The 274,157-nt window shown below is 42.9% G+C and overlaps 2 protein-coding genes and 1 non-coding gene across 12 annotated transcripts; 1 reads left to right on the top strand and 2 right to left on the bottom strand.

The window, feature by feature from the left end:
• Positions 1–34,061: 34,061 nt before the first annotated feature.
• Positions 34,062–50,705, top strand: CLEC2L (C-type lectin domain family 2 member L). The gene is made up of 5 exons (XM_037837426.1): positions 34,062–34,514; positions 43,605–43,679; positions 46,687–46,853; positions 47,785–47,885; positions 49,968–50,705. Exons 1-5 carry the CDS (start codon positions 34,325–34,327, stop codon positions 50,077–50,079), a joined length of 645 nt encoding a protein of 214 aa, XP_037693354.1. The 5' UTR covers positions 34,062–34,324; the 3' UTR covers positions 50,080–50,705.
• A 7,919-nt stretch (positions 50,706–58,624) lies between these two features.
• Positions 58,625–58,732, bottom strand: LOC119535645. The gene has a single exon (XR_005217257.1). It is a non-coding gene; the product is annotated as a U6 spliceosomal RNA (small nuclear RNA).
• A 3,332-nt stretch (positions 58,733–62,064) lies between these two features.
• HIPK2 (homeodomain interacting protein kinase 2) lies at positions 62,065–265,301 on the bottom strand. 10 transcript variants are annotated; one of them, XM_037836039.1, is made up of 17 exons: positions 264,747–265,300; positions 237,530–237,610; positions 195,604–196,687; positions 123,025–123,148; positions 122,599–122,718; positions 120,632–120,718; positions 119,239–119,423; positions 114,459–114,621; positions 108,300–108,507; positions 107,216–107,337; positions 101,407–101,549; positions 97,857–98,036; positions 94,652–94,933; positions 83,667–83,911; positions 75,399–75,556; positions 73,676–74,122; positions 72,826–73,361 (listed from the first exon to the last, which is right to left on the bottom strand). In XM_037836039.1, exons 3-17 carry the CDS (start codon positions 196,683–196,685, stop codon positions 73,224–73,226), a joined length of 3,684 nt encoding a protein of 1,227 aa, XP_037691967.1. In that variant the 5' UTR covers positions 196,686–196,687; positions 237,530–237,610; positions 264,747–265,300; the 3' UTR covers positions 72,826–73,223. The 10 variants fall into 10 exon arrangements, with proteins under 10 accessions (XP_037691971.1, XP_037691967.1, XP_037691966.1 ...); XM_037836043.1 differs by lacking the exons at positions 72,826–73,361; positions 237,530–237,610 and adding an exon at positions 62,065–63,713; XM_037836038.1 differs by lacking the exon at positions 237,530–237,610 and having other exon boundaries at positions 101,407–101,546; positions 264,747–265,301.
• Positions 265,302–274,157: the final 8,856 nt, after the last annotated feature.

Genomic DNA, 274,157 nt, shown 5'->3' with positions numbered 1-274,157 from the left:
CCTATAGACTTCCTTCCTTATTTCCACATTACTGTTGTCCCTTAGATGTACAGGGCCCCTGAAGGTCTTGTAATGGGTAGTAATATGTTTCTCAACATTCAAATACAGGTAACATCACCTTCCTTATTTTCCTAAGTCATGTTATACCCAGTCTGAGCCCCTCACTTATTTATTTATGAGGACTCCACTATAAGTCTATTTCAGCATCCCCTCTCTCAAGTACATTAAACAAGGAGCTCAGAGCTTATTAGTGTCCTGAAAGAGGACACTTGTTCTTGAGACTTGGGGTCACCATTTTTCTGCTGCTTCAGCCTGTCACCAGACGTAGCAGGCAGGTGTTGGTCTCTCACTCTTGAAGGGTTAGACACCTCTCATCTTTCACATATGGGCTCAGACACCCCTTCCCTCATGGGCTGCCCTTCCAGAGCCACACCTCTTGGAAGCAGCCTCTACACACAACCACTCATCCCCTCCCTGCTCTGAGGTCTCGCCACCTCCTGGGTCACTTTGGCTGCAGCTCTCTGGCGCTTGGAACCCCTGTCCCCACCTAGTCTCCTCCATCCTTAGGTTATTCTTTGGTTTCAGTCCTTGGAGTCTTTTCGCATCTCTAACCTCCTGCATTATTATTATTTTATGTGTCTAGGCTTTTAAAAATAAAAGTCTCTTAGCTTACCCTGGGACTTTCCCAGGGGACATTTTTGGGACACAAAGTCCAACTGCCCTTTTATAAGGAGGAAGTGGAAAATAGCCTTTCTTCTTTTGGTGATGCATTTATAGGAAAGTAAAATGGCTCATTTTAAATCCAACTTCCTACACATCCGCTCTGTGTTTCTTCACTGCTGCCAGAAGCAGAGATGATGAGTTGCTCAACTCCAGGGAAGTCATTCACATCACAGTCTGCAGGCCACAGCCCTGGGCCAGAGCCCCTCTGTTAGAACCTGTCCCTGGGCTCTGGGTGACTGGACTATAGAGGAAGATTTTGGGGGTCTCTTCAGAAGACTCTGTCCACTCTAGGTCCAAATGTGCAGTGCTCAGTGAAGACAAAGAAGCTTGAGTTAATTTCAAACTCTCCAGATTCTGGTTCCACCTGGATCTAAGATTGGTCATCAGGGTGAAGTCAGGCTACTCCAGCTGGACTAGATGCCAGGCCTGGGCTGCTTGGGGGAAAAGGTCAGAAGAAAGGCCTCCACACAGAATATTAAAAGTTGGTGAATCTGGGTATCTGGGTGGGGGGTATGTTGGAGTTCCCTGTATGGGTTTTGTATTCTTTTTGCAGCTGTCCTATGTGAAATTATTTAATGATAAAAAGTGAGAACAGTGTCAACAGAAGGACTCAGCAACCCCATAGCCAACTGTCTCTTGGGCTCTGGATTTGGCACTAACGGGACTGTACTGACCTGGCTGCCTCTGCCTGTCCAAAGCATGGGCTCTCTTTCCCTCCCAGGCCTAGTCCATCTCCATCCTGTTCTGCTTCTGTGAGAGCTCCTTCCCACCGGCCTCCCCACCTGTGCTACTGTGAGGTCCTCTCCATCCCCTATCTGCCTTCTAACCTGTACTACGTGAGGTCCACTCCATTCCTTCCACCCACCTCAGGACAGGTGGGCTCCACTCCTGAGACCTGTCTCAGATATTGGAAGGGCCCCAAACACTGCAAGGGTTTGCCCAGGTGAAAGAAGTCTTACATGAACAGGAGCAGCCCTTGAATCCAGGAATTCTCTACACCCTGCTCCCAAATCAAGGCCACTCCCCTCCCTGCCAGCCTGATGCCAGCACAGCTCATGGCCAAATCTTCCCACAGCCTTAACCCAAACTGCATGTCCCTTTTCTCTAGGGGTTCAGGGCATGACCCTACCTGCCACTCACAGATCCAGGCATACCTCAGTGACTCTAATGACTCCAGGAGAATGGAAATGAAACTGATGTAGACTACCACGAAACCCCAGGTCTTTCTCTACCAGGTAGAAAGATGAGAGCAACATCTACATGTAAGGGCAACTGCACCTTATAAAGAATTTTCCTGCCGGCTTGGATTGGAGGGAGCTTCCAATGGACAGCAGGAAGGAGGCTGCCACCTGGCTGTTGACTCTGAAACACAAGAGTAGGGCCAGACAGTGTTTTCACACAGGGTTCTGGGGGAATCCTTGGATTTCATGGCAATATGATGAGCCAGGCTGAAACAGGGGAAGAAGGGGAGGGAGTGGGTGGCCAAGGAGGCAGGGTCTGTGTCCTCTCACTCCACTTCAACCAGAGCAGCTCTGATTTCAGGTTTTCTGTATCAGGGATCTCTGTAGATATCTTTTTTTTTTTTTTAACTTTCCCTTCTTTTTGAAATCAACTGTATGAAAAAAAAGTTAAAAAGAAAACAAACATACAATAAAAGAACATTTCAAAGAGACCATAACAAGGGAGTAAGAAAAAGACAACTAACCTAAGATAACTGCTTAACTTCCAACATGTTCCTACTTTACCCCAAGAAAGTTACCTAATATAGCAACATTTCTGTGAACTTGTTCCTACTACATCCATCAGAAATTAACAGACCATAGTCATTCCTGGGCATCCCCAGAACGTTAAATAGCTTATCTGTTCTTCTTGGATTATTGTTCCCCCTTCCTTAATTGCTCTCTATTGCTAGTTCCCCTACATTCTACATTATAAACCATTTGTTTTACATTTTTCAAAGTTCACATTAGAGGTAGCATATAATATTTCTCTTTTTGTGCCTGGCTTATTTCGCTCAGCATTATGTCTTCAAGGTTCATCCATGTTGTCATATGTTTCACGAGATCGTTCCTTCTTACTGCCGCGTAGTATTCCATCGTGTGTATATACCACATTTTATTTATCCACTCATCTGTTGAAGGACATTTGGGTTGTTTCCATCTCTTGGCAATTGTGAATAATGCTGCTATGAACATTGGCGTGCAGATATCTGTTCATGTCACTGCTTTCCGATCTTCCGGGTATATACCGAGAAGTGCAATCGCTGGGTCGAATGGTAACTATTTATCGAGTTTTCTAAGGAACTGCCAGACTGACTTCCAGAGTGGCTGAACCATTAAACAGTCCCACCAACAATGAATAAGAGTTCCAATTTCTCCACATCCCCTCCAGCATTTGTAGTTTCCTGTTTGTTTCATGGCAGCCATTCTAATCAGTGTTAGATGGTATCTCATTGTGGTCTTAATTTGCATCTCTCTAATAGCTAGTGAAGCTGAACATTTTTTCATGTGTTTCTTGGCCATTTGTATTTCCTCTTCAGAGAACTGTCTTTTCATATCTTTTGCCCATTTTATAATTGGGCTGGCTGTACTATTGTCATTGAGTTGTAGGATTTCTTTATATATGCAAGATATCAGTCTTTTGTCAGATACATGGTTTCCAAAAATTTTTTCCCATTGAGTTGGCTGCCTCTTTACCTTTTTGAGAAATTCCTTTGAGGTGCAGAAACTTCTAAGCTTGAGGAGTTCCCATTTATCTATTTTCTCTTTTGTTGCTTGTGCTTTGGGTGTAAAGTCTAGGAAGTGGCCGCCTAATACAAGGTCTTGAAGATGTTTTCCTACATTATCTTCTAGGAGTTTTATGGTACTTTCTTTTATATTGAGATCTTTGGTTCATTTTGAGTTAATTTTTGTGTAGGGGGTGAGGTAGGGGTCCTCTTTCATTCTTTTGGATATGGATATCCAACTCTCCCAGCCCCATTTGTTGAAAAGACCATTATGACTCAGTTCAGTGACTTTGAGGGCCTTATCAAAGATCAGTCGGCCATAGATGTGAGGGTCTATCTCCGAATTCTCAATTTGATTCCATTGATCTATATGTCTATCTTTGTGCCAGTACCATGGTGTTTTGGCAACTGTGGCTTTATAATAAGCTTCAAAGTCAGGGAGTGTAAGTCCTCCCACTTCGTTTTTCTTTTTTAGAGTGTCTTTAGCAATTCGAGGCATCTTCCCTTTCCAAATAAATTTGATAACTAGCTTTTCCAAGTCTGCAAAGTAGGTTGTTGGAATTTTGATTGGGATTGCATTGAATCTGTAGATGAGTTTGGGTAGAATTGACATCTTAATGACATTTAGTCTTCCTATCCATGAACATGGAATATTTTTCCATCTTTTAAGGTCCCCTTCTATTTCTTTTAGTAGAGTTATGTAGTTTTCTTTGTATAGGTCTTTTACATCTTTGGTTAAGTTTATTCCTAGGTACTTGATTTTTTTAGTTGCTATTGAAAATGGTATCTTTTTCTTGAGTGCCTCTTCAGTTTGTTCATTTCTAGCATATAGAAACATTACTGACTTATGTGCATTAACCTTGTATCCCGCTACTTTGCTAAATTTGTTTATTAGCTCTAGTAGCTGTATCGTCGATTTCTCAGGGTTTTCTAGATATAAGATCATATCATCCGCAAACAATGACAGTTTTACTTCTTCTTTTCCAATTTGGATGCCTTTTATTTCTTTGTCTTGCTGGATTGCCCTGGCTAGCACTTCCAGCACAATGTTGAATAACAGTGGTGACAGCGGGAATCCTTGTCTTGTTCCTGATCTTAGAGGGAAGGCTTTCAGTCTCTCACCATTGAGTACTATGCTGGCTGTGGGTTTTTCATATATGCTCTTTATCATGTTGAGGAAGTTTCCTTCAATTCCTACCTTTTGAAGTGTTTTTATCAAAAACGGATGTTGGATTTTGTCAAATGCTTTTTCAGCATCTATTGAGATGATCAATTGATTTTTCCCTTTTGACTTGTTAATGTGTTGTAATACATTGATTGATTTTCTTATGTTGAACCATCCTTGCATGCCTGGAATAAACCCCACTTGGTCATGGTGTATGATTTTTTTAATGTGTCTTTGGATTCGATTTGCAAGTATTTTGTTGAGGATTTTTGCATCTATATTCATTAGGGAGATTGGCCGGTAGTTTTCCTTTTTTGTAGCATCTTTGCCTGGTTTTGGTATTAGATTGATGTTAGCTTCATAAAATGAGTTAGGTAGTGTTCCATTTTCTTCAATGTTTTGAAAGAGTTTGAATAAGATTGGTGTCAGTTCTTTCTGGAAAGTTTGGTAGAATTCCCCTGTGAAGCCATCTGGCCCTGGGCATTTATTTGTGGGAAGATTTTTGATGACTGATTGGGTCTCTTTGCTTGTGATGGGTTGGTTGAGGTCTTCTATTTCTTCTCTGGTCAGTCTAGGTTGTTCATATGTTTCCAGGAAATTGTCCATTTCCTCTACATTCTCCAGTTTGTTGCCATACAGTTGTTCATAGTATCCTCTTATAATTTTTTTAATTTCTTCAGGATCTGCAGTTATGTCACCTTTTTCATTCATTATTTTGTTTATATGGGTCTTCTCTCTTTTTGATTTTGTCAGTCTAGCTAGGGGCTTGTCAATCTTGTTGATCTTCTCAAAGAACCAACTTTTGGTGATATTTATCCTCTCTATTGTTTTTTTGTTCTCTATGTCATTTATTTCTGCTTTAATCCTTGTTATTTCTTTTCTTCTACTTGGTTTAGCATTGGTTTGCTGTTCATTTTCTAGCTTCTTCAGTTGATCCATTAGTTCTTTGATTTTGGCTCTTTCTTCCTTTTTAATATATGCATTTAGTGCTATAAATTTCCCCCTTAGCACTGCTTTTGCTGCATCCCATAGGTTTTGGTATGTTGTGTTCTCATTTTCATTCGTCTCTATATATTTAGCAATTTCTCTTGCTATTTCTTCTTTAACCCACTGATTGTTTAGGAGTGTGTTGTTTAACCTCCAGGTATTTGTGAATTTTCTAAGTCTCTGATGGTTATTGACTTCTAATTGTATTCCATTGTGGTCAGAGAATGTGTTTTAAATAATTTCAATCTTTTTAAATTTATTGAGGCTTGTTTTATGTCCCAGCATATGATCTATTCTGGAGAAAGTTCCGTGAGCACTAGAAAAGTATGTGTATCCTGGTGATTTGGGATGTAATGTCCTGTATATGTCTGTTAAATCTAATTCATTTATCAGATTGTTTAGGTTTTCAATTTCCTTATTGGTCTTCTGTCTGGTTGATCTATCTATAGGAGAGAGTGATGTGTTGAAGTCTCCCACAATTATTGTGGAAACATCAATTGCTTCCTTTAGTTTTGCCAGTGTTTCTCTCATGTATTTTGTGGCACCTTGATTGAGTGCATAGACATTTACGATTGTTATTTCTTCTTGCTGAATTGCCCCTTTTATTAGTATGTAGTGGCCTTCTTTGTCTCTCAGAACATCCCTGCATTTGAAGTCTATTTTATCTGAGATTAATATTGCTACACCTGCTTTCTTTTGGCTGTAGCTTGCATGAAATATTTTTTTCCATCCTTTCACTTTCAGTTTCTTTGTGTCCCTGTGTCTAAGATGAGTCTCTTGTATGCAACATATTGATGGTTCATTTTTTTTGATCCATTCTGCGAATCTATATCTTTTAATTGGGGAGTTTAATCCATTTACATTCAACGTTATAACCGTGAAGGCATTTCTTGAATCAGCCATCTTATCCTTTGGTTTATGTTTGTCATATTTTTCCCCTCTGTCTATTAATATCCTTTATTGTACCCATACCGAATCTCTTTAGTACTGAACCTTTCTCCAAGTCTCGCTGTCCTTTCTTTGTTTCTCTGTCTGTAGGGCTCTCTTGAGTATCTCCAGTAGGGCAGGTCTCTTGTTAGCAAATTCTCTCAGCATTTCTTTGTCTGTGAAAAATTTAAGCTCTCCCTCAAATTTGAAGGAGAGCTTTGCTGGATAAAGTATTTTTGGCTGGAAATTTTTCTCACTCAGAATTTTAAATATATCGTGCCACTGCTTTCTTGCCTCCATGGTGGCTGCTGAGTAGTCACTACTTAGTCTTATGCTGTTTCCTTTGTATGTGGTGAATTGCTTTTCTCTTGCTGCTTTCAGAACTTGCTCCTTCTCTTCTGTGTTTGACAGTGTGATCAGTATATGTCTCGGAGTGGGTTTATTTGGATTTATTCTATTTGGGGTTCGCTGAGCATTTATGATTTGTGTATTTATGTTGTTTAGAAGATTTGGGAAGTTTTCCCCAACAATTTCTTTGAATACTCTTCCTAGACCTTTACCCTTTTCTTCCCCTTCTGGGACACCAATGAGTCTTATATTTGGACGTTTCATATTATCTATCATATCCCTGAGGTCCATTTCGATTTTTTCAATTTTTTTCCCCATTCTTTCTTTTATGCTTTCATTTTCCATTCTGTCATCTTCCAGGTCACTGATTCGTTGTTCAACTTCCTGTAGTCTTGTACTATGAGTGTCCAGAATCTTTTTAATTTGGTCAACAGTTTCTTTAATTTCCATAAGATCATCCATTTTTTTATTTAGTCTTGCAATGTCTTCTTTATGCTCTTCTAGGGTCTTCTTGATTTCCTTTGTCTCCCGTGCTATGGTCTCATTGTTCATCTTTAGTTCTTTGAGTAGCTGCTCTAGGTGCTGTGTCTCTTCTGGTCTTTTGATTTGGGTGCTTGGGCTTGGGTTATCCATATCATCTGGTTTTTTCATATGCTTTATAATTTTCTGTTGTTTTTGGCCTCGTGGCATTTGCTGAACTTGATAGGGTTCTTTTAGGATTTGTAGACCAATTGAAGTCCTTATCTCTAATTTATCAGATCTACAGCTTCGTGGAGTACACTTTCTCCAAATAACCAGCAGGTGGCGTCCACGAGCCACCTGTTCTCCACAAGCCAGTTCTCCCCTGCTTAGGCTTTTTGGTGAGTGGGGGAGTGAGTCTTGTGGGGTCCAATTGGTGTACCAAGCTTGCATGTGTAGTTGGTGTTGCCTGCCCTGTGTATGGGGCGTGTTTCTGGGCAGTCAGGGAGCGGGGGGTGGCTCTAACAATCAAATCTCCCTGGTGATCCTAGAGTTTTTAAGCTGCTGCAATAGTCTAATCCTTCAGTTCAGTCCTGCCACAGTTTGTCTCTGACACTGACCCACAAGTCCTTGGTATTGGCATATGGCTCCTGGGACTTGCAAGTGGGCCCCTCTTCCAGGCCGTGCACCCCGGGTCCTCTGTTGAGGGATGACTGTGCTATGTCACAGGTGAGTGCCGTCCCCCCAGGGCAGTTCTGGGCTGCTGGGCTGTGTAGGGAGGCTCCCAGTCTGCTGAAATGATGGCTGAATGGGGCTTTGTTAATTCACACTGCTCTACCTTCCCAACTCTGGGACAATCAGCTGAGGTTGCAGGGAAGGCTAATGTCCACGCCCAGTTTTGTGGTGTGTGCCTGTTATTTGAAGCACTTCTGTCACACTGGGTTGTCTGGGGCAGTTCTGGGCTATGGGGCTGGCGATGGGCAGGAGTGTTTCCTGTACACCAGGATGATGGCTGTGAGCGGACACCCCCCTTTTCTTGGGAAGTTGTGGTGTTTACTGAATTTTCTCAGCCACTGGATTATTGCATTTTGTCTCAGAGCTAGTTCTGCTCTTGACTTGACCTGCCCAAATTGCAAGTCTTTGAAGCTTTCTGTATTGGGCTTCTTAGAGTAATTGTTTTAGAAAAAGAAAAAAGGATTAAAAAAAAAAAAAAAAAAAAAAGGCCCTCCTCAGAGATCTAATGGGTTATTGAAATGCTAAGAGACAAAGCAACCAGGGCCATTAAGGAAAGGTCCACAGGGCAGAGAGATCAGCTTTTCTTCGGGATTTGCATATGCGCCTCAGGGCCTGAGCTCGGGCCTGAGCTCTGCCCTTCCCCCCTCTATGTTCACCAGAACTCCAAAAATCCTCCGCTTTTATTTTGGAGTTTTTCGTGTTGTTTTTTTTCTATGCCTGTCTCCTCTCTGCTGGGCTGGCTGCTCTCAGTTTCTCTGGTGTCTGGTCACAGTCTATCTATGGTTGGAGTTTGGATCAGTAGAATGAGTTTCCGATAAGGGCTGCCACTGCAGTTCTCCCTTCTCCTTCCCGGAGCTGACAGCCCCTCCTCCCACGGGACTGAGCCTGGCAGGGAGGGGCGCGGGTCCCCTGGCCACAAAAACTTACAGATTTCGCTGATCTCAGCAGTTCCACGTTTTCATGAGTGTTGCATGAAGTATGCCCAAAGTCAGATTGCTCTGTGGTGTCCAGTCCACGCAGTTCCTGGCCTTCTACCTACTTTCCTGGAGGACTAACTAAAACATACAGCTCACCAGTCTGCCATCTTGCCCCGCCTCCACCTGTAGATTTCATTGAGGAATGGATTCAGGTACAAAAAAGAGAAAAATCTAACAACTACCAGATTAGATCCAAACCCTCTAGGCTTAAAATTCTTCTAGGTCCAAGGGAGAGCTTTTAATATGGTTTTGACCATTTTAGCAATACATTCCTCACAGCATATTTCAATCTTCAGAAAATCATAAAGATTGTTGGGGATCCTACCCCCAAAAATGGAGGCTAGACCCTGTGGTTAGCCTCAAATTATCTGTTGCAAGAAAGATTGAAGTTCTGTACTTCAAACCATGCTGTGCCTGTTTTCTGCCTTTCAAAATTCTCAGAGAAGGGACCCAGACCCTCCTCAAGCAGCCTTCCTGAGGCAGGACAGAAGCAGACTGCACCAAGCTGCTACAGCTCTGGAACAGGGACCTCTGGGTGATGCATCCATTGCTTCTTGGTGAAATAACCACTGCACAGAGCTGTCACTGTCCTCTATCTGGTAACGCTAATAAAGGTGGACAACTGTGGGTGCTCATATGTCTGGCATTGTCCTGAGCACAACACACCTGTGATAACAGCGTTTCATTTAACCCTCCCATCAACCCTGTGAGGCAGGTGCTTGTAGTGCTTAATTAAAATTTTTTTGAACTTATTTTGAAATAATTTCAATAGGAATGCTGCAAAAATAATACAGAAACAATACAGATATACTCCCCCCTCAGACATCCAGACTTATCAACTATTATCATTTTGCCACATTTATTTTATTTTTCTGTTTTCTAAACATTTGAGAGTAAGTTGCATCCATCATGCTCCCCTAACACTTAACACTTCCATGTACATTTCCTGAAAGTAGGCACACTCACTTATATAACCTCAGCTATCATGTTCCAGAAATTGAACATTGATATAAAGCTTACAGTCGACATTTCAATTTTTTCAGTTTTCCCAATAGTGTCCTTTTAGGCATTTTCTCCTCCCTCCAGTCCAGGATCACACATGTTTTCTGTATCAGGGATCTCTGTAGAGTTCATTGAGGAAAAGACTCAGGTACAAAAAAGAGAAAAATTTAACAACCACCATTCTCTCTATAGTCTCTCTTTAAAAAAAAAAAAAATTGTGGTAACATAAATACAACATAAACTTTCCTGTCATCCACTCCCAAGCATAAAATTCAGTGGCATCAGTCACATTTACAATGTGGTGCTGCCGTCACCACCCTTTGATGATGACTTTTATGTTTCAACTTGACTGGGTTATGATGCCCAGATGTTGATGCCTAGATGTTGCTGTGAAAGTATTTTGTAGATGTGGTTGACATCTACAATCAGTTGCCTTTAAGTAAAGCAGTACCATGGGTGGGCCTCATCCAATCAGTTGAAGGCCTTAAGAGAAAAAACAGGTTTCCCAGAGAAGAAATTCTACCCCAACACTGCAAAGTAAATCTCTTTATATATATATATCTCCTATTGGTTCTGTTTCTCTGGAGAACTGTGACTGATACTGTGCTACAATCATTGCCATTTATAGTGGGGGAATTGAGGCATAGAGCTGTTAAATAACTTGTCCAATGTCGCCCCTTTAGTAAGGGTGTAGCTGAACATTGAACCCAGGCAATCTACTCCATACCGACTGTTGAAGTAATAATAATAGCAATAGCAACAACCACTTTTGTAGAGAATTTTCCATATGCAAGGAACTTTTCCAAGTAATTTTCACGTATTAAATCATTTAATCTGCCTAACAGCTCTATGAGTTGGTTTCTGGACTCTATTCTGTTCCATGACCTGCAGCTGTAGTTCCCCACATCTGTACTACTCTGGAAAGGCTACAAAATCCTTTCTCATCTATTATGTCTCTTGATCATTATAACAAGCTTGTAAGGTAGGCAAGGTCTGTATGACCTCCTTTCGCCCCTCAGAAAACTGGCCCCTAGGGAAGAAGCTGCTGAGTCTGCACAGTTAGTCAGTGGTAGCATTGGAAGGGAAGTGGAGGTAGAGCTCCCCAGCCCTGGTTCAAGGCCATTCATACGGATCCATCTTTTATCCTAGAGGGGACTGGAAGATTAAACCCCATTTAATGATGAAGGTAACCTCTAATAAGCTCAAACGGAAGCTGCCAATGGCAGGGTGTCTTCTAGTGTGAAGGGCAGGGGGAGCCCACAGCTCGGGCTTACTTCCTCGGGGACATTGGTGCGGTCCACCTCTGCACCCACGTGCTCGGGGGCTGTGGCTTCCCACTGACATTCTAGCCCACACCAGACAAGACCTTTTCCTTAATACCATGCAACACATCTGAGACAAGCCTGGAGCATTCAACAAGAAAATTTTCTATAGCCTTGGGGATACCACAGGGGAAGTAAACACAAAGGGTAACAGGAAACCAGACAACTAAGTATACATCCTCAACACAGAGGGTGATGGGAATCCCTTTTTCCTAACTCTTGGCCTGTACTACTACTTGGGACCACCCTCAAGGGCTGTAAACTCTTCAAATCCAGACCAAATATGGCCCAGAAAGAGCCTGCAATTCCCTCTCTGGTCCTAAATGGGAGTTGTGAGGACCTTCGTGTCCTGGTAAGGACTAGAGACTTTAAGGAGGTCCAAGAACACACCGCAGCAAGATGCACTGACACCAACACCCTCGCAGGAATGAAGCACATACGGCTTGGCTGGGAGGGCTATTTGCAGTACTTCTCTCAGCTTTGCCATACAGATGCTTTAGAAACAGGAATATGATTTGGGCAGATGCCTCACATTCATGCCTGGTATGGTAATGAGCATAACATGACCCCAGCCAGTCAAATACAAGGAGAGAGATGGTGACGGAGAAATGGTTGCAGCACTCAGTGGGGGGTGATAAGGGGAGGGGCATCCTCAAGATCTTCCTGAGGTGCCCTGAATGTACATGGTGCCCGATGATTATTAGAAGACATTAATAAGCTTATTAGAAGCTTATGAGAAGACATTAAAGCTGAAATACAATAAGCAGAGAAAAAAGGTGCTTCTCTCCCCAAAGTTTAAAGAGTTTGTTAAAGATTTCTGTAAAATGAAATTTTATTTCTGTAAAAAGTTGCTATCTGGCTGTCCTTTTTTATAAGGCAGACTGAGAACTTTCTCTTTCATGGATTATGAATGTTATACAGATTACTTTGGCAAAAACTTGTTACCCAAAATGCCTGTTTAGTTTTTCAGGATGCAAAGTCACCCTTCGCTGAATTCAAAGTAGACAAATACTTTGATAGGGTAGAGTAGTGGAGAAGGTTCAGACAAATGGAAAATGAGAGAGAGAGAAGTGAGGAAAGAGAGAAAGAGGGTGAGCATGTGTGCTAATCGTAAACATTGTGTGTCCTAATTGTAAACATTGTGAATCCTTTAGCCAAATAGAAGTTGCCTGCCACTTAGCTCTGACTGAGGTGAATCGTAAAGAGGAAACATCTGAGGAAAGAGTCTTAGATCCCCTAACAATTATGGAACCGACTCCACAGACTTCACCAAGTTCCCACCCTTCTCCATAAAGCAGCAGACACTTCCGTTACTAAGGACCCATCCGAGATTCCAGCCCACAAGAGGACCATATCACATGCCATTTTGTGACTACCAGATCCTAGACTGCACATTCCAAATTATAAATCTACATACATTTGTCTGTAACCTTGACAGGAATTTTAAAGTGCTGTGAGGCTCTCTTGGGGAACTTTGCCATTAACAAGTTTAAAGGTTTTGTTCTCATTGCCAATAATTCTAAGTTTCATGATGATGAGTTTTCCTCTGCTCTGGGGGAAAATCGAGCTTATTGTTTTACCATAAAGACTTGTGGGGGAATGGGAGTCTTCAGGGCAGTAGTTCTTAATTGTTTTGTATATAGATTCCTCTGAGGCTCCGATGAAAGCTGAGAATCCCTCCCTAGGAAAATGCATGCACTTTTGCACACAGCTTTCAGTCTTTGGGGGTCACAGGTTCCCTGAAGCACACCCATGAGCAGCAATGCAAGGACCTCTGGCTTATAGTCTGAAGGCCTAACCAGCTGGCTTATTGATTCCATCACAATTTTGCCCGTGAAGCTTTCACATGCCACTGAGGGGCCGTTTTCCACCTGTCTTATCAGCCCCCAAACTGAGATTATGTATATGACTTTTATACACAACCATATTCAAATATCATAACTCAGACAGAAGGAAAACCCGTCTGGCCACTGTGTTTAAGGATTAAACACTGTGATTTTCAGCCAGAGCTATGATATTTCTGCAAGGAAAATACATCAACTACAACAGGCATTTAAGATATTGTTAATTTTAATGAGATCCTCACTATAATGAGGAGGAAAATTTACCATTTCAACAACTGCCGAGGCTCATGCTGACCAGGTCTGCCTCCAAATCTGTGTTTCTCTGGCCAGGAAGATACCTCAGGGTCTGTTCTGTCTACCGAAATGCCGCCTCTTCTTTGTGGTCCTGGGGCACATAAATAAGAGACTGTCTGGAAGTTTGTCTGTTTTAGAGATTGGATTGGTTACATGGGGATCAGACACAATCCTTACCCAAACAGAATAAGTGGGGGAAAAGAAAGCTTTCTTGTAGCTTTAACAGCTAAACTTGCCCTATTCCCTCCAACGTCTCCCTCTCTTCTCACCATGGCAATGGGTTTTAGTGCTATCTTGTCTGGGGATCTAACCTAGTCTGGAGATCTAACTATAGTCCTAGTCCTTCACCATCCCATTTAAAACTTCAAAAAGTGCTAAATTACCCAGATTTTATAGACCAGACACCCACCTTAGGGCCCACTTTAATCTTTGTTCATTGGGATTGTAGTGAGTGACCTTTCAGTCCAGAGATGTGTTTGCGTATCTGAGATATTCTGGGAAAGAGAGAAACGCGGGCAGGCCGTTCACAGCTTGGCTTGACAAAGCAGGTCAGAGACTGTGGAAGGGTGGTAAATTATGTTTCTCCCTGAAAAACCACATCTTTAATACCAGGCTTCCCCAACAGTGCCCCCTGACGGTGATCACAAGCATTGGAAAAGTTGCTCCATGGGCTAAAACATCGAGCAATTTCTACATGTGGGTGAATAGAGGCAAGACAGGGCGCATTGAAGCCAAGGAGGTGGCCGCTGGCCCCTTATCTATGCCTGAGTGAGAATTAAGAAAAGTGAGCTCCTGTCTCATGGTCCCACTCATGGAGAGCAGCTTTGGGTAAATTAAAAAAAAAAAACAAAAACTGCCCTTTCCTCCATGCAGATACAGCTCCTTACCAAGGTGCATCACTTCATGATCAGGTAATGGTTGAATTCCATATCCCAGTGGTCCCCCACACCGGGCACCCTTGTGCAGTGAGCAACATGCACAAACATACATGGCAGCTCTGATTGCTGCCTCCTCTCTTCAGTTCGCTTCTGCTTCCATTAACAGGCTTTCCCCATATGATGGGGGATTTGTCCTGTTGCCGAAGAATGGCAGCTAAGGCCCAAAGCTGTGCACAAGAGGTGCCTGGTACCCCACATTCAAAGTCCAAGGAGCCTCCAGTAGTTGGGCCTGCCCTCTCTTCAGGACTTATCGAGGGGTGCCTGTTGAGAACTTTCTTCCCCTTCCCTACTACCCCCACCCCCAATATATGACCCCTGAAAGGAAAGGGAATCATCATCCTTTGAGAGTATAGAATTTGTAGAGAGGGACTATTCCCTTAAAGGGAGTAGATGCTTTCCCTTCATGAAGTCAAGCTGGAGGCTGCAAGAAAATCCCTTGTAAAGATTAGAGGGTATCTGAAAATGAAGGAGACTGGTATCTCATTCCTTGCCTGCATTTTTGCTGAGTTGCAGAATGTACTTCCTCCTTGGGTCTGTGCCTAGAGCAAATTGGAGTGGTAGAGGGTGAGGTAGCTCTTGGGAACCTAAGACCATACAGGGTGTTCTTTTCACCATCACTCCCTCCACTGTGGATAAGAAGAGCTTGACATGAGCATCCCACAATTGAGGGATGTCTGTGAACATAGAGACTGGTGTTGCCTGGGCCAGTAGGGCTTGAAGAGACAGGATGGTATGTGCCTGGGCAGAAGATGGGGCAGCTGCCACCCATCCCTGCTCCTCCTTAGCCCTCAGAGAGTACACCAGCCTTTCTGGTGGCTTCATGGGAAGGACACAAAGGACTAGAGTGGATGACAATCCAGACAGCTACTGGGCTTAACAATAGGATGACGAGAAGGGTGTTTACTGTGAGTGGGAACAAAGGAGCCACAGGGGCCCTTCTAGGGTGGGCGGGGGTGGCAGTCCTCGGCCATTGAGAGGCCTGTGGTGAATCACACATACCATTTGCCCAGATATGTGTAGAGGGTACCACATCCAATGGAAGCAGATTGGACCAAAGCAAGGCCAGAGACAGCTCCCCACGGCCCACATGCCAGCCAGAGGAGTGACTCTCTTCTCCTCCCAGCTGACCCCACTGCAGTGGATAGGCAGTGGGAGGAAGTTCAAAGAAAGCTAGAGAAAGCAAGTGAAGAGCAGACCACATTTCACCCATGCTCCATGCCACTAGAGCAAAAGATTTCCTCAGGGTAATATTGAGTCCCAGATGCTTTGGGTTGTTACAGTGATGGGGGGATGCTATTGGCATTCAGTGGGCAGGGGACATTCCTACAGAATAAGAATCTGTCCCATGTCCTGTGCAACTTTTAAATGACCTGCCAGTCATTCCTGTAGGTGTAAAACATTTATAATTATTTGAACATGGCCCTTAATTGTTTCATACATAGACATAAAGTTTTTTTGCATGGTTTTACTATATATTGGATTTTCAAAGAACACAGTACCTGCAAATTGAGGGAAGATTAGCTTTTGTTTAGAATATTACTAGGAGTTTGTTCACCATTTAGGAAAATCACACCACCAAGAGCAGTGTGGCTTGGTGATTCCACATATAGGGGAAACATTTGACAACTTCATTTTTTTCTCTAGGGTGATTGTGTACAAGAATTTACATATTGATATATTTAATATTTTAATAATGATTAGTTTCTTTTTATTTCTCCTTGATATTATATAAAGGACATTATATTTGTAGAAAGTTCTCAACAGGCACCCCTTGATAAGTCCTGTAGTAGTTTTATATTTGTAGTAGCTGCTAAAATATGTCCACATCTACTTTGTTATTCCTCCTATCAAGAGGTGGAATGTAATTCCCTCCCCTTGGGTGTGGACTGAACTTAGTGATGATTTGCTTCTAATAAACAGGATAGAGTAGAAGTGTTAGGTTGTGACTTCAGATACTAGTTTATAAAAGGAAAGCACTGTGCCTTCCTCTTGTTCTCACTCTCGAGTCACTCACTGTAGGAAAAGCTACCTGCCTTGTCGTGAGGACACTCAAGCGCTCTATGGAGACAAGGCCCATGTGGTGAGGAACAAGGCCTTCTGCCAACTGCCGTCTGGGTGAACCATCTTGGGAGCAGATCCTGCAGCCCCGATCACATGCCTTCAGATGAGACTGCAGACCTCATCCTCATGACACACCCAGGGCCAGAACCACTGAGCTAATAAGCTGCTTTCAAATTCCTGACCAACAGAAACTGTCAGATAATACATTTTTGTTGTTTTAAATCATTAAATTTTAGAGTAATTTGTTTTGCAACTATAGTTACTACAACAATGAATTGCCAAAAATTATTTGCATAAATAGGTTTTATTAACTATGAATTTTATTTTAGGGGAATAAAGGTAGTATTCCAAAACATTTGCTACAAAAAGAGAGGATTGGGAAACAACTCAAATGTCCACTGACAGGTGAACGGATAACAAAATGTGATATATCCATACAATGGAATACTATTCAGCCATATAAAGCAATGATGTTTTGATACATGCTACAATATGGATGGATCTTGAAAACAGTAAGCAAAGTGGAAAAGCCATATACAAAAGACAAATATTGCATGATTCCACTTATATGAAATATTTAGAATAAGCAAATTCATAGGGTCAGAAAGTAGATTAGATGTTACCAGGGGCAAAGGGGTTTTGAAGGGGGAGTGGGGAATTATTGCCAAATGGGTAAAGAGTTTCTGTTTGGGGTAATGAAAAAGTTTTAGTAATAGAAGGTGGTGATAGTAGTACACTGTTGTAAAAGTAATTAATACCACTTAACTGTACCTAAAATTAATTAAAATGGCAATTTTACTATACACACACACGTATTTGCTACCACAGTAAAAAAAAAAAGGGAGAGAGAACACGTGTGCACACACACAGGAATGTTGGATTTGGCAGGTTTGCATTTGCCTATTATGTCTCTTTAGTCAGTTTTAAACTAGAACAGTCCCCTGGCTTTCTTTTTTTAAAAAATCACATTGACTTTTTCAGGAGACCAGGCTGTTGTCTTGTAAAGTGTCCCCAGTTATTCTATATCTACACTGTCCAATATAGTAGCCACTAGCCACATGTGGCTATTTAAGTTTAAAGGTAAATTAATTAAAATTAAATAAAACTAATAATTCAGTTCCTCGGTTGCACTGGCCACATTTCAAGTGCTCCATAGCCATATGTGGCTAGTGGTCACTGTATTGAACAACACAGATATAGAACATTTCCATCATCACAGAAAGTTCTATTGGACAGCATCAGTAATTGTTTCTCATGGTTTCATCTAGCTTGTTTCTTTATCCCCTGTAGATCTCGTAAACAGACAGTTGTTTCTAGAGACTTGACTAAACTCAGGTTAAACAGTTTGGTAAGAATAACTCATGGGTGATAGTTGATGCTTCCTATTTATCACATCAGGAGGCACATAATATCAACCTGTCCCCTCCCTGCCATTAGTGATGCTAGGTTGACCACTTATTTGGTTAAAGTGGAGTTTTAAAATGAGATGATACCGAAGATGACTGGTAAGCTAAAGAATCTGGCCAAGATGTCATTACGGAACCTACTTAACTCAGAGGGATACTGTCAATGAGCATAAAACCACTTCTTGTTTATACTTCAATGAGTTGAAACTCCTCACTGCATTGTTTACATGGATTTATATGCTTATTTCTACGGTAAAACAACAAAGGCCGGCCCTTTATCTTAATCATTATCGTATTTCTGGGATCTAGCACGGTAAGGAAGAAATGGAAAGGCTCATTTGTTGACCAGATGGATGAAATGATGGGTGCGTGGGTGTAGGGCAGAAGGAATGACTTTCCTAAAAAACCTGCAGGTGAATTTAGGGAAGTAGCTTTCCTTGGCTAAAGAAAAAAAATATGGATTCGATCAGTACTTCTTCCTGGCCTCATCTGCCCTCTGACACTACCTTTTAGGCCATGGTTACATTGGTATCAGGAACCCCCTGTCAAATACTACTGCTTCCCCCTACCCTCTCCTGACCCCCTACCTCACCCCACCTTCACCATCTACATGCAGGAAAGTCTCAGTCAGATGATTCTGATTATCTGCTAATCCTGAGCTGACCCCCTGGGTGGCCCTGAACCCCCAACAAGCATATAAAACCCTTGCGAGGGACTTCCCTTCATTCCCAAAGCCCTCTCTGTTGCATCACTCTCCTCAGCTCTCCCCCCTTGCCTGCCTGCTCATACTCCTTCCAATATCTGCCAATTTCTGGCTCCACTTAGTTTATCTGAGCTGTCAATTTTCTGCTAATGTCCTTCTAACTTCTGTCTGCATCCCTGGCCCCTGACCAGCTCTTGAGCTGCCCCTGTCTTCTCCGTGGCTCCAATCCTGGCTTGTCATCATGGCTCGGAGTCCCACCAGAACTCTGGCCTGTGAAGCCTGGAGTGCCCCTGTCCGGGCACTCACCATCGTCCAGACTTTCCGCTGGACTCCATGAGAACACATCTACCTTTGGGAGCTGGGCCACACACCACTAACTCCCATCCCCCTTCACCCCTCCTGGGTGACCAGAGGTGCCTTCCGTGAGGACAGGCACAAGCCTCCTGTTCCGGGCTCCTAGTCACTGGTGGAGCTCCCTCTCCAACCTTTCTCTCCCTGAACACCTTTCCCACCTCCCAACAAACTGTGGGGTCTACTAAATCAGAACTGCTTCCAGATTGGTCTTAAGCCACGGGACTCCCCGTTTTGAAGAACAAGGCAAGGTCAACATGAGGCTTGACTCAGAGGTTTGGGCCAGACCAGCTTCCTCAGCGGAGATGGCCCCGAGCCGCGAGTTACAGGCTAGTGAAGGGACACTGATCGTCCTTCCCCAACGAGGCCTGGAATTGGATCCAGGTGGAACCCCCTCCACCCCCCAGAAAACTTTCCCACACAAACCAGAGCAGCGCCAAAGGTGTGGAGTTAGAAAGCGGCAGTACGTGCATTTTGTCACTAGATGGCGACTCTGTGTAAAGCTAAAGCAAAATGCAGCTAGAAAACTCACTGCCAAGCTTCCTGAGACGGAATGGGAAACGCAGGCCCCGTTTCCCAAGGCAGGGTCCCATGAGGGAATTAAAACAAAACGAAACAAAACAAAAAACAAACAAACAAACAAAAAGAACTCAAGGCTGCTTGCTTGCTTTCCTATCTGCGCGGTGGCTCGGGAGACGTGGCTCTTGAGGGCAAATTCACCCCCTGTCCCCAGGGCCCTTCCCGAGCACCCCGGGTGGCCCATCTCCGGCCGGTCCCACCTCCCCGGGGCTCCGTGAGCTGTGCGCGGACCGGAAGTGGCTCTTCGCCACGGGGATAGGAACCTGTTTTGTCCAAAACAGTGCTGAACCACTATCTTGGACAAGAACGTGAGTGAGAGAGGAAGAGTGAACACTCACGGGGCGGGCGGGAGCCTGCGAGCCGCCGTGCACCACCCCGGGGCTCCCGGAGCCGCGCGCGGGCGGCGAGATCCCACCTGCAGGACAGTTTCCTTGCAAACCCAGAGGGTCCGTAGGGTCACAGCTTGTACAACGAAAACAACAAGCAATAGTAGTAACAATAGTGTCAGCTCTCCGTGTGTTTGGAAGCTTATTGGAAGCTTCACAGTTATGCATGTCACGGTAGCAAAATCAAACGATTTGGGTTTCCTGGAATCCATAAAGGTAAAATAAAGGGCCCTTGGGAGGGGATTTTCTGCGACCAGTTCAGACTTCTCGGTTGATGTGAATTCCCTTCGCCAGCAAATATTCCGGGCACAGGTTCCTTAGCGTCTGCCCAGGACTCCAGGGTCCAGGCTCCGCGGGGCCATCGCTGTCCCCGTGGGTTAACAAACAGGGAAGGGATGGGGCGGGGTTTCAGAGAGGCTTTAACCCCATTGTTCCAAAGCCAAGCAGGGAAAATAAAGAGGTTTAAAGACTGCATTTTTCACCCCATTCAACATTGAAGATAATTTTAGTACTACTACCTATTTGACTGAATCATAGAATGTCTGCAAGAAAAAAAAAAAAAACAACAACCAAAAACCTATACTGTTTTTTAACCCCTGTAGTGTCAAATATGTCTGGGCATATTTGAAAAGAAGCGACGTTAAGGCAGTTTATTAATCTTTTATCCCTTACATTTATCACAATTTATGTTCACATACATTATTTCTTTTTTTAAAAAAATATTCAATTTTATTGAGATATATTCACATCCCATGCAGTCATACAAAGTGTACAATCAATTGTTCACAGTACCACCACATAGTTGTGCATCCATCACCAAAATTAATTTTTGAACATTTTCATTACCACACACACAAAAGTAATAAGAATAAAAATTAAAGTGAAAAAGAACAATTAAAGTAAAAAAAAGGACACTGGTTTTTTGTTTTTGTTTTTTTGTTTTTTTGCCCCCATTTTTGTACTCATCCATCCATACACTGGACAAAGGGGAGTGTGATCCACATGGCTTTCCCAATCACATTGTCACCCCTCATAAGCTAGATTTTTATTCAATCGTCTTCAAGATTCAAGGGTTCTGGGTTGTAGTTTGATAGCTTATGCCACTCTGTGAAGCGTTTACTGAGACCTCTTGTATGCCAGGCACAGTGTTAGAGTCAGGGAATTTGGAGCTAAATCAGATGCTTGCTCTCTCATGCCCTTCAGGTTGAAAGTCATCCCTTGAGAGAGGTGATGGTTCTTGACCATCCTATTTCTAAAATGGCTCCCCTCCCCCTCAAGGCACACACAGTTATCACCCTCTCTCCTTAGCACGCCTCAACACAGCAAGAATGGCTATCTCATATGTGTATTGTCTTGGGGGCTTCTGGTGCCTAGAGGCCACACCTATTCACTGTCATCTGTTTACCTTGCTCCAGGTAGCTGAACTCAGGCTTCCAATCTGGATGAGGGAAAGCCCCTAACAATAACTACAAAAAGTCCAGAGTGATTCCCACAATTTTGGGCAGAGTCCACAGCAGCTGTTTGGAAGCTGCTAGGTCTTCAGGAGAGACACTCTCCAAACCCTGAATCCCCAAATGTTCAAATATGGCAGTGGTTCTAGAGACATCTTTCATTGTCACAACTGGGGAGGGGCAGAGTGCTACTGGCATCTAGTGGGTAGAGACCAAGGATGCTGCTAAACATCCTTCAATGCACAGGACAGCACCGCCCCCATGCCCCCACAAAGAATTATCCAGTCCAAAATATCAATAGTGAGGAAAATGAGAAATCCTGAAATATTGGACTATTCATTAGATTCCTGAGTTGCTCCTTAAAACAGCCAAGCCCAAAGTTGTCCCTGTGTCTATCCTTACACTGCAAGTTAACCAACTTTTCCATGTCTACTACTGTTTCATTTCTAAGAAATAAATTTCTTTATTTCATATCCAATTTTTGAAAAAGTAACTAGTTTCACATCACTTCTGGAGCATCGCTGAGTGTTAATTCGTCGACAACAGCAAGGCTGTAGTGAGACGTGGGTGGCAGCTGGCTGGCTAGGCCCACTCACCAGCTCAGTGCTCCATCTTTTACTCCATTGTCTCTGAAAAGCTATGTATGACTACATATCTTGGGCCTCTGGTCACTCACAAAATGAAAACACTCACAAAGAATACATGAACACCCAGAATCTCCTGTGTCATATGGTATCATATTGTATTGATTTTATTTGAGAAGAGGTTTAGACAGCAAATGTGTACTGTTTGAGTTTAAGAATAAGTGAGAAATTGACCCACAGCTTATTGTCTAAACAGCACGAGGGTTAGCTTGTACAGCGGGGAGGTTGTGAGAGGGAAGCTGTTCTCTTTTCAGAGAGTTTTGGGCACCCCTCCCTAAGAGCTCACTAGTTTGAGGGCCTCTCTGTCGTCTGGATAGTGTCCATCTCACGTGGGATCAGCCAGGGTGTCAAATGCCGATGCTGCCATCAGAACTTCACACATTCATATTCACTGGGATCCGGGAGACTCCAACGCAGGAATTCTGCTCTGCAGATTTCCTGTCCTAATGAGGAAACAGTGATCAGAATATTTCAGACCAGGCTGGTCCAAAGGCAAAAAGTACCCATGGGTATACTTTACAGTTAACTGTGAATAATTAATCTTGTATATTATTTTATGCCTCTTTGGTCTGCGAATATTCACTCATGCCCATACAGTATTCTGCACTTCAAAATCAAGTTGAACTATTTCAGAGAAATTTGACTCAGTAATTCCATTTCCAGAAATTTCTCCCACAGAAACATTTACACAGGGTACAAAAGAATGTGGTGCTAGGATGTTCCTTGAAATGTTTGAACTACTAAGAAATTAAAAACAATTTAAATATCCATCAATAGAACAGTGAAACAACAATGTTTATGATACCTCCATAGCATAGAATTCTATATAACTAGTGAGAAAGAATGCGATAGAGCTATATGAAGTGACACAGAAAGCAAGTTGCAGAATGTATTAAATGATTCCATTTTTGTAAAAAAAAAAAACACAAGTATTTATTTTACATATACTTATTTAGAACCACATGTAATATACCACTCTAAGGGAAAGTTCTTTAAATTTATATATTGTTGCATGAAAACAGCCTACGCATTATTTTTGTAATAAGAAAATCTGTGTTTGTGTTATTTTAGGAAAAAGCAATACAAAATCAGGTCTGTTTGTTTTTTATCCTCAGCCAGTGTGAGTTGAATTTTTTGTCACTTTCAGGGTCGTATTACCCCCCCAGGGAGAGGGCTAATGCATGAGGCAGTTGTTTTTGGCAAGGTTATTACTGCAGGAATAATTCTCATCCTAAAGTCAATTTTCTGGCCAGGACCAGCCTTTTTTGACCGCAGATTTTGGTTCCACCAGGAACGTTAACCAAAGCTCCTCTTTGGCTGGCAGAGCTGGTCCTCAGGGCACTCATCTTTGTGACGAGCAAGGCGTGGTGACCTCGCACAGCTGGGCTTCCGAAGAAAGAGACCACAAGGAGACGCAGCTTCTCTCCACTGGTGGGTTCCTTGTCAGGAGCCTCAAGGGCTGAGGTTGGGTGTGTTGTTCACCTCTGTATTCCCAGCACCTAGCACAGAGATTCATGCGAAGTTGACGCTCTGTACTGTTGAATGGATTTGTTGAATGAAGAAGGAATCCTTGTACCTCCTCAGTTTGATTTTCACATGTCTTGGGGAAAAGGGATATCTCTGAAGGTGGCTCACAGTTCCTGCTTTTTGAGTCCTGTGTTGCCTCCTGGGATCCTTCTAATTTTGTCAAGTTGTGAGCAGATGGGTATGCCACATGAGAGCATCCGATGAAGTCTTAACACAGAGGAGCAGATGCCTTCTCTGGGCTCAGAAGCAACACGGTAGAGTTTATGTGATATGTCCTAGTGATTTGCATAATGTTTCTGCTACATGATAACTAGGCATAAACATGATCATTTCACATAAATAATGGTAAGTGGTCTTAATAGCCAAAGCAAAATCAAGCACTTCTGGGGTTGCTTAGGGGCCAGAATGGCAAAGAACAGCCTGAGTGGACTTGCAGCTGCTCCGAGATCCTTGCAATGATCCTTAGACCCCAAAACCAGGTCCATCCAAATGCAAGTCCTCTCTACGTTTCTGGAAAAGGGCCAAAGTCCCCACCTGCAAGCTCTTGGAGCTGAACCACAAGCTCTCCTTTTCCCTGGAGTTTTCCCAGCCTCTCCCCAGACCCGAGGAAGCATAATGGTAACTCTGCTTTGCCCCAATTCCTAGTCTGGAGCCCCATGGCCTTGCTACCCCAGATACTTGCTCCCCAAAAAAATCTCTTCTAGTTCACAGATTCCATGTACCTAGTAATCTTCCCCATTTTCCGTGAGGTAAAAATTCTAATATAGATGTTCTGAATGGAACTAAAAGATGAGGCCTGGTTAGATGATGTTTAATGAAAATGCATACACCCACACTCAGTTAAAAATTCAGAATGATTGAAAACAAAAAAATGACTCTACTCTCCATCCCACACATCCCCACTTACTCTCTTCAGAAATAAACACCATTAACTGTTTCCTGTGTATTGTTCCCAAAATCTTTGTGACTATACAAGCGCACACATGCTGCACATTTAGTAGATACAAATAGGCATACACATTACACACTCTTTCCATCTTGCTTTTTTTAAAACTTAATTTATCTCGGGGATTGTTCCAAATCAGCATATACAGATTTACCTTATTCTTTTTAACAGCTGCATACTATTCAATTATATAAATATATTTGGTAATTTTTTTATTTGTTGTTTTTTTCTTGCCCAGTAGCTTCTCCCTTTTCTTTTCATAATAGTAGCTTGAAACATCTCTTCCCGACTTTCAGTCCTGTGATTTGGGTGGAGATGACCCTGATTCCTGTTCCAGATATGCACATCTGACCCAGATTTTACCACCATGATTGGTTTAGGGATGACCGTGTTACCCAGGCTGGGTTGATGCCAGTCGGGGGTAGGGCTTTATTTAAACTATCAACAGAAGAGAAGCTCTTTTTTTTTTCTGCTGGATTTGCACCTGGGTAGATGTAGGCCTGGAGTGCTGGCAGCCAACTTTCCATCACATGGAGTCTGAGAAGGAAGTCAACATGGAGAAGAGAAAACCAAAATATACAGAGAGACTGTGCTTGTTTTGATGACATAGTTTAAGAGTCTGGTTCTGGTTGTACCTGGAGCTCTCCGCTACTCTGAATGTTCAGTTGCATAAGTCAATGAGTTTCGTTTTTTGCCCAAGCCAATGTGGGTTGGGGCTTCTCTTGCTTACTATGAAGAGTCCTGATATAGAAAGTGGTATAAAGAATGGGGGATCTCAAATGACCCTAAAACATAGAATTGGCTGAGCCAAGGAAAGGAAAGGTGAAGACCCTTCAATTCTTGGCTGAAAAGTTGGCAATATTTGTTATGCAGTAATGAGACAACCAATTCAATTGTTGTCATTCAGACTGGATGTTTACCCATGTTGGAGAATCAGGAGGCTTAAAGATAAAGTTGATGAGTATATTGGTCTCTTCTTGTCACTTTCAGTAAGATCCTACATGAAAGAAACAAGCCTAGGCCGGAGCTGCCTTTTTCAAAACAGAAGAGGAAGAAGCAACAGCTTCATTAAGAGAAATCCTTTCTGCCTGTGGCCTGCATGCCACTGTGGATCAGCATCTGGTCATGCTACATTAGAAAAGCTGAATTATCTGCAACAAGCTAAAGTTACTGTGAGCAAAGGCAGGGAGACAGAAGACATAGCAAGAAATAAGATTAGAACTTAGGAGAATAATGGTAAAAACTAACATTTGGGTGTCTCTTGTAAATATTTTACATCTACTTCTTATAACAACCCTATGAAGTAGGTACTGTTTTAGAGATGAGGAAAATAAAGGCATAGGGGAAGTTAAATAAATCCTGACTGACTGGATTGTACACTGGGCAGTCTGGTTCAGGTGCCCAGTGTCTAACCTTTGCACTACACGCCTTCTGTACTGGCTGATCCTTTTGACTTCCTCTAAGCATCTCCTCACCAGACAAGGCAATAATTTCCTTAGGTTGTCTTCCAACACAAGGCTATCTATAGTTTCTAGTTAGCCCAAGGCAGAGGCCACAGTAGGGGCAGTTAAGGTTTGATCAGAACATTGAGTGTTTGTTCCAAGAGGCATAAATTTTCCAGGATGTATCTGTGTGGTTTGAAACTGTATGTACCCCAGAAAAACATGCTCTTAAATCTAATCCATTCCAGTGGGTGTGAAGGCTACTTCAGTTAAGCTGTGACCCACTTCATTCAGGATGGGTCTTAATCCTATTACTGGACTCCTTTATAAGAGAATGAAATTCAGACAAAGGGAGAGAAGGCCACAGAAGCAAGAAGCTGAAATTGATGAAACCCGGAAGAGAAGGGAGAGAAGAAGCTGCCATGTGCCTTGCCATGTGGCAAATGAGTGAAGAATCACTGGCAGCTGGTCTTCGAGAAGAAAGCATTGCTTTGATGATGACTTGATTTGGACATTTTATCGGCTTCAAAACTGTAAGCTAATAGATTCCCATTTTAAGCTGAACCATTTCATGGTACTTGCTTGGAGCAGCCTAGGAAACGAAAACAATATCCTAGAATTCAAGACTGCCCCTTGGCAAGATCTCTGGCTTTGTTACTAGTCCACTGCATTGAGAAGCAAATAGCCTGGAAGCCCCTGAAATCCTAAAGGAACTGTGTTGTCAGAGAAATTTCCAGTCTGGCATACAGACGTTGGTGTTTGCTAAACCCACCAGGTAATCCCCAAGAACCGCTACACCCACGAGAAGCAAGCTGCACCTCTGACCCTGGGTGCAGAGAAGTTGAGATTGAAATATAAAAGCTGCCACCTTGTCCCCTTACAGGAGGCCTTACCCTCACTCTTACAGCCTCTAATGCTCTTGGATTCTCTTTCTTTATGACAACAATCTTTGGAGCAGCTTAGGGAAACCATTGGCTATACAAAATTATTCGCTGCTTCAAAGATTTATTCACCATCTGTGCCAGTTTGGATGTATTATGTCCCTCAAAATGCCATTATCTTTGATGCAGTCTTGTGTGGGCAGGAAATGTATTGGTGTCGATCAGATTGGAGATTTTTGATTGGATGTTTCCATGGAGATGTGATCACTCAATTGAGGGCGAGATCTTTCATTGGATAATTTCCATAGAGGTGTGGTCCTGCCCATCCAGCATGGGCCTTGATTAGTTTACTGGAGCACTATATATGCTCAGACAGAAGGAGTGAGCTTGCTACAGCCAAGAGGGACACTTTGAAGAATGCACAGAAGCTGAGAGAGTAGCTGCAGATGAGAGACAGTTTGAAGATGGCCATTGAAAGCAGACTCTTACTCCAGAGAAGCTAAGAGAGGACAAATGCCCAAAGAGCAACTGAGAGTGACATTTTGAAGAGGAGCTGTGGCCTAGAGAGGAACATCCAGGGAGAAAGCCATTTTTGAAACCAGAACTTGGAGCAGACACCAGCCATGTGCCTTCCCAGCTAACAGAGGTTTTCCAGACACCATTGGCCATCCTTTGTTGAAGGTACCTAATTGTTGATGCATTACCTTGGACACTTTATGGCCTTAAGACTGTAACTGTGTAACCAAATAAACCCCCTTTTATAAAAACCAATCCGTCTCTGGTATTTTGCATCCCAGAGGCATTAGCAAACTAGAGCACCACCAATATGAGCTAAATGGTGTCCCTCAAAAAGATATGTTGAAGTCCTAACTTCAGAATGTGATCTTATTCAGAAATACGATCACTGCAGATGTAGTTAGATAAAATGAGGTCATATTGAAGTAGAGTGGGCTCTTCATGCAATATGACTGGTGTCCTTATAGGAAGAAGAGAAGAGACACATAGACAGGGACACACAGGGAAGAAGATCCCGTGAAGACAGAGGCAGAGACTGGAGTTATGCAGCTACAAGCCAAGGAATGCCAAGGATGGCTGGCCACCACCAGAATCTAAGAAGAGTTAAGGAAGGAATCTTCACTAGAGTCATTGGAGAGAGAATGGCCCTACTGACACCTTGATTTCAGACTTCTAGCTTCTAGAACTATGAGAATAAATTTCTGTTGTTATGTCACCAAGTTTGTGATAACTTACTACAGCAGCCCTAGGAAACTAATAAACCACAATCTTCTTTTAATGTGCAGAGGCGCAGGAACTTACCAAGCCCCAGGCTCATTTCTTGGGCCCCAATACCACTGGCAGTGTTTCTCACAACTAGCTCTGAGATCCTAGGATCTCGTGGCCAAAACCTTTAGACAATCCCTGCTATTTATTCCCACTATTTGTGTAAACTACTTGGGATCACAACATATAGGGGGTATTAACATAGTTAAACTGAAGATGGAAAGGATTCTGGGTCATCAGCTGGCCTGGAAGGAGGTGACAGGAACCAGCTGATAATGAACTGCATCACCATAAATGTGTAACAAAGAAAGACAAGACAGAGGATTGGTCCTTACCTGCTTAGGAGACTTGTTAGAGCAAGAGGAATTGTGGACCGGAGAGAAACACAGATAAGCACAGAGCCAAACAGGAGAGGTGTTACCCTAGAGGAGAGGAATTTCTTCAGTAGGAGGACTCACCCCCATTCCACAAAGAGGAGACTGTCTGCCTGAATCCAAGGAAGAAGGACCTTGAAGACCTCGTGGCTCCAAACAGAATTGTGTGTCATAGGGCAATATTCACATGGACTTGGCAATGAGAATATGAACGTGAAAGACTCTGTGAAGGGAACTATGCCAACAGACAACCAAGAAAAAAGACATTCTCTACATTAGTACATGGTTTTCTTCTCCTTGTCTTTGTTTCACCTTATTAACTTATGGACAGTAAAGTGAATTAACTTATATTTGTTATTACAAATGATCTGTTTCTAACCCTCTTTCTCCTAAGAGCTAAACCTCCCCTGGAGTCCCACTGTAAGATGAAGACAACATCTGTTTCTGGTTGCAGATCTTAGGCAACTTAATTGACTTCAGATGTATGCAAGTTACAGGGGGTGGGGTAGGGTAGTCATTGCTCAAAGGAATAAGTTGATAAACCCATAACCTGTCTATAGGTTAAGCCCTCATCTATATAGAAATACCTTTTCTAATATCCTCTCAGTGCCTCCTTATCACCATTACAACCCATACCCTGTACTCATGCAGAATAAGCAGTGAGGACGTTACCTTCTAGATGAGAAAAGCAGGACAACAAATGCAGTCCTTACCTAATTAGGAGGTATTTGTCTTCAGAGGTCTCATCCAGTGACCATTTATCCTGAGGACTTGTGACACTTGTGGGGGCCTCTGACATATAAAATATATTCCTTAAATCAGAGATTGGGAACTGTTAGCCCAGGGGTCAAATCAATCCAGCAGATGCATTTTGCTTGGCTCATACAGTGTTTTATTTAAAAATTTGAATTATTTGCAGCATTATAATTGGGAAATTTTATGTTACTCAGATTCCCAACTCCTTATGAAAAGTGGAACATGCTGGTAACGTTGGAGCAGCATCCTCACTTGACAACAACCAGCAGACCTGAGTGGAAGGGCCAGGGTTTTGGTCCTCCACAACCTCCCTTTCGTGGGATTTACTCCTTTGGGTTACCCGTCAGCCCCTGGGGGGTTGGGTTTGCGGGTCTGTGCTCAGCCTTTGCCAGTGAACACCAACAATGCAGAAAAGCTCAGAGCACACGGGGAGAAGAGGAAGGATTCCGGTCTAACCATCAAACTGGCAGGATAATCAACTGACATAAAATTTTTGTTTGTCTCTCTACATATTTCCTTATTTTAAGCAATTCACCAGGTTTTACATCTCCTTGCCTAAAGAATTTTAGTATGGCAGAGAGCAAACCAGCTGGAAAATGAAATTAGTCTTTACTAAAAACCTAAGACCACTGAAGAAATTATGAAGCTGTCTTGGAGAAGGAGGTGAGAAAAGAGAGGGCCTTGGAGAAGAGATGAGGTGAAGAAGGTGAGCTCCTGTCCCCAGAAGTGCAGAGAGGTCCGGGGCCTCCTCAAGGGCATCAGGGCCCACCCACCATACAGAGGTGAGGTGGCCGGGAGGCAGGACTCGGGACCCAGAGTCCCAGCACCAGCAAAGACCCCATATGCCACATGAAAGCTGGGAAGCAGGACTGGCTGGGCTTCCAGGGACATCGTGACTTGGACAACAGGATGTTAGCCATGACCACAATTCTGATAAAACCTAGGAAGAATGAGGGCCCCTTGAAGCTGACTGTGAGGAAAAGAAATGAAGTACTGACACATGCTACCACATGGATGAGCCTTGACTACATTACACCGAGTGAAAGAAGCCAGACCCAAAAGGCCACATATTGTACAATTCTATTTATGCATAATATCCAGAATAGATAAATCCACAGAGATAGAAAGTAGATTAGTGGTTTCCAAGGACTGGGGGTAGAAGGGAATGGGGAGTGACTGCTTCATGGGTTATCGGGTTTCTTTTTAGGGTGGTGAAGTGTTGCAGAATTAAATAGTGGTGATGGTTTCACAACATTAAAGCCACTGAACTGTACACTTAAAATGGTTAAAATGGTGATTTTATGTTATGTTAATTTTATCTCAGTAAAAAACATTTTTTTAAAAACTGACTGAGATGGAATTTCTCACCACCCTAGTGTGATGATGATCTGAAGTTACAAGTAAGTTGATTTAAAAGAAGAAAAGAAAATGTCATTTCTTTCACCTCTGAAGTCTGTGGGCCAAGATTCATACCTATTACATAATTATATCCTAAAGAAGAAAAGGAGGCCATGCTAATGTTCTGAGATGCAGGAGAGAGCAGGTTTATTCGGGATGGGGCCATCTGTAGATAAGGATGTGCCATTTGTTAGAAAGCTGCACAAACACTGTCCATGGTTGAAGGGAAGAGTGATGCTGGACAGGGTGGGTTTGAAAGATTCACAGACCTCTACTTGGGAAGCGGGGAGATCTTATCCCAATTGATCAAGTGCCCTGTGATGCCTCCTTACAGTATGTGACACTGATGTAGGGGTTCCCTGGGGGAATTTTAGTTGTTCAGTAGAAGAAGCTATGAATTGGAGGGGATTTGATAGCAGAGGGTTTGGTACTTGCCACACTTTTGTCAGGTGTTCCAGTTTGCTGATTCTGCCGTTATGCAAAACACCAGCAATGGATTGGCTTTTATAAAGAGGGTTTATTTGGTCACAAAGTCACAGTTTGAAGGCCATAAAGTGTCGAAGGTAAGGCATCAATGAAGGATGGCCATTGGCGTCTGGAAGACTTCTGTTAGCTTGGAAGGTACATGGCTGGCGTCTGCTTGCTCCCAGGTTGCGTTTCAAAATGGCGTTCTCCAAAATGTTGCTTTTGGGGTGCTTTGTCCTCTCTTAGCTGCAGCTGCTCTTCAAAATGTCACTCTCAGTTGCTCTGAGGTCCTTCTGTCTGTGAACTCCTCTATAGGACTCCAGTGATTAACACCCACCCTGAATGGTGGGGTGACACCTCCATGGAAATTATCCCATCACTCACAGGTGATTGAGTCACATCTTCATGGAAACCCTCAAAGAATTCCAATCTAATCAACACTAATACATTTGTCCCCACAAGATTGCATCAAAGAACATGGCATTTTGGGGGACATAATACATCCAAACTGGCACATCAGGCAAAACCAGCCCCCCCCCCCCCCCACTCTATCCCTAGTTAAGCAGTACACACCCTGCTTGCTCCTGGTGGTACTGCTGGTCAGCCTTAGCCACTCTCAGTCTCCGAGGAGAGTCCTCTTAAAAACTCTATATGCTCTCAGAGCTTGGAGGTGGCAGTGGTGATGGTGGTGATTTGTATGGTCTTTACCTCAGTAATAGTTACCACTATCAAGAACATCTGTTTTGTGACACTCAGCAGCCCCTTTCACAGGTCTCTAATTTAGACAGCCTCAAGGCACATTGACTTAGTTTGGGTCTCCCAGAAGCAAACCCTGACACAAAGATTTGCATGCAAGTAGTTTATTTGGGAAGTGATCCCAGTAAGTACTGGGAGGGGAGTGATAAAATGAGACAGGGAAGCTAACAAAGGGTGTGTGGGAACTCTGGGGCCCTTAGTATCCACCTCTGATGAGGTTCTAAATTCTGTTAAGGACCACTGGAATGCTTAAGTCATTCCCCAGTCACTGCCAGGGCTTAGGTATTATGCCCTTGTTATCCTTTCGTATCCTCCTTGCTGATCTCCCTGCCCCCAAACCACCTTGCACCTGGTACCCAAGTTGATTTTCCTAAAGCACATTGTGATCAGGACATTGCCCTGCTCAAGTGTCTTTGATGCCTTCTCATTGCCTATATGATGTAGTCTGAAGCTTTGAGCCTGGTATTCAAACTGGCAGACCCTGCCCTCAGGTGCATCTCCATCTGGTTAGAGAGACAAGCATCATCACTAGGGGTGGTAAGTGAGGGAAAGGATGCTTGGAGGGCCCAAAGGAGATGTCTTTGGTCTTTGGGTTATGTAATCTTGGGTCACTGGAGGTTTAGGAGGTGGAGACTGCTGGTAGTGCATGTGATCCATTCTCCCCTTTTTCCTAACAGAACTGCATTTTGGGGAGTGGCAATGGCTCCAGCTAAACAGTACAACACTTCCTAGACTTGCATGCAGATAGAAGTGGCCAATGAGATGTAGGTAGAAGTCTTCGGAGTTTCCAGGAAAGCTCTTTAAAAGAGACTGTTTCAATGAGAGGCATGCCCTTTGGCCCCTCCAGATGTGATGGCTGGAACTACAGTGGCCACTTGTGACCATGAGGGAAATTTGAAGATGGAAGCCACATGCTAAGGATGGCAGAGCAGAAAGATAGGATCCAAGGAGCCTGGATCCTTGATGACCTTGGAACTCTCAAACCAGTCTTGGATTAACCATCTCCAGTCTTCTTTTACATGAGAAAAAAAAGTAAACTTCCTTCTACTTTAAGCCACTGTTATTAGGGTTTTCTGTTATAGTCTGCTGAACCTGAACCAGAATGAATGCAGTGTCCTAAAGGACGTGCAATCTACAGCATTAGCAGAAGCTCGGTATGTAAACTGGGATGCAAGAGGACCAAGGAGGAAGTGGGGAAGAGGAGAGAGGATGTTTAAAAGCATGGCAGAAAGAGAGAACATGGTGTATCTGGGCCAGCAGAGAAGGAGTGGAAGGAGATGAAACTCGAGAGAGAGACTTAGACCATCAAGGACATTGTAGCCTTGTCAAAAGTTGGATGTAACCCCCAGGTAAAGGGGGCCACTGAAGGACTGGGAGGTTTGCACTTTAGGAAGATACCTCTGGCACTGGTACAGAGATTTAAAAGGTAGACTCCCTAAGGTTTGGTGGCTGATTGGATTTGGAGGTTGGGAAAGCAGGAGGAGTTTAGGATGGGAAACCACAGGCTAACATAGGATACAGAGGTGGAAACTGGAACTGGAGAGGGCTGGATGCATTGAAAATGAGTTGGTGGCGGGTCAGCCTAGGAATAAACACAGGCCCAGTGAGGGGTCATGGCAGTCAGAAAACCAGCCAACCATGCACCTATGTGATGCCACCTTCAAAAAATCCTTGATCTCTTTAATTCTAGTTCTCAACCTAAACTGGGGGTACTGTCAGCTAATGTACTGAAAGCTCCTGGCACAAAGCAGGTGCTCAATAAAAGTTAATTGAATATAAAATGTTTCTCCAAACTTTTAGACTTTTGCTCTCTGTTCTGTTTCCAGCGTTTCTGTCACCTGACAAGGGTCTGGGGACCAAGTTCCACCCCCCATCCCTCTGCTTTAACTCCAGGACATCCCAGAGGAAAGCCTCTCATTTTCCTTGAAACTCATCGCACTATCCCCATAAACCTTATTTCCACGTTGATAGATGGGCAAGCAGGATAGATGGGAAGCAGAGCTGGGTTAGAACCCAGGTCTCCTGGCTAAAAGACTCGCTTCTAGCTCTGCAGTCTCTCTCCTGCCGCGAGGGCGGGCTTGTCCCTGGGTGGCCGGGCTGGAGATCGGAGTTGTCCTCACTCCTCGGCGCCTCCTCCCTTTCTGCCGTCCCCCAGCACGGCCTCCCGGTGCCCGCGCGCCTCTTCCCGCTCCGCCCCCGCGTGCGAAGGCTGCGCGGAGGCTGCGGCTCGGGCAGGGTAGGGGCGGCGCGCACGCCAGTGGCGAAGACTGTGGGGCTACGGCCGCGGTGACCCGGTGAAGCGACGCCGGCAGGTGAAGCCGGGCTCAGCCCCAGCCTGCTCCAGGAGCGACCCTCGCCCCCCCAAGGCCGGCCTGGGGGGCCAGCAGGAAGTGCAGAGCGCCGAGTGCGCGTCGGGCTGGGCCCCGCACCCCGGCGTAGGAGTGCGGGCGCGGCGCGGCGGAGCCCCGGGCATGGAGCCGGCCCGGGAGCCCCCCGCGCGGGCCAGGCCCCCGCCGCCCCCCGCGGCCCGCCCCGCGCCCGCCCCCGCCGCGCCCAGGCCGCGCTCGCCCGGGGAGGCCGAGGCCCGCGGCCAGGAGGGGCTTTTGCGGCGATCCGGGTCCGGCTACGAGGGCAGCACCAGCTGGAAGGCGGCCTTGGAGGGTAAGCCTGGAGCGGCCCAGGGACCCCTCGTCCTCTGCCTTCCCATCGCCCATACGGACCCGGATCCCCGGGGCCGGCCGGCCTAGGGGGCGGGTCAGAGTCACCTTGGCTGGTCTCCAGGAGGGGAGACCAGGGAGCGCGGCTCAGGAACCCAAGGAATTAATTTCAGGGTGATCAGATGCCACATTGCCCGGGGAGGGGGGCGGCAAGAGAGAGTCTGGGGCTCACATATGATTACAGCCTTGATCCTATCTCTTTGACCTTGGAGCAGGCTGTATGCTCCAAGCCTCAGTTTCCCTATGGATAAAGAGGGATAGTTATTGTCTGACATGGGCCTGACTAGGTTTTGAGAGGCTGGCCTGAATGAGTCTGTGAACATGCTTTGGGTCAAGTAACAAGCTGCAGAGCTCAGAGACGGTGCGTGTGCCCTTTGAGAAGGGAGGAGGGAGGGCGCCAGGTGGTGATGGACCCGTGTGGGGAGGGAGGAGGTGGAGGATCCACACCAGGCTCTTGGTTACAGGGTCATCGGTCTCACCTATCCTGTCCAGTCAGACTGGCCCAGGGAGTGACCCCTGGCTGGCCAAGGGGACAATAACCACATGGAAAATAGATTTCAGTTTCATGAATTCTTCCAGGAAACTTGGTCACCCGGTGGTGTGCTGTGTGGGATGCAGTGGTACGTACTAGAATTGGAAAGAGAGAAGGCAGGCCCTGGGGATCCTTCTCAGCATGCTCCCAGAACCCCAAATCCAAAGGCCAAGGACCTAGGCACCATTAACCATGGGAGCTCAAAGTCGGGATCACTCAACCCTGGGGAGGGTATGCCAGAAAAGGAGGGCTTCCTCTTAGCAGGTGTGGAGAAGAGAGGGAAGGTGTCCCAGGCTGAAGGGGCAACATATTTAGGGGCCAGGTGACTGGAGCAAGCATGTCCCATGTGGAGAACTGAATCCTACAGAGTACCAGGATGGGGGGGTGGGGGGAAGGAGAGATAAGTCTAGGGGGCCCAGATGGTGAAGGGCCACCCAGACCTTGCCAAGGAGTGTGGACTTTGTTCTGAAGGATCTGTTGAGGGGCTGAGACAGTGAGTTTGCCCTTAGAAAACTGGTGTAGTCAGACCAAGGCTGGAGGTCAGGAACAAGGACCTGTGTGTGGAGTGTGTGTGTGTGTGTGTGTGTGTGTGTGTGTGCGCGTGTGTGCATAAGCGGCACCCAGACCAAGGCAGATTGGAGGGAAAGGTGGGGTCAGCGTTTTGTCCAAATGCTGGTGGGCTAGGGGATGTGGACTGTTTGAGGAGGAGCTGGAAGACTGGGTGGTGATTAGGGATGGAAGAGGCAAAGATATGTCAAAGACCAGAAGAGCTGTTGCAAAGGAAATTTGGGTGGAGAAAAGTTGGGTTGGATAAAGGTGGATAAAACCCCTCTCTTTGACAGACATTCCCAGATTTACTGTTGGGGTTGCACTGTGACCCCAGGCTTCACTCCAATCAAAGTTATTTCTTGAAGTTGCTCTCTCCTGGCCCACTTCCTGTTGCCTGTAATTTGTTCATTCCTTCATTTGTAAGCATTTCTGAAGGTCTACAAAGAATGAGAGGTTACTTTAGGGGAGATGTGGCCTCTATTTTAATGCCTCCTGCTGCTGGTTCCGGTACTGACTTTGGCCTCCTTGCGCCTCCTATTCCCACTTCTGGCTGGGCTGACCACCTGCCGGTTAGGCTGAACAAGAGATTGCACAATGGGTGGGAAAATGACCCAGAGGCTTTCTAGGGGACACAGGATCTTGCAGTCCTTGCAGTTAGCTGGCTCCCAAGCTTAGCACCTCCCTGTGGGCCAGCTTTGTCCCACCTGTCCTAGTGTGGTTCCCTGCCTGGCCTCGCTCTGTGACCCATGCCACCTCCGGCTCTCTCACCCTCTTTCCTGTCTCCCAACTTTTATAGCCTGTGGTTGTTGGATGCTCAGAATCTCAGGCCTTTTGCCTTTTTTCCAAAGGAGTTTTAGGGTCCGGAGTCTGAGACCTCCCCTCTGCCAGTCCCTGAGGGTCTCCTGCCTGTTCCCTGCCTGCCCCCCACCCCCATCTCCTGTCAGAAGAAGGGAACTTGTGAATCTTGTGAATCAGGACTGGCCCTAATCAGGTTGCTGCTATGCCATCCCAGCCTTTGGTCTCCCACATTCATTCAGCATACATTTATTGGGTACCTACAATGTCCAGGCACTGGGAACATCCCTCCCCTTGCAGAAATTACAGGACGGGGCTGAGCCAGCATGGTGAGATGCAAAGAGCACAGGGTTTGGAGTCTGGTAAACCTAAGCCAGATCCTTTCACCACCACCACCTAGCAGTTGTTTTTTTTTTTTTTAAAAAAAACGTTGTTTGAGCCTCAGTTTCCTCATTTGCTGAGTCAGATAATGGTATCTACCTCTCAGGGCTACACAGGCCAAGGCTCTGGGCTGTGGGCTGTGTGTAGGTAGCTCCTCTCCCCAGCTCCTTGACATCCTGCAGCCCTGATGGGGAGCCCAGGGAACTAAGGTAACCGATCATGCGATTGAAATCCTTTGCCTCTTGGTCTATTGTGACTCCACTTCTTGCCCCAAACTAGAGTCCATGTAATTAGTCGGTCCACGGACACTGAAAAGTACTGGGTGTGAGATGAAGGATCTGTCCATTCTGGGGACCAAGGGTTTTTGCAGCTCCTGCTTAGCCAAGCACCTGTCATGAGATGCCCTAGCTTGAGCACTCTGAGGAGCTCACACAGAGGGTCTCTGCTCCTTTATTCCCATGGACCAAGCATTTACTGTGCATCTCCCACATGCTGAGGGCTTTCACAGTAGTCCTCTCATTTAATTGTTACATCTTCCCTTATAGAAGGTTCCTGAGAGGTATATCTATTTTACAGATGAGAAAGTGAGATTCAGAGAGGCTAAGCATCTTGCCCAAGGACACACCTTGGTTGCTAACACATGAAATGGGATTTTCCATGAAGAGCCCTCTGGTGTGAAAAACTCGCAGGCCTTCCTGTGCTGACCAAGGACCTTGGGCTTGGTGAGGATACTTGGAGATAATCAACATGTACTTCAGATGTACAGAGCCAAGTTCTTCTCCCCTGATCCCCAGACAACCCCACCACCTCCAGGATAGACACTTTTTTCCTCCTCACAGGTTGTGTGAATTGGAGACCTTCTTAAATCATAAAGCTGGGATGAGAGCCCAGGTCTTTAAGACTTGTCTTAAATGAATGCTTAGCTTTATAAATAGAAAGCCATACAGGAGTTCTTGATCAATTCGTCTTTCTCTGTAGATATTAACCCTTCCTTCTATCTCCAGCTTCAGGTAAGAAACTGGAAAAGGTGATCCAGAGCTCCTGCCTGAGTTCAGGAGATTGAAGGCAATTTACTATGGGAAAATTTCTGGCATAGGGGGTGGGAGTGGGGAGAAGGTAGGTGGGACAGAGTGATTCTGCATATCTCAGGCTATAGATTTTTCAGTGCTCACCAATTCTGAATTTTTAATGTTGAAAGTTTCTTGATTAGGCATAAACCCACAATTTCCTGATCAAAACCACATGCATTTAGCAAAGCCTTTTAAAAATTTCAAAATTACCAAACTCTGCATTTGATAAACTTAGAGCAGTCAAGATTACACTCACCAGGCTGTGCCCCTGATGGCTTAGAGACATCAGCTATGAGCTTTTTTGGGGCTGTGCACGAGAGGCTGATGGAAGATTTGACTTGGCTTGAGAGTCAAATTTTTTTTCAGTTGTTCCTTCTAATATTAGGCTAAATCATACACATTTATAAATATAAATAAACTGTGTCCCTAGACTCCATCTCAAAGGGCCACTGAAAAGAAGGAATGACTTTTGAGTTAGACATTGTTTGGATTCTCATCCCCACAGCTGTGCTCTGTGAGTGGTGACAGTGAATGGGGAGTGGGGACCCCCTCGTGTGTCTTTTCTCTGTCAGCATGCAGCGCATCCAGAAATTATCCCCATGAAAGAATGAAGAGGCTCCTTGATTCTGGCGATGTTGAAAACAAATGTTTAGATTCTTCTTTCTCCAGAAAACAGGTGTAGATCCACATTGTCTTTTCCACAAACTCAGTGTGTTTAAGGCTAACCAGGGACATTGTCATTCAGTGTTGCTAAATTCCCCTCATTTTTTTTGAGTACCAGTGGGTGCTTTGTAACATGCAAGGCATGACTGAGCCATAATATAGGGAATCCAAAGGTGCATAAAGCATAGGCCTTACCCGAAAGGATAATGGGTTAATAAGAATAATTATAATGATGGTAATAGCAAACACTTAAATAGAGCTTACCATGCCAGGTACTGTTCTAAGCACTATACATTGAATTCTCATAAAATTCTAAGCAGCAGGTATTATTTTAAAGATGAGAGAAATGAAGCAAAATAGAGGCTTAGAAACTTTGCTACGGGTATAAACCTAGAAAGTGGCAGAGTTGAGATTGAACCCAGGTGAAGTGATTTCATATTCAAGCTCTTATTATTAGAGCTTATAGAATATGACTGATGCGTGTGTAAAGAAGAAAGAGCAAGAAGAGGAAGAAAGCATATGGCCTTGCTTACCACAGGCTGTCATCGTGCAGCTCAAGAGCAATCAGCTTTATGATGAAGCTGGCATTGAGGACAGGAAAGCAGAGAAAGAGCCCAGTCCTTTAGGGTGGCTTGCGACCCTTCTTTTACCTTGCCTGAACCCACTCTGCTTCTGGACTCCTAGTTACTTGCCATCAAAGACCTTGTTCATAGAAAGGACTCCAAAATGTTGGATTTCCAGGTAAAGATGGCAGACAGAATGCATGCATTTTTCATCTCTCCCTTCTGAACCCCATGAATATAACAGTAAAGGGATTTTTAAAAGGCTGTAAGCACAAAAAGAACAGGAGAGCAGACAATAGCAACACACAATTTTGGGAGCTAGGAAGCAACTGGATGAATGGTAACTGACTTTGCTGACCTGAGAAAGTTCAGAAAGTAGAGAAGCAACCTAAGTCACATGGGAGGACCCCCGAAGGCACAGGGATTGGTGGTATCAGTTATTCCCAGCTGTGAGTGAAGACAGGGCTGAGAACAGGAGGACTGGTTAATTTCTTTCAGGATTTAGGTCTCCAAGATCTCTTTCCCATTCTGTACAGCCAGACAACTGCCTCTGTTCCTGGTGGAAACCTGAGGTTAAGTCTCTCTAGACGGCCTCTAGGCACCAGAACAATTGAGAGCAATTAAGTCAACATTTACATACTTAAAACTGTGACAGCCCCCCAGTCTCCTTCCACAGCCAAAACTACACTCCAGGAGGAAGAGTATAACAGCCTTCTCCAGGGTCTCTGACTTGTCCAAGAAGAAAGACCTAAGGAAATTAACATTTGGGGAGCCCCAGGGATCAGCCCAATGAGATCACTCTATTGTGAACTCCACAGTTAGTAAGTCCCAGTCACAGGCTCAAAGGCTCCCATGAACTCTTTGTTATCATGAAAAAATAGCCATCTGAGGAAATAACCATCGGAGGAAGGCCTCTAACATGGAAGATAGAGACCAAAAGAAATAAACAGAAAAAAAGCAACTGGGAGGAAACAGAGCTATACAGAGAGGAAAAACTTTCTGCCTGCACCCACTCCTTCACATGCCCCCACCCCAAAACCTTATTAGTTCTATCTTCATATGGATAGAAAACATATTGCATCATTGAAACAGAATACGATGCTTTAAAAAGGAGGAATTCAGAGAACAGCAGCAGCAACAACAATTTAAAAAAAACCCTTGGAAATTAAAAAATACAATAGCATAAATGAAAAACTCAGTAGAAGTGTAGGAAGATGAAGTTGAGAAAATCTTCCAGTATATAGGGCAAAAAGACAAAGAAACGGTGAATAGGGGAAAAATTTTTGAGAAAGTTGGAGGACCAATCCAAGAGGACCAACATTTCAGTGTGACCCCCAGAAAAAGAACAGATTAAATGGAGAAGAAATCATCAATGGTATAATTAAAGAAAATTTCCTGGAACTGAACACCATGAGTTTCCAGTCCAAAAAGGCCTATCGATTGCTTAGTATACTGGATGAAAATAGACCCAAACCAAGGCATGACATGGTGAAATTTTAAAACACTGTGTAATAAAGAAAAGATTCTAAAAGCTTCCAGAGAGAGAGAAAAAATTAAGCAGTTCATATTAAAAGGATCATGGATGAGAATGGCTTTAGACTTTTCGGAAACAACTGGGAGCTAGAGGACAATAGAGTCATGTCTTCAAAATTCTGAAGGCAAATTATTTCCAGCCTCTACTAGCTGGGATTCTAAGTTACACAACTCCAGGGGGCAACATTCATATTGTATTCTTTCTGCTCCAGGAGGCACTATTCACCGGAGGACACAATGAGGGCTTGCCTCTTGGAGTTGTGTATGTAGTGCTTCTGCTTTACCCTTTCTCAGGCAGCCAGGGGGAGATGTGCCCCACAAAAATGATGGAGTAAACCAAGAAATAGGAAGACATGAGAAATAGAAGGAACAGGAATGCCAACACAGGAGAGAGGCAGAGAAAATCCTCAGGTGAATGGTGAAGGGAGATCCCAGAGTGACAAGTAAAGGGTTTTTTAAAAGGCCGTAAGCACAAAAAGAACAGGAGTGAAGACAATAGCAACACACAATTTTGGGAGCTAGGAAGCAAATTGGATGAATGGTAACTGGCAAACTGGATGAATGGTAACTGGCAATCAGTTAAGAATGGAGTAGGTCAGAAGGGTTCAAGACAGGAGACTGAATTCCTGACTTAGTCTCATTATCTTAGAGAAGATTGAGGGTTGAGGTATTGATAAGCCCTTAGAAAACTAAACCAAGGAAAAACAAGATCATGATTAATGACAGGGATACAATGAGTTGTGTAGGAAAGAAGCAATCATAAAACACTGCATGGCTTTGTTGGGATTATTATTTACATTTTCATAAGAATATAACACCCAATTATCAATCTAAAACTGTGATATAACTATTGGGACAGCAGGAAGTGTGTAAGTGGTCAGGGCGAGATGGTAATGCAGAGGGAAATAAATCTTCATCATCATGGGGAGTCAATAAATGATAGCTAAAATAGTGAAGTCAAGAAGTATTGACATACACATGGCATATAGGGATTTAGAGGTAAATAAGAAAAGAATCAGTTAGAAGAATTGAAAGTGGTTGCCTCTGGGAAAGGGGCAATGCTTTTTTTTTTTCCCCCCCAAATGAAGGCATAAAATTTGTTTCTTTAAATCAGTGCTTTCCAAACTATCTTTGATGAAGGACCAAGCATCTTTTCCCAATCCTTTGTGGATGGGTACCTTTGTAAAATACAAAAAAGAATTACTAGAATTATGATCATGCACTTGGATGTATGAATTGCTGTAAACATTTCTAAATATGTCCTCTCAATTTTGGTACTTACCCATCATGGACAAGTAACAAGCAGTTTCTGAGCAGAGCTGGCCTATGGATGCACTGGTTTCAACTATGTTCATATATTTCTTTGATTAAAAAAAAAAAAAAGACTTAAAAATAAAAAAGAGAGGACCCAGGAGGTCAGGAAAGACTTGGAGAGGACAGATGGTGTCAGAGGTGGGCAGGATGTCAAGAGGCAGTGGTGAAGGATGTTGGGAGTGAAGACCCAACTGCTGGGTTGTGAAGGCCAAGTGGGCTATTTCAAGGGGTCTGGCTAAAACCCGGGGACCAGGCAGACAGCAGCAGCGGATTCAGGGTTGGAAAGCTCTGACAACCACAGAAGGCATTTATATGTGGTTTGGTGGTCAGTGGGTAGCCACGGAGGGAGGGATTTTCAAGCAGGGAACTCACAGAATCAGAACTGTGCTCTAGAACTGTGGTTCTCAAACAGGAGCATATGTCAGAATCACCCCGAGGCCTTGCTAAAACAGATTGCTGGGCTCCACCCCCAGAGTTTCTGATGGAGTAGGTCTGGGGCGGAGCCTGAGAATATGCATTTCTTACAAGTTTCCAGGTGATGCTGATGCTACAGGTCCTGGGCCCACCCTGACTTAACATCTGGCAGGACTGTGTGGAATGATCCCGAACTGGGAGAGGGGAAGGGAAAGTCAGGAAGCGTTGCCAGGTGGCTAGAAAGGAGGTACCCAGATGGGTTTAGCTGAGAATGAGAAACATTCCTGATGTAGAAAATACCAGAGTTGACAATTGTCTTTTTATTTTTTATTTTTTTTTACATTTTTTATTGTGAAATATAACATATATACAGAACAGTGATAAATTTCAAAGTACAATTTAACAAGTAGAGCGCAAATTTCAAAGAAATGTTCTAGGTTACAGTTACAACTGACTGTCTTTGAGAGAGCCAAGGGCAGGGAGAAAATAAGTTGAAAGTTTATTAAGCACTCACTTCAGAAGGTCTGTTCCATATGGCATTCTCAATTCAGACAGTAACAGAATAAGAATTACTGATAAGAAATGAAATATTTTCCATTAGCATGTCATTAGAAAGTAAATGAGTCCTCTGAAAGTTCTGAAAGTTTCTTAAATAAATGAAATATTGCCCTTATTGTCCCACTCCCACCATTAATTCCACGGTAAATTCCTTTTCATGGTAGTTACAGGTAGCTTCAGCCCAGACTCCAATGTTCCAGTGATTAGAAAATCTGTATTAGGGGGTCTGAAGAAAAGAAAAGCGAGTTCTTTGTTCTGCTGGGACAAGTTGGAGATTTGAGAGGGGGGTGTGTCTTAGTACCCTGAAGGCCTCGGTCTGATTACTCTTGTGTAGTGTCAGCCGGCAGTTACTATTGTTTCTATGAACCTGAGTGGAGAAGCTGTTGAGGCAGAGGGGCCTGGGACCCTGGTCCTGCAGGCACTTGAGCTGCCTGCCCTCCCCCACCACTCACACATGCTTCCTCCCTTGGTCAGGGAGAGGGTGTGGAGGAGAGTGAGGGGTTCAGACAATGGCCCTCTCCCCTGCCTCAACCTGGGCTCCTTTCCTGGGCTTAGAGAAGAAAGAACCCGAAGCATCATCCTGATTAGGACTTGGGGCTGGGTTGGGTTGGCATGGGGGTGGAGGAGTGGCTGGGTATTGAACCCCATTTTCTTCTCCTCAGACACCACCACGCGTCTCCTGCTGGGGGCTATCGCAGTCCTGCTGTTTGCCATCCTGGTGGTGATGAGCATCTTGGGTGAGCATGGACGTCAGAGCCTTTATGCAATTCAGTGTATACACACCTTCTCAAAAGCATGTTTAATCAGGTAAAGAGAGGTTCCAGACATACCAGGAATTCCTAGTATGGGGGGACAAAGTAAATAGAAAATCTAGATATATAAACACATATATACAAGTCCCCTTTCCTGAACTGTGCAGGTAAAGTGTTGAGTGATACTGATGTACTAGTGCAGAAAGGCTGTGAGAACTTGGAGCAAACCTGGGGTAGAATAGGCCGGCAGTGCTTACTGGAGGAGATGATTTGGGCATCCGGGACCTTAAAGTTCCCATTCATTCATTCATTCATTCAATAGACATTTATTGAGTCCCTGAGGCGTGGGGCTCTGCCTTAGGCTCTGGACTAAGTGCTACAGATAAAAAGATGAGTATGACATTGTCTCCCCTGTCAAGGGGTGTTCTGGTTTGCTAATGTTGCCAGAATGCAAAATACCAGAAACGGATTGGCTTTTATAAAGGGGGTTTATTTAGTTACAAAGTTACAGTCTTAAGGCCATAAAGTGTCCAAGGTAAGGCATCAACAAAGGGTACCTTCACTGGAGAAAGGCCATTGGCATCTGGAAAACCTCTGTTAGCTAGGAAGGCACGTGGCTGGTGTCTGCTTGCTCCCAGGTTGCGTTTCAAAATGGCATTCTCCAAAATGTCAGTTTCAGCCTTCAACGGCCGTGTTCAAAATGTCTTCAAAGCTGCAGCAAGCATTTGGGCCTGTGTGGCTCTTTTTAAAGTACTCCAGTAACCAATCGAGATCCATGCTGAATGGGTGGGGCCACACCTCCATGGAAACAGTCCAATCAAAGGAATTACCCACAGTTGGGTGGGTCACATCTCCATGGAAACAACCTAATTCAAGAGTTTCAACCTAATCAACACTAATACATCTGCCCCCACAAGACTGCGTTAAAGAACATGGCTTTTTCTGGGGGACATAATGTATCCAAACTGGCACAATGGGTAAGAGTAGTATTAGAGATATTACTACATTGATGTTTCCTAAGTGGTAACACACTTGTGCTGAACCCTGAACAAAGAATAGGAGTTTCCCAGAGACAAGGAGGTAGAGGGAGCAGTACATTCAAGAGGGAGAGGTATGAAAAATGCAGAGTGGTGTGGAAATGAAAGAGTAAAATTGATTAAAAGAAAAAAAGGAATCTGCAACAGAGGATAGGTGAGGCTGTATGAGCAGGAAATGTGTCTCCTGTTAATGGATTCATGTCAAAAGTACATTCTGGGGTCTAAGGTTTTACAAAAGTGATTTCGGTGCCTCTACATTTAATTGTTGAAAAGCGCCGTAAGACAAGAGGTGGGCAATTCAAAATGGGGAAAAGCCTATGGACACTATTATCAGTCTCTACCATATCCTCTCCTGCAGGGGTGGCATCACAAGCAAGTGATTTGTGAATGTTTAGAAAAGGATATGGTGACTCTTGGGGCCAGCTTGGGTTCACCTTGGACAGTTACTATAAATTAAATCCATTTGCTTTTATCCCATTACTTGGTTGGGAAGTCAGGGTAACGCTGTAGACATAGCATATGTCTTTACTTTTCAGTAAAGCACAACAGAGTCTCTTAGGAGATCCTTGCAGAAAAGTAGTTGAAACGTGGCCACATCATGGTCAGCACTCCCCAAGCAGACTTGCCACTCATTGAACAGATATAATCAGACCGAACTGTTTGGTTAACAGTGTCCACGTGGCTGCCCTTCTCCAGGGTTGTGAGTACCATACGACTTGTTCTTGGCTCTGTCCTGGTCTGCATTTTTACCTATCACTTGTATGAAAACAGAGACAAAAAGGTATGCTTGTAAAATTTGCGTATCGATATGCATATCAATTAATTTACATATTCATTAATAAGAGGAGTGCTGAATAAGACAGATGGAAAAAAATCAAGATGAAAATGTACCTTTAAAAATTCAAAAGATGAGCCAAAATGAATCAGATAAATGTGGAAGAAATAAAGCAAAGGGTCTTGCCTTTGGATTTAAAAGTGAATTATGCAAGTTCTGGGCTGGGGAGACCTGGCTTGGAAACATATCATAGGAAAACAATCTAAGAGAGTGGCTTGATTCCTTTTGGCAAGGAATCTCCTTTGAGAATCTGAGGGAAGCTCAGGACTTCTCTTCCAGAAAAGTGCACATATGCACATACCCACAGGTTGTTTTCATTGAAGCAGCCTGCAGACTGTAAAGCCCTTAACAATGAGAGGGCATTCTTGTGATCACTGTTTCTGGGGATCACATCTGAGGTATCCTAGTCTGTCCTGGTGGCAGTGTTTTGGTGGTAACATGGTCACACTGCAGTAAGCCAGGAACAATGGAGAAAGGTCAGGAAAGCAAACCCTGCAAGGAATCGTGGAAAACACGGTATCTGTTTAAGTCTGGAAGAGGGGAAATAGAAGCCAGAACAGGTTTGCTCTGGGTAACTCCTGAGGGCAGATCCTGACCCAGTCGGTCTAGGTCACAGGAGGGTGGGTTGGGACTGAGAGTGGGCTGCTTGTTAGCTAATGAGGGGCTGGTTAATGAGAGTCCACCGAACCTGCAGATGGTTCTCACCTGGGCTGGAGAGACTGGACCCGTGGTCCAAGGTCCTTTCCAAATCAGAGTTTCTGGGGATCCTTGCTTCAGGTAGTTTGGAGAAAGTTGAGATTTTAATCCAGGGGCTAACCTGCTGTAACTTCTCGTGTTGCAACTGACCTAAGTACCATCTGTTTGGTAATACCCTGCCAGCCTCTCAAAGTCCCCTTCCTCATTCATGTATTCGCCAATGTTTGACAGGCACAGTCAGGTGCAGTATCATTTCTGAGAGTTGCTCCCTCAAGAGACACACCTGAATGGTATCGCTGAGGAGTGCCACAGTCGAGGCAGGTGGGAGGAAATGTGGAAAGCAGAGAAGGATTCTGTGGCACAGGTGGCAGCTCGGCTTGGCATGAGCTGTGGGATGCTGAGCCACTCTCTCTCTTCCTTGCAGCTTCCAAGGGCTGCATTAAATGCGATGCTCCCTGCCCGGAGGAGTGGCTGCTCTATGGAAGGAAATGCTACTTCTTTTCTGAGGAACCACGAGACTGGAACACGGGCAGGCAGTACTGTCACACCCACGAGGCTGCGCTGGCTGTGATTCAGAGCCAGAAGGAACTGGTGAGTGCACGGGGGTGAGGTGGGGGACCCCATCCTGCAACTCTAAGGGAGAGCCATGCCCCGAGGACTTGGTGCTTTACTGTGATTTGTTTCCAGGGCACACCCAGTCACTGCACAGTTATGGAGTGTGCATTCAGACCCCACAGGGACAACCTAAGCAGGTCACACTTTCATGTCAAGTCAATTATTTCAATCCAAGGCTAATTTGCTGAGCTAAGCTCCCAACTGAAAAATGTAAGAATTACAAATTATGAACATACTTGTGAAATGTAAAAAAACACTTTTATTTTCTACTAGTCCAAATCAGGACATGATCTCTTATTCAATTTAGCAAACACAACAGTTTTAACAATAGAAATCTTAACAGAAGCTCAATTAATGAGTCTGTTAGCCATTTTGGACATTGAGGATAAGAGTGGTGTGGCACTTCAAAATAGGAAATAGTCTAGAAATCACTTCTGTTTGTCTTTGATACACAGTGTGATATTCTCAAGCACACATGCCCCAAAGAAAGACCCAGAAGTATGCAGGAAAAGGACAGTCAACCTGAGCATCGAAGTTTGCCCCAGATAGTCCATCAAGTGGGCAATCCCCACACTTCCTGCAGATCAGGAGTGCTGGCCGGCAGTGACCACAGAGCTAGGAGGACAAGCCCTGTTCTAGGATTCCTGGCTGAGTGAGTGTGGACCCCAGAGTTCTGGGCCCGAGAGGCTGCTGGAGAGAACTGATAGGTTCTGAGCCCAAGTTCTGGCAATGTGGCTGCAGAAGATTCTGTAACCTTAGCGCCTCACTTTCAGGATGCAGTGGGATATTGTTTCAGAGTCTGTACCTCTAGGAGCCAGTGTCTTTCAGGCCAAGGTTTGTCTTGGGAGGTGTGAGTGGTTGGGAGACTATATCTGACTCTTGAGTTTTCCCTCTTTCCTTGGTGCAGGAATTTATGTTCAAGTTCACGCGGAAGGAGCCCTGGATTGGCCTGCGCAGAGTGGGAGATGAATTCCACTGGGTCAACGGGGACCCATTTGACCCGGACACGTGAGCTGAGGCTTCATCTTCTGGCCACTGAGCTTAGACTGGGGAAGGCCCAAACATACCCACCCATGAGAGAAATGTTTGGTTTTGTTTTAGCTAGAGACACTGATCTCCAGGGTCAGCAGTGTGTGACACATAATAATGATAATGGGTTTATTTCTCTGTTTTCCATAAAAGTCCAGCTGGGCTTGTTGGCTCTGCTCCACGTAGTCACCAGAGCTTCTTGGTATGGGGGACCCAGGCTCTTTCTATCTTGTTACTTCCCCATCTGTACAGCATTGCTTTCATCTGCATGGTCAAGGTAGTTCAAGACCATGTCCAGCAGGAAGGGGAAAGAGGAACAGGAGAATGTGCCCTGGAAGTCCACACCCCATTGGCCAGAGCTTAGCCCCATGGCCACACCTGGCTGCAAAGAAGGGTGGGAGTTGGAGCCTTTAGTCTGGGTGGCCATGTGCCACCTAAACACAGCTGCTATGAAAGAAAGGGAATCTACACACTGGACACCCACAAGCATTCTCTTAGAGAAAACACTTGTGAGGCCTGTAGTGAGGTGCTGGCAGTGTGTGTGGGCTGGTGGTGTTACATGGTCTAGTGGTATGGAAGTGAGTGTGTGATGGTGGAAATGCTGGTAGTGGTGGGTGTGGTATAGCAGTGGGGGAATGTGATAGTGTATACGTGTGGTGGCCAGGCTAGGCCTAAAGAAATGCCGGGAAATGCATAAGGGAAGCAAGAACCTCAGCTTCTAGTTCACACCCTCTGGCTGGAGGAACAGAACCTGAGGAGTTGGGAGGGGTTACAGCTGCTAACCTTCATGACGAGACGTGAGCATCCCCAAGGCAAGAGCTAGAAGGGCAGCCAAAGTGGAAGAGCACCCGAGACCCCCAAACCCTCCACTGTAGCCAGAAGCTGGGGATCAGGCACCTTCCCATCTGAGGCTAGCCTTGGCCCAGTCAGCCCTGTGGCAGCCTCCAGGGTGAGAGGGCCCCATCACCAACTCGGCTTTCTCCTCCTTTTCCCCAGTCTTCCCAGTGTTCTTCATTTTTACACCTCTCTTTGTCCTCATTGCCTCTTCCCTTTCCATTTTCTCTGTTCCCTTTTCTGTTCCCATCCCAGATCTGTTCTTAGAGCTGCTGAGGAAGTCTCAGACCTTATGCCTCACCTCCTTACCTCCCAGCCCTAGAGAGCTGGAGTGCTGACTGCCAAGAGGCCTTTAGGTCCATTTCTCTGACCCTGAGGAAGTCCTGTCTTTCATACCGTTAGGGAAGCTGAGGGGAGCAGGCATTCTGATGCCTTTTCTTCTGAAACCCCAGCTCCAGACTCAACAGGGAGAGGGGCCTTTGCCTTAACTGAGTGATCAAAGATCAGGGTGAGCAAATGAGGTTAAGGAGAAACCCCTAATACTTGAAAGGTATGATTTTACGGAAAACAGAAAACAAAAAAGCAGTCTAAGGATGATTTCAATGAGATTTTAGGCAACACGGATCCTGTTGTTAAAAAAATTAGGGTTCTTTAGGTCCATCCCTAATTTATAAAGGTCATTTAATTCATCTATATTGAGCTCTTCCTGTGGGCTGGACACCACACAGTAGGGGAACTGAGACCAGAGCATATGTAACCCACTGTACAGGGGCTAACCATCCAAGGGGTTGATGGGCGACAAGACACAGTTTCCCAGGATGCTGTGATGAGTGGTGTCCCAAGTTGTAGGGAGGGCGCTGTGGGGAGGGACAGTGGGCAGAGATTGGTTCTGAAATGAGTACTGTGGGGTGTGGGACATCAAGCTGACCCAGGGAGGATGAGACCTCCACTGGCAGAGTGGTAGGGTGCAGGCTGTGTTCAAGAAATATTTCTAGCACACCTCCCATATAACGGGAGTGAAGGGGCGCAGAGGAGGGATACGGTGGGAGAGAAAGCTAAAAAGGTCTTTTGGGGCCCGAATGTCACTGCAGGTGAGACCGTATCATGGAAAGCAGTCCCGGAGAAGAAGTGAGGGCAGGCCACAGAGCCCTCCGGGCTGGGCTGTCCCAGTGATGGACCACGTGTCCCAGGCCATGAGTGCCTTGCTTTCTTCTTTCCTGGTCACAGATTCCCCATCTCAGGCCCAGGGGAGTGCGTCTTTGTGGAGCCTACCAGGCTGGTGTCGACGGAGTGTCTGATGACCCGGCCCTGGGTGTGCAGCAAGATGGCCTACACGTGAGGTGGGTCAGGCCAGAGGCAGCCCTCCACCCAGGCCAGCAGGAGGTCTCTACTCCAGGCCTGCTCCAGGAGCGAGCCACCTGCCCCGAGGCTCTTCTTCAAGGCGAAGCAGTGGGGAGGGTGGTCTCTGGCCCCTGGGCCCCTCTCCCAGGCCTTGATGCTCTGAGGCCCTGGTTCCTGGTCTCCTCTGCCTCCAGGCGGGTCCTGTGGCTCAGCAGCTATGTCCCATTTGCTAAGTACTGTAGATGGTTGTCCCTGCTGCACAAACACACAAGCTGAGTTCACCCTTAGCTGCCCAACAAGTCCTTTCCTGGCCCTGCACTGAAACATTCCTTCCTTACTGCTGTCCTGGTGCTTTTAGGAAGGATGGTGGATGACTCAGATTATGTTACTGTCTGCACAGACAAGCCCACCCTTCCCCAGTTATTTCTCTCATGACTGCTGGGAGAGGGAGGGAAGACTTGTTCTTCACCTTGGCCAGTTTAGCCCAGGGCCCTGGAGGCAGGGCACCTGTTCCCCTGCTCTATATCTGGCCTTATCCCTCTCCATCTTGCCTGGGGTTTTCAGGCAGGGCCCATGCTGTGTCCGTGGCACTGCTGTATTGGTCACTAATGGAATAAAGAGTTCACCTCCATCCAGAAAAGTCTGCTGGCATTTGTTCCAGGGTCATAGCTAAGGGGGAGGGAGCAGAGAAGGACATGTCTCTGAGTGCCAGTCTGTGAGGGGCACCACAGGATGAACTTATTCAAGTGTGCCATGTGGCAGCGTGTGGGAATGAAGGACAAAAACATTTTATTGCCTAGAGCACCTCTTTTGCTAGGCTGCTGAGTTAACTTAGATGTACCAGAGGCATGCTTCATTCTGGATCTTCCTTATTATTCAACTCAACATGACAGAAGTTTATTAAACACCTGCCTCCTGCCAGATATCACACTAGGTCCTGAGACTCCATGGTCTTATCTTTTAAGGGGTACACAGTGGTGCAGAAGGAACTCTAGGTGCTTGGGAAATGCAGACAAGGGGATGGTTTATTCTGCTTGGGATAAGGGTAGGTAGCCACAGAAAGCCACAGAGAACAGGTGATGTTCATTTTGGGCCAGATAAGAGTTTGCCCAGATCTTAGTTCCCTTTCCAAGTCCCCCTTGGCCTATCTGGAGAAAGGGGGCTGGCAGTTCCCCTGGGCCTGAGGAAGCTCTGAATGCCACCCCACTTGCACTGAGCAAGCTGTAGTGGAGCCTAGGCCTCGCTGGCCTCCAGGTGCTATGATGAGGGAGATGCAGGCAGCCTGTCCATGAGCCATTGTCTGCCTTTGGGTCCTGGCCCATTTTCAGAAAATAGTTCATAGGGAAATGAGGTCCTGCTATGTTCTGCTCAGTTCTTTTACTGTTGTTTTTCAGGCAAAAGTGCCAACTTCGTTTTGTTAACTTTTGTGCATGCTTTCCAGATAGGAAAATATGGGTGTTATGTGGTTTCATATTTTGTCTATTTTGGTAAGCCAGTGGGGGACTTGGGTGTACAATATAGTAGATAAGGGAATTCAGGGTGGTGGTGATCTGCCTTTGGGGGTTGGCAGAAAGCCCACGGCCTCCCTGGCTTCCTGTGACAGATGAAGAAACTACCTGGGTCGGGCTCCCAAGGCAGTGAGAAGGAGCAGAGCCACACTCTCTTCCTGCCCTGTGAGTTGAGATGTGAAGAATCCAGCCACAAGGTGGGTTTGGCAAGGAAAGAATGTGAGCGAACAGAGAACGATTAATTCCCATGCCATTCTGTTCTTCTTTATTATAAACCTATCCAAAGCCTGCTGCCTGAAGCCCTCAAAGCACACTGGCAAATCAGCTCTCCTCACCTTGGGTTTGTCCCCGCACCACAGACAATACCCTGACCCAGGTCACCAAAAGTATAAGTATTTTCCCACCTAAAACATGGACACACTAAACTTCTTCAAGTGTTGGAAATCTTAATTAAGGATGTAAACCGGTGCCCTGCCCGGCCCCTACCCTCCCCCCGAAGGTGGAGCCCGGGTTCGGTATGCTTGGCGGGCGCCATTGTGCTGCCCGCGCGAAGGACGGACACACGGCTGGGGGTCCTGTTTGCCACCTCTCAAGGTCGTGGTTCCTTCGCGAGGAGGACCCAGGCGACCACCCTTCCCCACTCCTCACCTTCTTCAGCAGACTTTTCCTTTCTGAGAAGACTCCCCTGCCCTTAGAGTGTGCTCAGTTCTACCTGCGCGGATGTGACTAACCCCGACGGCAGCGACGGCAGGCGGGGCACACGGCAGACGCCCCGCGCGTCACCCCGCGCACGTCACCCCGCGCACGTTATCTCGCGCACGCGTCGTTTGTGAAGATGGAAGATGCGAGGGAGGCCTTGTGCCTGCCTATCTATTCAGGGGAGGAAACGGGCCCAGAGAGGGTAAGTGGTTTGCTCCACATTACAGGACTAGGGAGTGGAGGAGCCCGGATTTGAACGCAGGCTCATCCTCACCAGGTCCTTGGGAGGCCAAGTGTGGCAAGCACGTCCCCGGCCCCGCCGTCCGGCTCTGAGGTCAGCTCGGAGGAGAGAGGGTGCAGAGTATCCGTGTGCGCGGGTGATGGAGAAGGGGCTTCCTGGGAAAGGATGTCCACAGGCCTTCAAGGCCATTCTTTACTTGGACACTTTTATCTTCTTCATGTGATTTTCTTGCTTAAAATCTAGAGAGTGGGTAGTATGAATTACAGCTTCTCTCTCTCTTTTTCTTTAAGGCCCAGCTCTAGCCTCCCTGAGACGCTTTCCTGGACGACGACAGCCCTCAGTGACCTCTCCCTTTAACAAAAGCCTTTAGCATTTAAGATTAAGCCTTCCACGCTGTGTTGCCTTGTCTTCTTGTGACTCATCTTTTCATGTCACCTGACCACCCCTATCATCCGGTCATAAGCCCCCAGACAGCACGGAGTGTGTGTTGTTGGTCTCTCTTTAGCGCAAGCAGCAGATGCACAAATAATTGTTGTATATGATAAGCAGATTGCTTTCTAATGTCATATCTTAATTATTTGCCATGGTGGGAGATAGCAGTGGCCACCTATTTTGGCTTTACTGGGCATGGCATGATTTTGGAGGCACAGCAAATTAACTCTGTTTAAATTGCTTAAATTTAAATGAGGTCACTCACATTCCCTAAGCATGCACATCCTGGGTTGGTTGAGTGTGGGGTGGCCTAGAAGTACAGGGGAGATGAGGGAAGACTGTCCCCAGCCTCCAAAATGTCCTTTGCATCCTGCACAAAGCCCGATGATGCAGAGACAGCTGTGAGTGGAAACCAGGACCAGGGAGTGTTTTCATCAGAGATTGAGTTCCACTCCTGAAGGTTTCTGTGTTCACTGGGATAATCATGTTAATATCAATGTGCTTTTCTGTAAGAGATGACCTAGTTTTCCAGAAATACCCACTGTCTGCTAGGTGTTTACACCAGGTAGGGGTGGGGATGAGGAAGTAGCTGTCCCATTTATTCTTGGTCTGTAGCCAGCTCTAAGCTGAGCAAAGTATGGGACTGAAATTGGGAGCATCATGAAAAGATGCTCAACATGACTAGCTGTTAGGGAAATGCAAATCAAAACCACAATGAAGTATCAGGTCACACCTCTAGAATGGCTGTATTTAAAAAACAGAAAATTGCAAGTGTTGAATAGGAAGTGGAGCAATAGAAACTCATTCATTGTTGGTGGGAATGTAAAATGGTGCAGCCGCTGGGGAAGACAGTTTGGCGGTTCCTTAGAAAGTTAAGTGTAGAATTACCATATGACCTGGCAATTCTGCTACTAGTTGTAAACCAAAAGAATTGAAAGCAGGGACTCACCGCAGCGTTATTCACAATTGCCAAAAGATGGAAGCAACCCAAGTGTCCATCAACTAATGAATGGATAAATAAAATGTGGTATATACATAAAATGGAGTATTATTCAGCCGTAAAAAGGAATGAAGTTCTTATACATACAACAACGTGGCTGAACCTTGAAGTCATTGTGTTACGGGACATGATCCAGACACAAAAGGACAAATATTGTATGCCCTCAATGATATAAACAATTAGAATAAGCAAACTTATAGTGTCAGAATCTAGAAGCCTACCAGGGATGAGGTGGGGGTAGGGAATGGGGAGTTAATGCTTAGATTGTACAGTTTCTATTTGGGTTGATTGTAAAGTTTTGGTAATGGATGGTGGTGACAGTAGCACAACATTGTGAATGTAATTAGCAGTATTGGATTATACATTTGAATGTCGTTAAAAGGAAATTTTAGGTCATATATATGCTAGTAGAATAAAAAATTTTAAAAAATAGGACTGTACGATGCGGACAGTGAACCCTGTTGTAAATGATGGACTATAATGAATAGTACAATTATAAAAGTGTTCTTTCATGAATTGTAACAAATGTACCACACTAGTGCAAGGTGTTACTAATAGGGTATTATATGGGAACTTTCTATTTTCTGCATGATTTTTCTGTAAACCTACAACTTCTCTAAAAAAAAAAAAAATTCCATGGGAAGAAAAAAGAAAACCTCGTGTCACTCCTGTCAGAGGAGCCCCTCCCCAGCATCTCTGCCATCTGCCAAGACAGCCTGAAGTGTACGTACAGCAGACCTGACTTTGAAGACCTGCCTGAGCTGGCTCTAGTTTTACCAGCAGGCAGTTGTGTAGCTCAGGGCACCATGCTAAACTTCTTTGAACCTCAGGCACCACATCTATAAAATAGAGATAATGCCTGCCCTGGCTACCTCCTAGGGTTATAGGAACTGTAGATGTTAGAATTTCATGGGTTAGAAATTATCTAGTCCATTCTCACTATCCATGAGGCCCAGAGAGGTTAGGCAACATATCCAAAGTCACACAGCTAGTGGCAGAGGTAGGACTAGAACTGAGGTCTTCGTGGCTCTCCTAGTCCCTGTTGATACTCTTATCATTGCATGTATCATGCTTTATTTGTTTACTTGTCTGTCATCCATGCAGAAGTGTAAGCTCCTAGAGGGCAGGGATCCAGGCTCACATTCCTTTGTATCCCTAGCACCAGGTACATACAGAGGGTGCTCAATAAATGCGTGTTCCACTAAACTGATCTTGACTTCTGGTCCAAGTACTCTTTTCTTTCTACCATGCTCTCTCTGCTCCAGTTCAGTTGTGCATCAAGTATGAAAACTTATGAATGTTTTTGAGAAGAGGATAAGCAAGATGCTCAACTGCCTTAAGATACCCTTTTTGGACCTTTAGTTTAGAGTACAGATCCTTTTGAGCAGATATATACACACCTGTTGGGGACGATTAAGGTAGCATGTATGAAATCCACCCTCAGCGATGCCGGAGATATGCAACATGACCGCTAGGGCTGATGCAATAGCGGCTTAAGTTGCCCTCAGCCTTCTACGGAAGTGATAGCCGTTCGCGCTTAAGATTCGCGCCTAGAGTGCTAGCTTTACTACCTGCCTTTTACCCCAGCAACAGTAGCCACCAATCCTGTGCTAGCCTTACATCTGCCATCCGCCCTAGCAACAGCAGCAGCCAATCCTAGACCGCCACCCACCTTTGCAGCCACCAATTCTAGGCCGCCACCCGTTTGTACTAGCCACTCCCTCTACCTTAGAGTATATATACCCTGCCTCTTCAATAAAGTTTTGCAGCTTGATCAGAAACCTGTCTTGCTGTCGTACTTCGTGTCTCTTGTCCCATACCATTCTTCCCTCGCAGGAGCTGGAGCCTCGGTTGATCGTCCCGCGGGCCGGGACACACACCCAAGACAAAATTGGAATAACTAATACTTATGCACCAGGCATGCTGCTAACCAATTCACATATGCTTAGCACAGTGCCTGCCCAATTGTAAGTGCTCAATTAAAAAAAACAACAACATTATTTTGTTTAACTTTATGGTGTAAATCAAGTAGGGTATTAGTTACATTATTCTAATTGTTGTAATAATCCCCAAATTTCAGAGGCTTAACAAAGTAAAGTTCCATTTCTTACACCACAGACCTAATGCAGGTCAGTGACGGGACAGCTCTGCTCCATCTGGGACCTTTGAATATAGAGGTTCACAAAGGATGATTTTTAGGGGATGTGATAGATATGACTGCCACTCACCAGTATTTTTATTTTCCTTTCCTTTTGGGCACATGGAAGGGTTGCATTTCTTGACTTCTTTGAAGTAAAGTGTCCATGTGACTTGCTTTAACTAAGGAAAAGTGACACATGTCCTTTCAGGTGGAAGCTTTTAAGAACCAATCCACACGTAGCCATATTCTTTCTTCCCCTTCATAGTGATTTGTTGGTCTAGAGGTTCATAAGACTGAGGCATCCTGGAATGCTAAGGTAATGCCTGGAGAACGGATTTCCTGGACAGTTAGTTGCCTGGAACTGCATAGACTGTGTAAGTGAGGACTAAAGCGTCTGGGATTTCTGGTTGGTTGGTATAGCATGTCCTAACCTAGATTAGACAGGACCTAAAGCTGAAGGTGTTGCACATCACTTCTGCCCACATTTCATTGGCCAGTACAGTCTTGGTAATGGGACTTGTACGTCTCTGCAATTTAATTAGCTAGACTTCTTTGTGTCCATTTTTAAATGTGAATTTTTTAGTTTGTCTTGCTCTTACAGTGGGAACAGATCTCTTGCCACCTTCCATATGCAAATCAGAAGTGGAACACCTTATTTGAACTTTGAAACCAAATTCTCTCTCCATTCTCCACACCACATCCAGTATACAGTGGATCAGAGAGAGGATAATTGCAATAGTGACTCCCATTTAGAAATCACTGGCTTATAGCAATTCTTAAATCCTGCTGTGAAGTGTTATGAAGGCTCCTGATTCTAGGAGGGGTAAAGTTCCTTATTATCCTTTGATTTTCCTCTCTGGGAGGAACTCCTTTGTCCATTGTTCTCTGTGGACCTGTCCATGCTCTGGGAAGTTCTTTGTTGTTTATTATCCTCCTTGTCTGCATCTGAAATGGTTGTTGGGGAGCCTGGAGCTTTGGCAGTCTACTACCTGCTTGAGATTTGATGGCTCCTAGAATGATAAGAAGCTTGCTTGCTTGCTTTGTTCCTCCCTCCCTCTGTCCCTCCCTCCCATTCTCTGCCCTCCCTCCCTCCCTTCCTTCCTACCTTTTTTTTGAGATTTATTTGGCAATACAATTTCCTTAAAAAAATATATTGAGGCTGCTGATCTGTTTGCATCCCATCAGGGCCATGTTCCAGTAACCACACTCAAAGATTTTAGACCAAATTTTCAAGTCTGACTTATTTCTTATTGACCCCATGTCTTCCTTTCAACTTAATAGCAACTATTTTGAAGGATTCTAAAATGACAAGTAGGAAAGCCATACTCCCCATCTGCAAGCCAAGTTACTTTGTTCAACTGAATTTTACTAATGCTTTGTGGCTCAAACCATTTGCCATGCTTATTTCTTTTTATTTTTTAAAATTCTTAACAGCTTGATTGAAATACAATACATATATCATACAATTCACCAATATAAACTGTACAATTCAGTGGTTTTTAATGTATTTAGTTGTGCACAATTTTAGAACATTTTCATCACCCCAAGTGGAAACCCCATACCTATTAGCAGACGCTCCCCGTTTTTCCTCAAACTTCCAACTTTAAGGAATTATTAATCTACTTTCTGTCTCTGTAAATTTGCCTATTGTGAACATTTCATATAAATGAAATCATACAGTATGTGGTCTTTTGTGTTTTCATTTAGCATATTGTTTTCAAGCTTCATTCATACTGCAGAATGATCAGTACTTCAATTTTTTATTGCTGAATAATATTCCGTTGTATGGATATACCACATTTTGTTTTTCTGTTCATCAGTTTATAGACATTTGGGTTGTTTTTCTGCCTTTTGGCTACTGTCAATAATACTATGAACATTCATATACAAGTTTTTGTGTGGATGTCTGTTTTCATTTCTCTTCGGTATATGTACTTAGGAGTGGAATTGTTGGGTTATGTGGCAACTCTGTGTTTAACATTTTGAGGAACTGCTAAGCTGTTTCTAAAGCAGCAATATCATTTTACATTCCCATTAGCAGAGTACAAGGGTTCCAGTTCCTCCATATGCTCACCAGCATTTGTTACTGTCTTTTTTATTATAGCTCTCCTAGTGGAGGTGAAATGATATCTCATTGTGGTTTTGATGGGCACTTTCCTGATGGCTAATGTTATTATTTTTAATATTTGTTTTTAGACTGTGTTTAACAAAATATGGATTCTGTAATATATAGTTTTGTATTCTTCCTTTTTCCATATAAAGCAGTTTTTAGCATAAGCAGGCATATTTTACAAAAGAATTTTCCTCATTTCTGCTCCCATCCTCCCTACTTCCCATAAAACCACACTTCTTGTGAAAACTTACCTAAATTATATGTATAGAAAATAATATCTAGAGAGATATATATCAAACTATTATTGTTTGTTACCACAGAATGGGAGAGGGTAGGATTTGGAACTTATATTTTCTACCTTGAATGTTTTTGCAATGCTTCAGTTTTTACAATGAGCATATTCTTTTTTTTTAAAAATGGAATACTCCACTGAATTAGCATGTCATCCTTGCGCAAGGGCCATGCTAATCTTCTCTGTATCGTTCCAGTTTTAGTGTATGTGCTACCAAAGCAATCACACCATTCTTATTTCTTCCTGATCAAACTCTCTCATCTCTAAGCTTTCTGCATTTTTATACTCTTTATTTTATTTCTGTTTGTAAACTGGCCCAATCTTTCTTAAGTTTATCTCTTTGTTGTAAAACCTTGACAAAGGGAGCCAATGTTAGTCACCTGTGCTAGCATTCTAATTTTCCTACCACCTCCCTTAGAGCTACAGATGCAATAGGCATATAGTTTGCCTTCCAGTTATTGCATGCTTGTCCATTGTTTTACTATGGCTCCATGGGATTTGTCTGCAACAAATAAAAGACTCTGAAAGAGCCACTGCAATAAAACTTAATAAGACTGTTAAACAGAACATAAAAGACATAAAAGTAGATGTCCAGTGGTCTCTTTACAAGAGTAACTCTAACCTAATGTTGTTTTACATGTGTCGTCAACTGCCAAGTGTCTCAGTAAAAGGGACTATATGCCTTATACAGAATAGTGTATGTAAAGTAAGCATTTAAAAAATGGAATTAGATGGTCTTACCACACTAGAAGACATGGCTCCTAGTTATCTATTTCTTCCTTACAGAGTGAGGAATAAAGTTGTTGCTCAACAGTGGATTTCTTCATCTGCAAGTAGTATAAGACAGTGTAAGGGAAGCCATGGAAGACAAAAAATTTCCTAAGAAGAAGTTTGAGTAGTCAAAGTTGAATTTAAAATGTGGAGAGCCTTTTGACCAGGGTCGGTGAGGGGAGAGTCTAAGGTTCTTTCTTTAAAGTAGAATATGTATTCTTTGCTTTTGTACTTATTTTATATTTGCTTAAAGTTAACTATTCTAGCAAAGAGTTTAAAATGTGTTTATATGTAATAAGGCATGATAGAGTCACACCTAGCTCTTTGGAACAGGCTTATGAAATAACCTCCACCACCCTGAGACATGTCCCAATGGCAAGGGGGGGCTTTGCTAAAAGCCCTGACAGGGAGAGTCTAACTGAGAGCATCATTGAATTGTTTGTTTGGTCTTCCTCTAGGGTTTCCTTGGCTCAGCTGGGAAATAGTACTTAATTTGGGAGTCTGGAATTGTGCTTCCTATTCATCATTGGTTAAAACTAGCGACTTAAAATATTTTACTACTCTAGTATTGAATATGCTTGAGGGAAGATATTGACAGCAGTGAATTTTGTCTTTCCCTTTTACATTTAATAACTTTCCAGAGGCACTGGTGGTAAGACTTGTATGATATACTGCATTCCTTGTCACACTCTCATTCCACTGCTTTCACCATTTCCACAGTCTGTGATCATTGGCAGAGCTTTTCTGATACATTTATCAGAGGAGAGTTCCAAAGTTCTGCCCAAATCTCTTGCATGGACTCTTGTGTAATTTGAATTTTAACCGAGCTGAGTTTGACTCCCCAGTTCAAGTTTTGGCTACATTTAGGGTTTTAGTGATATTACTTAAGTTTTGGGAGACATGGCATTTGCAAAGTGGAATGACAGATTGCTTAGGGAATGAAGGTGGGCCGAGTAGTTTCTGCATTCATTCAAATATTTATTGACTACCTACTCTGTGCCAGGCTTTGTAATGGAAGCCCTAGAAACAGAGATGAAAGACCAAAGTCCTTACCTGCAAGGATTTTATGGTTCAGTGGGGAAGAAAAATCAGGAAAGAAATGCAGACAATATGGTGTAATGAGAACTATACACGAGGGGTTTGGGAACCTAGACATGGGACAGCTACCTCAGTGTGGAGCTTTAAGGCAAGCTTCCTCAAAGAGATGAATTCAGGTTGGCTCTTGAAGGAAACTTAGGAGTGAGTCAGGGGGAAGTGCGGAGATAAGAAGGAGGGGATACATGAAGGAGAAAAGAGCCTGAGGAGAGGGCAAGGCTGGAGTGCAACGTCCCTTTTCTGCTGAGGCTTAAGGTTAGGAGAGGTGGTGACACAGACAGATTTGTGGCAGCAGGTGGGATTGAGGGAGCTCTGCCCAGTGACCTGGGTTTCTTCTGTGAAGCAGGGGGTCCGATGAGAATGAGGGCGTAGGGGCTTGGAGAGTGTTGACATTGAGGGAACCGATAAGCATAGAAGGCCTGGCCAAGGTGGGAGGCTACTGGACTGCAGGGTTTTTTGGTCGTCTTCACCTGTTCTCAGAAGCACAGAAATGAGCTGCATGAAACAATTCATAGCAAGTGGGTGTGGCAGAAGTAAAAGGCAGCAGGGAGTTGAGGGTACAGGTGAGGTGGGTCAAGTGACTGGCTGTGGCATTTAGGCTTGATGGGAAGTGTGTGAAACTTGGAGGCACAGATAATGGCGGGGGTGGGGGTGGGGGGCTGGAGGTCCTGAGGCAGGGAATCCTGGCAGGGGGAGCCAGGATGAAAGCCTGCTGGAAGGGAAGCCATGCTCAGAGGATATGGGCTTGCTTAAACTTTCTGAGGCGGTACAGCTGTGGTGATAAGGGCCAGGGTGGGGCTGTGGAGCTCACGGCTCAAAAGGGGAGTGGCGAGGGCCCTGGTGATGAGTGAGGGCAATGAGCACCAGGGCTACCAGATGCTGAAGTTGTCTGATGAGAAGGCAAGGCCTGGGTGCAGAGCTCGCACCCACACCCAGATATATGGGACGACAGATGACAGCCATGATTTCGGCCTCAGGAGTTTGGAAGCAGATGGGGTGAATGGCTGGGAAGAGGCAGTGGGGAGCTGGGAGACTAACCCCTGCTCAGATGCTCAGGAATTGCTAGTAAAATGATCTCAAGGCCTTCTGTACTTGCCAGGCAGAGTAGTCTTTGCAAATTTAAAATGCAGTGGTGGACATTCTTATGCACTATGTAGATAACACTTTTTAGGTTTTAATGTATTGGAATAGCTAGAAGTAAATACCTGAAACTACCGAACTTGAAGATGATTGTATAGCAAATGTAGATTACAAGGGGTGAGAGTGTGTGACTGTGAAAACCTTGAGGATCGCACTCCCTTTATCCAGTGTATGGATGGATGAGTCGATAAATGAGGACAAAAAAAAATGAAAAATAGGGTGGGATGGGGGGATGATTTGGGTGTTCTTTTTTATTTTTATTTTTTATTCTTATTCTGATTCCTTCTGGTATAAGGAAAATGTTCAAAAATAGATTGGGGTGATGAATGCACAAATATATGATGGTACTATGAACAGTTGATTGTACAACATGGATGACTATATGGTATGTTAATATATCTCAATAAAACTGAATTTAAAAAAATGCAGTGGTGGATTATGCACAGTTTTAGAAGAGTTAAATCATTCCTAGAAGTTGCTACTTGTAACAATAACCTCTTTAGTCTTAAAACTGGTCTGTTTCTAGGATAAACAAATGCGCCAGGCAGAGTGTACAGTGATTTCAAACAGTTTAATGTAATTCCAAGACAAAGTGTGATTACATTTCTACACATATACAATATGCATATGTGAGTTTGCAAATTTTTAATTAATAACTCGTTTCACCTCAGAGACCGAAAAAATGATCAAAAAGAAACTGTGAGTAACAAGCTATAACATAGTTCACCACAATGGGACCCCCCCTTTCTCACCCTACAGTTAGTAATATTACAATTAAAATAACTATATTCTTCTATAATTTTTTTCTGTTAAAATCATCTCATAAATTTACAATGCTATTATTAGTTTCCAAGACTAATATAAATTCACTCCATTTTTCTACAACGAAAATGATTATTAATTTAGAAGCACACGACGTCATGATGAAAAACACAAGCATTTTAGTAGCAAGAACTTGATCAGTTAAGAATTAGTTTCCTTGTAAAACATTCTAAAGCCAAGTAAAATATCCATTCTTATAACATACCTATAATATGAGACTAAGGAATAGGTTACATATAGGTCTACAACACATTGGTTTGTCTTTAAAAAAAGTAGACATTTATAAATAAAAAAGAAAAGAGGGACAATTCACATAGGAAAAAGAGGTACACGAGAAAATACTGTTGCACGCAATAATTTTCACAAAGATCAACATGGATTAACACTTTTTATTACAGAAACCGTATAGTGGTGGAACACAACAGACCAGGGCTTTTGTAGGGTTATTGAGCTGAGATGAGCCGGTACAGAAAGATCTAGTGAGATGACCTTGGGGAGGGAGTCATGCTCCTTGGACTGGTGAACTGAGGGGCATTAGGTCCCTCTTCCCTGTTCTCATTCTGGGGAGTGTTTCTTTCTGAATCCACGGGCAGTTGAAAGGTAAACATTTCTACAGATCCACTCTCTTTCCATTCTAATGGATACCATTTTTGGAAACATGATATAATATTAGAGGCTGCAGTTCAATACATGTGGTCAAAGCAAACGGGATGGAAAAATCCAGCCATTCTTGATTTGCTGCCCCCTCACCCATCCATGCCCTTGAGCACTGGGGACCCAGAGAGAGCAGTGGCACCCTTCAGGGCCATCTGCCTCTGCTGTGGCGAGTTGGCATGACAAGCGCCCAGCACCACGCCTTAGCCTCATGTATGAAGATGCAGCCTGGAACGCATCCCACTCTCCTTTAATACTCCAATGCTGATGCCAACTTTTAAAAAGCTCCTCTTCCTCCTCATCCATAAAGCTATATACTTTGCCTGTAAGAAATTTGGTTTGATACATATACACAAACATATATATCAACATCTATATCTATACAGTGATTCTGCTAAACTAGAAATTCTGCTGCCCCAAATGGTGATTTCCTTGTCTACTTCATTTGGTTAAAAAATGCACACAAAGAGGGTGAGGAGATGCTTTGCGGGTCAGAAATGATTGTGCCCTGGAAAATTCACCGAAGCTGTCAATGAGCAGTAACACGAAAGTAAGGAAAGCGAAACGGTAGGGAAAAACCATTTAATGTGGAGGCAGCGCGAACAGTAACATTTGCCTTTGAAGGTGGGGGAGTGTGGTGTTTTAGGTTACCATTCAGAAGTCACAGAAAACAGCAAAGGATTGGCATGGTCAGTCACTTCCACTTCCCAAGTTCTTTCTTATAACTGGAGCCAAAAAAAAAATAATAATAAATTCATTATCCCTTCAACCAAGCAAGTGATGTCTAACAGATGCAAGTCCGCCACTCTCAAAGGTAAGTGGGTCCTTTCTCCTGGTGGGTGCGTGGGTGGGGGCTGCTGCGACAGCAGGGCAGGGCAGAGGTGGCCATGGAGACCGTGGCCAGACACAAGGAGGGTGGCCACGGTCAGCAGCGGGGATCCCTTGGAGGGGGAGGCAGTGCCAGGAGAGATTCATTTTGAGACTGGTTGAAAGGAAACTAGAGAGCAACAGCAGAGCCCTTTTACAGCTACAGCATATTCACTTTTTTAATTAAAAAAAAGAAAAGCCAATCTCTATACCTCTAGTCTTTAAAAATGTGGTTAAGCTCTGAACACAATGATATAAATTCATCTGGTTAATTAATGCACAGGAAAAAACATACAGAAGAAAGCAGGACTAGAATTAGGAGGAATAAGACAAACATTTTATAGTAACATTTCTAACAAAAAACTGTAATAAGGACATACTGTCAATGCAGTTCACAGGGAAAAAGCAAATGCATTAAAAAAAAAAAAAGTTCCCTGGTCCCAGGTGTTTGCAGTTTTAAAGATCTTATTTGGTAAAGGAATGCCCTTCAGCTCTCACAGCATGTCCTCTGAAGTGAGGCTCAGCAAGACGGGAAACAAAAACAAACCAAACTCTTAAGGAAACCGGCATTTTCCAGTCCATTCTGCCTGACAGGGGGGCGCATTCCAGTCTCTGAAGAGTCTCTATTGTCTACAAATGTGATCTTCATTTAGGTACGGTCTCTAAAGGGAAGAAAGGAGCTGCTCCCATTTCCCAGCCCCTCCTCCGGCTCAGTAGCACTTACAATCTCTGGAAAGGAATTTAAGGTCCCCTCCACCCCTCATTGAACTAGGTTTGAAATCTAAGTTTGACAATGCATAAAAGTAAACATACCTTTTTATATTTATTTTGTTTTAAAGGAGGAAATGAATAAACGACAGCAGATATATGGAAAGGCCGGCCAATGAGTATGGGTTGTAGGGGTGTATGATTCTCCTTTGCCAAACATTTATCAAAAATATTGCCGGGGGCCCAGAAATAGCAGCTACACCTTCAGGGCCACCTGAATCCCAGTGTATTTCTACTTCCTGGTGACTGGAAGTCTGTGGATCGATTAGTAAGTTAAATATCAAATCAAGACAAAAACAATGGACCAGGTATCTCTTTTCTCTGTCCCTTCCAAGAAGTCAAGAGAAGGGCTTGAAGACAAATGTTCATAAAACATGGCACAAGATGTTAACACGTGGACCAGGCTCTGGACTCAGCCCTTCCCACTCAGTCTGGACTTCCTTCCACAGCCTCTCCAGATCACATGGAAACCAGTAACATGGAGGGGAAATTCACATGTTGGGCTACAACAGTATGATCAAGAACACACTTGTGTTGTTGAGACATGGCCTCCAACTAAAGAGGCAATCACTGGGGTTTGAAGATGTCAGTTATAAACAGAAATTTTCTTTAAAAAGTACCAGTTTAAATGTAAACTATAAAATACCTTAACTATAAAACGTAGCCAGAAATATGCTTAAGTTATCCACAGTCAATTGTTTAGTTTACTCATTTAAAATGTGACTCTTGATATCTTAGAAGGCTAATAGCATTGTACAGCAGCTAAAAACATATATACTTAACATGTGTATTTGAACATAACATTTGATTAACAACACACAAATCATCATCTATTCCTTGGTTTAAGTTTTGTTGTAAAGGTTAGCTATTTTCAGAATTTGCTTAGCAACAATGACCAGGGTGTGCATTAATCATTATTTTCAGCCCACATAGAGTCCATAGTCTTTTGAATCCCAAGATCAAGCTGGCTACATGATTTCAAAAAAGGCTAAAACCAGGATGAATGCCCACATTTGAGGTAATTATTGCCATTAGGTCACAGTTTGTGTAAGAGAATGTATCTAAAACCTTCTAAAAAAATCTTCAGGTGTTCTGTCAATTCCAGAATACCTATTGAAACCAACCAGGATCTCAAATTCTGATTAGTTGGGTTTGCTTCCAATGGAGTTAAAGTTCCAGAAGATTCTAGAACTTGTGTAAACTACCAAAGAATTTAGGCAGACAAGCCTGGAGCCAGTCAAAAACATTTGTAAAAGAAAAAAAAAGAAACCAAAAAATCCACCCAAACAACTGAGATGTTTCATAACAAATGATAATAGTTTTGTTATTTTTAAATGAAAAATCTATTCCCAAAACATTGGTAAATTCTTGCCACCTTTCAGCCCAAAATAAAAATGCATCTAATTATTATTAATTGCATACCAGGGCAAGGGAGACTCCTTCCTTATGTCCTGAAAATTGGCTAGTTTTTCTCAGTTCATACAATTGTTGCTTTCCATTTCTCTGAGAAGGCTATCTGACTCAAAAAGAAATTTTTCTTCCTGTTTTTAAAAGTCATCTTCTCTTTCTTTCTTTCTTTGTTTTTTTTTAATAGAAGAAACAAGTGCCTAGACACCAGACCTACACACAGTATTTACAAAGTTGATGTGAATTCCGCATCTGGCTCTACCCAGAGCTGAAGAGTAGACCTATTATAGAGATCAGAATTGTCATGATATTTATCAGTGCAGTAAAAAATAGCATTTTGAAAAAAATATATACCTTTAGTATTGCCTTTCTAGAATTAACTATAAGCAAGAAAAAAATTATTATTTTTTTTTAAAGAAAAGAATACTTTTTTCTTCACTCTTCTAAGAGTTTGTTGTAGCAGCACTACTAAAGCTAGTTGGTACACTGGAAAGAAATCTAAATGAATTCTATGAATCAAAAGAAACTCCCCTAGGGCTTTTTCTAACAGTCACACTAATTCTGCCCCTTCTGTCTGCATCAAATTCAGGACTCCCTCTGTGCCTCAACCTTCTACTGAGTTCCCCAGTGCAGGGATGGCACAGGCTCACATTCCTTAAAGGATGTTCTTCACACGAGTCCACAGGAGGCAGTGGAGCTAGTGGTTGTGGGCACGATTCTGGAGCTGGACAGAAATGGGTTTGAGCCTGGGCTCTACCACTCACTAGCTTACTAGCTGGATGGGTTACTTGAGCTCTCCAGGCTAGTCAGTCGTCTCATCAGTTAAAGGATGAATATTGCTGGTCTCATAGAGCTATTGCCAAGATTAAATTAAGCAAGATACCGAACAAGTAGTTCTAAGCACAGTGTCTGTTGCTAGTTGTTGACCAGTGTTTGGCACACAGTAAATGGGACTATCATTAACTGGTTCATCAGAAATATCAGGCCAATCATTGCTGCTTAAATTAAAAATGCAAAGCAAAATCACATCTCAGTAAAGGCCTGACTAACAAAAATCTTACTAGAAACTTGGGGACACTGGACCACTATTGTATTATCTTTCCTTTTACACATGCCACTTTATTTAGAGTGTCAGCTTCCTTGTGTGTAAATGGGAGACACTGTCACCCTGTGAGATGGCTATGAGGGATACATGCAATATTGTACATAAAGGGTTTGGCGTGGTCCCGGCTATCATTTACTTGAGGGAAATTGAAAGTTCAAAAACCTAAGAGTCAATGTTATGTTCTAATGCGGGGAGCTGAGATTAGGGGCCCTCAAAGACTGTGGAAGTTGTGCTGAGGGAATCAGGAAGATTCCTTCTGGTACTGGTAGTCTGTGAAATCATGTCCTGTGGGGGTCACTTCTCTGTAAACTCTGAGCGAGTCTAAAGCGAAGAACTTGGCCTGGCGTTCTCTCTCAAACTTCTGGAAGCTGCAACGAAAATGTGAGAAACCTCTACTAGGTTGGATGACTACACTGAGCAACTTGTGTCAAAGGCCTTTAAAAGGTTTCCTTTACATTTAAATACCACTTCACCAACTTCACTTCTCCAGTATCCTGAGATCTTACTGAGTCTACACCATGGAGATTAAAAGTGAGAGTCCTAAGGCATCAAAGTGGAAAAGTACTGATAGCCTGAGCCCAGCTCCACTGTGCATTTTAGCCCCTGACGCAGCTGAACTGCCTGGCAGAAGGTCTACAGTCGATACCCCTGGTAATATGAGATTAGTTAAGCCCATGTATCCGTGCGGTGCCTCCAGTTTCCCAATAGCAGCAGCATTTAGGGTTACTGATCTCCACTCCTCTTAAAAGATGAGTGCAGTTTTGAAAAAAATACAATAAAAAACAAACACAAATCAGAGACAGAGAGGAAAGAGAAAAACAAATGGAATTCCATCAGTAACGATGTCTTTATTGCCCAGAAAGGCAAGAGAGGAATGCCATTCTTGTCCATATATGGAGGTGTCTTTGAGAAGGTTTCTTTGGCTAAAGAAAGGTACAGTTTCACCTTCCTTTTGATTTGGTAAGGACATTTCTGGCTTGCTCAATTTTGAGGCTTCCCCACTTGAAATCTGTTAATACACATCAAAAAGAAAAGACACATACAGGGCAAGAAGCAAGCAAAGTCTCTGGGCTGGAATGTTTTGTGGCAAAATCACTCATGCTGGAGTTGTGAAGTCCCAGTCGAGGTCTGTGGAGGGCATCCTTGCCTTTCTGTTCAATTCTCTCCACTAGTCAAGAGCACCTAGTTCTCTTCTTTCTGTTTTCTGTCCTAGCAGCTACTTGACAGGTCAGTAAGAGCAACCGTCACACATCCTACCCAGCCTTCGGCACCAGACAAAGACAACTTGGGATAAAAGCTGGGGCTGGAGTCTAAGGATGTGTCACATTTTATCAACCATGAACCATCAGTAATACTTCCTTAAGCCTCCTCATCTCCTCCTGCCAGTTTCCAAGAAAGTTTGCTTCACTCTCACACACACACTCACACAACCGAAATCCTCCACTACAAGCTTGTTCAGAAATGAGTGTTTGCAATTCCAAAGATCTAGTCAAGGGAAACCATTCTGTTAGCAAGTCTGCCTATATCACATTCCCTTCCTTACATCCAACAATCTGGTGTTTGGTCAGGTTGTCTTCCAGGTAGAAGAAGAGAAAGCCCAGATGGCTTCCACAGCCTGCAGAACAAAAGCTCAGCCGCAGTAAGGCTAGAAACGCAAATACAGTCCATAATACAAAGGTCAGTTTGGTCCAACCCTTCTTTTCCCTCTGACTTAGATCAACCACATGCTCCACATCACAATATTAATTGGCATCAAGCCTCAGACTCTCCCACCCATTGACCTGCTCACCCCCTTTCCTTGGAAACAGCCAACACATCATAAAAGAGGCACTAAGTACAGAGACATGGGTGCAGACACCCAATGGGTCAGCAAGAACCCACCAATCAAAAGCAATTTGACCTGTGGTTCTGCAAGACTCAAACCAGACATTTCTCCCTGACCTGTCCTTTTAAATCTTCTCCTATTATTATGGTATTTCTTCAATGAAGGATGGTGCTGATTAAAGAAGAAGTGATTCTCCAGGAATCTGTGGTCTAATTAAGGACTAGCTGGCATTCCTCCACCTGAGAAATTGATCCTAGGGACAGACAGCCTTTTATTCACTCTATTTGCCAAGGTAACTTAGTGTGGAAGGGCTGGATGGGAGAGGGCTGGTGGGAGGGCTGGGTGGGTGGGTGGGTCTGTTCGTTATTCACATAGGCTGGCTTCTGTGGCTGGGATCTCCTCTTGGGGCTTTTGATCCCACGGCTCTGTACTTGAGTGTGGATAAGGGTCAGGAGAGGACCCTTAGTTAATGTCACATACACTGTGACATTAACTGAGCACCTGTGGGGCTGGCACCATGGCTGGAATCTCCCTGCATGAGCTGCTTGCTCTCCCTTTGGTGAATGGCCAATCAGCCCTTTCTTCATCCAGGGTCTGGTGGTTTCTGGGTTTGCTGGGTAGTGTGTGGCACCTTGAGCGCAGCCAAAGCCCAGTGGGGATAACTGCAGAGGCCCTGATGTGCTCCATCGGCCAAGGATTTCAAAGAGGACATGGCCCACAATGTCCAAAAATGCTGCTGGACTTTGTTCAGTGACTTTTCTGGCCTCCTACCCATCCATCCACCTTTTTTTTTTTTGGTTCAATGGTTTGTCCCTAGAATTGTGTGCTATGTACGGGGGTGCAGTGGGGAGAGACTGAAGGAGTGGGGAGTGTCATAACTCAGTGATAGGAGGGGAAGAGAGGCTCAAATCACCACCAGCCCATCATACCCGGTGGCTGTCGGAGGAGATAACTCTTCTCTGTAAGCCACATTCCTGGTGCACTGACAGGAAAAGGAGAGACATTTGGGAGAGAGGGCTTTTTCTGCTTGACAGGTAAATATCAGATGTGCAGCATGCCAAGGATCTAGTAAGCAGGAGAGCATGGAGAACACTGGAGAGAACCACATCTAAGGTTCAATAATCAGTGATTTAGCGTTCTCTGAGCGCATGAAATACTGCCTCAGATCTCTTCCCAGGCCACTGGGAATCTAGAAAAAGACAATACTGATGGAGACCATGTCTTTAAGAGCCTAATTTGGCCTGTAGAGAGAAAAAGGCCTCGATTCTTCTTCAAACCTCTGTTCTGTGGCAGATCTTTCTTGATTGCTCTTTGTAGAATAGAGATGACAGAAACAATTTTCCTAATTCCTGGGTCTTTCCTGTTTTTTTTTTCCCCTGACAAAGGTATAGACATCTGTATGTCAGTCTACTCATATACTCACAGATATAATAAAATAAGTTTAAATACTAAAGAGAAAACACAAAGATACTTGGAATATTTAAAACCTCAACTAAAATATCAACATCATGATGATAATAATTATAATGGCAACAACAAAAATAATTAGTATAATAATATCTTTATGAGCAGCATGGAACTTTCATTCCTGATCTGGAAGAAAAAAAGGGAAGAAAATGTCAGGTGAAGGAGTAAGAAACTTCTAACAAAAGAATTTTCTTTAAAATGCAAGGTTAGGTTGTCTTTCCCCAGAAGACCAGATCTAGAAAGGGCTGGAACTGTTCCGGGGAAATAGGGAACTACCCAATAAGGCAAACAGAGGCTCACCTGCAGCCAAGACTGGGCTCCTTTTGGAACTCAGCATGCAGTCTGATGGGGCAGTGCTGCCACCCGGCTGCCACACAGTCAGTAACAGGCAGGTTTCCTGGGGACTGGGCTGGGGGTGGGGGGAGCTCTGGCTCCTGTGTCCTCAGGAAGTTTGCTTCCACTCCCCTCTGGACTAACCATTTTCCGGTTGTCTCAGAACAACGGCGCGTCCCCATCAGTGGATACAGACGGTATTGATCTTGCCCGGCTGTAAACCTCTCACCGAGCGCATCTCTGGCAGGGAACTGGCCGGGACACTTGGCAGGGCTACCCAAGTGCCCAGCCTCGTGCAGGCCGGCATGACCTTCCAGCCCAAGGATGGACTAAGCATGCCCCCAGTTCAGGGTCCTATTTCTTTGTAAGATAACTAAGAATTCATGGTGGCGGTGGGGGAGTTTCCAGGCGGGGGAGTTTCCAGAGTTATTTCACAGCTAAGAGCTAAGGTAGTGGCTTTTTGTCATTGAATTCCGTTGGCTATCACTATAAAAACACCGTTCACAGTAGATCATCAAGGGAGACTGCCGTGAGGAAGGGAAGGAGTATGAGAGGGGACCACTGAAATTGGGAGCCATCTCTTTGCACCTTGGTAACTTGGCTTCAGGGTCAGTTAAGGATTTAGCATCAAGAATCAATTAGAACCACCCTTTTAAGTCCCATCCGTGAACAGAAAGATTCTCCCTACATTCATATATTTAAGAATAGAGAAAACCACCCCATCCCCCCAGCTGATTCAAAGCCTGAGAAAACTTCCAGAGTGTATCAAAGGTGCAAAGAGGATAGATATCTTTGGAAAGGTAACTGTCCATGGGTATGTTTTCCGAAGTGCAGTTTAAGATCCCTTGGATGCCCTCTTAAGTGTCCCTCCAACCTTTTACTCACCAGACCCCTAAAAAACCAAAGATAAAACTGATTCTTGAACAGAGCTGGGTAACATGAGGAAAGAATTCAGCAGCAAATGGAGGCTGATGGTGGTCTATAGAGGGAAGGATCTGGCAACACTCTGAGAGCAAAACACTGCCCTGGGAACCCAGGGAAGGCCCGGCAGGGATCTGAGAGCTGAAGAGTGGGGTGGAGTCTCAGAACAAAGGCTTTTCCTGTGAGAGACAGGGGGAGGCAGCCTGTGGCATGTGCCAGACCATGGCAGAGGGGAAGGCTATGATGGGCCTGGAGGTGGCTGTAGTCTTCTTTCCCCTTCCAAACAAGGAAGGAGGCAGCCACCTGACAAGGCCAACTTTTCTCAGAGACGTGACCTTTGGTTCTGCAAATGACAGAGATGGCACAAGAGGCGGAGCTGGGGATAGATAGTGGAGAGGGTGAAGGGTGGGGAGTCCCTTTTGTTTTCTGCTCCCAAAGTAAAATTCAACCAAAAACCATCACCATCATCAAATTCACCCATCCTTCGCCTCACCCATTTCTCTCAAGGAAATGTGATCTCTCTTCTTCTAGCCTCTGCCAACTTCCCTGACACCCTTCTCTTAGCAAACAGCCCCAGAAAGACAACGGGTGTTAAAACTGAAAAGAAAAAAGAAAAAAGAAAAAAAAAAAAAAGAAAAAAAAAAGGAAAGACCAAGTAACATGTCACAACAGCACAAAAGAGCTGAGATTTTATCTGACTAGCCTCAGTCAGTTTCTTGGAGTACCAGTGGAAGTAAACCCTAAAACCGCATCTGTCATTCGGTAAGGCACTAGGAGGGAATGATGTAAAACAAGACTGTGAGCTGTGATGGCGGTGCCGAGGGCCACACCAAGGGAAGGCAGCAGCTGCACTAACCCACACACGCACACTCGCTCACGCTCACACACCTGGACCATCACATTGGTTACATGCCTATGTTATATCACTTTTTTTTTTGTGCAATCACATAGAGGAATAGTCTATTGGTATCATTGGAGTTGAACACAAAGTAGGAAACAAAGATGTACAGTTGCTACATTCTACTAGGGGTCGGTTACGACCACAAGCCCTACACTATGTGACTAGGGACTGATTAATAGAGAAAATAAATCTTCAGAAGAGAAAAAAAAAAACAAAAAAAAAACAAAAAAAAAAAACAAACAACAAAAAAACTAAAGTTTGCAACACACATTATTAATGACATTTTAGGAATAACATTGCTTAGGGATTTATCCAGAGTGCTCAGAAGGAGAAATTCTGCCCCTCTCCAGGGGTCCTCCGGCAGCCTGGCCATCCTGCGTCACCCCGACAAATGAGCCCCAAGAACTGGGCTTTGCCACCCTCGTGTTTCTTGACATTGCCAACCCCAGACCAACCCCCAAAGCCAAGCCTTCTCAGGCCACAGGCTGACACTGTGGAGAGTTGACCCTTCAGAGTTCTGGAAAAATCCCTAATTCTTATGTTCAATTAATTAAAAACCTATTGGATTTCCATATCAGGTGTCCCTGACAGCAAATTCTTCAGTGTCACTTGCTGCCATATGAAAATAATCTTTGAAAAGTTCACAGATAAAGTTCTTCAAAAACTGGGGCCCCTGCTTCCGGAATCTTCCTGTTGCTGCCTTTTCCTTTCCAGTTTGGTGCAGAATGGGTTCGTGAGCTGCGTTTTTTGTTACTGACGTTTTCTTTTTTTTTCTTTTTCTTTTTTAAAATAAAAAGCATAGATTTTCCCCGTCCTTAATCCCTTCCTTTTTAAAATGTTCACTTCTCTGCTCTAAGTCCTCCCACTTCCTAGTTCAAGTTTCATTCGCATCCTGTCCCCCAGTCCCCCGCCCCCCTGCCCCCCTCCCCTGCCCTATTTGCATTGTTTGTGTGCGGCATCTTCAGTATAAAAAGCCCAGCTCCCACCTGGGGCCCCGGGGCTCTTTCCCCTCCTCCGCTCCCTCCTCCCCTCCTGCCTCCTCCCCCCCTCCCCTCCCCCCCTCCAGTGTTTATATATAAGGGTACTGGTTGACCTTGGCGGGGCTCAGTGGGTATCCAGTGTAGACGGTGGAGGCTGGAGAGGCGCTGATGTAGGTCTGGTGGGCAAACTGGGCAGGATACTGACTCGGGTGGATGGTGGGCGAGGGCAGGACCCGGGGGCCCATGCTCACGGGGACCTGGTGGACGATGCTGGCCGGGTAGGCAGTGTGCTGCACGGCGTGGCGCGCCGAGCCTTGGGAGGCCACCAGGTGGGCCACCGTGCCGGTGGAGCCGAGGGCCGCGGGCGCCGTGTAGGTGTACAGGTGGGGCTGGGTGGGGAGGTGGGCGGCGGCGGCGGCGGCCAGGTGCGGGTGGACAGTGCCGTGGCTGGGGCTGTTGTGCGGGAAGGAGTACGGCGCCTGAGCCATCGTGGGAGTGATGTAGGCCTGCTGCCGTCGGTGGCTCCCGGCGGCGCGGTCCGCGGTGATGTGCTGCTGAGCCTGGAGAAGTACCAGGAGAGGGCGGCGTCAGGGCTGGACACCGTAGAGGGGGAGGGGGAAAGGAGGAGGGGAGGGGGAGAGGAGGGGGAGGGAAGAGACGGGGGTAAGAAGAGGGGGAGGAGGAGAGGGGATAGGGAGGGAAGGGGAAGAAGAGGGGGAGGGGGAAGTGGAGGGAGAGTGGGGAGAAAGGGGAGGAGGAGGAGAGAGGGAGAGGGGGGAGAGGGAGGACAGAAGAAGGGAAGGGATGGGGGATGGGGGTGAGAGGGAGGCCAGAAGCAGAATGGAAGATGCTTCCCCTTGTATGTTGAGAAAATAAAAATTAGCTTGGACTGAGAAAGTAACAATCTGCCCTGCCATTCATCAGGCTGGGGTGACACAGATCAAGCCAGCTGCAAAGTTAACAGGAGACAGTATTTCTCTTACACTGCAGCTGTAGGGTATCAAAAGGATCCCCTCTTTGAGTGGCTGCTGCTTTCTTACTCACAGTGAAATTCTGTTCTTTAAACCTACAGACTGGGAAACTTTGCTCTTTGAAATTTTATCAGTACAGATGAAATCACCACAGTCTTAACCTGGAGAATCTAAGTCACTCTGTCAGAGAGACGCAGCCTCCATTTACTACCCAGGTGCAGCGCTTCGGATGAAGGGTTTTTGAACACAGATTCCACATTTATCTTTGTAATTTCTAAGGAAATAGGACCCTGAGTCTACTTAGTGACAGAGACCTGATAGTGACCCCTTTACGCATAGCCCTGCTTTGCTCTGAGTCTATGGAAATCCCACTTCATTTAACTTTCACCTAAACTCCACCCACCCTGCCTCCAGATCCTACAACTCCTTTCCTTTGTTTGGGGTCTCTGTGTGTGGGCTCCCTCATTGCAATGAGACAATCTACCTGATTTGGCTGCACTACAGGTCTGTCCCTGTGTCTCAGGCTGACTGGGCTAGGACAAAGTGTTTCACCCTTTGATGGGGTGAAACAGCAAAATTAGGAGCATCCTATTTATAAGCCCTGGCTCCATGTCACTAAGTGCTTTGTAACATTAGACAAGTCACTTTGCTTTGGTCCAGCTCTCTGTGAACCACTGATACCAACTCCCCCAAGGATGACCCACGGTGGAAAAGAAACTGCCAGAAGCCCCTCAGTCCACTCCCTCCTGCCTGGCAGAGTTGCAGCTCTGCAAAGCTGAAGAATGAAGGAATGATGTGATTTACTAGAGTAAAACCAGAGGCGAAGAGCCGCAGCCGGGCTGGGGTGCCCTCAGGGGCTGCTTACCTGGCTGAGATTAAGAGGCTGCTGCTGGAAGTGTGGCCCTGGCCGCTGCTGCCGGTAGGCGATGGCTCCGGACGAGCTCCCTGAAGAGTGACCGCTGGTGGAGGTCACATTGCTGGAGGACTTGGACTTGTAGGAGGACGAGTGGTGACTGGTGTTGACTGTGGTGGGAGGAGGAGGAGGTCACAGGTTAGTTGCAGGTCCTTAGCTGCCCAGCAGATGCTACCCCTCTGGAGAACAAGGATCTTCCAGGACTCCCGAGACAGGCCCATCACACATCAGCCTCATCTCCCCAAAAGCCCAGCTCAGATTTTTGTCTCCTTTGCCTCTGGCAAATGGGTACTGGTTTGTTCCAGTGGTTGGGGCCCCAAATGATGGAGCATGAAGCAAAGAAAACAGAAAAGGGACCGGAGAGGCAACACAAGCTAAGGGCCTAAGACCAGGTCTCAGGCTGTTTCCCCCAGGAGGGTTAACTTCTGCCATCTGGGAAATGGGTGGGAGCGGGTAGTTGTGAGGATCAAAGGATTATGCCTCTCATGAGGCATAAGGAACCACACAGAAACTAAAAAACACCTCCTGGGAGTCACCTGGTCTACCCCTGCCTCTAGGTCCTATGAGATGAACATAGGTCAAACACAAGGACTGTCTGCATGTTACTGACACAAACTCAGTAATGGAAAATCGGGGGTGATTCTCCGGAGGTGCCCACACAGGGCAGCAGGTGAATCTATCAGCGCTTTCCAAACTTTAATCCCCACATGAACCATTTTGTTAAAGGAAGGTTCTGGTTCATGGGTCTTGGGTGGGATAGAGATTCTGTATTTCTCACAGACTCCCAGGGGGTGCTGCTGCTGGTGGAGGGGCTGAATGATGGAGTGTGTTGCAGACCAGACAGGATTGTCTGTGTAGCCTGAGCACAAGGAAGCCACATGGGCTCTTCCGAGGCCAGGTGTTCTCATTCATTCATCACAGATTTTCTGAGCCTGCTGCGTGCCAGGCACTGTGACTGGGTGTCACCCTGGGAGGGGTGGCACTGGGAAGGCTGGGGATGGTTAGGTCGGGCCAGGGCTGAGAACGTGATAAGGAGGAGCATCACAGATCAGGCAGAGGACAGGGCAAGGCCAGAGGGAAAAGGCCTGGGAGATGGCGGAAGCAGGATGGGTGAAAGCTCAGAGGGCCAGTGTGGGGGTTCCACTGCTAGGCAGAGGGGGGCTGCCTCTGCCCTCTGGGGCAGCCCTGCTGTCTGGTGCGGGTGTGCTGCTTCCCAGCAGAGGCCCAACAAAAGCCCACAGAGTAGTCTCTCCTCATCAGAGAAGCAGGGTAAGAGATGGGCCAGGCCTCCCGAAGTCCCCACGCCACAGCTTCTCTGCGGGAGGGTCCAGCTTAACACATCAATAGCATCAATCAATTCTAGACTGAAATTTCACATGTATGTACCCAGAAGCATTAGCCATAGCCCCTTCATTCAAAACTAAGCAAAACAGAATAAACAACAAACAGACCCAGACTAATGAGAAAATCCTGGGTTTCTTTAAGTGTGAGCCTGCACATTAACCTAGTCAAGTGTGGGAGGCAGAAGGTTTCAGATACCTTCACTGTGCTCTCTCAACTCGAATGCCAATGGAGGCAGAAAAAGTAGGGTTAGTAAGTGAAGGCCACCACAGAACAGCCTAGACTGCTGCATAGCTTAGAACTACAGTTATAACTATATTGCTTCTATTTCTTAAAAGCTAAAGGACAGGAAATGGTGGTGCTGCACTGCCTCATTGAGAAGAAAAACCGAGAGGTGGATATTGGGACAGATGGTTGGCTCTATCAGAAGGGTGGGGCACAGCAGGGATGAGCTGGGGGGCAGGGACAGAATGGGGGCTGGCTGGCTTCCAGGCTGGAAAAGAGCTCCTGGATGGGGCCAGATGTGTGCAAAGATGAAGCCAATTCTTTGGGTCAGAGAAAAAGTCGGAGGGAGGCTTTGCCCCGGGGAAAAGAATGCAACTTTTACCTTTTTCATTGTATTCTTTTTAAGCACTTTGTGCATTGTTCCTTATATTCAGTGATTTGTTTTTCTTCATTAAGTTTTTGGAATGGGACTAAAATACTTTCACCCTGACTTCCTATGGGGCACAGGTATGCATCTGTGTTTCTGTGAATGACACTATATGCAAACCATGTTAAACTTCAGAATTACTATCTGGTGGCACTGAAAAACATAAGGGTAGTATAAAGAGGAAAGAAGGAAAGTTCTTTGCAGTTCTTCAGTGTTTCAATCATAGTTGCTAGTAACAAATACAGCAGGATTTGGGAAATGAGTCTCAAAGGGCAGGACCACAACATGTCCTAGAGGGGGAAAACTGGAATAAAATTAATAGGGTAAGAAGCTTTATACTAAATAAGTCGTTTTTGTCAATTTCAGCGTTGACTGAACTGTGAATACTAACTGCCAACAGAGTGGGGTTTGTGTCTCCATGGGGGCAGGGAACAGTTAAAATTCTGCCAGGCGAGGGGAGGATGTGGCAGAATTGAGAATGCTATTGCTTGCCTGCTTCTCAGGTCTGTCTAGCAATCAAACATTTCTCTCTAGAACATCTGTATTGGGGTCTGAAGTCTTAGGAAAAAACAAAAGCTTAACAGTCCCAATTAGGTATCTGTGGCAGTCACTGTAAAACTGATGAATCTGGTCATTCTTGGGGTAGAGGGTGCTAAATATTAATGAACCACAAATAAGATCAGGCCCTTGATTTCATTGTGTGGATCAATTCTATTATAAATTCCAGGGTGAGGAAACTAAAGTCACAGAACAGAAGCCAAAGCTGCAACCAGGCAAGAGACAATGCTGATTTTTTGTTGGTGAAGACAGAAATGTGCCTTCAAAGGTCTCAACCAGACATGGAGGGTGGAAGGAAACTGGAAACCAGGGAACATGAGATCATGGTGTACCCCTGCAGTCGGAGGAGAGCCTCCCTACCAATCGTAGTGTTGATTCTCGAAGGAGAACGTTAGAGCCAATGTTAGATTCTCAAAAGCCCTCCAGAACCTGGGGAGTAGAGGAGTTTTGGTGGACTCACTATAGGGTAAAAAATAGATTAGAAGTGTTTACTATCAACAGAATTTCAGTTTCTCTCCTTCATTCAGCCATGGTGCCACTGTGTGTCTTTTCTGCTCTGCAGGAGACCATAAACTATGTTGGCTGTCCAGGCCACTGCTGTGGACATCATCTCTCTGCTCCTATATCAACTTTCTGGGCATTCTGTGGTAACTGTATTTGAAGGAGAGGCACCGAGCTCCAGGTATCTCTAGCTTGAGTCTGCAAAGGGACGAGGTGAGACAGTTTGAGGTGGAATGGGTGTGACTGAGCCCAGAATTCCACCTGTTCCCGTCACTGCTGGGTCAGAGCTTTTCAAGTTATCAGAGCAAAAGAGCCCCAAATAAGGAAGGGGAAAACAGGCAGGAAGAAGGAATCTTCATGGTCTCCTCTTTCACTGTTGAGGAAGGGGACCAATATATTAAAATAATAATTTCCTCTGACAGAGATGGATATCAAGTGAGAGTGGAGGACAGCAGAGGGTTAATGCTGGACTGTCTCCTGATATAAATTTTGGAGCTGGGAGGGAACATTACAGAGCTTTCTGGTCAGGCCCTGCCTAGCTGCTCTCAAAGATCCCCTGCCCTGGGGAGGCCCATGATTCACAGGGTGGCTCCCAGTGTGTCCCGGTCTGTACTAGGTGAGTGGAGAAGTGCTTAAGGCTTGGATAAGCTCTGGAGCAGAATCCGGGAGGTAGAGCTGCATGGCCTTGTATGCATTGGGTAACTTCTCTGAGCTTCCATTTTCTCACCTGTAAAACTGGGAAAATAATGGTAACTACATTGTAGGGTTGTCATGAGAATTAAATATTAAATAAGTTAACATATGTAGGATGCTTACTATTTAGCTCATGTTAGTTCTTAGGAAGTGTTAGCTATTGTTATTATTACTGAACCCTGTCTCCCGGCTAAAGCTGATGGAATAGGTGTCTGCTTCAAGCAGGGACAATCGAATCCTCCTCCTGGAAATGGACAACTGGGAGCCTAGGAACTGGTGGCTTTGAGTCAGGTTCAAGGCCATGCTTGAGGCCCTGGCCCCTGCCCTGCTTGGAACTTACTTGTTGAACTTTCCCGCAGTCCCACATTCTTCCAAAACATTCCTTATTTGTCTTGAGCCAGTTTGCAGAGTTCATTCTGTTGCTTTCCAAAAGAACCTTAACTAACCTCAGAGATCTAAGAAGGCCATGTGAGAAGTCCCCAAGGATCTTTCCTAATCTGGAAACCACAGGAGGGGGAGAAATACTGTGAGAAAATCCTGGAACTATTCGACACTCTTGAGTTCCAACTAGGGTGGCTGCCACTGGTTGGAACCTTGGCCTGTACAGGCCATCTCGGCACCTGGAATCCTAGGGTGATTTTGTAGCTAAAGGCATATATTAGTTTTGAGAAACACCACAGGATGGGTAAAACCAGGCACGAGATGCCCTTCTGCCTCTCACTCATCATTTTCTAGAAAGAGTCTGCAACACTTCCTCACAGGAGAAAATAAATCTCTTTGCAGTATGAAATTATACCATGGGATTTCCCAGAGACAATGGTATGGCTGCTTGGGAACCAAGAGCCTTACTGAGACTAATCTTTCATCATCATCATCATCATCATCATCATCATCATCATCATCATCATTATTATTGTTATTATATTGGTCTGAAATATCCCTCAGAGTGGGGCTCAACATTGCCTCCTGTCAAACCCAGCATAAAGGCTGATGATGGAAATGGTTAATGTAACTTGAAAGGTATAAAATATGGGCCATACAAAGCTGTTTGTCTTTGTGGTTTAGTACCTGATGATGGAAGATTCGTGTGTTATACTGGGCAAGTCTGGCCCTCAGTTCCCTCACTGGCCTTAACTAGGGTTGGACTGGATGGCCTTAATGTTTCAGTAACTCTTGCCACAGCTTTGTCACCTTCCAGGGAGTGGCGCCAGCGATGGCCAACATAGCTCCAAGCTAGAAGATTTCTAACTTGTGGAAATCCAGCCTCTCTCTCATGTACCTTCAACTTGTTTTAAAAGGTTGAGAGACTTGGCATTAGCCACTTTTTTTTTTCTCTACCAATTCCTAAAAAACCTGCATGAGGTCTGTTATAAGCCAGTTCTTATGTACCATTATCATATATCTTTAAGGGATCATTACTGTCATGGAGTTCCCCTGAGACGTCTTGGAACAGGGGCATCCTTGATTTATAAGACTTATTTTCCTCATCCTGCAGGTTTACAATCCCTGATCTGCAATCCTTGGGGCCAGACATGTTTTGAAATTCAGAATTTTCAGATTTTAAAAAGGTGATCTGGTACATATCCAGTATATTAGATTACCCTCTACAGGAAGCTCGGGTACCACCACCGACGTGAGTATTTCTGCTACAAAACACAGGGGGGGTTCACTAAGTGGCCTAGGAAAAGACTATGATGACTATAAAGACCTGTTAGCTCAGGTCAGGTTTTACCACCAACTGAGTTTGCTATAAACTTAAAACTTGGTTTTCTAATTTTGGATTGCAGATAAGGGAAATGCATTTCTTTCTCTTGCTGCTCAATAATTTTACAGTTACCTGTGCAGGGGAGCCCCTCACAGCAAACTGTGTACAGGGAAGGCTGAAGCCTTTCAGCTCTGGTACATTCTTACGGGTACATGAGGACATGAGGGTAGCTGGCAAGTAAAGATTTAGGGGATCAATTTCCAGATTCTCAACTTCTAAATGTATTCTTTTTGAGAACTGATTTATCAGAACTGGGATCCACTGGTTTTCCTTTCCCATCTTTTCTTTCACAACCACACTGTTTCCATTTTACAGAAGAAAGGCTTCCTTCCTTCTCACTCCCCCAAATCTTAACATGGTGCATTGCATCCAGGTGTGAAAAACCTAAGGGGCACCCAAATGGGATAATTCTAGAATGGATGGCTCCTGAGGGACAGCCCCTTGAGAGCAGAGCAGAACAAAGCAAAGCAATCTTCAGTAAGAAATAGTGAAGACTGTGGAGTCTTATTTTATTCAGGCTACAACCTCTCAGTAAGCTCCAAACCCTGTCCATTCATTCATGAAATAAAATTTAGACATGAGATGATTGTTACAGGGAAGACTTTTTCTGACCGAAAGTGAGATCAGCTTTGGCTGACTGGTTTGACAATGAGGAGTGACTCTGCTCATTAGGGTATATGGCAGCATTTTCCATATATTGAATGAGTTGAATCTGCAGTTCCCAGGTTTTGACAAGAATATATTTAAAGTACTTAAATAATGAAATAATACATAGCATGACAGAAATTATAACCTTTGCAAATATTTAAACTTAAAACAATGAGTGGATATAGACTTCAGTTACTAATAATGTATGAATATTTGTTCATCAATTGTAACAAATATACCACACTAACGCAAGATGTTAGTAATAAGGGAAGCTGTGGGGGTGGGCGGGTAATATGGGAACTCTGTACATTCTGTGCAATTTTTCTGTAAACCTAAAAACTGCTCTGAAAATAAAATTTATTATTTAAAAAATGAGTGATTGATATAGTTTAAGCAATTATTTTAGGGAATATATGACCAGAAAAGTATGAGGGTCACTACTCTTATCTCCTGAAATGAACTACTTTGGTTGCCCCACAACTTCCTTTTGATACTTCTAGAGAATGTTGCTTCTTGTCTGAGTTTCCACCAAGATATTTGTTAGGTAAAGAGGGTTTTCAGAGAGAGATGTCTGCATGACCTACCAACTTCATTTTCTTTTCCTCACAGGGGCACCTAATTTGGGGAACTCCAGCCCTGGCTCTGGGTCACAGGAAACTGGCAGCAAATACAGCCTGGCCTGTGTAAATCAGCGTGCACACCCTCGCACCCAGCGCTGCCTGAGGTCGATTCTGACTCTACGTTTGGCCACTAGAGAGATGCTGCGTAGTGAGGAGCTGATGCTGCCTGTGCGTCTCTTTTGCCAAGCAGCTCAGCAGCCTCCATTTTTTCTCAATGAGGATGCTGTGGGAGCACCATACCCCCTGCCTCTCTTTAACTCCTAGGACCCAGGAGCACTGACTCTGAAATGAGACCTCTCTGAGGGCTGCACCCTCTTGATGGAACTGCTGGGGAGCGACCAGGTTGAGATGATGCAGAAACTTTAGCAGGGTTTAGGGACGGCTGCTTCTCATGTGTATTTCTTCCAAGGAAAGGTAGCTGGGGTAACTGCAAAGTTAGGTAAAAAGATCTTGTGACGTGAATGTCTGAAACTGTGCTCCCACCTGGCTGGGATCCACCTGGGGTTAGGAGGGGAAGGTGCCAAATACAAGGCCCACGGCTGTTTCCATTTTCCTTTCTGGCAGTGCCTCTTGGTGCAAAAAGGGCTGCCTGACTTAGCTTGAAGGTGAGCGTTCCAGGACGCTGACCCTCCCCATGCAGGCTGGCCTATGCCATTGGGCTAAAAAAGGCCCTCAAGACCCCATACTGAATCCTGCCCTTTACTCTCCTATTACCATAAGCGGCAGTATCTAAATCACTCACATCCAGCAGGCCTTACAGCTTGTAACCACCCTAAGAAGATTCTAAGGTCTCTGGTAGCAACCTTGGGCAACACAGACAGGAGGCCCTTCCTGACAGTTAATAGCTTTTTGCATCGAAGCACAGTTTTTCTGCAGTTTGTATCCCTTCCCTTCTAAAGAGTGTTTTGGCCAGCTTGGATGTGGCTGTAGACGCTATGTGGCAGAAAGGCAGAACATTCAGATTTCATCTGGTTTATTACCAATATTCTTCCACTAATGAGCAGAAGCAAGAGAGACACTGAATAGATGCTACTAACTCTGGGGTGAGCTGTTAAGTTTATTTAGAAGGTTAAGTTCTCAGCTTTTCCTCTAGGGTCCAATTTTCAGGACAAGAGAGGCTCTCCCCAACGCCATGTGATGGCTGAAGTCCTTTAAATAAAACAGTGGTGTGAGGAGGCAGACAGGGCTGGTTACAATCTTTCCTCCCAGCAAGGTATTAATTATAGAATAAAAAGTGAAAACGCTGATTATATAAGTGTTAAGCAGAATCCTACCTTGGCTATCTGAGCACAAAAAGGGTAAGGATCATTTACTCATTGCAAAAATCAAGCACTTACTGTCTTACTAGCTGTGTGACCCCAGGCTCTCAACATTTTTAGCTGCAGAAAACAAGAAAAGCAGAGGCAGAGAGATTTTCTTGGTCTGCCCTGGCCCCAAATTACCTGGCACTAGACTATCACATTCCACCAATACTTCGCTGGCCTGGGTTTTCAGGGGTGGCACGATGATGGTCCGGGGGTTCCCGGTGCAGTGATTCTCCAGGCCCCCCTTTGTGTCGAGGGTGTTGGCGTTGTGCCCACTGCGATGCTGCACAGAGTAGGGGCTGTTGTTGCTGGAGGAGTCGGAGTAGGGAGAGTCGTGGACCGTGACACAGCTGATGACGTTTTTCCTTTGCTTAGAGACAGTGCTGAAAATGCAAAGGGGGAATAAAGAAGAACTGTGAGGAGGCTGTAAAGCGAGATGCCAAACCAGCATTTCCTGAGAATCTGGTGCGAGAAAAGCCCCTTCTGATGCCTGGGACAGGGAGGGAAGCAGAGGGGGAGAGAGCTTAGGAATATGACTTCTGCTGTCCGTGACCCTGCTGGGAGGCTGGGAGTGCAGACCTCAGCTGTCTAACCAGTAGCAGGAGGACATGGGAAGATGTGAGAAAGGGGCTGGGCCCACAGGTGCTTCTGGAAGCTGGTGAGCTGGCTCTCCCTCTGTGCAGCACAGCTCAGCAGAGCTCTGGAGGGTGCACCTGTGGCCAGAGCTGTGTGGTTAACCCCCTCTGGGCCACAAGAACGGGACATCTGAGCTAACAGGGTCCAGCAAGAACCAGGAGACTGGGGGACATGGTCTGTGAGGATACTGCTGGGAAGGAAACAACGTCAGCATAGTCGTGGGGCCTGTGTGATCCAACAAAGCTTAAGAAGGAGGGACTGGAACATCCAAGAGGAATCAGGATGCAGCTGGATGGATGGAAGAAAGGTGAGTTTCTGAGGAGGCTGATCCCCTACAAGACTGTTCAGACATGCTGCAAAAGAGAAATCAGAGCTGGATTTGACTCCCTCTGCTATCTCTTTGCTCTGAGGGTGTAGATGGGCGACCCTGTGTGCAGGTCATCCACACCTTTGGGGGGCTCTTCTTAGGGGAGGCCAGGCCCTCTTGAACCTCTCCCATTGCCTGGACCTGATCTGGGCCAAGGATCTGGAAGGAGACAGCACTGTGTGTTGGCCGGGTGCAGAGCTCCTGCTGGGCTGATGTATGTGAGGGAGTCTCTCTGGATCCCTCGTCTTTCACCTGTACTTGGAAGGTAATACGATGATAGGGAGGAACTGGCTTTGGATGGCTCTTGGCCAGCATGGTTTTTTTCTGAGATATTAATGTTAGTGTGGTTACTTTGGGAGCCAATTCTGTCTGTCTCAAAGCTCAGCAAGAGGCTGGTGGGGGGATGGATATGGAATTTTTGCTTATTGTGTAAGATTTTAAAAATGGATTTTCATGTATTTTGGAATACTGGTCATTTATGTTTAAGAAAGATTGATTACCTGAGCCAGATGGTCAGTTTCCAACTAGTTTGGTAAGAGAAGAGCACTCAATGGAGTCATGACAGTTTATGAGGTTTCTTGCCCAAGGCCACGCAGCCAGTCACAGGCTAGACCCTTTGAGGATGGCTCTCTGCCTCCCCCAGGGAAGGGACACCAAGAGCGGGCAAACTCAAGGGCCCCCCAGTGGCCAGGCAGAAGGTAAGTGTAAGGGTGGAGCGGAGTCATGAGCCTATAGCAGGCTGGTGGTGACAGGATGTGAGGTGAGGTGAAGTCCCAGGAAGACCTCAGCACCCCCCTCACGTGGGTCTGAGTTTCATTCTAGTGGGTCACGTTTTCTCAAACTCAGTGTGAGTGGCATTTGGGCTGGATGATCATTCTAGCAACTGTACACTATCATCTGTGGCTCAGGGCAGAAGGGTCCCTAACTGTTTCTATGATTAGTAACACAGGCTCTGCCACCAGATGTCTAACTTCAGCATGTGTTGATGGTGTGGCCTTGGGCGAGTTATTTAACCTTGTGGAGTTTCAGTCTCCTCATCAGTAAAATGTGGATAATAACAGTATCTGTGCCATAGAATTGCTTTGAGGATTAAATGAGAAGGTGTAAGGTGCTTAGAACACTACATGGCATGGTAGGTAGTCCTTGAAAATTAGCTATTATTATTATTATAAGCAGTGTTGCCTCATTTAGTATGTGAAAATGGGCTTGCAAAAAAACTGACCTGGGTAAAGAGAATTCTATGAGGGAAAAGCCTTGCTGGAAAAGTTTCTTCTTTTCTAGTCTATGAATAAACCAGAAGATTGATGTGAAAGAAAATTAAAACTCATCAGTTAAATACCTTGGGGATCTATGCTACGTACCATGGGGAATATCTGTACAAAGAAATATAATACATGTCTCTGTCCTCAAGGAGATTAAAATCTCAGTGGGGGACTGTATAAAAAACATGACAAGTTAAACGGTAAAACTTTAAAATAACCAGTATAAGAGAATAACGAATGTCACAAAGCCTTTCATGATAAACTGTCAAATGAGTTGTAGAACTGATAATTGTTAAGACCTCAAAAGAAAGTGAGGAATGAATTGGTTGTATATATTTATACACTGACCTAGATAAAATGGACAACTTTTACTTAGTAAAAACTTATATTTCCCACTTAGTTTAGACGCAAAACAAAACAACACAAAACCCTAGCTTATTCAAAAACAGAAAACAAATGCCATCAGATTCTGGAGCTCTCCAGGGCTGCAGAGCTGGAGTAGGGGTCAGAACAGTCATCTGAGGTGGGGGTGGGGGTGGGACTGAGATTTGGGGCACAAAAGGTACAAAGTGGGGTGCCTGGTAAAGGTCCCTGAGCCTAGAAAGCAGGAAGATGGGCTTTCTAGGAGAAAAGCAAGAAGTTGTATGGAAAGCTGTGGAATAAGAAAGGGGCATAGGAAGGAGAGCTGCCTTAAAAAGACAAATGACAAACAAAACTGGCGGCTGTGTCTGTGGTGGGTGTTGGTGAGTCACTGTAAAGGGAAAAGATGGGGTAGCAGGTAGTTTGTGGCGTAGCAGCATGCCATTCAAGGACAACACCCTGCGCCACTACAGGCACTCCCAGGGCCATGACTCCACGTGGCTCCAGTTCCTGAGGGGATGCAGGGAGATGCCCTTCTCTGCTCTTCAGTCACGGCCACTTCTGCATGATCAAATAACATGAAATCCAGGCTCGTATGATAATCTGACAGAACACGACCGTGTGCTGTTACTGACACACACCCTCTTGGTGGTGGTCCCCACGTGAATAACAGAGTCTGGCTCCCTAACGTGCTGTGGGAGCCGGAGCTCTTGTCCTGGCTCTGCTGGTGGTTTCCTGGTGTGACCCTGAACAGTGGCCTGGAAAACCTGCAAGCTCCATCCAGCCTCAACCTGCTATGAAATCCTTTAGGGGGAGTGGGAGAGACTGTTCCAGGCATTAAAAGCTCCCCTGTGAGGGTATCATAAAGACATTCAAAACAGGATTTGCTTTACTCATAATTTGGAGAGGAAATAAATCTCTTTAGTAAGTATACCTTACATGTTGACCCAGATCTGGTCAACTCTTGCTAACTGTAACTTCTGTAAGTTCTGAGTAGTTTAGTGAAATGAGCAAATTAACACACATACACACATGAGACACCAATTTTGATCAAACTGTAATCTGTCCTTAAATAAAATTCAAATTAAGCACATCTGGAATTTTTTACTCAAATTTGGAACCTGTGAAGAAGCTTCAGCTCAACATGAGTCAGAATTTTCTACCAACTGGAATGATGTGAAGATTTAATGGGCTACTTCATGAATCAATAACTTATCACTGAACGATGGCTTTCTGACAAGAGTCTTGTAACAGTTAACAAGTTGTCCTGGATGACCTACAAGAATTTATGGCCATCTCCTGGATGGAAACACAACAGGTGGTGAGCCTTCCCACCAAAGAGGCTTGAGGAATCCCTGTGTGCCTGTGTCTTGGTATCCACCAAGAAGTGCGGGATACAACCTCTACAAACTTTCAATGGGTCTCACCCTTTTTTATAGCTGAAGAGTCCCTATGCCTGATGAGCAAATATGTACAACACAGTTCAATCTGTTTTCAGTAGTACTGTTCTACCCACCGTTTTGGATTTACATGTGACAGGTTTGGAAAAGGTGAATTAATTTGACAGCTCTGGTTTTAATCTCTTTTTCTAGTAGAAATCTCTGTGCTCTGCGTGAATATGCTATGCAGATTACAGAACAAATGGGAGGCTGCTAAATGAGTCACTTTAAAAATGAGCACACACGTAAGATTACTACAGAGGATTCTGTAGGCTCATTGTGTCTAATTATTATTGGTAACTTATCCATCCCATTATGAGTTGGTTAATGAAAGAGAGAGAGACAGTGATAGGAGTAAAATGAGAAATATTTGCTTAAATGGCCTTGACAGAACATCACTTCTGAATAAAGAACACAGCTGCCAGAGTTCATGAATGCATTGTATTGTCATGGCAATAGGTGATTTTCATCATTTTAAAATAATGAAAAGAAGTAAGGAGCTATAAGTAAAGAAACCAGCCCCAGTAGAGGAAACCACTACAGGAGGATCAGATACCAACCTGTGACCCTTCCCTGTAGGTCCTGTTGAGAATGTGTTTCTGATTCCCATTTGCAAATGAGTTAATTCCATCCTTCAAGACCAGGGTCAAAACTCATCTTCTCCAATAAACTTTCCATGACTTATTTCTCTACTCTGATTCCACTGTCAATGCTATATGTAAAAATTACTACTTTTCTATTAATACAATGAACATTACCATTTATAGGTAACATTCATTGATGCATACCATGTACCGACTACTGCTTAAAGTCTTTAATATGTGTTATCTCCTTAATCCTCACAGTAAGTAAGACTATGTGGTAAAGAATATTACTGCTCTCATTTTACAAACAAAGAATTTGAGACAGAGAGCTCGGGTAGCCCACTTGCTAAAGGCCACATATCTAGTAAGGGGCATAGTCTGGATTTGAACCCAGAGCTGGCACTCTTAATCACCATACTTCTCTATCTCTTTTACTTCCTCTGAGAGGCACCCAGCAAGCACTCACAATGCAAACTAACCAGAACTCTGGCTTCTTTGGGGACATATTTGGTGACAGTGGTCTTCTCTACATATGGGGGCTGGGATTTTGGCACTGAGAGCTGTCCTGGCTAATAGAAATAGATCTTCTAGCCCAGCCAGCCCCTTCACAAGGTAGAGTACTGCCCACTGTGATGTCTCCACTCCCCTCCACCCTAACTCTACCCCATCCACTAGAAATACACGGCTGACTTCTTTCAACCAGCTTTTCATGTGGGGAGAAGTAACCAGAAGTCAAAGCCTCCAGGCCAGTGTGCTCCTTCCGAAGTATTATGTAGCTCCCAATTTAAAGTCATTAGTGAGGGGGAAAAATAGACATTTAAAATTTGCTGCATACCTTCCATTTAAATTATATTATCCACATATTTATATCTATGTGCATGTCTATGTTTATGTGTGTGCATGTGTATATATGCACACATACCTACATATAACCATTGGGTAATTTTTTACATGACTGATTTCTAGGGAAATCAGAAACAGGTGCCTAGAAGGAACCATGAGTCATCAGTCATCCAGTCCTTGGCCCATTAGGACACAAAGAAGACGGTTTCTATTTGCTCTTGCAACCTAGTCCTCTCTTTTTCTAAATCAGCTGGTGAGTTTGACTCAACTCTCCTAATCCCATCAATCCCGTCCACTGAGCACTGCTCTGCCGTGTTGTGTCTGAACCTCACCCACCCTCTCCTCCCTCATCCCTGGGGAACACCGGCAGAAGGCAACAAGGGAACCAGGAAGTTGCAACACGCCAACACGTCAGTAATGGATTTGTAATGTGCTCAAGTGTTGGGACCCGCTGCTGGGGAGCAGTAGGGCAGAGTGTCTCTTCTTCAAAACGCAGCCACTTAGTAAAGTGCAACCCCCTGACCAGTCTTCTCAACTCACCAGGCTGTTTTGAATGAAGACCTGGTAAAGAGGATGCAGCGAAGTGGGCTTGACAACACACACTTTCAACTCTTGATATGATCGTGACTGAATACAATCATATGACTGAAATCTCATTCAACCATGGGGATGTGTTGTAACTTAAAACGTGAACCAACAATATTCCTTCAAATAATATTGGGGGTCTGGGTACTTTGTTCCTTCTTTCAAGCTTTAGTCAAACACCTCTGTGAGTATAGTACTATGTTGGTTGTAAACAGTCAACAGTAGGAGTGAAGGAGCTATTTAGAAGACAATGGAAACTAAGTCCACTGTTGATCTTGCCCAGGCAACAGTAAGTGTGTTTGATTTTTCTTCCCTCTACTGAATTAATTTTTCAGGCCAAAGGTTTTTTTTTTTTAAATCAGTTTCCTGACTGTGCCTTATCTATAATGATTTCTCTAGATTTTCAGTTTAGTAAAAAGAAGGAAAACATTTGAGTCAACTATTTTTATCTAAATATTTTAAGAGTGACCCAATAACTGCTTTTGTATCTAAAATATTGAGTGATAATCATGAATCCATTTCCTCAAGGTTTGTATTTTGGTGACATTGGCTGTAATACTCTCTTTGGTAGCTGCCTACATGTGCAGAATGAAATTCAGAAGGTAGCAGTGCCCTGATGTCCTAAGTAAAAAAATATCTGACCACCTGAAATACCCAGATAATTGAATTAATGAGTAAATGAGTGAATAATTGAGATTGAAGAAAATAATTGTTAGCTGATCAGCTGAAACGAGCCATTTGGGTTACACACTTTAAAAAAAAAAATTACCCTCACGACTGAAGGTTGTACAACAAGGTACAGCCACCTGTAAAAGATAGTTTCAGTACAAGGCCAGGTCAGCAGAAGGGTAAGGGTAAGAAGACGTGGACCTTTAAACTGTGCACAAGGAGATTTCAAGTTAGAAAAGATGGTGTTGTTAAATGCTTCTCTAATCAAAATCATTTATCAGTATTTAAAATAGATCAGTTCCACTACTTGGTTCTAGGGAACCCAAAAAAGTATCTGTTTACTATGGTTTTGGTCTTTAGACCAACCCTCTAGCCACTAGCCATGTGCAAAGAGCGCACTAGTCCAAGGGTGACTCACTTAAAAGAAGGAGCACATTGGCTCTTCCTTGGCCTCCTTGCTTTTTTTTTTTTTTTAAATCTTCCCAAAGAACTAAAAGAGCTGACTTCTGACCTTTATGCTGTTAGAGCTCCAGCACTTTTACAAGTGCCAGGCACACAGTGGGGCTCAGTGAACAACATGCTGACTCCCTACAGCTCTCGCATGGTGCCCTGCACACAATGGGTGCTACAAGGGTGCAGTGGTAGTTAGAGGAAGAGGCAGGGCATAATTTATATTTGCTGAATTAATAACTGAATAGAAACCCGTTATTTTTGCCAGTAGATTCATTTGCCGTTTCTTTCAATGGATGGGACCTGAATCCCAATTTTGCTGCTTAAAGCTTTATCAATGCGAGTCATTTAACTTTCCTGGGACTCAGTTTCCTTATTTACCAAATGGGAATAGTCACATCTGCCTTATATACCCTATTAAGTGACGACTGAGATAGTGCAGGTGGAAACACTGGGGACATGTTTGCTATGATTCTTCTCCCCTTAAATGCAACCCTCCCAGCCTGCTTCCCACATTTTCTGGAATCCTTCTTCCAAAGCAAGAGTTGCTGACCATTGATCTGCTCCGACGAATTAACAGAGCCACCTTTTTGGAGCAGGAATAATAACTGCCTTGGCCTTCTTTGAAAAATTCTAGGCAATATCTGATCCTGGAGTCCTAGTGATGCCTACAATTAGGTATAAAAATGTGGGTTTACCATTGTTTGTCTCCTGTTGGCTCTAAAAGACACTTTGGGAGGGAAGGCGCCTCCACCCCTGTGAGTATCATCAACCCTCTGACTCAGTGTTGTGTGGAGGTTGAGCCAGGGTGGGGGAATTAATCGCATTTCAGGCAGAGTTACAGAATGAGCGCTGGGAATCCAAAACACTAGAACTAGGAGTGAGTAGCAACTCGGAAATGAGATCAGGAACACAGGAGATCAGAATCGAGATGCTCACAGCACAACAGGAGAAATCAGGTTTGGGAACAAGAAAGGTTAGGGTCAAATCGAGATGTTTCTCCCGGCAGAGGGTGCCTGAGTGGCTCTTCTCTTTGGCTGCACTTGGAAGCACATCTTTATTTCTCCAGGACTCATGCAGTTACCCTACTTTCCCCTGAGCTCCTCGGTATCCTCTGACAAAGCTGACCACCCCTGTCTAAAGGGGAGCCTCGTCAACATCAGCATGCCTTTCCATTCTGAAATCCCTTTCTTCCTCGACTCCTGCTTTCCCTTTGATAGGATTCCCCATTGTGTTCTTGATCCTACTTTCCCACCTTTGAGGATCTGTCCTATAAATTACTTTGCTTGAATTCTTTCTCTACTGTTCGTCCACACCTGTCCAGACTACCAGCCTTAAAAAGTCCCCTCTACTTTGCTATGTCTTCAAGCTATTTTCCCCTTGAATCTCCATAGTACTTTGCTGGTTTTCATGGGTTTGATACCGTGTTTTGTGTTAGAATGATTTGTGTGTCTTTTCTTGCTTATTACCCTGTAAACCTCGTGCGGATGGAGACTGTCTACCTTATTTATGTAACACCTGTGGTACTTAGCACTACTATCTCATGCTGGCAGGGCCAACAGATACTTGCTGTATTAAATTTTATGATAATTCTGATTTCTAAAAATAAGCATTTTTTCCCCCTGTGGTTTCCTCATTCCAAAAGGTAGTCACAATAATGTGATCACAATTGCACAGTGGTTTCTTTATATGTGAAACAGCTACCAGTTTCTGATTTATCCTACTCCAACTCAAGTACATTTTACTTTCCTATTTTCTTGGGCTGTAAAGCAGTTTTTAGAGGAAATAGTCATTTCAGTGCTCCAGAAAACATTATTGTGCTATCTCCTTCTGTGAGCTCCCCAGCATGACTGTGAACAGTGGGACCCTACCACGATGGTCTGAATCTGCAGCTTTTCCCCTCTGGCCTGAGGTCCCTGGTACATTTTCATTTCCCTGGTCCTCTGCACTGTTCATATTATGAGGTTGTGGGCTCTACATCCAGGTATTCGGTAGCTCGCCATCACGCTTTGTGGTTGCTCTTTGCGCTGCACCTGCCCCTGCACTTTCCCTGCCCTCCGCTGTTTAGTTTGCTATGATTTTCTGCCATCTCTTAATCATTTACATCAAAGCCCTCACATGCTGCCAAGCTTCTCAATTCTGCTTCTTCCTGGGGAAGGAACTGCTGTGGAAGAAGGTACGTACGTGCCTGGGCTTTGCTTTCTGCCCTCATCCCTCTCAGCTGTTTGACTGGTGAAGAGACTGCTCTCTCATCCTCAGTCTCCTCAGATGCCATCAGATTCTCTCCTGAGCACATACGGCAAGTGTCTATGTCAATTCAAATCCCATCATTCGAAATGATAATCCAATCTAGTTGATTGTCAGCCTTTTAAATTGCTTTTGCTCTTTTGCAGTTGTAGCAAAGGGTTATGAGAAGTCGTCTGGCCCATCTTCCGACCAACGCTGTGTGTGGACAGGCTGCTTAGGACCAGGGGTCCAGTCTGGGGCTGTGGGACAGACTTTTTCTTGGTGCAGAAACCAGCATGTGAAGACCACACTCACAATATTTATAGGTTGGGGGTGGGGGTATGAGACACTGGGGAAGAAAAATATTCACTAAACTTTGAGCTGTTATCAAAAAGGAAACTGAAGCCATGTCTTGGAAAAGGCAGAGGGGAGTAAACCCAACACTGACTGCACTGTGTGAAGCACTCTGCCCCATCTGACCAATCCACGGGTCCCCTCTAGCACCGGGCACAATGCCTGGAACCGAACAGCTGCATTACATCCTTCTCTGAAATACACTGAAGACCAGGCTGAGCTGTTGGATGGTAAAAGAGGACAGCTGAATGAGACAGAGTCAGAGCCTATCTTTGAAAAAACCACTGAGCTTCCCCATGGAAGAATAATGAGGGTGTTAATCAGACTATCTATATATTTTGTAATGCTTTCAAGAGTGGGAATTTATTACTTAATCAGAAGGATTTGTGATTACTAACTACATTGTATCCAATCAGGAATTAATAATCAGGGCATAATTGCAAACGTTAAGCTTCATATCCTGTCCTAAGATGCACTGATGAGCAGCACTGTGCTGGGGTGGGGGGTGAGGGGGTGGCCTCCCTTCCCTGGCACTCAGTTCCACTGCAAGGATGGGGTTGTGAGACTTCAGTAGCTATGGGGCCCCCAAGGTCCCTGAAGACGCAGAAGGTTATAGAACCGACTGCTTTGGAGGAGCAAGTTCCAGGGGTTCAGCAGGCAGTGCCACCTGAGCTGAGCAGCCCAAGCATAAACTGCCATTTTGTGGCTGTCTGGCTGGAAAGCATAGAAAAGAGGCTCTGGCGCCAGGGTTAATAGTTTTACAAATACAATAAATAAATATTTCTTTCCTCTCCCCAGGAAGCACACAGAGAGTAAAACGAATTATTACTATTTTGGAATAAACAGTAATACTCTTTGGGTGAAGAGCCAACTGACAGTTTGAAAGACTGGGTTAATCAGACATAGGGAAATTTCTGATTAATTGGACAATTACTTCAAATTCTGAGAGAGCCGAGGCAATATAAGAGCAATATCCTGGACAACTGGGAATAAATTCAGTAGCCCGGGGCAGAGATTTTTAAGCTTACAGGAGTTGAAATACACTGTCATTGTGTGCCTGATTTTTATGGTCTCAAGTTCCCCTCAGGTCTACTGGACCTATAACTTTTTTAAAACCAAAGTGATTCAACATTATTTTGAACGATTATGGAAAAATCTGTTTGGCATTCCCTTGAAATAAACTTTAGAACTCTAGGGCATAGCAAAACCAGATTTAAGGGGTCAGGAGAGAGATACCATTCTGTCCGATGACAGAAAACGGTCCCGATCCCCGGTGTGAGCCCAGGGAGCGTCCACCACCGGTTCTCCCGGTTCCTTCCCTTGAGGTCGGGAGGCGGAGCGGCCTCACCTGGTGGGGGCGTGTTTCTGCTCCTCCTCCTCATCCGTGTCGCTGCTGATGGTGATGACGCTGACCGTGGGGCTGGGGGTGTCGGGGATGACAATTGTCTGCCGCTGCCGCTCCCTGGTGGTGCTGGAGGCCACGTCACCCCTGCCGCACGTGACGGCGGTGCTGCAGGCGGGGCTGCTGTGCACCATGGCGCAGCGCGGGGGCGTGTTCTCCTTGACGCGCTTGGACCGCTGGGGGGAGCTGATGGCCTGAGAGGAGGACACCTCACAGGTGGACACGTTCCTGGAACGACAAAACCACAAGCACTCGCATGGGAAGTCCAGGCCCGGGGACCTCCTCCAAGGAGCCTGATTGCGAGCAGCACCAATGCTGTCAAATCTCCCTAAAAAAGTCAGAGGGCTGGGGCCATCAGTCATGAGCTGTAGCTGGACGAAGGGCCACCTCTCAGTACTGTTGTCAGTCGCTATGGGGACACGGACAGCAGCCTGGCCTCCTGCAGGCTCTGAGTTGGCTTTAAGGAGAAGGGAGGGAGAGGAGTTGGGGTCAAGGACTGGGCTGGTCTGTAGGGGCAGATGTAACCATCCGGATTTGGGCTGAGTTTGCCCTAGTGCAGCCCCATCTTCAGGGCCCAGGCCCTGCACATGGAGCTCTATCCTGTTGGGCTTAGAGCGCAGACACCCATGGGCATCTTCCCACACATACTTATAGCTTTCTTTTGTGGGGTGCTGAAAGAAGTGGTATTTGCCACATAAAGCTCTGGTTTCCTCGCTAATGGCTGTTCTATTATTTATTCAACTGAAACACTCATTTCTTAGAGTTTCTGAATCTAAAGGATCTAACCTGGGTGACTTTAAAGTTTAGCTTTCCTGCCTTTCTCCTCTGGGAAAGGGACACGATCAATAAAGTGTGTGTGTGAGTGTATTAAAAAAAAAAAAAGATTTTTTTGGGATTTGGACCCTCGAGTCTCATGGGAAGCTCATCAGTCTGTTTGAATTTTCATGAAAAATTGGGGAAAAGTGTATGAGGAAAACACATGCTAAAAAAGGGCCTTTTAATCTTGATTTTGATCGGTTGGACTTTCCTTATTAAATTAGCCAATGTAGTTTCTGGTAACTCTAGGGAAATATATCTTCTTCCCTGCCCACCTTACTGTTACTTATAGTATCTATACAGTAAGAGACTGAAGCCAATGTACAATGAAACTCAGACTCTGCTATATCCTTACAGGGTCTAGCACCTTCTAGATCCAAGAGATGGCAGTAAAATGAAAATAATTCAATAATGGGGATTTATTTAATTTTTTAGCTAGCTGGTATCAGATACATTGCTTGTTCCTTTTGGGAAGGCTAGTAATACGTTTTACTAATAAGACTGTTCCATTGCTCATACTGAACAAAACCCTATATATTTGTTATTACAATACCTGCTCCCATTTTGAGATTATGTTTCCCCTGCTCCAGCAGTTGTAATATCTCCACTTGGCATTGGTAAAGGAAAGCATGCCTGGCTGTACCACCTGACAGGGAGAGCCTTCTGGTCTTTCAGACAGTTTTGTCTAAGGCATTGGTCTTAAAACTAGGCAGAAACAGAACTTTCACTATAATTATATTGATCTTGAGATGCACTGGCAATGAGCCTTCATAAAACGAACTGGGCAGTGAGTGGACAACAGGGAGTGACTTGTTAAATAGGTCAGGGGGGCTCCAGGTTCTTCCTGCCCCCTAATGGGCCACAGTGAGCCGCGAGGCTAAGTCCAGTCCCAATCACATCAGTGTCCTGCAACTATGTCCTGTACCCTGATAGCACACAAGGAACCAGGCAATGGCCTATGTCACTGCTCAAGCTAATGATGACATGAGTGTGTTGTCACAGGGCCGCAAACGAAAGCATTATGGAGGGCTGCTACTGGTTTGCAATGAATTTCTCTGAGTTGTCAGCAATACCCAAACAGGGAATCTTAGGGAAGACTACAACTTGAGGGAATTCAGCTCCTGGATTAATTTTAGAATGAGAATGAAAAAAGCAGGCCTAATTTCTGGCATCTTGTGATATAAAGAAGTGGAAAACCAAAATTCACTAGTTACTTCACACGCTGGACTTCTCCATATTAACCTACCTCAAATAAGTAATTAACTACCTCTAAGTCAGCCACTGGATTGAAATGTAGGAGGAATTCTACAGTTACACAATACAGATCTTGATTTTTTTATTTTTATTTTTTTTTAAGTCAGGTTTATTGAGGTATAATTTACATATAGGAAAATTCACCCTTTTGAGGTGTTCTGTGAGTTTTGATGAAAGTATAATAATGTAACTACCACCAAAATTCCAGATACATAACATTTTTATCACCCCAAAAAGTTCCCTCATGTCCTTTCCCAGTCAATCCCCAACTCTCCTCCTCTAGCCCTGGCAAAAACTGTTCTGATTTCTGCCCCTACAGCTCTGCCTTTTCTAGAATGCCGTATAAACAGAATCACACAACACGCAGCCTTTTGTTGATGTTGAGTTTTCAAGAGTTCACTGAGATGAGACTGAATTGAGAGGGAATGGGAAAGAGCACTGTTCTGCTTGCTGGTTAGGGTTCTGGGATTTACCAAAGTGACACATACTTAACAGCAAGCAGCCAAGCGAGTTGTTGTTAACCATAGATTTCAAAGAAAGCCATTTCTCTGTTCTTTTTTTTTTTAATGTCATTATTGTAAATGATTTCTGAAGTGAAACTTCAAAAGTGACTCTGAGTATTTTCTAGACGAGTGGAAGGGGAAGGAAGCTCTTAAGGACCAGGCACTGAACATGCTGGGACTCCAGACCCCCACTCCCAGGGCGCCAGCAGGGCCAGGGCTAGGGTGAGGCAAGAGGCAGGGTTGGCACTTGCAGTGAGCTGACAGTGAGCACTTCCTCACACTTGGCGCAGCACCTTGCTCACCTCACCCTAGCCCCAGCCCTGGGTGACAGAGCCTTATGTGTCTGGTCCAATCTGGCAGGGTTCCCTAGGGAAGCTCCAACCCATCTTAAGAATTCAAGGACCCTAGGGCTAGACATAGGTTACAGGATGTTCTGCTACCTACCTCAGGAACAGGAATTGTTCCCTGTCTTGACAGTGCCAGAGCATATGCTGATATCCCTTAATGCTAAGCAGTGTTTTTTAAACACTCGAAGATCCAGATGTTTCTCTCTTCCAAAGGCCACTCTCCCGACCTACCTGACAGATGACTGGTGCTGCTTACTCTTCCGGGAGGAGGTGGTGCTGGTGGGCTGCTGCCGCATCACATGGGCCACACCCACATTTAAGGGCTGGGCTGCTGGAAGTGTCACATGACCGGTCAATAGAGCAGGCTGCTGCATGATGGGATTGTAATGGCTGCCGTGAGCATGTGTGTTCCTAAAAGAGATGGGAAAACAAGGCTCTTTATTGGTTTTACAAAAGCATAGCTCCTTTATAAGGTAAAGCTTCCTCCTCACTGAAAAGCTGACCAGAAAACACACCATCACAGCAGCTGGTCATCTCATTGCCCTGTGGGGTTGCTAAATTACTAAGGGATGACCCTACCAGGTATGAATTTCCCATGGTCAGTGAATTTTAAGTGTTGTTATGAAGGAGGGTGTGTTGGTTTGAAACTGTTATGTACCCCAGAAAATGCCATGTTCTTTTTTTTTTTATTTTTTTTTATTTTTTTTTATTTTTATTTTTTATTTTTATTATTATTATTTTTTTAATCATTTGCCATGTTCTTTTAATCCATTCCTGTGGGTGCAGACTTGTCAGGGGTGTGGGACATTTTGATTAGGCTATTTCCATGGAGATGTGACTCACGCAATTCAAGGTGGGTCTTAATCCTTTACTGGAGCCCTTTAAGTGAGCTCATGGAGAGACAGAGCTTAGAAGGAAAATGCCTGGGAGAAGCAAGAAGGACCCATAGAAACTGAGCCATTTTGAAACCAGGGCCCAGGAGAGAAAGACCAGCAGACGTCACCATGTGCCTTCCCATGTGACAGAGGAACCCCGGATGCCAGCAGCCTTTCCTCACAGAAGGTATCTTCCTCTTGATGCCTTAATTTGGACATTTTCATGGCCATAGAACTGTACATTTGTAAACTAATAAATCCCCATTGAAAAAGTCAATCCATTTCTGGTATATTACATTCTGGCAGCTTTAGCAAACCAAAACAGAGGGGGAGGGACACAATTTGTTGGTGAGGAAAAGGATATTTCAAGTGGGAAGAATGCCAAGTGTGCAGGCTCAGAGTTCTTAAGTTCCATGGGAAGGAGATAAATATTCCCTCCAATTTTTGGAGTCCCAAGCAGGTGATAATGCTGAACAATAATATACATTTTTTATTTTAGAATTTACAAAGTGCCTTCAATGGGTTATTTCACTCTACTCTGTGAGAGGTAGCGTATCTTAGTGATATCATTCTATAAATGAAGACATTATAATTTATGTGAAAAACAAACTGAAGACTGGGAGCCATATGTTTCTGGCATTAGGAAGTATTAACATTCTTTTGAATTCCCTCAGTAGCTAGTACAATGTAGCAGCTGATCAATTAATTACATGCTTGCTGAATGAACAATTAGCTTAACTGAAGGTTGACTAGACATTTGCAGAGTTTCGTATTAAATCAAAATTAATAACATTCAGACACATGTTGATATAAATACTGTCAGCCCTCATCCTGCAAATGGGTTACTTTTCAAAAGTTCTTATAGTTGGGGTTGTATGGAGTGCAAAGACTTGTTTTTCCACAGAAATATTATTAAAAGTAGTGTAATGAGTGATTCATAGACTTGCCCATAAAGGCCTATTTAAAACATCATAAAATTAAAAGCTGAAGGAGAATTCATTTGAATTTTTTAAAATTAGAAATCTAGAAGATTCTATCTTTGAAACTCAGGGAAAAGGACAATGAGGAGAAAAAGAAATGGACACTTCTGCGGAGCTTCTGCGAGTGTCTCAGATGTTTACATGGACTTTAGAAACTGATGCCACGGCTTCTTTATTTTGTTATTGCTATTTTTTTCTACCGACTTAGGGCAATCTTTTGTCTTTGATCTAGGTCTAGCACTGGTACCTGTCTTTTGTTTATTAGCCATGATTACAGATGTTCTTTGGCTTGCACATGAAATGGAGAGAGACCAGGGAAGGTAATGTTTCCTGTGGTAGCTAGGTAAGAGATGTAAAGAGAGAAAGGAAGGATGGAGGGGGAATAAGAAAATAAGCATGAACCAGCACATATGTGAGTATTCTGAAATTACATGAGCTATATAAATGCTAAAAGACAAAGGAAAAAGGAGTATAGCATGCTGTGTGGGCTTTTAGTAGAAAAGGGGAAGAGAATAAAAAACAAAACAATTGGTCAGGCGGCTTTCCACTTGGTTGCTGATCCTAATGAGCTGGGGGAGGGAAGGCAGTCTTGCTGAGCATGAATTGATGTGAATGGGGGAAAGGAGAAAGACAGATTTATTTATTGCACTGGTGTGGTACATGTTAAATATGGGCCAAATGCTTTGTATTTTATCTTAAATTAATCCTCCCAACAATCCTATGAGGTAGGCATTATTATTCCCACTTTACTGGAGAAGAAACACAAGGCTAATGAAAGGTTACGTAACCTGCCCCGGGTCACAAAGAGCCAGAATTGAACTCAGTTCTACCTGGTTTGAAAGTGCTTCTAATGAATGGGGGAGGGGTGTGGGAACGTTGTCAGTGGGAAGCGAGTGGGGTCGGGGAGAAAGAACCTACATACTCTCTTCTTTTATGTGTCAGAATAAAACACAGGGAATGGAGGAAGCTGCAGTAGAGGCTTGACTAAGGGATTATAGCACTACATTTTGACCAGGAACTCTTTATTCACAATAGGTCAGACAAGAACTGAGAGTGGTATGGAGACTGTCAGAGGGTGGAGGGGAGTGACTTACCCTGATGTCTGGGCTGAATGAGAGAGACTGCCCAGAAGGGCCATGGGGAGCGGGGGACAACCGTGGGGTTGACACTTGACCCTGTACTGGCAAAGGTCGGTATCCTGATGGTAGTGGGGTGGGGTAGGATAGGTGGGTGGTTCAAGGAAAAGTGAAAAGTGCCCATAAAAAATCAGAAACTTTAGTGTGTGGATGCTGGTGAATGGGATGGAGTGGAGTTCTGGAAACAGATGCAGGTGGTACGGCAGGCTGGTAGGCAGCCAACTGGAAGTCTCTGGGGTCTGTGGGAAGTTAACTCTAATCCATATGATACGATTATTACCTGAAGTGGTACACTCAACAAGCATGCCAGAACTCACCACTCCAAATAAATCCCATTCTGTAAAGCCTTCCCCTGGAGATCATATACCACTCCAGCATGCCCGTGTCTTAAAACACCTTGAGAACGTTTTCTAGAATTGCTTAGCAACCTCGGGGACTCCCTTCTGTATTCTTCAGTGGTAACTAATCTTTGCTTTCTGAGAGTGGAATTTCATTCTAAGAAACAATCAAAAATCATCTGGAGCCAAGTAGTGAATTACTTTGGTGATCCAATGATGTAATAGAATTTTAGGTCAAAAATGACATTTGACTATAAAGTAATGAGATTAATTTTCTTGTGTCCTGGTGCATTTATTTAAAAACAATCTCTTATTACACTGCAGTCAGAGTCCATGTAATATTTGTTTTAACTTAAAAAGCTCTTCACAAAGTAGATAACTCAGTAAAGGCCAGCCTGTCAGCTCTTTGGATCAGATACACCCACTCTCCCCTAGGAGGGTTTCTGTCTTACCTCCAGTCTGCCAACTGCTGGGTGCCTGCCATCGTCTCGGGAATCACAGTGGCATGCTGCACTGATGTGTGGGCGGCCACCCCAGTGAGCTGCTGCCATGCAGGGGGGAGCAGGATCTGCTGGGTGCCACTGGGCCAGGCCTGCTGTAGAACACAGGATGTTTGCAATCACCATGTTTGTTAAATAGACAATCAATTAGCATGAATCAAGCCTGGGGTTGTTCTAGACCCTGTGATGGATGCCAAGGGCAGACTTGGTGTCTGTTTTCAGAAACTACGTTAAGGTGAGATAAAATGAACATATATGAACTAAAAAGAAAATAATCAGGTGCAGGGGGAAAAATTCTAGTAGGGATTCATTCATGTTGAACAATGCTTTATTTATAAATTTCCTCTAATGAACAATTCTTGACATTTCCAAAAGTTCATTTATTCATTCATATTGTTACGCATTTATGTGCAAGGGATTGTGGTAGTTGAGTTGGGCCACACAAAGTTGTCTCCTTGCCCTCAAGAAGTTTTCCATCTAGTATCTTCTACTTAATATTTTACCTTTTGTTTATCAATTAGAATCCACAGCCCCAATTTGTGGTATTTTCTGTATCTAACTTTACACAATTCTAAAGTTCTCAAATATCTAGAACTTGCCTATATCTGAAAGTAAGAAAATACGAAGTAAAATTCTTAGCTAGGACCTTAAGCATAACTGAGAATTATGTTGACCCCTCAAAGCAAAAATAAGAGATAGTTACAGAGTCACAGCGTGAATCTTCATAAATATTAAGACTTTTCTAAGAATTCTAAAATTAACTTTCCTGATTCCTCCTGAACAAACTTATTGCTGTGTGTGTGTGTGTGTGTGTGTGTGTTGTGTTTTAAGCTCGTGGTATCTTCAAGCACTTTTCTGCTTGCCTTTGGTCATTAAATGAGTTAGACCAAATACTGCCCAAAGTTGAACACTTAGAGGACTACCACTGAGGTAAACACCTCTTGGGCAGATCAAGGATTTAAGGATTTAGGATCTTAGCCATCTCTCTCTTTTTCCATTGGGCTGGACCCTGGACATGACTAACAATGGATAATTTATATAATGCAGGGCTCTACCAACTCTGCCTGTGTTTAATATGTGTGATTTGGCTCACATGACAAACAAGCACTTCCTCAAATCAATTGCAAATTTGTGTCAAGGCTTAAAAAATAGTGACATCTTAAAAAATAATATAACCACACTTTTGATTTGAGTGAGATCTTAGAATTTACCTGGTCCATTCTTCTCATGTTATAAATGAGGCCCAGTGAGAGCTGTATATGTTTCTGATATTGCTTTTTTGCCTACTGATTTATTTTGGCATAGGCTGAAAGCTCTGTAAGTGCAGGGACCAAAGATGCCCAGCAGACAATAGTGCTTAATAAAAAATCTGTTGATAAAATGAAAGAAATGACTCTACCAAGGCTATAAAATTGTATTTCAGGTTTACTAAATTAACTGTATTTCAGGTTTTCTGATTTCAAACACATGAGCAGAAAAAGAATTGATTAAAATAGCTGTGAGCTCAAAATATTAAATGATTAAATTTCATTGGCAGTGTAAGACTTCTAACTTTAGTCACCTAGAACTCATTTCAGACCTCATGAAAAACATGCAGTTTTACAATTTCATTTAAAAAAATAAATCTTGATATCAAACTAAGGTCATTTTTTCCTATTTTCCTTAACTAGATGTTAAGATCTTAGCTCAGAGTTGGGATAAAAGGCTAGTTTTGACCTCTTGCTTTGACTGATATGCTCAACTCATTTGAGATAACGTTTCATCATGTATTTCTATCATTTTTTACTACTACTAAGAACAGAGCTAATATTTCTTGATGCACATTGTGTGATGGACACAGAATTAAGGCCATAAATGGATTTTCTGACTTCATCTTAACAATAATCCTGTGAGGTAGGGAATATTATTTTTCCCCCATTTCTCAGATGAATAAGCCGAGACACAGAAAGGTTGCATAATTTGTGCAGAAATCTGTAAATTAAGCATTTATATTTACTGCTTTCTCTCCCTAAACATAACTAAAATGACAGAAAAGGAATTTATAAAGAAAGCTACAGCGATTCACATAAACAAAGAGAAAAGAGGAGAGACAATAACAGTTAACAAAATTTGGAAGATGAGAAATGAATAGACAACCACTACTGAGTCAACAGACTGAAGGAACCTAGGTTCATGTCTGTGTATTAAACTATATGACCTCTTCACCCCTGAGTTCCCAGAATCCTGGTGTGCAGGTTTATACCTCCCAAAGCAGGAGGCTGGAGGTCTGTCTCTGGGAAAACCGACTAGCTCAAGAGAAAAGAACTATAGATATGACATCCCCACCACACACCAGCTTTCCAATTGATTTCGTTGGCTAGAAGAATGCAAAAAACTTCCTTCTGAAAGGGTAAAGTCTACAAGGGTCTGAAAAACAGAAATTTCACCATCTTGGGTGGACCCTCTAAATTTTTGGTCCAGCATTTTATAGTCAAGGGGGGTGTTTTGGACCCTGCCATTTGAAAAGTGGGATAACAAATTCAATGCTACACTTCTCATCTCTCCATCTTTACCTACTCATTCACAGTTTCTGTTGGTGGCCAAGATGCTTGCTCTAGCTTGGAGCTTAGGATAGAGGTACCAAAAAAGCTTCATCACTCATATTCATAAGCCAATCCATAAATATCATTCCCACAGCACTGAAAGAAGAGAATGTGATTCCATCTTCCCCTCCCAGGCACATAGCCTCAGGCTGCCCCAGAGAGACTGTTTCCCTTTAAGAGATGTGTGAGGATGGTGGGAAGTGGGGAGGAAAAGGCTGAAGAAAACAAAGCTAACACAAGGAATGGATTTAAGAGCCTCCATCTCTAAACTTTCACAAACAATATTCTTGAGAAGGCTTTTAAATATTTAGATAAAAAGGATGAGGCCAACTTTTTGACATCTTTAAAGTAATAGCTTTTGGAATGTCTTAGCCTGATATATGGACATTTATCCAGAAAAAATGTAGCCATCAGTTTAAATGTTTAATTATTGCTTTTTTATAACCAGTGTACTAATTTTATAAGTAAACTTATTTTTGTCCTGTGAAAAAACCCTTTAAAAATATGTAACTGAGAGCCCTATTTCAGCAGACTAACACATTGGCATGGACTAAGTGACAAGAAGATACAACTAATAAAAAAGACACAATATGATATTGGATAGGGAAGAGAGTATTTTACTATTTTAATAAATCATGGGAATCACGGCATGTCGAGATACATAGGCCTACCTTGTCCTTTTTAATGACCACATGGTGTTCCATTTTATGCATCAATTTATTTAACAAATCCTCTACTGATGAGAATCCTTATCCGTATACTTTTTGTTCACTTTTCCAATTACAGCTTTAGGTTAAATCCACTGGAAGATTTATAATGCTGCAGGAGTTCTTTTTCATGTGAGTAAAAGGTAAAGCTCTCCCCTGCTATGATTAAATGACTAAGAGAAACAAATTCAGAAAATGCTGAGCCTTGTGGTTTCCACCAAACTGAAGAATGAAGAATATCTATTTTAGGGAACAAAAAATACTAATTATTACTTCTTTCAGAGGTGGTTTCCTGGCTTACTAGGGTTAAATGTGCAAACACAAAAAAAGAATCTATAACTATCCTTTAAACTACATGTCAGTTCTATAGATTTGGGTTCACAGAGGTAGAACACTGGAAGGCTGGTCTGGCTTTTTGAACTAACAAGCTTCTTTGCCCCTGGAGTGAGTTGCAGTTCTTCTTCTTGATCTATCTGGGCCTTTCCTGAACTCTCCACTAACAGACTGTGCAAAAAATAATAATAATAAATTTTTTTTTTAAAAAAAGGACCAGTGAGAGTAGAAAGAGTAAAAGGCTTGCTTTAAATACAGAAGATGTAAATACAAAAGATTTTCTGTTTACAAACTTTCAATGGGACAAAACTTTGCATTCCACCAACAGATGGTGTTAGTGGTCACTTGCCCTGTGTGTCAATGTGGATGCAAGAACAAAGAGATTTAGTGTTGTTAATATCAATCTTAAGTTGTTCCAGAAAAAGAAGAAGAGGCAAGACTATCCAAAATATTTTATGAGACTGGTATAACCCTGATAACCAAATAAGAAAGGGAATGTCATTTCTCATTCGACATAGTGATATAAGAACAATAAATAAAAGATAAAAGGATTGAAAAGGACGAAACAAAGCATTATTCTTTGCAAATAAAAAGATTTTCTACGTAGAAAATCCAAGGGAATTCACAGAAACTATCAGAACTAATGAGAGTTTAGAAGGATTGCTAAAAATAAACTCAATATACCCAAATCACTTTCATCCCTATAAACAATTATAAAATGTAACAATAATTATAAATAATTATAATTATTAATAATTATAAAATGTAACTTAATGAAATTATCAATAGCAACAAAAACTGTAAAATACTTCGGAATTATTCCAACAAAAGAAAACATTATTGAAAGTGATGAAAGGTAACATGTTGTTATAGTATGTTCATGAATGAAATGAAAATATAAGGCAAATATAAATTCAATGCAAGTCCAGTAAAAATACACATCAGGTTTGTTTTTGCTTTTTTTAAAGAATTAAAATTCTTATGAAAGAATGATGTTAAAATCCATAAATAGACAAGCAAATTTGAAGAACAATATGGGAGCAGGCCTTTGCTACTAGATACCAAGACATACAATAAAATTATACTAATTAAGACAATAGAATAATAGAGAGGCCAATGGGATAAAGAACCCAGAAGAGACCTATGCAATACAAACACATTAAAATTAAATAAAACAAAATAACCAAAACTTCTATTCAACAAAAGACACCGTAAGTAAAGTGTCTTTTGGAGCACTTTGGGAAAGTCTTTGGGAACCTATTTATTTAAAAATAAGGGTGCTTTTAAACAACATTTGGATCATACTGTCCTTGGTGCCCAACCACAGAAACAATTATGTAGAGATAGTATAGCATGGTGGTTAAAATGCAGAGGCTGGCATTGAACAAGGTCTTGGGTTTCTGTCTTGATTTTATCATGTAGTAGCTATGTGACTTTGAGCAAGTTATTGCGCCTCCAATTCCTTATCGTCAAATAGAGACAAATACCTTACTGTATTGTGGGGATTAAATCAATTAACAACTATCAAGAGCCTGACACAATGATGATATATTTTTTTATTAGGGTTAAAGTGTCGTTAAGGATTTATTACTATTCTCACTGCATCACTGCTGTTACCTCATAGTTACATAAAACACCTTATAAATTTCCAACCCCCTTCATTTCTGTGATCTCATTCGATCATCAGAACACCTAGCTGGAGAGATCAAGCTCCAGCTCAAAGCTTCTGTGCACCTGGTTTTCAACAATCAAATGAGGAGATAGTCGCTCTTGGCTGTAAAAAGTCATTTCTGTTTTACAAGAAAGAAATCTGAGGCAAAGAAATGTTAACTAACTTGCCTTAGTCATAGAGTTGGATTAAAATCTAGGTCTTCCAGATTAATTGGCATTATAAAGATACAATAATAATAATAATATCCTCAGATTTTCCCTGTGTTTAAATTTCTTTTTGGAGTAGTAAATTAGGTACTTAGGGGGGTAATTCATCTGGGAATTGTTTAGAATATTGTTGATATATTCCAGTAACTTAAAGCACCTAATTCATTAGTAGGGAGGGAGTTAGCAGAAAAAAGTCTCTTTCATGAACAGCCCTAGCATGTACAGTGGCAATAACAGTAATAATAAAGAAGAAAGAATTACCTGGGCAAGCAGACCTGGTTGGATCTGAAGAGGCTGAGCTCCTGGAGCTTGCGTGACGATGGGAACTGCATTTTCCATTCGCACGGAATAGCCAGCGTGCTTAGAGGGTGAGGCCTGCAATCCTGTTCCAGACAACAGGCAAGGGAGAAGGTTTAGATAAGTGAGTGTCAACAGCTGGGCAGAGAACCTTCCAAGCTAGCGGTGTCATCTCGCAACTCCTCTTTGTGTCAGTCCCATCTGACAACCAGGCATTGCCTGGTCCTTTGGATGTTCCCCTTAATTTCTAACTTAAATTATATTAAAAAAAAAAATAAAACATTTACATGAATGTTTTCAAAGACTAGAAGGTCAAACCAAGGAGTCTGCAAAGCCAAAAAATGGAACAAAAGTAAAAATTTATGCTGACAAATTACAACAGGAAAATAAGGATTTCTGACCATGAAGATATATCTATGTATGTTGGAGGGTGGGCAGTGGATGAATCCATTTGGAACTGCACTGACTCTGAAACTGAGCAACCACACACGATTACGCCACGGTTTCGCAAAAATAAATAAAAAGAAATTCTTGCATTTTCTGGGTAAATTGTAACAAAGTACACAATTAACTCCGGCTTCTTGGACTGTATAGGAAAGAGAACAAGGGTGCGTGGACAAAGACTCATTTCGGGAGAGGGCTCTGGGAGGTTCTTTTTGGACATGTATATTCTTCACGTGAACTGGGACTTCACGTGAACTGTTAGCTGTCAGAGATTGACAATTTTCTGTAGATAACCCACAGAGAGGCTACTTCATGTGAGGACATCAGCATGACAAGGGGAAGGACAACAATGTGCTTATTTACCGATGGACTGGCCCTGGGAACAAAATCATTGGCTAGTGATGAGAATAACAACAAATTGACTTGGTGTTGAAGCCTAAGTCCTAGTGTTTCCAGGTGGGCAGCAGTATGACGAGAAGCTGGGAGCTCTCACCAAAAGAAAGGGGTAGGGCTCTGCTACAGACACGTCAACATGGCTGAAAACTGCAGGTGCCAGAGCCACACAGGCTGTCCTATAGAAAGAGCAGAGCCTGCTCATCCTTACCTTGGAAGCCAGGGGGACAGACGATGAGGGCTTGCTGGAAGGGGTCGGGCCGGGCACAGATCTGGGCGGTTCCCGTCTGCAGGGGCATGGTCCGCTGGGCCACTGCAGCCATGGATGCCGCTGAGGGCTGGTAGAGTGTAGATTGGTAGTTTAGTATGGAGACTTCGGGATTGGCTAAGGAAATAGTGGCACTGGTGGAGGTGGGAGCCTAAGGAATGACGGGAATTAAACAAAAATAAACAAACAAAAAAATGAGGGAGGTGATATGTTGGGAGACACGAATCTAAATCAAATAAATGAACTCCAAGAAGAACAAATAAACAAACAAGAGCAACAAAAACCAAGAACAACAACAAAAAAAGCAAAAACAGAGGGGAGTGGAAACACAGTTGAAAAGTCTCAGGTCAAAACAGGCACCTACAAGTCAAAACAGGCCCCACACGAGATGTAGAATCATTTTTGATGCTTACATTTAGGCTTGCTCCCACCATTTGTGCGGCCCAGACAAAAGCACAAACGGATGCCCACACATCCTATGCCTAAATACTGAAAAGTTAAAAATTAAGTTAGAAAACTGTTTGATAAAATATTCTACCCTTGCACTTTGACAAATACACCTTTATAACAGACCAGAAGGCCAAGTTGAATTTAGGATCTTGGACTCCCTGGAGTTCTGGAACATGGTCATGTTCCTCTGGCCTTTCTTTTCTCCCTCCATCTACAACTTGAGGGGCTTTGAGTGTACATATACAGACCACTAGCCCACATGTCCCAGCTCTGTTCACATTCGCCTCAAACAGTGAATTCTTGGGCCCAAGGTAGTACAGCCCACACTTGGGAGTACGAATCTAGAGAAGAGATATCTGTAGGTCCTAAAGGCCTGGGGTCCCGGGAACCCAGAGAAGGGCTCCTTGAAGCGGCACCTCTTGCTCAGGTCTAAGGGCAGCACTGCTTAAAGACACCCTTAGACGGCTGCAGAGCACAGCTACTGCAAAGGGACATGCTACAGAAATAGTTAGGGAGGGAGAGGTACACACTGAGACTTAGTTTCTTGTTTGAGGACTGTGCATTCATATGCTGCTCTTTAGCTAGCTACTAAGGCTGGAAGGCAGAGAGGAAAGATGAGAATGGGTTAAGAGAATTTTAATGGAGATGCATTTGACAAATACAGGCCATTGAAATTATGTCCTCCTTATTCTTTCAGGCAGAGAAATATCATTTGAGACTGAATTTCCAGTGAAGCAAGGCTGTGGAAGGAAAATATATTCTAAATTGTAACTCTCCTGTTTCACCCCATCTTCACCTGCTTCATTCTGATCTTTTAGCAAGATAGGTGGAGGTTACCGGAGGTTACCAATGGCTTCACATTCAACACTGTCTATAAGAGATTTTGCTTCTAGATGTTACAAGGACTAGGAAATTAGGAGGTAAAGAGCCACAAGAATATCTTGCACATACACACACGCAGAATTTCAAGAAGAGGATGTACGTGTGTCCAATATAATAGAAAGGACAAATTCTCATTTGAAATGTGTTGCTTTTTTAAATTAAATTCAGTTTTATTGAAACACATTCACACACCATACAATCATCCATGGTGCACAACCAACCGCTCACAGCACAATCATATAGTTACGCATTCTTCACCACAATCCATCTCCGAACATTCTCCCCACATTAGAAAGAATCAGAATAAGAATAAAAAGTAAAAGTAAAACAGAACACCCAAACCATCCCCCCTCATCCCACCCCACCTCCCACTCAGTTCTTGTCCACACCTTTCCACTCATCCATCCATACACTAGACAAAAGGAGTGTCATCCACAAGGCCTTCACAATCACACCGTCACCCCCCGTAATCTACACTGTCATACAATCGTCCTCAGGAGTCCAGACCACTGGGCTGGAGCTTGATAGTTTCAGGTATTTACTTCTAGCTATTCCAATACACCAAAACCTAAGAGGTGTTATCTATATAAGAACGTCCGCCAGAGTGACCTCTCGACTCCACCTGAAATCTCCCAGCCACTGAAACTATTTTGTCTCATTTTGCATGAAATATGTTTTTGTACTAAAGGATTTTGTACTGAATTTCAGTGCAAAGCAAATGAATTTGAAAGAAATCACTAAATTATATGTTGCATGTTTGGATTTTGAGATACATATTTGAAAACATATCTAATGCCTGTTTTTACAGCATCATGTAGTCTTCCTCCAGGTAGGCGTGACAGGGACTCTGTGTGCACACACGTGTGAGCCAGTGCCTGTGTTCTGCATGTGTCTTGTTACGGACAACCTGACAGGTATTTCATCTCTGTTTTCACCATAGCCCCATCTCTTCTGGAAGAAATGATCATGCACATGCTCAGACTCTATATGCTGAAGTCCAGACTCCCCTCAGGCCTGTGTGGACGTCCCTATTTGGGGCACCAATAGCCTCTTGGTCTCAAGCTTGTACTCAACTATCCCACCTTCTGGTCAGTCCTTGGTCCTGCTGCTTCTTCCCTCCTTAATGGCTCTGGAACCTGCTGACTCTTTTCAATTGTACATCCTTAGCTGAGGCCCTCTCCTCTCCTCGGAGCCTCCACTCCTGGCCATGCCCTGGCCTCCCCTCCTTTTCTAATTCTTCTTGGGCATAGAGCCTAGATCACTCTTTCCAAAAGACTATTTTGTGCATATCACCATGCCCTGGCTCAAAAATCTCCAATTACATTGAATATGCACCTTGGTCTGGCACTCCTTGTTTTACATGGTTTGGCTAATCTGCCCCTTCAAATTTAGCTCTGTCCACTCAATGATTTCCAAGCATGCTATGAGCACAGACCTTTCTGCATCACAAAAATCGTCTGGCACACAGCATCCTATTCATGCCTCTGTGCTTCAAGGCCTAGCCTGGGTCCCCTGTGCTCCACAGTGAAACCCTCTCAACACCATTCAATTAGTTGCTCCTTTCTTTGCTCTCACATGGCACTGTTGGGCCTTCTGGCCCAGCTCTTACCCCAGTACACCTTACAGTGTAGTCGGTTTCTCTAGATCGAAACTGCCTTGAGAGTAAGAGACCGTGTCTTACTGGTACTATACAAGTACTCCAGCCTCAGTGATCTCTCCTTCCTCTCAATTCCTGTAACACAATCTGTTTCTTTTACCCGGTTCTTAGTGTGTACTAGTCTGTTTTTTGATTTGCCTCTTTTTATTTATGTCCTGTCTCACCATGGAGATCATGAGTTTCTTGAGACATTAAGTCTTCTACAACTGTGTGACTTCAAGGACAAATGGAACTTTTGTCTTGATGTGGGCCCCAGTTGCCAGTGTGGCCTTTAGACATGCAGATCGTCCTGCTTAAAGACCAGTTGGAGAAACACATTTGAGGGTAGGGATTAAGTTTTCTACGTCCTCATATCCTTCAGAGTTGTCAGAAAGGTAAACAGCCTATAACCTGCTGGAGAGGAGCATAGCGAGAATCTGTACAAGCTGCTACAACTGATAAATAGAAATAAGAAAAAGCAAGTGCATTGGTAAAACGGGTTTTCCAAAAATGGAAGAAATGATCATGCAAGCAGTTATAGAAGATGTTTAAATGGTCTGACATCCAGACGGTAAGGGTTTGAGCTTGGGCTATAAACTCAAATTATAATTCTTGGCAGAAGACTAGGTCCAATTAACAGAATATCATGAAAATGTTAGACAAGTGGCTGACCCATAGAATTAAATAAGGAATACCCAAGAGAGGACCTTTTATTCACTATGTTATTAATGGGGTAGCCTCAACTTTTTAGAAAGTAGAGGAAGTCAGCTTCCTTGAGACATAAAGGGTTATGGATTACAGATCATTTGGGAAAGGTCCTTTGGTGGTATACTGGATGTATGTTATGGGCAGCAAGGAACTGTTTATGTAGTTTCATGTTCTTCTACATCTAACCATAAAAATATGGATATATTTTATTACTTTTAAATATCTAAATGGGCAAATAATTCCAAGCAGCTCAAGTAGAAGGCAAGAATTCCACCAGAACCACTGAACAGAGGAGGTCTTGTTGGATTTCAAAAGCAAATATCACCTAGGAAAAGCATTTAAGGACTTCCATAAAACTTAACTGGTGCTGTGTGTGTATATGCATGTGCATTTTAAGAGTCCAGACTCTGAAGTCAGATTGCTGGGATCAAAGCCCAAGCCTATCCTTCATGAACTAAGAAAGAAGCCTTCGGCAAGATTATTAATCTCTCTGTGCTTCAGTCTCCTTCTCTAAAATGGGGATAATGACGATACCTTTCTTACCAAGTAGCTATGAGTAGTAAGAGTTATGACACAGAGTACCTAGAAGAGACCTGTCACCCAGTAAAATGCTCAATGAATGTTAGCTTATAAATGTTACTACTAATTAATAATAATAACATCATCAGAGGAGGGAAAGCACATCTTAGTACTTAAGGCTAGGTGTACCCTGAGTAATTTTGTTTTCTGACAGATTTCAAAAGTAGGCCTTATCAGAATCCAATGCAAGAGAATGAGACCCTGTTCATGAACCCCTTGCTCAACACTCTGGCCCAAGAATTGTGCCAAGTTACCAGCCACTTCTGCTTTACCCTCATCTCAAGCCTGATTTGGATGGTCTCAGGCTTGCTGAGAAGGGGGTGGGGGTGGGGAGTTTGTCCTTATTAGATGGCTGCCATTGGCTTGATGGGAGGCCCTTTTAGTTTTGCAGACTTTGTGATGTTCTTTGGAATGGACATGATAGCTATCATACAGAGGGTATGACAGGATGGAGGGGGCATTTTCTGGTAGGGTCAGGAACCCCAGAACAACAGTTCTCCAGGCCAGCAGGGAGACGTCCATGAAGGACGGCCTGAATGGGAGGCTCAATTTGATATAAAGTAAGCATCTGAGGAGTAGCCTCTGCTCTGACAGCTCTTAAATGCTTTTGATATTGGATGGGGCAGATAGATGGCAAAGGGTGATAGGTGGTTTGGAGTTAAGATCTGGTATCTCCAGAGATCTGATGAGAAAAAACAAACCTCTTCAAGGAGGTGATGAGGGACAAAACCATGCTGACATTGTGGTCAAGATGCTTGGGTGTCTGGCTGGATGCCTTGTTTCACTGGACTCTAAGCATTAGAGAGCATTAGTTCTCCACCCTAAGGAGAACTTTAAGAACACTAATAGCCCCCAGAGGGCAGCAGATACACATGGCGTCTCTTAGAGTTTAGGCAGATGGGGAGATGTTAGACTGGGAAGTCAGGCTAGGCCTTAGCAACCCTGTGTGCTGCATGAAAGGCCTAGGAAAACAGGTGGGCAGGGACAGGGGCTGAAAAGCAGAGGACAGTGACTCTTAAGTGACAGTAGGGAACCTGTCAAAAAAGAGTGGATGGCCAGGCAAAGGCATTTTTACTTTAGGTTTAGAGCAAATACACTTCTCTGAAGGTGTGTGTGTACAGGAATAAGAGGAATTGCCACTACAGAACGACATGAAGACTGAAAAAGGTCTAAGAACAACTTGTTTGGAGAACCACTAAGACAGGAAGATGGGAGTAAAAGCTTAATGTTCTTACATACTAGAGGCAGCTTTTGCTAAGACTGGGAGATTATTCATTCAGAAAATTTTCCTAGGTGTTACTTATTCTAAGCAGTGTGTTAGGTGCTGGATTCTGCTCATTTTTCTGCAAAAGCTTGGAATTCTGTGGGAAAAAGACTCTAGTTCCCTGCCCCTTTTTAGCTCCAGCTGCTGGGAACCTGGTGACAGACTGATGAATTAATTTTCCCCATGACTTGGGGAAAAGACAGGTTTTCACTGTCCTGAAAGGAGAAAGACCCTCCAGGGTAGCGGGAAGGGGAAGGAGCCTCACCAAGGGCTCTGAACTGGACAATCTCCAGGGTCTCTGCCAGTTCTAGAATTCTTTACCGGGCAGATGTCAGGCATAAAAGGATCACAGTATCTCTTTTACCTTATTCCCATATCAGGACAGAGAAAAGCTTAATGAGTCCTTTTCTGGAACCTTTCAATAGGATCAAGAAGCAATGCAAAGAGAACCTGGTCCTTGAAAAGCATGATACGGAGGAATTTTGTCTCCTAACTAGGTTTGGTGAGAAAATGAAATTCCCGATCCTCACACTGTGTACCCACTTACCTTTCCCTGTCACTTGGGTACTTGCTCCCCACTCACCTGGTTGTGGACAGTGTTCAGCTGGTTGTTAAACGTCATGGTCAGGTTGGTAGATGTGCTGGGGGCCACATGTGTGATGAAGGGGGTTTTGCTCTGGTTCACCGTGTCATACATATTCACCCGACGCTTGCAGATCTCCATGTTCTGGAAACATGATTTGACGCTGTTCATGCAACAGACAGAGGCAGATACAGGTATAAGGGAAAGAAAAGTGGGTAACATGGGATTAAGAGAAAAAAAGAAAAAAGGAGAGAACTGTAAATCTAGTAAAGATTAAAACTCTAAATTTCCTGGATTTCTCGTGTTAAGTCTGCATTTGCTACAGACAACATTATTTAGATGAATTTGTCCTGTTGTCCTACTACCCCTTTACCCCATCCTGGACAGGTAAAGGTTCTACACATCACAACAAACCTGAAAGTACTCACTGCATTTTCCTCACATCAATCTTCACTGCTCATTCTCAACTTTCAATGTGGTTTCTGGCCCATAAACAGAAGTATAAGTTCACTGATTGGATCTTGGACTTACACATAAAACAGCAACTTACAACCTGCCTCCACATTCCCCAAAGACAACTCCTTTCTCTTCTCAGCTACCCTAGGTCACTGGCATCATCTAGAGGATGGCAAGGGAAATATCCAACTAGTATCCTAACCACACTGCCACTCTTTCCTCCCCACTGGAACTCTGCACATGACAACAATAATGATAATAATAATTATTAACAGTGGCTAACATTTACTGAGAGCTGTGGGAGGTGTTTGCAAGAATTATCCCACTTGGGCCTTACGGTGCCTACAGACACCATTATTGTCCTTATTTTACAAGTAAAGATAAAGCTAGCAGACAGGTAATTTGCAGAGCAAAGAGCTAATTGCTGGCAATCTTTGTGTATACATATCCATCCTCTTTAACTTCCTTCATCCTTCCTTTTTCTTTTCTAATTATTGCCCTGTTACCTAAAATAAAAATCCACACCCTCTTTTTTCTTTCCTCCACTCTATCTGTGGATCAAAACAAATCCTTAATTATGAAAAGTAAAGCACAAAAGTTGTGTGACACCAGCATCAAGGAAAGGTCAGACACAGCGGCCTCAACCATTCAAGTACTTGAATATCCACCATAAACTGCCCTCCAGAATTTACACATTGCTTTTCATTTCTGTGTTACCTTCTTACTTAAACTTGGTTTTCCTCAAACGCTAATATTCAATATAATGAAACCCCATTTAATTTTCAATTTAAAATTTCCATTTAAATTATAACGTAAACTTATGACTGCTTATGTTGGCCACATCATGGACACTAAATAAACATTTACTGACTGACAATCTGGAGAGAAAGGAAAACATATTCTTCCATAATCAATAGCTAAAAATACTACCAATAAAGCTGGCAATGCCAACATGTGAACATTTACTGAGCCCTAAGAACAGTGCTAATTGCTTTCACTTGGAACCTGAAGGAATTTAAACATGGAATTTTGTATTCTTTTTGGAAGATATTTAAAGCATTCAGAGGTTTTGTGGCAATTCAACACAAGGTTTTAAGTCTCATTGAGAATTTTCTAACTGAAATTGTTTGCGTTTTGAATTTCAGGAAGAGAAAACCACTTTCATGTTGGGTTAGTCTGAAGAAAAGGGTTTTTAAAGAACTTGTGCACTAGAATCCTGGTATGGAGCCATGGGGTGTCTGAACACCTACCGGCCCAGGTGTTGGAAAGCTCTGGCTCAGCCCCAAGAGTGAGTCTAGTGCAGGGTAGCTCTGGAGGTTTCTTCACACCTATGGGTTCTCCATGGTTTTTCCAACAAGTTTCAGGGAATGTTGGGGACAAGGACTACACTCAGGTAAGCCTAGATGTTTTCTTAAGACCTGTCTTTCCTTCTTAGGCCCATTTTCTGAGTTCTAAATTGTCAGCACTCTTAACTGAGTCTCCGTGAAGTTCTGAATTCAGTGCTGATGCTCATGGTCTCCACGTGTCCCAGCACAGTGAAGCACTCCACTGCCACTTCTCTACAGGTCCCCAAGACGGGCAGCACCTGGAGCTCCTGCAACCAAGCCCCTGACTTTATGCCAGTGCCCGTCTCACTGACACAGTGCAGCACACCCTCCCCTCAGCCTCCCATCCGTGGCTGGTTCTCAATCATCCTACTTCACCCCTGAATATAAAAAGACTATTCTTATGAGAGTCCTATCCCATACATCACTGAGTTTGCCCTTTCTTGTGGCACAGACTGACGCTTCTTTGACCTACCCCCCCAGCATACACAGGAACAGGACAGATCCCTTAACAAGGGTTTGGAAGAGATATGCCTACATTCCTTCTCTGTGCTGGAATTTGTTTGTTTCAAATGTGGTTATAAATCAGACACTGTCTGGTTGCTGCAATGCAATTTGACTTGCATAGCACTGACTAATAAGAAACAACTGAAACGGAGGAAGCACCATTTGTCCTGGGCCCCACCTACACATTTCTTGTAGACTGATTAAGGTTGAGATTCAGGCCTGATCTGAACCAGGGCATGGTGGGGCCAGCCATGATCAGGCAACTTTGCCATCTCCAAGGCTCTTCTCGTAGTATTCCTTTATCCTCCTGTTCTTAACTAGAATTGGTGCTCTCTTGAGCACACTGCTTTCCCCTGCAGACATTTAGAGATGACTATTCTCTCACATCTTAAGTCCCTCAGGGTTGAGAGGCTGAAGTGACTGATATCCCCCATTACCTTCCCACTCTGTTGTCACCCAATGACCTCCTTTTCTTTCCCCCTCATTCACTGAAGTCTTGGTTACTGGTTTTGTCTTCCTCTCTAACCCACTCTTGTCCATCTAGGGAGACTTCAGTGGTCACAGTGATCACTCATCAAACATGAAGGATTCTCAGTTACTTGTCCTCATCTCCAACGACCTTGTCCTCCATGCCAGGCACCAAGTCTCTGGACTGTCAAACCTTAAAACTGCTCCTCCTCCACAAACATCACACATTCAAGCACCTCATTCCCTGGTACAGTCTCCATCCACCTGGCTCATTTGACGATTACTATGATAACCACTCGGAATTTATCATTAATGCCTAGATCATTTGGCTTCCTCCCATCTTTACTTCCTTTCCCTTTCATCATTCTGGGTTATGATTACTCTAATACCAACTTCATAAACTTTCATAGCAGTCTGTCTTTTTCTCTTGGAAGCTAGGCAAAACTCCAATCCTGGATAAACCCAACTATCTATTTTCTCCAAGCCTTCACTGAGGATATCAGTTACATGATAAAACTACTCATGTCTAACAATGCTCACTTATTCTACCACATTTCTCTGTTCAATTTGCTCTGCCAACTTCTGTTCCAACTACCTCAAACTTTTCTATCCTTCTCAAACCACAAATCACCTTGCTCTCAACAGATAACCTCCTCTCCTATTTCTGAGAACAGAGAGCTGTCAGACAGGAACTCTCTTAACTTTCCTCTAAACCAGCACACTTGCCCACATTCACACATCCCCCTTCCTCCCCTCATGTTTCAGGTGACAATGGTCCCTCCTTTCACCTGGGCTCTGAACCCCAGCCCCTCCCATTATCTCAGGAATTGATCTTCAATCTCTCTCTTGCTATCAGATTCCTCCCACCAGCATTTAAAAATGCTTCAGTCTTCTCCACATTAAAACAAACAAACAAACAAAAAAACCTTCCCTGACCCCTCTCCGGCTACCCCTTTTTCTTCCTTCCACCTTTTCACAGCCTCACTTCTTGAACAGTTGCTGTATATTTCTTCACTTCTCACTCGGTCTTTGCCAGCTCTACTTTTCTGCTTCTACTGCTCCACTGAGATGGCTCTCACAAACTCACCAGCAACTTCTGAGCTAAGACCTATGGTCTTTTTTTCAAGTCTCAAGATTTTTACTGCTAAAAAAATTCTTTAAGGACTTCCCACTGCTCTTAGGACAAAGATCAAAATCCTTAACCTGTAAAGCTTGTCCCTGGCTTACTCCTCCAGCCCCATCTCACCCACTGCCCCACCAGCTCTCGGGCTGATCCTGCCCCTGCTGGAGTCTCTACTCAGTCAACACCTGCCTGTACTTGCCTGTCCTCTACACCTGCTAACTCTTATGCATCCTTCAGATGTCACTTCCTTGGGGCCTTTCCTGTCCCTCCCCAAGTTAGGCTCCCTTGGTATATTCTCTCACTGCACCCTCTACTTTTCCTGATAACAGCTTGGTTTTCTGGGCATCACTTGTTTGATACTTTTGCTCTCCTATATACACTGTGAGCCCCAAAGGGCAGGGCCCCACCTGCTTTGCTCACTCTGGTACCCCAGCAGCTGACATAGCACACAGTATGCAGAATGAATGAACAAACTCAAATCCAAACCAGACTGAATCTACTCCTGAAGGATTCTGGGAATAACATGTGGCATTGAAAGTGGCTTTGCTTTATGGGCACTGCCACTTTAGGCATCTTTATGTACAGACACCCAGAGTTTGATTCATTCAGTCTTGTACTCCTCTGTGCTCCACTGTTCCTCCTTTTTAATACAAAGCAGAGGTCCATAAACTGCAGAGCAGGGTCCAAATCTGGTCTGCCCCGTCCTTATATATGAAGTTTTATTGGAAAGCAGCCTATTCATTTGTTTATGTATTGTCCATGATTGCTTTGAGCTATAATGGCAGAGTTGAGCAGTTGTGACAGAGACTACATGACTGCAAAGCCTAAAATATTTACTATCTGGACCTTGAAAGAAAAAGTTTGCTGACATCTGGTATAAAGCGCCAAGCAGGATACCTACTGTGTACTATGGGGAAAATCGAGTAGGTGTGTCATGGTGACAAAGGGGTGGTTCAGGGTTTCTATTGGAGTGATTCTCTTATCAGCATCTATAGTCAGCATCTTCTTTAACAGGTCAATGAACTCCCGTCGGTCTGCCTTTTCCACCAACATGTCACTTCCTTCCAAATCTGTTGTCATGTTCACCTGGAAGCAAGTAGGAACAGGTTACCAAGGACCCCACTGTGCCTTCCCTCTCCCCTGCTTCCCTTATTCTCCATCCTGCAACCTCATCCTAGGCTTGCAATCACCCCTTTCCTAATTCCCAGAAAGCTGTGTTCTGCCACTACTTAAGGCACTGCCCAGAGGATGTGGTTTTCCTCTTTGCAGGAACGGTAGAGGGAAAGGTGAGAGAAGGGCGCTGCTAGTACCTGCAAATATACATAAATGACAGGCTGTAAACTGCTCTGGTTTTACAGTTAAGTTGAAATGCAGCTCTCCTCACACCTCATTAAAAGTAATCACAACCAAGCATTAGAAAATAAGATGCAAAAAGGTTTATTTACTTAACCTTTAAGGGAAATGTAAGGGTCTAGATGTCCTCTTCTTGCAACTACAGTACATCACCCCTCTCATAGCTCCCTGACTTACAGCCAGAATTATTTTAGTCCCTGGTGACTGCGGTCACCTCTGACCAAGAGAGGCAGGCCTCTGAATGGAGGAGTTTTCTTCCAAGAGCAAGTCTATACTAGTATAGCCTTTAAAAGGCTTGTTTTGTGATGCTTTCTACATTTTCCAAGACACACTCTGGAAACCAATTTCAGTTTTCTCAGGCAATCTAAGCTTCTAATCAACTGATAAGTATACTTTACTCAGAATCATGATTTTTGGTTACACTCATCTAAAGTAAGAGGTGTGCAAAGTGTTTATTGGTCTATAGAGTTATTTCTCATTACTTTAAAGAAAAATTCACTTTGGATTGCCCTGATTTTAGATTAGTTTTCACACCAAAAAGAACTGAAGTTCCAGAATTTTCACTGGGGCACAAAGGTGAGAAGCTGTGGTCACCCTGCCAGTGATCTGGGAGAAACTGAGTCACAGACATTAAACTCAAATGTACTAACGGACTTAAATTCTTTTCATGAAATCATGAGCAACATTGGCCAATTAGTATTTTACAAATGGGAAGCAAAAAATGGAAGCTATTTTAAAGGAGCTGGTATAAGGTTTTACAAAAGTTTCACAAACCCAATGGCAATCTTACCAAGGCTGGCATATCACTGTTCAAGGTCAAGGTCAAAAACTGCAGTTGATTAGGAGGATTTCTACCCAGCATCCCAAATTACCCTTGCAGAAGTCTTGCTGTGCCTGGTTTTTAAAGGGTTCAATATTGCATACTCACCCACGTAGCTTACCTGGGCCATATCATCCAAACAGTTGAAAATGTATTTCCTGGCTTCTTTTGACTTAATCCCTGTCTCTGCTTCATGATCATCTGGTGTCTGGTCAAGAGAGGCAAAAGCTGATTGGTAAAGTCAATGATCTCCTACTTGACGTGACTTAAACCTTATAGCTTCTAGCACTGGGTCTCTTTTGCACCTTTCAGAGAATAAAACTTTGAATCTTTGAATACAGAATTACTTTCTCTATTCTTCCACACTAACTCATCCTCTTCCTTCTTCCCACAAACATCTGTTAGGTGTTTGCTCTAAGTCAGGTATTGCGGATTCTAAGATGCATAACCCTAATAACCCTACATCCTTCCCTAAATTTAAGGACTAAGGTCCTTAAATGATAAGGTCCATATATGATAAAGAAGAATCCCTTTTCTATATGTTTTTTTTTAATTTTATTTTATTCTATTTAATAAACTCTTCTACCTATAGATCTTATACTGTTCTAAAGCATTATCAATTCATCTAAAACTCTGAACAACCACATTAGGTAGGGAGATTGCCACCCCCGTTTTACAGATGGGGGACAGGATTAGAAAGCTTAAGGAACTTGCCCAAGGTCACGTGACCAGTAAGTGGCAGAGCCAAGATTCAAACAGGGGCAGTCTGGCTCCAGAATTCGTGTTCTATGCTGTCTCTCTGCCTGGGCTGGGACATAAACATGTGTTTCCCCCCACTGGCTTCAGTCTCAGAAGCGGCTGTTTCCAACTGCTATGGATTTTGACTCATCCATGGATCAGAGGTAATTAATCCTCAAAATCTCGCTCAGGGATAGCACACCTGCTAAGATTCAGGCTTAGATCCCGGGAGCAGCTGGCCTGGAGACACCCAGGACTGAGGCTCTTAACTGAAACACAGACGTTAAGTCCCGCCCGGCCTCACCCTCCTCCACCCCTGAGGATGCTCTTCACCGGACCTGACCTTGAGACACTCACCCTCCAGACTCCAGACACTGTGCACCAGCCCTCCCATCCCGTGCCTAAGAGTGCCTGCTTAGCTCCCAGTTCTCCTTCTTAAATTCTTTGTAAATATTGACCACACATTGTCTTTAAACTCTATTAGGTTTTGACTGTGGTTTTTGTAAAGAAACAAAACAAGACCCAAACACCTACTCACTCTCCTTCAAAAAAAAAAGGAAACACCTAAAATGTACCAAAAAGTACTAAGACTTTCATTATTTTCTCCTTCCAAGCAAACTGTGTTAATTTTAATTACTAGGCAAAGATCAAAAGTGAAAGCAGATAGGTTTCAGCTCAAGTAAAACCACCCAAGTGTTTCCGGTGTACAGTGTGCAGTGCACCACCTGCTGGCCGGGGGTGACTTACACCTGTTCCAGGTCTCAGGGAGCTGGCTTTGCTCAGACTGTTTGTTTCCTTTGCCTGCAAGACCCTTCCGCTCACTTTTCTACTTGGCAAAACCCTCTTCATCCTTTAAGTCCCGGCTCATATGTACCCTCCTGGTTCCTCTGCCATAAGGCAGTATTAAACACTTCCTCCTCTTGGCTCACCCACTCTTTTCCTACCACAAACAGGGCACTTATCACGGTGGGCTAGAGCCTGCCGTGGCCCTCACACCTGGCTTGGGACTCTGAGCTCCTTGACGGCATGGTGCGGTTTATTTCTCTCCCTGGCACCAACTAGACACGCCTTGAGGTTTACTGAACTGAATTTTGGGAGTTTAGTAATAACAGCTGGGGCTCGAGCTTCTCAGGCAGCAATAGGCAAAGGAGAGAGCTGTTTTGGAACATCTGAATTCACACCTTAAGTTAACAACTGCCCCCCACCCCCCGCTCCCCACTTTTGCCAACTGCATCAAAGCGTGACCTGGGATCAACCTGCCAAAGTCAAAAGCTCCCCACTAATCAGACTGTGCCCTTCTTCCCTGCGTGTTCCGGCAGCTGGTGAGGAAGGGAGGGATCATCTTCCTACCTTCAGCCTCCACAAAGGATACGGAGAGTCTGTGTCACGGTTGAAAAACCTAGTTGTCTTTGTCCCTGCACTTAATAAATATTCAGCTGGCAAACCCTGTGTTTGTGAAATATACCGAATCTGCAAGAAAAGATGAGAATGAGGTCAGGGTTTTTCCTGTCACTGTACGTGAGGTAAAATAATGGCTCTGGTGGCTTTGAGAAAAATGAAAATGACAATTTTACAGGGAAAGAACAAAATAAGAAAAAGGGCAAAGAAAGAGGAATACAGAAAGTATAAGAAGATTAAGTGAAGCAAAGTTTGGGAGCTAACAAAGCAGCCCATAACCCCAGCCATATGTCATGCTATGAATGAGATGCTAATCCAGGATATTTCCCAGGAGAAGGATGAGGCCTCAGTGTGGGTTCCTGTGTGATCTGAACTCACCTGATCGTACTCCGAAGCTCCAGGATATAATGGCCAACCCAGGAACAGCTCTGCGATGACACAGCCCAGGGACCACATATCAATTGCCTCACAAAACGGTAAACCAAGGATGATCTCAGGGGCCCTGAAAAAGAAGAATGGAAGAAACCTTTCGCAATCTGAAAATGCAGGCAGCTATTTCTATATGAATTCTACATAAAATCCTATCTTTCAAATCTAGAGACACCGTTACTAACTACACTGTGACTGGCCTGGGGTTCTCCAGATGAGGGAGTTGCCAGATCCATCCATTCTTTTGCTTGGTCCTTCCCTGCAGCAGAAGATCAGGTCAGATGGTTGGCTCTGATTAAGGGCACGTCTGTAGCTAAAACCAAGTTAAGTGGTCTCTGCAGGGAACGAGACCTACTGACTTTATTAGCATTACACCCCAACCAAATCCAAATGAATTTATAGAGGAGTTGTCTTTTTCAGCTGAAAACCTGGAAAACCAATTTTAAGAGAATGTCCGTTTTTACAAAGGAATGCTGAAATACCAGTCTTCTATTTTCAGGAATATATAACAAGCTGCCTCCACCCAAAATAATGGGATTACATCAATGTACCTTTATGCTAGTGAGCCCTTTCCTAGGAATTTGCATCGCAATACTATTATTTTAGAAGCTCATAAGCTTCTAAAATGTCAATCTCCTTAAAAGTTCTCTAATGTTACAATTATAGAACCATGTTCATGAATACACAGTCTGGGTGTCAATCAGAATTCCATTATGAACTCCACAGACAACCCATTCCTGACTTTGGTCCCTTTACACAACAGACAAGGCTATGTGCTGGAGATTCTGAAAGAAACCACCTCAACTCAAAGAGAAAATTTCACATGTCATCAGTAATCAAAACCAAAGAGACAACAGACTACATCTTCTTTTCTAAGAATCTGTCATGATTAGATCGGGGTAGGTTTTGGAGAAACCCATGTCTAACTTTTTCAAAGTCTGAGATTATGAGTACAGCTTATGGTTTTTTGGTTTCTTTTTTCTTTTTTTTAATTGGTGCAAGGCATTCTGCTGATAATGAACTGCACTGGCCTGACTTTTGTTTTCTCTGTAAATTTCTCACTTGATTAAGCAATGCTGGAAGAGGCTACTCTCCTACCCTTTTGGCAGCCTGAAGTGGGAGTGGAGGGAGCCGGGCAGACTTCCTCGATCTGGGTAATCTTTCACCCATCTACTGCTGGAACGAGAAACACCCCTATCCAGCTCCCATCTTTAGGGGGAACTTTTCTCCACTTAAAAAGCATCTCCCTTCCGATTGGGGTGATGAAAACGTTTTGGTAATGGATGATGGTTAGGGTAGCACAGCACTGAACATTATTAATAACACTGAACTGTATATCTGAAAGTGGTTGAAATGGGAAATTTATGTTGTACATATGTTATCACAATTAAAAAAAAAAGGCATCTCCCTATCTCTAAACTTTGAGATGCTGATCCCCTAGTGTATAACCTGATTGGTCTCTGGAACAATGCATATCTCTGAGACACCTGAAACTCAGAGCTAGAGCTCGGCAGATATGAATGTCAGTATTAGTGCATACAGCCACTGTCAAAAAAAAAAAAAGCTGAAAAAGAGCCCAGACTTCAATTAGTGATATGAATGAAGCAGGTCTGGTTAAGACCAGGGCAAGCCAAGCCAAAGGGTAAAGGTTGAAACTGATTGTGTTTTAAAACTTCAACTTCCGTGTGAGACCAAGGGAAGAGATATCTATTTGGTACAGGATCTAAATTTTCTAACCGGTACAACTCTACAGTCGATTTGTTAAAACACCACAATTGCATGGAACTTTGAATAGGAAGTGAGATATGGTAGGTTAGCATAGGCTGGAGTGAAATAGTGACACATCCCAGAGTAATTTGGGCAGATAATAAAAAATATACTTACAGCCTCCCCCTCCCCAGCCCCGAGGATCTGGGGGAAGGTGTGGATGTGTTGGACATCCTCACCTGGACTGGTATTGATGTTGTCACAAACATTGGGACTGGCGGTTTGATGTGCTGAGCCCTGGATCATGGGACTTGCCCTTATGAAGCTTGTTACCGCAAGGAGAGTCTAAACTTGCATGTAGTTGTGCCTAAGAGTCGCCCCCTGAGTACCTCTTTGTTGCTCAGATGTGGCCCTCTCTCTCTCTAACTGAGCCATCTCAACAGGTGAACTCGCTGCCCTCCCCACTATGTGGGACCCGACTCCCAGGGTTGTAAATCTCCCTGGCAATGCAGAATATGACTCCCGGGGATGAATGTGGACCCGGCATCGTGGGACTGAGAGTATCTTCTTGACCAAAAGGGGGATGAAAATGAGACAAAATAGTTTCAGTGGCTGAGAGATTTCAAATGGAGTCGAGAGGTCACTCTGGTGGACATCATTATGCACTATATAGATAACACCTCTTAGGCTTTAATGTGTTGGAATAGCTAGAAGTAAATACCTGAAGCTACCAAACTCCAACCCAGCAGTCTGGACTCCTGAAGACAATTATATAATAATGTAGATTACAAGGGGTGATAGTGTGATTGTGAAGACCCTGTGGATCACACCCCCTTTATCTAGTGTATGGATGAGTAGAAAAATGGGGATAAAAACTAAAGGACAAATGGGGTGGGATGGGGGGATGATTTGGGTGTTCTTTTTTCACTTTTATTTTTTATTCTTGTTCTGGTTCTTTCTGATGTAAGGAAAATGTTCAGAGATAGATTGTGGTGATGAACGCATAACTATGTTATCATACTGTGGACAGTGGATTGTATACCATGGATGATTGTATGGTGTGCGAATGTATTTCAATAAAACTGAATTTAATAATAATAAAAAAAAAGGCATCTCCCCACTTTCCCCCTTTTAATTTGCTCTCATTGCTAATCTTTTTTTCCTTCATGTAATAATATTAAGAAACAAAAATGTCCTGTTACAAAGCCTTTTCATTTTTCAGATATAAAAAGAAGTTTATTCACTTCTTTAAAAGCTGGAGATTCAGTGCTGCCAATGGCTGCTTTCAGAGTGCCAGAGTCAGCCAGGCTGGGCTGTGAGACATAATTTTTCTAAAATCCAAGGCCTAGAAAAAGGGAGTTACTGTTTAGGTTTGGGGTGCCTGAGTGCCATCCATTTTTCCTGTCCCTGTTCCCCCACTCTGGGTATCTTCAGCTGCTGATGTTCTGCCTGGCACTTTGCTCTCCCTTTGGTCTTTGTCTCCTTCAATCCTGGGGAGACCGCTCTCGCCCTCAGGCATCTCTGCACTCGTGATGGTTGTTTCATGACGTCTCACTGCTGGGCTTTCCAGGGTCACATGGGCCTTAGATGCCACAACTGCCTGGGTCACCTGTGTCCAGTGCTGCCCACAAACAACAAGGCTTGACAGATGAACTCAATAATTGCATGGAATTGATGAGATTATTGCCAAGTTGTCTCTAGCAATGCCTTTAGATATGGTTTCAGTTGACTGTAAAAACCTTGTCTCTTAGAAAAGAACATCTGAAAAGAATACTAAAGAGAAAACAGAATGATTTTATCATATATGGCATCAGGACCGGCATTTCTTTCTGCCCTCTCCTGTGGGCCTCCTCTCCCACGTGGACCCAAGCCCTCCCAAGGGGAGAGTTGTGGTCCTGGTGCCGCCTGTGAGAAGCCGTCCTTTGGGAGGCTGTGGCTCAGCGTTGGGCACCATTCTCACCTCTGAGGCCCTGTTCTCATGACCTGGATCCTTGGCCAGACCCTTGGCCCTTGTGGTGTAGCCTCAGGAATAGGTTGGTCTGATTCTACAGAACCTGCCCACTCTTCTGGTTCCTTGGGGACCTTGAGCTACCCTTCCTTGCCAATTTAGTCAACTAGTTCTCACAGCACAGAAGCTGTTTATAACCTAGGCAAACCCTGTTTCCCAGTTTCTGTTGCCTGGTGATGAGCAAGGCAGAATGCAACAATGGAGACTGTCAAACAAATGGCACTTCAGCAATGTTCTTTGGTGAAGACCACCACACATGGGTTTCGACGACTGATGTTACATGAACAGGCACTGTGAAAATCGCTCTTTGCTCACCAAGAGAATGCAATGGCAGCCATTCATGGCACCATAATACATACAGAATATTCTTCTTGCTGTGACCATAATGAACAAATGCCCACACATAAGGCTAGATGGTTGGGGAACAAAAGAAATAGAAGGCACAGCCCTGTCCCAGAGGGGCCTCCAAAGTTGGGAAGGCAACACCAAAGCACATAAGACAAGTGAAGTTGAATACAAAACATATGTAAGACAAAAAACATAACTAATACAAACATACAAACATGCTCTAGCATCCCATTTTTAAAAAACATGGCAAAAATAAATAAATAAATAAATAAATAAAAATATCATCACAACCCAAAAGAAAAAACACAAAACCAAAAAACAAACCTTTACTTAGTGCCTTCATTTGCCCGCCGCTGTGCCCTATTTCTGCTCCGCCTTCAAAGCCACATCTCTCTGACTCGTAATCTGCAGTTTCCATTTTCCACCTCACACTGTCTTCCCGACTTCCTCTAACTGGACTTCCACACCCCTCTGCTCCACTGAAGCACTGCACTTGTCAAGAGCAGCAGTGACCTCCCTGTTGTCACATCCATTGGCCAACTTCTCAGCTTTGTGACCCAAGAGCAGCATTTCTTTTGCACAGTTGACCACTCCCTCCTGTTTTGAAACACTGATTCTAGATTTTCATGACCCCACACCATTCTGATGTCTGTCCTACCTCTCTGCTTATTGCCTGTCTGTTTCCTTTGCTGGGTTCTCCTCCTCTATCCAACTGCTACATGTTGGCAAAGTCCTAGGGCCCCTTCTCTTCTCTCTTTTCATCCATGCCTTAGGTAATCCTATCCACTCCCACATATTTCAGTTCCAAATTTCTATCTCCATCTTGGACTTTCAGCTCCAGATTTATGTTCTGATGGCCTGACACCTCCATTTGAATGTCTCACAATCATCTCAAACTTAGTGTTTAAAAGGGGACTCGTGTCCTCTGCCTCTGCTTCTCTAAAAATGCTCCTCCTTCTGTCCCCCTTACTTCATAAATGGCATTATCACTGTCCAGGTGCTTAAGCCAGAAAACTGGGAATGATCTTCGAATCCTCTGTGTCTCCCTTCACCGCCACCATCCAATCCATCCATATGCCCAGCGCCAAAGGATATCTCAAATCAGTACCTGATTCTCTCCACTGCACTGGCTGTTGCCACCCATCTCCCACCTGGAGCTTCCGATACGGTCTTCCCACTTCACCTTTCCTTCCTCCAATCCATTTTCTACACAGCAGCCAAAGTGAAGAGATCGTATCTCCCCTTGCTTTAAACCCTTCCGTGTCTTCCACTGCACTTAGAATGAAATCTAAATCCCTCCCATGTCCTATGTGAATCTCCACCATGGGACCCTGCCCACCTTTCCAACAGTCATTTCAAAGCAGTTTTCTAGTTCAGTAAGTTCCAGTCCCATCAGTCTCCTCTCAGTTTCTAGAACCCTCTAAGCTCTTTCTGGACCTAGAGTCTTAAGCGATGTTGCTTCTGCCTGGAATGCTCTCTCCGCTGGCTCTCAAATGGCTGCCTCTTTCCCCATCCTTCACATCTCAGGTTAATTGTCACTGCCTCCGACAAGCCTCCCTTGGCCCATCAGTCTCCATCTACCATGCTGCAAATGCCACTTTATGGCACTCTTCCAATAACCTGCCTGTCTCCCCCAACTAAGTTCACGCAGCAGCAGAGACTGGCATTTAGTAGTCACTCAATCAATAAGTATTTGTTGATTGGGTAAACCTTTGTTAAATATAACACAATACTAAAATATGTGCTTCAGATGAAAAGTTCTAAAACAGCACAGACAAAAGAGAGTAGATGGGGAAAGACTTCATGAAAACATTGAGATTTGGTTACGAGGAAGCAGAGGAGGAAGAGCAGGCTTCGATGCCAGCAGGAATTGCAGTGTGTGTTTTGTTCCGACCCACGCTCACCTGTGTGGGACAGACCACCTGTGGGGGAAGAGTTGGAGGACACCTGCTTGCAGGTGGCGCCCAAATTATTACAGCCAAAGAGCCAGAGGGGAGTAGCGGGGGGGTTGGCAGTGGCACCAGGATGCTGCAGGATCACAATTTTAGGGCTAAAAAGACTGCAGAGATGTAGTTCAAAGCTCTTATTTTATACTCAAGGTCAATACACTGCTGGAGTCTCTCTCTTAACTCTATCTTGAAGCTATTACCTTGCTGAGCTCCCACGGCTACTGACTTAATCAAGCCTTCTTCAATCCAGGTCTTTCCTATAACTGCCTACTGGTGCTTGCCTTTGGGTTTCAACCCTTTCCAATCCACCCTGAAACCCTCCCCTATCTCTAAGGATGCATCCTCTTCTCTGCATGTATAATATACTGATCTTATTTCTGATATACTTCCCTTTCTCCCCTCCTTCCCTTCTTCCCTACCCAAACATACACTGTGCAGGGTTATCCTAGATGGTGAAGATACAAACATGAATAAGCTTATGAATAAACGTATACCAGATTCATCCAATAAACACTGAGCATCTATTCTTCCAAATATATACTCACATATCTGCCCCCACTTCTAAACTTTCTAAAGGGCATGGTCTGTGTGTCACTCGTCTTTGATCTTTAGACTGGCACATAGCAGATCCTCCATAAATATGTGCTGAACACCCAGACCGTGAGTCCTCAGAGATTATGGAAGGTCCTTCTCTCTCTGGCTCCCCAGTAATCTTTGGGGGACTTAAGACTTTCTGCTGTGACTGGACAGATGCCTCGTTCCCCTGGTTCTGCTAGTCTATAAGGCCCAGAAGCTCCTCCAAGTTCAACAGACAATGCTCAAATCTGTTTCCTTTTGTTCAACTTGCCTGAAGCATGCTCAATGGTGGTTGCTCTGTTTGCTGTTTGGTGAAGCTCATTCTCTCCCAAGATTATTAGAAGCCAGAATTTGTTCAAGCTCCACTCATTCACTCACTTGTGTCAGTATTCATCCAACCACCATTTACTAGCCATTTGCTATATGCCAGCACTGTGTTAAAAAATAAACCAGACTCTATCCCTGACCTCCAGGAGTTCTCTGTCTAGTTGGAGGTACCAACATGGCAACAGGTAGCATCTAGTGTATGAAGTGTGCACACAGCACACAAAGGAGCGAATAACTAATTGCAGGGAGAAGAGGGAAAGCAGGAGGGCTTTCCTGAGGAGAGGTCTCAGCTGAGTCTTCCTGAGAGGACAGGTAAGGGGTGGCCTCCAAGTACAGGGCAGGGTGGGTACAGTAGGCAGCCACCCCTGGATGTCACTGCTGTATCTGCAACACCCAACGTTAGGTAGGTACTCAATATGCATTGGTAAAAGGAATGAATCTGCAGCAACCCCACCTACCCTGCAAGCATCAATTTTCCCTGAGGCTGGCAACATCACCCGGGCTCCCTCCTATGATGACAGGCAAACTCCTTGGCCTTTCTGTTTCAAAGTTTACATGCTTTTGGGGGGCCAGTCATCACATTCTGTTTCCTTCCACCGGGGCTGTTTCTATTCTGTTTGGTTCCACAACAGGCAGGACTGCTGGCTCTTGAAGACAGCAGCTGACCACGACTTTTCCCATTGGGCTCAGAGTCTCCTAGGTTCTGTTAATGATGCATTCCTCACCTTCCCTGCAACAGCATCTCTCTGGGGAAGCATCTTACATAATCTCTACATTACTATTTTGGGATATCAAAAATACTTTAAACATACATGAAGTGTCAGACAAAATTTGCACCTAAGAAAGAGAGGGATCATTCTTTTCCAACATTCCCATAACATGACACTGAAAATTCTATTTTTTCTATAGAAAGAGAATAAACTGTCATTTTTTAACATATGAGCTTTGATATTTAGCTCTGCTAACTCTCTTGACAGAGTACATAGTGACAGGTTATTCCTAGATGGCACCCAGATGGTGAGACCCTGTAGAGGGTGCCCACCATGGGAGGTGTGGGGCCCACAGAGGTTGAGCGGCCCTAACCCGCACGTGGGGGTCCAATGCTCCTGGGGAGAGATCCCAGGGCTGTCATGCCCCAGCTCTGTGACCTCATCAGTAAAACGGGGGTTGATTTCCTCACCAATACAACAGGGGTAATTACACTTACTTCCTGGGGCTGGTGTGAGTATTAAATTAAATACAGCATCACAGAAAGCACCTAGCACTGGGCCTGGCACAGGGTAGGCAATCAGCAAATACAGAATCATTTATCTGTAATACGTCAAAATCCATGTAATGACAATAACACTGCATCCTCTTGCCTCCACTTGTAAAGGCCACTTTATAAGCCCAACCTTCTAAGTTGAGGCATTAAGAAAACTCTGTTGAAATATATTAAAGCATTCACATTAAATATTTTATTACATTTATTTGTATTAAAAAAAAAGGTATAAAGGGTGATATAACTCATTACCAAGTACCTACTACTTAACTTTAGAAATAAAACTCCCTAAATCACAAACCCCTCACTTCTTCCTTCTACAGGGAACATGACCCTAACTGGCATTTTCCATGTTCCCGCTGGCTACAAGGAGTGCACGCTGCAGTGATGAGAAGACCGTCCCTGCCTTCAGGCTGCTCAGAGTCCTTCTAACAGCACTTAGTCTGGAGGTCAGTGTTGTATGGCCCAGGGAACAGGTTTGAGAGGGTGTGGACGCAGGTCTGAGGAAAGCATTCTGGACATGTGACCCAGGTGGGTCGAGTTGACCAGTGCTCGTGTGGCTGTTTGCAGCATCAGAGGCAACAGAAGTTTCTGGAATGAAGGATTCATGGTGCAATCCCTTGCTCCCATTCAACCTCCTTGACCAAGTGTAAGACCAGAGTCAATGTCCCACTCATCTATGCGCTACCCTATACAACAAGTGCAAGGTTCAGCAGCCACTCCCAACTTGGGCAATAAATCTGCAACACTGATAGAAGATCACAGGAAGAACTGTGCATTTCTAGAAAAATGTTACTCAATTTCTCTGCGCTTTTATTTCACCATCTATAAAATGTGATTATTAATCTCTCTTTTTTTTCTTGTCTCTGTGGCAGCTTATGAAGATAAATCGTGCTCGGTAGAATTCTAAAGCAGGTTGAACTCCTTGGAAGCAAGTCCATAGTATTTTATAATCACTGATACTATAAGGTGTACTCAAATCAAACTGCAGGGAAAAAAACCATTCCCAGAAATATATGTAGATTGAAAGTAACCCCAGTATGGCTGGGGCAGAAGCAATCAAAATGTAAAATTGTATTTCAGATGGGCTGTTAAATCTTATGTTTCCATTGCAAAAATAAGGAGGATTTGGAAGTGCTCACATGAGCTCTGAGCCACAGTTTGAGTCTGTAACCCAGAGTGGGAAGGGAAGCAAGGGATGACAGCAGAGCAACACAGGATGTGGAAATGGCCACAGAAACCTAAAGAGTCAGAGGAGGCTATTTGAGAGAAACTGGATCTAAAAGCATGAGAGACGTGCACAAAAGAATGAGGACTAGAGAGCACCTCAGGCAGCCGATCGGAGAGAGAGTATACTCTCGTGACCGCGGGCAAGCCTATTTGGAAAACAGCAAGCAGCACCCCTAAAAGATGAATTTGTACCATGTCTGGAGGGAATCCAGGAATGTACCAAGTGGAAATTCAAAGAGCAACAGAGGCCTAGCTAATCCCAGGTCGACCTGGGATTTAATTTTCCAAAAAGACACTGCTTCCCCGGCAAACAGAAACGATGAGAAATCACTTTGTCTTTGGAGTGCTACGTAGATGAGCAGAGAAAGACAAAGGGACCCAGTATGGAGCTCTGGGAACAAAACACAGGGTGAAAGTGGTCACGGTGTTAGCTTGCCCTGAGCCAAAGTGATAAGGAGACTGTCCCTGTGAACTCTAAGATCTCTATACATCCACTGTCATAAGCTGAAGGAGACATTGTGTGGTGGGGAACTGCCACAAAGGAGCAAGGCTTTGGCTCACGAAGGACAGCTAAGAGAGAGATCCTACTCATTTCTTTCGGTGATTGCAGTTCAGTGTCACATAAGCAGCAAAACCGTTGTAGAGATGTTCTCAACGTTCTACCTAGAGGCCACTGCTGATGTCTATTAAAATCTGTGTGTTGACGAGGATCATTTCAAGAACTTTGCCATCAATTCAGTCCTAATTTAATGCCTTCAGGTATCAGCAATAGAAATGCTCAAGACATCAGAATGAATCATCATATCCATATGGAAGGCTGACATAATCACAGTTTGGTCTAGATTTTGACACCCTTCTCATGCCAGACTTGGACAGCCTCCCAAAGGAAGCTGGCTTCCTTGATTCTACTGGCCATTTCCAGTAAAATGTTAGACACTGTACACCATGGCAGCAGAATCAGAGTGGCAGTTTTGAAATTCGTACTGGCTATGAACATCTTCACTTGGTAATAGAATTTTCCTGGTGTGCCCTAGCAATATGAATGTATATATATTCAGGCTGATTCTAGGTTCCCAGCTCCACCAACTCTGCTAAGTGCATCACTAAAATCTAACTTTTGTGCTTATATACAAGAAGAAAAGGTTGGATCTGGAACCTACACTGAATGTAATCTCTAAATACTTGTAATGGTGTTGGTCTAAATTGAAAACCAGTTCTCAGATACTCAGAAGCATATTCTGGTGCTAGTCTTTAAATTCAGTGTTACATTCTTGTGCACAGTTGTGTAAAATAAAGAAAGCAAAGTCAAGTCAAGTCAGAGATGTAGAACCTCCTGAGTGATGTTGACCTGGCTTGTTGAAATGAAAGACAGAGAGGGAGAGGGAGAAAAAGAGAGAAGAGGACACTATGAATTGTAAATCTCTGTAAGAAATGTTCCTATGAAGAACCAGCCTGGGTCTTGTAAGATAAGTATCTTACAAGATACTTCAAAGATACTCATACTGCCTTACAATTCCTTGCCCTCTTGACATCGGCTGTACCTACGTGGCCTGTGCTGCCTTTACCATAAGGTTAAGGATTGCTGGAGGAAGCCTGATTTTGCTCCCAACACCCCATGGGACTATAATCCCACTCAAGTCAGGCTTTATGCCTGCTGCCTTTTACCAAAGCATGTGCTTGCTAGTTTGTAGGAGCACCTGTCAGCCAGGGAGACTGAAGTGCATGCGTCTACATCTACTTACATTCAGTGACTGCTCCGGGTTCTTTTTTAAAAGTTTAAAAATAAAATCATTATTTCTTTATTGTGAAAGATAACACTTATAGAAAGAAGAGCACAAAACAAAAAAGTACAGTTCAACGACTTATCAGAAAGCAGATAAAGAAACACCAGTAGCATCTCCTACTTTCCACCAAACACTACCCCCTCTCCTCAAAGGGGTTTTTAGATCACAGCAACCTGATGGCGAAATGCAGCCTGCACACAAGCGCATGGGTATGTGGGTGCTCTTTTCGGTGTGAACCCCAAACCTTGGTGGTGCTTCTGGCATTCTGTCCTGATGCCGGCTCCTGAACAGGTGAGCCAGAGTGGGTTTCCAAGTTGACTTGGGAGGGCTCAGAGCACAAAGGCTGGGGAAAATAACACAGCTGGCTGAGAGAAAGGAGACAAAAGCCCCCAGACATCTTTTTTACTTCCTTTTGTTGATTGCTTTTCATCTGCTTTGTTGGTAGTCTGTTGACTGAAACTGAGGACTGAAATTGCATTTTAAAGCTTCTCTAGGAAACCTGCTGATACTGGAAAGGCCTAACCCAAATCACAATGTCACCTTTCAGCTTTCTTGGGCCACTCCTCTTTTCTCTGCACTGGAAGGATATTTGGAATTTCAATTCCTGTGGATTGATTGCAAATGCAGCAGCTTCACTTTATTCAGAGTGGTGACATGTTACACGCCCCCCTCCCCCTCCCCCTGCCTCCAAAAGAGTGAAAATGAGATGTATGGCTGGAGAACAAGGCTGGGCTCTTTTGCACTAACTTCTTAATTCAAGACTCACCCTCCACCCCAGATAAAAGCATACTAAGAAGGTAATACTACTTACTTATGTGAAACCCCATTGATTTAAATGTAAAACTTCTCATTGTTTTACCATTTAGCTTAAAATGGTTCATACTCACAAGTACTCAACAAATGTTTGTTGGACGAATGAATGAACCGGCATGAGGCTGAAAAAGCATGAAGTTTTCCTTCCAGTGTTCCCTGTACCTGCACTGAAGGGGGCCCCCTGAATTCCCAACTCTTATGCAAGTGAATTATAATAAAGATAGATTCATCCTTGGTGAATCTCTTTTCCTTATGACACCACCTGATCATTTAGCTTATGAGACTAAGTCACGAGGCATTCTTTATGACTGGTGGCCTGGGATAAGACAGAGATCTGAAGACAGAAACCTGCTCCTTCTTTGAAAGGGAGATGCAGTCGGTGTTATCAATGGGAGATACAGCAACTGAGAAGAAAGAAGCCAGAAACCTGAGATACGAAGAAGAATCCACTGAGTAAAGATGCTAAACACATGTTACAGCGAATGTGAATTTCCAGCATAGCAACAGGGATATTCCTATAGGACACACATCATCAGAGAAGGCCTCCCTCCTTGTACTGTGCTTTTGACCAAGTACTAAGAAAGAAGGGCAGAGACCTGCTAATATACTGGCTGAGCAAGTTTTCAAACAAAGTCATACACCATCCTGGCTAACGGGGCAGGTTCTGATTCAGTAATTACGGGATGTGTCTTGTGTCCAAGCAGCCAGGCGTTGGTGGGGGTTGCAGGCGTTGGTGGGTGTGGATGGCCCTGCTCTCTGGGGACATGCACACCACTTTGGCTCTGCCAGGAGACCAAACCAGCAGCAGGAGGAGACCCAGGGCACATTCTTCTCCTGTCTCCATAGCAGGAAACATCCACACAGTGTTGGTAAATCACCGCCTCACTTCTCACAGCACAGCTCCACAGAACTTGCCCGTGGCAAGGAGGGAGTTCTGGTGGTGGCTTGTTGTTTGTTCTAGCAGAGTTAGGAACAGGACAATTATACACACACACACACACAAAAAAAAAAAAAAAAAAAAAAAAGGAAAGGAAAGGGGAAAAGGGCATAAACTTCAAGTCTCCAGCTAAGGGCAACTCAGTGAGGGAAAATCTTCTTACATCCGACTTTTGGTAAAGTTGCTTTCTTGTGTTTTGTTTGGATCATGGAGGAAAAACTAAGCCAGCTCCTTAAGACTCACACTAGGTGGTGCTGAAGTGTAGCAGACAACACATGATCTGAAAGCATCTGAACCTGCAACTCTAATGGGGACAGGGGGCTGCAGCCCACTGGGGAGAGCCACTGAGCCTCACCATAAGAAATCCACAGCAAACTTGAGTATCACACAGGTGCTCTCATCTGTGGAAGGGAGAGTATGTTGTCCCTGCACAGGAGGATACCACTGCTCCACCTTCCCATAGGCTGTTTTTCTTATCCTAACAATGGGGCTTCTTTGTAATCTAAGAGCTGGGATTCTTATACAGGCCTTTATAATGGAGCAATAAATGTTCAGCAAAAGATGTCAAAATGGTCATTTTGTCCCTGTTAGCAATGAACACTCCTCTAGCCAAGTGAGCCAACCAGCTGGAATTAGGTAGCTGCTACACCTCAGCTGGAATTCACCGGGTAGATTTAAAAGAAAGAACAAGAAAACACACTGAAGTAAAAAGGATTTAAAAGACACCATGTTGCTTGAAATAAAGGACAAATATTGTATGAGCTCACTGATACAAATCAGAATAAGCAAATTCATAGAGCCAGAAAGTAGAATACAGGTAACTGGTGTGGGAGTAGGGAATGGAGAGTTAATGCTTCATTGGTAATAGAGTTTTCTGTTTGGGTTGATGGAAAAAAGCTTTCATAATTGACAGTGGTGATGCTTGCACAACATTGTGAACATAATTAACACCACTGAATATTATATTTGAATGTGGTTAAAAGGGGAAATCTTAGGTTGTATCTATGTTACTAAAATAAAAATTACAGAAAAACAACCATAGGACTGTACAACACAAGCAGTGGACTATGAGCTGTAGTTAACAGTATAACGACAATGATTTGTTTCATCAAGTGTAACAAAGATTCCACACTAATACAAAGTGTTAATAACAGGGAAAACTGAGTGTGCTTTTGAGGGGGTGGTGGAATACATATATGGGAATTCTTTATTTTTGCATAGTTTTTCTGCAAACCTACAACATCTCTTATAAAAAATAAAAATAAAAAATAAAAAAATGAAGGAAGGAAGGAGGAAGAGACTCTTGAGGGGCACAGAAGGGGAAACAGAGTGAGGCAGTGAAAGGTAGAGCCCTCCTGACCCACCAGACAGGTCAGGATGAGCGTCCCCAGAACATTCCCAGACCTCCCTCCACGCCCGTGTCACAGCTGGCCTCTCTGGGAAGCCTTTCTTCTTCTGCCGAGGCGATGGTCTGAAGCCTTCGAGGCTTTCGCTTCACGTCTTGCCACCTCCAGAAAACTTCCCTCTGTTGTTCTCCATTCCTGCCACTCTAAATGTGTCCACTGCTGAGTCAGCTCTTCCAGTCACCTTGGCATGACAGTTCTTTTTTTCAGTGAGAACAATCTATACCTCAGCTTCTCCCCTAGACGGGAAGCATGTGGAAGTCACAGATGTGCATTATGCATCTCTGTACAGCCCCCAGCACCCAGCACAGAGCCTTGTACACTGGGGGTCGGGTGGAGGGTGCCCACAGATATTTGTTGTTAATGCTCACACTCTGAGCTTTTCTGGAAGAGACCGTGCCTTCGTGATCTCCCCACCCCCACCCCCACCCCCACCAAGCACTAAAATGCTCAGTGCACAGACGGCTGCAGAACTGAAGTGATGGCTAATTATCTGAGGAAGAGTAAAAACAGGGACTTCTTACTATTTATGTATTTATTTTTTAAGGAAAGAGAAGGAGTTTGGAGCAAGCAAACTCTTTTTTAGTTTTTCTTTTATAGGGGATATTTCAATGGAGAAATCTGAGTAGAAACCTAGAAAGCTCTATTCATTTTTAATGGGAGAAGCCTGCATAGGGAGTTTGTATCTTTAAAAAACATATACCTGAGAAGTGGTTGATGAAAAAGGAGAAACTACCTATCTGGAGATGAAGAAAAACAATAACAGGTGTACTGTGAAAATAACTAACAGTCCTGAACAGTGTGTGAATGTGGAGGAAAGGGGAAGTTTAGAGTCACGTGTGTCACCAGAAGAAAAGCTGGAGGTTAAAACATGGGAATGTAAAACAGTGAATCTTACGGTGGACAATGTCTGTGATTAACTGTACAAATATTAAAAAGTTTCTTCATGAACTAGAACAAATGTACAACAGTAGTACAAGGAGTTAATTAATAGAGTGGTATATGGGAAAAATAGTACCTATTGCAAACTATGGACTATAGAGAAGAGTAATATTTTAATATTCTTTCATCAACAGTAACAAATGTACCACACCAATACTATGGAACAGTAATATGAGGGAGATAAAAGATATGGGAGGATTCAGGCTTTCTTTTCTGTTTTTATTTCTTTTCTGGAATAATGAAATGTTCTAAATTTGATCATGAGGATATATGCACAATAGGTGACGATACTGTGAGCCAGTGACTGTATACTTTGGAAGATTTGTGTGGTGTGTGAATGTATCTCACTAAAATTACGTTAAAAAAAATAACAGGTGAAGATGAGAAAAGAGTAGGCAACTAGGGAGTTTTAAAAAATTCAACGAAAAATCACAGCGATTAAACGGAAGTTTGAAAGAATGGCAGTGCTCATTGGTTTGAAGAGCTCAGTTTCTTTTTTGCCAAAGAATAAAAGTTTTATAACATCACTTAACATAACCCAGTTATTTTTTGGCTGCTTGTCATGCTTGTTCCTATGGAGTGTCAGTTATCTAAGTAGGTCTCTGTACGTAAGTATTTAGGCTTGCCCTGGATTCCCCTGTGAGATCAAAAGATCCTCGAGGAGAAAGGACCTATATTTGTTTCCTCAGGAGGTGCTTAGCTGCCCGAGTGCAGGCTGGTGGGTGCGCTGCACACAGCAGGTGTGCAGTCAGCATTAACCGACTAAACAGAGCTAACCCATGTGGAGGGCTCTGGCACACTAGAACTGTCTAGTTCCTTCTCTTGTGGCCTCAAAAGGAGTCTGTTTTTTGTTTTTTAAGTGAAACAACCCCAAATACCCCAAAGATTCAATTCTAGATTCAATGGTGAGGCTAAGTGAAACAATTCTGCCTTATTCTCTAGCGATTCTTACTTGTGTGAAAATCAGACAGAAGTCTTCCTTCTTCCCTCTTCTGGGTTTGTCTGACTTTACAGGGGCTGTCAGCTTCAGATGACCACAGAGCCCAAAGTTACCGGCAATCACCAGGGAGTCACAGCTCAGACCAGACCAGTAAATCAATACTGGTGTGAGGTGGAGGGAAATGATGCGGAGTTTTTCAGGTTTCGAAGTGGAAAGACTCATGCAAGAAATCTAGCATTATTGTTATTATTTTTTTCCCCTGGGATTGCATCAATGGCTTAAATGCGAGCATGTCTCCCGCTTGCACTTAACACCGGGTTAAAACGATTCTATTCTGCATATCAGAGCTTAGACTCCACTGTCTGTCCCACTGTCCTTCCTACTGAGCGACAACTTCCCAAGCACTTGTCATCGCCCACACTCGCATCATCATGGAGGACCTTCTCAGGACTGTCCTGCCCGGCTGGGGGAGGGAGAAGCAGCAGGGAGGGAAGGGGCACGGCAGGCTTTCCCCTCTCCCTGTAAGTGTATTGTTCAAGATGGACAAATATTTGGGTAGCCTCTGTATTTACCACTAATACTGGGATAAAGTAATTAGCGATTAGATTTTTCTATGGAAAGCAGCAAAATCCAGAGGGTAAAAAGCAAAACCAAAAAAAGGAAGAACAGAAACACTAAAAGCTGGCATCTGAAGGTATTATTCAAAAACAATATCGGAAAAGGCAGAACTGTATTTCCTCTGCTCTTCTAAGGGGAAGTTCAGAAAAAGGTCAGAAAGAGAACAATGCAGGCCATCTATCATAGCAGCCTCTAACCTAGAAAGGTTACTTACACACTGCAGCCTCGTTTCTCAATTCTGTAATTACCACCCTCCTTCCCCAGAACACATGCCACCATGGCCTTATGAATTATACATTTCATTTCCATTTACCAACACCCTGACTTTGTGACCACTGCTGTGGCAGGGCTGAGACAAGGCGGCTGCTGGGGTGGGGGGTGGAGTGGAGGGTGGGGGGTGATGCACAGAGGACCCCTCCCCACCCAGGTACATATGTAAATGTTACCTGGATCCAGAGGGCCTGCACACACGCAAGGATTCTGGTTGTGTTGACCTTCAATTCCCAGCCTAAGGTTTTGTGTATTGAACAAATAAGCGCTAGCAGGGATTTTCCTAGGGGAAGGCACATTGTGGCACCTTCCCTTCCCTGCAACATTTCTATTCAGGTGAAATCTGGTTAAAATGAATAGTAAGGGTGGTCTTGAAGGAGGCAATGGCAATGTGCAGCCTGAGGGGTACGTGTATGTGTGCATGTGCAAGCACCAGCAACATCCACTCCGTCCTGCTGGTTGAGTTGGGGGGTGCTGGGGAGGGGGCGTGAGGAATGGGTACCGTGCAGGAACCGGAGTAACCCCATTCCCCACCACTGGCCACTCTGATGAACGGACCACTGGCACTCCTCTCCTACCGAGTCAGAAGGCCCAGGGAAGCTCGTGGGGCTGTCCTCATAAGTGTTATTAATATACAGAGGGGGGACTACTCTGTGTTCAGGATGCTACTTCTTAGGGATTTTCCTTTCAAACCTGTCAAAGTCATTAGGTTTAGTAGAAAAGTGTCATCTCAGGCAGCTGAGAGAATATGAGAACAAGGAATATCCCATGAAGGAGACAGAGATAAGCAATAATCAGAAGAGTTTCCACAAAAAGCTGATGGTAAACCCGAATCTACCACTCTACGAGGTGATACAGGTAGAATTTTTAAATGTACTAAAAAAAAAAAGCTAAGATTTTGGATGCATTCAGGGAAGACAGTTCTAAAACGGGCTATAAAAATAGGATATTTAATTTCTGAAGTTGATCTCGAGAACACAATAGTAAATGCGATGAATATTAGGTATGAATCACTATGACATAAATGTGATTCCTTTAGGGTTTTTTTTCTTTTTAAGGCAGTTTAGGACGTGACTCTCGCTGCCTGATCATTTGTTTTGAAAGGATTTACTGAGGGTCTTCTGTGAGTACAGGGATGACAGCTAGTCTCCAAGATAGCCCCCAGGGATCCTCACCTCCTGGTTTCCAACTTCCTTGGGTATCTCCTCCCACAGGAACAGGGCTGGCCACATAACCAACAGGATACTGCAAAAATAATGTGTGACTTCTGAGATTATGTCATAAAAGACACTGCAGCTTCCACTGTGCTCTCTCCTGGATCACTCACTCTGGGGCCAGCAGCCATGTTGTGAGGACACACAAGTAGCCCTCTGGTGAGGTCCACATGGCAAGGAGTTGAGGCCTCCTGCCAACAGCCAGAACCAGCTTGCCAGCCACGAGAGGGAGCTGCCTTGGAAGAAGATCCTCTAGGCCCAGTGAAGTCCTCAGGTGACTGCAACCCCAGCTGCAATCTTGGCTGCAATCTCATGAGATGACTGAGGCCCAAACTGTCCAGCCCTTGAATTCTTGGATCACAGACAATGAGATAATAAGAGCAGTCTTGTTTTAAGCCATTAAGTTTTGAAGAAATTTGGTATGCAGCATTAGACAACTAAAGCCCATGCGTGGGCAAATCTCTAAGAAAGGAGCAAAGTACAAGACTTGTTCTTTTGACGTGCCTAAGTTGAGCATCTGCCGGATCCCCAGTGCTGTACTAGATACAACAGGAACAGCCAGTGTGCAGGACCAGCTGCTCTGGGTGAGAAGGCATTACACACCTCCTTAAAAAAGGCAGGCGGCACAATGAAAATGAGGCCTGAGGAGGACTTTTCAATGGCCAAACGCACGATGGATTGAATGGATGGAACAAAGACTGCAAACTGCTATCCTTGAGGATGAATAAACACTTTGGGTGGCATAATGTTTTACATTTTCTTAAAGTTAGTTGTTAACATTTAGAAATCAGATGATCTGTCTTAAAAATGTGAATTTCCAGCTTCTCTTGAAAATCAGAAGCTCTGTCAACTCTGGACTCCACTTTTCTGCATGGCAACAGTTAACCGGGACTGAGAAGCACTGCCTCCTTAAACGGCCCATGTGTGCCACCCGCTACAGTCCTCACCCAGCTCACTTGCTCTGCCTGCTGGGCCCTGTAGGCATTCAAGTTTGAGACCCTTGGGAGAGAACTGATTGGAGAATCTCAGGGAAATTGCTGTTTAAACTCTATATCTGGGCACTTAAGGGGTACAAAACTAATGTTCTTTGATTAAACAAAAAAGCCTTGGTCAACAGCTACCCCAGAAGCAAGGGACACCTTAGAATTTATAAGGAATGTAAAACAATTATTCCACTTTACATTAAACAGCATGATCTTGACTAGGACAGAGGCCATGTTAAGTTTATGCAATGTTTGTTTATGAAGGTCTTCATTATATAAGACCTCTGCTGAGAGGAAGTGCAATGCTGGAGTCTCATTTTGCTGATTTGGCTTTCTACTATAACAATAATTTACAGTAATAGAAGAAAGGAAGGCCCTGGCGCCATAACTCAGTATCTGCCAGATTCTTCCCTCCTACGAGATATAATAATATACCCTTTTTTGGACTTCACCCAATTCTCCATTTGAAACAGGATTATAAGTTTTCAGAGCGGCGTGCTAAGGAATTATTAACTAGCCGGCCATGGGATAAAAGATTCTTGAACAACTCTACAATGTCCTTTGCAGATTTCTGGAAGAGGAGTATAATGTTAACAGTATTTTGCTCTTAAGAACACCCTTCCTAAAGGGACAAGTTAGTGCTCTGGGGTGGGGTTGAGGATGGCAAGGCTCAGTGTTTGCAAATGCTGCTCAAGGGCGGTTTTATACAAGAATGAGAAAAAGGCCCAACCTCCACGGAGCTCAGGAAAGATTATTGAGTGGTTATGTAGTAAACTCAATCACCAATATTTATTGAACTCCAAGACTCTGCTAGAGGTTGATGCAAAGACATGGTTTCTGTTTTCAAGAAGCTTATCATCTGGTATATGTGAACAGAAAGATGAATATAGACAGAAAGTAATATATGTCTGATAACTAAGTTTAGAGAGAGCAATGTCTTTCATTTGACAAATATTTATTGAGCATCTACTATGAGCTGACCACTGAGTATGTGGTAATGAACAAAATAGGGAGTCCCTGCCCTCATGGAGCTTAAATTCTAGTGAACTTCAGTGGATTCCACTGCAGGCTGGAAAGAGAAGGGGAGAATTCAAGGATGTACAATTTAAATAAAACCCTTAGGGACAGGCAGACTTTAGATAGACTTTAGAGAATCTAAGAAAAGGGAGAAGGTACTGTAGGTGGGAAACAAGCATAAGTGAAAACACAAAGGCAAGAAAATACAAGGGGTGTTCAAGAGAACAATGAAGGGACATGGGAGGGGGCACTATGGATAAGGGGTAAGTGACCCAGGGCAGAAAACAACATCACTGTCACAGGTGCTCACTCTGTATTCCTATCTCAGAGCCCGGAGGTAAGAAAACCAGATATTCTTTAATTTCTTCACTCTGAAAGTGCAGATAGGGGCATCTGTCTCTGTACATGAGTAAATGGAAAATATGGAGCTGAGAATTCTCAAACACTATAAAATAGATAGTAGATGTAGAGATTTTATGGGTCAAATCACACCTCCCACAGCGCTACCACAGATAGTAATAAGTCTGACGTAGAAGGAAGCCTTTGCCTCCTGTTGGAGACAGGCCATTGAAAGGCAGAGGTGATCAGTGAGAAAAGGAAATAAGCTATCACTGCTTCAAGAAGCACAGCCTGGCATTACCTGAACTGGTGTGTGCAACTCTCCCAAGTTTTATGTTGCAAAGCTCTTCCACCTGTACAGTGTTTTTCTCTCTCCAAAGGGGAGGGCGTGGGGTGCGAAACATGCTCCCCCTCCTCCACAAGACTGTTTCTTTAATGCAGAAACCCATAATGTGTAGAGGTAGCCTGGCCCGATGAATGATGCTGAATGATGAAGAAACAAAACAGGGCCCTGATGGCACAAGGACCGATGGCCTGCATTCATGGAAGTTTAATGGCATGGGAACACGTAAAAGTTGCTGCCACACAAATGAGGCTCTTAAAGTTGATCATTAAAAACACAACTTCAGAACTGCTTAATGGACTCAGGAAGAAGTAGAGTCCTAATTCTGGCTCTGTTATGGGCTTGAGGCTTCACTGAGCCTGTCATCTGGTCCCAATGGGCCTCCCTTATGAAAGCACTGAGTGTTGTATCCAGGGGAAGGTGGGCGGCGATTAGCAAGAGAGCAAAAACTTGGGACAGGAAGGACAAAGTGCAAAATTAATTCTTTTAAGTCCAGCAAAATTCTGATTTTTCTTTAAGCCTAATAGGCTTGCTCATCTTGATATTCTAATAAAATCAACTCTCAAACTACTCCTTGGATCACCCACCCAATATTTATTTTGGGGAACAGTTTAAATCAAGGGAAAAGCTATTAATAAGTTAAATAAAAGCTGTTGAAGGGATTCCTCTGTGAGTGGGAGGTTGAATAGGGTGATTTCTAAAGTCCTTGCCAACACTATGATTCTATGATTCTATTAATGCTTTCCTTCTGATCACATGCAATTACGTATTCACAGGCAACAAAGAGCAATGGAAAATAATTAATTCACATGAAGGGCTGTTATGACTGGGGAGGAATTCACTTGGATAAGAAAGCGTCTCTAGGAATTAGGATCTTAAGTGTGAAGTCGAGGTACTGATGAGCAAGCCACTGAATTCCACGCACCCAAGAGGCTCAGGGTTAATGGCAGTAACCACATTTGCTTAAAGGAGGGACAACTGTCGCGATAAACATAAATGAGGGAAATAGCGGCGGGAAGTACTGAGAAGGGAAACGAATAAATCAAGAGCAAACAAAGCAATTCAGAAGTAAGCAAATATCAGCCATCCCTTTGGACCCATGTTAAGACGCAAGCGCAGTGCACAGGAGGTTTGAAGAGGGAAAATGGGGAGCTCCAGTCTAAGAGGTTTTCTGCCAGGTCAGTTCTCCAGGTTGGGAAGAAAGACAGAGTGTGAGAGCCTCAAGAATTGTTGCATCCTCCTGGAGTAGTTCCAGCTTATCCCACACTGCAGGGTCTTCTTTTCATTTACTTCAAACATGCTCAGTTCCTTTTTCTTTTCCTTTATCCCCCCTCTCCCTCTTTCTTTTAAAAATAACACTGCTTGTCCCTGCTGTCCCTTTTTATTAATGCACTCCTCCTCCACGCTGGCAGACCACGCAGATGTAGAATCTAAGGCTACACAACCTTCTTTCATTTCCGAAGTAATTCAAAAATTCAATTTAACATGTACGATTAGATTTGTATTTTAGAAACATAACCATTAATTTATCACAATTATGATTTTATAGAAAGAGCACTCTCCTGACAGGCACCAGGAGACTGACTGGGGCTGAGAAAGCTCAGAGATGGGGAGAATAGTCAGGAGGGCGCAGGGATCATTTAATGAAGGATTACGAGGCCCATGCTAAGGTCATGCTAGAGAAATGACTCTCACGTATCACCACTGACCGCTTACTTTTGAGATCCACTGGCCTTCTCCTCAGTTCTCATCCTTATCCTCCTCTCTCTTTGATAACTGACCCTGCTGACCTCCAGCTCACTTTCAGAATCCCCTTAGATCCTGACATGCTACTGATTTCTCCAACCTTGCTTCTCTCTGCCTTGCTGGCTGCACTCTTCTCTCACTTGCTTCCTGTGGGCCTCTTCCCCCACACCCCTGTGGTGATCTCATTCCCTGCCGGGCACCAACAGCCAGCCTGCACCAATCTCTCTTTGGGTTCTAGGTCTATATTCTCAAAGACCTAAGTGTCTCCATTTGGATGCCTCAAATTGAATTTATTACCTTCCCTCCTCCAAAATGAGGTTCCTTTCCAAACCACCCCATGTATCCCTGTAGAACCATCATACTTTCATTTCTAAATTAAGACCCTCAAGAGTCACTGTTGCCCATCACATCTTCCCTTACCTCTTGCGTGTCTGCTTGTTTTTCTGAATGCACCCCACAGTCACTTCTTTTCTCTTCATTCTCAAGGCCTCTACTCTACTGGCTGATTTCTCCACCTCTGATCTTTTTGCCTTTCCAATCCAATCCACAAACTGCTGCCGGATTTGTTTTCCTAAAACTGCTTTCATCATACCACTTCCTTTCTCAAGAACCAACATGTTTGTCATATGAAATCCAAATTCTGGTTGCTTCCAAGGTCCCCTAGCAGTTATTCTAGTTCCTTTATTTCACCATGTTTCCCTCCTGCGTCAGTTCATAATGTCCTCTTCTATCAGGCCAGAATCTTCACTGTCATTTGTGCATACCATGGTGATACTCTTCTTCCTTGTAGTTTTTGCTCACGTTTTCTCCATCTGCAAAGACTTTCTCCCTTTCCTATTAGAATCCTAAACATCTTCCAGAATTTAATTCTACTCCCACCCCTATTTTCAGTCCCTCTACAACTTAAACCCAGGCTTCTGCTCTGAGAGATCCTCTGCCCACTTCATCTACCCACACTCCACAGGAGGCCTTCTGCTAGGCCAGAGACTTCTTAGACAACATTGGTCTTAGCATCAGAGGTCATAATCATGCTGTTAGAGTGGTTCATGTTGATCCAAATGTCCCTTCAGACCTTGTCTATTTGATTTTTCACTTCATTGGTTCCAACTCCCCAAGGCTTACCTGTGCTGAACTTTCAGACTTCACCTGTAGCTTCTTCTCTTCCAGATGTAGACTCAGCCTGCATATTCTGCCTCCAACCAAATGATCTCTGGCCATTATCCCCTGCCTGCATAGACCCTCTTCTTGTTGCCTCTGGATTTACTCAGTCCTATCTCGGCTCAAGATTCAGTGTCAACTCTTCCCCTAGGAAGCTTCCTGGTGTATTCCAGAACTCTCTTCTTTCCCTTTACCCACCCATTTAACGTAACAGTCAGGTCAGGCACTTACTATTTTCTATGCATAGTAGTTTGATCTCTCCAGTTAAGCTGTAAGTTTCTTGATAAAAACTATGGCTTTTCTCTTTTTGGACACCTACATCACTGAACACAGTGTCAGGCATATAATAGGTGCTCAGTGAAACACAACTGATTGACTGATTTGGCCTCATGCCATGAGATTGGCCACATTCTTCTCCATGCTCCTTAAGCGTTCTGGATCAGGGATCAAGAGACCTGTATTCTACATGAGGTTTTGCCACTTACCTACTCTGTGCCTCTGGTTAAGTCAATTAAATGTCATGAGCCTAAGTTTCCTCAGTTGTAAGATGGTAAGAACAATTCCTACCTGTTCATCTTATATATTGGGGTAAACATCAACTGAGTGTCAATGTAGTGAAAGACTGTTAATTATAAGCTTAATTCACTCACTCACTGATTCATTCAATATGTGCTGAATAAATGAATAGGTTATTATAAGGATGATGAGCCCAAAGTTTTCAATTTCACTGAATTTTTCATGAAAATTTTCATGGAATAATTTCCATTAGAAATGAGAAAGCAAAAACAAAATTCTCCTTATAGAAACTAAGTAATGTCAACACTACTGGAACATATCCATTTTATAAACCAACCACGATAAGTCTGACAGGGGAAGGCCTCTGGAACCATAAGTTTGACTTATTAACAAAGGATTTAGTCCTGGGTAGGGATAGGAGACAGAGTTCTGATGGGTAGAGCATCAAGGTGGGGATGAGATCTTGTTTTGTACATTCCTTATTCAGAGTGTCCATTATTACAGCTGCTTTCCACAATCCACAGGTTGCTGAAATGCTTGCTGGTATAGTGGGAACTTCACTTTTTCAGCTCATTGCTCTATCAGCCTTTCTCAACCAGGGTTCCTCAACTGAACCACAGATCACATAAAGTTATCTGAGTAACTACCCCCATCCTCTGCACCTTGGCACCCAGAAAAGAAGTTGATTCACTGCATACAATGGACGACTTAGGGCTTAATCCTCTCCTGGAACCCAGGTTAGGAAAGGCTAGATGCTGACTGAGGGACATATTTCTCACTGCAGCAACAGCATGTGGTATTGGCTGACCAAAAACAATAGGGCCCTTGTCTCTTTGCTGCCATCAAGGGTAAGGGGGCCAGGGGGGGATTTCTTTACTGAGGAGCAATACCTTAATGAACTGGGTCATTTTTCTATTACTCCTGTGTCCACATTTTCTGCAATGCCCTACTTCTTTCCTGGGAGTACCCCTTTTCTAAACCTTTTCCCTGCTGTGCATCACAATCAGGCCATTCAAAGTAAACTTTCTACTCTATAAGCAGGCACAGGGTCTGCATTTTATGTAACTGGAGACTTAATTTAATGGTGCTTGATTCTTTCTGCACTCATTTCAAGTCATAAGCCATCCTTTTCCATTCCATCCTTTTACTAGATTCTCCAGGCCCTGTGCCCAGGGGTCAGAGCTCTGGCCAGTAAATCCAGCTCCTAACCCTGACTGCAGAGGCAACTTAAGCTTCTCTTAAGTCCACAGTGAGTTTTTCCCTGGGCTCCTGGTGGCCCAGGCGTGGCCTCTGGTCAAAATGATCGTCACTCTTCCCTTAGCTGCTGCCGTTACTCTAGTTTCTGGAGAAGGAATACCATCTTCTCTTTATGCCCTGTCTTGGCCTATACCACAGACCCTTCCTTCAAAGGGTGTCTCTGGCCTGAAAACTTTCGGTTGCCTAGATCCGGCATTTTGTCTCTTTCCTGCCCCTTTCTTCCTGCCCTGCCTTGTTTCCTCTATTCAGTTCCTCCTCGCCCCCCCCCCCCCTTATTCCATCACCATACAGGGATAGAGTTCATCTTTACTTGGCTTAGAAATATAGTCATTTAAAATAAAACTATTTACAGCTTCACAAAACATTATTGCACGTTAAAAGCAACATCTTCAACTGCCTCACTTAAAATTTGAATATTGAGATTCAGAGTTCCTGGCCACTTAGTTCAAAAATCACCTTTGGGTGGGTTATTCTGGCAAGAAAACTTTTTACCAAATACAAATAGTTTACAGCCTGCAGGATCCACTGTTCTGGAAGGGCCTCCCATGGTTATAAAATCTTGTATCTGGCTGTAGCTCAACCACTGATGGGTGCCACTCTCTGTCCTGGGAAACCAGGGAAGGGATGCACCAGGGAGAAGGCAACAATGAGGAAAATGGAAAAGCCTTTGGGTTTCAAATAGAACATAGGAGACACCTCAGAAAAGCAGAAACAGTCAATTTTCTGACATGGAGCCTCATAGCATACTCAAATAGAATTTGCATGACGGCCAAATTTGCCTATCATGTCTACTTCCAGACATTTGCCTCCCCTTACTCATTTTTCCCTTACACATCATGATTCAGAATTTATTCAAATCCTCTCTTTAAAAAAGAAAAGAGGGAGATAAACAATAGAATTAAAATCATTGTTTGCTTTCTGCCCACACGGCCTAGGGACAGAGGCTGAGCTGAGGCCAATGTTCACAGCCATCATTTGAGCTGTTACTGCCATATGGCCTGCAGGGCTTTGTTATGTTCATGAGTTGGACCTTGCACCTGTAAGTGCTTGTTCTCAACAGCTCAGGTGTTTCCAAATCCTATTGCAATGGTTGAATTCATTTGTTGTTCGCAGTCCCATTCGGCTAGGGTTGGAGAGGTAGGGGGTGGGGGAGCCACCTCCTGCAGAGGCTAGCTGGTCTAGATATGCAACAAGGAAAGAATTATTCTTCCAGGAAACAGAAGACATCTGAGTTTCTCTGGCAGATCCAGTGACAGAAAAACGCACAGGCCCAAGATCTTGGCAGGAGATAGGAAGTGGTTTGAGCATCAAAAGGAGAGCTGCGTACAATTAAGAGGGAAGCAGAATCTGAAAAGACCAAAGAACATAAACATTGAGGTTCTCTTGCCCTTGTCTGCTGTTTCACATTCCAGAGGACCAAGGCTTCTAATAAGACCCTCTTTATGAGGGACCATACCAGTGGTGAGCTGGTCTACCAACACGGGGAGGGGTGGAGACGGCCGATTTGTAGTGTTTGCTCACTCCTCGTGGTATAAATGGTAGGACCCCGGGAACACTTCATTGCTGATTTCAAGGGACCAATAGCTTAGCCACCAGCTGGCAAAATTCCTGATTATTTAACAATCAGCCCCTGCAAGCTGGTACCAGCCGGCTCCTGCACACCACTGGATAATAAACACAATGCCCTTATTTTTCCACTTTCAAGTAAAATTTCCAAGAATTTTGAAACCACAGGTGGGTGGGGGTGTGTGTGTTCCCATTTCCTATACTTTTATCCTGTTTATTTATTTTAATGAGAAAGCTCTGAAATCTGGACAACAATAAACTGTGTGTAAAACTTATTTTGGTTCCCTTTACAGAAGGGGACACAGAAACCATGGAGTACGTCCCCAGGCCCAATATAAGAGTCTCTTCTCCAAGAATCCCCGATGCCTGTTCATCTAACCTCCGCTTAATCCTGCCATGAATGAGCCTCTCGCTCAGTTAAAATATGCCTACCCTAGAATTCCCTAAGTGTGTCTTATGGAGGAATACAGAATAAACCTATCCACCTGTAGGGTCTTCAACACGGCAACCCTCTAAATAGTTGAAGACAGTCTTTATGAACTATAAGGTCTTTTCTTTTCCAAGCTAAACAAACATCCTCAGAAACTTCCAACCACCCCTCAGAATAAGAGTTAAACTGCCCCACAAAATAAAATGAACATAAAATGCTCCATATATAATGTGATCAACAAGTGATATAATGGGATCATTAGCTCCCTTGTTCTAAATACTGTTTTTCTTACTCTGGCCTAAGATTGCATTAACCCTTTTGACAGCTAGCTGAAGCTTTATCCTTAAATAACTGTCTCCTCTTTCAAAGCTTCCCCTACTCCCGAATACTGTAATATGCTCTACAATTAATTTAGATTTTTTTCCCACTGATTTTTTTTAAACCATGCTAAGACTACATTATTCCTACTAATTGTTATATGGTTAGCTTGACTTATGCTTCTCTTCCATTGAGATCCTCTGAATCTTGATTCTATCACCCAGGATCTTAGTTACTCCTTCAAAGTTGTCATCCACATACTTGTTAAACAAGCCTTTTAGTCTTCATTCAACTAATTCATGCTGACAGGTTCCTGCAGCGTGCTCTAAGAGACCTCTCTCTAGAGATCTAACAATTCTTTAGTCCATGCTCTTTGCGGATGGTCCTTCTACCAGCTAAAACTCATCCAACTGTACCACTGTCCAGCCTGTTTTTCTCCATCTTGCTCATAAGAATTTCAAACACTTGTCAAGTACCTAGCTGAAGCTTAGAATGCACTTCTAGCAGGAAAGCACCATATAAAGGTAAAGATTTGCCTATCATTTTCCCTCAGATCTATTACTCAAGAAATGTTATGAAGAAAATAGGGATTCATTTGGCATGATTTTTTCTAGGTGAAGTCATGCGAGTGTCTTGTAATCTTTCCCTAGTTGCTTATAAATGACTTGCCAAATAATCCCTATTGGAGTTGACTGATTCCATTTGCTTCCTGGGAATCAATGACAAGTTTACCACACCTGGGCTCCTACAGGACTTTTCCTCTAGCTCTCTTTCCTGTGTACTATCTCCAGGCTAATTTCCCTAAAGCATCAATTCCTTCATGTTGCCCTGTTCCTGGCATCCTGTCTTAACTCCTCTCCCCGACTCTTAGGGTTCTCCATCATTGGACCCCACCTTCCCACCTGACCACTGCACCCTTAGCTCTATTTCAGGCAGCCTCTTTCCTGTCCACTCCAGGCTACATTAATTCCGGCCTACACTCCCCTTGGCCCATGAACTCTCTCCTTGCTTTCTGCTGTTCTAATTCCTATCTAGCCTTCAAGGTCTACCTCAAGTCCCCCTCCTCCACAAACCTTTTCCTCTCAATTTTGGTCCCCTGCTGACCTTTGCCTTCATATAGTATTCATGTAAGTTTCATAGTCTTGTATTCATAGAAGAATGGATTTACAATTTGGGGGATCATCAAGACTGGAGACAGCCATGTTCAACTCTCCTTTTAGATATAAAGGGAACTAAACCCAAAGAGGCAGCACAGTGCAGCTTGAGAGCCAGAAGACGTGGTCTGAATGACAGCTCTGCCACTTATTAGCTGGATGACCACTGGCTGTCTCAACTGTAACCTCCTCAAAACTGCTGTGAGGTTCTGATATGAGACTAGACTGAACGTACTTGAGAAACAAAAAGAGCCACACAGCTGTTGGCCACTGGTCTTATTACTGTTATTCCTAAGCTAAACTGGGTAACCATAAAGTTAACTGATGGGTGAGAGGGGCTTTATGCAGGGCTGCTCTTAAGCAGTGCTATTTATATGCAGCAGGGACCCGACCAACCAACAAACAAAAAAAAACCTTTCAATAATAGCTTTGAGGTAAAAACGGTTTCATGAGACATTAAAACAAAAAACCACGTAAAAACTAGGTCAGTTAGACTCTGAGGTAAAATTTAACCTTGAGAGATTAACACCTTCCACATTGCCAACCTTTGAAACCTAGAGACTAAGTAACTGATAAGGAACTAGCTCAGAATTGATCTCCTAAATTCTATCTCCTGGTTTCTCATCCTTTCCCAATGAACTCTGTTCATGAGTGTTCAATCTTTTCTATTTCATGGTCTTCTGTCAAGCAAACGTCCATATGCAGCCTATCGCAGCTGCCTGCCCCCCCTCCCCCCCCAGGAGGCCTTGTTTCCTGAGGACCTTCTCTCCTCTGAGTGGATACCCCATTCCTCAGTGCTGGCCCCTCCTTCATGCCTTAACACATCCAGATTTCTCCTTTACTGAAAAAATCCTTACCTTAATCTCATCCTGCTTTCAACCCCCATCTGCGCCACCTGTGCCCTTCGTTCTCAATTATCCCAATGAGCTTTTTCCCTGCACCCTTATTGCTACACTCAACTCCAACATCCCCTTTAGAGGCTACTAAGAGTCACCTCCACTGGTCTCTGCTCCTGGTGTGAAGTGGGTCTGAGCCCACACTGTGGCCGTAAATTTCTCTGCTGTCTCCTTTTCTCCCCTCCTCATTATTAACTTAGGTGCCCCCTTCATTTTTCCCTCACTGAACACACAAGTGATTTAAAAATCTGATCTCTGATCTTTACATTCCTTAATTCTATACCTAATTCTATACCTTAATTGTCTGCTTTGTTACTCTACTGAGACTGGATATTTTCAACACACCTAAACAAGCAGCTCAGAAGGCCTATAGTTACCCCATCCCCAGCTTGTCATTACCACCACCATAACCACAGTTTCCAAGGGTTCACAATCTTTTCAGCTCTTGCCCTTAATTACGCTTCCTTCTTATCTCACATTCAATACACATTCAGAACCCAGCAGATTCCTTCTCCTGTAAGATGCCTTATATTAGCTGTATCTTCCCCATTTTCTCAGCCAATGCCCTTGCTACGCATGTACCTACCCAATTCTGGCTGGACTCCTGCCTGCAGCCTCCTGGCCACCTCTGTCCACAGCTTAGTCACAAGCTTCATTCCACTAACGCCTTACCAAAAATCTACAACTGCTCTTTCTTCTTGTCACATTACCGAACTCATCCGCTTTAAGTTGATACCTGGTACGAGACTTTATTTTACACATAAACTCACTGCCCCATGTCATCTGCTTAGCTTCATCTGACCCTGTTACTCATTTGTTCAAGATCACCCCAGCATTCAGTTCAGTACAAATGCTTATGATGTGACCTGTTCATTTTGAGCTTTCAGAACATTCTTCAGTTATTTTATGTGTTAGGCTCTGTTTCCAACTAGACTGTAAAGTCTTTAAAATCAGTAGGCAGGTCTAGTTAAAAAAAAACACCAAAAACCAAAAACAAAAAACACAGAGACTGCCCAGGATGGTGCTTTCAATAGAGCAATCACTCAGAGGCCCTGCTGATGGTCAGTGACTACCCAGAAGTCAACTTTCTATAAGGCTCAACAATAACACACATTCAAGTATACATCAGAAAAACGGTAGAGATGGCATGGTAAGCACATTTTTGGAGGCTGCAGCTTTCAAAAGAATTTATTGGCATACATGAAGAGCAATTATTTTACCTCTTTGGGCACTCCCTCTTTTAATAAAAAAGGCCAAAGAAGAGTGCTTGCAAAAAAACAAAAACAACAACAGAAAAACCAACCATAAGTATCTTCTGCAAAAGAGGTTATCACTTCTACACAGAAAACCCCAAGACTCACTGGAACCATTAAGAATCCTCTGGCACTATTCTTAAAAGTCAAAGGTTCATGTGGTAAAATGTTAGCTATGAACTGGCAAACACCATCTTCTTCCTTGAGGTTTCAACTAACAGTTAAGATACTACAGCACAGATGGTCCCAATGAGTCAATGACTTTCTCGGAGTAGGTAAGGGAAGATATAGTCATTCTTTTAGGATGCCATACATGGACACAAATATTTGTTAAATGGCACCATAGTATCAAGTGACTTTATTTTTGGTGACAGAACATACAATTGCTGACTAAATCCTTTTATTCCTCCTTAAAGCGCTATAACAAAAACATGTGACAAAGTATAGTTTAATAACTTTGTAACAATGTTAAGGAAGTAAAACACTGTTACAAATGATGAAAGAATATTACAATTGTACTATTAACTTTAGTCCATGGTTTACATTAGGGTTTATTTTTTCCTCATATACCACCCTATCATTAACACCTTGCATTAGTGCAGTACATTTGTTTTAATATGAAAGAACTTTTTTATAATTGTCATATTAACTATAGTTCATCATTTACAATAGGGTTCACTGTCCTATGTTTTATCTTTAAATTTTTATTCTGGTAACATATATGACCTAAAATTTCCCCTTTTAACCAGCTTCACATATATAATTCAGTGCTGTCAATTACACTCTCAATGTGACACATGATTTACTTTTTATTTAACTAGGTGTTTGGTGAGACATTTCTCACTGAAGCAATGATAAAAGTCTGATGAGTGAGTAAAAGAAATTAACAAATGAAATCAGTTCCTGTAAGAGTTTAATGTAAATAACTTTGTGATAAAAAGTTACAAATATTTTTTAGATTTTCTGGAATTGTTTGGTTAATGTTAAAATTGCACGTTGAATTGGATAAGCTGCTCTGCGTAGTTGAGACAAAACCAAGCATTGAATCCAAATGGTTAAAAATGGTGAAGTAAAAAAAGGGCTGATGGTTGGTCGTTATTCCTCTAAATTTAATTATTTACATGACTGGCTTTGGTGTATCTGCCTTTTAAATGTCAAGATATTTTGAAAATAATCAAATAACCATGGAGGAATTCAAATGGCAGGATCACTTAACCTGTGCCTTCTTAAATAATCATAAAGAATTTACAGAGGGGCCAATCCAATTTTATCAAAAACAACAAAAACTATGGCATGGCCTTCAAATCCCTTCCTTTGCGCTAACCCCGTTAGCTAACAGCTACATTCCAAAAACTGAGGGCTTATCTTCTGGGTAGGGAGTGACTTTTCCTGAAGAATCACAGAGCTCTCCTCCCTTGTGTGAGACCTCGTCAATCCTGGTGGCCAGTGGGTCACCCTTGGCTCTCACTGTGTATTCAGTCTGTTTTTAAGACACTAAAAAGGAAAAGCCATGTTCTCTCACTTGGAGGAGTTGGTGATCTGGCAGGAGAGATAAAAACTAAGACTAGAGATAGCTATATTATAATTTCATTATTTAAAGGTCTAGGTAAAATTAATAAGCCCATTTTTCTTTTGTAGACTGGGCATAAAAAGAGGATCTTAAAAGTTGTCTTCTTAAATGCAGCCTTTCAAGGCTCCTTTATGAAAGAGAAAACAGGATTGTTAACAGGCTCTCCAAAATTATCTTACACAGATGAAATCTGGCAAATACAGAGATGAACATGAGACTGCATAATTTGCAATGGGAAATTTTTAGGTGTCACTGAATTGTTTCAGTAGCAGTAACACTATCATAGTCACAAAAGTTAACTGACAAAGTAAAAAAAGGATTAATCAAATAGTTTATATCTCATAAAAAACTTCATTAACGTTAAGCTACATCATTTATAATGGAAAAAAGACTACGAACACCATAAATGTACTACTATTACTTTTAGAGGAGATGGTTTAAATATAAAGAGCTATTGAGGGCAGTCATAAGGCGATGAGGTCAACATGAAAGCCAGGCACAAGAATACCCAGAGCTGAATTTTAAACTGCAATAATTAAGCTTTATTGACTTCTTGTGTCATCCATTATTTTAGCCTTTCGTTTATTAAGATACCAAGACAGAGCAAAATACGACACAATGATATTAAATTTATTTTTCAACAGGTCTACTAAAAGACTGGGCTTCAATTACTCTTGAATTGCTTTCAGTTAATTAGCAAGTGAGAAGTGATAGAACAAAAGCTAAAAATTTTCAACTTGCATTTCTGGTTTGAGAGGCCAGCCTGAGAAGTTTCAGGACTCACAGAAGGCTGTCCTTCCACATGGTGGACGCCTTTCACCACGCGGCCAGGGGAGGAGTACAGAGTTCAAAGGGCTCACCCAGACCTGTACCCTGAGTTAAGGCTCTGGATGCCCCTACCCCGTTCTTTACGTGGGAAAAGAAACTTCATATAGTTACTGACAAACGCCTGCTGTTGACGGCAGGGAGTGGGGGGGAGAGGTTCTGCCACCTCTCCATTCCCAACATTCAAAAGAGATTATTTTAGCCAAGTCTAAAATATCTTCTCATTCTGATTACAATTTGAAAAATAACACTTTTAAAACCCACAGTTTGAACAATGAACCGAAAGAGTAATTTGCTACAGAAAGAAAATGAAGGTATTTTTATAACACTTGAAAACAAAGTATTACAACTGGAATTCAGTGAATTGAAATTGTCATGTCAAACAATAATAGGTTATAAAGGTAAAAATTAGAATAATTAAAAGAAATAATAATTATACCAAAGACAGGTTTATAGAAAACAACACTGTTGAACTTTATATTTATAGACTGACTTAAAAAGAACTGCTAACATGACACTTTCTCTAATGTTATGATTGCTCTGCACCTATCTTTATGCCAGTCCTATAAACACTGATGAATATAGATCAGAAAATTAAAGCTGATTAAGAACTAATTATATGATTTGTGTGCCAAAATGGATTACACTTTCTTATAGTACTTTTGATTGAGAGTAAAGTTTTAATGAAGTAACTTCAATGCAGTTGTTAAGACATGGGCATTACCAAAATTTAGGTGTGGAATGCTATAGTAACATAAGAAAATTTTAATTACTACCATTTGTACACTATTTATAGTTCTGGTTTAAAAAGGTGCATTTGAATTTTAACATTATAATATATTGGTCTGGGTTTTATCAGAAGATTTTTATTAATTTCTTATGGTTTATATCTATAGCTCATTCATTCATTATTTATCTAGTAACTACAAATATATGTTGGGCACTGTTTCGATGCTGGCGATAATATAGTGATCAAACAGATGCCTCCCTTTCTTACCCCTAAGTATCTCTGCCCTAACAGAGCTTACCCTCTACCTCATAATTTGAAAATTAATAGTGATTCGAAAATCAAATGTTACATTTATTAACATTGCCATGAAGTTATAAAAGAAGAACTGGGAAAGTTCTACATATATCAACTAACCGATAACTACTGTAAAAAGTCAGTTCAAGTCCTGACTTGAACTTCAGAACATGAAGACTTGGAAAAATTAATAAACTAAAATTTTATTAATTCTGGTCATTAAGTTCATTGGACCAGAATTACAATTTATTTAATCATTGTAGGTTGTCCTCTACATGACTACATCTTTATTAACTCCTATTGTATTTACAAAGAATTTACACTTTTACTAATCTCAGCCGTGGTATGATTTACTCTTTTGTAACTAATTCAGTAGACTCCTTGCAAAAAAATTCAAGTTGGAACAAAGCCCATAAGGCAAAATTTACCACCTGTAACAATTAAAGAAAATACTTTAATAGCAATAAATTTCAGTAGAATAAAAGTTCCAACAGATGGAACAGCAGTGATGATAAAAGCAGCGGTTAGAACACTCCTTATGGGGGTTGGGGGTGGGGTGTGAGAGGCAGGGGCTGGGGGAAGGCAGCCACTAAATTATATCTGAAACCTACAGAGGTACCTCATCTGCTCCGGGGCCCATGGAAAGAGGTGACACGAAAGAGCAAACTATGAACTGAGAATGCAGAACACAGAAAGATGATCAATTTGAAACAAACGAAAGGAGCATGTTGGCTAGCAACAAATGGAAATAGTAGCAGTGGCAAGCTTCTGACACCCAAAGTTATGTAGTATCATTCTCATTCATATTCTGTCAGCTTGCTTTCTCTTCTTTCTCTCTCACAGAGGAAACTAGGCTAACCGGGAAAAATCAGTGAGCCACCGGTGCCTCTGAGTACACTGCTAAATTCCCCCAATCTCCTCTCTGAGCAGCAGCCCTGACATCTTCTGCTTCTTTCTCTAAGACTAAATGGAGGAAGAGGAGGGCTGGGCAAGCCCCTGGAGACTGAGGGCTGTCCCAGGGCATTTGCGTGAGGGCTCCCCAGGGCTGGCTGCGGAGGCTCTCCCACAGGTGGGGCTGTCCCCAGATCTTTACCCATCACCATTTAAGTTTTCTAACTGTTTCATGTGGGTCTTTCCTACTCTTCTACCTGCAGAGGAAGGAGGTGACTTGAGGAAGTCTGACTTTTTTATTTCCAGCAAATTGTCTGGCATAGAATAAAGTATATTCATAACAGGAGCTCAAAAACTTGCTGACCTTTGATTTGGAGATCTTAAATATAAAATATAGTGGAGAAGCTAAGACTCATATATATACATAATAATGCCAGTGATGAGGATGTTGATGGCTAAGATTGGTGTGGCACCGTATGGGACATAAGAGGTCTTCCCCGCATGCTCACATCGGATCCCCAGGGCTGCTTGAAGAGGTCCTCTTACCAGCTCAGTGAGATCACACTTCACACAACCAATGCAGAGGGTGGGTAGATTTTTGTTTCTTTTAAACTTTAAATCCTTTCTATTATCCCACTCTTCAAGCAAAACGAAAACGTAAATGCTAAACTGTATGGTACTGATGACTTAAAATTGTGACTTGAAGAAAGGAGACCTCTAGAAGGGCAGGAACAGCCAAAAATCTATCTAGGGAGTGATAGGTGAGCTGAGCCAAAAGAGCAGAATTTAGAGGGAAAGCGCTAAAAGTCTTCCATCTGTGGGACGGTGTAGGAACAAAAGCAGAGACAGGAATCAGACAAGCTATGCAGGGAAGACTAAACACTAATTCCAGGCAAAATGGTTCCAGTCCAGCCTGAGTATCAAATCTGGCACGGACCAAACGTTGGCTACTTTCCACTAGAGGAGGGAAAATGAACACAGTAAACATACTAATCAATTAGTCTTCTGTTTTCAACACCAATTCCCAGAGCTAATTAATTATTTCGTTAAGAAGGAGATTCTCTCTTGATTTTGGTCATTAATGAATATGACTAAATAAAACCTGATTTTTATTTCCCAAACTTTTGCATTTCGAACCCTTGCTAGGGTCAACCTGAGAAAGGGCTGCCAGATGTGAACATGGACGTGAGCTTCCCTGCATCCCCCTGATGCTCTCCTCTGTAACTGCCATCTACTGAACCGCCATTAAAGTCTGGATGCTTTTGCATCTGCTGCCATTGGTCTTAAAACAAACATTGGGATAAATGTTCTCATCTTGACTGTATTTATGCTGTGTCTAATTTTAGTTTTATTGTACCAAAATGACTGACGTGGGCTTAATTGCTTTATCTGATGGATGTTGCTGCATCAGACCGACAGATGCTTGCTCTTACCGTTACTAGCCTGATGTGTTCTGACTAATTTATGGAACCAGATATGGTATGTTTTCTCCTACAACACATCCTGTTTAGTGGCTGTATTATAACTTCACATTTAGAAAGGACCAACTATCTTCAAAATATTACACTAACCAAGGGGAACTCAAAGAGGTACGTAGTCCCTGCCCTCAGGAATGGACAGGCTGTGAGATAGGACATCCATCTACACGCAAACAACACTATGAGAAGGTCCTATGAAAAATGGTGAATGAGAGCACAGGAAGTGGGTACTATGGGGATAGAGATCTGGATTTGCTCGCCATGTTTACATGCCATGACTCATTTAGCTGCTGTGACTCTAGTCTTATTTGAAGAGTCCTCACTGTGCTTTTAAACACGCAGAGACTCAACAAAGCACTAGGGGCAGGAGGGTAGAAGAGTCGGGGAGGGACAAGAACAACATATTCAACCTCTGGAGTTAAAGAATCTGAAATTTATTGTGGAGAGAAAAAAAATGATCTGAAAACAGTTACAAAATTGATGTCACTGAGAACAAAATGACACACTGTGAATTAAGTATGTTTGTGCAGAGACCACGGGGAATAAGGGTGTGACCAGCTGGGCAGGGATGACTTGAGATTTTTGGAAAGGAGCTTTGAGGTGGACCCCCAAGCTAGTAACACAAACTGGGAGAAGGGCAAGGTTTTCTAGTTTAGGGACAACATGTGCCAACTCTTAGATAAAACTCAAAACTATGGACTTTCTCCAGTGATGCCTAAACAACTGGCTGCTATATCCTCCTAACTGGTTTTCCTATACCCAGTGCCCTCCCTAAAGCTCCATCCCATTGAAAAACTCCCTTATCCAGCCACGCTGGCCTGGAGGCCATAGTTTGCAGATCCCTGCATAGGAATCCCAAAGCTCAGTCATTCTGAATGGTTGTCACTCCTCCAGGCTTTCCAACTTCTAGACTTCAGGTTAGTCTCCTTCCCTGGAGCATCCTCCCACTCACTGTCAACTATCAAAGTCCTACACTCTCTTCTCATTTCCATCAGTCCACACCTCCATCATTACACCTTTCCTGCTACCCCAATAAACTCTGTTCAACAGATATTTTTTGGCTGCCCACAGAGTGTTAAGCCCTTTCTTCATGCTGTGTAACAAAGCGGGTGATGAGGCCCTTGCTTGTGAGTGTTCAGATCTAGCACGGGCAACAGGCAAGTAGAAGACGATTTCAACAGGAGGAGGAAGCAGATAAGAGCTCCCTCTTCTCTTACTTGCCATAGCACCCTTTCTCTCCAAGGAAACACAACCTGCTTCCATATTTACCCTCAGGAATGGGAGACCCTGGAGAGCAGTGGTTACATCCCAAGACCTACCAAGTGCCCAGAAGATCTCATACAGTACCTTGCAAACAAAAAAACATTTACTTAATTGAACTAAATACAATTTAAATTAATAGTACCTTAAGCCTAACTGGTGCACAGATAAAAATTTTAGAACCTTACTATTTCTCAACGTGGAAAATACCATTTAAGGTGCGAGACAGACTTCTAAAGACCTGAACTGTAAAATAAATAGGAAGCAGGAGCTAGAGGCTGAAATATACATATGAATTTAAAACAACAATAACTAAAAACAACCTTGAAACTATCCTTCTAGCTGGGTGAAGTGACTTTGGTTAGTGGACAAATGATTATGAAGATTACACTAAGGAGATGTGGCCATTCGAGTAGATTAGGAAAGTGTAAATGAGGCTATGGAACTGTATTAGGAAACACCATATGTCTGGAGGTACTAATCTTTAAATTAAACAACTTATCAAACTACCTTCATGCTGCACTGCTTGTTAATGTGCTATACCTGATGGAGAGAAAATTCCATGAGAGCTTATAAAACCTTACTAGAAGCATTAAAAATTCCTAGCCGTTTCATTATTTGTCATTCAGCAAATGTTAATATTTCTTTTGGTATTCCTACTGAAGCTTGAAATTAACATGGCTTTTTGTTTATTTCTTCGTTTCTGCATCCTTGTCAGCTCATCTTAGGGATGCAGTTAGTTAGCTAGCTGCTGCAGAGCCAGATAAAAAAGCCTAAAGAAACTCAAACATCGACTAGTAAAATACTTTTGCTTTTTAACACAGCCAAAGTAGAACATTTGGCTTTAACATAAATATTTAACATCCAGGATGCCTTAATCAAGAATCATTTTGACATAGACATAGTCTTTCTCCATCCCTAAAGCCAGAAACATGGGGGAGCAAAGCTTTCTGCAAATTTATGCAAAGCAATAGGGCGTATGGGATAAGAGAAGATTGGAAACAAGGGTGAATACAGAATTTTTCTAAGTATAAAACGCTCTGGAGGACGAGTACCCACTCCCCTCTGCCAAAAAGATCCACTAACAGAATTTAGCATTTCAAATCATCCAGGGATCCAGGTCCCATGGAGTCTGCCCGCTGTCCCAGAACTTTTTGTGGTGGACTCCAGCCTCCTCTCTCCCAAAGGCCCCCTCCCCACTGTGGGGCTACTTCCCACACCGAATGGTGATTGAGATCCCTGAACTTCGCCAGTGCCCACACAGCTCCAGCGGCACCTGGGGACTTCTAAAGGCAGGGGGACCTCCAGGCTGAGCGCACTTCGTGGAAGCAGCAGGCAGCTCGGGTTTCCGTACCTATCTTAAATTTATGTTGCTGGCTTAAATTCCTTCTTTGTGAGGTGCCTTGGGTTTTGAGGGAATGCTGTTTTATGAGGGCCTCTGTGGGGCAAGGGATGTTTTGTAAACTACAGACATGAGTTTTGAAGGTCCCCAGGAACAGAATAATCAGGAATTGTATCTAAAACTAGCTTGAGGAAATGCCTCAAGTGGGGGCAAATCATTTTTTAAATTCATTTTAAGATTAGTCAGGAGCCTTTAGAAACCAGAATCTTTTTCATGATTGTGGGCCTGTGTATGTTTAAATGGACTTCCTGAATGTGCCAACTAGGGCATGAAAGAGCAGAGCCTATCTGATCTTTTTGTTGGTTGCTTCCCATTTCGGAAAATGGTAACCTGATAAATGAGGCTCTGAAGGACAACTGGACCGTGGCTTTAAGAACTGTTTTAAGTTGGTTTCCACAGGGTTGCTGTCATGCTGCCAAGGACCCTGGTTAGCAGGCCACGGCTCCTTTACATCCCACAGCACCCTCCAATCCCGGTTTTCTTGCCTGTGAATTTCCTATAGAGAACATCATGCTATATCCATCCTTCCATTGAGCTGAAATTGACTCACTACAGCCTCACTGAGTCACTGCATGACAAAGCCATTCTTCAATCTCTATTTCTGGTAGATTTTTCACTTTGGGGGAAGCCAATAACAGACTTTTCCTGTTATAAATGTACAGGAGAGCCCATTAAATGCAGCTCTCTGATTCAGCCTAGAAGTTTTAATTGGATCAATGTTTTAACAGTCACATCACACACCACTTGAAAAGTTTATTTAAACTTTCAAAGTTATTTCTGTATTTTGCTTTTAATCCCTTTCTTCCTTTGCTTGTGTTGATAATGGTGAATGCTGCTGTCTCAAATGAGGACTGAGGACAGGATGGAGGTGAGTGGGGGAGGTGGAAGGAGGTGGCCCTGACTTTCAGATCTTTCTGAGTTGTCTTTATTAGCTGATTTTGAAATTTTGTGATGAATTCTCAGAACATCAGGTACCCCACATTTAAACAGAAGCACAAAATCCATTTCCAAAGCAAAAAGATTTCTGGATTACCTGTCATTTTACACAATCAGCCCCAATGCCCACATCCCTTACCCCTGCTTTAATATGGATAACCAGGAGGTTACTACGAAAAATTATCTGCATCTGTTGCTAAACACCACATAAGAAAAGAGCCTCATTTTTCTGTGAATCCAAATTAAGTGTGTTTGCTTTACATGAAAATTAAGGGCGCTGAGGCTTCCACCAGTGAGCAGGTTTAAAGATCCTCATACGTAAAGCCCTTGTACTCCAAGGAGACGAGGTTCTCTCGAAGGAAAGTTGAGGGACACAGCCTGGACTCTCCATTCACCATGCCCAGGGCAACCACCGCCCCTGGGAACAGAGGGCTTGATGCTCTCTGAGCCAGCCTCTTCCCATACTTCTTTGTGCAGACTCAGTTAGGGAATTTCTCGGAGAAGTAAGTGACACTCTGGCATGTGTCCAGTGACACAGGAGTCCCGCCTCCAGGGCAGCGTCCTCCCTGCGGTTGGCGTTGCCCAGACCACCATGGCCCATGGCCTGGCCTGAGTGGGTGCTATCCTTTCTAGCCCAGGTACCACAGTGAGTCCTTAAGGTCTGGTTCCTCTGTTTAGTTCAGCACCTCTGTGACTGGCACACAGTTTAGGCCACATTTGGTGCAGATCCTGAGCAATGCTGGGGTCACAGTAAGACACCACTGTGGCTGCTGCCTCAGTTTGCACCCCTTACTTCGTGCAGACCATAGCTCACACTGCTTCTACTCCTAGAGGAAAAACCCCTGTTGCTGCCCATTAGCTCAACATGTATGACATTCAACACCCTTATAATTCAGTGCCAACCTGCCTCTCCAATCTTGTCACCTACCATGTGCCCATGTTCATTCATTCATTCACTCATTCTTAAAACATTTACTAAGGACCTACCATGCACTGTATTTAGCATTAGGGACACCAAATAAAACCCACCCCTAGCTTTTAGAAACTCTTGAGTAGGGGTAGCCAGGCTTGTAAATACATAACAATAAAGTATTAGAATGAACAGGTCTGTGGGGCACCAAGGAAGGAAATGTCGATTCAGCCTGTTTGGGCTCCAGCTTGGATGCCACCTCACATGGAGGCTTTCTGAAACATGGCTCACAGCTGTGCACCTGCCCCCTCCTTTGTGTCCCATTTGGTGGGAAGGACAGTCATTAACGTGCTCAACTCTGGCCTCCTTAAGATTTAATATTCTTAGAATAGGAGCAATCTTTTTACTCATCTCTGTAATCCCTGTTGCAACTGGCACTGTGTCTTATACAAGAGTTCTATGCATGTTTACTGACAATCTCAATGTGCCTGGTGGTAAACCTTAGAATCAGAGTCAACAGCAACCTTCCAAAAAGAACTGTACTAGATAAAGACATTCCCTTTACTTCTGATGGAGGGGACAGAAGTGTGTTGGGAGACTCCAGTCAGGACGTCTGATTCTTTGATCTGGCCCTGCTACTCATGAGCTGTGTGCTTTCCAAAGACTCTCCTCACCCATCTGCTCCTTTGTCCCCTCTTCTGTAGGACAGTGGAGGGTCCCCATTCTGGAAACTGTAACAGCACTGTGGCTACAGATGGAAAGTGGGGTGGTGGTGGTGGTGGTGGTGGATGCAGTGTCAGTCCTTTCAGTTCAGTTCAGTTCAGTTCAGTTCCTTATGCAGCAGGAACCAGAATTTCTGGTGGTAGAATAATGTGCATTCACTCTTAGAGATAAGGCTTTTTCACCACTAACACACCATTCATATTAAAAGGTCACTCACTAATTAATGAACAAAACCTTGCTGCTTGTGCACTATTTTGCATTACTCAGAAGGGCCTGGATTTCAAAAGGGTCTGGACTTTGATCACATCATGCCCATCTGTTTCATATCCAAATATATGCTATCCACATGAAGATAAGAATGCTCTCGGTCATGTATTAGCTATCTGTTGCCGGGTGGCTTAAAACAACAAACAGTCATTATCTCATAGTTTCTGTGGGTCAGGGATTCAGGAGTGGCTTAGAAGGGTGGTTCAGGCTCAGCGTCTCTCATAAGGTTGCAGTCAGGATGCTGTCCAGGCTGCTGTCCTCTGACGGCTTGACTGGGGCTAGAGGACCTGCTTCCATGCTCACTCACTCACACGGCTGTTGGCTGGAGGCCTCAGTTCTTCTCTGTGTGGCCTTCTCCCGAGGGCTGTTCACAACATGGCAGCTGGCTTCCCCCAGAGCAAGTGACTCAAGAGAGAAGGGGAGAGAGAGAGAGGCAGAGACCAAAGCCACCGTGCCTTTTACAATCCGATCTTGAGAATGACATGCCATTATTTCTGCCACATTCTATTGGTCACACAAACCAATTCTGGTGAAAGCCAGGAGGCAAGGATCACTGGGGGCCATCTGGAGGTTGGCTACCATAGTCACACCCTGACAGTGATAGCCAAACCTCTTCACTGTGATTGGTTACTGCTTTTCCAGAGTAAAGTAAATAAATGCATGATCCATCATCCTGTATTGCAAATTCAAAACAGATACATTTTTTTCTCTTGTGGTTTTGAAGGTCTACAGAGGCTTCAGAGAACAGTTATAAAATACTTAATGACCTCAGAATTTGGGGAGGGAAGGAGTTATGTATTTTTTAACATGCTAAAATTTCCACAAGTCATGTCACTGACATAGCATCACTTCAAGACTTTAGCTGTCAATATTCTAGCATGCAGATTGATGCCAAGTTTGGGATATAAGGAATGGAGGGTACTGAGCCGGGATGCCCTCCACCTGGTTCAGGTGGGGGCTTGGCAACTTGGTGAGTGCCAACAATGGCCATAAAGAAAACCACGTTTAATTCTATTTGGAAATGTTATTAAGTTTTTTGGTGTAACTCTTTTAAAAATAATGTTCTATAGTAAAATATACATGTTCTATTAAAATCCAAACAAATAGCTCTATTGAAACAAGTTGACGACGGATCCTGAGTGGGAGCCACTGCAAAGGAAATAATTATAACCAAACTTTGGCTCTTATAAACTCAGCTAATAAAGCTAGTCAGTTGGAAGTAGAAGTCTAAAATTAAGAAAAAAATCATTGAGTATACACAGTGGAGATAAAAGTACTTTCCTTCTGTTCACTAGGAGGGCAAAGTAACGCCATGTTGCCTATGCATTGGTTCCTTTAGTTGGCTATAGTTATCCATACCAGGGTGAAGAAGCTAAGGAAATACTGCTGGAATGAACTTTTGAAGCCAAACTCTCCAAAGTGATAGGGCCATTCTACAGAAGATAGAGGAAGCCTATAGAAAATTATTCTACTCATCTAGGGTTTAATCAAGCTGGGAATGGTAATGATTAAAGATGAGTGATAAGGGTATGAAATTTTAAGTGTTTTTCAAAATTCTAAATGCTCATCACTTTTTAAATTAATTCAACAACATACAACAAAAATATTTATTGAGTATTTACATATGCCAGGCATTGTTAGATATGGGATACATCAGAGAAGAAATCTGAACACAGCATATTTAAAACTGATAAAGAATTTTGATTTAATTTTAACACAGAATATGAGTGGTAAATTTCTTCTCATTTTGTTTCAGTCCATCCCATCTGTATGAGAACCCACCACCAGGCCCCCTCACCAGGATCAAGATGCCAGGCAACCGGGAGGAAACACTAATCTCTGGACCCCTGATCTTGTAAACCTTAAGTGGTAGAGGGCCAGGTCCAAACTGAACAAAATTCTGGTTAATACTGCTCAGATTTGCACTTGATAATGTTCTAAGGCAGTGCTGGGGCTGGTGGGTGGATGGGTTGGGTGGGGGGAAAGCCAGAGATGAGGGGAAATGAAATTTTCCAGCAGAGGGCAAAAATCCCTAGGAGGAACCAGATTCTGGGATCTTAGACAAGCTCTGGAAAAGCTGTGAGTTTGAGCACACCCAGGGATAAGTACACCCTGTTCTCAAGCAACACTGATTCCTGTTACCCCAGATACCCTGTAGGGTGCTACTGAGGTCAGCAAACCCAGACGGCTCACCAGGCATAGGGGTCAGTACATGAGACCACCAGCCAGGCCCTAGCTGCACGCCCCATCCCACTGCCCAGTGAAGCCTTGTCAAGGTCGCTATTGGGAAGACAGGGAAAGGCTACTCCTCCTTGATATGCCCCAAACAAGAACTTCTTGTGGTGAGTGTGTTTCTTGGATGGGTTTATAATTCACAAATGGATTTCTATTTTGGGGGTCTGTTCTGCTGTTTACATAACGTCAGTAAACAGGGAAAGAAAAAAAAAATCATTTGGTTCTGAGAAAACTGTGACTACATGCCCATAAAGAAAGGACTGTTTGTGGGAAAGGGAGTAATCGTGTTTAGGTTGCTATACTTTTTAACTTTTCAAAGTATTTTCCCATATTATATGACTTCATCATCAGATGAGGGTGGAACTTGTATACATTACAAGTGCATGCCTGAGTCTATTGTTGGTCTTGAGTGAGAGGAAGGATATAGAAGTATCTGTTTCAAAATGCTTGAATGACACACTGATTAGTAAGCTCCACCCCCACAACAGTCCTGCAGCCACTCTCATCTCTCTCTTCATTAGGTATTTTCCTTTTTCTTTCAAATTTGGTCAAATTTCAATTTTGTAAACCAACAAACAAACTACAAACTGAATCCTTCATTTGCCCCTGCTACCCCTTCTACCTACTGGTCTACTTCCCATCTTCTTTTTTCAGCATCGCATCCCTCCCCACTCCCCCACCTCCAGTCTCCCCTTACTGCTCCCCGAAGCCTGGCCAGACCCAGGGAGCACGTCCTGCTCCTTCCTGACTGGGTGGGTGTGGAGCTGATGGATGACAAACTCGTTCATGAGATGCTCCCTTCTCTGGCTCCCTGCATTCTGCAGCCTCCTTGTGCTTTCCTACTTTAATCCTTGCTAGCTCCTCTCTGTAAGGCTACACATAACTAGCAGTGATGGCCAAGTACATAAATGGTAGCTCGACCTTTAAATATCAGAAGCAACCGAGGGCAGGCAGAGCTGGAACAAAGGCAGAGGACGGTCTGGAAGCACTGGCTTCTTGGTCTCCAGAGTGTGGGTCAGGTGTCAGGGGTCAGAAGCTAGGAGCTGAGGGCTGCTGTCTGGTTCTCTTCCAAGGGCTACACTAGTTGGAGGGGTTACAATGCTAGCTATAGGTAAATGCCAGAGAGGACTAGTCTCCTATTTATTTTCAACTATAGCCTACAATTTTAGCATTAAATGCTTCCCTGAATAATAATAGTATAGGATAATCCTTGTATATCAATCATATTTCTCTATTGACTATTTCTAATATCAGAAATTAGTTCCTATATAATATCTCTTTTCCTCTTCCCACCTCCCAATCATCCAACATCCAGACAGAAAACTTAAAAATACTAATGCTCTAGATCCAGAAATAGATAGCATAATACTGTGTGATGGTAGCACGGTATTGTAAGTACACTGAACAAAGATGTCTGTGAGTAAAGCTGAAAGAGGTGGGATAGGAGAATGTATGACAGCAGAGGTAAAGATAGATGATAAAGACTGGGACTGTATAATGTGGCAAAAACTGGAGTGGCCAATGACTGTTACTAAATATACAAATATAAAAATGTTTTTGCATGTGGGAAAGCAAATGAATGTCAACCATGTAGAAATTTGAAAAAGGGATGCTATTCAGGAAAAAACATAATCAAAGCAAACTGGAGTCTATGGTCAACAGTAACATTGTAATATACCTCCATTAAATGTAACAAAGGCAATATGCCAATGCTAAATGTATATGAGGGGGATATAGGGGAGTAATATGGGATTCTTGGTAGCGGTGTTATTTGCTAAACTTAGTAGTATATTGTATTGTATGACATGTTATTTTTCTTTTTATCATTTTTTCTTATTGCTAAAAAAAAAACAATTTTTCTTGTAGTAATCAGTATGTTCAAGTGCTGATTGTGGTGATAAATGTACAACTTTATGATGATACCATGAACAACTGATTGTACACTGTGGATAAATGTATGGTATGTGAATATAACTCTATAAAATTGTAGGAAAATATATATATAGGAGTAAAAGTGTTGGAGAAAACATGGTGAGAGGGATGATGCCTCACCAATATGGACTAACTACAATGTGTAAACTCAGAATTGAATCTTAGAACATAGCCTAACGTGGACACAATAATTGTAATAGTCCCTAGATTGTAAGCTCTTACAGCAGTTAACTCTATCGCTGAATTGTAAGGCCTATCTCTAAACTTTGAGATGCTGATCCCCTAGCGTATAACCTGATTGGTCTCTGGAACAATGCATATCTCTGAGACACCTGAAACTCAGAGCTAGAGCTCGGCAGATATGAATGTCAGTATTAGTGCATACAGTCACTGTCACAAAAAAAAAAAAAAAGCTGAAAAAGAGCCCCCAAACTTCAATTAGTGATATGAATGAAGCAGGTCTGGTTAAGACCAGGGCAAGCCAGGCTAAAGGATAAAGGTTGAAACTGATTGTGTTTTAAAACTTCAACTTTCATATGAGACCAAGGGAATAGATATCTATTTGGTACAGGATCTAAATTTTCTAAACGGTACAGCTCTACAGTCGATTTGTTCAGACACCACAATTGCATGGAACTTTGAATAGGAACTGAGATACGGTAGGTTAGTATAGGCTGGACTGAAATAGTGACACATCCTAGAGTAATTTGGGCAGACAATAAAAAATATATTTACAGCCTCCCCCTCCCCAGCCCCGAGGATCTGGGGGAAGGTGCAGATGTGTTGGACATCCTCACCTGGACTGGTGTTGATGTTGTCACAAACATTGGGACTGGCGGTTTGATGTGCTGAGCCCTCGAGCATGGGACTTGCCCTTATGAAGCTCATTACCACAAAGGAGAGTCTAAACTTGTATGTAATGGTGCCTAAGAGTCTCCCCCTGAGTACCTTTTTGTTGCTCAGATGTGGCCCTCTCTCTCTCTAACTGAGCCATTTCGACAGGTGAACTCGCTGCCCTCCCCCCTACGTGGGACCCGACTCCCAGGGGTGTAAATCTCTCTGGCATCGCAGAGTATGACTCCCGGGGATGAATGTGGACCCAGCATCGTGGGACTGAGAGTTATCTTCTTGACCAAAAGGGGGATGCAAAATGAGACGAAATAGTTTCAGTGGCTGAGAGATTCCAAATGGAGTCGAGAGGTCACTCTGGTGGACATTCTTATGCACTATATAGATAACACCTCTTAGGCTTTAATGTATTGGAATAGCTAGAAGTAAATACCTGAAGCTACCAAACTCCAACCCAGCAGTCTGGACTCCTGAAGACAATTATATAATAATGTAGATTACAAGGGGTGACAGTGTGATTGTGAAGACCTTGTGGATCACACCCCCTTTATCTAGTGTATGGATGAGTGGAGGAATGGGGATAAAAACTAAAGGACAAATGGGGTGGGATGGGGGGATGATTTGGGTGTTCTTTTTTCACTTTTATTTTTTATTCTTGTTCTGGTTCTTTCTGATGTAAGGAAAATGTTCAGAGATAGATTGTGGTGATGAACGCATAACTATGTTATCATACTGAGGACAGTGGATTGTATATCATGGATGATTGTATGGTGTGTGAATGTATTTCAATAAAACTGAATTTAATAAAAAAAAAATACTAATGCTCATCACAAGAATTCTGCCTGTGTGCATATTTAACATTCACATTACAGAACCTGAAAAAAATAAAAAGTTAGTCAAAGCTAACTTTCAAGAGCTTATATATATTAAAATGTAGCACACTTTTATTGTCAGTTTTACTAAGAGTTCATACCTTATGGTATCACTGGAGGTCAAACTCCAATATTAACAAGATAAATGAAGAGAAACTTTCAAAATGAAAACATTCTCAATTGCCAGCTGGTGACCAAGAACAAGAGCTAAAGACTAGTCTTGTTACCGCTCATTGGCGTCTCACTTGGCTGGGTTGTCAATGCCAGAGATGGATCCCCCACATTTTACACTCTGAGAACTAGGGGAAAGGACTTCTGCCAAAGGGGCCTGATTTGCTACTGGGGAAATGTATAAGGCAGGCACGTGCGATTACAGGAAAGGGGCCACATTCTGTTGGTGTTGATGGGGCTGCTTACTTCATTTGCCACAATGACATTCACGCACAAAATAAAACCTTAAATTTTTCAGGATTATGGTTTAGCAGGTGCAAGTGTGTCATTTTGAAGTCCTGTGTGTCATATACTCTCACAGGAGAAAGAAACGAATTGCTGTCCAATTTGAAATGAAAACAAATACTTCTTGTGAAATAGCATAGAATTAGTTACACATAATATCATTTGTCCACGTTAGCTAAATCGCAAGTTTCTTGAAGGGAGAATCTTTTTGTCTTCATTATCTCTTGCTCATGGTTGGCGCCCAGAGGTTGGCCTTCCACCGGGGGAGGTATTCAGACACGTTTCTCATCTAACGAGCCCAAGACTGGATTTCTCCACCATACGAATCCACCCATCCCCGAGTGGCACAAGCTTCCCACTGTCCTGAGGGTACTTTCTGACCTCACATTCAATTATTTGGCTCAGAAGCTCCCCAAAGTTAAGGCTTCAGTGTTGCTAGAGGAAAAAGTCAGGACTAATAGGGGTCTAGAGATTTCCAATTCTGAAATTAGAAAAAGAGAAGAGGGAGGAAAGAGGCAGTAGAAACACGGAGGGGACCTGGGTCGGAGACCTCGAGGCAGCCTCCGAAGCAGCAGCCGAGCGGCACTCTCGCCCGCAGGCCACGGTGGGAACTGATGGCACAAGGCACCAGGGCACACTCGAGCTGGGTGAGCCGTGGCCCTGGGCGAGTGCCAGTTACACAAGGACCAGGGAGCAGCAGCCACAGCAGATGTAAAGTGCAGGCAGGAAAGTGCTGGTGAAATGAGCTGTGCCCGGATGGCCTCAAGACTACCACAGAACACTCACTGCAGGCTGAAGTCAGTTTAAAGGAGGAGTGATAACATCCTCTTCCCCTCCTAGTTTTCCCAGTGAGTGGAAGTTCCCACTGACAGACTTAACACAAGGCCCACTTGCTAGAGAACGTCTGCCTACGATTAGTGGTGTGAGCCCTGGGTGCACTCAGGGGAGCCGGGCCGCGGTCCTGCTCACTGGACGGAGTGGGGCGAAGGAGAGAGAGCACAGACAACACAGCAGGCCCCCAGCAATCGCTTGTTCCCCCTAACCATGGGGGTGCTGCTATGCAGTCAACCTCTGGCTCGCAGGTCTTCAAACTGCTCATCTGAAGCACTTAGCCAAGGGCCTAAAGCCTAGTATGTGTTCGACATAAATTTGTTTAATGCAATCTGTCATGAAGGAGGTGGCGTTAGATAAATGCCGAGATTGCTTCTGGCAACAGAATGCTGAGACTCTTCTACAGGAAACCTTTCTCTTTAGACAAAAGGAAAACTCCCCTCCTTGTTACCACAGTCTGGCACTGGCTACACATGTGGTTAGCTGCGGAGCCCGGTTTATGTGTCCCTATAGTTCCACAGTTTCCATTGCGCAAATATTTGGCACTGTGGCTGATTAAAACAGAGTGTCAAATAATGCGGCGGCTGTTGGCAATTTAGCACTCTGATGAGCCTTTCCCACTATTAATAAAGTTCAAAGTTTATGTCCGTGGAGAGAGTGATAACAAACTAATGCTCTGTTTTTACATAATAAGATAACAATACTGGAAATCCATTGTAATTAAGGCTTGCTCTTGTAAGTTTCCTCCCACCCAGTAGTAATAGCAATTCCAATTTCTTGGAATCATTTAAACTCTGCCTGTCACCAATGTATGGAGCACAATTTATGTATGAGAAACTATGTGGACCAAAATGAAAGCTCTACGCTTAACCTCATGAACCCTCACAAAGCACGCTGGATGAGCAAGGCCTGGCGTGGCCTGGCGTGGCATGGCGTGGCGTGGCGTGGTGTGGCGTGGTGGGCTGCCTAAGAGCAGCAGAGCCAAGCAGTACAAGGACAGAGGCAGAAGCCCTGGTGTCGGGAAAGCTGGCTGGGGTTGGGGACTGCCTGGCTTGACTCCTTCCTGGCACTGTGTCCTTGAGGAAGTGGGGTTCACAGTTTCCCCATCTGAAAGTGCGGACGAATTGGAGCTGTTGTGATTAAATGAAATGGTATACATGATGCTACTTTGTAAAGTACAAAATGATATCTATACATGAAAAAGAAACAATGAATTAAGAGCCACATCCCATAAAAAATCAAATATGTTTTTTCTTTGGAAGAGAAATACAATATTTGGTACACTTATTTCACCTTTCAGGGAAAGTATTAAATCTACCGTGAATGGGTATACAGTATGAGAGGATTTAAAAATTCTCATATTAAAAATAAATGTAAGAAAGTTGAAAGGTTTTTTAATATAACAACATGCACAACTATATGCAGACAGTTTTAAAAATTTTAAATAGGCCAGTTGCTCAAAGAAATGACCAAGCTGGTGCCGTTTCTAATTATGAAGTATCCGAGACAGTATTTTCTTTTTAGAAGAAATAAATAAAAGCAATAATATTTGGAGCTCATCTATTTGACACCAACAACTATCTAGAATGCAATTCAGAACCTGGAAGTAAACTCAAAAAGGGCTTTGAGCACTAAACACAGATGCTACAAAGTCCACACACTAAACTCATGCATGTTGCCACAGCGAGTCCATCAAGCCTTCTCCAGGAGCCTGCCTATTAACAGCAAGCACCCTTTGCCTGGGGACAGGGGTGAGGTAGCACTTTACACCTGCACAGTGCTTCCCCAGCCTGGACACGTACACCAATCCTATTAAGTGGGCTGGATGGGTGCTCACCCTGTGGTAGACTGAGGGGACTGTGCTCCTTGACAATAAGTGGAACGCGTGCCCCCATCTGTAAAATGGGAATTAGAGCCACACGATAGTAAAGGTACTTTCATTTTCTTATTATCTTCCAATTAAGAAATTGCAAAATGCCAAAAAACTATTGCAGCTGAGCAATGTTTTTCAATAAATGAATCACAATAGTATCTATATGCATCAGAAAAAAAAAAGTTGTGTGCATATGCATCAAACAATTTAGTCTAGTGAAGTGGATGGAGCAAATATAGATTCTCATACAATTACAATAAGTGCCCAGTCCCAGGCAGGGAAGCAGGGGCTAGGAGCTTACAGTTCTAAAATCCCAGGAGTCAATGACTTGCTCAAGCTCACATGTCCAGCCTTGGGCTGGAATCCAGGTCCTTTGGCTCCTACTCCAGTTTTTTTCTCTATTACCTCTAACAAGTTTGGTTACTTGATTCTGCTGTCAGAAACTGATTAGAACACTAAGTCACAACAGGGGAGGGCCACTGGGAGAAGGGGCTGGCATGGGACAGCAGCGAGGGGCAGTGAGGGTGTAAGCCTTAGAGAAGTAGGGACCAACCACAACGAGAAAGGTTAAATCTCTGGGGTCAGAAAGACCAAGGTCTATCACTTAGTGCTTATATGATCATGAGTAATTTACTTACCCTCTTTGAGATTGTTTCCTCATTTACAAAACAGGGATAATATTTACCTGCAAGGGTTGTGAAGATTAGAGAGAATATATGTAACGTTCCTGACACCTAATAGGCACTGAATAAATAGCAGCTCTGGTTATTATTTTAAGAACTCAATCAACACAGATATCAGAAGCCTTTTAACTTTGGAGTGAAGAGCATTAAACATCTAAATAGAATACATAAATACATCTCTGTATTTGAGCATATTTCATAACATCAATGATAACCCTCAGGGATTAAGGAAAGATTAAAATGAAGGGAGAGTGCAGTTTGGTGGAAAGAATGTGTGTTTTGGAGCCAGACGTAGCTGGTTCAAATTCCAGCAGCACTGCTTACTAGGCTCGTTCCACCTGGCAATTGTGTTCTGATAGTCAATGTTCTCATCTGCTAAATGGGGACAATAAGGGTGTCATGAGGATCAAATGTAGGCCCCTGACCTTTAGCAGGTGCTTATTTTAAAGTCAGTGCAACTGCCCTTTTGTCCTTTACTCTATCAGAAAGCAGGGGGTGCTATGGTATCTTCTTGCTAGATTTCTTTCCAGAATAATTAAAACATTTTAAATACGGTGTTTAAACAGATAAGTCTCAGTCAGTTGGAAAATTTATACACGTGGGTTATCTTTATTCACCAATGTTGTGTAACTTGGAAACCTTTCTAAAAACTCTTGCATTCATCAGGCACTGAAGCACAGTATCCAGCATGCAATAGGCACTCGATAAATATTTGCTGCAAATTGAATAAACGAATTGAGTGCTAATTCAACTCTAAAGCCAAGCAGCTTTTACGTGCATAAGGGGGGCAGCCTTTCCTTAAAGTAATTAATTCTAAACTGAGAAAAAAATCTGGAATTACTGTAAAAGCAGAAACTTACATTTTTTTCCCCTCTTTTCAATAAATCTTCAAGAATGGTTAAGTCTGAATGGTCTGTACTACTCAATATTTTAGGTTTCTCTTATTTCTCATTTGACCTAGCCGAAATAGACTATTTAGTTTTGAATTAGCAAAAATTCATCTGATGCTCCCGACTCATGATACAAATATATTAAGGTAAATCCATCCCCTACAATTTTCATACAGTTAGTCATGTTCTCCTCTCCCAGAGACACATGTGCTCATGTGTCCACAAGACACCAGACATGTACCGAGAGACAGAGAAGTCACATCACCTAGCCCAATGACAAACATCCCTCACTACCACAATGATGCGTTGGACTGATCACAACACATCCCTACAACACACGGCTCAGCGCGCACCAGGATGTCCTCTCCCAGACAGGACCAAAGGCCAAAGGCCCTGCTGTGTCATTCCTGCTCCAACCCAGAACCACCTGCAGTCTCTGGGACCACACGGGAACTCCATTCTGGTCTACTTGGGTCTCAAAGATTCCTCGCCACATGAGCTCTGGACAAATCTATCATTGCCTGGTGGTCAGTCCATTCCTGTTTGCCTGGCGGTGTCCACAGTAACACAAAAATAGAGACAGAAACTACAACAAGATAGGTGGGTGAAGCAGTGCCTGCTTCGGTTTGGTCAGACGAGCAGGCGAAGGTGGAGGCTAAGGGCCGGGAGGCACAGTGTGAGGGTGTGGCGGGAGGGAGCTTGGCATATAACCCCAGGCCTCAGGACAGCGTGACCAGGAATCGCTTAGGAGACAGGCCAGGTAGGAAGGTGCCACTGCCTGACAGTCACACAGGACATCAAGATAAAAAAGGAACTGTCGCATGAGAAATATCCTGCCAAACTGCTGAAACCATGGTATTTATCTGCCTCAGATGATGATTAAAACAGGACAATTCACAGGTTCACCCCATTTTACACGGCCTGCTCATGCTCACCAGTATTTCTTCTAGCTAGCTGCTTCTGAACATGCCCTCGTCTCTGGCTGTGAGGGCCGCCATTTTGTCAAGAAAACAAAATGCCTGACTATAGCTCAACGCATGGACTTCACTCACAAACACCATCTCCATGAGAACCTAATGAAAAAGTAATAAAAGTGAAATATAGTTTATTAATATTCATCCTGTCTCCCACTGCCAGCAGCTGTATGTGTTCTATCATTAGAGGAGGAAGCTGCCTGCAGCCTGGCTCTCTGGAAAAAGCAGTCCTCGTCATCAAAGTGTCCACCACAGCGGGCAGTTTCAGGACAGAAGGTTAGGCCACGATAGAATCGCACTCCCACTGAGGGGTCTGGAGCAAGCTGCCATCACCGGCTAGCGGGGTAGCCCAGGGATCTCACCACATCATCTCCGGGGCCACCGCAAATCTGAAATGGAGCTGCTAATGCCAATCCAGTGACCCGGCATCGCTGTTACCAAGGGAAAAACATCTCTACCCATGACGCAGAAATGGATTTACCTGAGCTTGAGGACATAAACAAGTTTTTCAAGAGGCCAAAGGAAATCAAAGAACCAGAATAAATTAGAGATGCTATACAGAGTGATTTACACAACAAACAGTTCCTTAACACCAACGAACTAGGAGGAGAAAGAGCATATGCTCAAGAGAAAATTTAGGGAAGGAGAAATTTTTTTTTTTAATTTTCATTTTATTGAGATATATTCACATACCATGCAGTCATACAAAACAAATCGTACATTCGATTGTTCACAGTACCATTACATAGTTGTACATTCATCACCTAAATCAATCCCTGACACCTTCATTAGCACACACACAAAAATAACAAGAATAATAATAATATTATTATTTGGAATAATAATTAAAGTGAAAAAGAGCAATTGAAGTAAAAAAGAACACTGGGTACCTTTGTCTGTTTGTCTGTTTGTTTCCTTCCCCTATTTTTCTACTCATCCATCCATAAACTAGACAAAGTGGAGTGTGGTCCTTATGGCTTTCCCAATCCCATTGTCACCCCTCATAAGCTACATTTTTATACAACTGTCTTCGAGATTCATGGGTTCTGGGTTGCAGTTTGATAGTTTCAGGTATCCACCACCAGCTACCCCAATTCTTTAGAACCTAAAAAGGGTTGTCTATATTGTGCGTAAGAGTGCCCACCAGAGTGACCTCTCGGCTCCTTTTGGAATCTCTCTGCCACTGAAGCTTATTTCATCAGGGAAGGAGAAATTTACAGTCACAAAATACACCCCACAAAAGATGTTTTGGACAAGGTACTCCAAATCATGGGGGAAGCATGCCTGGGAAACAACATGGCCACAAAGCAGAGTTCAATGAGGTCGTATCCCACTTTACACAGCTTAACTTTGATCCCAGTGAGTTCCATCTACTTGTTTTTAATGGATTCTCCTTGAGGGGAGGGTCTACTTCTGATTCACAGTGTCGTGTTTATATGCAGTGTTCCATAAACATTTCCTGAATGAAGGGGGAAGAAAAGTAACAAACACCAAACCAGGGCTTTGGGAACAGCAGATGGTTCCGAATGGCTAAGCCCTGTGGACTAACCAGCAGACTGTGGACTAACAAACAGGAGCACACCGAGGCTGAAGGAAGGGCGCTGGGGAGCCAGGAACGAGGTGACGCTTATTGAACTCTGATTGGTTTTGTTGACAGCAAAAAAAAGTACAAATATGTAAACACTCATGTGGTAATGCATAAACTTCTTTCTAATAGAGAGGCTTGTGAGAATAAAATACAGTAATCACTGTGGGAATCCAGGGGTGAGGAAGGGGGAAATGCAGAGTCTTTTCTGAGGAAGGAAGATAGCTGATGAAAAAATAAAACAAAACGTCAGGCACTCTGTACTTCTTCTAAATGGAAGCACAAAGAAAGTGGTGGGGTACAGAAAGGGGCAAAAACGTCAGGAAGGGGCAAAGGGGTAAAGGGGACGAGTTGAGTGCTACACTGAAAGGAAAACTTGCAAGATAGAGAGTATTCTCCCAGGAATTCACCTTCCTACAGATTTTAATGCCTGTGCACTTCCACCGGACAGGCAAGGGATGTGTGGATTTCCATTATCCCCACACATTCACCAGACAGTGTTATTATCCCTGGGGTGGCGATCGCAAAGCCGAGGCGCAGCAAGGTTAAAGAACTTGCCCAAGGACACACGGACGGAAGTTGCAGAACAGGAATTTTACTTTAGGCTTGCCAACTCCAAAATCAACCATACTATGCACTTTACATTCAAATAACATAAACAAACACCCTCCCCACCCCAACCCCCACCCCTCACTCCCCCAACCATTAGTCCTCCTTATAAGAGAGAGGCGCGCCACGCCACAGAAGCAGCTGTCCCAGATCTGTCCCAGGCTCCTTATCCACACTCTGCCTGTTCTTCAAATAAATGCAATGATCATCAGAGCAACACTGACCTTCACTTTTAAAAACTAGTGTGCCCAGGTGCCTCCAAGAGAGCTAGGATAAAGTCTTTTTTTTTTTTCCCCTCCCTTTGGCAAGAAAAAACACAAAGCAGTTAACTTAGTGTTTCAGCCCAGGGCCAGAAAAGTATAAATCATCTTTGAAAATTTGCTTTTGTAAGGATTTTTAATCAACTCCCATAGCTACGACACCGATATAGCTCTTAAAGCTACTCAAACGCTAGCTGGCATTGCTAACAATTCTAGGACAAATAAACCAGAAAGGGTCCCAGACTCATTCCCCAGTAAAATTGCATCCCATTCCAACTTCCTGGCCTGAAAAAGTTCTTTTAAACATCTCTAATTTATGGAAAAAAAAAAAAAAACCCTCTGAAATGATTTTCATTAATGCTGACCGTTGCAGCTCATGAAAGGCTCAGGGGATTTATATAACAGCTTCCCTTTAACAGGCCTTGTGAAATCCCTAATCCTCAAAACCCCCTATCAGGTTCAGAAAATATGTTCATCACCAAAACAGACACCCAGGACACAATTGTAAAACAAATGTAAGTCAACAAATTCCACCAAATGCAAGGAAGTGTATCATACAGAGTTTAAATGCAACAAGAATTTATAGTGAGAAGGGAGAGATGTATAGAGAACAGATTGGCCGAAGAGAGCTGAATAGAGAAGTGAAAGCTGAGCAAGACCTTGAAGGACAGGTATAATAGATAAGAGAAACAATAAGCTACCCGCGGCACGCTGAGCCCCACTGCCAGACACCTTGTCAGAGGGGGTGGCCCTCTCAGCTCTGTTTCGGCACAGTAGCTGGGGCAACCAGAACCCCAAGAGGGACATGCTCAAGAGCTGGGCTCCTCCACCTGCTCCGCCAGCACAGGGCAAGCCTCCTTTCCAAGGGCTCAGGAACTCCCTAGTTGCTATGAAAGGCAATGTTATCATGTTTTGTTAGCAATGTTCAATTTCTGTGGCAAAACAAAGCCAGCAGTCCTCATGCTGTGCAGGCAGAATTGGAAGTATTTAAGTGTGGTGAGTCTCGCTTGCTGGACAGACGTGGGAGACCACGCATACATACAAGCTCCCTTCCTGCTTCGTCCTTGCTACCTGGCGAGCACTCCCGCGCTCAGGCGAGGTGTGCGTGCTTTCTGTCCACAGCCTCCTACGATGGAAGAAGTGCAATTTTGTCTAGAGACAGTTTTATCACCCAGCACGCCCTGGGGTTCTAGGATGCCACGAGAAGGCAAGGTGGGCAGGGCTGGCAGTGGGGTAGGGGAGATGGATCCAGAATGGAGCCCCCGGCCCCAGGCACGGAGTGATCCTTACCACCACAGACGCCCCACAGCGCCAAAACTTCAGTGCTCTTACGAAATGGCATCGTAGCCACCTGCCTGGGCCTTATTTACATTATTAGGGCTGAGACTGCTCCATCTCTGAATCCGTCAGAGCCTTAAGGCACCAGTCTGTGCACTCTGGGGTGTTCTCACTCTCTGGAGGGAATGCACAGGGCCCCGGGCCAGCATGTCCTGGAACCCACGTGTCGAGGGTGGACACATACCCAGGCGGCTTTGTCTTGGACACAGACGTGTTAATTGCAGAGCCCACGCAGATGCTGCTCTGTTTGGTGGTGTCAAAGACAACACTGTGTCACCACCACGAGGACAGGGACAGGGACAACAAATGCAGCCGAAGAATAATGCAAATCCACACAATGTCCATGCAAAACCCAGCACACTATCCCCAACGTGACAGGAAAACAAATAATCGCTCAGCGACATTCTCCAGAGGACAGAACGCCCGGTTGTGTTGAAGTGGGGGAGGGGAGAAGGAGAGGCACGAGTGCTTAAATCCAAAAACATTCCTGAGGCTACCAGGCCAGGGCCTCCAGGAGGAGCTGGTGGCTGTCCTGCCCTGCCCTGATGGGGGTCCAGGAGGCCACTGCCGGGGATTTGGGCCCAGGGCAGCCCGGACAGAGTGGGAGCTGCAGGCACGAGTCAGGGCTTGGTCAGCAACATGGTGTGACCTTGGGCAAGGTAGTGACCACACGGGACCATTGCTCCCCTCTGCGCGGTGGGTCACATCAAGCCACGTTCCTGGAGACACTCGGAAAACGTGGGTCAACACCATGACCAAGGCTCGGGCAAATACAAACGGCTATGTGTAGTGTCAATTCGGAGCTGTGCACCCATGTCTTTAAATGGTTATTTCCTGTGTGTAAATATGCACTTCATTCCCTGAAATCTTCATTTTTACAATTAAGCCTCCCACCCATATCAGAAGTGATCTTTCTCCTCCTCCAGCTTCCCAACGTGAGACTCTGTCTACAGAATTCCCCTCTCTCGTTCCACACATGACACTGCAGCCGGCTCAGTGCTTCCGCTCATTTCTTTAGTGCTTTCACATTTCTGAGAGTTTCATTCTTTCGATGCTACCTTTCCAAAGAAGCCATGGCGCATTCCCCAAAGACAGGGATTGTGCTTGCTTTCCTCTGCGTCCCCTCAGTTTCCGCAGAGCCGTGCACATAGTAGGTGTTCAGTATCAGTGGCTGAATAAATCTCCTAAGGAAACATCATAAGATAAAAATAAAGGTCTTTCTATACAAACCAGGATAGGTAACGTAAACATAAGAAGTTGGAAAAAATTTTTAAAAAGCACATTTCTGAGAGAAAAATCTATCTTCAATTTATTGTTTCTGTCAGTGCCAGCATAAACCTAATTTAGATCTGCACGGCACCAAAAGGAGAGTCACACGTGAATACACTTCATGTAGGACAGCTCTGACACATGATAGTAAAGCAATTAATGGGCCTCTTCTAAACTGAGTTTTCCATTAACTGTGTCCCACAATGTCTCAGTCGGCCCAGGTTTTGAGACGTCCCATCTACTACTGCTGCTGAGCCCACCTGGATTAGCTTGTGAGAACTTTGGGAATACAAACAGGTAGAAGTAGGAAAAGAAAAAGGAAAAGCTAGGAATAGAGAAGAAAGAGGAAACCGACAAGACGTTGCAAGAAATAATCATGTATTTACAGTTTCCACCATATGCAAGACATGGAGGGGCTGTGTGGAGCTGTAAACAACGCTTCGTATTTACATAAAAATTCATGGTTCAGAAGGCCCTCTCTGGTCTGGTGAGCTGAGAAAATGGCGTGTCTGAGAAATTAAGCTTGGGATACTGAGTCACGCAGCTAGTACAGGGCTTAGACCCAGGTCTCCATCTCCCCATCGCTTACCGAGACTAAGCTACGGGTGGCAAGTCATTTTAACCTCCCTGTAAAATTGATTGATAAAATTAGCCCTGGTTCTTTCACCCAAGAAGTGTATAATTGGGAGAGCAAATGGATGCATGGATAACTAACAAGATAGATTACATTAAATGCCAAATACTTAGAGAAGGAAGAGATGTCTTCTGGTTGTGGCAAATGTGATATACTTGAGCTCACCAAGAGAGTGGGGTGAAGTGGACTTGGGGACCTGGGTGGAGTGGAGGGCAGGGAAGGCAGCCAGTGCCGAGGGAGGAGAGCCAACAGAGCAAACACGTGGACCACACGTCAGGCCCGAGGATGGCTGGGGAGCAAGTTAGGCTTGGGCGCTGAGTCTCCATGGGAGAATGTGGTGGGAGCGGTAGGCTGCAGCAGATGGTGCAGGACTCTGAATTCCCGGTTGCAAATATGGGTATGGGAGCTAGACCAGCGAAATGAGAAAAGAGCAGAGGATCAAGGAATGAGCTTTAGGGAATGTCTTCTGGGAAAGAAAAGGGGAAGTTTAATAGCAAGGAAAGAGGATCCCAATGCTCCTCGGAATGTGGTCTGTGTGGCGTGGTGTGGCATGACCCAATACCAGGGCAGCATGGCAGAGAGCACAGATCTGCAAACAAACGGACCTCTCGCTGCTGGGAAAACCTGTGTCTCAAACTGGCTACTCTGAGCTGCAGAGAGGTCACCATGAAACCACATTTATATGACTCTGACTCCTCTTGTTTTTTCCAAGGAGACAAGTGGAAAGCTCCTGTCACTGGGGAGGGAGAGGAAGGGACCTGGCTCTGTGCCCAGCACATGGCCTTAGGCCACAGCCTAGTGACTGAGGGTGCTTGGCACAGGTCATGCTGCAGGAAAGCTGGCCCAGTCACTCCTGGGACCACTCCAGGGGCAGGGACCCCTCTCAGGGGCCCATTACTTAGAACACTGACAAGATAATCCATTACATCCAAAGTGGCAAATAAGCTCCCTTTCACCAGGAGGGGCCGGGGGGGGGGGGGGCTTTCCTGCAAACCAGCTGCTCTCTATAATAAGTGTGAAATCCCCTCGTGTGGGAGGCTTGCCACAGGGAAAACCTGGTCTGGGGAAAAGTTATCTTAGGAAAAGTAAGTTGTCCCTGGGGTGTGCAGGCCATGGCCATCACGACACAACCATTGAGGGAAGGACCCCCAAGGCACGGCAAGGCTGGATGGACAAATTCCACTCATACTCCGTCTTCTGTCTGCAGGTCAAAAGTCTTGGTATTTCAGAGGTTATAGTTCACCACCTCTGTTTCTAGCAAGCATTATCCCTAACCTTTAAAGAAGTCTATGATTTATACACGGAAAAGCACATAAAATAAAGAAACGACATGATAACAGTGCTTCCGTCATCAGCAGTTGTTTATTCCTCAGAGTTGTTTTCATAGGTTTCCCTGTCCGGCCATTTCCAGAAATGACTGTCACCCTAGTGGCCCTCCTGTTACAGGATAAACAAAGATATCCCTTTTACCCAAACATAACACAACAAAACAAAAACAGGAAGAAAAATTAGGCAAGGTAAGGTCTGAGGGTTTCATATCATCAACAATTTCCTCAGAGGTTTTTAGGGGTAGGCACGTATTTTTAAAATTTTATTTTTAAAATATATTTAGATTTTATAGTTTTGATGTACAGTTCTATGAGTTTTAACTCCAGTATAGATTTGTGTCACCACCACCACCACAATCGGATGCAGAGCTGTTCCATCACCTTGAAACTCTCCCTCCCGCTGCTGGGGTGAATGTTTGACTTTCACAAGTGAGAACATCATCTGACTCTCTCAGTGCCAGATCTATTTATATTCTGGGGGTTCACAGTGCATTTTTATTTGCCAATGTAAGTTCTAATTTACAGAAAGAAGAGGACTGGAACTCCTTCACTGGAGGCCAATGGATGGCAAAGAAGTGGCACTGACAGTTCATCCTTCGCGTCCTGGCCAAAGAACTTTGGTTTTATGGTCAACATCGACATAAGGCTGGGTACTTCTCTAGTCACGAATCAGGACAAGGAAGGGGGTCCAAATACAGAGGACACCATGGCTACTAAACACACACACACCACACACTGTACACACACATTGTCTCCAGTCTAGGTTTCTTGACTCTTGTGATGTCAATGGCAATGGTGACTGGATGCAGGAAGAAGCAGCCGATTTCAAATGCAATATCATTTAATGAGGCTTCTGTGCCCAGTCCAAAGACTGCAGGATTTAACAGCTTTACTTCAGGCCCACCAATAGCCCACATCCCCCAGTCAAGAATGGTGCACCCACCTTCCTTGACTCATCAATGTGATTGTGCCACCTCACCCTCCCAACTCAGGGTAAGAGTTCTTGCTCCGTTCCTCTAACCTCTTGATTGGTACACTGGACACCATCCCCTCCTGACCCCAGAGGAAACACAGTATTCACACTCCCAATATTCAAGCCCTTGTTCATTTGGCACCTACTGAGTGTAAAGTACAATGCTGGGCTTATGTGTCTACGGAGATGGAAAAGAAATGGGCTGTAACCCCAAGAAGCTGTGAATAGTGGGGATGTTGGGCTTTAAACAGCTAATGATGATATCAGGCCAAATTAATAAACACTATCACAGAGGCAAGCAAACTGTAGGAGCCCAGGGGAAAGCATGACTTAATAATACAGCTATGTGCCAGGCATGGTGCTGCTGGGTGAGTTATTTAGTTCTTATAACAATCCTATGGGCTTATTATTTTTTCCTTTTAAGAGAAAAGAACAATGTGCCTCAGAAAGGTTCAGGAACTTGCCTAATGTCACACAGCTATACACTAGCAGACCTGGAATTCAAACCGAGGTCTGTCTGCCAAATATAGTAATGACAAAAATAGGACAATGACGATAAAAGTAATTGTAGTAAAAAAAAAAAAAAAAATAGGAGCTACTATTTATTGTTTTCCACATGCCAGGCCCACACTGAGCATTTTATGATTAACCTCATTCTCTCCATGAGATCTTTGTTCATTCAACTTTTAAGTATGAAGACAGAGTTAAGGGGAACACATGTCTATAGATCCTCAAAAACAGAAAAATAAATAAGAGGTTATGAGGTCCACTGTCCTTGTATCTGTGAGCCTATACAGTCAGGTCTTCCTGTGTTCTGCCCCTTCTATATGCTGGGGAAGTCATTTCTCATTTTCTGTAAAGGTATAATGGGACACGACAGATGTCAGCTGATTTCAGAGAACTGATCTGTTAGAAGCTGAGTCAGTTGTCTTCAGGTTTTAAATTTAAATCTCACAGGTGGAAAGACAAGCTGGGAATGAACATTGCTGGTGAGATGTGTATGTTCCCCAAGAGTTTGATGTCAGGGCTCTCCAGGATCCAGGGTTCAGAGATGCTGGGTGCCATGGGCCCAAGGCTTAGGTACACAGTGAATGTGTTTTTTTGGGAGAACACAAAAAACTGGTATGTGACAGCGTGAGTTGAGCTATAAAATGTATGAGGTCACTGAGACCACCCATTCATTCAATCAGTAAGTCAGGCAACATATGAGCCTGGGTGAAAGGTATCCATAACATCTATTAAGCATGAATGCAGAAAACATAGAAGAGTAATATACTTCCATTTTTCTCCACCATTTCTCTGACAGACTCACACTTCCAGGCACACTCATGCACTCCCCCTACTTGGTATTCTCTCATCTCCAGCAGCAGGCTACCCCCCCCCAAAAAAAAAAAAAAAAAAGTGGAGGGGAGGCAAGAGTCACTCTTTTTAGCTTTTAAGTCAGATTTCCAACTTCCAAAAAAACAAATTTTAAACCTCAGCTCTGAATTCTTGGCCTACAGTTCTTAAACCTGCCTATACAGGCATCTTCCCTTTGAGATGCTGCACATGTGGGCAACCATCGAAGCCCTGGGCACAATGCTACATTTCACACCTTGGGGCCTTCTGGGGCACATGCCACACTCCCTCTGATTTGGCCATAGTTGTAGTGGGCAATTTTGTGCACCACCCATCTCTGCTTTTCTGCTTCAGAGTCCTCTATGAATCTGCTTGAGCCCACTTAGCCCTTGCACAAACTCAGACAGAGGTACAGGAGAGCTAAGGCCTCCTGCCTTTCCCATGCACAAGTCAAGGAAGGCTTCTGCATGCTCCAGCGAGGTCCTGGGGGAATGGAGCTCCTGCTGCCTACAGCAGCCCCCAATAATGATCCCAGATAGACCACCTGCACCCAAGCTTTGGCTCTGCTTTTGGGAAGACAACTGCTCTCATGACTTTACCCTCTCAATCTCTGCCCAGGTACAAAAGCCACAAGCCCAACACCCCCAAGAGCTCTGATCCTCTGTCTGGCACTGACTGTGGGTTTGCTTACCTTGGCCACCCTTCTTTAAGACTCGGCATGAGCCAGCAGATATATGGGAGACAGAAAGAGATAGGAAGCTCCAGACTCTAGCACTGGCTTGGCTGGAAATTCACTCCTCCTTCTCTGGGGAGCCTGATGACGGAGGGGTTGGGTGTCAACAGGACCAAGTGCAGCAGAGAGAAGTGTCCATACACTGAGGGAAGCACCTAAAGCCTTGAACATACAAGTGGCCCAAGGAGCTGAGAGAATAGGGTGAAGCAATTCAAGGGTGACATACTCTGTCTTCTCAGTTTAATGAGAGATGGCTTAGCCAGGATGGACCAAGATGGCAGAAGCCTGGCACACTCAACCCTGGTTGCCCAGGGACAGCCCGTTCCGTAACAGATTTGGGGGCAGATATTGTATTGCTGAGGGCAAAGACTCCTACTGATATTTTGAAATCTCAGCAGGAAGCACAGTACATGGTACATCTCAGGCATTCAAAAATTATTTGTTGGATGAATAAATGAGGATTACAGCTCAAGACCCAGCTGTGGCTACAGGGAGAATTGAGTAGCTACTTAGCAATAAGTGCTACATTTACTGTAAATTATGCAAAAATAATGTATATAAATGTCTCCTCTGCTATTCATCTGCTTGCTCATTCCTACCTGAAAAGCACTCCTCCTAACCACCTACTCACTTGCCAGTTCACCAATGCCCATAATTCTCACCAACTATTTTTGGACCTCCACTGCCACCACTATTATACTATAAGGGGTCTGACCCCCAGTAATCTAAGAATCAGGCCATCATGCAAGGGCTTATAAACCACCCAGATGGAAACTCAACAGCTCTATGCCAGGTTGGCACCATCGGCCCTACTTCTCTAATCCTGACATGGCCCGTAGTACACCCTCTGTGGGAAGATGGACTCTTGAGTCCACACTATCTAGAAGAACAGTTCTCAAAATATAAGAATTAGCTGGGGAGCCTGTTAAAATGTAGACTGCCTGGCACTACCCCCAAAGAGCCCGTTCATTAGATTTGTTTTGCAACCCAGGAATCTCCATTTTTAACAAGTACCCTGGGTAATTCTGGAGCAGGAGGGTCCTTGAACCACACATTGAAAACAAATGCTCTATATCTCGAGCCTAAGAGTGATTCCAGCCCTACTATCCTCAGGTTTGGGGACATGTCATTGGCAGCTCTGCAAGGGAGAAAACTGGGCCAAGTTTCCGGGGCATTAACACTGCTTTTGCTCCTGGGCCTCGATCTCCAGGGCATCTCGGGGCCCCTCTCACGTGATCCATAGAGGTACATGGTATCTCAGTGACTCTGAATATGCATGTATTTCAGGTGTCTGTGTGTCTCCAACCATGTGGGGGGTACTTACACACACCAGCACCTCTGTATGGAAAGCTGAGCACCAGTTTCTCTATCACAAGGTGCTCACCAGCACACCGACACCCATGTATGTTCGTGCACACACTTAGATTGTGTTATCTGAGTCTTTGGAGAGTGGGAAGGAAACTCTAGTCCCTGGGCAGAGATATACTCAAATATATACAGAGCATCCAACCCACTTCAATTATTTTATACTAAGGGAAGTTTTAATTTCAAATTATTTCCTTTTACAGCTCAAAGTCCTAAAGATGAATTAGGGAAAACTGAGGCTAACCTAACAGCCCAGGTAACTTATTGATTACTTCTCTGAAAAGTAGGTGCAACCCTAAAAGCTTTCAGTTATTTATATCCAAGATTGGAGTGGGGTGAATATTTCACTTACTATCCTCCAGTATGAACTAGCACCTTTTTCTGTTGTTTCTCTTAGTAGTAAAAGACAAATTAAAGACCTAATGCTTGCAATGCAAGTCCTTTCAGAGCTCCCCTTTCCAAACAAATCTAAATTCTTGTTAGTCTCTTTTTACACTTTATTAATCTGCACAAGCTATGCAATTTTTGAGGCTATTTATGTTTTAGGCCAATACTTTCAGCCTAGGGTATGACATTTTGGAATATGCCCCGTTCTCTGTTGATGGTGAGGAGATTATGGAGATGCCCAGTTGGGCTAATTGGGTCAAGGTCAACCCACGTGACAGAAAACCTGGGTTAGAAAACCTAATCTGTCTGGTCACAGACAGAACAATCAACCCTGGCCAACTGTCTGGTAAACACGGGCCCTGGATATAACGGGATGAGGGAGTGTGGATGGCTCACAGTTGACATTCTGCTAATGAGTCAGTGAAACACAGTTAGCTGGTGACAGTGCCAGGGTTGGAGCTAAGGCCTCTTAACTCTCTAAGCAGAGCTTGTTAATTTATGGCAGTGGTGGGATTTGAAACCGTGTTCTAAAGAGACTAGAGACTCAGAATCGTGCCTGAGAGAGAGCAAAGTCATTAAACAGAAGAAAGCAGATCAAGAAAAGACTGTTCCCTCTAAGTCAATTCTACAATCAAAGTATCAGAAAAGTTAAAAGCACTAAAAATGTCCACATTCACACTGGAGGAAAAAAAATCCCTATTACAATCTAGGGCCTCTTTTTTTTTATTCCTGAATAGCTGCAATTGTTTGTTAGCTTCTGGGACACTTCCCTCCCACCCCCAACCTTTATTATTATTATTTTTTTTTGTCATTCCAATTGATTTATACCAACATTAATTTCATTAAATTACTACTTTGTTGAATTTACAAAGACTCCCAATGCTGCCATTTGGATTATATCCAAGCCCCTCAAGCCGGCATTCAAAGTTCTCCATTGTCACACCTCACTCACCTAACCATTATTTTCCAACACAGGCCTTCAACTCCTTCCAGTGTCACTATCACTTCCCACATTTCCAGTACCAATCTCCCCTACCAGTCATGGAGCTTCCAAACGTCACGGCCTCCAGCTATCCTTTGTATCTCTCTTTTCCTTGAAGATCTACCTCAAGACTCCTTCAATTTAGCTGTTGCTCTATAAACCATCCCTAATGAACCCTCTTGCAATATCTTCCATTGAATTTGGATTTAACTGGTTTCTTTAACAGCATCATTTTCCTAGAGTCTGGTACATAGTCGGTTCTCAATAAATTATCTGCTGAATGATCAAATATTTGCAATATCAAGGCATCAGAATTACACTATTTTCTGTTTTATCTCCCCAAAGTGACTGTTAATTCCTGATGAATAAAGATCATGTCTTATCTTCTGTACCCTTCAGGCTATCACAGGGTTGGATACAGGGTAGGTATCCAATGAATGATTGAGGAAATGAACTGAATTAAAATTAATCCCCACCCCCATCTAAAACAACTATGAAACAGTGATTTGAAGATGGGCTCTGCAACCAAAGGAAACAGATTATTCTGAAAAAGTACATTACTGGCTATTTTTTTATGAATACTAGTTCTAATAATGGTCTTAAGTGCCTCAAATTAAGTGTACATAAGATATTTTTGGATAGCCCTGAGCAGAAACAAACAAAAATATCTATACATTTTAATCACTGGCTCTCCTTTGCTGAGGAATGCCTTCTTTTTCTTTCTTTCTTTCTTTCTCCTCCCCACCCCCCCTTCTCTTTCTGATAGCAGATTTAATATTTGGCCTTGTTTTTAGTCTTGCTGGTCAAGCTGATAGTGGAAATACCCTAGCAAATTTACTGCTATCTCCAAAAGTATGATTTCAAAAAAAAAACTGGCATCATTTCATAAGGACCCAGCAGAGACTTCAAAGGTGAGGTAATGCAAGTAAACAGGATTGCTGGCAACTCCATTCCTTTGGGTGTGAATAACTGAAAGGTGATACCATTGAGGAAATCCCTTTCTCCCCAGGAGCAGAGTTTCCAAAGAGTGGTCCTAAGACCACCTGCCTGTGCTCACTCTGAATTCCCTGAGGCGGACTCTCCCGGGTGGAGGGTGGAGACTTTCTCTGGGGGCATTTCCCTGGAGAGTGAGGTAGTCATCCTGGGCAGGACCCTGGCAGAAATCTCTGTGCTTAACAAGCTCTCCAGGTGATTCTCATGCACAATACAGTCTGAAAACCACCGCAGTTGACAGTGCAGCTATGTAGCTGACCTTCAAGTTGGAAGGGGATACCCAAACACCAGACTTCAAAAAAACTAAAAGTAAAAGCAGTCTTGGTTTCCTGAAAAACACACCAAGACATGCTCACAGAATACTACAGTAACATGCCCCCAACCCTGGACAAGTAAACACCTAATCGTTGGAGATTATGGTTCTCTTCCCGTGACATCATCTACTTTTCCAGGTCCTTGAGACAGAGGACAGGAACATCTCTTTACACAGAGCATCTCTTTATACAGTTTCCACGTCACCAGACCGGGAAGGCGGTGGGGTGAGACACTACATACACTCCCATTAAAACAAAGGAAGGACGTGGAAGTGCCCTTGTCCCCATGGATCATGCCCAGCTCAGACCCAGGGGAACTCTGCTGGGAAGTGGACACTGCAGGACAAAGGCCACACTGGCAGATCCTGCCAGGGGCTGGATCCACAGCATATGAAGACTTCCCTGTCCCATGTTGCTCAAACACAGTGACATTCTCTCAAGATGGAGCTGAAAACTTCTTTCTGTCACATGGGCCTTACTAATGGACAACTGTTAATGAGCTTTCTTGCCCTCCCTGAAAACAGGCGAAGCAACCAAGAAACCGGCTTGATAAGTGTGGCCTGGAGTGGGCTGTCCCACACACCTGCGAGTAAGGGGACAAAAAGCTGAAGACTCCACTCAAACACTTGGCTCCACCTAGATCATAGCAAACTACTCCAGGGTTCAGACGAGGGCTAGAGGAGAAACAGAACACTGTGACCAATTTAGAAATGAAGCATCATTTTAGACATGATTTTAGAAGTGCTGGACTAGCTTTCATGTTGACTGTGCCCTTGAAAACTGGGTGCCCTGCTGGGCAGCAGGGAGGCCACCAGGACGACCGAGGGGCACTTGGCTTTCTGGCCAAAGTAACCTTGAAAAGGAAGAGGTCACCCTGCTCAGAATTTGGGCAACGGTCACTTAGGGGCTACAGAAAGGGGGTAGCATCAGACCTACGGAAGGGGTCTTTGGGGGGAAATTGCTGTGCAGGGCCAAGTGTGATTGTTTCTCTCAGGAATAAAAAACTGAGAGAATGGAGCTAATGAGGGACCTGGGGCTGTCAGAAAACAAACCTTCAACACTGTCCAGAGCTGTGTTTTTTAAAAGGCTCAATTTTATCAACAGAGGTTGGTAAGGAAAGGATCATTAGAAATACAGTTAAAGGGGTCAGACCTTCCTCCCAGCTCCCACAGGCAAACTTCTGCCACAAACACACTTTCCACCAGCTGAGCTAGGATCCCTGATACGTGACCTCAACCTCCGGGGCACCCGGGTGCACCAGGGCAGGCACTAAAGCAAAGTGAGACTGCGGAGTTGGTCTGCGGGGGCAGGATAGTGAGTGTCACATGCACACAAGAAGGTGAGAATCCCAAAGGGTTTAAGAATTCCAAATTAAACCTACCTGTTTCAACAAATTTTGCTCTAAGCATGCATTGACTTTTAAATATAACTTTCAAAAGTCTTTTTACAAGTCGCCACGCTCAATTTTTAGTAAACATTAATAAAACCAGTAACTGTTCAGTGATTCAGAAAAAATGAATAATATTAGTCCAAGGAGCCCCTGACTTTGCTGCAGTTCATCCTAATTTCAGACCAAGAACTAGGAAGAAATAGCCTTTTGCATGCTGAATTTGCAAACCTAAATATCAAGCGACAATAGCAGTTTCCCACCCATGACCTGAGAGCACCAACTATCCCTCAGATGGGCAGTCAACCCATGATGACGTGACACAGGCAGAGCTCACCCTCAGAGGTGTGCCAGACACTTTCTAAAGAGGGTATATGCTCTCACCGCACCAGCTTGGCCTCCCGGAAACCCATGTCGGTTTCTATTATCCAGATCCTCCAGGTGCACCCAACCCACGCCCCGCTCCTTTTTCTTTGACCCCTGCTTCTGGGACACAAGCAGAGCTCCTCAGACCACTTCCTCCCCTCCCTTCAAGCCCAGGCACCATCCTCCAGGGCGGAGCTCCACCATCCCCCACGGCTCCAGGACTGGGCTCGCCTTTCCCCCCCCTCCACTTAGCTCTGATGAGAAACACCTGGCTCCACAGCCAGGTGCGCGGCTTCTCTAGAGCAGCAGGGACAGGTAGCAGAGGCCCAAGAAGGGAGAGTGTGGCGAGGAAACCAAGACAGCAGATCAGTCACTCAACAAGCCTGGCAGCCAAAAGCCAAAGCAAAGGGAAGTGAAAACCCTAACTAAGTTGGGGGGAAATGCACGTGTATCTGAATCTAGTGAGAAAGGAATCGCTGGTGAAGGTCAGATTTAAGAGTCTAGGAAAGAGCTGGTCTAGTTCAAGAAATACCTTGTAAAGGGGGTGGGGGAGGGAGAGAGGGAAGACAGGAGGGCTCTGTGAGAAACAGAGCACAGGCTGGGGTCATGGAGCTTGGAACCTCCTTGTCTGACTCGGGGAGAAAAGATGGGAGGGGAAAAGGAGGAAGGTGGAGAGGAGACTTGGGGACAGGAGCCGTGTGACCACAGAGTCCCCAGGGCAGGAGAGTGTGAGGTTATCTGCTGAGACCCGGCAGGCTGCGGGAGGGGATGGAGGAGCACAGCTGTGAGAGACTTGAAGGGCGTGAGATTAGCAGAGGTGCCACGGGGACCGCTGGTAGGAGATTCAGAGGGGCCAAGCATAGGGGAGGCCAGTGAGGTCGGTCTCAGAAAACTGTGACAGGACAGGGTGTCCACATTTCCCCAGGGGTGCTTGGTGACCCTGAAGGAAGTGTGGGGAAAGCACATCCACGGTCGGGAGTGTCACGGCAGAAGGTCTCAGGATTCGGGTTCTACTGTCTACCTGTTATCCTCCCACCTGTGTGTCAGTGCTCTCTTCTCCTAGGCATTGTGGTTCAGTTTCTTAGCAACTTCCATTTTCACTGGACTGTACAGCAGTACCCCAAATACAACCCGTTTCTATCTCCTCACTTGCTTTCTATCTCTACCAACCAGCTGTGTGTCTACCATGTATTGGACACTGCGCAAAGCCCTGAAGGTGCATCACTGGACTGGACCATTCCTTCTGTCCAACAACCCCACGAGGCTGAGGAAGCCTTTTCCCCGTTGAGGAAATGGGCTTGGAGAAATGAAGCATCTTGCCCAAGCTACACAGCTGGTGAGCAGAGGAATCAGGCATCAACTCCAGGTTTTCTCTTATCCCCTATTCCACCAAGCAGCGGTTCTCAACCCTGGCTGCACAACTGGAAAGCTGTGAAAAAACACTCTTGCTGGGTGATGGCTGCACAACACTGGGAATGTAATGAGTGCCACTGTCTTGTACACTTAAAGTGGCAAATTTTGTTATATATTTTATCACAATAAAATTAAAAATATAAAGCTCTCACCTAGAGCCCACCCCTGGAGATTTTGATTCAGTTTGAGTTGATTGGGTCCCAAATAAGGTAGTCTGCAAAGCTCCCCAGGTGACGCTAATGGGTAGCCACAGCTGAGACCAGTATGCTGAGACTTCAGAAAGGTAAGGGCCTTGTTTATCCTATCCTGGCTATATCCCTGTACTTAACACTGGGCATGATACATGTTAGAAGTGCAATAAATACTTTTAGAATGAGTGAATACTTCATAGTTCCCTATCATATAATTCTTCCGTCATCCTCGCTCAAAACTTGAAGTTTATCTCACCAAAGGAGCAAGCAGATTGGCCTCCTTGACTCGAGTCTGCCACTTCTTCCACCCATCTTTTGCATGGATGTAGAACTAATCTTTTAAATACATCATTTTCATCCTATTACTCCTTACTGTTCAAAATCCCTCGGTGCTTGCTCAGTGTTTAAGGATGTGGTTCCAACTCCTCAGCCTGGTTCCAACCTATCCTTTCAATCACTTTGCCCACTATTCCCAAATTCTCTGTTCTGGCCAGGCTGGAGTCCTCCCTGTTTCCCACATTCCCGCTGGGGTGGCCTCAGTTATGCAGATCCCCTCTCCTCTACCCGTGGGATCTTATTCCACCATGAAAAGCTAACTCCCTTGGGATGCCTCTGATCTTCATCCTGGCTCTCATGATCTCTTCCAACTCTGGACACTTATACTAAGAATCTTACTTGGCTCCATACTTTCATGGCTTCTAATTGTCATTTGAATGTGCACACATGCCCTAATTTCCCAACTAAATCAAAACCATTTAAGGGCAGTACACAGTAGACTTGTCATTTTATCTCCCCCACAGTGACTGATATTGCACATTCACCGTGAATGCCAATAAGGCCTTCAGCACCTCCTGACTGTCTCAGTGCACATGGTCTTACCTGTAATATCTGGACTGCAAGTAGGTGGAACACACAGCCTTTGACACGTGACTGGCCGAACCAAAGTCGATGACCTTTACTCTGTACGGTTGTCTAGATGGATCTACCAGCATGATGTTTTCTGGTTTGAGGTCAGCATGGATAAGACCGAGGCTTTTTAGTTTCATCAGGGCTGTGGCTACCTGCTGGAGGACGGGACGAATGTACTTGAGAGGCAAGGGGCTAAACTTGTTCTGCTTCAGAAAATCATAGAGGTTCTGCTCCAACATCTCAAAGACCAAGCACGTATGATTCTTATGCTGGAAGCACTCATAGGCCCGGACAAAGTTGTAGTCATCAGCACTCTCTGTGCTCAACCGGGCCAGGATGCTCACTTCAATCTGACCTTGTCGGGCATATGATGGGTGGTTCTTCAGGATCTTGATGGCCACAATTTCATTGGTGCCCCGTTTCCAGCACTTGACCACTTGCCCAAATGTTCCTCGGCCCAGAAACTCTAAAACTTCATACGTGTTGGTCATGGAGCACAGCACCTCATGCTGGACTAGCTGATAATCACCTTCACTGTTGGAGCCACTGTTTTTGGAGGTGGCAGTCGATGTGGTGGCAGTGGCTACAGTGGCCCCGCTTGCATTATTCTGAATCATGGGTGGATGCTCTTCGATGATCTGCACGCTGCTTGTGTTCTCAATCTCCTCACTCTTACGCTTGAGTCCACATTTTTGGTAGGTATCAAGAAGGCTCACGGTGCTTCGACGCATTAGGTTATGGGGTCCACCAAGGACCTGCCCAGTGACAGAAGTGCTACTTGCTGATGTTACGACTATATGCCCGGTGCTTCCTGGGAAGATGATGGTCTGCTCGTAAGGTAGGCTTGGGTTTGGGATCGGCAAGGAGGTGCTGACGGTTGTGGTGGCTGGCTGAGAAGGTGGTATGTTCTTGCTCTGGCTATAGACTTTGCTGTGGGAGCCGTACCCAGTCATGTCCCAGTTGGAACTCGGCTCTACTTTCAGTTTCTTCACACTACAGAAGGCACTTGATTGAAGGGTGTGAGGGGAGAAAACTTGCACATGTGAGGCCATACCTGCAAGAAAAAAGGAAATATAAACATTTTTCAAGTCAACATGGCATAAATAAACTCAGCAGATCCATTTCAGTTTTGATTAGTGGCTTGGGTGAGTCATGTAGAATATTTTCCTCCCACTTAAAAACAAGGTTGGGAAAGTGAATTTATTCCATCCAGAAGCATATTCTGGTCACCCAGTTTGTGGGAAAGTGATCCCTCCCTGCCACCATTAAGAAGGTAGGAGACTCAGAGTAGAGCCAAGATTCAGAGACAGAATTAGAATATCAGGACTTAGCTGACCATTTTCTTTTTGGATAAATACTAATTTATGACAAACTGATTCTTCCTCTATTCTCACTAAGTTGCCTCCTGCTAAGACTGAAGACTAGATCAGCTGGCCCTGTTCACTAGTAGGTACTTAGTCGTCCCTCACAGCTCAGCCTTGTTACAGACCATCACTGTCAGTTTCATTCTTTTTAGGAAACATGTTTCCACACAGGCCTAGTCACCAAGTCTCTCATGATTTGGTGGCTTCTAGATATACCATACTTACCCCTGTCGTCTTGAATGAATTCTGCAGGGTTGAGTGGATCAGCTGTTGGTCTGACTTTTTCAATTAGATAACTGTTGGGGATTGAATCATGACCCCCGTGGACTGAATCATGCCCTCCAATAAAAGGCACATTCAGTTCCCAACCCGTGCTCCTGTGGTGTGAACCATTTTTAAATAGGACCATTAAAGATGTTATTACTTAAGGTGTGCCCAAACTGAATGAGGGTGGGCCTTAATCCAATATGGCTGAAGTCCTTATAGACAAAGGAAACTGGACACAGAAGAAGTCACAGGAGAAGCAAGAAACTGGAAGTCAATGGAACCCAGAAGAGAAAGAAGACACCACCATTTGCATTGCCATGTGGCAGAAGAGCCAAGAAACCCCAAAGATTGCCAGCCAGCCAGGAGATACGGATCCAGGAGGAAGCAAGCCTTCTAGTCTCTGAAACCATGAACCAAAAAATTCCTGTTGCTAAGCCAAACAACTGCATGGTATTTGTTTTAGCAGCTAGGAAACTAAGGCAATAGTTACATCAGCCTTTTTTTAGAAGGAGCAGGTAGCACAATTCATGGACTCTGTTCACTCACTTTTATTTTTCCTAAATTCATATATCAATGCATTTCTCTAGAAAGTACTATCATTTCATGCCAATTATCTCATCCAAAATTTAGATAACCTCAGAAATCTGTAAGACTGTAACTCTGGAATAGTTATACAATTTATAATTATGGTGATGCTGGAAACAAACAAACAAAAATCCATAGAAAATGTACTAAGGAAAAACAAGTTGACGGAGAAAGAATTTTTAAAGGTAAAAGGGGAAACAAATACTGCCTATCTTCTAAGCTGCTGTCAATAAACATTTCTTATAGAAGCCCAAGGGGGTTCTATCAAGCAGATATGCTACTGCATTCTGGTATTCACATCTCTCTGACCCCTAGCATCACCCAGAGTGGTTATTTAACACCTTCCTTTTCAACCTGCCTACCACCCTAGCCCATCCTTTCGGAAGTTGACCCACTTTCCACTCTGTCCAGAAGCCTGAGGTCAGCAGCCATGCTTTTCACCCTTATTCTCTTCTTCATTTCAAAGCATTCCTAAATCTGCATCTATCTTCCATCCTCTCTTCTGTCTCTCCAGTCTCAGAGGAAAAGGTGTCTGTCCTTTCCAACACCAAAGTTCCACCTATTTTCTTGTTCCATCTTCTCCCATTTTCTCTCCAATCCTCCCTCCTCCACTGTCTTCTCTTTCTCTTGCAAGGTTCAATTTCTCCCTGTTAAATGCATCTAAGTCCTTAGTAGGTACTTAATTTTTGCTGAACGAATCAATGACAATCTTTTTCTTCTACTTTCACATGTGTGTGAACATGCAAACTCTCAACTTGGAAGGTTAAGAGAAGTAACAACCACATTTTACACGCTGTTAATTCTTTCCTTCTCACTTCTGATCAATGGTTTATGCTTTCTTTTCTTCAATGCTGATTCCTTAATCAACCCTGCCCCCACCCCATACACACACTAGAGGATTACGTTCTTAAAGGTAAATGACTTCCTAATTGCCTAATTCAATGGCCTTTTTTTAGTCCCTATTCTCCTTGACCTCTCTGCAACATCTGATAATGCTTACCACGACTTCCTTCTTGAAGCCTCATCTGGGCTTATTGCAATCTGTAACCTCCTCCTCCCTTATCTGATTGCACACTTTGTGCTCTGGTGGTTCCTTTTCCTCTTCCTCTTTTAAAATGCTGGCATTTCCAATGTTCTGACTCTCTCTACCCTCTGGAAGATATATCCATTCAGACAGTCTCACCTGTCATCTATATGCATGTGACACTCACATGTCTATCAGAGGCCAGTTCCCTCACTCATACGTAGATTTATGCTTCCTGCTACAACATCAAATAAAATCTTCCAAAGTTGCATTCCTTATGTTTTCCCAAAAATCTAGCCATCCCAACCTCCATCCTAGTATCCCCATTTATGTCACAAAATATTCTTGTATCCTGGTTCCAAAACAGTAGATTTACCCTTGATTATTATTCTTTGCCTCCATGGACAAAAATGTGCTGAGTCTTATTAATTTCTCTTTCCTCCAAAATACCTCTTGCAGTCATCTCTTCATTTCTGTTCTTGCTGCCACTTTCACTTTCTAGTAGGTTTAAAGCAAATCTAGACATCTATTCTACCCAAGCACATTTTCTCCCTCTAATTAGCCTATATGAAGTCAGTAGATTAATCTTCATAAAACATCTCTGAGCATCACCACTCCTCCATCCAAAAATTTTCAATGACTCCCTAGGTTCTAGAAGATAAGGTTGATTACTCCTTAACACCTTCACATCATGATCCCAATTTGCCTTGTCTTCAATTCACCCTCAACTCCTAATTAAGTTGGTCTATCTTTGCTTCTACATTCTTACATCATTTGCCATCTGACATGCCTTCAACACTTCTCTCAACTTATCCAAAGCCTAGCCAGTTCAGATCCCTCCCACTGGACTGTTCCAACCCACAGTGATCATTCTCAACTCTCCATTCCTATGGCGCTTACCACATGTTCAGCCCATTTGGCTGCAAACTGTTTCTGCCTTGTAAAATCTCTTGTATTGTTGAATTGAATTATTTATCATTTGGGCTGTTTAACTCTCTACACATTTAGGTTATGTTTCTATCATTAGGCTATATTCTAAGGGTGAGACCTACTTCATACTTCTTTGTGTTTTCCCCAGTATTAAACCAAGTTTATTATACATAGTAGATGCTCAGTTGATGGAATAAAGCATTCTAGCTGGTCAGGCCTCCAGAAGACTTAAGTTCTCTGGCTATGGAACAACCACCACTCACATGCACTGACAGAAACTGGCCTCACCCTGCAGATTAGAGAAATACCTGCCAACACTCATCCACTCAAACCAAGACTAATAATTTAAACCAAGGCAGAAACTAGGCAGCTCTGGTCTTGGGGTCAACTGTTGTGTTCCATCTGCACTTCAGCCTGGACATGGTCTGACTTCCCAGAGGTAGTCCCAGCCTGTCTACCACCCAACACCTGCTCTGAACCCCACCTGTACCCTCACCCCATTGGGCCAAAGGATTCCCTTCTTATCTGGATCCTCAACTCCAACCTGTGTAATGAGTTCACTTCTGCATACATTATTCTGCCTCATAAGACTATTAACTTGCTTATTCTCAATCTATACTTTACCTGTTTCTTCCTACTGCTTTCTGTGTTCAAATCAACCTCCCCCTAATTTTATAATAACACAGAGAATGGTTATTCTATATTCATTACTATTAAATATCCATCTTGTCATACACAAATTACCAATTTCTTGCCTTTCAAAAACTTTCCCACTGAGGATGCAAAGCAAAATAAGCATTTTCTTCATCCTTCATTATCTATCTTGCCCCTTACTCCCAGATCCTTAAGTACTTACGGAAAGTGGTAGAGGAAGAAATATGCTAACACAGAGGAGGTGAGAATCTATTCTCAATTTTCACTGCTCCAAGAAGATTATGGTAGAAGGGCTAGGGTACAGAGCGGAATTTTACAGAGGGGAAGAGGGTGGCTTATGACTTGTTATTGGGATGGCAGCCAAGGGTCATAAAATTGTGGAACTCTTCACTGGCTGCCTCTAGAAACACGTGTCCAGGATCAGAAAGGAGATCTGCATGGCTAGAAACACCCTTCCCACCAATGGCTGCTTCAGACTCTGGCTGGACTCATGTGGCCACTGCTGCTCCTTTATAAGGTCAATAGCCACTATTCCAAGAACTGTACACAATTCCTAACACAGCCTTATTACCTGTATTCTGTGGCAGAGGCCATTTTGCTCTGGGAAGCATATAAAGAAGTCTTTAATAATGATTTTTAAACTTCCCAAAATGTCTTTATAAAAAATAAAACACTGCTGGTGGTTGCATAGCTTAATCTTAAAATAATCATAAAGCAATAACCAAACTTATTACCAAACATTTCTCTCAATGAATCAAGCCCACAGTCTTTCCCCATTATATTACTGATTTCTTCATGTTGATCTTGTACCCCTACCACTTTGCTGAATTCTTTTATTAGCTCTGGTAGCCTTGTTGTAGATTTTCCAGAATTTACTATATATGATGATGTCTTCTGCAAATAGGGAAGCATTTACTTCTTCCTTTCAAACCTGCATGTCTTTTATTTCTTTTTCTCGTCTAATTGCTCAGGTTAGAACTTCCAGTGCAGTGCTGAATAGAAGTGGTGAGATTGGGCATCCTTGTCTTGTTACTGATCTTAGAGGGAGAGCTTTCAGTTTTTCACCATTGAGTACAACGTGAGCTGTGAGTTTTTCATACACCCTTTTATCATGTTGAGGAAGTTTCCTTCTATTCCTAGTTTTCAAAGTGTTTTTATGAAGAAGGGATGCTGGATTTTGTCATACCTTTTCAGCATCAACTGAGATGATCATGTGGGTTTTTTTCCCCTTCATTCTATTAATGCACTATATTATATTAATGGATTTTCTTATGTTGAACCACTTTTGAATACCTGAGATAAATCCCACTGGATCATGGTGAATAATTCTTTTAATGTGCTGTTGGATACGGTTTGTTAGTATTTCTTTAGGGCTTTTATGACTATATTTATATGGGGTACTAGGCCATAACTTTCTTTTCTTGTAGTATCTTTATCTGGCTTTCGTATTAGGGTGATGTTGGTCTCAGCTCATAAAAGAAGTTAGGAAGTGTTCCTTCCTCTTCAATTTTCTGGAAGAGTTTGAGCAGGATTGGTATTAATTCTTCGTGGAATGTCAGTCTTCATTGATTGTTTCTGGAATTTCATTTTGTTTTCTGCATGAGCTATCATTTCCTGTTCTTTGTTTGTCTTGTAATCTTGCTCAAACCAAATCTTGAAGTGTTGGGTAAAATTCACCAATGAAGCCATCCAGTCCTAGGCTTTTCTTTGTTGGGAGATTTTGGATATCTGATTCAATCTCTTTAATAGTTATTAGAATGTTGAGATCTTCTATTTCTTCTTGAGTCACTGTAGGTAGTTTATGTGTTTCTAGGAATTTGTCCATTTCATGTAGGTTATCTAATTTGTTGCCAAACAGTTGTTCATAGTATCCTCTTATAATCCTTTTTATTTCAGTGAGGTCACTAACGTTCCTTCTTTCAATTCTTATTTTGGTTATTTGTGACATCTTTTTTTTTTTTTTTCCCCTTTGTCAGTCTAGCTAAAGGTTTATCTATTTTATGGATGTTTTTCAAAGAACCAACTTTTGGTTTCTTTGATCCTATTGTTTTTTGATTCTCTATTTCATTTATCTCTGCTCTAAAATTTATTTTCTTCCATCTGCTTGCTTTGAATTTAGTTTGCTCTTCTTTCTCTAGATCCTCCAGTTGTGAGGTTATGTTTGTGACCTGAGATCTTTCTTCTTTTCTAATATAAGCATTTAGAGATATAAATTTCCCTCTCAGCACTGCCTTTGTTGCAGTCCATAAATTTTGGTATGTTATATTTTCACTTTCATTCACCTCAAGATATTTCCTAATTTCCCTTATGATTTCTTCTTTGATCCACTGGTTGTTTAAGAACGCATTGTTTAAAGCAAATGAGTCTATGGTCAACAGTAACACTGTAATATGCTTCCATTAAATGTAACAAAGGCAATATTAAAAAAAGAATGCATTGTTTAATTTCCACATATTTGTGAATTTTCCGTTCTCCCTCATTAGAGATTTCTAGTTTCACTACATTGTGGTCAGAGAAGATATACTGTACTATTTCAGTATTTTTAAAATTATTGAGATTTGTTTTGTGACCTAACATATGCTCTATCCTGGAAAACGATCCATATGCACTAGACAAGAATGTGTATTCTGCTGTTGTTGGGTAAAGTGTTCTACATATGTCTGTTAGATCTAGCTAGTTTAGAGTATCATTCAAGTCTTCTAATTCCTTATTGATCTTCTGTCTAGATGTTCTATACATTATAGTAAAGTACTGAGGTCTCCTACTATTAATGTAAAACTGTCTTTCTCTCTTCAAATCTATCAATATTGCTTCATGTGTTTTGGGGCTTGACCAACAGGTGCATATATATTGATAATTGTTATGTCTTTTTGTTGAATTGTCCCTCATGCAGTTTTAGACTTAAAGTCTATATTATCTGATATTAGTATAGCTACCCCAGCTCTCTTTGGGTTACATGGTATATTTTTTCCCACCCTTTCACTTTCAACCTACTTTGTGTCTTTGAGTTTAAGGTGAGTCTCTTGTAAACAGGATATATTTGAGTCATACTTTTTTATCCATTCTGCCTATCTCTGCCTTTTGACTGGAGAATTTAATCCATTTACGTTTAAAGTAACTACTGATAAGGCAGGACTTTCTTCTGCCATTTTGCTATTTGGTCTTTGTAAGCTTATACCTTTTTTGCCCCTCAATTCTTCCATTAGTGCCTACTTTCCTATTTACTTGACTTTTTATATTGTACCATTTTGAGTCACTTTCTGTTTCTTTCTGGATATATTTTTCATATATTTTCTTTGTGACTACCATGGGCCTAAAATTTAACATCCTAAATCTGTAACAATCATCTTTGTTTTGATATCAACTTAATTTTAATAGCATATACATACACTGTTCCTATATCAGTTCCACCCCCTACCTTTTTGTTGTACTTGCTACAAATTATATCTTTACACATTGTATGTCCAAAACCAAGATTCATCATTACTATTTTATGGATTTGCATTTTAGCACCTGTAATAAGTAAAAAGTGATCCTATGTACCAAAAATACAATACAGCATTACTGGCATTTGTAATCACCCATATGGTTACCTTTACTGGAGGTGTTTATTTTCTCGTTCTGCTTCAATCCACTGTCTGGTGTCCTTCCTTTCAGTCTGAAGAATTCCTTTTAGCATTGCATGTAGGGCAGATCTAGTGGTGACAAACTCCCTCAGCTTTTGTTTACCTAGGAATGTCTTAAGTATGTCTTAGGTATGAGGAATGTCTCTCATTTTTGAAATAAAAACTTGCTGGATATAAAATTCTTGTTTGACAGTTGTTTTCTTTTAGCACTTTAAATATTTCATTCCACTGCCTTCTTACTCCATGGTTTCTGATGAGAAATCGGCACTTAATTGAATTGGTACTCTCTTATATAAAACATGTGGGTTTTCTCTTACAGTTTTCAGAACTCTCTCCTTTCCTTGGCATTTGATGGTCTGAATACTATATGTCTGGGTATGGTTCTCTTTGAGTTTATCCTGTTTGGAGTTCACTGAGTTCCTTAACTGTGCATATTCATCTCTTTCATTAAATTTGGGAAGCTTCCTGTCATTATTTCTTTGAATATTCCTTCTGCCCCTTTCTCTCTTTCATTTCCTTCTGTGACTCCCATAATACATATATTAGGATGCTTGATGGTATCCCACAGGTCTCTTAGGCTCTGTTCACTTTTTAAAATTCTTTTTTCTTTCTGCTCATATCTGAATCATTTCAATTGTCTTTTCTTTTGAGTTCATTGATTCTTTCTTCTGACAGCTCCACTCTCCTGTTGAAACCTTTTAGGAAGTTTTTCATGTAGTGGTCTTCAATTCCAGTGTCTCTCTTTGGTTCCTTTTAAAATTTTCTATCTCCTTACTGAGATTCTCATATCATTCATTGTTTTCCTGATATCCTTTAGTTCATGGTCTGTGTTTTCCTTTATCTCCTTGAGCATACTGAGAATTTTTTTTTTAAGTCTTTGTCCAGTATTTCCAAATTATGGTCTTCTTCCTTGATAGTTTCTGGATTTTTATCTTGTTCCTTTTGGCTATCATTTCCTGTTTATTTGTTTGTCTTGCAATGTTTTATTGCACACAGTATATTTTAATAGTTTAAAATATTTATCCTGGGATTTTGTCTCTTAGCTGCCTGTTCCTTAAGAATGTATACAGCTGGTGATATGACAGAGATTTCCTTGAGTGCCAAGAGAGCTAACACAAACAAACAAGCAAATGCAAAAAACAAACAAACAGACACCTTTCAGAGTCTTTACAAATTGGCTCTGCATTGACTAGTGCTCTCATTCAGAGTTTAGCCCTTCTATCAAGATCAGCCTGAGGTGAATGTGAAGTACAGGGCCCTCTCCTGTCTTAGTTCTGAGCCTGGTCTTGTCCTGGGCCTGTGCTTACTTATGGCCTTAGGAATTCCCTCCATTCACAGGAATCTGAATGTTCCCTCTGCTCCCTATGAAACAGACTTTCTTTCCCTTATGGTTTCTCTATCATATAACTTAAAGCACGTAATCTTTTGCCCCAGGTTGCTTTGAGTTCATTGTTTCTTACACTGCTTTAGCTGTGGCAAGCTGCTTCTGCCTGCAGGACAAGTTTTAGAGGGCAAGCCCAAGATGCTTCCTGGTTCAGTATTTCAGGCTGCCACCTGACTGGCTGGCAGGACATACAGATAACTCAGTATGTGCACAGGGGTTACTCTGCTCTCTCCAGAAGTGGACCAAGGGAATCCACAATGCGAGCACAGGCTGCCGTCACACCACACTGGGGAGGGAGTGTGGGAGGAGGTAGCAAGGGCACCATTAGCTTCACCTACTGTTTTTAAAGCTGTGTTTTCTTCATTCAGCACTTGCCCAGTTACTGCAACCCTTTAACCGTTTTCTCGAGCTTTGAGGAAGATGGCTCTGCCAGTTTTTACTAATTGCTGAAAGATTCTGTGGGGTAAAGGCACACTGGAGTGTCTTATGCCACCATCTTTTCAACTGTTTCATATTTATTCAGATCCTTAAAGCTGGGAGGTTGGGGAGGGGCTGAGGGTACTGACTGTTGCATACTTCAAGGATTCCTCCCTCATTTCTTTACAGAAAATGCAGGGATTGAATGGATATTTCAGTTCAATCCTGTGGCAAAATCTCAATTGCTTTTTAAGTCTTGTCTGCCCTTCCTTCTAGTAAGAGAAAGTAGACTTTGGCCCTTCTTAGTTGGGAGACTGGGGAGGCTACTATAAAACAACTCTCATGGTAGATTTTAAGCCTACAGGTAGAAGTATTAAGGGACCCAGGAAATCAGTGTAGGATAAATCTGCAATAATCACACCTGCTCTCTAGAAGGATGACCTGACTCAGACCTTCCCACAAAAATCTAAGTAGCTTACCAAGATAATAGTCAAATTTTATTCACTATGAAAGCATGGCAGGTCACTAATTCCAAAAGTGAAGATTCTAAAAGGCAATACTTCTATTACCATACCACTCTATCTCATAAATAGGTCAAAATCATAAAAACTTAATATCACATATGCACAGGGGACTTATATGCTTTGAAACATGACAGATGCAAGTTTATGTGGATGTTATAGAAGTGATCAAGAAAAAGCATTTAAAAGAAATTTATTAAAATTTAAGACAACTTATATCACACAACCTATATTACCCACAACACACATATGACAAATGAAAAATAGCTCCTATGAAACTGACATGAAAATTTATTTTATAGTTAGCAGAATTAAAGGCCATTATTTGTAAGAAGTCATTCATTATAACCACAAATACTAGACTATCTCTTTCATACCCAAAACAAACCCAGATTATCTGGTTATTTAGGGTGCATTTTAATTAGCCTGTTTGCTAAAGGCACTGAAAGCAATGGTGTCTCCTTCAGCTACATTATTCAAATGCTCATTGTGGATTTAAAAAAAAAAAACACGCATATAAGTCCGCATTTCAAAATACTATCTTAAAATCATTTGGCTTCTGTCCTTTATTATAGATAACATTTATGTTCATAAAATACCATCACACTATTCCTTAGGATTCTCAAAACACCTTAAGATTCTCCAGGCCTTAAAATCTTGAGCACCTGGTACTTTCCAGGCTCTGAGCCAGATATTTTATGTACAGGGTAAGCATACAACTCAACTTTTCTGGGATAGTCTCAAATTATCCCTGTTGTGCCTATTCAATTAATAAGGGCGCCCTCTACCCACTTCATTGTTCACAAGGGCTCTAGTGTGACAACCAGGAAGTAAAGTGATGGGTTCAGCTTTTTTTTTTTTTTTTTTAATCTTCATTTTATTGAGATATATTCATATACCACGCAGTCATACAAAACAAATCGTACTTTTGATTGTTCACAGTACCATTACATAGTTGTACATTCATCACCCAAATCAATCCCTGACACCTTCATTAGCACACACACAAGAATAACAAGAATAATAATTAGAGTGAAAAAGAGCAATTGAAGTAAAAAAGAACACTGGGTACCTTTGTCTGTTTCCTTCCCCTATTTTTCTACTCATCCATCCATAAACTAGACGAAGTGGAGTGTGGTCCTTATGGCTTTCCCAATCCCCTTGTCACCCCTCATAAGCTACATTTTTATACAACTGTCTTCAAGATTCATGGGTTCTGGGTTGTAGTTTGATAGTTTCAGGTATCCACCTCCAGCTACCCCAATTTTTTAGAACCTAAAAAGGGTTGTCTAAAGTGTGCGTAAGAGTGCCCACCAGAGTGACCTCTCGGCTCCTTTTGGATTCTCTCTGCCACTGAAGCTTACTTCATTTCCTTTCACATCCCCCTTTTGGTCAAGAAGATGTTCTCCGTACCACGATGCCAGGTCTACATTCCTCCCCGGGAGTCATATTCCACGTTGCCAGGGAGATTCACTCCCCTGGGTGTCTGATCCCACGTAGGGGGGAGGGCAGTGATTTCACCTTTCAAGTTGGCTTAGCTAGAGAGACAGGGCCACATCTGAGCAACAAAGAGGCATTCGGGAGGAGGCTCTTAGGCACAACCATAGGGAGGCCTAGCCTCTCCTTTGCAGGAACCGTCTTCCCAAGGGTAAAACCTGTGGTAGAGGGCCCAACCCTTCAAACCACCAGTCCCCTATGTCTGTGGTCATCTTAGCAACCATGGAGGTGGGGTAGGCGAATACCCCTGCATTCTCCACAGGCTCCTCAAGGGGGCACTACATCTTTTTTTTTTTCTTGTATTTTTTTTTTTTTTTTAACTTTCCCTTCTTTTTTAAATCAACTGTATGATAAAAAAGTTAAAAAGAAAACAAACATACAATAAAAGAACATTTCAAAGAGACCATAACAAGGGAGTAAGAAAAAGACAACTAACCTAAGATAACTGCTTAACTTCCAACATGTTCCTACTTTACCCCAAGAAAGTTACCTAATATAGCAACATTTCTGTGAACTTGTTCCTACTATATCCATCAGAAATTAACAGACCATAGTCATTCCTGGGCATCCCCAGAACGTTAAATAGCTTATCTGTTCTTCTTGGATTATTGTTCCCCCTTACTTAATTGCTCTCTATTGCTAGTTCCCCTACATTCTACATTATAAGCCATTTGTTTTACATTTTTCAAAGTTCACATTAGTGGTAGCATATAATATTTCTCTTTTTGTGCCTGGCTTATTTCGCTTAGCATTATGTCCTCAAGGTTCATCCATGTTGTCATATGTTTCACGAGATCGTTCCTTCTTACTGCCGCGTAGTATTCCATCGTGTGTATATACCACATTTTATTTATCCACTCATCTGTTGAAGGACATTTGGGTTGTTTCCATCTTTTGGCAATTGTGAATAATGCTGCTATGAACATTGGCATGCAGATATCTGTTCGTGTCACTGCTTTCCGATCTTCCGGGTATATACCGAGAAGTGCAATCGCTGGATCGAATGGTAACTCTATATCTAGTTTTCTAAGGAACTGCCAGACTGACTTCCAGAGTGGCTGAACCATTATACAGTCCCACCAACAGTGAATAAGAGTTCCAATTTCTCCACATCCCCTCCAGCATTTGTAGTTTCCTGTTTCTTTAATGGCAGCCATTCTAACCGGTGTTAGATGGTATCTCATTGTGGTCTTAATTTGCATCTCTCTAATAGCTAGTGAAGCTGAACATTTTTTCATGTGTTTCTTGGCCATTTGTATTTCCTCTTCAGAGAACTGTCTTTTCATATCTTTTGCCCATTTTATAATTGGGCCGACTGTACTATTGTCATTGAGTTGTAGGATTTCTTTATATATGCAAGATATCAGTCTTTTGTCAGATACATAGTTTCCAAAAATTTTTTCCCATTGAGTTGGCTGCCTCTTTACCTTTTTGAGAAATTCCTTTGAGGTGCAGAAACTTCTAAGCTTGAGGAGTTCCCATTTATCTATTTTCTCTTTTGTTGCTTGTGCTTTGGGTGTAAAGTCTAGGAAGTGGCCGCCTAATACAAGGTCTTGAAGATGTTTTCCTACATTATCTTCTAGGAGTTTTATGGTACTTTCTTTTATATTGAGATCTTTGGTCCATTTTGAGTTAATTTTTGTGTAGGGGGTGAGGTAGGGGTCCTCTTTCATTCTTTTGGATATGGATATCCAACTCTCCCAGCCCCATTTGTTGAAAAGACCATTATGACTCAGTTCAGTGACTTTGGGGGCCTTATCAAAGATCAGTCGGCCATAGATCTGAGGGTCTATCTCCGAATTCGCAATTCGATTCCATTGATCTATATGTCTATCTTTGTGCCAGTACCATGCTGTTTTGGCAACTGTGGCTTTATAATAAGCTTCAAAGTCAGGGAGTGTAAGTCCTCCCACTTCGTTTTTCTTTTTTAGAGTGTTTTTAGCAATTCGAGGCATCTTCCCTTTCCAAATAAATTTGATAACTAGCTTTTCCAAGTCTGCAAAGTAGGTTGTTGGAATTTTGATTGGGATTGCATTGAATCTGTAGATGAGTTTGGGTAGAATTGACATCTTAATGACATTTAGTCTTCCTATCCATGAACATGGAATATTTTTCCATCTTTTAAGGTCCCCTTCTATTTCTTTTAGTAGAGTTATGTAGTTTTCTTTGTATAGGTCTTTTACATCTTTGGTTAAGTTTATTCCTAGGTACTTGATTTTTTTAGTTGCTATTGAAAATGGTATCTGTTTCTTGAGTATCTCTTCAGTTTGTTCATTTCTAGCATACAGAAACATTACTGACTTATGTGCATTAATCTTGTATCCCGCTACTTTGCTAAATTTGTTTATTAGCTCTAGTAGCTGTATCGTCGATTTCTCAGGGTTTTCTAGATATAAGATCATATCATCTGCAAACAATGACAGTTTTACTTCTTCTTTTCCAATTTGGATGCCTTTTATTTCTTTGTCTTGCCGGATTGCCCTGGCTAGCACTTCCAGCACAATGTTGAATAACAGTGGTGATAGCGGGCATCCTTGTCTTGTTCCTGATCTTAGAGAGAAGGCTTTCAGTCTCTCACCATTGAGTACTATGCTGGCTGTGGGTTTTTCATATATGCTCTTTATCATGTTGAGGAAGTTTCCTTCAATTCCTACCTTTTGAAGTGTTTTTATCAAAAAGGGATGTTGGATTTTGTCAAATGCTTTTTCAGCATCTATTGAGATGATCAATTGATTTTTCCCTTTTGACTTGTTAATGTGTTGTAATACATTGATTGATTTTCTTATGTTGAACCATCCTTGCATGCCTGGAATAAACCCCACTTGGTCATGGTGTATGATTTTTTTAATGTGTCTTTGGATTCGATTTGCAAGTATTTTGTTGAGGATTTTTGCATCTATATTCATTAGGGAGATTGGCCGGTAGTTTTCCTTTTTTGTAGCATCTTTGCCTGGTTTTGGTATTAGATTGATGTTAGCTTCATAAAATGAGTTAGGTAGTGTTCCATTTTCTTCAATGTTTTGAAAGAGTTTGAGTAAGATTGGTGTCAGTTCTTTCTGGAAAGTTTGGTAGAATTCCCCTGTGAAGCCATCTGGCCCTGGGCATTTATTTGTGGGAAGATTTTTGATGACTGATTGGATCTCTTTGCTTGTGATGGGTTGGTTGAGGTCTTCTATTTCTTCTCTGGTCAGTCTAGGTTGTTCATATGTTTCCAGGAAATTGTCCATTTCCTCTACATTATCCAGTTTGTTGGCATACAGTTGTTCATAGTATCCTCTTATAATTTTTTTAATTTCTTCAGGATCTGCAGTTATGTCACCTTTTTCATTCATTATTTTGTTTATATGGGTCTTCTCTCTTTTTGATTTTGTCAGTCTAGCTAGGGGCTTGTCAATCTTGTTGATCTTCTCAAAGAACCAACTTTTGGTGATATTTATCCTCTCTATTGTTTTTTTGTTCTCTATGTCATTTATTTCTGCTTTAATCCTTGTTATTTCTTTTCTTCTACTTGGTTTAGGATTGGTTTGCTGTTCATTTTCTAGCTTCTTCAGTTGATCCATTAGTTCTTTGACTTTGGCTCTTTCTTCCTTTTTAATATATGCGTTTAGTGCTATAAATTTCCCCCTTAGCACTGCTTTTGCTGCATCCCATAGGTTTTGGTATGTTGTGTTCTCATTTTCATTCGTCTCTATATATTTAGCAATTTCTCTTGCTATTTCTTCTTTAACCCACTGATTGTTTAGGAGTGTGTTGTTTAACCTCCAGGTATTTGTGAATTTTCTAAGTCTCTGATGGTTATTGACTTCTAATTGTATTCCATTGTGGTCAGAGAATGTGCTTTGAATAATTTCAATCTTTTTAAATTTATTGAGGCTTGTTTTATGTCCCAGCATATGATCTATTCTGGAGAAAGTTCCATGAGCACTAGAAAAGTATGTGTATCCTGGTGATTTGGGATGTAATGTCCTGTATATGTCTGTTAAATCTAATTCATTTATCAGATTGTTTAGGTTTTCAATTTCCTTATTGGTCTTCTGTCTGGTTGATCTATATATAGGAGAGAGTGATGTGTTGAAGTCTCCCACAATTATTGTGGAAACATCAATTGCTTCCTTTAGTTTTGCCAGTGTTTCTCTCATGTATTTTGTGGCACCTTGGTTGGGTGCATAGACATTTACGATTGTTATTTCTTCTTGCTGAATTGCCCCTTTTATTAGTACGTAGTGGCCTTCTTTGTCTCTCAAAACATCCCTGCATTTGAAGTCTATTTTATCTGAGATTAATATTGCTACACCTGCTTTCTTTTGGCTGTAGCTTGCATGAAATATTTTTTTCCATCCTTTCACTTTCAGTTTCTTTGTGTCCCTGTGTCTAAGATGAGTCTCTTGTATGCAACATATTGATGGTTCATTTTTTTTGATCCATTCTGCGAACCTATATTTTTTAATTGGGGAGTTTAATCCATTTACATTCAACGTTATAACCGTGAAGGCATTTCGTGAATCAGCCATCTTATCCTTTGGTTTATGTTTGTCATATTTTTCCCCTCTGTCTATTAATATCCTTTATTGTACCCATACCGAATCTCTTTAGTACTGAACCTTTCTCCAAGTCTCTCTGTCCTTTCCTTGTTTGTCTGTCTGTAGGGCTCCCTTGAGTATCTCCAGTAGGGCAGGTCTCTTGTTAGCAAATTCTCTCAGCATTTGTTTGTCTGTGAAAAATTTAAGCTCTCCCTCAAATTTGAAGGAGAGCATTGCTGGATAAAGTATTCTTGGCTGGAAATTTTTCTCACTCAGAATTTTAAATATATCGTGCCACTGCCTTCTTGCCTCCATGGTGGCTGCTGAGTAGTCACTACTTAGTCTTATGCTGTTTCCTTTGTATGTGGTGAATTGCTTTTCTCTTGCTGCTTTCAGAACTTGCTCCTTCTCTTCTGTGTTTGATAGTGTGATCAGTATATGTCTTGGAGTGGGTTTATTTGGATTGATTCTATTTGGAGTTCGCTGAGCATTTATGATTTGTGTATTTATGTTGTTTAGAAGATTTGGGAAGTTTTCCCCAACAATTTCTTTGAATACTCTTCCTAGACCTTTACCCTTTTCTTCCCCTTCTGGGACACCAATGAGTCTTATATTTGGACGTTTCATATTATCTAGTCATATCCCTGAGGTCCATTTCGATTTTTTCAATTTTTTTCCCCATTCTTTCTTTTATGCTTTCATTTTCCATTCTGTCATCTTCGAGGTCACTGATTCGTTGTTCAACTTCCTCTAGTCTTGTACTATGAGTGTCCAGAATCTTTTTAATTTGGTCAACAGTTTCTTTAATTTCCATAAGATCATCCATTTTTTTATTTAGTCTTGCAATGTCTTCTTTATGCTCTTCTAGGGTCTTCTTGATTTCCTTTATCTCCCGTACTATGGTCTCATTGTTCGTCTTTAGGTCTTTGAGTAGCTGCTCTAGGTGCTGTGTCTCTTCTGGTCTTTTGATTTGGGTGCTTGGGCTTGGGTTATGCATATCGTCTGGTTTTTTCATATGCTTTATAATTTTCTGTTGTTTTTGGCCTCGTGGCATTTGCTGAACTTGATAGGGTTCTTTTAGGATTCGTAGACCAATTGAAGTCCTTATCTCTAATTTATCAGATCTACAGCTTCGTGGAGTACACTTTCTCTAACTAACCAGCAGGTGGCGTCCACGAGCCACCTGTTCTCCACAAGCCAGTTCTCCCCTGCTTAGCCTTTTTGGTGAGTGGGGGAGTGAGTCTTGTGGGGTCCAATTGTTGTACCAAGCTTGCGTGTGTAGTTGGTGTTGCCTGCCCTGTATATGGGGCGTGTTTCTGGGCAGTCAGGGAGGGGGGGGGTGGCTCTAACAATCAAATCTCCGTGGTGATCCTAGAGTTTTAAAGCTGCTGCAATAGTCTAATCCTTCAGTTCAGTCCTGCCACAGTTTGTCTCTGACACTGACCCACAAGTCCTTGGTATTGGCGTATGGCTCCTGAGACTTGCAAGTGGGCCCCTCTTCCAGGCCGTGCACCCTGGGTCCTCTGTTGAGGGATGACTGTGCTATGTCACAGGTGAGTGCTGTCCCCCCAGGGCAGTTCTGGGCTGCTGGGCTGTGTAGGGAGGCTCCCAGTCTGCTGAAATGATGGCTGAATGGGGCTTTGTTAATTCACACTGCTCTACCTTCCCTACTCTGGGACAATCAGCTGAGGTTTCAGGGAAGGCTAATGTCCACGCCCAGTTTTGTGGTGTGTGCCTGTTATTTGAAGCACTTCCGTCACACTGGGTTGTCTGGGGAAGTTCTGGGCTATGGGGCTGGCAATGGGCAGGAGTGTTTCCTGTCCACCAGGATGATGGCTGTGAGCGGACACCCCCCTTTTCTTGGGAAGTTGTGGTGTTTAGTGAATTTTCTCAGCCACTGGATTATTGCGTTTTGTCTCAGATCTCTCCTAGTTCTGCTCTTGACTTGACCTGCCCAAATAGCAAGTCTTTGAAGCTTTCTGTATTGGGGTTCTTAGAGTAATTGTTTTAGAAAAAGAAAAAAGGATTAAAAACAACAACAACAACAACAACAACAACAACAACAACAAAAAACGGGCCCTCCTCAGAGATCTAATGGGTTATTGAAATGCTAAGAGACAAAGCAACCAGGGCCATTAAGGAAAGGTCCACAGGGCATAGAGATCAGCTTTTCTTCAGGATTTGCATATGCGCCTCAGGGCCCTTCCCCTTTCTATGTTCACCAGAACTCCAAAAATCCTCCGCTTTTATTTTGGAGTTTTTCGTGTTGTTTTTTTTCTATGCCTGTCTCCTCTCTGCTGGGCTGGCTGCTCTCAGATTCTCTGGTGTCTGGTCTCAGTCTATCTATGGTTGGAGTTTGAATCAGTAGAATGAGTTTCCGATAAGGGCTGCCACTGCAGTTCTCCCTTCTCCTTCCCGGAGCTGACAGCCCCTCCTCCCCCGGGACTGAGCCTGGCAGGGAGGGGCGCGGGTCCCCTGGCCGCAAAAACTTACAGATTTCGCTGATCTCAGCAGTTCCACGTTTTCATGAGTGTTGTATGAAGTATGCCCAAAGTCAGATTGCTCTGTGGTGTCCAGTCCACGCAGTTCCTGGCTTTCTACCTACTTTCCTGGAGGAGTAACTGGACAGAGCTCCAACCCGCGTCGACCGGGCTCTCCCTGGCTGCGCTCCTCGCTCACCAGCCTCTCGTGAACCAAACGGGGGTGCAGAGTCGGGTTCAGCTTTATATGATAAGTGGAATAATCAGACCCTAACCCCAGATGTTTGAACCTAGATAATTTGACCTCTGTGTCTTAAAGGTTTAATGAGAAATTCACCTCTCTAGGGTTAGGAATAATTTTTCTACCTCATAAAAAGAATAGCTAAAAATCTTCAAAGCCTTGTTGAAGTCTTAACTCACAAGATATTTTTTTAAATGACATTTGTTAGAGGATTGGCTCATTTAGTGCATTTTTCCCACTTATTTGCTTAGTTTCTTAATAACTTCATATTTCACAATTAGATGAACTGAAAAGTTGCTTCACATCTGAGAACACTTCCCTTCCATTTCGCCACCCCCAAATTATCTACTGGAAGATCAGACTCTGGTGAAACTCCAGGGATGAGAGAGGGTTCAACCATGATTTAAAAAAAAAATAAAAATAAAAAATAATTAAAATTGAACTCAATTTTACTAAGTTTTATCAAAGCTCATGAGAAGAAATTATTAGTACAACAATAACACCATTTTTATCAGTATATAAGGCTTAATTTTGTTTTGAAAGATGTGAAATAGATTACCACTCAGAATCCAAATACATAATTAAAGAGAACAGAATCATGAACACTTCATTTTATAAGATACCAACTTTTCCACTTCCTAAAATCCTTTGGACATCTACTTCTGCTTAATAATGAGTATTTGATAGAAGCTACTGAATTTTTTTTGTAATTAAGAACTCAAAGGAATGATTAATTCCCTATACTTAAGAGAATGTCATACCTATCACATGTCACATTATGCACATAAGATATAAATTACAAATATCTAAAGGAAATATTTTTATTTCAAATGTCAAAAATGTTAGAACTAAACAGCTGAACAGATTTAAAAAAAATTTATTGTAGTAACATATATATTGCTCAAAATTTTCCATTTTTAACCATTTTCAAGTATATTATTCAGTGGTATTAATTACATTCACAGTGAACATACCCTTTAAACACCTAGAAAAGGGTTATCAAACCTTTGATAACCTTGTATAATATGATAATTTGATGCCTCAGCAGGTTGAAAGTATTAGAAAAAGATTCTTCATTGAAATACTATAATAAAATGTTAATGACAATTATTTGGCTTATCAAATTTACATTTCACAAGCAGAACAAAGATAATTTCAGGTTAGCCCATTGTTAAATGATAGAATTTCTAAAATAGTGCATGCTAGATGTCTATGGGATTTTTATACTCATTTTCAATGAATGACTGTTTGTCCACTAGTTGTGTAATGTTAAATGTATAGTATATTCCACCAGAGCAATTTGAGCTAAAAAATTTTTCTGTCAATAATGACAACAATACTACTGATTGCAGTACTGGGTATATGAAAGAAATAGAAAAAAAAAATTCAAATAAAATCAATCATCAAATCTGCATTAAAGGTCTTTTATACAAAAAAGACCAGACTTGGGCACAACGGGAAACACAAAGACAGCTAAGACATGCCCAATGCCCTAAAGGAGCTTAAATTCTCATGGGGTTTTCAAGTTCAATGCAAATAAAAAGGACAACTGGCAATTCTAGGTAATATAAGGAAACTGCCAAAGTAAACACAGATGTTCAGAGGCAGGAATCATTAGGGGTTGTAGTTAGGCAGGGTTTTTACAAAGTAGCTAAAATTTGGGCTGGGATTAGAAATATAGGGGTCTTTTGAAAGACACAAGGACAGTGTTCCAAATTTTGCTAACAGGATATAAGTAAATCAGTCTGCCAGTAGAACAGGGTTCGTGTGGGGAATCAACAAGCACTATGGTGTCCGTCTTCAGAAGACTCAGGCTTTGCTTGGACACAACTAGGAAACATCGGCATAGTAGTAATACACTGACAAATGCTAAACCAATAAATAACCACCAATATACACAGTCTATCAACAGCCTCCCTATCCAGAATGGCATCTTCTGAAAACTTCAACCTTCTAGAATTAATTTCTAAATATTCAAAAAAGCTGTGGGGAAGCCCTACCACTAAAGCCACTCACCATACTCCTTTAGTTCTCTCTCAGTCTTACTGAGTCTCATCTCACACACAATTATATAATTAACAACAAATTGTAGAAGGACTGTCATTGTTGAGTTTGCTCTTAATGTGTCAGACTCTTAAGTGCTTATACCCCATAACTGTAAGGTAAGCTCCATTTTCCCTGTTTCACAGATGAACAAATGGAGTTTAAGGAGATGAGGTAATTTGTCCAACATGACTGTGCGAGTAGGTAGCAAGGCTGGGATTTGAATCAAGGTCTGCCTGAATCCCACATTCGTGCTGTTAACCATGCTTCTTCACTCCTTAGGTTTTCAGATTAATAGAATCAAACAAGGAGAGAGGTACAATAGTAGCCAAAAAAAAAATGGAAGTGGATATGTGAGAAGAGACAGATCAATGGGGCACACTCAACTATATACCCCCTGGTAAAATCATGCCCACCCATAGCAACGATCCTAAGTCGTTTGTTATTTCTTTGTCCTCTGATCATGATGACAAGGAGACATATTATACATTTGTGAAATATAACCATTCAAAACAGTTCAAATAAAATCAATGTATGACTCCCGGGGATGAATCTGGACCTGGCATCGTGGGATTGAGAACATCTTCTTGACTAAAAGGGGGATGCAAAATGAAACAAAATAAAGCTTCGGTGGCTGAAAGATTTCAAATACAGTCGAGAGGTTACTCTGGTTGACATTCTTATGCACTATATAGATAACACTTTTTAGGTTTTAATGTATTGGAATAGCTAGAAGTAAATACCTGAAACTACCAAACTCTAACCCAGTAGTCTGGACTCCTGAAGACAATTATATAATAATGTAGATTATAAGGGGTGACAGTGTGATTGTGAAGACCTTGTGGATCACACCCCCTTTATCTAGTGTATGGATGAGTGGAGGAATGGGGATAAAAACTAAAGGACAAATGGGGTGGGATGGGGGGATGATTTGGGTGTTTTTTTAATATTTACTTTTTATTCTTATTCTGATTCTTTCTGGTATAAGGAAGATGTTCAAAAATAGATTGGGTGATGAATGCACAACTATATGATTGCACTATGAACAGCTGATTGTACACCATGGATAATTGTATGGTATGTGAATATATCTCAATAAAACTGAATTAAAAAAATAAAATAAAATCAGTGTTAACTCTTTAAAGAGGTAAACTTGACTTATCTGATGCATACTGGCACAGGGGACAGAGCCCTGGTCTTGAGTAACAAGATCTGGGCTAAGGGGCCTTGGGCAGGTCACAGCAGTCCAGGGGTGAGGTAATGAGGACTGGACTAAGGAACTGCCTGAGAAAATAGAAAGGAAGTAGCAGAAATATAAGACTTTGAAGAGAAGGAAGAAAAGGCAAGACACATCGATAGCTGAGATGTGAGGGCCAAGGAGAGAGGAATCAAATATTTCTGGGCCACCAGGGAGCAGGGTTCCATGGTTGGTGATACGGAAAACAGGAATGTGCGTTAAAGCGTTTATCTTGGGGTGGGGGTGTGGGAGCAGATAACAGAATCAATTCTCAACAAGCTGAATTGCAAGCACTGACAGGATAGCTAAATCGAAATACCCGGCGTTCAGCTATTCATACTGAAACTATGAGGCAAGGCATTGCTTAAATTGCTAAAGTTAAAGTGCCAGTTGCTGCTGGTCATTGACAGTCTAGTTCCCATTTGTTGGGCTGAATTTTGAATGAAGAGAAAACATTCTGAAAAGAAAATGGAAAATGGAAATCAATAGGATGGACCAGGCCTGTACAGGATTAATCAATTAGAAGGGGAAGAGGACAAGGTGACCTTGACCAGTTCATGAATAAAGTCCAAGACAGAGAGGCACAGTCAAAAATATTGCTAATCAAAGGCCACAGGACAGAATGACAGATATCAAAAAAGGAAAAAAGACTGAAATCAAAGGTTATCCTCCCAACAAGACTAAGGGAGGAATGGTGTTGCCCGCTGTAAGAGCTAGAAGGGCTAGAAGGGCTCTCTTTTGCATAGATTTCATTTTAGGCATTAGTAACAATAAAGAGGAAATGTTCTACAGGTATTAAGAAAAAAACCAGGACAGCAGAATGGATGAGAGGTCTGGGCTGGTGATGCCGACCTCCAGGCTGTCGTCAACATCCACATGAAAATGGAACCCATCTGAGTCAAGCTGTTTCCCAGGAGAAATGGTGTAGAAAGTGGAGCAGATGGCGAATAAAGTAATCCTTGAGGGCACAGCAGTTGTCAAATAGTATGAGGAGGACAGTATGAGTCACAGGGAAAAGTCAAGGATAGACTACAATAAACACAATTAAGGGATTGATCCAGTGGAATGAAAACAGAGCTACTGGGGCTGGCTAGGAAGAAGCCAACAGCCCTCTTCTCCCACGGGGTCAGGAGAGAAACAAGGCGTGCTCTCCTGGGAAGAGGACCAAATGCACCATGTTACACTCCTTGTTTTTCCAAGAAATGTGATTCTCTTCAGAACTTTCAAAATCTTTTATGTCATTTTCCTTGAATCTGCAAACTTGACCATAAGCTGTGTTTCTTCCATTGCAAATGGCATCCTTTTCCTACCACTTGCAAATCCTCCACGTATCTATCTACCTACCAGCTCACTGGTTTGTTAAAATCAGCCCCTCTCCATGTTCACCCTCACTTCTCTTTCTGGGAGTTGCTCATACTGCCGTAACAACTTCAAACCGCCCTCAAGTTCACCTTTCTGTAACTTTGCCATGTTGTCTTGGACTAAGCCACACATCGTTACGGGTGAACCAGGCCTTCGGTGCAACGAGTGAGTCCATATAGTCCGTAAATTGATTACCTATGGGCCACGTTACTGAGTGGCTATAAGCAATCTGAAAATTACAATCCAATAAATGCCAGTGAAGTAAAGAATGATACTGATAAGACACACATGTTTATACTGACAAGATGTACATGCTTTTCAGTTTCTTTCTCCGGGAAATTGGTGAGATCAGTAAAAGAAAACGAAATATATTTAAAAATGACTCAAAGAATCTTTTTAAAAGTCTCATTAAGAATTTTAATTTTAAAAAAAATATTCTAAACATAGTTTAAGCAAACCGAAAGCAATTTGCTAAAACATAATTTTTGCAGGGAAAATAGTTTAGGTCTTCCAAAGAACTCTCTTCATTTTTCCCTCCTTGGAGATAAGACATTTCATTTTGTGCTGTTCTAAATCATGCCTTAAAGGACCTATGAGTGCATTTCAATTAATCAAATATTGTATTTGGAAATAAGCAAAAGCAAAGTGATCATTTTAAATTCAGTTCTGCATTAAGTTACAGTGCTGCTGGCAAAGCAGGAATATATGTCTATGTGCATCAAGGTATAACTGTAGTCACTTTGGTATAAAAGAGAGCTGGCAGTGGCAATGTAATAAGAACACCATAATGGTAAAAAAAAAACAAAAACTGTTTCCAGTTCTGATTCTGAGTGCCTAAAACATTTCTCAAGTAGAACCTGAGCAAGCTCAAAAAGGCTAATCAGTAACGGACAGACATGGAGTAGTTACGGGTTAGGAAGTTTCCCTCTTCAGGTTCCACTCTGATGTGAAGGAAGAACCTCCAGCCAATCTTTTCTCATATGCACCCTAACACTCACCTGCCATCTACACTGATTGGCCTTTTAATTCAAAGCCTGGAGAGACTGTTAAAATTTTCAATTCTGGGTTTCCTTTCCAACTGAGGATCTTAAGAAGAGAACCTTTAAGCAAACTTGGTGGGATGAAAAAGGCAAGCATCCACAAACTATAAAAACAAAACCCAGCTATGCTTCTGATTTTAACCTTAATTGATTCAAGATTAATTCCATTTAAACATACATTTTTTTAAAACCTAGAAGGCTGCTCCCTTTGTCCCTGAAATGTTCTAAATAAGGATGGTTAAAGTCTCAGCACTGCTAATTTTCAGGTGTTTGAGCCACAAATCCTGACAAAAGCATTGCCCTTAATAGTCCAGCCACTCCCTGACACTGACACACCAATCCCCCTCCACTTTCCCATTTTAAAAACATCACTGACACCTGAAGACGAGTAAGCCTCAGACTGAATTTCTATATCCTACAGAAATGCTCCATAAAGTCTAAATCAAGACTAAAAATCTGGTAGGTTTTTTCCTCCTCTTTTATGCAAAAAAGAATTAGTTATCCCTAAATTTCTGGTACTGTATTGGTAAAGTAAAATTATGTCTTTTGCTTACCTTATCCTTATTCATTCCATGGTGAACCCACAACTGGTTTGCCTTTTGGGGCTTTCTCGGGTTCTGCTTCAGAATGTGTGACATGCTCAAAATCAGAACTGGAAACCTCGTTTATTCTTTACCATCTTGGGGTTACTACTATGCCACTGCTAACTCTCTTTAATATCAAAAATTGTGTAAATTCTGTTACTCTGCAATATATTTCGGGATGTATTTCATTGAAAAAAGCACGTTTCTACTCAAGCTCTGATGAAGTATTTATGCAGTCGCAAAGTCGCGTTGGCCAAATGGCAGACTGCCCTTCCAGCCTTACGGCACGTACTGGCGGCCTCTTGGTTGGAAAGCAATAGGCTTCACTCCCACATTTTAGTTCCTGCCAGGAACCAAACATCTCCTTGCTTTATGCAAATACATGTGTTCATCTTGATCAATGTTTGACTTCAAAACATAATTTCTAAGGGAAGCATGTGAAAGTTTCATCTGTCCTCTGTAGCTATATCAACAGTTAAGGAGTCATGGGACAGCATTTCCTCAAACCTGCCCCTGCCCTTTCTAAACCTCAACTTCTTGCTGCATTATACTAAGAAACCAGGACAAAGGACAGCCATCTGTATTTTGCTCTCAGCCTAACACCTGTTTGCCGCCTCTTGTACTCATGTTTATGTATTTCTTTGAACATTTCTCTCATAGGCTGTTATCTAACTGCAAAGAAAACTTTGTACAAGATGTTATGCAGACACAGTGATGCCTATGACGTGAAATGCATACAACCCTTTCCCCTGGGTTCTGTTTAGGATTTCATTTCATCCTCCTCTTAAAAATACCATAGTATGTTCTTCTTCCTTGATTTCAATGGCAACTGCTGTTTACAACAGTAGCTCTCCATTAAAACTCATTTGTTCCCTGGGGAATATCTTCATTACTCTCAGTTGTCTTTAACTGACATCTGACTAAACTCAATTAGAGGTTACTTTGGGAAAAGCAGAGGAAGCTCTACCTCCACTAGGTAAAGGAAAGAAGAAAGGATGGGAAGAGATAAAAGGAAGAAGCTGGAGGCGTGGGGGCGGGGGTGGGGGGCTGGGGGGGAATAGGAAGGAATGCTGGGAAGGAATAAGGCAGGGGAGGAGGAAAAGAAACATGAAATAAAAGGTGGGAGAAAAGTGAGCAAAAAGACAAGTGAAATTGTATTGGGAGCATGCTCAGAAAAATAAAGTAATGATGTAAAGTGCTTTTTAAACTAAAAGGCACAATAAGGATGCAGTGTGATATTACTTATAATATCAAGGTACAAGTTTGTGTGTGTGTATTTTGTGAATATTAAAATCAGTTTGTACAGGCATCCCTGAAAAACACTAATGTGCAACCAGTATAGCCCACTCTACACTGTGCAAATTAAAGTCTTTTCTTTGGTCTGTTGCAAGGACATTTTTATACTATGAGTCACTGTCATCAAACCAGCCCTAGTGTTGCTATTACCCAACCATATGTCCCAGTGCTGGGCCACAGTGCTGGGGGAGGTGCCCACTCTCTGGTTACACTGCTACTTGCAGTGGGGCTCTTTCCTGATAGAGTACAGCTGAGACATCAGATCGCTCTCATATGTCCTGCTTGAGAACAGATAGGGTGGCATTTAGTGAAAAGGCTCTCTCCAACTTAATAATGGTCTGTATTCTAAAGGTTCACTTTAAGATTGTTTCTGAGTCCCCAATCACAAAGTCAAATCCCAGCTGTACCACTTGCTAGATGTGTGATCTTGGCAAGTTACTTAATCTCTTTGCGCCTCAACTTGCTCATCTATAAAATGGGAACAGTAATAGTATCTCACAGGGTCCCGGTGAGGATTAAATGAGTTAATAGATATAAAGCACTGAGACTAAGGCCTGGCACATAATAAGCCTTAAATAACTGTTTAGTGAAAAATGAGAGTGAGGCCTGCTAAACCACCAAGGCCTACCTAACATATGCTGTAGCCAGCACACTATTTGCAAAGACAAGAAATCCTCGGGGTACTTAGCACAATGCCTGGCAAATAAAAGGTATTCTGTAAGCTATTTTTGAATAACCAGACAAAGGGAGCAGAAAAACAATGAAATAAGATAAGAGCTCATTTGTCATTTATATCAAATGCTATTCCTTGAGGAAAGGCAGATTTATACAGGAAGAAAGCAACTTCCAAAGATTCTGACATGGATATCAGGGAAACTTAAAGGGTTTCAGAAGATTTGGATATAGTGTCTGTAATTTACCTTAAAAACATATGCATTTTTCTCTAGTAAATGTGGCAAATGTTAATAGTTGATGAACTGAGGAAAAGGATATATGGTATTTCTCTGTACTACACTTGCAATTTTTCTCTAAGTTTGAAATTACTTCAAAATAAAAATGAAAAAAAAGTAAAAAAGAAAACCAATCATATGCATTTCTTTTTCATGTAACACTTTAATCAGAAGCACTATCATTGGTCATAATTAAGACCCATTTTCTATGTACAATATGCTTACTGTAAATTTATGTCTACTGTATAAACAACAATCTACATTTTTTGACTGAGCACTTAGTTTAAAAATGAACACACTTCTAATATATGTAATACTTTTTAAAAAAGAAATTATACATATTGTACTTTACTAATAAGGTATGTTCACTAAAAACAGAAAAAAACTGAAAATGTAAAAGAATGAGATAATTCTTTTACATTGAGGATAACAGGTAGCAGAGACCAGAGAGTCCAAGAAGGACATGCAGCATGAGTGCGAAACATACCTTTGTTGTTTTAACCCCCTGAAACGTGGGGGTTGTTTGCTGCAGCATGTAACCTGGCCCATTGTAACTTAATTTCCCTTAATGCTGTCATCTCCAATGAATCTTTATTAATGAGGTTCAATGTAATTATATATATTGCAAGCTATGTATCAGATAAGGGCTTAACATCCAGACTATATAAAGAATATAAAGAATTTTTACAACACAATAATAACAAAAAATACAAACAACCCAATTTAAAAATAGGAAAAGGACTTGAACAGACATTTTTCCAAAGAGAATATACAAATGGTTTACAGGCATATGAAAAGATGCTCAACATCATTAGCCAATAGGGAAATGTAAATCAAAATCACAGTAAGATACCACTGCACACCTACAAGGATGGCTATATTAAAAAAACAGAAAATAAGTGTTGGAAAGGTTGCAGAGAAATTGAAACTCTGGTGCATTGTTAGTGAGAATGTAAAATGGTGCAGCCACTGTGGAAAGCAATTGGCAGTTTTTCAAAAAGTTAAATATAGAATTACCATATGACTGGCAATTCCACCCCTAGGTATCTACCCAAAGTATGTGAAAACAGGGTCTCAAACAGATACTTGTGCCCCAATGTTCATAGAAGTATTATTCACAAAGCCACAAGGTAGAAACAATCCAAGGGTTTGGATAAAGACCAAGCCTATCCAAACCTTGGATAAAATCCAATCCAAGTAAATGGATAAACAAAATGTGGTACAAACACACAATGGAGTATTATTTGGCCAAAGAAGGAATGAAGTTCTGTTACATGCTCTAACATGGATGAACCCTGAAAACAATATACTGAGTGAAATAAGCAAGGCACATAAGGACAAATACTGTATGATATCACTTACATGAGATATTTAGAAATAGCAAATTTGCAGATACTGAAAGTAGATTAGAAGTTACCAGGGAATGGGAGGAGGGGGAAGGTGGAGTTTTTGCTTGATGGGTACAAAGTATTTGTAAATAAATATTAATAAAGAAAAAAATATAATTATATTTTGGTGCTCAGCACGCTTACCCATCAAAACCAGATCACTGATTTTTAAAGACAACTTAAAAAATTCTACATAGTTCAATCCCTATCTTCCACACTTGAGCATAACTTCCATGCTCTGTGAAAATGTTTCATGAAGTCAATATATAAAACAAAGGCTCTGATCCTCACAACTATTACTGATTCCCAAATGTGCATACACAAATCACTACATAATAACTTTACTGAACAAGTGGAAGGCAAGGACTATCAGCCACAAACGCTTCATTTGGTTTGGAAACTTTGAGATAAATGACTTTCTGATGACTATGAGAAGACGGCCTTTAAACTAACCAGAGACGTTTGGCACTGCTAAATACAGACTTAAGTGCTCTAATAGGAGAATCGGTATGTCTTGTGCTACTGTTTTTTCTGGGGAAAAAACTGATTTTTCAAAGCAAGCCCCACCCTTCCAGTTGCATTCCTGTGTTCCATGACGCAATGGTTATGTTCTTGGTAAAGACTATTCAGGCTCTGACATCATAATAACCATGCATATTACTCATGGTAAGCTCACAAGCTTGGCAAGGCACATTTTGTACCCTTTTTTTATCACTGAAGTCAGCAATGGGTTTAAAAATAGCATCACTTATACACTCAGGGTACCACTGATTCATTAATGGCCAAGCAAACACTATTCTGGGCCCCTTACTTACATGGGATTTTAGATTGAGATTCCCAGAATTGAAACACAAGCCTCTGTCATTTCTCTAGTAGGGATGTTATGTTGTACTAAAGTTAATTTACTAATATAGATTTGCAAAGCCTAAAAGAAGAAATCCTCAAAAATTACAGAATCCAGGATTTAAAATGCCATCTTACTTGTGACTCCAAAATGGTCAACTTAAGATGTAATAAACAAGAATATCTATAAATTGGGAACTGTAATATATTAAACATAGCAAAATACAGGCAGTATTACAATGAAAAGTGACAGCAGTCTTGGTGAAGTCTATAAATAAGAGGCTGAGATTTTTAATTGTTAAGGGGAAAGGAGAGTATTCAATTCTAGGAGTCTGATTTAGGTTCTTTAGAGAGAAATATCCCTAGGGCAGACAATGTTTTCCTATTTTACAGATACCCTTAAATGTACATAGTGCCTTCTGTTCAAGTTCTTTGCTCAAAATCTGATCTTCTGATCTACTGGGACCCCAGAAAGGACCTTCTGACTTAGGAGGAAATGCCCTGTGTATGGATAGTACGACTCTCCAGGATGCTATGTGTCTGTGTCTGTCTCTCTCTCTCTTTAAACAATCCAGGTTTATCAATCAGTCTTTTATAAGATTAATTAGTATGAAGCAGTCTTTCAGAGCCTTACAATCCTTGATGCCACAACATCAAATTTCCAAATCTGCTGAGTGCCAGATTCTAGAGAGCATCCAGAATTATTTGCTGAGCGCCTACTACGTTCAAGCAGCACACCAAGAGTGGTGGGAAAGCTACAGGCAGTGTGAGAAGAGTACTACCTGCTTTTTTAAGAAACCAGCATGACAAGATGGGGCAATATGAGAAAATATAACTGACCAAATAAGACAGTAGTAGCTATTACCAATCGAATGGTGCAGCAGTTCGGAGAAAGGAGTTGCACTCAGGCAGCCAATGCTGCCCAAGAGGAAGAGGGTTGTAAACTGAAGCACAGAGGTCAGCAAACATCAAAAACCAGGTTTCAGGTTAGGGAATAGATTAGACCCATTTTTATTTAAGATTTATAAGCCACCTACTTCCCAAAGGACCTGGGGTAGTTCACTGACACAACATGAAGTGCAGTGTAAAAATAAGGTAACAAAAAACAGGACAGAACTCATCCAAAGGGAATCCAAGGAGGAGTAAAGACATTCGACTACAGCCAAGGCTCCTGTAGAGAAAGAGTGGTGCAAGAGTTTGAAAAGGTGGGTTCGAGTCAGGGTGTGAAGGATCTTTAGTGCCAGGTTTCAATTTTATCCTGTAGGCATTGGGGAATACCAGGATGTGTCTGAGAGGGGAGGATTAGCCTGACTTCAAAATGGAAAATGGACTAGAGCAGAGAGAGACTAGAGGCTTTGACTCTAACATGGACCTAGAGGTGCACCTGGGAAGGGATGAGCACCTGAATGAGGAAAAGTGGTGTCCATGGGAAGGTACATAAAGGCCAAGTACAACAGACTCCGAAGGATCAATCTATAGAACTGGGCATTGCTTCTCGGCCTTTTGGCTAAGATCAAGTGTAGTACAGAACTGGGAAACTGACAGGGATGAAGGAGAGGGCAGGAGAGGAATCCAAGATTGAGCAGAAGCAGCACGCATGGGCGACTAGGAGGAGGAGGAGAAGGCTGGCGTGTGCTCTATACAGAAAGGGAACAAGCCAGGAAGGGTGGCGGTGGCCCCACCGATCTGAACAGGAGCTCACATGGCCCCGCTCTCCTGCAGACAGCGGAGAGCACTCACTCCTGCCAAAGAGCCCCTCCGGCCTGCCCCAATTCTCAGCGAATGTCTCTCCAAGGATAGAGCTGAGCTGAAATTAAATCAGCTCTTAGACTGGTTCTATGAGTTCTTACCTTGTGACGACTTCCTCCAGTCGAAGCTGGGACTACCAGATCACATAACATAAAAACTTAACTTGGTAGAGGAATCCCTGAGCTGGGGGTGGGAGAGTAGGGGGGACCTATAACCCTAGAGCTAAAAGCAGCAGTAGCGACCATTGTAGAAAACCGTGGGTCAATTAAAACAATTAGGCCAGTTAGGGTCCCTCCCGTTACACATAGGATATGAATGGACAATGTGAGAATTTACGTTTTCCTTCTGATGGCTGGATGTAGTTCAAGCTCGGTGGTTCCTTCAATAGCATCAAATACACTCAATTTACTCTCTCCAAACAAGCCTAGCAGACCCAGCACAGAAAGTGCTTTCTATCAGTTCTCGAAAGGTAGTGAAGGGCAGAAACGCCATTGCCTGTCTCGCCCCACACGGCTCTCAGCTGCTCGCCTTGCGATTCTGACCCTGCCAGCCAAGCCCCTTCCATTCGTTTTTAGTTAAGCATAAAATGAAGCTATCAGCTCCATTTCCACCGTCTCTGCATGAATCCATTTTCCTTTTCTTTCTTGGCACAAACTATATGGCTCATATAGGATTCCTACTGAGTCCTACTGTAACTCTTACCTTGCTAAATATTTTTCTATTCCAAGAACTGCTGAATCAAAATAAAAGGTGGGAGAAGGTATGAGGATAAATTCTAAGGGGCAAACTGAAATAGAAGAAAGGATGAAAGAATAAGCCTGTTGATTTTTTGTTTCCTAGCTTTTACTCCCACAAAATGCAGAGAATGACTGGGGGGGGGGTGGCCTCTATGAAAGTGAAGTCAGCAACCCAGAGATCTGTTTTCCATACTTAACACATGCTATCAGATTACAGTTCTCTGCTGATAAAATCCCATTAAATCACCAGGAATCCCCTGGAGGATAAGTTCCAACACCAGTTAGTTCAAAAGTAGAAGCCACTGTCAACCTGCTCACATCTGCCCCCTCCTCCCTGCTTCACTGAAACCGTGGCTGAAAATCACCAGGAGTCCTCCTCTTCCGGGTTTGGAGGAAAGCAAGCTGGCGACCACCAGGGTCGGCAGCACTCGGGAATGCAGCGCTGGCAGCCCAGGGCCCTGCCCGTCTGGCCTCGAGTTAGGGCAGGGTGCTTCTCTGTGCTCTGGGTCACACGAAGTCATTAAGAGCCACGGGATCACGACTCAGCCATAAAGCAGACAACAAATGAGCAACATGAGCCTTACTTCCAGGCTAAAATTTGGGGAAACTTATCAGAAAAAAAGAAAAGAGTGTTGTTTGGCAGGGAGGCTGATTTCTTCTCACACAGAGGAAATCCTTCCTGCTGATTTAGGAGCAGGGCCACACCTGTTCAGAGACTGACTGTCAGTACCAAAGGAGGGGCAGGAAGCTGCACCTTGGGTTATTAAACCAGTGACAAAGACATTAAAACAATTCTGAGCTATGGAAATGCAATCTGGGCTCCAGGCCCCAGACCTAATCTACACGCACTTGAGTTAGAAAAAGGATTCCCATTTGTAGGCAGAAGGGTCATATAATAAAGCAACATTTCAACTCGAGAAATTAACAAAGTCTTTATTCCATATACTCTTCCTGACATAAACCAAGTAGATTTAAGCTCCCAAAGAAGAGAGGAGACCTACATTCAAAAAGGAATGAGAACATTATTGGGTCAAGCAACAAAATTGGAATATGAACTGTGAGTTAGATAAAAGCACTCTTATCAGTGATAAAGTCTCCAAATTTGACTATCGCACTGTGTTTATGTAAGAGAACACCCTAGTCTCAGGAAACACACAAGTAAAGCTTCACTGTCCAATAGAACTCTGTGTGATGATGGAAACATTCTGTGATCCATGCTGTACAATACAGTAGCCATGAGCTATGTGTGGCTATTAAGCACTTGAAAATGACAGTAGTGTGTCTGAGTAACTGAATTTAATCTTGTTTAATTTTAATTTAAACAGCCACTTCCAGTGGTTACCATAACGGGCAGCACAAGTGTAAAGGGCATGGTCTTTATAACTTAACCTTAGTTCATTCAGGAAAAAAGTATATGCAAGTGTTATACAGCAAATGAGGAACTTATTTGTGGGTAGGAGGTTGGAACTAAGATTTAAAGACATTCTAAAATTTGGAAAAAAAAATGGCATAGACCCCACAGAACATTACACATGCCTCCCAAAGCCCAGCTCCTCCAAACCCACCACTTGGTGCTTCTTTCCAACGGCAAGATCAATCCCTACCCCGTCCCAATATGCACTTTCCCACCTCTATTCTCTTGCTCCCTAGCCTACATATGTCCCAAAGGACTTTACTGAAATGGCAAGTTCGGGGTCAACTTAAAAAAAAAAAAAATAACAGCTTTGTTGAGAAGTAATTTATGTACCATGAAAGTCATCCCTTTAAAATGGACAATACAGTGTTTTTTAGTATATTCAGAGTTATCAACCATCACCACTATCTAATTCCAAAACATTTTTATCACCCCAAAAATAAATCCCATAGCCATCAGCAATCATTCCTCTTCCCCCCACCCCCTGGCAACCATTAATCTACTTTCTGTCTCTATGGATTTGCCTGTTCTGGACATTTCGTATAAATGGAATCACACAATATTTGTCCTTTTGTGTCTGGCTTCTTCCCCTTAGCATAACGTTTTCAAGGTTCATCCGTGCTGTAGCGTGTATCAATACTTCAATCCTCTTTTTGGCCAAATGATATTCCATTTTACAGATACGCCATTTTTGTTTATCCATTCACCAGCTGATGGGACATTCAGACCGTTTCCACTTCTTGGCTATTATGCACAGTGCTGCTATGAACCTGTGTACACATTTCTGTGTGGACATATGTCTTCATTCCTTTTGGGTATGTACCTAGGAGTGGAATTGCTGGGTCATGTGGGAACTCGATGCTTAACCTTTTGAGGAACTGCCAGACTGTTTTCTAAAGTGGCCTCCTGAAGTCCCCAAATTCAAGCCATGCAGCAGTCCCTGTCAAAGCCCACGAAGGCAATTCTATAGAGATGGCTGTGTTCTGTCATTCTGTGAAATACCACAGACTAAATTCAAAGCAGGAGTCAGGGTTTGTTTGATTTGAGGTAAATAAATTAGAGAAGCTGTGACTTGCCTGGTGCCAGCGAGCATGCTTAGCCTTGTATCATCCGGAGAAATAAGCCTGGCACCTGGCATGGCAGACAAGGCCTGGCACAACGCGGGCTTGGTTTCCAGATGAAGAGGCTCTCTGTGCAAAGCGCAGCTGCAGTGGGATGCAAACTGGCACCCTCTCTAACTGTCCCCTCACTATGGCAAAGCTGTCTGTGTTATTGGTCAAAGCCTCAGATAGAGTTATTTACTATCAACCACAGATTGTGCTCCTAAAAAATGCCTGCCGAGAAATTGGCAGAGAGAAAGCCTAGAGAGGATGAGGGCCATGAGAAATCCAGAGAGCAATTAAACAGGGAAGATCAAAGAGACTGGTCCTTTGGGACCTGGATGCCTATTAGTCCTGATATATTCCAGAGTGAAGGATATGGCCATGCACACATGGACTGAAGCCCAGGAGAGAAGCCAGGCCACCAATGATGCAACCAGTGACTCAGTTTTAGGCATGTGTCCCCTCCAAGGTGGCAGTAAACAAATGCCCTTGCTTCACCTTAGGGCACTGGACTAAATTCCTAGGCAAAAGTACAAATTCCAAAACTATGCAAGCAAATCTTGAAGTGGTGGTGATGGGCTGGTGAGGTAAGAAAGATTTCTGCAGAGAAGAGAAATAGAGAAGTCTTGCAACAGCTTGCTCTGTATTCAGATCCCTTCAAAAGAGTTTAGCACTTTCCTTTCACATGTCAACCCTGGGGAAGCACTCTGCTTCATCACAGAGTCATTTTGCTGAGCTGCTCGGGTCCCTTCTACCATTCTGAAACCCGTGCCGCTAGTGCACCTTCTCTGGTAATGTTTCACTTGTCCACCTTTCTTACCTCAAGACAAGCTTTGTTGCCAGACTGGCATTATTCTGCTTTTTAAATAAACCATATTCCAAAGGCAAACTGGTACCTATTTAATAAAGAAATGTTTAGGCTACGGGATGAAGAGAGGGAAGGCAAGTAGCCTGGGATCTTGCCATACGCAGGCCTGTCCATCCTGCTCCAGTTAATCTACACAGTCTAGCCTCTCTCTCCTTCAGTTTTTCCCCAATTCCATGAATTGGGGTAGTACAACTCTGAATTTCTGAAGTTAATTACCTGTATCTCATATGGATTTATTGATTCATTCACCAGTCAATAAATATCCATTATGATCATTATTATTAATTTCTTGGTGTCTGTGATATGCTTAGCCTTTTAAAATCATAGATAACTGGGCCCAGCATCTGGTATGATGAAAAGAGTCTGAAGAAAGAAAGATATGAACACATCCTTATCTTTATCTATACCATCTCATCTAACCCTCGCAACTGCTTTCTGAGGTTGTCACTGTTACCTTCATTTTAGAGAAGAAGAAAGTCTCAGAGAGACTACCAGGCTTATTCGCCCAAGGTCATAAACTAGTAAAATGACAGAACCAGGAAACATTTTTCATTAACTATGTAAATGACGGCATTTAAAAAATTATATACCCTTATTGAAGCATGATATCGTTACTATTTGTAAAAAGAACAATGGAATAGAAGTTTAAAAACGTGGTTTCAGATATGGCTTTGTGTTGACTTTGAGCAAATCACTTAATATTTCTGAACTGAGGTCTTATGAGCTGTTAACAGCTGTTATGGAAAAAGAAAATAAAAAGAGCTCAAAATAGTTTACCAAATACTGGGCTAAATCAAATTAAGCTGGTGCCTTTACTGCAAGACTTCTTAGAGGCTCTAATATACCAAAGAACACTGAATCTCCAAGAGGGCTATACAATAAGTGGTGGGATCTAAATTTATTTATCAAAGGAAAACCATTTTTTTTCCCCACACAAAGCATCTAATGGGATTAGTGGTTTTTTGTCAGGATAGGAGTTTGGAAAATATTGGACTGGATAATATCCAAGACTCTTCTAGCTCTAGTAATGACTAATTTTCTGATTTCTCCCATCTTTCCTATTAAACAGCACATTTTCTGGGGGTAGAATATGATTTTCTATGAAATCAGAAAATAACAGCCAAATAGAGAAGCAAAAGGAGTCAGAAATGGCTCCAGTGTGGATGGTTGTTCCTATAAAGGACTCACACATCTAGAGGTACCCTACCACCTCTTAAAATAAGTAAGCATCATCCAAATGCAATAGCTTTGTCCTCCAAAGCAAATTTCCAGGGCATTAAGGAGATCGTAAACTGTCTTGACTCACTTAAGATAAAGAATCAATAACAACTGTCTACAACCCTTCAAATCCAAGTCTAAGGAAAGGCCAAATCTTTAGAGCAGATCTGTGGCTTGGTAGGTTCACAAATTGGCAGTGATGGCTCTCTCTGGGGGCGCAACAGACTGCATTGACAGCGCCGTCACTCTGCAGGTCCCTCCTTCCTGTGGTGTTTAGGAAAGGGTTCTAAAAGCAGAGATCCTGAGATCCTCCTGGAGGGGTAGAATACTCAGCTGTGGGCCTCAAGGGATGGGCTGGATATGAATTGGCAGAAAGGAGAGGCCGTACATGTCAGGTTGAGGGATGGAGAAAGAGGATGCAAAGGGGCAGCAAAGTGCAGAGCATGTCTCTGGGACACAGAGAATAAAGAAAAATTTCCAGGGCCTCTAAGCAGCTTCAAAGGTCTCCCATAAAACACCTTTCTCTTTAAAAGAGACCCATGATTTTCCATAGGACATTTTTAAATATGACTTAAAATTGCCAGATCATTCTTAGAAAAATCTGGCAATCTTACTCATCTTGGCAGTGGCACTGGAGAAAGAAGCCAACGTTCTCTGATATATCTCCTTGTGGTCCCCAGCCCCAACATCCAGATGCCCTCTGCACCAGGAGGAAGGACAACCTGGTACAGCAGTAGCAAAAACAAGCAAAACAAACAAACAAACAAACAAACAAAAAACAAAAAACAAAAACTAATGCTGTACAATTACCCCCTAAGTTCTCATATCAGCTGCAAACAACTGGGATTTAGAAATGGCTACTGCCCCCACAGATTCAGCCAGAGCCCATCTCCAGACCCCAGATGCTCTTGGTTCCAAATTTGGGCTCCAAGATCAGAATGGCTCAGGGCTCTGTGCTTGGAAGAACTCTGGACAAGACACAGAGGAGACTTTAAGACTCAGGACACTGAGGACTCAGTATTTGGACAATTAGTTTTAGAGGTTACCTAAAAGGTAACCTGTGAGACACCTGGGAGGAAGAATGAACATGGACTGCAAGCCATTTAAAAACCAGGGACAGTATCCAGAATATATAAAGAACCCTTACAACTCAAGAGTAAAAAGACAAATAACCCAATTAAAATATGGGCAAAAGACCTGAATAGACATTACTCCAAAGAAGATATACAAATGGCCAATAAGCCCATGAAAAGCTGCTCATCATCATTAGTCATTAGGGAAACACAAATCAAAACAACAGGATATCAAGAGAACTGAAAACATATGTCCACACAAAAACTTGTACATGAATGTTGGTAGCAGAAATATTCATAAAAGCAAAAAAGTGGAATGTCCATCAGCTGATGAATGGAAAGACAAAATTTGGTATGTCCACATGATAGAATATTATCTGTCAATAAAAAGGAATGGAATGAAGTTATCAATACATGCTACAAGATGGATGAACCTTGAAAACATGCTAAGTGAAAGAAGCCAGACACAAAAGGCTGCGTATCTTAGGATTCCATTTGTATGAAATTCTAGAATAGGTAAATCCATAGAGACAGAAAGTAGATTAGTGTAGTCACCAGAGACTATGGGGAGGGGAAAATGGGGACTGACTGCTAATGGGTATAGAATTTCTTTTGGGGGCAAGGAATTAGATAGAGGTGGTCAAGGCACAACTGAGACTACACTAAAATTACTGAATTATACACTTTAAACAGGTGAACTTTATGACATATGAATTATATCTCAAAGCTATTTAAAAAAAAATGGGCACAGTGGTAGATGCTTAATACATATTATCACCCAATGTACCCGAAATGCAGATTTTATAGATAAGGAAACTCAAGGATTGGCAAAGTATAGCTAATAGCCAAGAATCACACAGCTAGCATGTGATGGAGTGAATATTTAAACTCCAGTCCCTGACTATAAAACAGAGGCCATGCTCTGTTTCCCTCACCACACTGCTTCTCACCAAGATGATAATCTAACCAGCCACCGAAGAACTGTTCCTATGGAAAAAATATCACTCTCTGAACAAAGAATCACTGACCAACATAAAATGCTAGTGTTGGAAATCCCATTAAAAGGCATCTCACCAAATCCCTTCATTTTACCAATGACTAAAAAGGGCTTCAAGGCAGTGAACTGACCTGCCCAGCCAAAGCTGCAAGGCTAGTGGGAACGCTCAACCCTCTCATTTTACGGAAGACAAGCCGATGCATTGTTCATTGCAATTAGCTAAGAATCCAAAGGTAGATGGAGTTCACCTAGTTGGGGCACGCAGGTCAATAGGTATTTACCAACCTTAAAACATCCCACCCAGCTTATATCCAGAGCCCGGCTAGGATATCACTCAAACCTGTCACAGCTCACCTTACTGGGCAGTTACTCTGGAATTTCTCTTCCAAGCCCAGAAGTGCTCTGAAAAGTCCCACCAGGGTGTGACTGTTCCAAGGATCCCTAGGCGCTTCTGAACTGCTAGCAGGAACAGGGAGTTCTGGATTTAGCATTCATGCCTGAGGATAAAGGCTAGGGAGACTTAAGAGGGAGCTTTCCTCCCCTTCCCAGCCCCCCTCCTCCCCAATCTAAAGTGACTCTATGGAAACCACTTGAGAAGGGATGGGAAGGGGAGCTGAAGCTAAATGAATTGGTATGATAAATGTGGGGCCTCCAGTACTCTAAGTTGGGGGTGCTTTATGTTAGTCTTTTTTAATGCTTGCTTAATGTCTCCACAGGGATGTCGGGCCAGGTTCTCAAACTTGAAATGTCCCAAACCTACTCCTCCTTTTGTGATCCTGTCTCCTGTGAAGATCATCACTATCCTCCTGGTGGCCGGAGCTAACTACTCTGGCTAACCTTTCACATCCTTCCCTCTTCACCCCTCACTTCCAGGCTGTCGCTGAGTCCTCCTGGCTCCTGCTCCTCACCTACCTGATGTCTGGAATCCACCTCCTCCTTTGCGTGCTCACTGCCATTTTCCTAGACAGTGGATAAATGTTTACTGAATTGAGAGGTCAATCCTACCCATGACTAGTTAAGTCCTTCACAGCAAGTAGCAGCCAAGACTATTCAAACAGAGAGAAAGAGAGAAAGAGGAGATAGATGACCTCCTGTGAATAGGTCCTAGAGAGGTTATTAAATAAAAGATGGAGCCCGGAAGAGCAGAGCAGATGGGGCCGTGAGCCACCCGTGCATGTATTCAGCTGGAACAGAAAGGCACGCTGAGACACTGGGGCTACTGACTGCATCTGCAAATTATTAATTATTTCAGCATTGTCCCTCTGAACCCTCCATCTGCTGATGGCTACTACAGGAAAATAATTACATTCAAATGAAAAATCCTGGGCCCTGTAACTCGTATATATACCCACTGTCCACCGATTGTGACTTGTGCACCCGGGCCCGGAAAAGCCTTGGCTGGCCTCGCCACTCATCCAACTCAGGCCCATCCTTCAAAGACCAGGTCACATGAAGCATCCCTGATCACTCTGGGTTCTCTTTCCTCTGACCTCCTATGGAATCCACTGTGCCTCTCTAAAGGCATGAGCCATGTGCTCCCTTGCATCTCCTGCTATCTTTTGTTGCACTGTTTAAATTTTGCCTGCAACCAGTTTATAAAGCTCTTGGAAAAGAAGAGAGCTTGTGCTTAAGTGGGCTAATATATGTAAAGTATTAAGCTCAGAACAGTGCTTGGCACATTATAAGCAATATCTATATAAGCAGTAGCTATTATTAGCTATTTCTACTTATTGCTATTCCCCAGATCTCAAGCCAACCATGATGCCATGCACAAAAGAACAAGTTACTAAAAGTGCTGAAGACTGACAGGTTTCCCTCAACCTCTTTTCTCTTCCTAGCCTCTGCTCAAACTGAACCACCTGCCCTCCCACACCCTGGAATCCTAGCTGAACATCCACCAAGATTATCTTACCGTTCCATCACGTGACTCTGCTCCTTCCTCCCATCGATGTCATCCCCCCGTTTATGGAGGCTGTCTGCCCAAGTGAAGTGGGCAAGGGAAGAGGCAGGCAGCATTTTGACATAAAACAGCTCTGCATGAACACCCCTCATTTGTCTCAGGGTTTAGGAAAATTATGAGAATTGATGAACCATTTATATCTCTGTGAAATCAAAATGATAACTAAGTAGAGCTGGAAAAAGAAGCAATTTTTAAATTATACTGGGCACTGAGCCAAAGCCGTGGTGGTACAATGACAACACTCATTTGTCCAGGATTGGCCAAAGCATTCACAGTGACTCGTTCTTTTTCAATGTGAAACTGCATCTGATAATGCTCGGTTGGGGTTCCATTTTAGATTCTGAAATGTCCCACAAACACTCTCTCCAAGGCAGCATCTCTGGTCACACATTCCATGTAGGGTCATCAGTGCAGAAGGATGGTGGCAATCATAAAGAGCACTGGGGAGGCTCAGCTCTAGTGGTTTTCACCAGGCACCCACATTCAAATCTCGCACAGGAAGACTCCAAGGGAGACCCTCCTACCTTCAGAGAAGGTGGTCTGAATCTGGACATCCTCACCTTCCTAACATTGGGACCGGAGGCCCCTCAGGATACGCTGGGTGCCTGAAAATAAACATCATAACCTGAAAATAAATGTCTCAGTGCAACTGTACCCACAGGTCCAGCTCCCCCACTTCTCTGCTCATTTGGCTAATTTGCTACCTCTAAGAGTACTAAAGATAATTTGGGCTCTGAGAAGGAACTGCAAAGCCTTTTATTAAGCATCATTTTTAGTAAAGCATCCAGAAAATTCTGCTTGTACTTCAAATTTCTCCCACCACAGAGCCTGCAGCTGAGGACAAAACCACATACTAAGGGCAGTTGTAAACCAGGGTAACCTGTTGGCCCCAATGTTCCCATGAGCATCACTGAAAATCCAGGCAGCCTGAGTTTTTTCTATGGGTCTTATCCCCCTGCTGCCCTTACATTCTAGATTTGTTCTGTCCAATAGAGTAGCTGCTCGCCATAAGTGGCTATTTAAATTAATTTAAATGACATGAAATCAGAAATTTAGTTTTTCAGTCACACCAGCCACATTTTAAGTGCTTAACAGCCACACGCAGCAAGTGGCTACCATACTGGAGAATGCAGATACGGAATATTATCCTCAGTATGGAAAGTTCTATTAGACAGGGCTGTTCTAGATGGTGAAATTTAAACTTGGGGGTGCTCAACTTAAAAGAAAAAATGTCACCCTCTGGTCTTGAAGAGAAAATATTTCCAACCTTAATGAACAGACTGCTTTCCCTAAAAAGCCCAATGAGGTAAAAGGTCACCTCAGAGCAATGTCCCTTGTACAAAAAGCACTGGCATCCTCCAGACGTTGGTCTGCTTGTCTGTGCTGCTTCTCTTCTTTCTCCTCCTGAACGCTTAGCCCTACATCCAAACTCACACTCTCCAATGGAAGCTTAAACAAAGTCTATAAATGACTCTTGTTTCTTTTCTGGAGTTTGAGTCACTGTTCCTCCATGGGCCCCCAAAGCCTCAAAGAAAAAGTTCCCCTCCTGACACAGCATCTGTCTTTCATTATTCTATTAATATGAAAAGATCTGTGAGAAATTACTGGCTACCCAGCTTTGTGGAAGCAGGTGGTGACCCCAGGCAGAAGCTTATACCACATAAGGCTATTTCCGTCATATGTTGAGTCATTTCAAGACCATAATACTATATTTAACAAGGTCCAAAAACAAAAACCTGGAGTCTGACAGATGTGCAAAAGGAAAACTGCATAAGGCCACAGTCACAAAACATAGTACTGAAAGAGCCTCCAAGGTCATGCAGCCTTACTGCCTCATTTGACAGGTATGATGTCTAGGCAAGTAGGACAAACCCAAATGCAAAGTCTCCCCTGACCCAGACTCCTTAACATAATGCTACCCACTACTAGTTAAGTCCTCCATGGCAAATATCACTATCATCATACAAATCACCACTGCCCTAGCTTGTCAAGTGCAATCACAAAGAAGAGAGAGAAAGCCATCCACCAACCAGCACAGGGAACCCAGAGAGGTGCTTTGGCTCACTGCCCACACATCTAAGTTGTAAGATATGAGTTATCTACAAATTCAAGCAGCATAGGACCGAGAAAAACAACAGGTTTAGTACTAGAAAACCCAAGTTTGAATTCTAGTTTTGGCACTAGATGAAAGATCTTGGACAAGCTAATTAACCTCAAGCCTGGATTCAACCATCTGTAAAATGGAGAGAATGAGATCTACCTCACATTATTGTAAGAAGGACCTGATGGCCATCATTGTGACAACTAACATTTACTGAGTACTGACAACATATTCATGACACACCCCCCCCAACAAGTCAGGGGGGTAATGCACTATCAGTATGCCCATTTTTTGACTGAGGAAACTAGGGTTTCCAGTCTGGAGCCTGGTGTCTCTAATTGCAAAGCCACACTCTTAACCACACCATTTACTGTATCTGAAATGAGGTGAAGGAGTGGCTGGTACACAGTAAGAGCTCTATAAATGCTCATTCCTTTTAGGTCCCTCCTCCGGTACTATATGCACTGTCTAACAATCCATGCTGTGCTGGCACTGACCACTCCTAAAATATTCACAAGGAAGGAAGATCATCAACAGTCATTTAGAATAAATGACCCCTCTGTTAAGACACAATTATTGTCTCACTTGACATTTCCCTCTTACAGACACTCACCACTCTCCCCCTCCCCTACTGACCTGCCTCTGCTTACCTGCTCATTCTCATCCTGTAGTCATACTTGAAACAACAATAAGGAATGGAATAGTCTGACTTTCAACTTTCACATTCTTTTTACGTACTTAGGCCTGTATATAGACTACACTGTCCCTGGATAGATGGTGGTTTCTTGGTTATGGCCTCATGGTTTTAACAGTTAGGCTTTGTCCCTTGGAGGTGTTAAATAAAGATAGATATTAGCACTGTTTTCTACCCAATTATCCCATTTACAAAAATAGACATCTCCTCTGTGAGCATTTCAAATAGAGGCTGTAATTTCTACAAAAGATGTCAACCTTACTGGGTCAATTCCTAAAGCTTCCATCAGTGAACTAGAATAGCAGCATGGGAGCACAGGAGTATAATGTCAAACAACCTCTTCCTCTGTGTTTGTGTGTGTGTGTGTGTTTGTGTGTGTGAGAACAGTTAAAAGAAGTAAGTTATGAAGACTGTTTGATGGGCACATAGTCTGGCAATTCGACTGGATCTTTAGGGTTTTAGCCTTGCATCAAATTGCACCACTAGAAGGCTTAGTAATTAGATGTGTTACTTTGGCTTTCAGAAAATTGTCTTCACTGAGTTGCATTTTGACGTTACGCCTTGAGCTTCCAATGAGGCCTGCTGTGAGAGAGAGCTGTATGAAACCAATTTTTCATTTGCTGTGGGGATGCTGAACACCCTGTTCATGATACCACTCAGTGCTTCCTAGATAAAAATTCACATGCAAAATTTAGTTTAAAGTTAAGAACTAAAAAAAACTTTGCTTTTCTTGAGGACCTGGTACGTCTTCCTTTTATATCGGCAAGAATTACATAAGTGGCCATATTTCCCTTTTCTCTTGAATGCTACACGACTCAGAGACAATGTAAGGCTTGGCTAAACAGCAACGTAAGGGCCGTGTTGTCTGCATATCTGTGATTTCTTTTCCCCCTGGCTTTGAACTTCTACATTTATTTGTATTTTCCCAGTCCTCTTCTTAAATTCTTTCTTGAACGTATTGTTTACTATAATGTATATGTGTTTACACTGTAAAACAAATCAAAATTTGTGGAACAAGGTGAAGTATAAATAATTAATCAAGTAGAACTCAATTAGAATAATTACCATCCATAGTAAACATAGCCAAACTTAGAGAATGCTATAGTTTGAAAACATTACACATTCAGAGAAAAATGTAAAGAAATAAACAGCTGAAGAAAACAGTATGAGTTGTCGGCCTAACAGCCATTCCCTCTTCTTCCTTCTGGCAAGGTCTTGATTTGGTTCAGATTGTCATCCCCCACCCCACATCCAACCACCTGTTGCTTGCCTGCCTTGTGACTTGGGAGCCTATCCTGATTAGTCTAAGCTAATTACTCCTCGTGTCTGGTTAGTAGTAATTAATCTGATGCTCAGTTATAGCCTGTAAAAAGGAGAGGAGAGCAACTCAGGACTCTGGGAAGATTTCGTTGTTTGATAAATGGTTTAGATGGACAGATGGATGGAGAGATGAACAAACGTGGATTTTGGATGGGCCAAGCATACATACTTTTACCATCATAAACTGCACACTTTGAAATGACAAAGGGCTGGAAGACGTGGGTCCCATAGTAACCAGAACACTCTTCTCAACACTCCTCAAAAATGTAGATCTCCAGATTCTCCCTTGAACCATAGCAAGGCTTAAAGGTTAGTCTCTGATAAACACTGGGAAATTCTGTTTAAAGTTTTCCCCTCACTACACACAGAGAGCCGTTGCTCATCCACCAAAGAGTACAATGAAAAGAAGAAAGGAAAGGAAGAAGGGAGGGAGGGAAGGAGGAAGGAAGGAAAACAGAAAAGTTTACCAAGCAGTTTCAAAAGCAGACTTTGCGTGCTCTCTGGAGTAGTTAAATGTCTTTGATATTTACTTGCAACTGCATGCAGGTCACCAACAGCCTTGCCTTTCCTCTTAGAGACACCCAGACACATGCGCACACACATACCTGGAAAGTATTTTAAATGTTCTCCAACACCTTCATGCTTCTCCCAATCCCCCCACACCTTCTCTTCTTTTGGTTGAACAGTGACTAAAGTCCAAGCTGCTGGTGTGTGTCCTTATCCTAAGTCTCCCTGCCTCCTCTGCCCTCTATATGTCCATCACAACTACATTAACAGCCCTAAGCTTTCACTCTTCTTGCTATCTACTGGACACCTATATAGGTGCCCCCAGAGACATCTAAAACTTAATGTATCACAGTTTTTCTCAGTGTTCCAAACTACCTTGTGCACAGCAGAAAAAAATAATGTTCTATATTCTAGTAACAACCCCCTACTGCCAGACTCTGCATGCCTTCCTTTGGTTGTGCAAAGTTTATCACATGCCCTCTCTTTACTCGAAGTGTTTGCACGTGATTTTCTCACTTCCACACTCACCTTTCCCACCTCTGCACCAAATCTCATCCCCCTCCCTTCTGAACTGTTTGAGAGATCAAAAATTTCATAAAAATGTCCGAAGCTAACTTTCTGGAGTTAGGACAACCACATCCAATGTCTCTTCCAGTACATGTGCTTTTGAGGACATGTACTCTCCAAAGTCAACTTCTGTAAAGCAAATCCTATTTCTAACTGACCCACATTTTACCAAAGAGCTACCACTGTATTCTAAGTGAAAAAAAAAAAAAAGAAACAACAACAACAACAACAAAAAAAAAAAAACAAGAAACTGTGCTGAAGCTCATGGAACACCAACCCTGCTGAAATGTCAGGAGCTTTCCTTAACCAGACTTTCCAGGCTGAAAATTCCTTAACTTCCAGCATTGGTCCAACGCCACTGCCATGGGCTGAACTTCACACTGAATCACAAAGGGGAGCAAGGTGACAAACCAGGGAAGAATGAGCACAGGTTTGCCCACTATTTGGAAATCACACCCAGGGCCCGTCCCACAAGAGGGCGGTCTCTATCTGGGCTTGGAAGGGCACAGCTGCACCTTTGTCCCAAGGCTCATCTGTCCCTCTCTGGAGTGATTTGGAAGGTCACGGTTGTGTTTCTAATCTGTCCTGGACTGAAACACCTAGCCCAGGGCTTTACACACAGTGGGCCTCAAACACTGCTGAGAGACTGACTTCCGAGAGTGAAGTGATCGGAAACGGTGGCTGTTTCGTGGAACACAGGGGAACAGCAATCATGGGCTCGTCTTTAGAAAAGCCTCCGGTTTAAGCTGGGTGGCAGGCAATAAAAATCCAGATTCCCAAGGAGCTTGATCAAAGGGGCTGTCTCACCAGCTGACTGGGAAATCAAGGCAGGATGAGAAACCACAAAGAATTCCCACACATCATACTGTTCACTGAGATCAGCAACGACTCTCTAAGGATGAACAACAAACACCATGGAACACGCCTGGGAGTAGGAGTAAAAGAGAAAGGGGGAAATGGTGGAAAAAGATACCAAATATCAGGAGTTAGGAGTATACAGAGAAAAGATTATCTCTCAGCTCAGTTTTTGTCCAGCAAGCTACAAAAAAGCCTTGTGCATCATAGTAGTCAGCTCACTTTTTAATTTTTTTTAATTTTTTTAGGTTGGGCACAATAGAGAAAATGCAAAAGTAAAGATTATGCACATTGTATGATTCTCAATCCTTCTGGAATTACCTCTTTGAGGGTTGAAGGATCAGATCTTTGCACACTGTGCACGCACACGTGCACACACACCAACACCCAGCCACCCACCCCGATCTAGCACAGTACAAGCAGTTAAAAAGGTGAACCTGTCCCTTTAATCATGCCAATTGTGAGATGGGGAAGGCGCCAGTGGAGAAGGCATTTAAAGCAGATTGCCCCATTTAGGGAGATATGATTCTTGGAAATGAAGACTGGCAGTTTTCCTAGACTAAAGGTTGCAATGAATAACACCAAGAGCACAAGGGCACCAGCCCTGCCTGCTGGGCTCCCACCTGACTTCAAAGGCAGGTGCCACACCAGAGCCAGACTCGAAAATGCAGAGGGAAAAGGGAAAAAAGCGCAAAGCCCCAGGCTGCTATTTGTTCCAATTTAGGAGAGAGCCCTGGTTGTCTCAAAACTTACTTTTCCCAGAGATGCCCTTAGAAAGTAGGGGGGAAGTTGCTAAACAGGACTAAACTGAAGGGCTAGAAGTAAGGGATACCGTACTCAGCCCCTCACCCTTTAATTTCAGCCCCATTGTTGGGACAATAGTTATTTTGTCAAAGTTTCCCATAATAGAAGGAGCAGCAACGGTAAAAGCTCAGTAAATGTTGTCATCTAGTTCTGGGTCAAGGAAACATCCAAATAAAGCTTTACTTTGCATTGGAAAACAGAATTGGGAATATGAGGACCTTTTTTTGAGGACTGAAACAACTATGAGGAAGGGGCCTGTGTATGAGGCAAGAAAGCTGGTTCCACCAAAAGTCAGGTCAGAATATACATATACACACATGTATGCATAAAAGTGTGTGGGATGGGGTGGGTGGTGGTGGTAAGGGGGTATGTTAATCAAATCCATAGCTACTCCTCTCTCAGAGGAGTCAATCTGAAAATCTCTAGAAATTAAATTCTACATAAAACAAGCTGCTCAGGACCTAGAGGAGCTTCTTTATCATCATCTTTATACATCTATGGAGGACTCCATAAAAAACTTCCTTTAGCACACAGCAGCCTCTGGGGGAAGCGGGAGGGGATGTTGAAAAGGGAGAGCAAGGAGAGACAGCTACGGATTTACAAAGTTAGAAGTGTTGTCCAATACTCTAATTTCACAAAAGAGAAAACAGAGAGGTATCACAACTTCTTGAAGATCACATAACAAGTCTATGATTCTTTGATTACAGCATGGATGATACACATGTTGCTAACAACCAAAAAGGCATAAAGATCTCCATTAAAAAGTCTGCATCATCTGTTGGGTAATTTTTCCGTTCAGATAGTCAACTCTTAGGGACTTGACTACCATATACCCTTTTAAAATCCATCTGCCTTCAGACATTGCTTTTATCTTGTATAGCTCATTTCTCAATTAATTCCTTTCAGGCAAATGTTTTCTTACAGAAAATGCATGTCTTTTTTTTTTTTATTTTTATTGAAGAAGTTTTTAAATGCATATCCTTTTGAACCATGTTTATCTTTCCCATCTCTCAGGCCCAGATACGTCAGGGAAATCAATCTGTTGGTCAACCCATGAATGAATGAATCAATGAATGCCTCCTTTTTTTCTCTCTCTCCCCTATTTCCAACACAAATATACAGGTAACACTCATGTTAAAAGGCACATATTTTGAAATGAAATTGGCACAAAACAAAAATCCAGAACTGTCAACCTGTAGATCCTTGGACAGTGTCCAAAAGTCTCCTACAAACACACACACACACAATCTCACCTATGTCTATAACTAAAATATCTTTCTTCAAATACTGACACTAAAGAGAAACGATTTCTTATTCAACATTATTTTCCTCACATTTAATTATTTCCCTTTCCCTACAAAATATATTCATTTCAGCTACGCTGTCTTAAATAGACTTTAAGGCTAAACTGAGAGCCTAATCTTAATTGATAGCATTTTTTTCCTATTGTTAAATTAAGTTTTCTGGGTTCAAACAGCCACTTTATAAACGAAATTTTGGAACAGGGCCCTTGGTAAACTTGGGACTTCCTAAATCTATGAGTGGGCCAAGTTCATTCAAAAATTCCTATTCCCAGGTCCATAACAACAATATATATATTACTAAGAAGTCTTCAATAACAATATAATATAGAACTGAAAAACCACACTCCTGAAAAGATAACCAGGCTCCCAGACATATGTACCAGCATCTCTTAGTCATTCATTCTAATGTAAGAAAAAGCAATGTTGATCAACACAAACCATATATAATACAAAATTGTTTTTACTGGACCTTTGGATGTAACACATGACTCTCCCAAAGAAAACTCTGGCCCTCAAATTATGTTTTGCCTAGGACAAAAAAAATTAATTAATATGTGCCAAGTTACAATTTAACTTAAAAAAAAAAAAAAAAAAAAAGAGATGGCCTAGAAATCTAATAGATCCAGTCACTCATTCAATAAACATGTACTGAACACCAAATATTTGCCACGCACTATGGCAGGCACTGGGGATTCAGAACTGAAAACCTAGTCTCTGCCCTCAGGAAATCTCACTGAAGTGGGTGGCAAAGGGAACTAAAAACATATAGAAATCAGCAAATCGAGACCATGATGAGACACCACTTCACACTCGCATGGATAGCTATAATAAAAAAGACAGGCAAAATGAAGTGCTGATAAAACATGGATGGCCGTGAACACATTATGCTAAGTGAAAGGAGCCAGCTGCAAAAGACCACATATTGTATGATTACATTTACATGAAATGTCCACAAAAGGCAAATCCACAGAGACAGAAAACAGATTAGTGGTTTCCAGGGGATGGGGAGAGGGAGGGAGTGGGGAATGACTCTTAACCAGTACAGAGTTTCTTTTGGGGATGATGATAATGTTCTAAAATTAGATAGTGGTGAAAGTTGCAAAACGCTGAGAATATACTAAAAATCACTGAATAGTACACTTTAAGTGGGTGAATTATGTGAATTACTTCAAAAAAAGCTTTCAAAAACATTTAGAAATCAATAGTCTTCATATATACAAACAACCAATTCGAAGATAATAATGGAGGACCATATTTACAAAAAATAAACCTAAGAGATGTATGAACCTATATATAAAAAACTTAAAACACACAAAGAACACATGGAAAGACTAAACTTTGTGATGATATTAATTCCCCCTAAGTAACTTATAAATTTAATGGGCTCTCAATGAAAATTCCAACAGATCTTTTTCTACAATCAAACATGTTGATTCTCACGTTCATACAGAAAAACAAGGAGAATAGCCAGGAAAACTCTTAAAAGGAAGAGTAGTGAGAGAGAACTAGTCCTTCTAGATATTAAAAGATAATGTAAAACCTCAATAACTAAAACAGCATGATCTGGGCACATGAATAGACTGACCAACGGAACAATATAGAATCCCGAAACAGACCCCAAAACATAGATGAATTTCGTATACGATAAAGCAGACATCATGATACTGTGGGAACAAGATGAACTTTTAACATACGTGGTGTTGGGACAATTGAATATTGGAAAAATATAAAATTGGATCCAAACCTCAGAACATAACTTAGTATACAAACCCAATGAACCAAGATGGAAAAAAATTAAATTTCAAGGAAGGCACCTTAAAACTGTGAAACAAGAAAAGTGTTTCTAATCCTGACTCAAAATACAGAAGCCATAAAAAGAAAGAGATAAATTGAATCATATAAAATTAAATAGACTTCAAAGGGGTAAATGACACCAACAGAAGAAAATCAAAATACACTTGCTAACTGGGAGAAAAATAGTTGCAACTCATATTACACAAAATATATACAAAGTTCTTAGAAATAAAGAAGAAAAAGGTCAGCAACATAGCAGGAAACTGCAAAGTTCAAAACACTGTTCACATAAAAAGAAATATAAAATGACATTTAAATAAATGAAAAGATGTTAACCTCAATTATATTAAGAGAAAATATAAATTAAAACTACAATGAAATACTGTTTCCCACTAGCAAAAATCCAAAAGTTTGACAATAGATTCTGTTGGCAAGACTCTAGGAAAACAAGCACTTTCATATCTTACTTGTTAGCGAACTACAGTATAAACCCTACAGGGGGCAATTTGTCAACACCTAAAAAAATATATATTACAGTTGTCCTTTGACCACACAATCCTACTTCTAGAATTCTATCCTACAGATGTACCTGCACGAGTATGAAATGATATGTATACAAGATTATCCATTGCAGATGGTTTGTAATAGCAGAGGTTTGGATACAATCCAAGATCACATTGTTGTTCCATACATTACTGTACACCAACAAAATGGAAAACTTTGTAGCCATAAAAAAAAACCTCCATGTACTAATATGAAGAGTTCCAGAATATATTGTTAAGATAAAAGAGTTAAGATGTAGAACAATATACATGTTCACATATATATCTATATTTATACATTAATGCTTCCTTTTGTGTAAAGAAGGGAGAATAAGAATACACACACACATACACATATTTGAATTCGCAAAATGAAAGACTCAAAGAAAGCTAATAAGAATCATGACCTGTGAGGGAATGAAGTGAAGAGTACAATGATGGAACAAGATTTCACTGAATAAAACCATGGTCTCTCTATGGTTTTAAGCTTAATTAATTATTTTCATTTTCAAACCTACAGAAATGAAGAGGGAATAACGAACTCCCATATACCTACCAACTAGATTTAACATCTATATAGTTTTGACCTTTCAATCATGTAAATGCCTTACCTATTTAAAAAAGCTAAATTTAGAAATGTCTTAAAACCAAAAAGTAACAGCAAGATATGAACCTAACCTTCTGTCAAACTGGTGACATAGTCAGGCTAAGGAAGAATTTATTTCTAAGGATTTCAGAACACATATTTTTGTCTATACATCCTTAGTGGGATGCATTGTAAAGACAGAAACAAAAATTACAGCAATGTGTCAAACTGTCCTCTGTAATTGCAATGTTTGTTGTAAGATAACTATTGGTATTTTGAATCCATAGTCTTTATATTTAGGTTAAAAAAGAAACAAAACCTTTCAGTACAAGAGAAAGGAGTTACAATGACAAAATTGAAGAAACTAAGGGAAAGCATAGGAATGATAAAACTAAATTGAAATTGCCAATCTGATCTCTTAATTAAAATATATATATGTGTATGTATATATATATAATAGCTCTGTCTTCAGACATATCCTAGAAACAAGTAACCCTGGTAGCAAAGAGCACCCCTAAGGCCCAGATCACGATCTCTAATTCCATTGCCCAATGCCACTGATTCCAAGACTGAGGTAAGAAATGTACAAGATGAGGGGCATCTTGTGCCATTAACCAAGGAAGCTTTTCAAGATTACTGAGGTCCTGTCAAAAGGGCACAGGAGCTAGCTGTGCCTAAAATTGAAACACTTTGAGCATCAAGAAGATTAATGATTAAATCAATAAAAATCCATGATTATATAATGATAAAAAAGAAAAAGACTAAAGAATTCATTTGTCACCATTTGAAATGGCTATTAAATAACTCCTTACTTTGAAAATTAATAATTAAAGGGAAAGTATTAGCAAATATCTTACTTTTCCAGTAGGAACTATATTTCAGGGTAATCAGACAGCCCTAACTGATGAGAAGATGCTCTACTTTACAGAAAAGATGAAAGAATTAGTAAACATCATTTCATAAAACCTAATGAAAGTATGAATTCAGGCAAGCATTATCATTTGGCATGAAAACCATTAAGTAAATCGTCTGTGTGGTGCCAAAGTTACATCACAGAGATCACTTTCTGGTCTCAGGGCAAAATGTAACTAGATGATTACATTTGTCACAACCCTAATCCATGGGTCAAGCTTAGCATCACAAATAGTGGCCACCAGATGCTACGTGTCTTTTCAGTAACACAGAGTGCATTATACAGAATTATCTCAAGTGTATTCTAGCCAAAACCAATTAACTTGAATCCATCAAGCCTTTACATATAGGAAATACAGGGGATAGAGGAATAAACTAAGCACAACCATAAGGAAGCAAATAAAAAATCTAGAAGGTAAGAGGTTCTCCTGGCAACTAGCCTGTTTTTTCAATAAGAGACTGGCTAGACTGCGACTGTAAGGAAGCTACAACCAGATGCAATGCACGTCCCTCAATTAGTACTGATTTCAACAAACTACCTTTAAAGAACATCTGAGGGCCAACTATGGAAATCTGAATATGGACACAATACTAAATAAGAACAACTTCACTAAAATACAAAGTTGGAAATTGTTAACTGGAAAAAGCAGATTATAAATGGTAATATCATTTTGGTAAAAAAAAAATGCATTTGTACATATATAAGCATAGAAAAAGACAAAAATGTGTAACAGTGGTACTCTCTGAGTTGGTGAGAATAAGAGGGGAGGGTGTGTATGCATTTTGCTTGCCTGTATTTTCTAATCTTCTATAATGCACAAGCGGTATTTTTGTAATAATACTTTAAAAAAAAGTTAAATAAAAATTTAAATTTCACAACAGCTAATCTACAAAAGGTCACCCAAACAACAACATATTATCTTTCCAAAATATACTGAGTGGCCTGCCTCTCTATCACAGGGCATGATTCTTGGTGTGGCTTAGGAACAATCTCCAAGCTGGCATTTCATTGTTTGGATGATTCTTTTACAAATCAAAGGTTCCTCCCCCAGTCTCTGACAGTGCAGTAGAAAAAACTAATACCAGTTAAGATCCAGGTAATGGTCTGAGAGAAGAAATTAGAGCAAGAAAGTTTGTAAAAGGGGTGCTGAAAAACCTTCTCAAGTACACCTCACCCCACTTCCCTGTGTGCTACCTCCAGGAGAAAAAGGGGACTAGAAAGATTTAATACAGAACTCAAGTCCTGGGGAGAAAATACTGCAAAATCATACTGGCAGAGCTTATCATCTTAGAATCATCCTTAGACTATAAAGACCCATTTACAAATTCACTTATCTTGTGACTTTTTATTCATAATTTCCAACTGATTCATACTTCAAAGGGGTGACTTTTTCAGGTTTCTATATTGCAGCTTCATTTAAAAAATCTATATGAACAAAATTACATTGTATACATTCACTGATTTAACAAGTTTTAGGAAGTGTCTGCAATGTGTGTGAAGGCATCGCAGGCAGGGAACACCACACAAACAACAGAGATCCATTCCTATATCCTCAGGGAGCTGGCCATCTAATGGGGGAGCAGGTGGAAAACAAATACACACTAATAAATAGGTACCTGAAAATTACAACTGCTATGAAGGAAAAGAACAGGATGCTCTGGGAGATCATAAGAGGAGCACCTAATTTAAACTGGAGGGTCAGGTCAGGGCCCTTGGAGGAAGTGACATGTCAGCTGTGACTGTGGAGTTAGCCAGGCTGACTGGGCAAAGGAGCACGCCAGGCAGGGAGGACTGCATGAAAGGGTGCAGAAACGGGAAACAGCCACGAACAGTCACAGAACTGAAAGAGGCCAGGATGTGGCTGAGAGTGGAATACTGGCAAAAAACAAGATTGTAGAAATCAGCAAGGATCAGGTTGTTAGTCACATTAATCAAGATTTTGGACTTTATTTGACATGTAATGGGAAGCAGTTGGACATTTTAAATGGGAGAGTGATAAGGTCTAATTTTACTTAATATCACTATGGGATATAGGCTGGAGAGGGTCAAGAATGGAAGTGGGGAGACAAGTTAGGAAACCAGCCCAGGTGAGATGTGATGGTGGGTTAGAGTAGGCTACACAAGTTGGCAAGCTATAGCCCAAGGGCCAAAGTCAACCCAAAGTCTATTTTTTAAAATAAAGTTTTATTGGAACACAGCTATATCCATTCATTTATGTAGTGTCTATGACTGTTTTCGTACTACAACTGCAGAGTTGAGTAGATACAGAGATCCTGTGGCCCACAAAGCCTAAAACATTTACTTACTGGCCTTTTACAGAAGTTTGCCAATCCCCAGACTAGGAGATGGCAGTGCAAGGAGAGAGGGAGAGGTTCAAGATATAGCTGAGAAGCAAGATCAGTGAAATTTAATGATGGATTAAATGTGAGAGTAAAACAAACTCAGGATTGATTCCCAGGTTGCTGTTGTGGACTACTGAGTAGAAGAAGGAAACCATTTGTGGAAACAAAGAATTCTGGAAGAAGAGCTCATTTCAGGAAGTTGACCAAGATGCTCTCTTTGGACATGTTACTTTTGAGATGACTGAGATACTCAAACAGAGATATCAAGTAGATTGTTGTCTACATGACAGTGGAGTTCAAAAAAGAAGCCTAAGAACTCTGGGAATCACTGGCATCTGGAGAAGGTGTTGAAAGCCTGGGAATGATGCGTCATCCAAGGAGAGAAGAGTAGTATGGGATCCCAAGGATCTCCATTATTTCCTGAACAAATGAGTGGATAAATTTAAATCTTTATCTAGGTAGTTTGATTGGTTAAATGTAAAAATACTTTGTGAAGAAAATTTATTTGATTGTATATATCTGGAACCCAATAAATGTTGATACCACTTGACTTAGTGATTCTTCTTTGAAGAACCTATCCTAAATTTCAGAAAAATTTTAATGCTATATTGAATAACACTGAGGAATAATTCATTAGAGTAAAACCAGACATAACCTTAATATTTGGAGAATGTTCACAATGACAAAATTACTGATGTTTTCCTTTGTGATATCTTCTGCAGCTTAGAAATTTCAACCCCTTCAGAGTGTAATAAATATTCACTCTGTTTTCTTCAAGACTTTTTTTCATTGTATTATTTACCTTTATCTACTAAAACCCAAGTTCCTTGGGTTTTTATGTTTCGTTCATTTGCTGAACACCCAGGATCTAAAACAGACTCTGGCATACTGAGTCAATAGATTTTTGTTGAATCATCTAGAATTTATGTCGGTATAATGATGTGAAGTGATAAGACACATGAGATTTTTCAAATTACTATCACATTGACCACTCCCATTTGTCTAATCATGGTTCTTTTCCCCCGCTGATTCATGATGCCCCCTTCATCATCTACTAAATGCTCACAGGAAACATGACCTAAATCTGGTTCTTATGTTCTGTCCCATTTACGGGTCTGTCAAATTTTGTGCCAAATTTGAAGCTTTCTGATTTAACATATGGGAGAGCTTATCCCTTCATTAATCTTATCTTTTAGAACTGACTATTCTATGCCCACCAACTTATCTTTCAAGAAAAGCAACAGAAATCAGTTTCTCAAGTTTTCAAATATTTATTCAGATTTTGATTGAAACAAACAACATCCATATTTGGGGAAGAACTGGTATATTTACAAATTGTATTTTCTTATTTAGGAAGTGTGCCGGTTTGGATATATTACGTCTCCCAAAAACACATGTTCTTTAATGCAATCTTGTAGGGGCAGATTTATGTCTTTTGATTAGGATAGAAACTTTTGATTGAGAGTTTCCATGGAGATGTGACTCACCCAGCTGTGGGTGATACTGTTGATCAGATTATTTCCATGGAGGTGTGGCCCTGCACATTCAGGGTAGGTCTTGACTAGTTTACTGGAGTATTTAAGAGAGAAGCTAAAGGCTGACAAAAACCCGATGCTGGCTGATGCCTGGAGATGCACACAGATGATGTTTGGAGATGCTAAGCTAAGAGATGAAGCCCAGGGACATTTTGGAGAAAGCCATTCTGAAACACAACCCAGGAGCAAAGGACCAGCAGAGGCCAGCCATGTGCCTTCCCAAATGACAAGCATTCTGGACCTCATTGGCCATTCTTTAGTGAAGGTATCCTCTTGCTGATGCCTTAATTTGGACACTTTTATGGCCTTAAGGAATGTAAATTTGTAACTAAATAAATCTCCTTTATAAAAGCCAATCCATTTCTGGTATTTTGTATACTGGCAGCTTTAGCAAACTGGAACAGGAAGGGATTGAGAAGACTCGACACCATCTAAATATAGCCTGGTAACCACAAACTCTGGATCCAGACTGCCTGGGTTCAATCCAGCTTTGCCACTTGGGAACTGCTTAATCATGGGCAAATCACTTAACCTTCTTGTGCCTCTGTATCACACAATGATAGTAGAGCCCACCTTGTAGTATTACTACTACAAGGATTCAGTGAAACCTTAAAATAGTAAAACTTAACTCAGTAAAACCTTAAAACAGAATAGGCAATAGCAAGGGCTTAGTAAGTATTCACTGTTATTATCATCTTTTCATAATAATGTTTTCTTAGAGATTATACATATGTCTCTGTAAGATCATTCTTAGATATTTTATCTGTTTTGCTGCTCAAAGGGGCCCATGGCTTGGCTACCCTTTACTGTACACCTCCTATGGCCAATGAATGGATTAAGTGTTTCACATTCATTACCGTATTTACTCTGGTTTGATGAAGAGGAGGAAAGTGGGATAGTAGAGACTTCGGGACATTTGTGTTTGAGACAATAATGCTAGTACCGTGAGCCTCCAGCTTAGCTGTTTCTTCTCCAAGAAGGATCCCAGATGCTCCTAATTAGAGTTAATTATGCACCTCCTTGTTGTATGTTGTATGGACCACTCTAACTCACCCATAGAAGCAGGAGAGCTTACTGGTCAATACAAGAGCATGCTCTAGAGTCAGGCAGACTTGGGTTAAGTCTTGGCTCTCCCAATTACTGGTTATGAGACTTTGGGTAAGTTATTTACTATCTTTAAGCCTCAATTTCCTCTTCTGTAAATGGAGAAAATAATACCACCCTAAAATGTTAATGGTAATATATTATTATTATGAGAATGACATTTGCCCAATCTATTCTGGGATCCCAGTCCAAACTGGACATATTATAGACTGGCTGACTCTGGAGGTAATAGAGAAGTAGCTTCTGCACTTACCTACCAGGCCCAGAGAGGATGGGGCCTCATCTCTCCTGGAGTCAGAGGCAAGAAGGCTGGATGCTAGATCTGCACAATGTCCTATGGCTTCAGGAAGTCTTGGATGCAAAAGGCAGTAGAGCAGCAAATAATACTAATGCCAGATCTCTGACTCTCACATGACAAAGAAAAGCTTTAATCAAAACAACTACCACCTGATTTAAAACATTTACTGATTTACGTTCTGAATGCATTTCTTCCAGGAGAGTGGCTCTCAATTACAAGTGTAAATTCTTGAGCCCCACCCCAGATTTACTGATCAGAAACTAGGGACATGGCAGGAAGGGGGGTGGGGCAGCAATCTGTGCTTTAACAAGCCCAACAGGTGACTCTGGTGCTTGCAAAAGTTCAAGAACCACTTCTCCAAAACATTCCCCTATACAAATATACCCAGAAAAAGAGTCCCTCACATACTGCTACTCACGATCTCACACCTACAGTATAACAAGGCAAAGACACACCCAAGATACACATAGTCAAAGGAATCAATAGGTAGGAAAAGCGGCCTGGCTTTGCAGGTAGGTGCATGGGCAATAATAAGTTGGTGGAAGCAAAGAGGTGGTGGGGAGATGATATCAGGGACAGACACTAAGGGACAGGCTGTATATGTCAAAGGCTGAAAGAGACAAAACAGAAAAACAGTCAGATTTACTAGGCTGTCTATGAAGTTTCATCAGTGAGAGGAACATACTGCTTGCTGAGCTGCCTTAGCAAGCAACAGGAAATCAGTCAGTTTCATCAAATATGCTTTATGGAGCAACCATACGTATCAGGCCAGGGTTGAGGAGAAGAAGGAGAGCTGAGTACTCAGTGAAGCAATCACCGGCTATTATTTGTTCAAGAAGGAAACAATTTCAAGTTGCTTCTGTTGCCCAAGTTTTGAAGCAAGATGTCCCCTTATCAACATTGTCCTTAGAACAGGACAGCAGGGACTCCAGCCTGGGTCCCTGTACTTTTGAGGCCTCAGCCACACCCCTCTCCAAGACAGAGGAGTCCACAAAGCCAAGGAGCTGTGCCCACTCACAGGCTGGACTCCACCCTCCCCCACTTCCAGGCATATTCTGGTTCCCTGGGACCCCAGGATTCCCTGTATAAAAGGAACTTTCCCTGCTTCCAGGGCCCCTTCTCCAGGAGGGGTCTGTTTTCCCAGGGGTGGTCCCCAGGATCTGTGGTTGCATACATAGGCCCCAGGAGGTGGCCAAGAGGCAACCCTAGGTGCAAGGGGAGGTGGGGAGTGGTCATAGCCTGAACACACAAACCGGGGTGTAAACAGAATTGGGGTGGGTCATAGGCTGGGGTCCTTCCTTTTGTACTCTTGCCCCAGGACCCACAAATGTCAAGGCAGGACCATCCCTTAGTTTGTGCTTTTATTAGTGTGAAAGTCTGTGTGCTCAGATACTTCGAAAGGTTACGCATCTCGATTGAAATGATTCCAAGGCGGGTCCAGAGCAGTACAAGACTGAAAGCACACTAACAGGATAATATTTGGGTCAGAATGTCATGCCTGAAAACAGAGGTAGATCTCAAGTTTGGGCCACGTCATTGGGGAAAAAATGACTCTAAACTGCGCCTTGGGAAATTAGTTGTTTTTATTTTTTAAACCCACGTAACGATTTAAAAGCACTTTGCGGTTCTGTGTGAAACTCATCACAGTTGTACTGGTTTCTGTCTTGTGATTTTTTTTTGTTATTGTTAATAAGTAGCTCACAGTGACAAGCTGTGAATTTTCTCAGGGAAACTCAAGGAACAACTTCCTAACAGAAGAACCTCCAAACACTGAGGGCATTGTGGCCTTGCTTTCCTTGGGAAAGGGGGAAATACTCCATCTGGGATGGGCTCAGTGTGGCACCGTGGGAGAACTATAACGTGAGAGCTCCATGATAGCTCTGGGGAAAAAGTGAAGTAGCTCTACCAGCCTCATCGTAATCATCACGCCTGGAGCTCCGTCTAGTCGAGGCAGCCCAGTGACGCCCTCTTCCAAGTTCTGGAGCTTTACTGAGACATGCACACTTGTGCACACTGGCCCTGGACGCAAGAGCCCTGGCTCTAGCCCCAACTCTCTCCGTGACCTCGGGGGAGCCTCTTCACCACTCCAGGCCTCAGTTTCCTCGCGTGTCAAATGTTGCCACTAACGCCTGAAGATCTCACCAGGGTTATACTGTGACCCAAATGAGATCCTGGGAAATGCTGAGTAGGCCTAGAAAAAGAAGAGATGCTTTAGAGAAACAGAATAAACACCAGCACGTTTTGCTGATCTTAGACCACTGTCACAAGATGTAGGGAGGGGAGCAAAAAGGACAAATATTTACCAAACCCCTGGGTCAGGCACGCTGGTAAGTGCTTTACACTCATTCTCCTATGTGACCCCAACAATTGTGCCGTGCCAGCTACATACCACTCACTCCTTTGCAACTCTCTACAGCCACCCAGCATGGCTCACCCTCTGGCTGCCTCATTCCTTTCTATTATATGCTGCCAGTAAAAACTACCTTGTTCAAGTATCATTTTGATGATATTGGTCCCCTTCTCTACACCATAAAATGTCTCTTGAATTAGAACCCCTTTTAAACCTTTCAACAACTGATCCCAAACACTTACGGATCTCATCTGCTGGTCTATTTTGTGCTTACCACTCCAGCCAAGCAAAATTACTTTGCAAATGAATTCCATTATGCACTATGCTTATTCACCTTGTTAAGCCAGGGCAAGAGCTTTGACTGTTTCTGTTATTTGTCTCTTTATATGGGAATAGCTCATCTATCCAGCATCCTTGGAAATAAGCTGATCCACAAACTTGATCTACATAAATTAATTTCTCCTCTTCCAGAAACTTAACCCTTTTTGCTGCCTTACATCCTTTTTGGACTAAGTCATAGTATAATCAAATGAAAGTGTTTCTTTATTTTAACCATTTTCTAATGGAAACATTTCTGTAACAAAACGTTTCTGAGACTGTTCCCCGTCTCAGTTAACAGAATATAATGAACATCAATTAATCTTTTCCTGATGGTGCAGGTCATACTTAAGGAATAACAATAATCATATTGTGCAAATAGCCCCAGATGTAAGTGGTTCAGGGGGTAAAGTAGAATATAGGTGTCTACACACACACACAAACACACACACAACTCTCCCTGTCAAGAGTTCCCCTGAAATTTATTATCCTACAGGAAAAAATTCCTGCTATCAGCTTGGATTCTGGTGAGGGAATTCAGCTGCACAGTCCTCAAGGGGTGTAACATGCTGCCTTTTTGCACAATTGCAAAAATTTGCATGGTAGTTTTTATCAGCACTTACTGGAAAGTCTATACATTCTTCATTAGAGAAAAAATTAAATAACAAAAATACACACTTCCACAACCAGCAACAAGCCTCCAGTTTTCCAAATCTCCTTACCACGTGACCTTTAACTGGATTCCAGGCAAATACCATTAAACTTTGCTTCTTTAGACTAAAGTTCTATATAGAACTGGCATGATGGATTACTTTTTTTTATGATGAATGCTTGGATAAATCATTTTATATTCTGATAATTCCATAGGTTGAATCAATGAGGAAATATTGGTATGGGGGAAAATGGTAAAAATATAGGAACAAACCCTATTTCAGGATGCAATCTGTAACTGTGTGGAACCAAAACCGATTTTCTTTCCAAGGTTATGGAAAGTTCTTTCATTGAGGATGGCCAGAACAGCCTGAAGGAAAATGCCCTTGTCTCCTCATGTATATTAGACTGCATTCTTTTTGTGACAATAAAGGTTTTTATAAAGCCTATAGCATTAGCACATGCAGAAGAATCCATCAATCTTAATTCTGTTTAAACATGGAGGCATTTAATTATTCAGAATCCACCATGACAAAAAAAGTTAGGCAAAAACAAGGGGCTAAAAAAACACAAAATTACTTTGCAGTTTTAAAGGTTTGCTGCCTTTTTTTTCTTTTTTTTTTTTTGCAACTACTTCACTATCTTCCTAGTGGCAGTCATCCCTCATAAAATACACCAGTTGCAATGACATTGTCCATGTCCTTTGCCTTTTTTCACTGGCTTTAAACCAAAGACAGGGACACCCTCTGAAACTGACTTTGTAACCACTCTTATAAACAAGTAGCTTACTTGCCTTGGAGAACCAGGTAAAACAGGTATGGCTTTAGCTGACTCAGAATCTGTAACGAATTTGACAAACTGTCCTTTCTAAACCTGTATGAATCGATATTACACTGAATCATCAACATTCTTCTGGGCTCTCTCTCTTCTTTTCAGAGTAGCCGGATTTTTTTTTACACTTGTGTCCTCTGCATTCTGTCTTGTCAGATCCGGAGGAGATAATTAAGTGAGATTTTTCTAAAGAGTTGGGAGTGGAGGGGTGAAATTGAAAGTGATCAATAGAGTCAAGCACAAGGTGGCATTGTTGGGGTAAGGAATGGCTAGACATGAGTACAAGAAAGATAAAGACATGGAACTGAGGTGAATACAAGCTAAATATGAGTCAGAAATCCAGGGCTACTGCGAAGTAAGTTATTACTTAGATATATTAAAAGCACAGTCAATTCCACAAATATTTATGAAGCGCCTACAAGGTTTAAGGAACAGCACAGATACTGAGGGGGAAACAAAGATGAATCAGATATGGTTCTTGCCCTCCAGGGGTTCACAATGATGCAAGAACCATGAAGTCGTTTTTCTTGTATCCGCTGCACTAATGAGACCATTATTAAAGAAGTGTATTCAGTTCTCATAACTACCATTTTTTTTTTTTTTTTTTAATGTGGAGAAACTAGAGAGTTCAGAGGAGAAAGGAGATGCTTTTAGGGGCACAAAATAGGCTCTATGAGTAAAAAGCTAAAGAGGCAAAGTTGTATCTTCAAGTGTATGAAAGGTTTTAGGGAAAGGGTAAAAGAAAATGGGTTTGAATGACAGCAGGACAAGACCTCAGCTAGGCCCAGGAATTTCCTGATAATCAGGTTGATAGAATACTGAAATCGGTCACTGAGAGAGATCTAGCGTTGTTTTTCCTGGAATTTTTTTTTTTTTTAATGAACTGACAATTTCAAGTCAGTGATATTCACTTTCCTGAAGGCAGAGAATGAACTATATCTCTCCCAAGATTCTCTCTGGGGCTCTATCTTCCCGAGAGGAAGAGCAGGGTTTTTTTCTTCTCCCATAATTCCCTGAGTGATCTGCTTGGGGTAAGTATGCACTGAATGCTTCGGAGTGACCACACAATCCCTATCCCAACCAGTAAGTACCAGGAAACTACATGGAACACAAGTCTCAGCCAGGCAGCAAAGCCAGGATTCATTCTCCAAAAGTCACGTAGAGATGCAAGAGTCTACACACAACAGAGCCTCCCTCTAACACTGACTCCAGAAAACAAAAAGCCTCAGAGTAAAGTGAAAATTAGAAACACAGTTGCATTTACAAGAGGAAAACAGAATCTTCTGCAAATTAGAGATGATAATACCAAAGGAAAGATCTAAGAAAATTTGTAGTGGGTATTTACTACATTCAGAAATACTCTGATTCCAAATAAAGAAAATATTTCAGAGAAAATAGACAAATGGGGCCTTCCCTTTATACCATAGGAAAACATAAGCATACAAAAATTAAAGAATCCTCACTGGGGGAAAGAAAAGCATTCCATCTTGAGTCAGAACCACAGTCCATTGGGTCCATTTTTGGTTCTAACTTTTACTTCCCATCCCTCCTGAACTCCTCAAAGACCAAATTTTTGTCCTTTCTACAAACCCAGAACCTACCACACAGCCGGCACAGAGCAGGACCTGGCACATAGCAGACCCTACATTAATGTTCACCGAATGAATGCAATAAAGACGTGGCTTGTCTGTAAAATGGGAGTAACAGTATCTACCTCATGGGTATGTGAAAAGGGCAGGTAAGTTAATGTGGGTGAAGGGTGCAGATCAGTGCACAGCAAATAGTAAGTGTTAACTAAGTAGTAGCTGTAATTATTGTTACGAACCTCAAATATCTCGGTTTCTCTCACAGGAAAAATAAAGATCATCCTATACTCACTCCAGGTTTTCAGTGTTTTTCCCTCTCAACAGGATATTGCCATATGAAATGAAACAGTTACAAGCTTGGGCCTTTCAAGTTCACATGTTAGTGATTAAATAAGATTTGCTGGCATTATTCTGAATCCTGTCACACTCAACAACCCTGTGGACTTGGATTGTCAGCACAAGATTACCAAAAAGCATTGGCAAATTATGTGTTAAGAGAACAATAAAAAAGGTTCACGAATCATACTCTTCTGTTAATCACTACTTTGTATGTTCCACAAAACCTCAAAGGTGGTTCCCCAAGACCAGGCTCTATGGAAGGAAGGAAGAGAGAAATGAAGAAAGATAAGAAATAAAATATGAAGAATGTGAGCAGCTCTAACTTACATTAAGCACCAAATTTGCTTTTGTAGGAAAAATTATGTTTAATGCATGAAGAGCCAGACCCTGGCTTGTGGTTAAGTGGGGGTCTCCCCTCGGCAGAGGCCCTTCCTGAGCAATCTCTGGGTGCCCCATTTCCCAGCCTGCCACCTTGTTTAGGAATGGATCCTGGGTAAGGGCAAAGGTTATCTTTCACACTTTGGGACACTTTCGCGAAGGCACAGCTGTAGCCCCTGAAACCTAACGATTTGCTTCCGCATTTTTAAAGTGGCAGAAGAAAGTGCCACTAAAGAAGAGAAATTCTCTACCTGAAACCAGCATAATAAGTTCAATGGGAATGAAGAATCCAGAAAGGCCACAGAGGGCATAAAAAAAAAGTTCCTTCTTCTGTAGCTATGGGGGATTTATTGTTGCTGGTGCCCAACCTGGAAAAGGAATCATAAGAGAATTAATAATTGAAATGTTGCTATTGTTGGTTTTCTAAACTATTCATGAGTTATTCTTTGTCTGGAGTCCTCATGCCCATGAGCAGCTCAGAAGATAGAAGAATTTCACATGTACTGAGAAATGCTTACTATGGCCAGGCACTTTACATATACTTTCTAATGGAGTCCTCACAATCCAACAGGACTTAAAAAAAAAAAAAAAAGCTCAGAAAAGTTAAGTAATGTCATTATAGTTAGATTCAAACTTGGGTTTCTCTGATTCAAGTATCAGACCATACTGTCTGAAATCAAGATTCAAATTAATGAGCCTTGCTTCATTACCCAAATGTGATGACAAGGAAAACAATATTTATACTTACTCATTTTAAAAATACAAAACATAAACCCAGGAAAGGGTATTTTTGAACATGTGTCATCAAATTCTTTTAACAGAAGATGATTCAGATTTCGTTTCTTGGTAGGCATCTTGTTAGTGTCTTCAGGTCCCACTGATGATGGTTTGCAGCGTCACAGATTTTGGAAGTCTGACTGTGAAAGTGTTCCTTGATGTAAGCCAATACTAATTGAAATACTACATCTCAGGTACAGTAAAACATAATTAACTTGGAATTTGGGCTCCACTAATTCAGAACCCATGGAAATGAATTGTGGTTGGCCTTTGCACTACATATTGAAAAAAGCCTTGCTAAGCAAGTTGGTGGAGTAAACACAAATGCCAGGCGAATGTTTAACCTTTTTAAAACAAAAAACTTTTTAAAAGAAGTTTAACTTAATCAGTACCAAGGCACTGAAAACTAATAAGCTATATATAAAATCTATCTTTAAAGCAAGTCCTGGAAGACTGATTATACTTTGCAGCCATTTATTTGTATTCTCAAATATACCTTGTTGAAAAAACAGCATTTCTGTCTAGATATGAGGCAATTCAGGCCTTCACCCAATGTTCCAACCTCCTGTAATTGCATCCCATTTAAAGAAATGCACAGCCGACTTCCAGCTGAAAGGCCTCACCTGTCAACTGTCCCTGAGAACCATCTTCAATGGTTAGTATCTCCAAACCATTCGAAATCCCTCTTCTTGGAATATTCCACAGGAAAAGCCCCGCTCATGTAGGGGACACACAAGGAGTAAATGTGTTCGGACTGGGATATGATAAAATCAGGTTCGCTGCATCCAGCGGATGTCACCAAGGAGGGAGAAAGGAGGTCAGCTCCCACCTGGCGTCTTGGAAGCTCTCAACACGGTAAGTGAATGTAGGTTCTATCAATATACTCCTTGATTACAGAGGTCACCTGTCTGTTTCAGAGACCTGCTGCATGACAACAGTCTCTTTCAAAAAGACTCAGGCCTGGATTTCTGGCAGAGTGATGTTGGGCTGCTTGAGGAGGGGTGAGGAGGAAAACCAGCAAAAGAATTATAGAGATGAACAAACTGTCAGGGAATAAAAGGGTACAGAGTGTAGGAGTAATTAAAAGAGCATACAGACAAGATAAAGGAAAACCCAGGGTTAAAAGAGATGACCACATAGGTCATAGAAGCACCACAAGGCAGGGAAGGAAACCTCGCAAATAACAACAGTGAGCTCGTGAGACCTTTGAGGTCCATTATTATTATGAAACCATAACACTTTGCACATGGACAGTGCTTTATCTGTACAATGCACTAAAAGAACAATGCAGTTAAGAACAGGACTGCCAACTCTCAGCCTTGGGGGTATGGCCAGCATTCCATATGGATTCAGAATGAAAGGAACAGGAGGAGAACAGGCAGTTCCCAAGATGGCTTTCTATGAAGTTGACAAAATACATCCCAACCCACACGCTCAGCCCCTTGTAAAAAGGAAAGCAGCCGTTCACTACAGTTCTAAATTCAAAGCCAAGTTCCTTCTCTAATGCTCATCCGGAGTGTCCAGCAGAGGGAGTCTCAAGGAGGTACTTAATAAAGAGAAAATTGTTTCATTTTAACACTCCAGACAGTGGAAGCATTGACTGTAGCCCCTTCCCATAGATACAGATGAACAATGAATGCCCGACATGGGTTCTCCTAGAATGTTCACTTAACCACCGGCATGTTCTATTCTGCGCAGTGGAGTGATCAGAAATTTCGTTTTGTTTTGTCAAACGGTTTAAATGGACCTTGTGTTCTTCAGAATCAAAGAGGAAAGCCCCTGGAATAACATCTCTCTGTTGCCTTCTAAACAGCCCCTTTGTTTCTAAGAGAGTCTGAAAAAAAATATTTACAGTCCATAGGTTATTTACAGCCTTGTTATCCCCGGCCTGACTGGTAACTTTATTCCATCCAGAAACCTAATTCATTTGGAGTCCTGGAACTAATAACAGATTTTCTTTTAAGATAAGTTTTTTTTTTTTTTTTAAATCAGCCTCTCATAACAGATAAAAACTATTAATGCGTTCCCTGTCTCACTCAACACAACTGTTCCCCGGATTTATAGAAGGATTAAAATCTCCTCTCCTTGCCCCTCCTCTCTGTTCCATAGAAAACCTTTCCTCTCTCATTTGCTATTTCATCCACGGAATATCTGAACAAAACCAAGGGAGCCAGGTGGACCGACATTAAAAGGCTGCTATTTCAATGATTTCATAAGAAAAACATTTTCACGATGAAAAAAAAAATCAGGCACATTTTGGTTTAAAAACCATCCTACTACAAGCACACACAAAAAACACATCAAAGTGTAAAAACTTCGCTGATTCCGGTTTGATTTCTGGTTGGAAACTGACAGAGCTGAAGAGAAACGAAAGAGAGTATAAGAGAAATCTAGCGCTTTTGCCTTCTGTTCTTCCCTTTCTTTCTGAAGACAGTCACATCAGAAAAATGACCCAACGCCAGGAGAAGGTACACAATGCAGGTTTACCCAGTGTGATTAAGAAAAACGTCTTCACCTACCCGACTAGAAAATCCAAACTACAATTCCCCTTACACACGCTAATGCAGGGAGATTTTAGCCTATTTCATTGTTCTTTCTGGGTCTGAAACGGACTTTTCATCTCTACTCCTTCTCACTACCTAGCCCCATAAATTCCGATTCAAGAGCCCCCCAAAATCAGAGGCTAGCGAAGAATAAAGGAGTGTGGGGTGGGAGGGGACAGAAATGGAAAGGGGAGCTGTGAGGACACAGAAGTAGAAAGGAGAGAATTCTAAAGGTAATTTTCTTTTGAGGGGAGATTAAAGCCAAACCGCATCACCTTTATTTATTGCAAATAAACAGCACAGTCATGAATCTGTCTTTTCCCAGACGCGCCCCCTGCCCCATTTCTTTTCTTTGGGCAGTAGCCCACCTTCCCACCCCCGACACGTCCTACCTCCCCCCACCCCCTCTTCTTTCCCCACCCTGGAAATAAGATCTTGTTAAATTCCGATCCTGGTCATTTTCTGGGCAAGGGAGGGGGTCGCGGTCAGGAGTCGGGAGCCTTTTAAAACCCGAGGGGTGGGGGAGCTGGAGGCTGGGCGCAGGCGGGGGCTGCGGGCCGGGGGCTGCCCGTCTAGGGGCCGCGGGCAGAACAAAGCTGCGGGGGCCGCGGCCGGCCCGGGCGGCTCTGGGTGAGCGCGGTCCGCGGGTCCCCGGCCGCCGGCGGGCGGGAGCCGGGCCGGGGGGGGGGGGGCGCCCCTTACCTTCGTACACGGGGGCCATCGGGGCCGGGATGTCCGTGATTCATGGCAACGGAGAAGGGAAACCGAAGCGCGATCTCAGCCCCCCCAGACTCAGTCGGAATCTGCCATCTTGAGCCTGTGTCTCCGCTCTCCGCGCAGCCGAGGCCGCCAGCGCCCGCATCACCGCCTCACTCGGCCGGCGCCGGGGGAGGGGGGCCGGGCAGGCGCGCCGCCGCCGCCGCCGCCGCGGTCCGGGCCCTGCACGGAGGGGCTCGGCGGGCGGCCGGGGGGGCCGGGGAGGGCGGCCGAGGCCGAGGGCCGAGCTGCCGCGGCCCCCGTGCGGGTCCGCGGTGGGGCGGGTGCCGGGGCGGGCAGCGCGCGGCCAGTCCCCGGCCGGAGCTCAGCGCAGCATGGCTGGCTGCGTGTGGGGGCTTCGGCAAAAGTTGCACGGGAGGAGGAGGAGCGGGAGGAGCCGGAGGAGCCGGAGGAGGAGCGGGGGAGACGCGGCCCGAGAGCGAGCGAGCCGGGAGAAGCAGAAGGGAGTCCGCGCGCAATCGAGCGCCGATGGCACGGATGGGAGGCGGGGAAGGCCGAGCCGAAGGGCAGGAGCCGGGCGGGCGGGGGCCCGAGGGGCCGGCCGCGGGAGGGACGTCCGAGGACCCGGGCGGGGGCGACGATGCGGGTGGGGGGTGGCTCTGAGTCGAGATGAGAGGCGGTGAAGGACCGGTCCTGTCTGGGCAAGGCATGCACACAATTCAGTCAGAACCGGTCCGCAGACGCAGCAACCAGAACTTTGTGTGTGTGTGCTGGGACGGAGAGGAGAGAATAGGCTAGAAAGAGACCACCGGCTGGCAAAGCGTCTGGCCCATCTCGCACCTGGTTGGCGCTCGCTGAGATACGCGTGCAATGAATGAAAGAAGGAATAGGCGCACACCATCCTCTGAGAGAGAATGAGTGAACGAGCTTTTGAGATCTAAACGGGGTCATGGACACAGAAGCGTTTCCGTGCTGGTTTCAGAAATACAAAACTCCGGGTGGTCGCTGTATTCACGCGGAAATCTGGTTTCCACACCTAGCGTCTACCATGTCCTGAGCCCCTCCTCCGTCACCTGGAGGATTTTTCTCAACACTCTGATCAGGGGTTCAACTAAACATTCTCAAAACTCTCCCCAGCCCGGAACCCTTTCCAGGTTCATTTCTCCAGCTCTCTCCTGAATGTTTTGATAGGGTGCCTTGCCGTTACCTCCAACTTAAGAAGACTTGAATCTCCTTGCAGGCAGATTTTTTTTTTTTTTTTTAAACTGTGGGCAATGACACAATTATACATTGTAAAGTTAATTCAAGGATGGCAGCCTAGCTTTTAAAAAAATGGAATAGAATAGAAAATATTAAATTCCGTTGCCCTTGATAAGGATAACTATTTTTCATGAACCTTTTCTTTAAGCTACATATGCTGGACAAGTGTACTGGACCATGATGTAAAGTGTGTGTCTTACAGTAGGTCATGGACCAAAAAAAGTTTGAGAGCTATGTTTTTGGGAGGAGTAAAATAATAATCTCTAACATTTTGCAACTTTCTTAAAAAACAAACCCATTATTTTTCCTCACCCTCTTATCCTTCCCAACCTCCATACCTGATCCCTTACCCCTCACCCCCTAAAAGCCCAGTCCTTTCACACACCTGGTTTTGTTAGTGGTACCTCATTCCCCATTCCTCTCAGAATGACGTTTGACTCAGCCATCTCTCCCCATATTTAATGGCTACACTTCCTACTGCTTCTCCTGGTCTAATGTCATTGACATATGCAGAATCATAGACTACAATTGCTAAAAGGGACTTCCTAGATCATCTGTTCCAGCCCTACCCCTTTAGAGTTTAAGAAATGAGGCCCAGAGAAGTAAAGTATATTGCCCAACATCACACAATATTAGATTTCAGGGTTAGTGTGAGCATCCAGGTCTCTTGGCTCCTACTCCAGTGTTCTCTGCCTCACACCATTCATTCATCCCTTCTTTGTATCACTTCTGCCATCCTTAACTGGTTTCCTAGCTTCGGTCTTATTCCAGTTTGTCCTAAGCACTGCCACCTTTCATGAAACAGTTCTCACCATGCCATGCTCCTGCTTATCATCCTACAAGGATTCAACCACTACACGTAGGGCTGCATTTCCTAGCTCCTTGGCCTTCTAATCGAGGTAGGCAGGCCCTCATTTATCTTTCTTGAGTTCAGCAAGTAGGATGGGAGAAAGATAGACCTAAACTCAAATCCCATGTCTTCCATTCAGTGCTTGTATGAACTTGGTCAAATTAATTAACCTCTTTGAGCCTCCATTTATGCATCTCAATTATAATAATAATAATAAAATAATAATAATAATATCCTTCTTTCACACCTCTAAGTCTCTATCACAGCCTTTACCGTACAGGTATGTAATTGCTTATTGCCTGTCTGCCCCATTCCAATGCAGTCCAATCGAACTTTTTGTGATGAAATGTAGCCACTTGTGTTTTTCAGCCCTTAAAATATAGCTAGTATATAACTGAGGATCTGAATTTGAGAGGGGGATGGCTATTCATTTCTGTATCATTCATAAGATCTATCAATACTTAATTCACAAATGCCACATGTCCCTTCTTCTGCATATGCAGTAATGACATAGTAATTTAACTGTGAAGTTACTGGAGGATCTGAATTTTTTATTTTAATTAATTTTAACATCAACAGCCACATGTGGCTAGTGGCTACCATAATTGGGCAATACATCTCCAGAATGTAAACTCAAACCCTGTTGTTCCTGCTTGGCTTTATATCCTCAGCAGTTAGCACATTGCCTGGCACATGGTAGGTGACATAACAGGGTTTTTGAATGAATAATAGCTGCCATTTATTAAGTGCTCACTTATGCTAAGCACAACATTAACAACTTGGTATACATTATTTCATATAGTCCTTACCACAGCCTATGAGGTAAGATTAGATTAGAGCTAGAGTGTATAGAGTAATGGCACATATTGGGGTTCAATAGGAGGTAGTTATTATTCTTATGAAAATCTCCCTGTGACCAACAAAGCTGATTTTTATCTCTTCTTCCCCAAGACTTACAGAACATTTCATGCCTCACACACACACATACTCCTTTGGCCAGTGACATACCCCACCCTAGAAGGCTGACTCTCCTCTTCTGTGTAAATGTCCTGTCCCCACAACTGGATTGGCAACTCCCTGAGGCAAGGTCTATGGCAAATTGTTTGAATGCCCCCCAGCTCAGGGCTTGAACTGGTTAGTGCTTAGTAATTGGCTCTAACTCAGTCCCAGTGGCTCTCTAGCAATGAGTTGCTCTAGGCTGTCTCACTCTCTGGAATTCACCTCCTCAGAAGGTGAATTAAAATGAAGAGAGATCACTTATGTCAACTAAAACACTTTGGGGGTGGTCCCAGGAGAAGAGAGCCGCCTTGGTCAAGGAAAAGGAGTCCCACGAAAGGGGAACAGGATGAGACCATACAAATAGATAACCACCTCCACTTCAGACCTCGATAACTAAAGCTGTGTTTGTGTGATGCAAAATTTCAGTTAAAAGAACATTCAGTTGAGCTAATATACTTGGTATCGTATAGATAAAATAATGTTATTTAAACAAATTTAGCTTTTTATTTAATGAATTGTAGAGACTGAGTATACCTGTTTGTCTCCCTTCCCTCCAGTGACCATGGTCCAGTGTGAGCAAGGTAGAAACCTTTAACAATGAAATGCCACTGCAGGAAAGGGTAAGAGTAGGAAGACGGGAGGATCTGAGATAGAACCTTGAGAAGCACCGGTAGCTGAAGCTTGGGAAAAGGAAAAAGAACTTTCTGCAGAGAAGGAGATGGCAGTGAAGTAGGAGAACAACCAGGGCAGAGCGGTACCTCAACATCCCAGGGCAAAGAACATCTGCAAAGAGAGAAGTGGTCGAGAGTGCTGCCGACTACTGAAAGGTCACGTAAGATAAAAACAGGAAACAATCCATTGAACTTCGTCACAAGAGTTACTTTAGGTAAGGTTAATTTGGGGGGAAATGTAAGTTCTTAAAATCAGCCTTCAAGAATGTGTAGGGTTTTGATAGGAGTGGGGTGGGGAGGGGTGGGCAGGCTCCAGAGAGGTCAGAGAGCATGACCAAAAACACCGAGGTGGGGGAAAGGGATTGGTCCAAGGAGCCATCACCTTTGGCTGGAAATAGTATTTTGTTTATTCAATAAACACATTAGCACTAAGTGTTCTAAGTACTTTCCAAATATTGACTCATTTTATAAATCAGATTTTTTTGTGGTACATGGAACTCCAGGATGCCGGATAATTTCAGAGTGCTTTGAGAAGCCATAATGAAGGCAGTAGAAGTGGAAAGGATCTAGTACACATCGATGCCAGATACCTCTTTTAAATTTGCCCTTCTGCAAAATGGTGTCCGTGACACCTTTCTCATGGGTTAGTAGAGTAAGCATAGAGGAGCTTTGGCTCTTGCTTCACATTCGTTTTGCTTAGAGGACAAGTATGGAGACATTATTCTTTTTGGAGTATATGTTCAGGTGAGCATGTCTTGATACTACTCTCTGGGTGTTATTGCACGATGCCTGTGGAGGTCATGTCTTATTCTGACTTGGTGTGTGTTGCTCTCGTTTTCTGACAGGTCTTTACTTCTGTGTCTGAGCCTGCGATTCTGTCTCTGGAGGCTGTGTCAGGCTCTGGGGGTGGGGGCAGGGGCGGGGGCACAGTGCAGAGTGCACTGTCTCAGGATCTCTCTTTCGAGAACATGCCTCTCTTTCGGTCTCTTGCTCTATGTCTCTATTTCCCTTTCTATTTTTGACAATGGATCTGTCTCATTTCCTTTTTTCTCTGTATTTTTCTCACTCTTCCACTCATTCATTATTTCTTCTCTCTCTCTCTGTTCCTCTCTTTTATGTTTCTGTTCCTTGGCAAGTCAAAATATCGACCTACATTTGTATTAATCATTCTTAAGAAATCACTTCATTATTTGTACACCAGTGTTCATAGTGGCATTATTCACAGCAGCCAAAAGGTGGAAGCAACCAAGTGTCCATCAACAGATGTATGGATAAAAGAAATGTGGTCTATACATACCCTGGAATATTATCCAGCTGCAAAAAAGGAATGATGTTCTTATACATGTGACAAAATGAATGAAACTTGTAGACATCATGTTGAGTGAAATAAGCCAGACACAAAAGGACAAAAGTATAATCTCACTGGTATGAAATAATTAGAATATGGAAATTCATAGAGTCAGAAATTAGAACACAGGTTACCAGGGGCTGGGGTGGGAGTGGGGACTGGAAAGCTAAAGCTTGATTGGTACAGAGTTTCTGTTTGGGGTGATGGAGAAGTTTTTGGTATTGGATACCATTGATGGTAGCACAACCCTGTGACTGCTATTAGCACCACTGAATTGTATTCTTTAAAGTGGTTAAAATGGGAAATTTTAGGTTGTATATATGTTAACACAATAAAAATATAAAAATAACCCCCACCCTCAAAAAAGAAAGTAGATTATACGTTACCAGGGACAAGAGAGGGGGGATTGGGGAGTTACTGCCTAATGGGTATAGAGTTTCAGTTTGGGGTGATGAAGAAGTTTTAGAAAAAGACAGTGGTGATGGTTGTGTAATATTGTGAATGTAACTAATACTGCTGAATTATACACTTAAAAATGTTTAAAATGTCAAATTTTATGTTGTATATGTTTTTCAAAATTAAATTTTAGAAAGAGAAATTATTTCATATTTTGGCTTTAAAACTGATAGGTTTAAATGATGCATGTTATAATAGACTGGTGTTTAACCGAAAGCTTCAGGGACAAAACATCACAGAGGATTTGAAAGACTAAACATTGCATTTAAATTAGAAAAATAGGAGCCACAGCTTTAAGGGTAAAGGATAGAGAGAGACTTGGAAATGGAAGGTGTGGAGGAATTACACTGGGAAAACCAGGGGAATAGGGAAACGTCATTCATTTTCTGCTTCTGCTTCTGCTCCTCCTTCTGCTCCTAGAAGGAAAATGATCAGACATCTGAATAGGGGTGCAGGAAGGGCAAAGAGATGCTGTAAGTGCCCTCAGCAGCAAAGAGTTATGGCAAAAACCACAATCAGCCTACAAATATAAAGGGGACCATAGTGCCAGAGAAAGGCACAGTGACAGTTCAGGTGACAGGAAATAAAACAGAGGAGAGCAGAGGGATGAGCTAATCATCCCAAAAGTAGGGGACCAAGGAATGGGCAGGCATGATGAGAAAATAAGAAAGTGAGGCCACAAGGGTACTGAAAGCAGGACAATTTGGTTGGAGGTAGCAGGGAATGTCAGAATAAGAAGTATTTGCACATGAGAAGTACTTCAGAGAAGTCACCCAGCCCTGCAGAGAAATTTCGTTGATGGGGACTGGCAGATGGGTGATAGCTTTTTTTTTTTTTTTTCTTTGCCTGATACGCAGTCCAGGCTGAACTTGGACAAACTAGGCAGATTAATTGAGGAAGCCAAGTGAGAAGCTTCTAGTTTGTGGTAAAGGTGGAAAGAAGAACTCTTCTAAAAAGCTGATGGTACAGGTAAACCAAGTTAAGCCTGGTTCAGTGATTAATCTGTGAGCCTGCACGTTTCTATACTGTTTGTAAAGTGTACATCATAAGGTTTCCTCCCACCAACATGAAAGAGCTTGCCCCTATGTGGTAAACCCCAAATGGAGGGCTGACTCTCCATAGGAGAGGTTGTTAGACCTGACTCTATGCTCTGAGGTTGTAGTAACCTCCTAGATGGTAAATCCAGTCCTTTAAAAAGTTCCTCCCCTGCTTGATCTCCAAGTGAATATTAAACACTGTTAATCACCTCTTCCTTCTTGAATCACTCATCTCCCTTGACTTTTTAAAACAATGTACCTTTTTAGTTTCCCTTCAACTTTTCTGGTCTTGCTCTCTCCCTCTTTCTTCACAAGAAATGCAATTCATCAAATGTCCAGTGACTGCTTACTCTGTGCTAGATTCCATAGCAGGAGCCGGGAGTTTGAAAAGTGAATAAGCCCTAGTCCCTGTTTTCAAGGGGTTCATGTTCAGAGGAGGACAGCTAGATAAACAGCACAACATGATATGAATGCAACAATAAAAGGATGCACATTGTCAAAGGTAGCACAGAGGGCAAAAGGCAAGAAGCGTGTTGGGGATGGGTGGGAAGGAGACAGCACATCTGTGCCCAGCAGTGTGAATTCCAGCAATGGGACAGCAAATAAAAAGGCATGAGTGTTCAGGATCTGCAAGAAGTGAAAATATTGCTAATCATGAAGAGCAAGGCTGAGACAATAGTCAGAGATGAGAATGGAGATAACAGTCAGGGTCCTGAATGCCAAGTCAAGGAACTCATACTTTATTCAATATGCACCAGGTGTGGAGAGAAAATGAGTCCAATTTTGAACATGTTGATATTGAGATAGAGAAGTTCAGTTGCCAGGTGTGTGTATAGGACTGGATCTCAGCCAAGAGTTTTTAATGGGAGATACAGATTGTTTTGAGTCATCAGTATGTAATGGAGTAGTTAATCTGTTGGAGGGGGCGTGATCATGCAGAGATAGGTTACATGGTGGTGTTTCTCAGAGTCTGGTCCTTGGGTCACCTGCATCAAAACCCCAAAGGGGCTTGCTAAAGATGCAGATTCCTTGGGTCCCACCCTAAACCTACTGATTTAGGAATATCTAAGTGTGGTGCCTGGGAAGCTGCATTAAAAAATTTGGTCTCTAGGGAATACATTTATACAGGGGAGTACACCAACCCCTGGTGTGGAAGGAGAAGCTAAGAGAATAAAGGGTAGAACTCAGAAGGGGAGACTCACTCATTTAGAGGGACCCAGTCATCTAGAGGACACTGTGGTTTTTCTCCTCCCCTTCTTTCATGGCATGGATTTGTCTAAGCTCTCCTCTCTCTCCCCTGGCATGCTTACCTCTGTGTTGATGAAGCTGATATTCGTACTGACTAGGTCTCCTTAGCTCTGGTCTCACATTTCCATTTCCCTTCTGCATACCTCTACCAAATGGAACTCATTTCCTCCCAAAACTGCTTCTGTTAAAGAACCACCTTCCTCTCCTCTCTCAGCCTGATACTTCAGCTTCCCTCCCTATCATTGGTCAATGGCCAAGTCCTGTTGTTTCTTTTTTTTTAATTCAGTTTTATGGAGATATATTCACATATCATAGTCATCCGTGTTGTACAATCAACTGTTCACTGTACCATTATATAGTTGTGCATTCATCAACCCAATCTATTTTTTTGAACATTTTCCTTATACCAGAATAAGTAAAATAAGAATAAAAAATAGAAGTAAAAAAGAATGCCCAAATCATCCCCCTCACCCTATTCTTCATTTAGTTTTTGTTCCCATTTTTCTCCTCATCCATCCATACACTGGATAAAGGGAATGTGATCCACAAGGCTTTCACATCACACTGTCACCCCTTGTAATCTACATTGTTATACAATCGTCTTCAAGAGTCAAGGCTACTAGGTTGCAGTTTGATAGTTTCAGGTATTTACTAATATCTATTCCAGTACCTTAAAACCAAAAAAGGGTTATCTATATAGTGTGTTAAGATTGCCCACCAGAGGGACCTCTCAACTCCATTTGGAAACTCTCAGCCACTGAAACTTTATTTTGTTTCATTTAGCATCCCCCTTTTGGTCAAGAAGATGTTCTCAATCCCACGATGTCTGGGGTCCAGATTCATCCCCGGGAGTCATATCCTGCGTTGCCAGGGAGATTTACACCCTGGGAGTCAGGTCTCACATAGGGAGGAGGGCAGTGAGTTCACCTGCTGAGTTGGGTTAGCTAGAGAGAGAGAGAGAGGGCCACATCTGAGCAACAGAGAGGCACTCGGGGAGACTCTTAGGCACAATTATAAGCAGGTTTAGCCTCTCCTTTGCAGTAATGAGTTCCATAAGGGCAAGTAACAAGATAGAGGGCTTGGTATACCAAACCACTAGTCCTCAGTGTTTGCGAGAACATCAGCAACAATCTAGGTGAGGAAGTCCAACACTTCTGCATTTTCCCGTAGCTCCTCAGGGGGGCCCTGCATATACTGTTGTTTCTTTGTTTGTGATAGTTTTCACCATCCTCTCAGTCCTCTCCATTTCTATTGCCAATGCCCCAGTTCAGCCCCTCCCTGCCTCTTGCTTGAACTGCTGTCTCTAGACTGTCTTTCTTCTTTAATTCATGTAATACATTGTTGTCATAATAGCCTTCTTGCACATCATTGCTCAGAGATGTTTAGAATCACCATGTTGCCTGGAGAATAAACCCTAATCGCCTTAACCTGACATTCAAATCCCATCGTGATCTGCCCAAAGTTACCTTTCCAGTCTCAGGATTAGCTGCACCTCTTTGTCTTGTATATACCAGCCCCTCTGCCAGG

This window comes from Choloepus didactylus, chromosome 5, assembly GCF_015220235.1.
Source record: "Choloepus didactylus isolate mChoDid1 chromosome 5, mChoDid1.pri, whole genome shotgun sequence".
In the NCBI taxonomy this organism is placed as follows: Eukaryota; Metazoa; Chordata; class Mammalia; order Pilosa; family Megalonychidae; genus Choloepus; species Choloepus didactylus.
Note: the sequence above shows the minus strand (reverse complement) of the source record. Positions and strands in the feature narration are given on the sequence as shown.

Excerpts from the sequence above, each read along its gene's own strand:
- CLEC2L (XM_037837426.1), top strand. The coding sequence starts at position 34,325 with ATGGAGCCGGCCCGGGAGCCCCCCGCGCGGGCCAGGCCCCCGCCGCCC. Across the intron at positions 46,854-47,784 it reads TTCAGAGCCAGAAGGAACTG|GAATTTATGTTCAAGTTCAC; the intron begins GTGAGTGCACGG and ends TCCTTGGTGCAG. Across the intron at positions 47,886-49,967 it reads GACCCATTTGACCCGGACAC|ATTCCCCATCTCAGGCCCAG; the intron begins GTGAGCTGAGGC and ends TCCTGGTCACAG.
- HIPK2 (XM_037836037.1), bottom strand. Across the intron at positions 123,149-195,603 it reads TTGCAGTCCAGATATTACAG|GGCCCCTGAGATCATCCTTG; the intron begins GTAAGACCATGT and ends CTTCTTTTTCAG. Across the intron at positions 73,362-73,675 it reads ACCCACTGAGCCCCGCCAAG|AAAAAGAAAAAAAAAGAAAA; the intron begins GTCAACCAGTAC and ends ATTTTAAAAAAG.